The sequence below is a fragment of the Melanerpes formicivorus genome, unplaced genomic scaffold (assembly GCF_026170545.1).
Source record: "Melanerpes formicivorus ecotype bairdi unplaced genomic scaffold, bMelFor1.0.p_v2 SCAF_69, whole genome shotgun sequence".
NCBI lineage: Eukaryota > Metazoa > Chordata > Aves > Piciformes > Picidae > Melanerpes > Melanerpes formicivorus.
Window position 1 is genome coordinate 255,862 of NW_027142421.1, and position 241,776 is coordinate 497,637.

Genomic DNA, 241,776 nt, shown 5'->3' on the forward strand with positions numbered 1-241,776 from the left:
GCCTGTACTCCTTTTCCTCTACCCAAGACAGGAAGAGTTGCACCTTCAGTATTTTCCATTTTGCTGCATTTCTATTTTGTATTGGAGCTATTGCATAGGTTTGCATCTCTGAGTTTGTTGGATGTAACCCAGGGTTTATTAACATCACATCATCTTGCAGTTGGTGCCATTAACACCAGCAATCTCAAATCTTGTATCTGTCCATTTGAACAATTAAACCATTTGATTGTTTAAATTTTCTGAAGCTGTGTCAGTGCAAGTCCTTATACTTGAGTACCAATAAAGAGAGGCAAACGTTAATTTTGCCAAACAGTTCCAGTAAGAGTCCTGGATGCTGAAGACAGGCAGACATCAGAATCTTACCCTTAATGCGACATCCCCTAATAATCTTTGTAGCCACCTGCTGTGCCCTGTCAAGCAGTTCCCTGTCATTTTTTAAATGGGGAGCATGGAACTGGACACAGTACTCCAGATAAGGCCTCATCAGGACAGAGTAAAGGGGGAGGGCAACATCCTTTGACCTGCTGGCCATACTCTTCTTGATATAGGAAGGGCACATTGCTGGCTTATGGTCATCATATTGTCTACCAGGACTCCCAGGGTCTTTTTCCTCAGAGCTGCCTTCCAGCAGGTCAGCCCCCTGCTTGTACTAATACACAGGTTTTTCCCTCCCTTGGTGCAGGACCGTACACTTGCCCTTGCTGAACTTCAGAAAGTTTCTCTCTACCCAGTTCTCCAGACTGCCCAGGTCACCTTGGATGGCAGCACAGCCTTCTGGTGTGTCAACCACCCCTCCCCGATTTATGTCATCAGCAAACTTGCTGAGAGTACACTCTACCCCTTCATCCAGGCTGTTGGTGAATATATTGAACAGGACTGGACCCAGTACTGACCCCTGGAGGACTCCACCTTTTACAGACTTCTAATTAGGCTCTGTGCCACTGACCACAACACTCTGAGTTATTTATTTCAGCCAGTTTTCAATCCACTCCACTGTCCATTCATGTAACCCACACTTCCTAAGCTTACCTGTGAGGATGCTCTGAGATGGTGTTGATGTTAAGGAAGAAGACAACAATCACTGCCCTCCCCTCATCTATCCAGTCATAATACTTCATAATTTGCCACCAACTATGTAACTATACAGATTCAGAACATTTTAATTAAATTCCAGTACAGTAAGCATCTTCTTTATATCCAGTCTTTTCCTGGCAGCATTTGCTGTCAACTATATTCCCTTTTTGTTTTAAAGCTGTTTACTTATTGCAGCTATTTTGTTAGAATGGGCAGTTAACATTTATTGAAAATCTTGCCATTATATGGGGACTATATTAGGATTTGATGTATTAGGAGGCAGGTGGTGGCATCTAACCAGTGGTGGTGTGTGCCGTTTTGGGAGCCTCAAGGTGGAAAATGTGCATATTAAGACTGCAGATCATTGCATTACCCCAGTCTAAAAGGACCTGTGTTACCCAGTACTCCCTGCTAGCCACAGCTAAACAGGGCATTCCAGGAGGGATTAATGATCTGGAAAAGAGGCAGGTAATTAGCTGCACTCACTCCCCTCAGGGTCAGGCCAGTTGGTAAACCTGGTGGGCGGTGCTATTTGGCAGTTGATTGTAGAAAATGTAATAATAATAAACCACCATTAACAGCTGATGTCCCAGGTTTAACCTCAGTGGTAACAGCAATACAGGCTGCTTCCCGCTCCTGGGATGGCTGCTTTAGATGTTAAAAAGATAAAGATTTTTTTTTTATCACACAAATGGAGGAAGACAAACTCCCAATTCGTTTTCACCTGGGAAGGGACACAATACATCTTTCACTGGCCCCATCAGAATGCAAATACTGCCCCCACTATTGCCCACAGTGCCTCAGCTGCACTTGTGGACATGCCAGCCAGCACTCACATATCCCAATACATAGATGACATTGTGGTAGGTGGGATAACAAGGAACAGGCTATCTGGAATTTACTAACAACAAGTGGGTTCCAAGTATGGATAAGAGATTAAATTTCTAGGAGCTTGATGGATAGCTGGGGCAGTACCTGCTGATACAGTGTCAGCTGTTGAGAAGGAGTAAACAGCAAACAGCAAGTCTGAATTACAGTTGCTACTGGGTGCATTAGGTTACTGGAGAAAGCACATACCTGGGGTTTCAGAGATTGCTCATCCCTTCCATGATATGGTCAGGAAAAATAGGGCATGGGATTGGATTCCACAACACATAGACAGCTTTACTGTCCTAAAGGATGAGCTTAATAAGGCTTATCAAAGGCTAGGCCCACTACACCCAGAGGATCCCATAAGGGCAGAATAGGGATCTTCAGCACATGCCTCCTGTTGTGACATAGTCCAAAAAGGACCAAGAGGCTCAACTAGATCTTTGTTATTTTCATCCACTTCACTTAAAGAACCCAAACAATGGCATTCAGAATGGAAAATTTACTTCTCTCACCAGGGCAGTCAAAGAAGCAGAGAGGTTATGTACTTCATAAGACAATATAATGCAAGGCCCTTTTCCTTTACTAAGTTTGATCCTCAAGGCTTCACTGCCTCCCAAGAGAGTAGCCCAAAAATTGACAGTGTGGAAGTGTTATGTCTACCACAGGAGGCTGTGGTAGCCCCACTTCATCTCCCCCCACAACCTTTGCATCCCTGGGTAGAACAGGAAAGAGAGTTTCATAGTCTCATAGTATCATTCAGGGTTGGAAGGGACCACAAGGATCATCTAGTTCCAACCCCCCTGCCATGGGCAGGGACACCCCACACTAGATCAGGCTGGCCAGAGCCTCGTCCAGCCTGCTCTTAAACACCTCCAGGGACGGGGCACCTTGTGGTTGAGATAAGGAGAGTTCAATGGAATAATACCAAAAATGCCAGATTTGTAGCAAGAATGGGGACAGACAAAACCCAAGCCCAGAAACCACAAGCAGAAAAAGGGAACACCCAAACCCGAAAGTGGGGGGAAGGTCAGCAAAAGCTGGGAACAAGAAGCTTCACAAGTCACAGAATCACAGGATGTTAGGGGTTGGAACGGACCTCAAAAGATCATCTAGTCCAACCCCCCTGCCAGCGCAGGATCACCTATGCCTGGAATGCATCCAGGTGGTTTTTGAATCTCTCCAGAGAGGGAGACTCCACAACCCCCCTGGGCAGCATGTTCCAGTGTTATCCTCACAGTGAAAAAAATTTTCCCTCATGTTTCCATGGAACTTCCTTGCCTCAACTTCCACCCACTGCACCTTGTCCTGTCATTGGGCATCACCAAGAAGAGCCTGACTCCATCCTCTTGGCACTCACCCTTTACATATTTATAATCATTAATGAAGTCACCCCTTGGTCTCCTCTTTTCCAAACCAAAGAGCCCCAGCTCCATTAGTCTCTCCTCATAAGGAAGATGTTCCACTCCCCTAATAATTTTTGTGGCTCTGTGCTGAACTCTTTCAAGCAGTTCCCTGTTCCTGTTGAACTGAGGGGCCTACAACTGAACACAATATTCTAAATGTGGCCTCACCAGGGCAGAGTAGATGGGGAAGGAGAACCTCTCTCGACCTACTAACCACACCCCTTCTAATACACCCCAGAATGGCATTGGCTTTCCTGGCCACAAGAGCATACTGCTGGCTTATGGTTGACCTTCAATCCACTAGGATCCCCAGGTCCTTTTTCCCCTTCTCTTCAACAGGTCAGTCCCCAACCTATGCTGATACATAGGGTTGCTCTTTCCCAGGTGCAAGACTCTACATGCTGCTCTCCAGAAGATGCCCCGCGGTGGCCCCAGCAGCGCCCCCCGCCACGTCAGTCTCTCTGCCTCCACCACGAGAGCTGTTGGTTTCTGTGGCTTCTCTCTGCTGCTTTTTTGGGTTACCCTGGCTCCAGGAATCATAGTATCATAGTATCAGTCAGGGTTGGAAGGGACCACAAGGATCATCTAGTTCCAACCCCCCTGCCATGGGCAGGGACACCCCACACTAGATCAGGCTGGACAGAGCCTCATCCAGCCTGCTCTTAAACACCTCCAGGGACGGGGCCTTGACCACCTCCCTGGACAACCCATTCCAGGGTTTCACCACTCTCATGGGGAAGAGCCTCCTCCTCACATCTAGCCTGAATCTCCCCACCTCCAGCTTCATTCCATCCCCCCTAGTCCTATCACTACCTGAGATCCTGAGAAGTCCTTCCCCAGCCTTCCTGTAGCCCTCTTCAGATACTGGAAGGCCACAATTAGGTCACCTCGGAGCCTTCTCTTCTCCAGACTGAACAGCCCCAACTCCTTCAGTCTGCCCTCATAGGAGAGGTGCTCCAGCCCTCTGATCATCCTTGTGGCCCTTCTCTGGACACGTTCCAGCACCTCCACATCCCTCTTGTAATAGGGGCTCCAGAACTGGACACAGTACTCCAGGTGGGGTCTCAGCAGGGCTGAGTAGAGGGGGAGGATCACCTCCCTCGACCTGCTGGCCACACTTCTCCTGTCTGCCTCGAACTAGTGCGCAGCCACAGCATTTACCATTACCGTTGCCGCTGCCTCGATGTTAACGGAAGTTAAAAACTAAAATATATTTTGTTACCAGACAAAATAACTGGAGCGTGAGCGCTCTCTTATAGTGAAACAAGCAAACCGCGCATTTCATGCGAAGGGATGAGTCTTTGGCGCGATATTAGAAGCATCCACTAGGTGGTGCCCAAGGCATAGAAGAGACAGGCAAGGCTGTGGCGCCCAGACTCCCGTCTAGAAGCTGTCTTCATTAATTCTTCATTAAGAATTAAAAGAATCTCCAAAATATAAGCTTAAAATTATTGATGATAAACCTCAATGAAAATTCCAGGGTACAAGCAAATGTCCCCTCATTTGCATATTGCAAGTTTACTTCTAAGCATGATCACTGATTACACGTGGAGGTAAAAATAATTTTTCTGCTACATGAACATGCATTTTTTTTCTCCTACAATCTACACTGTATGTTGTTACTACAGAAGAGCAGGAAAAGAGTGAGCCACCAAATATCTTACGCGACTGAAACCTGGGGTCAGAGTGGCTGGAGAGCAGCCAGGCAGAGAGGGACCTGGGGGTGCTGGTTGATGGTAGGATGAACATGAGCCTGCAGTGTGCCCAGGCAGCCAAGAGGGCCAATGGCATCCTGGCCTGCATTAAGAACAGTGTGGTCAGCAGGAGCAGGGAGGTCATTCTGCCCCTGTACACTGCACTGGTTAGGCCACACCTCGAGTACTGTGTCCAGTTCTGGGCCCCTCAGTTTAGGAAGGATGTTGACTTGCTGGAACGAGTCCAGAGAAGGGCAACGAAGTTAGTGAGGGGCTTGGAACACAAGCCCTATGAGGAGAGACTGAGGGAGCTGGGGCTGCTTAGCCTGGAGAGGAGACTCAGGGGTGACCTTATTGCTCTCTACAACTACCTGAAGGGGAGTTGTAAACAGGCAGAGGTTGGTCTCTTCTCCCAGGCAGCCAGCACCAGAACAAGAGGACACAGTCTCAGGCTGAGCCAGGGGAAGTTCAGGCTGGAGGTCAGGAGGAAGTTTTACACGGAGAGAGTGATTGCCCATTGGAATGGACTGCCCGGGGAGGTGGTGGAGTCGCCGTCACTGGAGGTGTTCAGGAGGAGACTTGACAGGGTGCTTGGTGCCATGGGTTAGTTGATTAGGTGGTGTTGGGTGATAGGTTGGATGTGATGATCTTGAAGGTCTCTTCCAACCTGGTCTATTCTATTCTATTCTATTCTATTCTATTCTATTCTATTCTATTCTATTCTATTCTATTCTATTCTTCTGTCACAGGAGGAAGGAAGCACAGGGGCTTTTCATCAGTTCTGCCCCAAGATGTGTGTCTATTATGTCTCTGGTAGAAGAGTTTTAGCAATCTTATCAGAACTGCAAATCAATATCTAGCAGTCTGTGTGACACATATTTGTTGGACATTCTTTTTACTTATGCATAGACATTTAAGGTAGTTTCATCTATAAGGAAATGACAGGTCTTTCTGCAGGATTATACCTATATAGGTGCAGGAGGTTTTCCATCAAATCTCTCAAAACCAGCTATGGATAACAAACAGCTGCAGGCAACACAAGCTTACTTGTTTATTACCATGTTGCTTCCATACTTGAGAACTACGCTGAAAGTCAAACTTCTCATTTTTAACATAAATGTCACCAGTTTTGCAGATATCAAGGCAATAACATGTAAACACTTAAACACATAAAAATAAATTGACTTGAAGTACCAAATATGCATGTCTTGCTTAGACATATGTCTCAACTGCATAATCAGCAGGTTCAGTCAGCCAGTTCCTCAAGATTGATAATGTTCCTTTCCAGCAGCAAGTCAAATGCAGTTTCTTTTTTGCTATACATTTATAAATACCAAATTCCTTGTCACCTAGAAATTGTCTTATTGCTTTGGGATGGGAATAGGAAGAGTGATGTATGTTTACCCAGAATACTTTTATTAAGAATAACTCACTCCATTAACTCACCTCTTTGAAGATATCTGCAGAATCACATGAACAACTGGAACAAAGCACTTAGAACAGAAGAAGTAAGCCTTAAATGGCATTGAGTGCACCCTCAGCAAGTCTGCTGATGACACCAAGCTGTGTGGTGCAGCAGACACGCTGGAGGGAAGGGAGGCCATCCAGAGGGACCTTGACAGGCTGGAGAGGTGGGCACAAGCCAACCTCATGAAGTTCAATAAGAGCAAGTGCAGGGTCCTGCAGCTGGGTCAAGGCAATCCCAGGCACAAATCCAGGCTGGGCAGTGACTGGCTGGAAAGTAGCCCTGAGGAGAGAGACTTGGGGGTGTTGGTGGACAAGAAGCTCAACATGAGCTCTCAATGTGCACTTGCAGCCCGCAAAGCCAATCAGCTCCTGGGCTGCATCAGGAGAAGTGTGGCCAGCAGGTCGAGGGAGGTGATCCTCCCCCTCTACTCAGCCCTGGTGAGACCCCACCTGGAGTACTGTGTCCAGTTCTGGAGCCCCTATTACAAGAGGGATGTGGAGGTGCTGGAACGTGTCCAGAGAAGGGCCACAAGGATGATCAGAGGGCTGGAGCACCTCTCCTATGAGGACAGACTGAAGGAGTTGGGGCTGTTTGGTCTGCAGAAGAGAAGGCTCCAAGGTGACCTAATTGTGGCCTTCCAGTATCTGAAGGGGGCCTACAGGAAGGCTGGGGAAGGACTTCTCAGGATCTCAGGTAGTGATAGGACTAGGGGGAATGGAATGAAGCTGGAGGTGGGGAGATTCAGGCTAGATGTGAGGAGGAGGTTCTTCACCATGAGAGTGGTGAGACCCTGGAATGGGTTGTCCAGGGAGGTGGTCGAGGCCCCGCCCCTGGGGGTAAGTGCAGGCTGGCTGAGGCTCTGTCCAGCCTGATGTAGTGTGGGGTGTCCCTGCCCATGGCAGGGGGGTTGGAACTAGATGATCCTTGTGGTCCCTTCCAACCCTGAATGAAACTATGAAACTATGAAATATAAGCCTATTGTTCCACTTTAGCCATCTGACTTTGGACATGCATTTAACATTTCAGTTAATGTGCACTAAATGACAATGGTCTTAGCTTTTTTTTTTTTATTATTATTTTTCTTGCTCCAGAGTTTTCTGACTGCCTGTGCAGAAAAACAAGATCATGAGAGGACCAAGAAGAACAGATGTATTAGGGTCTCTCTGGATTCTCAATGTGAGTTCTACATAAAACCCACCCCGCAGAGTAATTTCAGATGAATAGAAACTAATCAACAAAAGTTCTTGCTGGAAGGCTTACACTGTTAGCTTTATTTACATACATTATTGAATTAAAAGATAGTTGATCAATCCAATGTGATGTGTGAGTACTGAGGCAGGTGAAAAATGTTAATGTTAAAAATAAACACCCTCAAGATGTAAGACATGAAATCCATAGTAACTATGTACAAACCCTTGACAAATCTTGTAAATCAAGTCATTCTGCAGATGAAAAAGGATTTTTTTAATTTCCTTTTTTAAAACACAGACATCATTGTGGGAAAAAAATATCCATTATGTTATATCAGTTGCTGGAGTTAATCTCACATTGATAGAATGTTAGAGCTATAAATAGGATAGAATAGACCTTTGAGATCATCGTGTCCAACCTGTCATCCAACACTATCTAATCAACTAAACCACAGCACTGAGCACCCCATTCAGTCTCTTCTTAAACACCTCCAGTGATGGTGACTCCACCACCTCCCTGGGCAGCCCATTCCAATGGCCAATCACTCTTTCTATGAAGAACTTCTTCCTAACATCCAGCCTAAACTTCCCCTGGCACAGCTTGAGACTGTGTCCTCTTGTTCTGGTGCTGGTTGCCTGGGAGAAGAGACCAGCCCCCACCTGGCTACAACTTCCCTTCAGGTAGTTGTAGACCACAATAAGGTCTCCCCTGAGGCTCCTCATCTCCAGGCTAAGCAACCCCAGCTCCCCCAGCCTCTCCTCCTAGGGCTTGTGCTCCAAACCCTTCACCAACGTTGTTGCCCTTCCCTGGACACGTTCCAGCAAGTCAACAGGAAGAAACTTCCTTACTTTACACTAATGACACTTCGGGATTTCCTAGGCATATAAGTGGGGGTCACAAATATAGAACTTTGGTAAGAGTTAGACATGTAGGAAATTTAGGCCGGAATTGTTCAAAGAGAATTTTTGTCAACAGAACAACAGACAAGTGTCAGTAGCATTAGGACTTCACATGGAAATTGAGGAGCTTCTGAATACTTCATTTGAGCATGGGTATTCTTTAACCTCGCCTCACACATGAAAAAAGTTGGTTAGACTGCATTTTAGCTTTAGTTTACCATTACATAGTCAAGCAGTTGTTAGGTTAACATAGTATTGGTTAATCAAATTTTTATCTAAAAGCACTAGGCAAGCAGAAGAGGCAGGGTGTTGGTTTTTTTTGTTTGGGTGGTTGTTTTGTTTGTTCTTTTTCCTTTTCTTCAATCTCTCAGCATCCACTATCTAAAAGGATTATGTCAGCTCATCCAAAACAGAAAGGATAACATCTGCTAGCACTTCATTATTACCTATCAAGAGACTAAAAAAGGAATTCAAAACAATGGAAATTCCTATGTAGGAATTCTAGGCAAGACAATCTGAGGGTTTTTATATGCAGCCTAAAGTTAAATTTCAAGTTCTGCATCTTCCACATCCACCTTCCTTCCAGCAATGTTTTACACTTCATTGTGCCCTGGTGGCAAAGAAGGCCAATGGTGTTCTGGGGTGCATGAAGAAGTGTATGGTCAACAGGTCAAAGGAGGTCTCTTCTCCCTCTACTCTGCCCTGTTGAGGCTACAACTGGAGTACTGTGTTCACTTCTGGGCTCCCCAGTTCAAGAGGCACAGGGAACTATTGAAGAAAGCCCAGCAGAGGGCCAAGAAGATGCTGAAGGGACTGGAGCATCTCTCTTATGAGGAAAGTTTATTAGCCTGGAAGAGAGAAGACTGAGAGATCTTCTCAATGCTGATCACTGTCTAATGAGTGAAGGTCTTGAGCATGGGCCTGGGCTCTTTTCAGTGGTGTCCAGTGATAAAAACAAGTGGCCACATGTACAAAGTAGAACACAGGAGGTTTCCTTGAACTTACGGAGAAATTGCTCTGCTTTGAAGGTGCTGAGAGCCACAGCACTGGCCCAGTCTGCCCAGAGAGGTTGTGAAGTCTGCTTATTTGTAGTTTTTCCAAAACCACCTGGGTCTGTTCCTGTGCATAAGCAGGGGCATTGGAGTAGATCTCCGTAAAACCCTTCCAACACCTACCATTCTGTGATTATCCGTGCCGCAGAGTTTAATACATAAAGCACACAAGTATCAGTAACAGGAAACTCCTGTTGTGCAAACACCACGGCAATTCCTCTGCAATAATTTAGAGGAAGGAAATATTTATGATTTTCCTCACGTGTGTGCATACAGACACAGACATGAGAATTGTATGACAGTTTAGATGTCCCTAAAATTCTTGCCTTTTTACTCAATTGGATTCGTTTATGTGCTTTGAATACCCCACCTAACTTGCGGGAAATCCTCTCTCTGTGTTTACAGATCTTTTTGTGTATTTACTTCATGCAAACTGAGAACAATGGTAATTATTTATTTTTTTTTTGGTTAATGCTTGTTATCTCTTGGAATTGTTAAAGGTCCCACCATTGTACTGTCAGTAGGTCACTTAGCAGATAGTTTAGCTTTTCCTACTTGTGTGTATCCTAACAGAGCAACTCTCTTTTGACATTCAAAGTCAGGCTTCAAAGGCTTCTAGTCAGTAAATCCGGCTGAAACGTTGTGTATTTTAAAAAAGGTAAAACCAAATCCCTTTTTCAGATTAGCTTTTCAGCTGATATAATTTTACCAAAACACTTGAGGTAGTTTTCCCGAGGTTTATAGTGGTGCAGTTATGAAGTTTCAGTCCTTGTGTCTGGTCACGCCATGTACTATCACGCGTCTAGCACACAGACCGACTTCTCCACTGGCCGTACGTAACTGCAATACCACAGGCACACCCCTAGTGCAGCTCTCTATCCATACAGCCTGTGGTTTCATAAGCAATGACTGGGACAGGGAGCAGGGCCAGACTAGTTTCAGCTCAGTTTTTGAGGTAGTCAGTGAGTTTAGGCAATCCACTTTAGCTCATTTTATCTCGGTTGTTCAATGGCAATGATTAAGACCTGTTTCCATGCAAGATCTAAGTAATACTATTGTTCCACTTGTCATTTTGTAAAAACCTGGAGTCTAAATATCTAAACAACATCTGACCTGGCAATCAGAGACAGTCTTTGTAGTTTATATTAGATAAAACACAAGCATAGGTAGAGACAGAAACACAGCACTTGTGCACCTAGATTGTTTATATATATATATATGTATATATATATATACACATTTTATATATATAAAAACATTATATATATATAAGATATATATATTAGATATATATTTATATATTAGATATATATTTACATTTTTATTTTTAATTGGGTTTTAAATTCCAATGTCTTATAATGTGAATGTGGCTAGAAGTTGATGATGTGATGTGTAAAGATGGTGAATGGGGGGAATGTTTCTATTCAGAAGAATTTAACGTTGATAAAACAACATTCACGATTCATGATATATGTGTAGAATCACAGAAACATTTTGGTTGGAGAAGATCTTGTCCCAAAGCACCAGATCTAGATGGCTTTTAAACACATCCAGGGATGGCAATTCAACCACCTCCTTGGGCAGCCCATTCCAGTGCCTGACAACTCTTTAGGAAAATTTTCTTCACAGAATGTCCAGCCTAAACCTCTCCTGGTGCAGCTTGAGGCCATTCACTCTCATTCTATCATTAGCTACTTGTGAAAAGAGACCAGTGCCTACCTCCCTACAACTTCCTTTCAGGTAATCATAGAGAACGATATTGTCTTCCCCCAGCCTCCTTTTTTGTACACTCAACAGCCCCAGTTCCCTCACAGGACTTGCTCTCCAGGCCCTTTGCCAGCTTCTCCAGTACCTTGATGTCTTTCCTGTACTGTGGTGCTCAAACCTGAACACAGTACTCAAGGTGCAGCCTCACCAACGCTGAGTGCCGCCACACATAGTGCTGGCCACACTAATTCTAATACAGACCAGGATGCCGTTGGTCTTCTTGGCCACCTGGGCACACTGCTGGTTCATATTGATCCACTTGTAAATCAGTACCCCCAAGTCCTTTTCCACCACAGAATTCCCTAACCATTCTTCCTCAAGCTTGTAGTGCTGCATGGGGCTGTGGTGGTCCAGGCACAGCCCCTAGCGCTTGGCCTTGTTGAAGCTCATACAGTTGACCTCAGCCAAAGCTGAAGCTTCCTACCCTCAAGCAGAAAAATGCTCCCACCTAATTTTGTGTTGTCTGCAAACTTACTGAGGGTGCATTCTATCCCCTCATCCAAGTCGATGATAAAGAAATTGAACAGGACTACTCCCAATACTGAGCCTTAGGGAACTGGCTGCCAAATGGATTTAACTCATTGACCACTGCCCTTTGGGCTCTTTCACCCAGCCAGTGCTTTATCCAGCAGAGTGTGTGCTCATCCAAGCCATGAACAGCCAGGATTTTTATGAGAATGCCATGGGAAACCATGGCAAAGGCCTCATTGAAGTCCAGGTAAATAACATCCACAGCCTTTCCCTCATCTAACAGTCGGGACATCTTATCATAGAAGGAAATCAGGTTCATCAGGCAGGACCTGCCCTGGATAAACCCATGCTGACTAGGCCTGATGACCTGGTTGTCCTGTATATGGTGCATAATGGAACTCAAGATGACCTTCTCCATTATTTTCCCTGGCATCGAGGTCAGACTGACAGGCCTGTAATTCCCCAGATCCTCCCTTGGGTGTTTCTTATAGATGGGGCTCACATTTGCTACCTTCCAGTCCATCCTGGCTCCCTCCCCAGATGGCCAGGACTGCTGGTAAATGATAGACAAAGGCTTGTTAAGTACATCCACCAGCTCCTTCAGTCCATCCACCTCCACAGACTTGTGTGTGTTTAAGTGGTGTAGCAAGTCACTAACCATCTTCTCTTGGATTGTGAAGGTCTCATTCTGCACTCCCCTCCCTGTCTTCCAGCTCAGGGATCTGGGTGACAAGGGAACACCTAGTCCTACTGCTAAAGACTGAGGCAAAGGTGGCATTAAGTACCTTAGGCTTTTCCTCATCCTTTGTAACTGTTACTTCCTGCATCCAGTAAAGGATGAGGATTCTCCCTAATCCTCCTTTTGTTGTTAATGTATTTATAGAAACATTTTTTGTTGTCATTAACAGCAGTAGCTAGGTTGAGTTCTAATTGGGCTTTTGCCCTCCTAATTTTCTCCTTCACCACATCTTCTTAGTCCTCATGAGAGGTCTGCCCCCTCCTCCAAAGACTATAAACTCTTCTCTTCTTCCTGAGTTCCAGCCAAAGCTCTCGATTGAGCCAGGCTGGTCTTCTTCCCCAATGACTTGTCTTTCAGTACATGGGCACAGCCTGTTCCTGAGCCTTTAAGATTTCCTTCTTGAAGTATTTCCAGTCTTCCTGGACTCCTTTGCCATGGAGAACTGCCTTCCAAGGGACTTTGGCAATCAGGCTCCTGAACAGATCAAAGTCTGCCTTCCAGAAGTCCAAGGTAGTAGTTTTACTAAACCACTTTCTTCACTTCCTGGAGAATTGAAAACTCTCTCATTTTATGATCACTATCCTTGACACAGCCCCTAGCTGTCACTTCCCCCTCCTGTCACTTCCCCCACAAGTCCTGCTCAGTTCAAAAGCAGTAAGTACAGAAAAGCACCTTAGCTAGTTGGTTCCTTCACCAGCTGCATCAGGAAGTTATCCTCTACACACTCCAGAAACCTTTGGGACTGTTCTCTCTCTGCTGTATTGCATGCCCAGCAGACACCTGGGAAGTTGAAATCCCCTAATAGGAGAAGGGGGAAACCTCTTCCAACTGCCTATAGAATATTTTGTCCACCTCTTCATTCTAGTTGAGTGTTCGATAACAGACTCCCATCGCAATATCAGCTTTGTTGGCCTTCCCTCTGATCCTTACCCACCTTGTGAGTTTTGCATGCTCCATCACACAGCAGAAAGCCCTTTGTACACCAGGGGATTATCAAGATTTCTCTGATTGCACTCAGAGTAATGTCCTTGCAAGGTATTCTATCAAAGGCTCAAAGTTCACCACATAACAAAGCTGGAACTAATTTTGATCAAGTTGTGTACAGAGAGCAGCTCAGTGCCCTATAGAGATCCTAGTCTTGATTTCCAATGCAATGTAATTACATCAGCTCAGACTCCACACCCAACATTTCCTGCTTCCCAGTAAGAATAAACAGCAATGGAGCTCTATGTTGGGTTGGCCACTATCATAGAATCATAGAATTGTTAGGGTTGGAAGGGACCTCAAGGATCATCTAGTACCAAGCCCTCTGCAATGAGCAGGGACACCTCACACTGGATCAGGTTTCTCAGAGCCACATCCAGCCTGGCCTTAAAAGCCTTCAGGGATGAGGCTTCTACCACCTCCCTGGACGACTTGTTCCAGTGTCTCACCACCCTCATGGTGGTGACCCACTGTGGTGACCCACTCTGGTGACCTCTTAGCTAGTTAGTTTTGAATTAGCCTGACTATCTTGATAAGACTATGTCCTGTGATACATAGAGGTCTTCTACACTCTGATGCTGATATATGGTATCATTATGGATTTTTTTTATTGAGCATATACAGCAGAGGGATACGAGATAAAAAGGTTACACTTCCTAAGATAATCCAAGTCTGCTTGTAATTTCAGATGTGAATCAGATGTTTCCAGGAATGCACCTGAAAAGAAACATGCTGCTTTATTTCACTACTGATAAATTAGTAATTACTGGTTTTCCCCACAGATGGCATTGAGTCAGGTATCGCAACCCTGGAAAGGGCAGAACCTACCTTACTTTTATTATGGGTTCAACCATTTATTTCCTCAATGCTCAATGCAGGTCTGTTCTCTGCTCTTTGTCCTGAAAATAATATGGTAGTTGTGCTACACTCAGACTATATATAGCACTTAACAGATATCAACAGTTGATCTTGACCTCAAGCCCTTACAGGTACTTCAGCTTTAATGAGTCACCTAATGGAAGGCAACAGAAGTGTTTTAGCTGACTTGTTTCTTTCTGAAAATGCTATTATCAATGCTTGAGGCAACATACCTACTGAATATCTTTACACCTATTGTATTTTATGTGTATTTATTTTAAAAGTCAGTGGAGATAATAGATGCTTTGATGGCTATGTTTAACTGTGTTTCTCTGTTTTGAATATTATTCATTTTGAAAGTGATCCCCCACGAGCAGTAAAACTTTCTCATTTTCCCCACCTAAGCTCTTTATAATGAGCACAAAAATTGCATGCCTTTTCACACTCTCTAGGAAAGAAACTGCCAGTGCAGTCCTGAACTAGCTGAAGAACATTACATAATAAACTGTCAAGGACTGACATATTATAAAAGAAAACCGAGTAATGTTTAAGCCATTCCAAGTCTACACAACTTTTTGTTTTAAGGAAAAATTATGTAGCCACAATGTAGGATAATAAAGTCAATTACAACATGGTGCCTTCATTAAAATAAGCTTTTCCTACAGTAATAAGAAGTTTGCATGGAGAGATTGTTTTTCTCGCAGTTGTGTTGTTGCCTCTCCCCAGCTTTTGCCAGTGCTCCTTTGACCACGTGGTAGGCTGACTTTCTTCACTAACTGAGGGAAAACACGTGTGTTGTAGCTTGGATAAGTTCACAGTGTGAGCAGGCAGGTGTTAGAGTTAACAGTATCTGATAACAATGTTTGATCAAAGAAGGAAAAATAAGGCAAGAGGAAATGGGATCTCCTTCTGAATGATGAAGTATTATTAATTTGGCTCACTGTAATATAACCCCATATTTAGCTACAGAAGTAGAGTGCAAGTATCACACGGTATCACAGTATCACAGTATGTTAGAGGTTGGAAGGGACCTCAAGAGATCATTGGGTCCAACCCCCTTGCCAAAGCAGAATCACTTAGGGTAGTCTGCACAGGAATGCATCCAGATAGGTTTTGAAAGTCTCCAGAGAAGGAAACTCCACAGTCTCCCTGGGCAGCCTGTTCCAGCACTTTGTCACCCTCACTGTAAAGAAGTTTCTCCAATGTTGAGGTGAAATCTTCTATGTTCCAGCTTGAATGCATTGTTCCTTGTCTTATTACTGTGCACCACTGAAGAGAGCTTGGCCCACTCCACTTGACCCCCACCCCTCAGATATTTATAGACATTGACAAGATCCCTTATCAGTATTCTCTTCTCAAACTAAATAGCCCCAAGGATCTCAGTCTCTCTTCATAAGGGAGATGCTCAAGTCCTCTAATAATCCTCGTACAATGACTGTTCTGCAGACACAAGGATTATATCAATAAAGAGCAGGTTCTAATGAACATTCTCCAGAAGAAACTGCCCATTTGTGACTTGGATGTGTTGACACTTAGCTGGGTAAAACTCTAGCTAGGTGGCCAGGCCCATAATGGTGAGGAATGGAGGTAAATCCAGTTGGTAGCTGGTTCAAAGCTGGTTCACTGAGCTGGGGCTCAGTTTTGGGGAAGAATATCTGATAAAGTTCAGTTTCTAAAAATGATCTCCAAAACCTTCTGGGTTATGTTGTGTGTGTGTGTTTGTGGTGTTTTTTTAATTTGATTGTTGTTCACAAATAATTTGCAAGTCTGAAGCAGAGAAGCATGTGGACTTTTCTTTGCCCTAGGTTACCTTTAACTTTCTATGACCTAAGCTCTCTTGCTGCTGGTAAAATAATAACCAGAGAATTCTGTCTTAAGATGATTGTGACTGTTCACTCAATTCCTGCTCAGATTTTGGCTAAGCCAACCCAAAGAATCATAGAATCATTGGGTTGGAAGGGACCTGTAAAAGTTATCTAGTCCATCCACCCCTTGCAGGAGGCAGTGACATCTTTTAACTAGATCTGGTTGTTCAGAGCCTCATCAAGCCTGACCTTGAATGTCTCCAGGAATGGGGCCTCCACAACCTCCCTGGGCAACCTATTCCAGTGTTTCTCCACCCTCATAGTAAACAGCTTCTTCCTAATGCCCAGTCTACTCTACCCTTCCCTAGTTTAAGACCATTGCCTTTCATCCTATTGCTACCTGCCCTTGTAAACAATCCCTCCCCAGCTTTCTTGTAGGCTTCCTTCAGGTACTGGAACACTGCTGTAAAGTCTCCCTGAAGCATTCTCCTCTCCAGACTGAACAGCCCCAACTTTCTCAGCTTTTCTTTGTAGGATCACTTTTGTGGCCCTGGTCCATTTCCTCCTAGTACTGAGGGCTGCAGAGCTGGACACAGTACTCCAGGTGAGATCTCACTAGAGCAGAGTGGCAGAATCACCTCTTCTGATCTGCTGGCCATACTTCTTTGCAGCCCAGGGTGTAGCTGGCCTTAGGGGCTGCAAGTGCACATTGTTGGCTCATGTTCAGCTTTTCATCCACCAGTACCCACAAGTTCTTTTCTGCAGGACTGCTACCCCAACCTATATTGATCATGTTAAGGCGTGATATTGCCAAGAGTGGCAGCATCAGTTCAAAGCAAAGGCAACATGTAGACAGGATATGGTGGCCAGAAATGACTAAGTCATTATGCAGCCACTATCACCTAAAGCTTGTGGTCTCCTGAAAACATCATCCTTGCATTAGTGAATTAATGTTTGATTAGTCTGTACAAGGGGGACTGAGCCCTTGTTCGTCATTGTTAGTTTTCTTTCCTAATGAGCTCATAAAATAAAGTTTAAATTCCTATGTTGTCCTGCATACTCAAGAGATCCAAAAAATGACAGATGAGCCAAGAACACTGGGACCTTTGGCCTTCCTTTAGAATAATCACTAGCAAATTGGCAACAGGAGACAGATGTCACAAGGGGATGTAAATTTACACTGAAATGTGCTGAACAGATCTCTTCAAGCCTGAACAAATCCTACTGTGTACTGGTGTGATACTTCTGTCCTGATAGGATGAACAGAACTACATAGGGCACTGCTGTTTCCATCAATGGAATTGTAGGTCAAATTCTCAGGCTTCTAGGTTAACCACTTTAGGGACAACATTGTTGCAAAGTCAGAAATAGAAATTTAGCTAAGATTTTTTTTTAAGTCATATTCTCATTTAGATATTGGAGATTCACATTATCCTAGTTTGGTTTAACTCTCTATGTGAGCCCAGAGTCTCAGGATATTAGATTAGGCAAAACTCTCTTACTGCCAGACATTGCTTTTTTATTGCTGCTCTTATGGGTTTGATGGGTGGACCACTAGATGGATAAGGAACTGGCTTGATGGCCGCACCCAAAGAGTGGCTGTCAATGGCTCCATGTCCCAGTGGAGGCCAGGGACAAGCGGAGTCCCTCAGGGATCAGTCCTGGGACCTGTCTTATTCAACATCTTTGTGGGTGACATGGACAGTGGCATTGAGTGCACCCTCAGCAAGTTTGCTTATGACACCAAGCTGTGTGGTGCAGCAGACACAAGGAGGGAAGGGAGGCCATCCAGAGGGACCTTGACAGGCTGGAGAGGTGGGCACAAGCCAACCTCATGAAGTTCAATAAGAGCAAGTACAGGGTCCTGCATCTGGGTCGAGGCAATCCCAGGCACAAATCCAGGCTGGGCAGTGACTGGCTGGAAAGTAGCCCTGAGGAGAGAGACTTGGGGGTGCTGCTGGACAAAAAGCTCAATATGAGCTCTCAGTGTACACTTGCAGCCTGCAAAGCCAATCAGATCCTGGGCTGCATCAGGAGAAGTGTGGCCAGCAGGGCAAGGGAGGTGATCCTCCCCCTCTACTCAGCCCTGCTGAGACCCCACCTGGAGTACTGTGTCCAGTTCTGGAGCCCCTATTACAAGAGGGATGTGGAGGTGCTGGAACGTGTCCAGAGAAGGGCCACAAGGATGATCAGAGGGCTGGAGCACCTCTCCTATGAGGGCAGACTGAAGGAGTTGGGGCTGTTCAGTCTGCAGAAGAGAAGGCTCCGAGGTGACCTAATTGTGGCCTTCCAGTATCTGAAGGGGACCTCCAGGAAGGCTGGGGAAGGACTTCTCAGGATCTCAGGTAGTGATAGAACTAGGGGGAATGGAATGAAGCTGGAGGTGGGGAGATTCAGGCTAGATGTGAGGAGGAGGTTCTTCACCATGAGAGTGGTGAAACCCTGGAATGGGTTGTCCAGGGAGGTGGTCGAGGCCCCATCCCTGGTGGTGTTTAAGAGCAGGCTGGATGAGGCTCTGTCCAGCCTGATGTAGTGTGGGGTGTCCCTGCCCATGGCAGGGGGTTTGGAACTAGATGATCCTTGTGGTCCCTTCCAACCCTGAATGAAACTATGAAACTATGAAACTATTTGCTGTCCCATTACTTCCAGAGCATAGTCCTTCATGGAGGCATCAAGTCTCAATAATATAGTGTGTTCATTGTTTCAGGCAAGTTAATACATATACTCAGCATAAAATACAAATTGGTATTTGTAATGGTTTTTTCTCCCTGTGATTCAGCATTTTCTACTCAAAACCATTTTCATAGTAGATCTATTTAGCATTCCATTTTATAGTAGGTCTATTTTGATATTCAAAAATATATACTTAAGGAATCTACAGGTTGGATTTGATGTTTGCTCATCTCAGGATGGACGATGGATAAAGGAAATACTGTCTTTTTGGAGTCTGAACAATGATCTGATACTTTGCCTAATGGAATAAGCTTGGTTTTAAGGTTATGAGTCCTTTGTGTACAATCAGATCAGATGATTTAATGTAGTATTGTCTGTCATGCCCTAGGTGTGGTATGGGGAAGGGTTGTATGTGTTTATAGGAAGACAATTAAATGGAAGAACATCTCAGTCATCCAACTATGCCTTTAGTAGCTAGATTTATACCTGAAGGGAATCTGAAACCAAAATACAGAGTATTTTTAAGCTTTTTTGTAGTCACCAATAGAAACATAATTAAGATATTGTGAGCCAAGTCCAGAGAAGGACATGAGGATGATCAGAATCACAGAATATCTGGACTTGAAAGTGACCTTAAAGATCATCTAGTACCACCCCCATCCTGTCATGGATGATCAGAAGGCTGGAGCACCTCTCCTACAAAGAGAGGCTGAGAGAGTTGGGGTTGTTCAGCATGGAGAAGAGATGGCTCCAGAGAGACCTTATAGCAGTCTTTCAGTACCTAAAAAGGGCCTGCAAGAAATCTGGACAGGGATGTTTTGCAAGGTCTCATAGTGATAGGACAAGGTGTAATGGCTTTAAACTGCAAGAGGGTTGATTTAGATTCAATATAAGGAAGAAATTCCTCACTATGAGGGTGAGGAGGCACTTGAAGAGATTGCCCAAAGAAATTGTGGTTGCCCCATCCCTGGAAATGTTCAAGGCAAAGGTGGATGGGCATTAAGCAACCTGGTCCAGTAGAGGTTGTCCTTGACAACGGCAGGGGGATTGGAAGTAGGAGATCTTTAAGGTTCCTTGCAACCCAAACTATTCTTTGTTTCTATACTGCACATGAACAACAATGATAATGCATTATGAACACTTTGCATTCAGAAAGGAGATTATGTTTTACTTTGGAAATTGAAAAGTTTCAGAACTTCAAAAGTTTCAGAACTGGGTCAACTGAAGGTGCATTTGTCAAGAACGGTCCTACCCTGGGAATGCCCAGGCTCATAAATTCTCCCACTTCAGATGAGTTGTGTCCTTCCTCAGTTTTTGTCAGTGGTGATTTCCTTCCCTCCAGGCCTTGTTTGATTGCCCTTTTCCATCAATAAATACTGCCTTCTCTTCCTTTGCCTACTACCTGATAAAAAATGTATTAGGAAGAAGCAGTAAATCTAGTTCATATATAAAAAATATGTACTAAGTACTGAAAGGAATGTGCTAGGTCTCCTGGAGACTAGAATTTCTGCCTAAATTCAGTTGGAGATTCAGTTCCCCAATGAATTCTCTGGACTAGGCACTTACAGAAAGAATTGGGGTAAGAAGACCCTCATATACGCTTTGTTTCCTTTTTCTGTGCAGGCTACCTTCCACGTCAACACCTATAAGCATCTCAGAGAATCGAGGCAGACAGAAAAGACAGAGAAGAAACAGTCTAAGCCATACATTGTACATGTTCCAAAATGATGACCTATATTGCTGATTGAGTAGTAAATTATTATCCCCTTGAAGCAATGAGGAAATGATGTATACGTTTTGCCCCTGAGGTGTGTCTCTGGAACACAGTGCCTCCTCTCACTTTCACTCATACAATGAAGGTTAAACACTAACCTTTGCTTAGGGCTGTGCCCAAAGGTATAGAGTGCCTTTCAGAAGCAGATGCAGGTTTTTATTTCTGACCTTAACTGTATGCCATCAGCCAAGATACTGACTCAAGTAGGGTATTGATGGAGGCCCTCTCTTCTGCTGCAGTGGTGCTATGTGAAAGCTGATCATTATTCAGATATTCCCCAATCAGTTTTGCATCATTGTACTCAGTTGTGGGTGAAATGTGTAGGCACCTAGGACTGCAGTTTTAGAATAGAATAGAATAGAGTAGAGTAGAGTAGAGTAGAGTAGAATAGAATAGAATAGAATAGAATAGAATAGAATAGAATAGAATAGAATAGAATAGAATAGAATAGAATAGAATAGAATAGAATAGAATTAACCAGGTTGGAAAAGACCTTCAAGATCATCAAGTCCAACCTATCATCCAGCACTATCTAATCAACTAAACCATGGCATCAAGCGCCCCATCCAGTCTCTTCTTAAACACTTCCAGTGATGGTGACTCACCACCTCCCTTGGCAGCCCATTCCAATGGCCAGTCCCTCTTTCTGTGAAGAATTTCTTCCTCTTCTTTCTGGTTTCACCTTTTTTTGGTAGAGATGCAGATGACATTTAGGTCCACTGCATATTTTTGTTGTTGCTTTTGCTTTCCCAGAGGTGGGCTGAGCTTTGAATCTCTATAAGACACATAACCGGTGCAAAATGATAGTGAGTAGTGGGCTGCAGAAAAATGTATTCTCTGTGGGATTGTTTAATCATTGAAGTATTTATTATTTGAGCAATGGTCTTTCAGTCATGCTCTACTTATGGTAAGCATGTGCTTGTGGAGACTAATCATATTTTTCTATCTAGACTTTTCCAATATTCTCTGAGATTTGAACTTGGCTGCTAATGTGCATGTAGTAGTATGTACCAGGGCCATTGTATAGTGCTGCTGCTTACATACATCATATATATGGCATATGCTTCTAGGAGCGTTTGGTTGTCTCTATAGGTGGCCAAATAAAGCTCTGAAATGAGTACTTTCTACTAGTACTCTTTATTACTGAGGTTATTCAGTAAATATTACTTGCCTGCTATAACTTTCTACACAGCTTCTGTGGTGTATTTTTACATTATATGACTTTTACAATGCAAAATACATCTGCCTTAAACTAGGAAGCACATATAGGCTTCTTAATTGCCTCAGCATTCATTTTGTCTTGCTAATTACACTGGAACAGTCTGACCAGAGATATGACAAGATGCTTCATCCCTGGAAACACTCAAAATCAGCTCAGATGGGGCCTTGACCAAACTGTTCTAGTTAAAGATGGCTCAGCTCACAACCAGGGTCATCACAACTAGATGACCTTGGAAGATCCCTTCCAACCACTCTATGAATCTATAATTCTGTATTTCAATGCTCCTGGATAGGTTGGGGCAGTCATTAGGAAGTCCCACATCATCTCATCTGCAGTATCATTAGCAATTCGATGGATATCCTGAGCTGATGATCACTGAAGGCTAACACCTGATGAAATATCCTATATTTTAAAGTTTGCATAACTCCTCCAGACAAAGTTGTTATACTCTAGGGTATATTTTAAGTCTTTTTCTTGCGAAAGTAGGATGGAGGGGCTTTCAGATGTTATGTCCCTGGGCAGCCTATTCCAATGCCTGATGACTATTTCAGTAAAGAAATTTTGTGTATCCTGAAATACAGAAGGTAATGAAGCTTTAAACAACTACATACGTTGTTAGGTGATGATGTGAGAAGAGAGATGTGTCTCTGATGGGTTAATATCCGTGCACTATTTTATTGCAGCAGCTGGAGAGCAGTTTCCTTTTCTTTTGTCTTGGCCATGGTTACAAACATACCCATTTTTCTTGCCTGTCTCACTTTGATATCAAAATAATTATTAAACAATGAAGTACCCCCATTTGGCAAAAGCCCTTTGTAGGAAGTCTGTCCACAAATATAAACAAGTGAAAGTGAATGACAAATAAGTATACCTCCTACAAGTTTGTAGACATGCTTTAGCAGGTCTAATGCCAGCAGAAGCTTGCACAAAAGAAATTGCTAATGGGAACAATCCCATCACATGGAAGAGTGTATATGTGTCTGTCAAGTGTGAGTAATATTTTAAATGTGACCCACTCCACAAGAGATTTCATAAAAGTCAAATGTGGTTTTGCAACAAAGCCACTGGCTTAATGTCCTCCTTTTGTATTTATATTCTGGGTGGTTCTTTGGTAATGAAATATAAAAGCTCTTTTACTGCCTAAAAAGAGGTTGTATTGTCCTTCTTAATTAAAGTAACAGTTTTGAATCTGCTATCCACCTTAAAATATTATTTTTCTCTTTTATGGAGATTAATTTGTTAGTATTTGAAGGAGGCCTCGAGCACAAGCCCTATGAGGAGAGGCTGAGGAAGCTGGGATTGTTTAGCCTGGAGAAGAGAAGGCTCAGGGGAGACCTAATTGCCCTCTACAACTACCTGGAGGGAGGTTATAGCTAGGAGGGGGTTGGTCTCTTCTCCCAGGCAACCAGCACCAGAACAAGAGGACACAGTCTCAAACTGCACCAGGGGAAGTTTAGGCTGGAGGTGAGGAGAAAGTTCTTCACTGAGAGAGTTGTTAGCTGTTAGAATGTGCTGCCTGAGGAGGTGGTGGAATCTCCATCCCTGGAGGTGTTCAAGAGGGGATTGGATGTGGCACTTGGTGCCATGGTTTAGTAGTCATGAGGTGTTGGGTAACAGGTTGGACTTGATGATCTTTGAGGTCTTTTTCCAACCTTATTGGGTCTATGATTCTACTACTGACTAATTACAATCACATACTGAAAGAGCACATTGCATCCGCCAATCTTTATTCGGGGGTCTCAGTACTAACTTTGAGAACTGCAGGTTTGTATTTTGTCTGGCTTCTCTGTGTTTTTCTTTCTGTAGAAATAATGCACTGAAGTATTTTTCCTTCTGATCATAGCAGAAAGACTACATAGAAGTGATTCCCACTTGCTTGTTAATGAGTGGTTCAGAGCAGTAACACACATGGGCACTGGAAGTGACAGGGCCCAAAAAAATAGACTCCTGACTTGTACTACAGGACATAGTTCTGCTGTCTGCACCAAATATTACTTGATGTAGATGCATTTAGGATCACAATGCAAGGACACAAGAGTATTGCGTTTAGTTCTGAGCTCTTCAGTTCAAGAGGGACAAGGAAATACTGAAAAGAGTTCACTGGAGGGCCACAAAGGTGATTAGGAAACTGGAGTACCTCTCTTACAAGGACAGGCTGAGACACCTGAGGCTCTTTAGCCTGGAAAAGAGATGATCGAGTGGGGATCTTGTCAATGTTGATCAGTATCTCAAGGGTGGAGGTCATGAGTATGGAGCTGGGCTCTTTCCAGCGGTGCCCAATGATAAAACAAAGGGCCACATGTACAAACTAGAATACAGGAGGTTTCACTTGAAATTAAGGAGAAACTTCTCTGCTTTGAGCGTACTGAAGCACTGGAGAGGTTGTGGAGAAGTATGCCCAGAGAAGTTGTGGAACCTCCTTCTCTGGAGACTTATGGAACCTGCCTGAATAGTTTGATCCTGGACAACATGCTCTGTGTGAACCTGTTTTAGTGGGAGTGGGAGCAGGCTTTGGACTAGATGATCTCCAAGGGTCCCTTTCAACCTCCACTATTCTGTGATTCTGTGGTCATTTGAGCTCTTACTGTGTTAAAGGCACAGGAGGGAAACATTGCCACTGAAAATGGTTTACGTGCACAGTTCTTAGCGGTCTTTAATCTGTTGTAGTAGACCATGTATGCACCCCCCTATCATCAGTGGCAGTAATTTATGTAGGGTCAGATAAGTAGGAGGGCACTAATGTTTCAGGAGCAGCTAATATTGCTTCTGGAAAGCAAAATCACACTACAAGTTTTGCTTCAGAAATTGTAAGGTAGTTTTAAAATGAAAAGCCTGTAGGCTGAAGTGAATAGGGGAACTGTGTCTAGCACATAGCTGCTTTTAGCATTATTTATGATATAACACCACTTTTTTGATTAATAAGTAATAGGAAGGATAATATTAATTCTTTATTGTTATTGTTTTATTGCAAAATTTGAATTTTAAGATGTTAACAAACATACAAAATTCTCCATTTTGCTACCTTGATCCTGTATTATTGGTACTGCCCTGTTGTTCAAGAAAACAGGAATAAAACTGTCTAGAAATGTTTACTCATTGGTTTTTTTTTTCTGTTAAAAAATATCTGCCTGACAAGATCAGGTTGTTGGATGGCTGTGATACTCAGGTATGCAATCTGAATTATTCTGGGAGTGGCAGCTAGAAGAAGTTTGAACAGCAAAGTCTGTTAAAGACAAGTCCTCACGGCTGTGACTAAACCGGCTGAGAAATCCAAAACAAAAGTAAATTCTTTATAAAAGTCATTAAAATGTGCTAATGAGACAGCTGAACTACCTGGCTTTTAGTAAAATCTCCTCTTAATGGGCTTCCCAGCCACTCTACATGTAAACCACAGCTGTAGAAGATGGAGTCAGCAAAATGTAGCTGCATAACTCAAGCAAAAAATATGTCAGTTCCATTTCTGACACAGATGTAAATTCCTTTCCAGCATATATCATGGGGGAAGTAGAAGTTCTTGCATTGTCACTCGAGTACTGTGGGAGGATGTAAAACAGGGGAGAAATACAGGATGGTAATGATGTAGCAGCTGACAAGAAATCAAGGATTGGAAAAATCAGTCAGAAGCCAATTTTCCTATAGCATACAACAGCATGAGGATCCATCCTTTTGAAACTAAGGTAGTTACAGTAAGTTAAAATGAATATAAGCAACCACAACCAAAAAAGAGGATCAAGACTCTATGCATTGACTCCTGAGGAAGAATTTCCTTGCAGCAGAATCCTAGTAGTAGTATACCAGTTTTCCTATTCATAGCACACTAGTTTTATCTTAGGGAATTTTGCCTTCACCCTAAAAGGAAAGCAGGATTTCTTGGGTCTTAAGGGAGGTAGCTGTGACAGCATGACTCACCAGATCTTCAACAACATGCCTCTTTTGCATGCAGGAGAAAGTGAAAATCCACCAAAAAAAAAAAAACACCCAAAAAAGATGATTTGGGTTAATTTTCTGACCAAACCAGAAATGTCAGTAAGACCTTAGCATGGCTTGCCAGCTCTTACTATATGTTTTTTTGTGGAGTTATTTCATTGTTAAATAATGGCATTGTGATCATTTCTGCACCCATGTCTCAAAGAGAGAGTCGCTCTCTCTAAGTGATGTCCTGTGCTTGTATAGTGTTTGAGATGCAGAAGCTTACATCCCCACCATTCTTAGCAGAGAGGAGCCTGCAGTGTTTTCCTTTCTGTAGTAGCAGAGAAGCATGCTGCCTGGAATGTCTTGGGGAGACTTCACAGATATTTCTCACTCCCCAGTACATTACAATTAGTAACAAAAGTGGGAGGTGGGGGGAAGTATTCGAAAGTGTTGATTTCTTGATCCAGAATATTGATACTTCTGTTTTGTTTTGTTTTGTTTTGTTTTGTTTTGTTTTGTTTTGTTTTGTTTTGTTTTGTTTTGTTTTGTTTTGTTTCTTTGCCACTGAAATTCGTGGGAGTCTCATCTCCCTCTCCAATGGGATCCCAAAGTGTTAGGACAGTTTCGTGGGTCTGTGGCTTCTAAGCAGCCTACCCTGAGGGTAAGAGTTCCCGCCCATGTTGCTGCAATTGCCCAGAGAAGCTGTCATTCCTGTCAATTCTGATTAATAGTTCATTAGAAGAATACTTATAGCTACATGAACTTTAAATTCTCTGAGCAGCTTCAGGGCACCTGGGGTGCTTTCCTTAGAAATTCAGCTTCTGAACACAACTAGCTAAATAAAAGAGCAGACCTTTTCAGGCTAAATGTAAACAACAGTAAGGAAACCCTGGTTTTCAGTGAACTTGACAGCTCCTTGTGCTTCACACCTCCTTCATCATGGACTGTGTTTTAGTAGACAGTGTAGACACCAACATTTTGAAATTAACTCAGTCTGATGTGCTAAACCATGTCTCACTTCTTCCTTCCTATGTTACCATACTAGAATAACGAGTTGTACTTGGGTACATTGAGAGACAGTGTAAACTGGAAGAATTATGGGATGTGTGCTAGGGGATTAATATTCCTAATTAATATGAGTTTATTTTCCAAACAATTCTTTTCCTATTGATCCATATAATTTTGTTTCTTGTCCTATATATTAGAATTAATAACAGGGAAACATTGTTTTCTACTATACCCAGTGAAACAACATCAGAACACACTGATTCTTAACCAATTATGAGTGATTAAAATTAGAGCAATCAGCATCAGACCAATTTCTCCCATTCATTCAGTGTTAACAAAAAAAAAACCCCAAATCCAACCTAACTCAAAACAAAACAAAACAAAACAAAACCTAGTGAAAGTAGAAATGACACCTGGGTTCCAGTCTTCAGGTATGACTTCGTATCAGAATCTACTGTATTAATAACTTGGTGCCATGGGTTAGCTGTTTGGGTGGGTTGGATTGGTTGATGGGTTGGACACGATGATCTTGAAGGTCTCTTCCAACCTGGTTTGGTTTATTCTAATAAAGTTTATTCTAATAATTTATCAGTACTGAAAAGCCAACACTCATGTCAGAAAAAAAAAATCCAAGACTTTCAAATTATTTTTCAGGGCAAATTATTTCAGCATGAATAATAAGTAAATTCTGAGAGTAAATACAATGATTAATAAGATGACCATTTCCATCTTTGTTGTTTGTTAAATGCAACACTAATTATTTTCAAAACAAATGAAGTGATCACTATAAATCCATGAGGACTGAACTGCTTACAGAAAATGTGCTTGAAAATTATTTTGAGTGATGAATATATTACCATGTCTGAACCACTGATTTTGATGATTCAGAATCAAATTATTTGTTTGAAAGAGTAATTTTTTGCATTTGCCCTGCTGTATGCAAAGAAAAAAAATGAGGCTAAGTAATTTGGGAAATAAATTTGTAAGGTAAGTGGTTTTCTGTAGCGAAGGATTTTGCATCAATCAGAAATTACTAGTAGTGATATTTTCTTTTGAATGGAATCTTGTGCTTTCTGCTAAAACATTTCAAATATGACAGATAAAAATATGATTCCTAAGTGATAATATGCTGAGAGAAAAAAAATAACATATATATATAAAAAAAATCCTGCAAGTAAGCAGATCTTTTTGAGATATGTGTATTCCCCACTCCTCTGTAATGTCTTTGGTGTGGTAGTCCCTGTATTTTATTTCCTTAAAGCAGTGAAACTTACAAAGACCCCCAAGAGGGAAAAGAATGACTAAGATTATATTAAGCTTTGTGTTGAATATATGGGAAGTTACTCATAGCTGTAAGGAAGAACAACATGAAGAAGTGGCTTTGTTGTTGTTGCATTTGTTACGTTGCCAAGATTAGAGTTTACTGAGGATTATAGTTCAGTTTGCAAACTAAAGCAACGCCTTATTTGATCTAAAATAAGATCATACCCTCATCAGTTCAAAAGAAAATACCAGTGATTTTCAGAGAACTGAACAAGCTGACATCATTTTCTTGGTAGCAATTGATTGAAAACTTCTGAACCAGTAGAAATCAAGCTTTAACCTCCCTCCCTTGTGCATACAACTCTCTGGTTAATGATGCATTAATTTCAGATGTATTTAGACTTAAACTATAATGACTGTCAATTTAATCCACTTACCAATACAAAAGTGATGTTATGTTAGAGGAAAATATTGAGGAAAAATAAAACTCTGAGTCATTTCAGAGGAACTGACTTAGCAATTATGAAAGTCAGTGTTGGTTAAAGCAAAGGATTTGATTGGAAGGGGATCTGGTATACTATTCACAAAATTATAAGTAAATCCTTATTGCTCTCTACATCTACCTAAAAGGAGTTTGTGGTGATGCAGGTGTTGGTCTATTCTCCCTAGTGTCAGCTCATAGATGGAAAGGGAATGGCCCACCTTGTGCCAGGGGAGATTTAGATTGGATATTAGGAAAAATGTCTTTACTGAAAGAGTGGTCAGGCACTGGAATGAGCCCAGGGAGGTGGTGCAGCCATTGTTTCTGGAGGTGTTCAGAAACAGTGTAAACATGGCATTTCGGGACATGGTTTTACAGCCATGGTGGTACTAGGTCAGTGATTGGACTTGATGATCTTAAAGGTCTTATCCAACCAAAGTGATTTTATGATTCCATCTTTAGAATAGTTTGTATGTGCATAATTTTTGTCAACTTAAAAAACCAAATAAACCAACGATCCTGACAAGCATGTCACAGTAATAAGGGTGTCAGTATTTTTTAAATCAATTAATTAATTTAAAAATTATCATCTTATTTAGAATATTTTGTTCACTATCTCCAACTTCAGTCCATATTCTTTTTGCTAAATTGGAAAAGTATCGTTGAGAACACTGAATTAGGAAACTAGACTGTCACTGTACTCCAGGTATGGTCTGACAAGTGCTGAGTGGTATGACATCTTCATCTTTGCTGGTGAGGTCCTTGTTGATGCAACTCAGCATCCTGTTGGCTTCTTTTTCTTTTCTTTCCTTTTCTTTCCTTTTCTTTCCTTTTCTTTTCTTTTCTTTTCTTTCCTTTTCTTTCCTTTTCTTTCCTTTTCTTTCCTTTTCTTTCCTTTTCTTTCCTTTTCTTTCCTTTTCTTTTCTTTCCTTTCCTTTCCTTTCCTTTCCTTTCCTTTCCTTTCCTTTCCTTTCCTTTCCTTTCCTTTCCTTTCCTTTCCTTTCCTTTCCTTTCCTTTCCTTTCCTTTCCTTTCCTTTCCTTTCCTTTCCTTTCCTTTCCTTTCCTTTCCTTTCCTTTCCTTTCCTTTCCTTTCCTTTCCTTTCCTTTCCTTTCCTTTCCTTTCCTTTCCTTTCCTTTCCTTTCCTTTCCTTTCCTTTCTTTTCTTTTCTTTTCTTTTCTTTTCTTTTCTTTTCTTTTCTTTTCTTTTCTTTTCTTTTCTTTTCTTTTCTTTTCTTTTCTTTTCTTTTCTTTTCTTTTCTTTTCTTTTCTTTTCTTTTCTTTTCTTTTCTTTTCTTTTCTTTTCTTTTCTTTTCTTTTCTTTTCTTTTCTTTTCTTTTCTTTTCTTTTTCTTCTGCAACACACTTTTCACTCACAATGTGCTTCTTGTCCAAGTCCCTTTCTACAGCGCTGCTCTCCAGTCAAGTAGATCCCAGCCTGTCTTGCACTCTTACCTCATGTTTTCCCAAGAGCAAGATCTTACACTTGTCCATGTTGGACTTTGTCAAATTCTTATTGGCCCACTCTTCTATCTGGGTCTTCCTGCAGGGGGGGCTCTTCCTACCCAGTCAGTGTGGTATCATCAGCAAATGTCATCAGGGCACACATAATCCTATCATCCACATCACTTACGAAAATATGTCCCTGGGGGACACCACTTCTGACAGGTTGCCAGTTTGTAAAAGCACTATATATCAGCACCCTCTGGGTGCAGACTAGTTCCCACCCACCACTGAGTGATTCTATGCTGCCTTTTCCCAACCATATGCTTTATTTGACTTGTGATAGCCTCCAGGAGAACTTGTTCCATAACTTTCCAAGAAACTGAAGTAAGACTGATCAGCCTATAATTTTCTGGGTCCTCCTTTAAGCCCTCTTTGTAGATGGGAAAATATTCACCTTCTTGCAGTCTTCTTAATGTCTGATCTCCATGACTTCTTAAAGATTATGGAAAGGGGCTTCACAATAATGTCAGCCATTTCTCTTAGCATTGGATGGATAACATCTGGGCTCATCGGTTTATAGGGACTGAGCTTCAACAATAGTTCCCATACCAGCTCTTTCTTCATTGACTGTATGTCTGTGTTTGCATCAACCTGAATTTTTATTCCAGAGGCCTGGGGCCCAACATAGCTGGTGAAGACAGAGGTGAAAAAGGCATTGTTGGTGACTAATTTATCTCTCCTGTTTAACAGCTGGCTAATATTTTCCTTCAATTTCTGATTGTCCTTTATATACCTGAAGAACCCTTTCTTGTAGTTTTTGACACCTCTGGCCAATTTCAGGTGAGAGAGTTGGGGTTGTTCAGTACGGAGAAGAGAAGGCTCTTATTGTGAGGAGGAGGATCTTATTGTGGCCTTCCAGTATCTGAAGAACGCCTACAAGAAAGCTGGGGAGGGACTTTTTAGGGTGTGGGGTAGTGATAGGACTAGGGGGAATGGAGCAAAACTAGAAATGAGTAGATTTAGATGAGATGTTAGGAAGAAGACCTTTACCATGAGGGTGGTGAGACACTGGAAAAGGTTGCCCATGGAGGTGGTGGAAGCCCCATTCCTGAATGTTTTTAAAGCCAGGCTGGATGTGGCTCTGAGCAACCTGATCTACTGTGAGGTGTCCCTGCCCATGGCAGAAGGGTTGGAACTAGATGTCCTTGATGTCACTTCCAACCCTGGCAATTCTGTGTGATCCTGTGCAGCCTGATATGGGTGACCCACCATTAGCATGGGGGTTACACTACATAACTTTCAAAGGTCCCTCTCAATGCTTAAATTTCTGTGATTCTGTGTTATTCTGTGGTTCTATGACTTCTGTTTCAACTGTACTGTTCATACACTACTATTTCTAAACCATTCTGCCTTTCAGAAATCTCGCCTATAATGAGACACTGATTCTATTTAGCTTATTTTGCTTTGTTTGATTATTTTATAGGCCATGAAGTTTCATTTGGAATGTTTCTGATGAGAACCGCTGCTAGAGCTAAGTGTGATACCATCAGAAGCATACAAGCAAGACCACTCTGATTCAACCAGTTACCTAGTTCTCTGACAGTGGTAACTACTTAAAAGAGTTCAGAAACAGGATAAGTATCCTTCTGGTATTTTTTCCTGGAAGGAAACTCTGTATTTATTGCTGAAGTCTTGTTTGACTTTTGGTCTCCAATTCCTATCACAATTTTGAGTAGCCTTCAGGTTTTGAAATTGCCTTAGAGACAGCGAACTGGGATTCACTTCTTTGTAAACTATAGTCTACAGAATATCACACTAATTTTGATGACTTACCTCACTGAAATACCTTTGGGCCTCTTTTCTCTCTTCCATAGCCTACAATTATGAATGTAGTCCCATTGATAAGGCTGACATGTAAATATGATTTTATGAATAGTGTCTCATTAATTAAATAACAGAAATTATTATGCATCTATTTGCACATAAAAGAGCAAGTGCTGGGTTCTGCACATTGGCCACAACAACCCCATGCAGTGCTACAGGCTGGGGTCAGAGTGGCTGGAGAGCAGCCAGGCAGAGAGGGACCTGGGGGTGCTGGTTGATGGTAGGATGAACATGAGCCTGCAGTGTGCCCAGGCAGCCAAGAGGGCCAATGGCATCCTGGCCTGCATTAAGAACAGTGTGGCCAGCAGGAGCAGGGAGGTCATTCTGCCCCTGTATACTGCACTGGTTAGGCCACACCTCGAGTACTGTGTCCAGTTTTGGGCCCCTCAGTTTAGGAAGGATGTTGACTTGCTGGAACAAGTCCAGAGAAGGGCAACGAAGTTAGTGAGGGGCTTGGAACACAAGCCCTATGAGGAGAGACTGAGGGAGCTGGGGTTGCTTAGCCTGGAGAGGAGGAGACTCAGGGGTGACCTTATTGCTCTCTACAACTACCTGAAGGGGGGTTGTAAACAGGCAGAGGTTGGTCTCTTCTCCCAGGCAGCCAGCACCAGAACAAGAGGACACAGTCTCAGGCTGCGTCAGGGGAGGTTCAGGCTGGAGGTCAGGAGGAAGTTTTACACAGAGAGAGTGATTACCCATTGGAATGGGCTGCCCGGGGAGGTGGTGGAGTCGCTGTCACTGGAGGTGTTCAGGAGGAGACTTGACAGGGTGCTTGGTGCCATGGGTTAGTTGATTAGGTGGTGTTGGATGATAGGTTGGACGTGATGATCTTGAAGGTCTCTTCCAACCTGGTTTATTCTATTCTATTCTATTCTAAAATGCAATATGCCATAGATTATTATAGGAAAGAAAGAAATGCATTTGCTCAAGAAAGAAATGATAAATGGAGACATTTACTAATATTTCTTGTAGCTCCACCACCACTGGTAATCAAGAATATTCAATCTTATTCACTGACTGCATTGCAGTGAGCAGAGGAACCTTCATCTAGATCAGGCTACCCGGGGCCACATCGAGTCTGATCTTGAACATCTCCAGGCCTCAGCCACACCCCTGGGCAATCTGCTCCAGTAGTTTAAACCCTCAGTTTAAAAACTTTCCTCCGTATGCCTAACCTAAATGTAGACTGCTCCAGTTTAAAACCATTGTGCCTAGTCCTATCGCTACAAGCCCTTCTAAATAGCCCTTCATGTAGGGCCCCTACAAGATATTGAAACGTAGTTATAAGGTCTCCCTGGATCCTTCTCTTCTCCAGGCTGAACAGTCCCAATTCTTTCACCCTGTCTCCACAGGGGAAGCACTCCAGCCCTCTGATCATCATTGTGGCCCTCCTTTGGACCCAATCCAGCAGGTGTGTTGGGAGCTCCAGAGCTGGACACAGTACTCCAGGTGAGGTCTCAGGAGGAAAGCATCAGAATCGCCTCTCTCAACCTGTTAGCTATGATTCTTTGGATGCAGTCCAGGATGCAATTGGCCTTCTGGACTGGCAGTGTGCATTGTTGGCTCATGTACAGTTTCTCATCCACCAGTTCTTTTCTGCAGGACTGTGTTCAATTTCATCCTCCCCCAATCTGTATTGATATTGAGGATTTCCCTGACCTAGGTGCAGGACTTTGCACTTTACCTTATTGAACATATGAGATTCCCCTCGGCCCACCTCTGCAGCCTGTCCAGGTCCCTCTGGTTGGCATCCTATCCTTCACTCTTATAACTGCACCACTCAGCTTTGTATCCCCTGCAAATCTGCAAATATCAGTATAAATAAGGAGATGACAGGACAGGCAATTTGATTCATGCTTAAATCTGGTGATCAGTCTATACTATTGAAGTAGTCAGCACATAGATCCAAATTAATGAACTGATGTAATTAGATAATTTGATACACAACACTATCTGTTTTTATCTCACATTGGTTACATTTTGATGACTGCTTTTTGACATCACTAGGGTAATATGTAATGATTCTCTCAAAGTGACACAACACATGTTGTGACATTATCCTTTCTTTTAGCAAGTAGGGACAGAAAAACAAATTATTTCCTTTGAATCATAAATATGTCCTCCATACTGTTCAAGAAGATATCTTACTTAACTGAAGAATGAGAACTGCAATACATAGCTTGTATTACAGTATCACAGTATCACAGTATCACTTAGGTTGGAAAGGACCTCGGGCATCATCGAGTCCAACCTATCAACACAGACCCCATGACTAGACCATGGCACCAAGTGCCACGTCCAATCCCCCCTTGAACGCCTCCAGGGTCGATGACTCAACCACCTCCCTGGGCAGCCCGTTCCAATAACGAATGACTCGCTCGGTGAAGAACTTCCTCCTCACCTCGAGTCTAAACCTCCCCTGGCGCAGCTTGAGACTGTGTCCCCTTGTTCTGGTGCTGGTTGCCTGGGAGAAGAGGCCAACCCCCTCCTGGCTACAACCACCCTTCAGGTAGTTGTAGAGGGCAATGAGGTCACCCCTGAGCCTCCTCTTCTCCAGGCTAAACAATCCCAGCTCCCTCAGCCTCTCCTCATAGGGCTTGTGTTCAAGGCCTCTCCCCAGCCTTGTTGCCCTTCTCTGGACACGCTCAAGTGTTTCGATGTCCTTCTTAAACTGAGGGGCCCAGAACTGGACACAGTACTCAAGGGGTGGCCTAACCAGAGCAGAGTACAGGGGCACAATGACTTCCCTGCTCCTGCTGGCCACACTATTCCTAATGCAGGCCAGGATGCTATTGGCCCTTCTGGCCACCTGGGCACACTGTTGGCTCATATTCAGGTGGCTGTCGATCAGCACCCCCAGGTCCCTCTCTGTTTGGCAGCTCTCAGCCACTCCGACCCCAGCCTGTAGCTCTGCATGGGATTGCCGTAGCCAAAGTGCAGCACTCGGCACTTGGACTTGTTGAATGCCATCCCATTGGACTCTGCCCATCTGTCCAGTCGGTCGAGGTCCCTCTGCAGAGCCTTTCTACCCTCTAACTGACTAACATCTGCCCCTAACTTTGTGTCATCTGCAAACTTGCTGATGACTGACTCTACCCCTTCATCCAGATCATCATATTCATGCCTGTAGTGAACACCACTTTATAGTGGATTATATAGCCTGTGTCTAATATGCTTGCTTTACTTCCTTGCTTTAGAAAGTATTTGTTATTTCAATATGGCCATGGTTATTTTCACTGTTGAACTGAGGAGTGGGATATAGGTAGTTGTTGCAAGGTCAGCAGCACAGAACATGACAACACAAAGTGATGCAAATTCCTTTTGGAGGAACCAAGACTTTATAGCCTGACTTAATATATGGAACATCATGGTGTACAAGGCAATAGGGAAACACTAACTTGTGTGGTTCCTTTGCAATACAAAATACCGCACTCTCTTTCTCACACAAAAATTTGGCAACATTTAGTTAAAAAGGTAAGTAAAAATGGACATGTAAAAGGAGATCAAGGAAGTATACAGTTTGTTAAAGAGGAGAAAAAAAGTAAGGAATGTTGAGATCATTGCTAAAATGTTTCCAGAGACAGTAGAAAAAGTTATTTTACTGAATATCAATAAGGAAAGTATTACTGTACTTCTCAGTGATGCCTTTTTTCACAGCAAAAGTTTCATAGTTTCATATTTTCATAGTTTCATTCAGGGTTGGAAGGGACCACAAGGATCATCTAGTTCCAACCCCCCTGCCATGGCCAGGGACACCCCACACTACATCAGGCTGGACAGAGCCTCAGCCAGCCTGCTCTTAAACACCTCCAGGGATGGGGCCTCGACCACCTCCCTGGACAACCCATTCCAGGGCTTCACCACTCTCATGGGGAAGAACTTCCTCCTCACATCCAGCCTGAATCTCCCCACCTCCAGCTTCATTCCATTCCCCCTAGTCCTATCACTACCTGAGATCCTGAGCAGTCCTTCCCCAGCCTTCCTGTAGGCCCCCTTCAGATCCTGGAAGGCCACAATTAGGTCACCTCGGAGCCTTCTCTTCTGCAGACTGAACAGCCCCAACTCCTTCAGTCTGCCCTCATAGGAGAGGTGCTCCAGCCCTCTGATCATCCTTGTGGCCCTTCTCTGGACACGTTCCAGCACCTCCACATCCCTCTTGTAATAGGGGCTCCAGAACTGGACACAGTACTCCAGGTGAGGTCTCACCAGGGCTGAGTAGAGGGGGAGGATCACCTCCTTCGACCTGCTGGCCACACTTCTCCTGATGCAGCCCAGAATATGATTGGCTTTGCGGGCTGCAAGTGCACACTGAGAGCTCATGTTGAGCTTTTTGTCCACCAGCACCCCCAAGTCTCTCTCCTCAGGGCTACTTTCCAGCCAGTCACTGCCCAGCCTGGATTTGTGCCTGGGATTGCCTCGACCCAGATGCAGGACCCTGCACTTGCTCTTATTGAACTTCATGAGGTTGGCTTGTGCCCACCTCTCCAGCCTGTCCAGGTCCCTCTGGATGGCCTCCCTTCCCTCCAGCGTGTCTGCTGCACCACACAGCTTGGTGTCATCAGCAAACTTGCTGAGGGTGCACTCAATGCCACTGTCCATGGCACCCACAAAGATGTTGAACAAGACAGGTCCCAGTACTGACCCCTGAGGGACTCCACTTGTCCCTGGCCTCCACTGGGACATGGAGCCATTGACAGCCACTCTTTGGGTGTGGCCATCAAGCCAGTTCCTTATCCATCTAGTGGTCCACCCATCAAACCCATGTGTCACCAGTTTGGAGACCAGGATGTGGTGCGGGACAGTGTCGAAGGCTTTGCTCAGGTCCAGGTAAACGACATCAGTTCAATGACGTGATAAGAAAAAGTAAAAATTAAAAGCTTAATTACTCACTGTTTCCTATCCTGGCAAAAGGTCAAGTGTAAACTTCTCCATTTCAAGAAAACCATGCTTTCAGTAAGTTAAATGACAGCTCTGTGTGTTGGGTTTTTTTAATAAAACATTTATTTTCATATTTTAAAAAAAAATATTTTCTTTTGAGTACGATAGAAAAGATGGAAGATTAGGAAACACAATAGAGCAACAGCATCCTAGGTTATTTGCTTATATTTCAACTTCCCTGACGTCTGCTGGAAATATAACACAGCACAGAGAGAGCAGTCCCGGAGGTTCCTAGAGCGTGTGGAGGAAAACTTCCTGACACAGGTGGTGAGGGAGCCAGCTAGGGAAGGCACTTGCTGGATCTGCTGTTTGTGAACAGAGAAGGACTTGTGGACATATGTGCTGTCTTTATCAATGATCTGGATGAGGGAATTAACTGAGTGCTCCGTCAGTAAGTTTGCAGATGACTCCAAATTGGGCAAGAGTGTTAATCTACTTGAAAGTAGGAAGGCTCTGTACAGGCATCTGGGCAGGTTGAATTAACGAGATGAAGTCAACTGTACAAAGTTTCACAAGGCCAAGTGCCGGGTCCTGCACTGCGGTCACAACAACCCAATGAATACTCCAGGCTTGGGCCAGAGTGGCTGGAAATGTGCCCAGCAGAAAAGGGCCTGGCAGTTGACAGCCAGCTGAACATGAGCCAGCACGTGCTTAGGTGGCCAAGGCCAGCAGCATCCTAGCCTGTATCAGAGAAGAATAATAAGTATTGCTGCCCACCCTTCTGGGCAACCCATGCCAGTGCTTGGCCATCCTCACAGTGATAAAGTGTTTCCTGATGTTCAGAGGGAACAGTTTCAGTTTGTGCTTACTGCTTCTTGTCCTGTCACTGGGTACAATTTGAAAACAGCCTGGCTCCATCCTCACTTGTGTGTGAGTGCTGTTCAAGAAGGGTTAATTCAGTCTTCTTTTCAGAGGAGGATTGGTCAGGTGGTTAGGGAAAGTCTGTTGTATAAATGCAGACTAGCTTAGGCCAGTCAAATTGCTTAAAAGAAATACTCAAAGTCAGTATGATTACTTTTAGAGAGAAAAAAAAAATCAGAAGAAGATGGAATGGTAATGGACAATGTTTGCAGAAGAATAAATAAATAGGCTGTGATCTTTCTGATTAACCTTAGGCTGGATATTATACAAAGATTCCTAACCAGCAGAAACTATTTAATACAACATTTTCATGACAATGCGTGATAAATTTATGTAGGAAATACACAATCTGAAACAAGTAATCCCAGGAGACCAGATTTACTGACCAAAGCAGCCCTCATACTTTCACCTTTTTGTACTTCTCTTCAGTATTATCTGCATTTCCATGCGTTTTTCTTCACTCTTTAAGACTCTTTAAGTACATAAAGCCTGAAGATGTTACAAACTGATATTAGGCTAGCGAGGATCTTTCCAAACAAGTACCTCTGATTTTTGTATTACCCCACTTCAGTATTGCAGTGGGCTGAAAGCAGAAATGGCTTATCAAAAGGCTGAGCAAAGAAATGGAAGGATACCAGTAAGAAGGTACTGCCAGGGAGCAAATTATAGGATTGTATTCTTATTCCCAAGCACAAATTCTCCATCATCTCCCAAAGATGTAGTGTGTCTCTGTGTCATCATATTAAGCAGTGCCTCCAAGGTGGATGCTGCAGTTAAAATTTGGAAAATTTAGAAATTTAGAAAATTAAATTTTCTGTGTGGATTCTTATTTCCATGTAGCAGATCAAATCAATAACTCTTCCCTGTAATTGTTCCGTTTACTTTCTGTATTTCCAAAAGTGTGACTTTGTAGCAAACAACATCACTTTATAATACATTCGTTTGACAAAACATGGATCCTCTTCACAATTTCATTTGTACAGCTTCATGAGGAATGTTTGAATCAGTTTCTTTCTTGTTTTCACTTTAAAGTTAGCATGATAAAGTTACTTTCGTCAATATATTGATTCTAAAAAGAATACTTGACAATTCAGCGATAGTAGCTCTGATCTAGGCATCCAAACACCAGAAATTTAGACTACATTGATGTAGTTAATTATTAAATGTAGTAGTGTCATTTTTCACTTGAAAAAGTTTCCTCTTCCTGTTTACACATCTATTTACTGATCTCAGTCAGTTTATGGCTGCTATTTTGGTAATGCAGAAGTGTATGCCACATATATGCTGCACCTCCTGGCCTTTGGAACTTCAGTGAGATAAGCAGCAGCCCAGTTCAGATTCCTTCAGCTCAGAGAAGAGAGCCCTTCTACTTCAAAGAATCTCTGTCACTTTTTACACCAGCAACAAATGACCAGCTCTTTCCATTCCACTGCACTACTGCCTGATTGTTTACAAAATATGTACTGCATTGCTTTTACATAAGCATCTGAAATGCTACACGCAAACTTCTTCAAACTGCAAGTAATTTCAGGCACAGTTAGTGCAAAGATTTATGTACCAATATAACACATCTTTTGAAAGCCTAAACTGGTTGCAAAGCAGATTTCAAATTTATTTTTTTCTTGCAGATAGAAATTTCAACAATTGTTTCTCTTTGGTGCAGAACAAAATTAAATCAAGACACTCTTGAAATTCTCAGGCCCAATCAATATCAGAGCATTCACCTGAAATATATGAGATTCAAGATTACATTTTTGCAGTGAATTAGGCAGATTATTGATATTATCATCTGCTCTGATGTTTGTCCTTCCTCTGTAACTTTGACCAGGAATATCATCCTGATCATGTGAAAGCTTCCTAAAGAAAGATTCTTAAAAGTGTGTGTTCTGTTAAAAGGTTTTGGTTTTCATTAACTGTAATCATTCAACAAACCTCCCCACCACCTCAACCCCAGCTCACTCAGTCTCTCCTCATAGGGCTTGTGTTCCAAACCCCTCACCAACTTTGTTGACCTTCTCTGACTTGCTGGAGCGTGTCCAGAGAAGGGCAACAAAGTTGGTGATGGGTTTGGAGCACAAGCCCTATGAGGAGAGACTGAGGGAGCAGGGTTGCTTAGCCTGGAGAAAAGGAGACTCAGGGGTGACCTTAATGCTGTCTACAACTACCATAAGGAAGGTTGTAGACAGGCAGAGGTTAGCCTCTTCTCCCAGGCAACCAGCACCAGAACAAGAGGACACAGTCTCAAGCTGTGCCAGGGGAAGTTTAGGCTGGAGGTTCAGAAGAAGTTCTACACAGAGAGAGTGATTGCCCATTGGAATGGGCTGCCCAAGGAGGTGGTGGAGTCACCATCACTGGAGGTATTCAGGAGGAAACTTGATAGGGTGCTTGGTTGCATGGTTTAGTTGATTAGGTGGTGTTGGATGATAGGTTGGACTTGATCTTGAAGATCTCTTTCAACCTGGTCTATTCTATTCTATTCTATTCTATTCTATTCTATTCTATTCTATTCTATTCTATTCTATTCTATTCTATTCTATTCTAATGCATCATTCTTAAATATCTGCAGCTTTTAAACTATACATCAACAATGATCTGTGTGGGCTCAAACCATGACAGGAGGCATGAACCATGGATTTTAGAGAAGTATGGTATATGGAGAATCAGAAAAAGGAAAGATTTCTTCTCCATAGGTTAGCAAAAAATTAAGATCAAGAAGCATCTGAGCCTATACACAAACCCAAGAAATAAATGTAAGTTTACTGTGCTAGAAATGGAAATTGTTCTATATGGATGCCTTTGTAATATAAGGGTCACTTGCTTTTCCTCTAAGCACTTCAGCTATTTGTTTGATTTCCCCCTCAGGTTAAGCTACAGAAAGCTGAATACCTGCAGAGAAACAGTTCAGAAAGATGCACTTTATTAGTTATGGTTTCTAGCACAATCTTCCCCCAGGCCTTTTTAACACATAGCAAAATGACACTTGAATTTTAAAGATCGACGAATACAATTTCCCCTATGATAAGGAAAACTGTTAGTGACTTGTATCTTGAATCTACTATATGCATTTGTGCTGATCAGGCTGGTGTGAGTACCTGAAAGAAGGGTATGTGGTGAGAAATGACAAAGATGAATTTGAAGGGATAGAGTCATGTGAGAGCTTAAGCACTGGGGTGAAGCGTATTGCATAAATGGCATTTTGAATGTTTTTCACGTCTCAGTGTTTGGGATTTTTGTTGAGCATGCACGAAAAAGGAGGGCAGAGGCCAGGAGTACAAAGAAACAGAATTGAGAGAAATGCCAAAAACATGGGAATGCAAACGGTACAAAAGGGAAAGCATGGAAAATGCAGGCTGTCACAGATTAAAATACGTGGTTGTCTTTGACTAGTAGGAAGCCCAGAGAAGACCTAACATACAGTAGAAGAATTTTCACATTGTATTGAAATTGAATCTTAGAGGAGGACATTCATAACACATAGCATGTTATAAAAGTACTTTTTCCTCTGAACATATTATGATAAACTCTATTAGGCACCTGGTGCTATGTAACAACTTCTTTTGCTATCTGATTTCCTACTCACTACTCATTGCATTGACACCCAACACAATTGCTTATGGAAGAAGCCATCCTTAGCAGAGGTCAGAGGTGGGATCACTTTTATCCTCCCACACCTGCTATAGTATCTGCTAATCTTATACAAATGTGGCATTTTAACAGAAACAAGAATAGCAACAGAACAAAACAACAGCAAACAAACAAACAAACAAACAAACAAAAAGCCCAAACAAACAAAAAAAATCTCACAATCTGCCAGAAATGCCTCCCATTTTCAAGATGTAAGGTTAAAAATTAGGGATCTGGTAAAAATATCCTCTACTTACTGTCCTTACATTCAGTCATATCTTGAAATGGGCCCATCACTACAAGGACATTGAGGCACTGGAGAGGGTCCAGAGAAGGGCGACAAAGCTATTGAAGGGTCTGGAAAACAGGCCTTATGAGGAGTGGCTGAGGGAACTGGGGTTGTAGAGAAGACATTTTTGCTTTCCACATGTACCTGAAAGGAGGTTGTACTGAGGTGGGTATCGGTCCGTTTTCCCAAGTAATTAGTGATAGGATGAGAGTATCATGACACAAAACTGGGGGCTGTGGCTGACGCACTGGAAGGCTGTGCTGCCGTCAAATGGGATCTGGACAGGCTGGAGAGCTGGGTGCAGCCAAACCTTATGGAGTTCAATAAGGACAAGTGCAGAGTTCTGCATCTGGGGAGGAATAAACCCAGGCACCAGTATGGACTAGAGGTCATCCTGCTGGAAAGCAGCCACATGGAGAAAGACCTTGGAGCCTCAGCGGACAGCAAGGTATCCATGGGGCAGCAATGTGCCCTTGTGGCCAAGAGGGCCAATGGCATCCTGGGTTGCATTAGGAAAAATGTGTTCAGTAGGTCTAGGGTGGTTCTTCTCCCTCTACTCTGCCCTGGTGAGAACACACCTGGAATACCGTGTCTAGTCTGAAGCTTCCCAATTCAAGAGAGACAGGGATCTGCATGAGAGAGTCCAATGCAGAGCTACAAGGATGACTGAAGGACTTGAACATCTCTCCTCTGAAGAAAGACTGAGAGAACTGGGTCTGTTTAGTCTTGAGAGGAGGAGACAAGGAAACACTTCTTTACAGTGAGGGTGACAGAATACTGGAACAGGCTGCCCAGAGAGGTTATGGAGTCTCCTTCTCTGGAGACTTTCAAAACTGGCCTGGATGCATTCCTGCATGGCTTGTCTTAGGTAATCCTGCTTTGGCAGGGGGGTTGGACTCAATCATCTCTGGAAGTCCCTTCCAGCCCCTAACCATCTGTGATTCTGTGAGAGGAAACAGCCCTAAGTTGTGCCAGGGGAGGTTTAGACTGGGTATTAGGAAAAATGTATTTACTGCAAAAATGATCAGGCATTGGAACAGGCTGCCAGGGAAGTGGCAGGGTCAGTGGCTCTGGAAGTGTCCAAAAAATGTGTAAACAATGGGACAAGGTTTAGTGAGCATGGTGGTGTTGGGCTGATGGTAGTACTTGATGAACTTGATATCTTTTACAAAATGTATGATTCTGTGAATCCAGCTGATTTCCTTTGCCATCTTACTTCCCAGCCAAATCCATTTTCACCTACCTCACTGACTCATTCATCCTCACCCAAGTCTTCATTGTGTTGACTTAAATTGGTAGTATAGTGTATGGGCTGAATTAACACATTGCTTCTGAAAACAGTTTCAGAGGTTCACATTCATCATGCTGTAACATAATGCCCTGCGGCTTTACAGCCTAACAATACTGCTCCAACTCCTTGCAAGGTAAACTTGCGTAGCAACACTCATTTTGCTAAGACAGGAGTTGACACAATGTCAGCTGTTGAATCAGCTGAATTCACTATAAATTCATATGGTTCAACTTCCATCTGTACATAAACCACATGTATTTTCACCAAACCATACTCTTCTATTGGTACAATGCCATTCACAACAACTACTGTTCCATTGAGCTATGCATGAATTTGGCATTATGGTGCAAAAATATACACAGGAATTACATCTCTTTCAAACTCTTACCTGAACTTCCTTATACATTTAATAGACATTAATATGAGCCCAGTGCATTTCTCTGAGGAAATACAGGAATGATCATAAGTGATTTATGATGGTTTATGTTGCACTATGAAATTTTTCACAGTTCATTTGCCAATTTGCTACTTAGATTTATTTGTTTTCCTTTATGAATGTTCTGATTTCCACAGGAATGCCCTTCTTAATTTCACCTCCTCTTAAAAACACTTGTTGTAAATGCCAATATTGCAAGTTAGTTGTAACTTCTGCCTGCAAACTAAAACACTGTGTATGCTTTCTAGAGAAAAACTAGTACAATTTCAAAGTTTATCTTTTGTGGTTATTTTTTTTTTAACTGAAATTTTCTTTACCTCAGCTTTAAAAATATCCCCCCAGAAGTAACCTTTACAGGACACACAGATCATGGGAAGGGTTCATGAGATGCTGCTAATTCTTTTATCTAAGCAGTTATTTACACAACATTTCCAGAAACAATAATGTTAAAGCTCTTTCAGTTAGGGGAATGGGAAAAGAAAAAAAACAAACCGGCCTCCAGGACACACAAAGTCATTATTTTACAGTAAGTAAAAACCTTCCTTGTGTCCTTGTGCAATCTTTTTGGAGAGTCAGGCAATATCAGCTGTTGTGCGATATCTTTACTGCAAACACAGTACTCAAGATTAATACTTTTCGTTACTGATATACAGAATGAGGTCATAGGAGACTACATAACAACTTCCAAAATGACCCTCCATAAAATTGAGTCTATTCATAAATACACAAATGCAAATGTATCCTTGTAGTATGTATTCTGTGCAGGAGTTCCTGTCGACCGCTGGATTAGCATGTATTCGTGTACCTACAGGAGTAGTAGTTTGTTCCTCTGTCCTCTCTGTGTAATGCTAACGTATTAATGAACTGCACAGCGATTCCCTGATAGGTAGTCATTTCATATCTGGCTTACTTTAAAATATCCCAGACAAGTCAGATGATAGGACAAACTTCACAGGTATACCTTAAACCACTAACTTGTTATTGTTCACAGAATCACAGAATCAACCAAGGTTGGAAGAGACCTCAAAGATCATCAAGTCCAACCTGTCACCACAGACCCCATGATTAAACCATGGCTTCATCCAAAACACAATGTTGGGATTTTAATGGAATTGTGAACCTTGTTCAAAGATTTTGTGACGAGCAAAATTTGTAGCACTTTGGCCTAAGGTCTTAAAAAATCTTCACATATTCTAAAATTCTCACAATTCCTCTAAAGTAGCTTTCTGGAGCATATTAACATTAGCTTGTCTGTGCTAAGGTGGTGTTTCGAATATTTTTTGTTTGCTCATACTGGTTTATCTCCACCAGCAAACTTAGAATTGCCATGTAATTTGATGGCTGTAGTCATTACCTAAGGACACCCAGAGGCATGATCTTGATTGCAGCTTCTCCAAGTGAAGTATATGCCTTATCTTTAGAAAAGATCCATGGAGGAGACTTTCACACTTTCAATAGTAAGGTTTATTTCTAAACAAGTTACCATTTTGTGGAACTAGATTTGGGAAGAAAATACACACACACACACACACACACACATATATATATACACACATATAAGATGGGGTATGGTGAGAGTTGTGGTGACCTTTTATCAGATGCAGCTGACAAGTTATTTGTGACGTGATGGTGCTTGGAATAAATTGTGATAATAAAAACAGTGCTGACAGCTTGTCTCTACTAAAGTTCATTGTCCTAATATCAGCAAATGAAGCTGGCATTAATATCTATGAACTAGTGCTGTCCATAGGGCTCAGCAATAAGTTGCACAGGAGATCAGTAGCTGCTTACTTCCAGCAGCAGTTCTCTCTCTATAATGGCAATGTACAAAAATTATGCTCTCATATTGGCCAGAACCATTTGTAGAATCTTAAGAAAAAACTAGAGAGCAAATTCTAAAGTACATTTGGGTGCCCAAGTCATAATCTGACACAGACAAAAAATAATTTAGATAGGATTTCACTTGTTAGACACTGAAATATTCTTACAGTCTTCATCTAAAACATTTCCTAAGTATAAAGAAACTATTTTGCTGTCTGTTATGCTTCCTAAAAAAAAAGTTGCTAATTCCTCCTTCAAACTGGCTTCTAGTTTAAAAGATTCCTACATAGTTTCCTTTCTCTTAAGTAATGAAGAAGCAAGGGAAATAAAAACCCCAAGATGTTTCATTGTTGGAAGAAAGGCTCCAGTGCAAGGCCTGCACATGCTTGGAGGTAATAAAAACTGAATCTTCAGTACATTAACTCAAGAAAATTCCTTGAGCTCCTTAGCTACATAAGATTATTAGATGATAATGATAGGCCACCCTTATAACAAAGACATTCCATGCAAAATTGTTGTTTTAATTAACCAGTCAATTTGCAGGGTCTCTGCAGATCATTTAGACTTTGAAAAAGTACTTAACTTTTCTGCCAAATCATTAGAATCATAGAATCATTTCAGTTGGAAAAGACCTTCAAGATGATAAAGTCCTGCTGTCAACCTAACATCACCACATCCATTAAAACATGTCTTAAAATGCCATATCTATATGGTTTTTGGACACCTCCAGGGATGGTGACTTCACCATCTCCCTGGGCAGCCTGTTCCAGTGCCTGACTACTCTTTCTGTAAAGAAATCATTCAAATACTTTAAAGCAGAGCTTTATCATACTAACTTTTGAACTATTGATAAAAAACAACTGTCATCTAAGTAAACCAAAAAGAGTATTTTCCCACAGAAAGTCACAGAAACACTGGAATGCAGATATGACCAGCTGGATTGCATCAGAGCACACAAGAGGGGACAGGAGCCGTCACTGCTGCAGTGTGTGGAAAGGTGTACTCAGCCCTGTTTGCTGGGAACATGCCTTATTACTGCAAGGTGATGACTCTCATGGGTCCGCCTGCCTACAACGCACAACATGGACCATCCAGGATATCAGGTAAACGTTATCAGCAAGAAGGCTTTAGTGGGAAAGTGAGAAACTCTCTGAATGTTGTAACCAGGAAACGCTGCTCTCTGGTGGTCAGAAGGAAAAAAACAAGCCAAAATTGTTCTGAGACATCTGCTCTATCTTCCATGAGCTAGATTCTAACGAGACTTGAAGCTGAAACGCAGGAAAGGGTGCATTTCCTTTGCGGCAACCATCTGAGATCGCAGGTCTGAGGGAGGCAGTCTGAACCACTGGGCTGCGCATTCGAAGCACCCAAACGGAGACTTCCAGATCTCCTGCTCATCCAGCTGCGATCTCAACACGGATCCCGGGCTCCACCTTGGCTATATCCTAGCCTCGGCCAGACGAGAGGCGATTTTTTACCAGCCCCTAGGTGCCCAGAGCCGAGCTGGGACGGCGGACACAACCCATAGCCCTACCGTCACCCCCTTGGCGGAACGGAACTGCCCCGCTGATCCCGAAAGGACATCGCTGGCTCCGTGCTGCAGCCTCCGCGGGAGCGGCTGGAAAGCTCCGCCTCCGCTGGTCGTGAACAGCCTGATAAAGGCAGGTGCTGGCAAGCACCAGAACCCCAGCTGGAAGCATCTGCCTATGCACAGAATCCCTTGCCACTCCTTGGCCACCCCGTGCCCAGCGGTACCTGAGCCAGACAGCGCCGGCCGTGGCGGGACAGGACCCTCTTAGTGCACAGCTATCCCGCCTTCCGCAGCTTTCGGTCGCGTTTCGCAAGGGGCAAGGACCTCGACCCCAAGGACCTCCGAAGAGGCGGGATTTCTCCGAGGAGGGGAAGCAGAATTTTTGTTGTGTGACTTGGAGATGAGGCAAGTATCCGGAGTGGTGTTCCTCTTGGGGCTGATGGCTCTCCCAGCGGCGCTGGGACAGAGAAGCTCTGGAAGCTCTAAGAATAGCAGCCAGCCTCAAAGCTTTGCCATCGTCTCTTTCAAATGGGATCACGTCAAGGATCCTTATGTCATTACACTCTGGATACTTGTGGCCAGCTTGGCCAAAATCGGTGAGTCTGGAGTTATATCTTGATACATGTCCCTTCCCCCTTTCCCCTCTCCCACCCAACATGAATGAAGAAAGTTTATTGTAAATCCGCTGACTTGCTTTGGGGAACTCACTGTACTCTGTCCTGATTTCATAATACTGCCCTACATGGTACTTAGTAGTGTGATTTTCACCTGCCTCAGAGGGTTATCCAGTTCATTCTCAATGCACAGGACTGTGCCTTCTGCATCTGTTCCGTGCAAAGCCTTGCAATTCCTTGAAACCTTGCATTACTGTTGTTGCAAGGAAAACCTTTTCAAAGTGAAACCAATTGCTTATACAAAACCTATTTCAGTTACAAAACCTATGATAAGTTATCCTCCCGATTAGCATTGGAAGCTGTATTAGCTGGTGGCATCAAAAATGAACATTAAACTACACATATGAAGTTAGTCTTGTCCGCTTGGTAGTGCATTGCTGAACTAGTGAAAGTGCACGATTAGTAAAGGTAATATATATTCCCAGACCACCTGATGCAGCTGAAAAAAAATACAAGCTTTAGAGCACACAGAATTTTCATTAAGAAACCAGAATTTGTGGAAGCAAGGACTTAGAACGTTCATATAAATTCACTTGACCTGCATTGAAATTAGACTAACTCTTGCATTCTGAACTTTGGAACTTTTCCAAAAGCAATCATATTAGTAACACTGCAGTGACTAGAAGAGTCAATGTTTAATTGGAATCTATTTTATTTGCTTGATGCTATTATTTTCAGTCCTTTAACCTTCAGATCTAAAAGCAGACCTCCAGTTTGTTGGACATTGCAAATGTAAGTTTCGAGTTGCAATAAAAAAGATACCATTCTCAATGCGGTATATGATCATCGGAAAAAAACCTACAAATGCTTTGCTGTACTTGCACTGTTAATAATAATTTGGGGTACCAGAATCACATTCCGTACATTTTGCATGTCACAGAGAATGGAAGACATAAACATGCTTACTTAGGTATGTGTTGTCTAACACATAAAATAAACACAGTTAAGACATGGATGGAAAAAGGCTGTTTTCAAACCCTAATAAAACGTTTTACAAATAAGGAGTATGTTATATAGAGATGATCCTGTAAAGTGTTTTTTATTTTACCTGCATCCTGGGTTTCATTTGATTGACCATAGATAATACAGCTTAATTGCTGCATTACCTAGATTATATAAACATAGTTTTATTTTAATTACCTTTTATTGGTGAGTTATATGAAGTACAAGTGCTGGGGAAACCAGATACAGAATAAAAAACCTGTGACAACACTGAGTCCCTATAAAATTAGGCTAATTAAACTAATACACAGGTTGCTCTTTTGAACCTTCCTTTTGAGATACTCTTCTTAATAAGCATTTGCACCCTGTGTTATTAAGGCTTGGCTACTTTGTACATGTGTCAGAGTTGTACAGTTATTATTATGGCTGCACAACCATATTGGTGCTATGTCGGAAACCCAATGAAGATAACAGGACAGTTAGATTGTCCTGTGCTATATTGCAATGGCCTGGATTAAGATTAGTTTGGATTAAAGTGAGCCATTTTACCATGCAGTCCTCAGTATATACTCTTGAGAAAACACTAATTGTACTTGAAGTTCAGGAGCCTAATGTTGCTGGTTCTGTTTTTAAAGTCTTTACACTTATTTCACAGCTGCACAGAGCATGCTACTTACCAGCAGATAGTATCTATCATCAACTCCATCATTTTTCTTTCTCAAAGCTCTCAAACTTTGTTCTTTTTTACCTCTTCACATTTGTGATTTCAGTCCTCTACCACTCCAGACATTATCCCTGAAGAAACAATGGACAGCTGCTGTATTCCACCGAGAGCTCATCCTTTCCCCACCAGTCCCAAATAACATACAGAAAAGCAAAATTGTACACTCACCATTCAATTGTGTATTAATGAAGAAAGAGTGAAGTTGTTCATAAAAGTCAGTGAGAAAGGGAACTGTAAAAAAAAAAACTTTGTCAGTCTTCTATCTGCCTTGGTGTGTCAAGGGCTCTGGAAAGTGGACCAGAAATCTCTCAGAAGATTTTGAATGCTGTGCTCAATCTAAGAAGTTTTATACATTTAAAAAGCAGACAGAAAAGAACTGAGGGAGAAAATATAGAACACCTGCCCTTGTGTCTCTTGTTTTACTGCCTGAAAGAGGGCAAAGGTAGTGGTGTCAAAATGCTAAGTTTGCTGTGGGCTTTTCAGCAGAGGAGGAGCTGTTCTTACACATAAAAGCTCACCTCTTTGTGGCTACAGCAGCTGAAGAGCTATTTTACTGTTGGATGATGGGCTGTTTGGTCAGCAAAGGGTATTCTCCCCCTCTACTCCACTCGGGTGAGACCCCACCTGGAGTAATGTGTCCAGTTCTGGAGCCCCTATTACAGGAAGGTTATGGATGTGTTGGAACATGTCCAGAGAAGGGCAGAGAAGGATGATCAAAGGGCTGGAGCACCTCTCCTGTGAGGACAGGCTGAGAGATTTGGGGTTGTTCAGTCTGGAGAAGAACAGGTTCTGAGGAGACCTTATTGTGGCCTTCCAGTATCTGAAGAGGGCCTACAAGAGGGACTTTTTAGGGTGTCAGGTAATGATAGGACTAGGGGGAATGGAATAAAAATAGAAATGGGTAGATTCAGATGGGATGTTAGGAAGAAGCCCTTCACCATGAGGGTGGTGAGATACTGGAAAAAGGTGCCCATGGAGGTGGTAGAAGCCCCATCTCTGGAGGGTTTTAAGGCCAGTCTGGATGGGGTTGTGAGCAACTGATCTAGTGTGAAGGGACGTTGGAACTAGATGATCCTTGATGTCGCTTCCAACCCTAACAATTCTATGATTCTGTGAATTGCAGTTGGTAGCTGAGATTGAAAATTGTGTGAAAATACTTCACCTTCTCTTGCATTAAAGTACCCTTAGAGCTTTGGGGTCGTTTGTTTTATTTTGTTTGTTTAATGGGAGATTCTTGTGGACTTTCTGGGACTTGATATTCATGTTGTGTATTTTTTGAATATAAATTGGTGCTGAAAAGATATTCTACAACAAAAACTATTGTATGTGAAACCTCATAAGCATCCCAAGTATGTGAAAACGTGTCTACTGCTTTTGGCTTTAAAAAAAAAAACAAACATGTATTGTCCTGTAAAGAATACTTATATCTCCTGCACAAGTGTAAGTATTGCTGTGCATGAAACTGTGGAAGAAAATTCTTTGTAGAATTGGCATTCGTGCACTATAGGAAATAAATCAATCCGTCGGTATCTACTGAGCAGTACACTGATGCACCTCAGTGTACTGTTTTACATGTTATAATTGATTTGATTTGACCCTCTGCATTTGAAATGTTCCCACTCATCATTCTAGGTTACGCAGTGTTCCACTTTGGCTAATGATCTGTATTGCCCCTTCTGATAGGCTCTCTTATCACTACAAATGAGTATCCTTATGGGATAAGACCAATAAACTACTGACATTTGTAAAGGCAAGTCAGAAAAACATCTTATCTACCTGAAGAAGGTACGTGAGTTACAGCTGAGAACTCTCCTAGTGGACTTCAGCTGTCCACTTCCTGGTACCTCAGTTCTCCAGATGAAGCAAGCAATACCAAGGGGAAAAAAAAATCCAAACAAATAAATACATATACATACATATAGTTATAGACTAGGGCATTTCCTACTGCAGCTATCTTTTTAAATATGTCACATTTTTAATGAACATACTGGTTTGAGAACCACATGCACACTTGCTTTCCAAGTTCATTTTGTCATGTGCGCTCCTTATTTATATGCTTTAATAGAGCACATCTTGCACATAAATTTTTAATGAATAGACATGTAGAAGAAATAAGCAGTAGCAGAAAAGCATGCCACAGAAAGAGACAGAAGTGAGGGGAAGATCAGTAAAAAGTAATTGGAAGCAAGTAGAAGGAAAAGAATAATCAGTTAGGGAGCTAAAAATAGGCAAGAGAACAGTTTAAATTCTGAATATTGCATCCATTTTTTTTGAGGACATTTCCGAGGTCACTTTCTTGGGGGGGGGAGGGAGGAATTATGCTTTTTTACTTGAAGGATATGCACAGCATGTTTCTATAGTTGTTCAAAGTCCTAGAGACAGAAAAGATGTAATTTATATTTTTATTTGAGATTATTTAGGGGATCTTGTAAAATTCATAGTTGTAGTTGAAATCCTTTTTTAGGAAGATAATTGCTTGTCCCAAATAATAGAAAAGGCCAACAGCGCAGTCTGTCTGTTTAGCCCCCTGAACTTGCCTAGTGTGGAGCAGATAAGCAACTGTAAGGTACAGGAGGAGAGTGGCTATAAACAGAAATGAGAAAGGGTGCATAGTTTGTGCTGAATCTAAGAGTGTCACCAAATTATTTCACTTGTTTTTAATGTTTGTGTAGTTGTGCATGAAATCTAACGAAATTACAAAGTGGGAGTGAAATTAAAATCCAGGGCATCTGGTAAGTCCATCTTCAGGAATGCAACAGCTCTTTGGAGGAGGGGGAAGTGATTCAATAAAAATGAACTAACACTTAGATGAAGTTTGGCATAATGGATATCTCAAAAAGATACTGTGTCAGATGTACTTGTTGAGTCTGTTAGCTCTCGAGACTTAAGAAAAATGAGAGCTGTAAACCACCACAGTATCTCTAAATTTACAGAGATATGGGTTCCTACAAAGCCTCTAATTTCTGCATGTCTGGCCCCCTTCATATTGTCTCACCCTACTCCGAGCAAGGAGTACTTCAGAGTGTTTCGTTAACATAAACAATTGCTGTAGAGAATTTTAAGCATGTTAGGGATGGGCTATGGAAGGAGCTGTGAAATGCTGGCCTAAACGCATCCAATTTAGATTCCTGGGGTGATATTTTCTTTGAAGAAATCAATATCCCTCCCTCCAAAACAAACTGTCAAAACAAAAGCCCATTTGACTCAGAAGTCTCTGCTCACGTCATTTTTGAACTAGTGCAAAGTGTCAATTCCTTAGAGAGAGAAATAGAAGGTATTACTTTAATAAAGGCAAAAAATGTGAGACTAGCTGTCCTGTTGGCAATTCTTCAGCAAACAGCATCTTTAGGAAGAAATGTTGAAGCACACTTAGCAGAAATTTACTGGAAGTATTAACTGAAAGCAGAGTTGGAGGCTCAGATGATGAGTATACTACCAGACCCAGCAAAGCTTAAATACCAGCCTTGTCATGGCTATAATCTTTGTGAAAAGTGGTTTTCATTAGCAAGTCATAATATGAAAAAGGACTTTGCATTGTGGCTAAGAAGTCTGAACTTGGCTCTGTTCTCTTATATTATGAAGATAACAAGGGAAAAATAAAATCTTTTATGGTGAAAGCTGGCATACCTATAAGGGAGGCATATGTATTTCATTCCTGGATATAGCCTTTTATTGTCTAACGTAAAAACCAATTACATAGGAGTGCTATAACTTTGTGATGGCAGCTATGTTGTATAACTGGGGTGCCTTCATTTTAGAAAGATGGATTTGCTCTTGCAAAGTGCTATTTAGAATACTTGTGAGCTAGAAATACTGTAAAATCTCTGCCATCTAGGGCAACATTTTAGGCACCAGAAAAGAACATTTCCAACATAGAATAACAGCTTAGCATTTCCAGTTCTGGAAACAACTTCATAAGACATGTCTTTATGAAATTTACGATCTGTAAATGGATGCCTATCTTCAGATTATTTCCATTTTACTCTTATACCTTACTCATCTTTTTCCTGTCCTTCCTGTCACACTCATCACTTCTCTCCCTTCCCCCTCTAAGTCTTGCAAGTCTTGAGTTTTAATTATTTAGAGTAGGGAAGGAGATATCGGGACAGTATAATTCGACAAGATTCAGATTACATCCCCTGACGAATAGCAAATGTACAATGGCAACTTGTGTGAATTACATAAGAAAACAATGGCATTTTGAGAATGGCCCTGCATTGAATACAGCTCAGGCATGCATACCTAAGAAAGGATCTCTGCCATCAGTTACTTTCAGGCACCTGTGCGCAAAGTGCCGGGTGTTCTCGCTAAAACAATAGAATCCTTTTAAGACTATAATGTTGGGATTGTTGAAACCATTGATTTATGATTTGCAGAGCTTAAGCGATTTACTGCTAAGAGTGAGCTGCAAACCCCCAAAGTGACTGTAAATCTCTCATGTGGTAATGCAGCACAAGTACTGAGTGTAAGGAGCAAACCCTTCCAGATGTACACAGGGTTCTTCAAGTGGAAGGCTTTGTGTGATCCGCTTTGCTTTTGTGGAGCTCTGTGTGTTAGAGATGTTTAGCAAAGAAGCTCCTACTGAAATCCTGAATTATGCTTTGACCTGGCAATAAGAAAGTCGCTTTTCCAGTTGTTTTGGCTTGTATTACAGCGGTCTATCAAAAGTGGGTGAGTTTCACCACCAGATTGCTTAAAAAACGTGTTTTGAATTCAAATACAGATTTCTCTCCCCTGCCCCACCCCCCCGCTCTGTTTTCTCCATTACTCTGAATTAATGGAGTAATGGATTGCTGAGTTCTTCTGCATGGCTTATTCTATTCCAAGATGCAATGTTGAGTCCAAAGTTATGGAAGATTATTTCTTATCTGAATATTGTTGGTTTTCTTTCAGGAATTTTTCTGATTTTTCTCATCTCTCTGCTGTAGTGCAGTTAAACTAACGTCCCAAAGGGCTAAGGGGCCTAATTATTCTTCAACTCCCTAACAAGTCACAGCCATTTAAAGTTGCGGACCATTAAAGCAGCCTTTGTAAACTACAAAGCTTGGCTGGTTAGCTATGTTGTAATATTTTGATTCCTTATGTAAAACTGCTTACAACGTGGTCACCCTTGTGAAAGAAGCAACTTGATACCCACTTGGCTGAAATGTAAAGCACTGTGAAGTCATAAATACTGAAAACACTAAGATGGAATGCAAGACCTCAAGTGGAAACACTTTTAATTAAGTCACAAATATTTAATGTTTATTCACAGAAGAAAACTGGGAGATATTGTGAAAGGCCAGCACAAAAGCAGGGGGTTTATGTTGATGTGTCAGGAGAGTTTTCTCCTTCCAGTAACTGAAAGTAGAGGTCATTCTGGACTCAATAATATGTACCTAGGTCAGTTCTTCTGCTTTTATCTATTGAAAAAAATACATGCCTCAGCCTTCTGTCAGCTCTGAATGTTAAAATAGAAGCAGTCAGATACCAAAAAAGAGAATCTCCAAATAGATCAGTAGACTGATTTTCAAAACCATTTGGTTATGATTTTCTCTCCTTCAATTACAGTTTTTTAGAAGTGGAAAAAAAGAGGAGGCTTTATGTATTCATTCACTTCCAAAAAGTTGGGCTTTGAGGAAAAGAGTAAATATTCAGAAACCTATAAAGGTCTTGATCCAGTAAGATCTCATAATGAAAATCTCCCAGGTGCACACACATTACAAACTGATAGAAAGACTTGTCTAAACACAAACCTGATTATATATCAACTATTTTGTCATACTTGAAACATTCTAACTCCTTTATTAAAATGAATATTGTTATATTGATTCGGTGTTATAATAGTGTTCCAGGGATCAGATGACATAGGTTGATATGAGATGGTTTTATGTTAATGTAAATATTTCAGTACTAACAGATGTTCTGGAAGAATAGTTGTTATGTGATCATACATAAAACTAAACATAGTTGCAGTATAGATTTACTGCTATCCTCCTAATTTAATGGAATAGCACTACTTAGTCCTGGGGGGTGACTTTGGGACAGTAGTGATCTGAGGAAAAGTAGTCTCTCAAATTGGGTCAGTCAGTGAGAAGTAATTGTGTTAAAGGCTTGAGTCAGTGATACACTGCTCCTGCAATGGAACTGTCTTTAATCTAGGGAGAAAGGACACAAGAATACACATTTAGTGTCCTGTAACACAGGCATCAGTTCGATGTTTTGCTGGACACTAGGTCTTCTACAGCTTTCCCAGAACCATAGAACCACAGAATAGCTGAGGATGGAAGGGAGCTCTAAAGGTCACCTTGGTCCAACTTCCCTGCTCAACCAGAGCAACCTACAGCAGGTTGTTCAGGATCATGTCCAGGTAGCTTTTTAATATCTCCAAGGCTAAAGACTCCACAACTTTTCTGGGCAACCTTTGCCAATGCTTGCCACACTTGCAGTGAAAAAGCATTTCCTGATGTTCAGAGGGAACTTTCCATGTTTCTGTTTGTGACCATTGCCTCTGATACTGTCACTGGGCACCACTGAAAAAAGTCTGATTCTGCCCTCCTTGCAACCTCTCATCAGATATTTATGCACACTGATATGATTCCCTCTTGAGCCTTGTCCAGGTTAAACAGTTGCAGCGGTGCTCCATCCTCATGGCCTGAACTCTGTCCAGCACATCCATGTCTCTCTGGTATGCAGGAGCCCAAAACTGGACATAGTGCTTCTAGGGTGGACTAACCAGTGCTGAGTGGAGAAGGAATATGTCTCTAGGCCAGCTTGGCAATACTTTACCTAATGCAGCCCAATATACCAGTAGCCTTCTTTGCTGTGAGAGCACATTGCTGTTTCACGTTCTTCTTGGTGTCTGCTGAGAACCTCAAGACCTTTTCTGCAAAGTTGCTTTCCTGGTGGGCAGCCCTCAGCACATATCTGGTGCATGGGGTTCCTCCTTGCCAGGTGTAGTACTTTGCACTTCTCCTTGCTGAAGTTCCTGAGGCTGCTGTCAGCTCATTCCTCCAGCCTGTCCAGGTCCCTCTGGATGGCAGTAGAACTCTCTCACCAATTATCCACTCCTCCCAAATGTGAGTCAACAACAAACTTGCTAAGGGTAGACTCTGCCCCATCATCTAGCTTATTAATGAAGATGTTGAACAGGACTGGATCCAGTACTGACCTCTGGGGTACATGACTAGTTACTGGCCTCCAATTAGACTTTACACCACCAATCAACATCCTCAGGTCCCTGCCATTTAGCCAGTTTTCAGTCCATCTCCCTGTTTGCTCATCCATCTCCTATGGTAACAGCTGGAGGAGCTATGAGGCTCTTATGGGGAACACTGTGAAAGGCTTTACTGAAGGCTCAGTAGACTAGCCACTGCTCTCCCCTCATCTACTAGGCCTACCCTTTAACCATGCAGGTTAACCAGATGATGTTTTTTTCATGAAGTCATGCTAATTGCCTCTGAGGAATTTCTAGTCCTTCCTGTGGAAATGGTTTCCAGAATCAGTTGCTCTATCAATTAGACCTGTAGATTCTGGTCTTTGGATTAGCAGTGTTCATATATGGATGGACACTTATATCCACTTCCTACTTGGTCAAAGAATGCAATGCTTCTGCATGCTGTTTTTGATGGAATCTGTACACTTTGATTAACTGGAGCAAAACTGTGTGCTAATATATGGAGAAGAGGAGAATACATGGTGGACATATGATGACTACAGTGGTCCTGCAATCATGAATTAAAGAAAGGAATGACAAATTACCAACATAATGTTTGGTTCTCTGGATACTTTCTAATCAGAGTGAGTTCAGTTTTCTGACCTAAATAACTTTCACTCATATGTCACTCATTCTTCTGCCTTCTCTTATATGATATATTATGAATGCCATCTCTTATTTTTGATAAAATATTCTTCAGAATGAACTTATTTTCTAATGAATATCATTACTTGGTGGGGATATGAAGTGAAATCTATTAACCAGTAGTATTAAGTTCAAGCAGTATCTTGAGCTTCAGCAGGAACATGTAAACCTGGAGGTGGCAGGTGTAGTATTTCCTGTTTCCTGCAGAACAGGATGATAGGTCTACTTCCTACATATCTCTTATCTACCCACAAATATGTCCAGAAAGCACACTTCTGTTGTCCTCCTCTGTATTAGGTACATACTTCTTCTGATCTTCCATTTACCCAAATTGCAGCAGTTACTTTGGAATCCTATCTCAACTTCACTATTTCTAATGGGATTTTTCTTGAGATGACAACCTTTATTCTCCTAATAAAATAAATCCAACCCAACCAACCAAAAGAAACTCCTCAGACAATACTATGTAGCTATATATTCCATCATTTCAGTTCCTTTCTCTTCTATAGGAAAGACTAGGCTATTTCTGAGTCCATGATACTGGACCTGAGCAAAGCCTTCAACACTGTTCCCCACCACATCCTGGTCTCCAAGCTGGTGCAGTATGGGTTTGATGGATGGACCATTCAGTGGATACAGAACAGGCTTGATGGCCACACCCAAAGGGTGGTTGTCAATGGGTCCATGTCCAAGTGGAGGCTAGTAACAGGTGGAGCCCCTCAGGGATCAGCACTGGGACCAGTCTTGTTCATCATCTTTGTTGGGGACATGGACAGTGGCATTGAGTGCACCCTCAGCAAGTTTGCTGATGACACCAAGCTGTGTGGTGCAGCAGACATACTGGAGGGAAGGAATCCATCCAGAGGGACCTTGACAGGCTGGAGGGGCAGGCCCAAGCCAACCTCATGAGGTTCAACAAGACCAAGTGCAGAGTCCTGCATCTGGGTCAGGGCGATCCCAAGCACCGATATAGGCTGGGCAGTGACTGGCTTGAGAGCAGCCCTGAAGAAAAGGACTTGGGGGTGCTGGTGGATGAGAAGCTCAACATGAGCCACCAGTGTGCACTTGCAGCCTGGAAAGCCGATCACATCCTGGGCTGCATTAAGAGAAGCATAGCCAGCAGGTCGAGGGAGGTGAATCTCCCCCTCTACTCCACTCTGGTGGGACTCCACCTGGAGTACTGCATCCAGTTCTGCATACCCTATTACAGGAAGGATATGGGCATGCTGGAACGTGTCCAGAGAAGGGCCACAAGGATGACTAGAGGGCTGGAGCACCTCTCCTATGAGGACAGGCTGAGAGAATTGGGGTTCAGTCTGGAGAAGAGAAGGCTCTGAGACCTTATTGTGGCCTTCCAGTACCTGAAGAGGGCCTACAAGAAAGCTGGTGAGGGACATTTTAGGGTGTTAGGTAATGATAGGACTAGGGGGAATGGAACAAATATAGAAATGGATAGGTTCAGATGGGATATTAGGAAGAAGTTCTTCACCATGAGGATGGTGAGACACTGGAAAAAGGTGCCTATGGAGGTGGTGGAAGCCCCATCCCTGGAGGTTTTTAAGGTCAGGCTGGATGTGGCTCTGAGCAACCTGATCTAGTGTGAGGTGTCCCTGTCCATGGCAGGGAGCTAGAACTAGATGATCCTTGAGGCCCCTTCCAACCCTATGAATTCTATGATTATGGGGATTTCCTATCACTTCCTTATATGAAGCTCATTTTTCTCCTACCTTCATTTCACTTTGCAAAGGACCACACAACATCCGATTCTGGATAGCAGACCACTGAACTGGCATTTTGTCAAGGTACATTACTGGAGTATAGCTATTTTGAGCTCAGGTAGCCATTTAGATTGGTTGCCATGTATGATCATTAGTGGAGGATTGGATATTCTTTTCCATAGTAGAAATATTGCATAACTACCATGCTTATTCTTGTATTTCTTTCATGCTGTGATTATTCTTGTGTTTCTTTCATGCTCAGTACCACAGATGGTATGTGGACAAGCAATCACAGGTATTTTTATAGACAAACAACTAATATCAGTTGCATGTACAATCTTTCCAGTGTAACAGGCTAAAACAGTCTACATTAGAAAAGAAAACAAACCACAAAACAAAACAAACAAAACCCCCAGTTTTGTGATGACCAGTGCACTGATCAATAAGGAAAACAAGACAGGACAGAAAGTACCATGAAAGAAATGGCAGAAGCTGCATGAGAATGCTATTATGTGTGTTGTGTAAAAGCTATGTAATTAGATTGTGGTGGAAAAAGAAAGAGTAGAAAGCATGCGCATGCTTACACTTGGTGTCAGATAAATTTACTAGTATCTCATTTTCTGTTCTGTTTTCACAAAGAAGATAAATATATGGCTATTGTTAGAGGTTTTCTGTCAACATGGTTTTCATTAATTGGAAAGATTTTGTCATAAACTACTGCCTGACAGACTGCCTGACAGATTCTATCACTATGTCCATTAGTCACAATTTCTTACCCTGCATTAGCAACGTAAGGTCTTTTAGACTTTGCTCTCTAGAGCTTCAAGTGTATAGCCTTTTCCTTCACCAATCTGTCCTCAGGGGAACCCATCCACTGGCTCTACACCTTTCTGTGTAGTACAGTGTATGTTAGAGGATGTTAGCTTTTAGAGTGTAAACAGAACATGCATACTAAGGCTTAGTTTTTTCCCCACTAAAAAGGCATTTCTTAAACAAGAGAACAATCAGCAGCTCTTTGTTCTCTTTAGTGTTATACTAAGTATTCCTTCGTACCAGGGACCCACCTTTTTGTCTGCTCACAATAATCCTATAGATCTTCATTCATTGGGGCTTTTTAAACAGGGTTATATATCTGACATGACTACACCTGACAAGTTTGAAAAAAAAACCCCAATGTGGGCAGCTCCCCACAGCTGCAGAATTTGAAGTGGTTTTGTATTTTGGTATTTAACTTCCCCCCCCCCCCCCCCCTTTTTTTTTTTTTCTTTTTACTTCTGTGTTCCACATCTCTTATGCAGCAGCCTTACAATTCAAGACAGGAACAACAAGGAAGGTAGCAGCTCACTCAGACTGTCAGCTCACTCAGGCTGTCTATGTGGTTGCACTGCATCCAAAGCAGAATCTTGTTCCCTGAAATTCATATCCTGCAGTGGAAAAGTTATAATGCTTATGTAGCTGAAGTGTCTGGAAAGAGAAAGCTGCTTTTGTTACTTTCTTCTTGAAAATATTAAGAAAAATATATGCTCCCTTCCAAAATTTTTATTAGAAATGAAGAATATAGCAAGTTCAGATTCAACATGGTTTGTTCTGCAGCAGGTGACAGATACAGCATTGAAGTCATAGAGTCATGAAATCATAGGGGTTGGAAGGGACCTCTGGAGATCATCTAGTCCAAAGCAGGACCACAGAGAGCAGATGTCATTGTTTCAGTGAAGAAGAAATGCTTTGTGATTCACCCTTCCCCTCACCCTTGCTCAGGTTAATTCAATCAATTTTCAGACATTCTTAGATCTGAGGGTCAGGTTATTACACTTCATAGGAATCTAAAAAAAGGGCTGTCACACTTATCATGGAGGTGGAAGGAGTGGCAATTCATTAGTACATAATACAGTAATCTTATCTTCAGCCTTATTTACTTACCATTTCAGTAAACAGAAGTACATCTTGGTATTGTTTCTTGAATACTTGTACTAAAGAAAATTGTAATTAAGTGAAAAGCTGAAACTTTCTACCTTGAGACAAAGCTATTACTTTTGAGCACTCAATAAAGCAAATTAATTCTTCAGTCTCTCCTAGGGAACATAATACAGCAGACCTTGGTAAAAAGCTTTGTTTTCAGGGCATGTTTACTTGAATAGTGCTGTTTGGTGTTTGGAAGTATGAGGATGTAAAAACAGCAGGAGGAAGTATGAAGTTTCCTTCTTTTCATTGTGATCTAGAAGTAAAGATTTAAACCAGCCCAAGATAAACCCTGCCACTGTCGGTGGAAACTCAGTTTATGTGTGGGTACTGAAGCTCTTGTGTCAGGAAAGATCTGCCTTAAAGTAAGGATGAATGCCTATAGTTAGATTTTCCTCTTAGGATGTGTTAGAATCCTAGCACAGGATGTGATGGAGGAACCTAATGTGTTGAAAGTCAATAGAATGTCTATATTACCTTCATATGACAAAGGTTTCACTATTATAAATAAGTGAAGTAGTACTGCAGCTAACAATACTGTTCATGCTGTAGTGCCTAAAACAGTATCTGTACCTGGATTTGAAAGAATCCTGGTGAAGAGCCTCATACTTTGGGAACTACTTATCAATTAACAATATGATGGAAGTACAAATAAATCATGATGCAGTTTCAGTTGCTGGCAGACTAAACACTCATAGCTGAAATAAAAATAGTAAAATATATCCTGTATATCATATGGTAGAACAGAAGAGAATAGAATTAACCAGGTTGGGAAAGACCTTTGAGATCATCAAGTCCACCCTATCACCCAACACCATCTAATCAACTAAACCGTGGCACCAAGTGCCCCATTCAGTCTCTTGTTAAACACCTCCAGTGACAGTGATTCCACCATGCTAGTGAACATGGCAGAAAGTGGAGAATCTATAGATTTAAGGAAAATTTAGCTGAAACTAGGCTTCTATCTTGACATTTGTTAATCTTTTTTTCTTCCACATCAGCACTAGCATTATATTGAGGTACAGGATTTAAGAGATTAATGGAAAAAACATTGGAAGAAAATCACAAAGCTTGACTGTTCACAACATTTTCTGCTGGCATAACCTATCTGCCTTTTCTTTTTCCTTAATATATTATTTTTAGTATAAATACTGTTGCAGCTAGGTCTTTCTTTTAGGTTTTCCATTCTAGCATTTTTATTCTCAGAACCTATTCTGGTAGTTATATGTATATGAAGATGCTACACTGAATCTTTTCAGTTATAATCGTTCTCTCATGGTTTATCTGCATGTAAATATTTTAATTTCCTTTACTGGACATGATTCAGCAATGTGCACTCTCACCCCGGGAAGCTAACCATATCCTGGGTTGCATCAAAAGAATTGTGCACATCAGCTGTAGGGATATCAGTCTGGCCCTCTACTCTTCTCTGACAAGACCCTATCTGGAGTGCTGCACCCAGCACTGAAGTTTTCAGGACAAGAAACACATGAACCAGTTGGAGCCGATCCAGAGGAGGGCCACAAAAAATATTAAAGGGTGAAATATCTCTTCTATGCAGAACAGCTGAGAGAGTTGAGGATGTTCAGCCTGGAGAAGAGCAGGCTCAAGGGAGCTCTTATTGTGGCCTTTCAGTACTTAAATGGGGCTTATAAGAAAGATGGAGACAGACCTTTTAGCAGGGCCTGCTGCAACAGGTCAAGGGATGATGGTTTTAAACTAAAAGAGGGGAGATTCAGGCTAGATAGAAGGAAGAAACTTTTTGATGATGAGGGTGGTGAAACACTGAAACAGGTTGTCCGGAGAAGTGATAGATGCCCCATGCTTGGAAATGTTCCGGGTCAGGTGGAGTGGGGCTCTGAGCCATGTGAAGATGTCCGTGCCATTGCAGGGGAGATGGACCAGATGACCTTTAAAGGTCCCTTCCAACCTGAACTATTCTATTATTCTACTGAAGTGTAACTCATATATATGTGGTAATGAAAGACAAAAAGGAATACTACTGTACACATACTAGGTGTAACATTTGATTCATACTGAATATTTACTGCTCCCTAAAAACGATTTTTTGCACAGATATTTTAAATTATATATGCCAACTATTTGTCCCATGTAGGAATGATCTGACTATATAAAGGACATTTTCCTATATAAAAATCGATAAGACTTCATACTGTGTATTATGCATTGTGTACTTGTGACATTCTGGAGTATTGTTATTTATTTAGTAAGAGATCTGTGTCTCATTTCTATTTCTTGACACAAGCAGTCATCTTCAGTAATTAGAAGGTTTGTGTTGTGAGCTACTTTCAAATACATCCTCAGCCAGTTGATTTTTCCCACTTCCTTTTTCTTTTTTTTCACTCTAGAAAACCAGTTTGAACTAATCTCCTTGTCAACTTCCTTTTCAGTGCTAACCTTCCTCATTTATTCCATGCATGCAAATACATAACTGAAAAAAACAGCTGGCTAATCAGCACCTTCCTATCCCATTTCAAAACATCTGAGTTATTTTCCATGCACTACATATTGCAGTATAAAAACACTACTTAAAGTACTGTTCTTCCCACTGTTATAATCATGCACTTCACCTCTCAAATGAGATAGTGAAGGTATGAGGGTTAAAGTATCAGTCCGTCAGAAAAGCTGTAAGGACAAAAATCAAAAGCCATGCAAAAGCACATTAATGATAGCAGTATCTCAGAGCCATTTGCAAGAAAACAATTAGAGCAATATAAATTAACCTTTAGTGCACTCTTCTTAAATCAGTGGGAAGATAAAACACATGCGTGAATTTCTGAGCAAAATTACTTCCTTTATGGCCAGGAATAAGCACATCCAGTAAGGAAGCATGTAATATCTTCTGCTCTGTTGCCTAAGCCAGAAACTCCCAAGGTTGGGCTGGTGAAAACGATGCTTTCTTAACCTTCTGTGGATCAAGCAGACTGAGTAGAGTGTAAGCATTATAACATGAGAACCCTTGCCAACTTTCCCACATATTCCCTTGCTCAGTTCTTCACCATGAACTTTCTGATTAGCACTACTGATATTAAAAGAGCCGCTCTATCATTAAGTAGAACTCCATAAAGCAAATTATACATGGAGAAACAGGTGAGTGACCTGATTTCACTGACTTTCTTAAAGAAAATTTGTGTAAGAAGTTTTCCAATTCATGAAAAAGCTTTTGAATCCCAAATCTTACACCAAGGAGATTCCACAGCTCTGAAAAAATTGTAGGAAAAGTCTCTAGCCTTTATCTGTTGTCATTCTGTATACCTTATGGCAATAGGGAGTGACTCGCTTAAAAGTGCTTCCAATTTACTAGTTAAAAATAATCTCATCTAGAAAATCTCCAATTCTTTATACATGTAAACAGCATATCTGAGTTTTTGAAATGACATGAAAGAGTTGTAATCCACATGGAACTCTTCTCTTACCAAGATGCTAGAGTCTATCCTTCAACAACATAAGACTGTCACAACTTTGAAACCTTTAAGGGTGCATGGTAGTATTCACTTTCAGAGGAAACTAACTAGTTGTGCTTTCTTAACTCCTCTCAAATGGTTTGTTTTCACATTTTAAGCAAGAGGTACTTGACATTTGATTTATTATTTTTTTCTCTGTGGGCATCACTGCTGAATTTGAATATGCTAATAAGTATTTAATTTACTGCTGTAATCAGAAGTATTTCCAATATAATCCCATGCTGTTCCAGTTGTACTAATTGAAATCCTGTCAGGGAGGAATGAAGAGGGCAGGAAGCAAAACAGTCTACCAAGGCTTGAAAAAAAAAAAGTGTTTTCCTACCCTATGACTTGGAGCAGCCTTCGGAGCCATTCCTCTTTCCCCTTAGGTTTTAATTATGTCTTTCATGCCTTTCCTAACAAGCACAATCCTTACTATGCCCTGCAAGAAGTGGTACAGGGAAAGTCCTATAGTATAAGCAAATATTCAGAGTTCCAACCCACTGTCATTTAACTATACCTTCTTCATCTTCTTTTTACTCTTCGTATAGTGGACCTGAACAGAGGAGAACAGGTTCTATTTAGTGCTCCAGCTTTGGTAACTCCTTATGCAATTTATTATGACACCAGAACAACCGTGTCTGTATATTACTGGGAATCCATTTCTTTACAGTTCTTTATCTGTATGAGCAAAAGATGAAATGTTCTCAAAGGGAAATCTTTATTAGACCTCAAAACTACCTCAGTGACCAGAAAATTACTGGTAATTCTACTTACATTTATTGCTGACCCTCTAACATGTAAAGGTTATGACAGAAGCATATTATTTTTATTGGTTTTATACAGAGTGGCTCTTCTGTGTATTACCCTTCAGCTGTGTTTCTTTACATTTGTATTCATCATGGAATATCCTGTACTGACAGCATCCTAAATGCAGAAAACTCATAGCAATCCTTAACTGAATTCAATCTGTGAGGAATATTAACTTGAGCAAGAAGATTGTCTTTCAAGCCCAATTCTAATCCCTTTGCATAGGTAATGAAGCTGTTTTATGGTACTTTGCTGTCCTGTTTTATATCCTCTACTATACTTCAAGGTGTTTCTAAGATGTACTTTGCTCCCATTTTGAAATATTATTTTTGACTGTTCCTATTTTACTTTCAGTGCCATTCAGTTCCATAAGGGCCAAATTCTACCACACTTGCACTGCAGTGGGACTTCTCCTTCAAAAAAAAACCTATTTGGCACAATTATGATAAACTGAACCTGACTGTTTAAACTTCATTATGTTCTAAATGCTTACAGAGGTAATAGTTGCTTACTCACACACTTCTTTGAATTTGACTTGGGGCTACCTTATTATGCAAAGACCTATCAGCTGGGAACCTTGACCTGCATGTTGGTTGCAGTTTTAATTGCTAACATTTTGTTAATTGTTCACCTACAAAGAACTGAGACCTAAAATCTCCTGTTTAATGAGCTCATTACAATGCTGTACACTTTGTAAATGGTGATCACTGCATACGTGACAAATAAAGAAATCTTTCTTGAGCTGGATAAAACCAAACTCCAACCAGTCAATCTAAACAAGTTAAATATAAAGGACCTTGTGCCTTGGTTAGGAAAAATATGTCTAAGTACTAATTGTCATGTTCATATGATCAGAGGGCTGGAGCACCTCTCCTGTGAGGACAGACTGAAAGAATTGGGGCTGTTGAGTCTGGGGAAAAGAAGGCTCCGAGGTGACCTTATTGTGGCCTTCCAGTATCTGAAGGGGACCTACAAGAAGGCTAGGGAGGGACTTCTTAGGATATCAGGTAATGATAGGACTAGGGGGAATGGAATGCAGCTGGAGAGATTCAGACTGGACATGAGGAGGAAGTTCTTCACCATGAGAGTGGTGAAGCCCTGGAATGGGTTGTCCAGGGAGGTGGTTGAGACCCCATCCCTGGAGGTGTTTAAGACCAGGCTGGATGAGGCTCTGGCCAGCCTGATCTAATGTGAGGTGTCCCTGCCCATGGCAGGGGGGTTGGAACTAGATGATCCTTGTGGTCCCTTCCAACCCTGACTGATTCTATGATTCTATAGTATATTTTGAATCAGTAGCCAAGGACATATACCAAACCAGGCTTTTACTTCTTCTTACACTATACATCTCTGATTTTTTTTTTTAATTGACAATTTTTGCTAGATTTGATAAAAGCATAGGTACTGACTAATAAAATCATTAAAATTAGTCTAAATAATATTGTTTAGAATAAATTAATAAAAGCTTTTTCTTTAAGGTTTTTGTACTATTTGTATACAAACAGCTAAAAATGGCAAAATCAACTCATAAGACTTCTGGAATACCATTGTTGCAAGGATCACAGACCAGAATCTAAAGGACCATAAAATATGCTATCAGTCTGCTGACCAGGAAAAGAAAACCAAGTGCACTTTGTTGTCAAAGATTAGAAAGGCAAATACAATAATAATGATCAGTGGCAGACATGTCAAATCTGCTCAAACACTTCCTGAACAAGCTGAAAAGGCAGTTCCCTGGTGCTTTGAATCCTTACTTCAACTTAACCACTTTTAGAGCACAGTTGAAGATTATTCTTTTCCCTTTGGTTTAGGCCTAATTCATCTGCTAATAAGAAATAGGGTAGAACAGTTACTGGGTGGGTAGGTAAGGAAAGAACATGATAAAGTGAGAAATTGTAAAATGGTTATTTGTGGAAGTCACTAGACTTGTTGGTTTTGACTGGACTTTGGCTTTGGCCATGGTTTGGATTTTTTTTAATTACCACTGATGACATGATCCCTAGGCATTATCAGTATTCATGCAGATCTGGCTATGATGCAAGAGAAAACATAATCTTGAGGACTAGAGGAAGGGATGGACAACAGTTACACTAAGGGCAGTTTCAGTCAGGGATCAATGACAAGAATTTCTACGTGAGGTTGTGAATGAGGAGAAAAGAGATACGTGTCTGTCTGAAGCGAATGCAGGACGACTGTGACTTACCAGTGTGATAACAAAGCCTATCAAAAAATAGATTGTGATAGGAAATTATTAAGGCTGTTGGACTGGCTTTTACTGTGACTCATGAAGCATGAAGTATATATTTCTGATGACTGAGTCCATACAGCTGAACTCAGATTGAAAGAGACAGAGACTAAGTCAGGACTAAAAAGAAGTGGTTTAGTTTAACAAATCAAAGACAAGCAATGTCTCCTGTGCTTATATAATAGGAAATGAAGGATTTCACTGTCACAAAGGAAAAATGGATATAAAATAGCTGTGAACAAGTTCAAGATAGAAATCAGAATGAAATTTTTATGTGATGAGTGCTGCTGATGTGTCTTCACATAGTCTTAGCTGGAGAAAAAAATCCTCTGCAATTAGGATTATTTAATGCGTTAATGTGATCATGGAGGGCCTGACTACACAGGCACTTCTAGTTCTTTTGATCATAATTAAAATTTCTAGCTCCTCTAAGCAGGCTATGTGATGTCTCTATTTGCTTCAGGGGCATTGAACTAGATGACCTCTAAAGGTCCCTTCCAATCATGACTTGGGTAGGTGAACACTTTGCTATGATTCTATGATTCTATGATGCATAAGCAGCTGTAATTAGTTGGAAGACATGCCTATGGCTATGCAGGTAAGTAGAAAGTTGATTTATGAGAAATGCATGCTCTTGAACAGATAAATAAATAACAATTAACACCTTTTTCTTAAAGACAAGTTGCAAAACCTTGATATCATGAGTGGACCTCAACCAATGCTACAGACAGCCAGTAAGGATCAGAAATTGCCTGAAACTGCTGCTAAACCAAGATCTAGGAATAATTTTAAAGCAGTGATTATTCAGCTTCTTTTTAGATGTGTGGGATGTGAGGGTATCTGGATTTTCTGCATATGCTGCTTGATGAGAATGAAGCATCAAACACTGAAAATCTAATCTAACATTAAAGGAGTCTGACAACAGAAACCAGAGAAAAGGTTATCAAAAATACACACTTCTCTGTAACTCAGCAGCCACACACAGTTCCTACACAATGAATGCTGCAATCTGTGCCCAGAGACTTGTGAAGCCATGGATTTCTACAGCATTGGTGCTTCTTCTATGGTATGGCAAATGCAGATAGTCTGAGCTGTGATCCACTAACTGGCTTCAATAGAGGCCAGGATGCTCTTGGTATTCTTGGCCACCTGGGCACACACTGGCTTATACTCAGATGGCTGTCAACCAGCACCCCCACATCTTTCTCTGCTGGGCATCTTTCCAGCCACTCTGCCCCAAGCCTGGAGCACTCATGGGATTGTTGTGACCAAACAGCAGGACTCTACACTTGGCCTTGTTGAATCTCATACTGATCTCTGCTCATGGATCCATCCTGTCCAGGTCACTTTGAAGATCCTTTCTACCCTTAAGCAGACCTACATTCCCTCCCAACTTGGTGTCATCTGCAAATTTACCAAGGGAGCATTCAGTCTCCTTGTCCAGATCATTGATAAATATATTAAACAAGACCGGAGCTGAAAGTGAGCTCTGGGGAGCACCACCATTGAGCGGCCACCAACTGCACAGAATTCTATTCACCACCACTCTTTGGACCTGGTCATCCAGACAGTTTTTTACCCAGCAAAGTGTTCACCCATCCAAGTCATGAACAGACAGCTTATCCAAGAGGATTCTGTGAGAGACAGTCACAAAAGCTTTACTAAAGTCCAGATAAACATCCACAGCTTTCCCTGGTTGCCCTGCACATACTGGCACTCGAGATGATCTGCTCCATGACCTTCCTTGGCAGTGAGGTCAAATTGACAGGTCTGCAGTTCTTGGATCTTCCTTCAAGCTCTACTTGTGGATGGGTGTCACATTTGTCAGTCTCCAGTCAGCTGAGATCTCCCCACTTTGGCCTGGTGGTAAATGATAGAAAGTGCCTTGCACCACCTCTCTCAGTATTGTTGGTTGTATGCCTAAGAGGTACGTCCTCTTGGGCTATGGGGGCTTCATTGTGCTCCTCATCCCTATCTCCCAGCTCATGGGGCTGGGTATCCAGCAAACTCTTGGTCCTACTGCTAAAAACTGAGGCAAAGAAAGTATTGACTGCCTCAGCATACATCTTGAAGGTAACATAAAGCATATATCTCAAAGATGCATGCTCCACATTGTATTTTAAACAGCGTGGCCATTCCCTAGTCAGGCAAACCAGTATAGTAAAAATGGACTGGGACTTCCCAAAGGCTTTTGGACTTCGTTAGTGCCCATGTACATTTGATAAATTTAGTTCACAAACATTACATCTGATTATGCTTTGAGCTATCACACAGACAAGGTAAAGCAGATTTTTTTTCCATGTGTGTTGTTGGTATATATTTTAGATTTTTAAACTTTTTTTTTTTTGTTAAGTAATAATGTATCTCTGCATAAGATACTGCTGAAAATCTTGCAGAAAGAGCAGTACTAATATTTTTTTTTAATAGAACTCACCCTCTGTGATGCTAAGGAGAACATGAACAGATAAGATAAGAAACAAAAATTTCATACTTGCAAGTGAGAGTCCAGCTCCCTTTAGACAGAACATTATTTTTTGGAATGTATTCACACCTTCTCTTAAGTAACTTCCATGTTGTGCTGTTACAAGGACTTGATTATGTACTGCCTTGGAGACAATGCTTTTTGCATCTCTGTAAAATAAATACAAAGCATTAAAAAAAATATTTTACTCTCAGTGTGGTCAATGGCAAAGATTTTCCATGGGTTTCAGAAAATCAAGTCCTGTGTCTTAAATTAGAAGCACTTATGGCTTGATTTAATATGATGAATTCATCTTTACAAGTGAAAATAAAGAGTAATAGGGATACTATCAGCGCATATCTGATCCACCAGCAGAAATGAATATGGTAAATCCCACACCTGTCACTACCTGTTATGTCAGTGGTAGGAGGAGCTGGGAAGCATTTGCAAATTCATATGTATGCTTTCACGAAAATCTTCTAGCCATTTAAATTATGTTGTGATTCCTTGGATTTCATCAGAAGATACATGGAAAAGAAACTTCAGGAAAGAATGACTAGCAGTAGTAGAAGTGAGTTCTTGATTTTTCTGAATGACACATTGTGTGCTGCACACATGCAGTCAGCTTTGTGATTGACTGGGCAATGATAGTAGCTGGAAAAAAATGTGCAGTGTTCCAGGGCATTGATTTAACACTAAATAAGTTGATGGAAATATCATTAGTCCCTTGAGATTGTATTGAAATTATATGAAACGTAACAGTGTATTATATAGTTATTTTCAGATTTTAATTGTTGCAGTGCTATATTTTCAAAAGATAGCAAATCTGTCTTGAATTGTTAATTTCAGCCAGAAAGGAAGCAAAAAATTCTAGAAGGAAGTCAATGACATTATTTGCTGATAAGCAAAAATCAATGTTCATTAAAAACAGGTGCTGTTCAAGATAATTTGGAATGAAACATAGGAAACTAATTCAGAAACCTCTGTGTGTGTGTGTCTACAAGTGAATTGAGCATGGACTATCAATTCTTCATTATTCTTTTATTTATTATTCTCACTATTTAAAGAGTTTTTTTCTGTCTTCATTTAGTGATTGCAAAAAAAGGTTATTCTGCTGAATAATTTCTTGTCAAGCAGTTTCAGATAGCCTTAGAAAGCAACCGATAGTTCACTGAATGCTGTAACAGCCACTGAAGAATTTGATCTAAGTTATTCCATTTTTTAAAGGTGAAAAAAAAATTACTTACTCTTTAAAGAATATTTCTTTCTTTGAGTCAAAAGAAACTAGTTCCACCAAAATTCCTAATTTGTTTCGTCTTTCTTATCAGGTATGTCAGACAGTCCCTTTATTGGATCTCAAAGGAAGCGTTAGAAGAAAAGTTTCACAGGATGTTTATAGGATGTAATTGTTTAATCTTGTAGACAGCATCAAATTCAGTGATGCACATCTTGAATTCAAGCACAGTCCAACCCACTTTCAAGACAGGTTTAGGATGTACTGGGTGAAAACCACATGCTTAACTTTTTCACTGATATTGTGCCTAGACATATGTAAATGAATTATAAATGAGAAATGTTAGAATGTGTAGGCCACAAGAGTGCCTTATGCACTGTTTTTTCTCTTATGCCATGGAATGACTACAAATTTTCTTCCTTTTCTCTTTTCCTCTCCTCCTTAACATATACTAGTCTCACAATTAAGAACAGTGAACATAGGCTCTAGTCCCCTCACAGAGTAATTTATCTGAGCAGCACAGCACACCATCCTTCCTGAAGTCTGCAATTTGTTTCTCAACAGAATGTGTCTTACCTCCTTGTCTGTTATTACTGGACTGTATTTTAAGTCAAGTGTCCTAGTCAAGATAGGCATTTAGGTATCATGGAGATGTCATTCAGTTTGTAGGACTATATATTGATCGCTCATAAAGAAGTAAAATGCATATTTTATGAAGTGAGTGTGCTATCCTTACGCCAGTTTCTAAGACATTCAGAATCTATTTTGAACTTTGGAATAATGTATTGGTAAAAAAAAAATGGAGCAAATTTGAAATTAATCTAGTTCTATATTTTTTCAATGAATTTAATAACTACTCATAGTGCACAATCTTGTTTTAATATATTTCATATACAAACAAATGTAACAAGCCAAAAAACAACCAAACAAAACCACACACCACCAATCACTGTAAGATGCAAACCTGAACTCAAACACCAGGCTAAGTTCTAATTACATCTCAGTCTAAAGCTATTTCCTTGAATTTCATCAGTTATATTTCACCAGTTATATTTTCCTTTGACATACTTCTATGTTTATAGACACTAGGATTCTTCTAATCACATTGTATACTATCTGCCTGATTTATCTAGGCAGTTACCTTAAAACAAATACTGCCTGTTATTTAGATTTTGATTGTACTAAATGGAAGGAAGGAAGGAAGGAAGGAAGGAAGGAAGGAAGGAAGGAAGGAAGGAAGGAAGGAAGGAAGGAAGGAAGGAAGGAAGGAAGGAAGGAAGGAAGGAAGGAAGGAAGGAAGGAAGGAAGGAAGGAAGGAAGGAAGGAAGGAAGGAAGGAAGGAAGGAAGGAAGGAAGGAAGGAAGGAAGAAGAAAAGAAAAAGAAAGAAAGAAAGAAAGAAAGAAAGAAAGAAAGAAAGAAAGAAAGAAAGAAAGAAAGAAAGAAAGAAAGAAAGAAAGAAAGAAAGAAAGAAAGAAAGAAAGAAAGAAGGAAAGAAGGAAAGAAGGAAAGAAGGAAAGAAGGAAAGAAGGAAAGAAGGAAAGAAGGAAAGAAGGAAAGAAGGAAAGAAAGAAGGAAAGAAGGAAAGAAGGAAAGAAGGAAAGAAAGAAGGAAAGAAGGAAAGAAAGAAAGAAAGAAGGAAAGAAGGAAAGAAGGAAAGAAAGAAAGAAAGAAAGAAAGAAAGAAAGAAAGAAAGAAAGAAAGAAAGAAAGAAAGAAAGAAAGAAAGAAAGAAAGAAAGAAAGAAAGAAAGAAAGAAAGAAAGAAAGAAAGAGAAAGAAAGAAAGAAAGAAAGAAAGAAAGAAAGAAAGAAAGAAAGAAAGAAAGCCTTCTCTAGAGCCTCATTTCAGATAATGACTTTCCTGCCCACAGTCTGCATTCCTAAACTGAGCAGAAGAATTTATTGCTGATAGTGTTAAAATCTGGCATAGATAATAACCTGATTTCAGTTAAAGGGAACGTAAAGATGCAACATGCTACTTCCAAGAGGAGACAGTGTTATAACCAGCATCAGGTTGGCATCCCAGCAGTCACAGGGAGAAACTGGGTTTGGCTGCAAAGGTAAGAATTCAACCAAACATGGATTTTTAGCTGGATGCTGGGGATTTTTGTGAAAGTCTCTTTCTGAAAAGTCTTCACAGGTTTTACTTTTTAACTTTAATTTCCTGTAGCCATGGCTTCATCTGCAAACATAAGAGTAGGAAAACCAGACTTGGATTAGCAAGACTAGCTCAGTGACATTCATTTTCTGGGATAAGGAGATAATCCCTACTCTGTGAGATGATAAATTAGTTGATAATTCACTGACTGGAAATTCATAGAATCAAGAATGACCAGTAGGAAAGACTTTTGTGGAGTTAAGCACTACAATTTATACACATGGAGTAGTAGCTAGATTGTTTTTCTTTATTTAATTTCTTCCTTCTTTTATAAAAGCCCAAGGGATTTTATTACAGGGAGCAAACTAACTGGGAAAAATCACCGTGTTTGTTTCTGTGAACTATTACTCAGCTATTGATTGCATGAAGGAGATGTTACAGAAAATTGACATGGTTGAGCCCACTTCACTGAATGAAGTTTGCTTTCATGTATGATTGATATTGTATTAGTTCAATTTTGATGTTATGTTCTACCATGGATTATCTTTTAAGTCTTGTTTACAAACATCTAGTCATGCTTGTTGTTATCAGCAGGCTGGTGTCTTTTTTGTTTCTGTGTTTTCTATTCTCATGGGGCCACAGAGATTACACTAGTAGGAGCAATCTTTTTGTGGGGCTATTGTAAAGATGGGCGGTGATTCTAACATTACCTGTGTAGATGCAGCCAAGACAGAGAGGCAGTTTAGGAATGGGCCCCTTAAAACACGTAACTAGTAAATGTTTTACTGGGACAAATACTTGTCTGGAAGGAAAAACAATAGTCTTTCTGTAAAGTAGCCTGGTCTAAGAGCTCTGCATAGTCATAGGAAAGATTCTTCCACTATACCTTAGGAGGCTGGAATTCTTAATCATGTCTTCTTGTCCAAATTAGTTTTGAGATAACTTGCATTAGCATTGTAAAAGTTTCAACACTGTTCTAAGCCGATACAGAAACCAGGAGAAACTCAGTGGCTTTTAAAGGCTTTTTCCTCCCCTTCTCCTTTCTAAAATTAAAGTCACATTTTCTAGACAAAGCTATATAAGTAAAATTCCATTTATTGGCTTAGTATCACAGTGTCAGGATTCAGACTAGCTGGGACACATCAATACTCAAGATAAACCAAAGGAAAAACTCACAGAAATCCCAAGAAAGTCAATTAACACTTATTAGCTTCCTTATTATCAAAAGTCTTTGCCACTACTCATTTTCCATGTTCCATATTTCTTTGCAGACTTGACTTCTCTCTGCTCTTCTCTCTGCTTTTTCTTTTGGTCTTTAACCTGATACCTAACAAACACTATAAATATATGTTGCCACATATATTTGCAATCTCACCTATGCTTTTGTCATCTTGAACAGCCAATTTTTTTGTCTTGACCTTGCCATTTTTCTGTCCCTTTAGAGTCACTATAATTTTCTCTCCTAACTAGTGGTTGGTTTAATAGTTTCACCATACCATACTATTAAATTTTTTCTCTATAATAGATACTATATACCATTCCTCTTTATGAATAGATTTTACACAAGATACACATTTCCTGACACTTTATACAAAACAAAGTAAACAAAGTAGCCTGTTGCAGTATCATTTCCTAGGCACCACTGAAGGTACCATTCCATAGAAAAATCTCTGAATTAATGGAAATCCTTTTACAGAAATTTTGTTTTGAAGGTAGTTCTTTCAGCATTTATCTCCAACAAACCTGCTGGTACACTGATCATTTTTAAAGACAAATATGGGGAGGTCAGATGTATATTTCCTAGGAACAGAAATAAACCATAATGTCATGCATTTCCAGCACCTCTACCATTTCCTTTTAGTCTTGCATTTACTGCGTTGCACAGAACACCACATACCCCTAAACAGATCTTGTATGGAAATGATAATCCAATAAAGGAAATAAATGTCATGGAATATTGTTTCCCTGTAAGTTGAAATATGCTGAGTAAAATATGAAAAGTGTTGCTTCAATTGTACAAGTGGCTGGGTTATGACTATTTCCCATGCTTTTCATGCATGCCCTTGGCTCTAACAACAAAGCAGGAAGCTTGTGTGAAGTCAAAATTACCAACTGACAATGGCTGTTGGTCAAATTGTTTCTCCATTCCTATTGTGACAAACTGTTTTCCTCTTCTCTTGCAGTTTTCCACTTGTCTCACAAAGTCACTCGAGTGGTTCCAGAGAGTGCTCTCCTGATTGTTCTAGGTCTCTTCCTTGGTGGCATTGTGTGGGCAGCAGATCACATTGCCTCCTTTGCCCTGACACCAACTGTATTCTTTTTCTATCTGCTGCCCCCCATTGTTTTGGATGCTGGATATTTTATGCCAAATAGATTGTTCTTCGGAAATCTTGGTTCCATCCTTTTGTATGCCGTCATTGGGACAATCTGGAATGCTGCCACAACTGGTTTGTCTCTCTACGGTGTCTATCAGACAGGAATAATGGGTAAGTTTGATCTGTGAAGGTACAATTGTAAATGTTATAGTACTTGTTGGATGGCTGATACCTTACAACTTAACAACTTTTTTCAGCAGAAAAATCCGATTGTAATGGTAGCAATTTGTAATGTTTTTACCAAATCTAAGAATGATCTGAGAAATCTTCTCTGAAGCAAACATGAAAGGGATCTGAACCTGTCTGTCTCACATTTCTTTGCTTTAAATGTGTGTGAACACACCCAGGATAAAGCTCAGGATTCATCCTGCTAATGGATATCTGGCCAGAAACATAGTCTGAAGAGCTTATTTCTCTCTGCTCTGATAGAAATTTTCAAAGTTACTGGGAAATAGAACTGTCTTCCTTCAGTCAGCTTTAACGTTAAATAAGCAGTGGTTGTTGAGGGGAGCACCTGTGCATGACACATCTCCATATTGTATTCTGGGGCTGGAAATTGTAACTGAAGACTTACAGAGCCAAGCAGCACATGTAAGATGCACTGTGTCTTAATAGTACTACAATACATGGGGCTACTCAAAGAGGCACAGAACAGCAATTCTTAATCTAAGTAGGTGCGTCACGTACATAAGCTATGTACTGCCGCATGAGGAACAACAACCCGCATTGTTTGTGGATTGCATGCATTTTGAAACAGGCATCCTATCTATGTTTGTTTTTTTTTTAGTGTCCACGTTGAAGAAGGTCAAGAGCCCTTCTACAGCAAAATTCTCTTAGGTTAGCAAGTTCTAGAAAGTACTTAGATGGCATATTTGCTGCAGGCGGTACAGATAGAGTGTGATTTTGTGCCTTTGTACTCTGCTCACCTGTTCTTGGCAACCACTGCTGAGATCCTGGGACTGAGTGGTGGCTCTAAGACTTCAAGGGTTATGTAGGGTTGTACAAAAGGCCAAACAGATAATCATGGGGCTGTTCTCTAACCACAGCAATGCAAAATAAACTGGCAGCAGTTTTCCGCAAATGCCCTTTTCAGTCCTTATAAAAAGAGTGCCTCAAATGTCTGAAGTTTCAACAGCTGCAGAGAATAGTTTCTTGATAAAGAATTAAACTATTAGCTGATTATTACAGAAGGCAGCATAGTTTTCCAGTATCAAAAACTGCTCCCAATGTCCAGCACAGGGAAGCAGCAGAATTTGAGGCTGGCTTCTTTTAAATTTAGCCCAAGCCTGGGATATCTGTTCCATCCATTTAAGGGAGACCTGCGCTGTCCTTATTTGAAAATCCCCATCTGGAAGAACTAGACCACAGCCCTGTTCATCTGAGACTCCTCTTACATAACTGCGTATATTTTTAATACAGGCATCTATGATAGATTTAGATATTTTAGATATTTACCTTACTAGAGCTCACACTTTATAAGTAACATTTTTTCTTTAGAAGATAGAAAAGTGACAGCTCAGATGCAGACACTATTGACTTCTGCAAGTAGGTAAGATGCTTTCACGCTGCAGCCATGGAACGCTGCATCTACATTTTCATGTTTGTAGCTAAATACAGGGGTTTTTTTCAGGAAGAAAAAGATGATGAAGGGATATTGCTATTGCAGCAGGTTGGACAGAAACATCTTTAAATATCCAAGATGCTTGCCATAATATTTTTTAAGAAAATGAACAACAATATTTTATTAACATCCTATTCTGGGAAATATACTGAATAATAATTGTTTTTAAAATCTGTTGATTAAAAAAAAACGTATTAAATGAAAAGCATTACTGGTTTTGTGACATGTGGAGTGGAAAAGTCAAGTGAAAAAAAAAAAATCTATCTCCTACTTTCTTGCCAAACCATAAACAATTCTCAACTAACCATAAAAGTTGGATTTGGTGGCTGCACATTCTGCTTCATCATCAAGGAAATCTTTCAGTGACAGGATGTACCATGTCTGGTATTTAATGCTGAGCATATAGTTCAACAGGCGAATCAGACCCTCCCACAGATCACAGCTAAAGCTCTACAAGCTAAAAATAGGGATGTTACCAAAAGCAAACAATAAACTGACATGCCTGGGGATTTTAAATGTTTAGAATGAGAGCTAATTGATATGCCATGGAGACCTGTCTTTACCACCAAAACATACTTCAACCTGCTGGAGTTCTAATCTCAGCTGTGGAATAGGCCAGAGAAACCTCTCCCTGATTGAAACTATGGCATTCTCCATCAAGGCTAGATAGGATATAACATATACTCACTAATCCACTCAACACATTGTGGTGACCTTCTTAGATGTCATGAATACCTGAGCACCACACCTTGTGAAAAGCCTTGCTGCTGTTACTTGCTGAAGACAGAGGAACAGCAAGTTAACTTCTAGAACAACTCATAGCACCCTCTGGTTGAAGTTCTAGGGCATATGTTTGTTTCTACCACATTTTTTCTGCAGCTGCAGTGGATAATGCTAGAATACCATCATTAAAATGTGGGAATGCATATCCACTGCAGACTAAACTGTTCTAAACCCAACTTACTTCCAATTTTACTATTGAATGAGCCCATAGTTCTGTCCATCAATGTGAGGGTGCATAATCCAAATTCGGTTACATAGATTCCCTATATAAACACATGCAGAAGAATCTCTTTGCTTGCATTCAACATCCTTAACAAATAGTATTTGCAGGAAAAAAAAAGAAGAAAAAATTCCTTCTTTAGAGGATAAAATAAAGGATCAGCCCCCTAACTGCTAATTAATAGCCACACCAGTATGCTTTCACAGAATAGGAAGAAGTATCTGATCCTAAGTATTCCTGGTTGATGGCATCTAATTGTTCATCTGCTGGAAAACTAATCCATGCAGCACTTCTCTGTGGAATAACTGTGCTTGTGACTAGGGCTTAGAAGTTTTTCTTGTACCACCTAGGTCATGACAACTACACACTGAGCATGTGTAGAAGCCTTAAACTGGGCCCATCGAACTTACCTTGCTCAGGTGTCACTTCTGGCAGTTAGTCACTCCAGACTCTAGTGAGATGGAAAGAGGCAGTGGTCATATATCACTTGGAAATAACTTGCATCATTAGGCTAAATGAAAGCCTGATTTAGAAGCCCTGTGCCTCTTGATACTGTTTTGTAGATGTGTCCTAACCTTTCCATAAATATTTGCTCACTAGATTTTCATGTCTTCAAAGAATGTACCTATGATTATAATTGGTAACATATAAAAAAGATAAGCAGTCCCAGTGAGTCAATTTCTTTTAAAAGATTATATTCTCTTCTACCCTGATATCTGACAGCTATTGTCACTGGGTTTGTTCCTTCCTTTAGTATGGCGGAGAAGAACATTTGATGCATCTGTTCCTTAGATTCAGGTTCAAGGCCGTTCACAGAATTTTTAGCACAGGCTTCAGCTTACTGCTGCAAGCTCTCTCACACACTGAAATGTATAGACTCAGTCTTCATTCATAGTCCAATATGACAAAGTCTGAACAAGACTATTTCTTTTTTTAAGAAAATATAAAGTAGCTATATCTCTGCAAACTATGCAGGTACCCCAGATCATTGGCCATTGTCAAATACAACAAAGTGTTGCCTACTCTTGTCCCCAGATGCTCATGTAAGTGTCATCATTCTCTTGAGGAACTAAGCCCATGCCATTTAGTAACAAAAATATTTGGAATGTAGTTTCTGTTTCGACTACCTTTCAAGCACTACAAAATCTCAATCTGAAAAAGTGTAAGAGTACTTCTTAGAGGAGTAGCCATGTTCTGGCAGCATCTTACAGACAATATTGATTCTATAGCTATGGCTACTCATGCTTCCAAATCATTTAGTTGAAAAGATTTCACCCTCACCTGTAGAAATCATGCCTGATACACCTGTTTATTAACTTTGGTCCTGGGCCTCTGAACTATGTTCTAAAGAATGAGCTATTGACATATGCTTTATTTGCTCTTCTTCATATAATCACTTCTTAATAAATACTTCTTCCTCCTTCACTCATTAATGAACATGATGGGAATTTTCCTGTTCCCTGAACTTGCCAAAGTCTGTTCCCCAAGGAAAAAAAACAACAAACCAAGACTGAGATTCCACTCTTGATTGCATGAAGAGGGTAAATTTTTCAAGGAAGCTTAGCAAAATGATCCTTGTGGCTCTTTGTTTTCTGTTACTTTTCAAATGATGCTTGCCTAAGTCTCTTTGCACAACTGAACAAAAAAGAACAAAAGCCAAAACCAAACCCAACTAAACAAGCAAACATAATAATACTTCATAACTAAGAGAATAATTAAAAAAGGAAAGAAAATACTGATTTACTTTGTCATCAGAGTGCTGTCATTTCAAAAGTTTCAAAATAACTGCCAAAATTCTTAAAGGACTGCACCACAAACATAGTGAAGTATATTTTAGTCCTTCATTTATATTTAGGGTACACTTGAAAACAATTTAACAGTGGCCTCATGAATCATAATTTGAAACAAGTGGCTTAACTGCACCTACTAATAAATGTCTACTTGTGTAAGGAGGCCACAAGTAGTGTTTAACTGCACTAAGTGAAGTTGAGCCTTCCTACAGCAGTGCTTAGTGACTGAGATCAAATCTGTCCTGTGACATGAAGTACTTTGAAACATTTACTTCAGAAGTAAGTTCCGTGTTGTCCATCTTGTCAGTTTTCAGTTATCCTGAGATAATTTACTCAAGTTGGGTAAACTGTACCACATGCAAATACAAAACCAGTTTATATCTGGTTCTTAGCCATAAAAACAGGACTGTACTGCTCCCAGAAGCAACCAGGTTTCTATGCCATGCTTTCCAGGTGATATCTTAGGATCCCTATTTTCAAGGATTTTGCATTGTCTGTAATATCACTGTCTGTCATTAGTACAGATAATGCAGAGTTGACTCGGTTTATACTTTGTTTGCTTTTGTTTTTGAAGGCCACCTGGATACTGGACTTCTGGACTTCCTCCTATTTGGCAGCTTAATTGCTGCTGTGGATCCTGTAGCTGTTCTGGCAGTGTTTGAAGAAGTCCATGTCAACGAAGTTCTATTCATCATTGTTTTTGGAGAATCACTTCTGAATGATGCGGTAACTGTGGTAAGTAGGTTATAGATCCTGAATTCACCCAAACTCTAGTGTTTTTTCCCCCTAAATTAAATATTGCATCATCTGTGTGTATCTAATCACAGGCTAGTGTAGTACAGCTACTGGTGTTCTCTTTCTTGCTTACAAACACAGTACTGGACTGATTAAATGTTTGAGCAGGAAAGCTATTTGGAGCCTATGTCATGTAAAAATAAACACTCCTGGGTTGGGTGAGCATAAAAACATTTAAAATGAAGTTTCAGGTGTGTGTTTGATTTGTCTTTGTTGTTCAAGTACTGGAATTAGTTCTAGGGATTTTTAGCCTGTCTTTGATATTGTTTTTAATGCATATTCACTTTTCTTCATGTTTTCAGAATAAACATAATTTATAGATGTACCTCAGGTGTACAGGCAGTGAGAGAGAGAATACTTGCCAAAGTGCTTATGCCTCATGTTTATCAAAGAGATATTATAAAGAGCCAATTCGGGGAAAACTCTGGAATGTTATAAAGTTTCTGGTTTGGGGTGGGGTTTGGTTGTTTTTTTTTGGTAACATTAATTTCTGTTTGTTGGGTTGGTTTTGTTTATTCCATTTAGAAAGAAAAAAGAAAGATTGATAGACTTGAATAGAGTTAAAAGAATCCCAGGTTTCTACTATATTTTTGTTGTGGTTGAAACACTTACTTTCTCAGAATGTAATAGGGGGGGTTGGGTGTTTTTTTGTGTAGTACAGTATTAGTTGGCAGGGTCAAGGTAGTCCTATGGAGTAAAGATGCAATTCAACAGAGTTGCTACAGCATTTCAGTTAACTTCTTGGATTATCTCCTATTCCTGCTCATGCATGTCTCTAAATAATGATAAGACATGTCAACCAGGATCAGTGACTTAATTTTTGCAACCAAGGCAGCAGGGTCACTGGCAGCAGCTTAACTGTTCAGCTTAGTTTGAAAATGCCAATTAGGGCCTACAGAGAAACCTAATTTAGTTTAGATAATCAGCCTTATTAGTATTTTGGGGGTATTACAGGAAAGAAATATCAAAATAAACCCTTGATGAACTCAAGTATCAACCTCACTGGATTTCAGGAGGAAAGAAGTTTTTTGTTGTTATGAAGGAAAGAAGTTTTTGTTGTTATGAAATTAATAGAAACAGTCACTCTGCAAATAAATGAAAATTAGATTGTTTATTGAGGAAAATCCTGAAGAGGAAGCATGATCAAGAGTCAGCACAGCCTTCAAGAAATTTTGAAGCAACTGAAGTTCTTACCTTTAGAAAGAAAAGGCAGAAGAAAGTGCATGATGTAGCATTCTTTAAATGTAAATATGCAGAAGACTGCTATTGCAGAACAAAGTAACCTGTATGCCATAACTGTGGGTAAATATGATAAGAATTAAGAAGCTTAGCTGGAACAAGGAAGGCTGAGAATATCATGAAGTTCAACAAGGGCAAGTGTGGAGTCCTGCACCTGGGGAGGATTAGCCCCATGCACCAGTACAGGTTAGAGCTTGACCTTCTAGAAAGCAGCTCTGTGCAAAAAAAAAAGCCCCCCAAAAAAAACCACCCTGGGAGTGCTGTTGGAAAATAAGTTCATCATTAGCCAGCAATGTGACCTCGTGGCCAAGAAGGCTGATGGTGTTCTGAGGCACATTAAGGAGACTGTGGCCAGCAGGTCACGGGAAGCTCTCTTCCTCTCCTACTATGCCCTGGTGAGGCCACATTTGGAGTATTGTGTCCACTTCTGGGCTCCACAGTTGATCAGAGACAGGGAACTGCTGGAGAAAGTACAAAAGAGGACCACAAGGATGATTTGGAGACTGGAATATCTCACAAGAAGAAGCTGAGAGACTTGGGTCTGTTTATCCTGGAGAAGAGCAGATTGAGAAAGGATCTTATTAACACATCTAAACAGCTAAAGGGTGGTGGCCATGAGGCTGGGCTCCTTTCAATGGTATCCAGTGATAGGATAAGGGGCAATGGGTACCAGCAAGAACACAGGAAGCTTCACTTGAACTTAAGCAGAAACTTCTTTGCTGTGAGGGTGCCAGAGCAACAGAAAAGGCTGCTCAGAGAGGTTGTGAATTCTCCTTCCCTGGAGACTTCCAAAACCAGCCTGGACGTGTTCCTGTGCAAACTGCTCTAGGCAAGCCTGGATTAGCAGGAGGTTGGACTAGATGATCCCCAGAGGTTCATTCCAACTCCTACCATTCTGTGATTCTGAGAAAGCAATAGTACAGGTCTTTTCCATCACTGGAGGACTGAAGAACAGGTTAGACAAGCATGTGTCAAGAATGATGTTCAAACAAACCTCCTTAGGCAGGGATATGGATAAGATGAATTCTTTTCTGTTAGCACTATCACTTCTAGTTATTTTAAAAGCTTTAATACAATTATATTTATTCTCTTTCACCTTCAATTTATTTTATGTCTGTTCATCCTATTTTAGTGCAGTATTTTATTATTAGTGTCTTGGCACTATCTCATTAAATATCTTATTTATCATATACAGGAAAATAAATAAATCTGCCTGGATTTTAGAGTGAGAAATGCTTTAAATGCACACCTGCAGATGTAACAATGTTTATTCTAGATAGAAATCACATTCAAATAAAACAATGGAACATTTGTTAAAGAAAAAACAAATGTTGTTTATTCTTGCTCTACTGCTTTTTTTTTTTTTCTCATTTTGAAAAACTAAGAAATCTGCAAAATCATCTCCCTCCACACAGAATTTCCCCCAGTCACACATGATTTCAGAATTCATAATGTTCAGATTATTTTAACAGGCTTAATTCAGCAGCAAACATTAAGTTAGTCTACTTTTCTTTTCAGGTGCTGTACAACGTGTTTGAAACTTTTGTTACAATAGGCCCAGAGAATGTGACTGGGATTGAATGTGTCAAAGGAGTAGGTGCGTAGAAATGAATTCTGTATCGCATCACTGATCTACATATTCAGACTTCTAAACAAAATATCACTAGTGTGCTATCAGTAACTGATATTTTTCAGCCCTTTCTCTTGCTGTCTCCTGTGATATAGACAAATGTCTTTAAAACATAGCTAAGTGGATATTCCTGCATATTTGGGAACCTTGATCAAATCTATCTTCTCTGGAGGAGACTCAAGAGATGTTGAGTTCAGCTCTTAAGACCACCAAACTTGACAGCAATACCTAATTTTTTCAGTGTTTTATAACATGTCCTCAGTCTCAGCCTGTGCTTTCCCTGCATTCCAGAAAAACTGAGATTACATAGGGACATTCTCACTTTTCATCATGATTGCCATCTCGTAACAGTTACCAGTGACTCTTAAGAAATGCTATTTGCCTAAAAAATGAGTAATTGCTTGCCACTCCAATCATGACATACTACACCATCTGAAACAATAATGTCTTAGCAGTGACTTGGGCATAGTCTAGAACAGGATTTTAGAAAGGCATTTGTTTACAGAATGTGTGAAAAAAAATTGTTCAAAGAAATGTAGAAAGTTTTGAATAAGACTAAAATGGTGAGGTTTAGCAGAAAGTAGCTTTGCTTTTTCTACAGAATGCCTCATTCATATACCAAGTGTTCAAAATTTGGTGCATTTTAGAAATAATTCTTGAATTGTCCTCCAAAAATTTCGCTGGTGCACTGCCCATGCGATAGGACAGGGTTTGTTGAAACCATTGATTTTCTGTCGTTTAAGCTGTGTTTGGTTTTGTTTTTCAGTGTCATTCTTTGTGGTGAGCCTGGGTGGGACACTGGTTGGTATATTCTTTGCATTCCTGCTTTCGTTGGTCAGTCGTTTCACCAAGCACGTGAGAATCATTGAACCTGGATTTGTGTTCATCATTTCCTACATGTCCTACCTCACAGCAGAAATGCTGTCCCTTTCTGCTATCCTTGCGTAAGTCTCTTTATTACTGTCTGTGAAGGGGCTGAGAATGGAATATTACTTTTAAAAGCTATAGAATGTGACACTTATGGGAGCTTATGGGGGATATTACTACCTTCACATTGCAGTAGGTTATAGTTTGCAAATGCTGTCATTTGGCCTTGGAATGCAAGCTTTCTTGTATCTGCTATGCAACATGAGAACTTCCTTTGTCAAGCACAGACATGAGTCTTTCCTCTTTGCAATCAGTAATGCTTCAGTAACTAATGGTTGTCTGTTAGAGGATAGGAGGGCTCTGCAGAGAGACCTTGCCAGGCTGGATAGATGAACAGAGTCCAATGGCCTGAGATTTAACACATCTAAGTGCCGGGTTCTACACATTGGCCACAACAACCCCTGGTTGGGGACAGAGAGGTTGGAGAGCAGCCAGGCAGAAAGGGACCTGGGTGTACTGGTCGATAGTAGGATGAACATGAGCCAGCAGTGTGCCCAAGTGGCCAAGAAGACCAGGAATAGTGTGGCCAGCAGGAGCAGGGAAGTCATTCTGCCCCTCTACTCAGCACTGGTTAGGCCATGCCTTGAGGACTGTGTCTAGTTCTGGGCCCCTCAATTAAAGAAAGATGTTAGGCTGCTGGAACATGTCCAGAGAAGGGCAACAAAGCTGGTGAGGGGTCTGGAGCATAAGCCCTATGAGGAGTGGCTGAGGGAGCTGGGGGTGTTTCACCTGGAGAGAAGGAGGCTTAGGGGAGACCTTATTGCTGTCTACAACTACCTGAAGGGAGGTTGTAGCCAAATGAGGATTGGTCTCTTCTCGAGGGCAACCAGTGACAGAACGAAGAAGACACAGTCTCAAGCTGTGCAAGGGGAAGCTTGATCTTAGAAAGAAGTTCTTTACAGAAAGAGTGATTGGCCATTGGAATGGGCTGCCCAGTGAGGTGGTGGGGTAAACACCCCTGGAGGTGTTTAAGAAAAGACTGGATGAGGCACTTAGTGCCATGGTCTAGTTGATTAGATAGGGTTGGGTGATCAGTTGGACTTGATGATCTTGGAGGTCTCTTCCAACCTGGTTGCTTCTGTAATTCTGTAAACCAGTACTTTTCAAGGGTATTACCTGAACAGGTATTATTTGCTACTCTCACTGTCTTGACTGGCCTGTTAGGGTTTACCTATTTTTTTTCCTGATTTGGCTTGAATACCTCTGTGGTCTTTCTTCTTCTAGTATCCATTGATTCCCGACATATGTTTCTTCCCAGCTTTGCTTTTCATGTTTGTAGATGCTACACTAAGCATATTCAAGATCTGAAAATCTTACTGCAAACGGTTCATTAGTCTAAGGCTGATCATAAAATAGATTTCCATTTGTGCATGTAAAGCAGTGGGGTAAATGGAAGAGAATTAAAGACCTGTTAGAATCTAATGAAATGCTGTCTTCAGACCTCTTTGAGCCACTTCAGAATGAATGTTTGAAATATGCTTTTTACCTAGGTGAGATTCTACAATGGCCACTGCATGTAGGGATTAATTATGAGGCTTTATCCGTATATGACATTTGGGTGGACATAATATGAAATGGTACAATCAATATTTTCTGAACAATAGCTTTTACTTTCCTTTTATTTTTTTCCCCCTAGGATAACATTCTGTGGCATCTGCTGTCAGAAGTATGTAAAGGCTAACATCTCTGAACAATCTTCTACGACTGTCAGATATACCATGAAAATGTTGGCCAGTGGAGCAGAAACTATTATCTTTATGTTTCTGGGAATTTCAGCTGTAAATCCAGACATCTGGACTTGGAACACAGCTTTTATCTTGTTGACTCTGCTCTTCATCTCAGTATACAGAGTTATTGGTAAGCAAATGATCTTCTTCCTGTCCTTTCATTGCATTTTTGATGCAATCATGATCATTTGTCATTTGAATTTATGACTGCCATGGCATTAGGAGGGTACATCTCTACAGTAAGCTTCATCATGTCCTGAAAATATGCTATGATTTCACTTTTGATAACCTGTGGGGATATGTCTTGCCCAGTGATTAACATGAATCATCCAGTGGCTAACCTTTATTGACTCAGCACATGCTAGTGGCAAAATCTCCCAGTGAATTCTTTCAATGGGAGCCTAAAAAACAAAACAAACAAAACAAAAACCCCAACCCAAACAAAACGAACCAACCAAACAAACAAAAGAACCCAAACAAACAAAAAGAAAAACCAACAAACAAGTGAGTCATGTTAGTCAGCTCTTTCCCTCAGCTCTTTCAATTTGGTAATAAAGACATTGTCTCAAGCTAATTATATGGTTGACTTTAGGTTTGAGACACGTGGTGATGTAAGACGATACATAATTACACTGCAGGTTCTCTGATTTCAGAACTGATTTGCAAAGACCTGTGAGAAACTGAGCAAAGAAGACTGTGGCAGGGAGGGATTACCTTCTGTCAATTTGCTGGGCTTATAGAAGCTTGCAAACATTTCAAAATATCAATGACAATTTGCCTAAATATGTAGTTCTACTATTTAATCACCCTTTTGTGAAACAGCCCAAACAGGCACGGAATGACGTACTTCTGAAGAGTAACACACACAGTGACTTCGTGTACATAGTTACACACGGGAATAAATTAAATGGTCTTATCCACTTCTTTACCTTGAATTAAATTTGATTAAAAGGTGACACATCTATCTAGCTTGCAGTTTTCCTAGACTCTGTATTCTTTCTAGAGGTTCCTGGGCTGAATGAAGGGCCTAGCCCCATGTCACCCTTTCTAAATGGTCTGTAACCACTGTTTGTTTAGCCACCTCTCAGGCACCACTAAACAAGTTCTCCATATCTTGCCTTTGTCACTTCTTGTATTCCTGGAATTAATGGTTAACAATCCTGTAATAAATGTGATCACTAATTAAATGCTACATGTTCAGCAATAACAACTGCATCTATTAAAGTAATTTGTCTTAGACTTTGAGAAATTACTAAAAACTTGATGATACCTAGTTCTAAATACCTGCAGCTCTCATACCCCTTGAAAAGTCAGATAGTGGCGTGAATTGCTTTTTGAGGTCCTCTCCACCACAAGACACTTGTCCCTCAACACAACTTCAGCGTTCTCATACAAAAGAAATATCTCTTTGGCACTGGTTGACAGTCCTGGCACACACACACACCATACCACTCTCAGGAGTAGTGAAGCTGGTTTCCTTCTTTATGGTGGGAGCTCTGGAGATGTGATTTTTAGAGATTTAGGTCTCAGGGCAGACAATAAAACATAACCTTCCACAATGACATGTGTCATTTTTAGTGATTTGTAAAGAGTACCACACTTATTCCCCAAATCAACACTGTTGCAACACTTAATGGCAGCAGAATTTCACATGCAGCACCTATGTCAGAGAACAGCGTTCTCAGATGAGCTGCTGACTCACAGAACCTTGATGTAATTCCTCTGGGAAAATGTAAAAGGGAAGGTCCCAGGTGGCCCTGCCCTCCTTGGCAATGGGAGGAGCAGTGAAAAGCAGCTAGTATAGAGAATTTGTTATGAAAGCAGACTGGCGGTATCGTTCCTGTTACACACAGTTGGAGTATTGACGTTTCATAAGGGTATTTCTAGACATGCTGGCTTTTCTTTTTTTATAGGTGTAGTTTTACAGACATGGATTCTTAACCACTACAGAATGGTCCAGTTAGAGATAATAGACCAGGTGGTGATGTCATATGGCGGACTACGTGGCGCAGTTGCTTTTGCTCTGGTTGTGCTTCTGGATATGGAAAAAGTGAAAGAGAAAAATCTGTTTGTCAGCACAACTATCATTGTTGTGTTTTTTACGGTTATTTTCCAGGTAATTTTATTTCTTAAGCATGCTTCTTACAAGGAGAAGGAGTCCCCCAAAAGTATCAAATGCTTCAAGCAGTTCTCAGCTGAAGGTTGCATATTGTTTCACTGAACTGAAAGCATAATTGAATTTGTAATTTTAGTAACAAAGATCCTATTTTATGTTTTCATATGGCACCACAAGGGACAAAACACAATTTCCTTTGTGCTAAAAAGTGTTCAGCCTTGCCTGCTTTGTATTAACAGTGCTCAAGTTAATATCTGATTAACTATCCTTCATTTTATGTGAATAACTGTAAGTCATTTCTATGGGCAAAATAAGTCATTAAGCTGATCTACCTGAGCCTAAAGCCTTGATTAAATATATATGTTATAATATATAACAGTAGGCAGCGGGACACCTTGTATTTAACATCCAAAAAAATTTTGCCAAAATCCCCCCAAAACATTAATAGAAATGGAGATGTGTCAGTGTATACCTCTTTGGAATTTTTTCTCAAGTTTATTACAGAAAGTTCAACTGTGGTCACAAACTCCTGATATGTGCAGACAATACCACATTCAATTCAAGGAAACACTTTAACTCCTCCATTATCATAGTTTTCTCATAGAAGATTTATTTTTTCCAATGGTATCCTCTCTTTTGAAACCTTTATAATAAGAGCTAAGGGTACCTCATTATATTATCTTCTATGACAAGCACCATATGAAAAATAGTCTATTTCTTTTTCATAATGATCAAATGAATGGAAGTCTGCATTTACATGAAAGGACACATGGATTATGAAAAATTCTAAGTATTTATTATCTTTTTTTTATCCACAGGGACTGACTATCAAACCGTTGGTACAGTGGTTGAAAGTGAAGAAAACTGAACACAGAGAGCCAAAACTGAATGAGAAACTTCATGGCAGAGTAAGATATTTTTAAACAAAGCTATGATATTGTTTGGATTTTTATAGACTGCCCTGAGACAGAAAAAAAAATCTTAGAGAAAATCTCTTTTTGGTAGGAAAAAGAGAATCAAATATCATGTGCAAAATCTTTCTAAAATGTATTATGTTATGTTTATTTATGGAAAAGATTTGAAAGCAGGGTTTGCAGCTTGCATTGAAAGGTAGCTACCTAGAAAGGAAGTATGCTGCCCAGTGCAATTGCTAATAACATACTGAAATTCCAGATTACTTGTAATAGTTTTAGTTCAGTGTGAATGCTGTGTGTGTGTTTGCATGTCTTTAACCTTTCAAAAGGCTTTGAAACATGGCCTCTTCCAATTAATGTTTATGCAATATTGTTTATATTCAGTTAAAGAAAATATTTATTTTCAGTAGAAAAAACAGAAGAAAGAATGGAAGACCATAATATGTCTTTCATGGCCTTATTTAATTCACAGACTTCTCAGATTTACACAGCTATCCCAAATCGAATAAAGATATTCTTCTATGAACTTCCAATCTTGCCACATTGGAGGAAGCGAGTTAACAACTTAGAGATAGGCATGGTTTGTTTCTAAGGAACAGTTTTAGAGACTACTGATTAAATGTGTCATGCTTTTGTTAGCCAGCAATTCAAATCCCATTTCTGCTCAAATATTTCACTAATTGAAAATCAGGGTTCTTCAGCAGTTGAAGAAAACCAGTATATCTGCATTGATGGGGATATACCTTTAGATGTCAGTTAGAACTGCAGGCTAAGCAGTAGTGTAAATCCTAACACTTTGTAAAGTTTTATGTACTGATCCACCACTTTCTAGAATATTCTAGGCACAGTGCTCCCTGAATCATATGAATTGCAGCTATTGTAGTACTTTCTGTTCTCCAGGAGTAGGAAGGAGAAAATGTACTTTTAATTTTCTCCATTTCCATGTCAGGGATCTCTTGAGGCAATGATTAATATTATACCCAGGAAAAATTCTGTATCATCCATATATCTACATTTTGCATGTTGTGTATTCTGGAGTAATCACTCCAGGGTACAGAATGAAATGTTGACTCCCATACACAGAGAAAGACTAAATTCTACCTGCAGCTGCCATCATTTGACTGGAGAGTTATAATCCTTGGGATTTCTACCAGCTGTCATCTATCACACTCAGCATAGGGTTTTGTCGTAGGTATCAAAAAATGGAGTCTACTTCTACTCTGAGGGATGTATGGATTCCTGGATGGTCTAAAAAGACACACTATGGAAATTATGCAACTGATTTAATCCCTGATACTCATCGTTTCTGATGTACTTCATACAACAGAAATGGAGTTGGCAAAATAAGTTGATAGAGGCTTAAAGCTGAATGTTAAAATGATGGCTTAAGTACTATCTTGCTGAGACCTTTTTAATTTGAGAATAGTTAATGAACTTGTAAATAACTGGTTAGAAAGCTCAGGACCTTTGAAAAAAAGCATGCAGTAATTAATGTTCTGTAAATGGGGGGGGGGGGGGAGGGGGAAATATCCTTATCAGCAAATAAATTACTCTGCATAGGCACCTGGTCTAACAGCATACATTGAGCTGTTTTCTCATTATGTCTTTTACTTTGGCCAAGATATTAATTCCAGTTTCACTTTCCTAGGCCTTCGATCATATTCTTTCTGCTATAGAAGACATTTCTGGACAAATAGGACATAACTATCTGAGAGACAAGTAAGTAGTAACTAACTTGGAATGTGGAAACACTGCTAAGGAATCTTATCTGCAAATCATGACTTTTTAAGCCTGTGAGTTTAGGGGCAGCAAGGGTATTGAATGTTGTTAAGAAGATTATATACTGAAAATATTGGAAATATAGAAAGTGTTAAAATAGTTTAGTTTTGTCCCCCACCACTGGAATATTTTCTTCCACAGTTCAGATTAGGCCTTTGCAAATGGCTCAGTTCACATCCAGGTATCAGCTTCTCTCAAGATTTGTGAACTGCTAATTTGCACAAGATTTAACTCAAAATGTTAATGTTCATCCTTCTCTGTTATATTTAATTTCATCCATGCTATTCTGTGGGGGCAAATTTAAAAAAACAACTTTATCTTCTGGGGCCTAAATACGAAATGTCAGATAGCCTACTATTAGACAAGCCTGGAAGTGTAAATGACAGCAAATGCACATCCTTTCTGTCACACAATTGTTAAGGTTGGAAAAGATGTCTTAAGATCAAGTCCAACCCAACACCACCATATCCACTAAATCAAAGAATCATGGAATCATGGAATCATAGAATTGTTTCAGTTGGAAAAGACATCTGAGATTGAGTCCAACCATCAACCTAAGACCACCCTGGCCATTAAACCATGTCTTGAAGTGCCGTGCCCACAGGTTTTTTCCTCCAGCTCTCTGGACAGCCCATTCCAATTCCTGACCACTGTTTTACCAATGAAAATTTTCCTAATATCCAAGCTAAACCTCCCCTGGTACAACTTCAGGCCATTTCCTCTTGTCCCACCACTAGTTACTAGGGAAAAGAGACCAACCCCCACCTCACTACAACCTTCTTTCGGGGAGCTGTAGAGAGCAAGAAGGTGTTCCCTAAGCCTCCTTTCCACCAGACTAAACAGTAGCTGTTGCCTTAGGTGCTCCTCATGAGGCTCATTCTCTGTCCCCCATAGAATAAGGCCCACTGTAAGTGCTTTTGGAAGGGCAATGTTGATGCAAACTGATTTTCTAGGCTGACTGTCCAAAGGAGGAAAGCAAAGCAAACTTTTAGAATAAAGGTATTACATATAACTGCATAATCAGAAGTGGAAAAATAAGGAAGCATAGTCTCCCAGAGTATAAAATGTCCTGTGACTCTGAAATGGGATACTATAATGACAGTACTCTTGATTTTGTATTAATGTTTGGTAAGTGAACCTATTAAATGCTTTGTGACAGCCACATAACTCTGGAGCAGGTTCTTCCTTGTCTTTCTTTAAAGTGAAAAACTTCAAAATCAAATCCCTTATTGCTGTGTTTACCATTTTCTTAGTTCACACAAATAAAATCTATGCTTAACTAAAAATGCTGTGAAAAGAAAACTCTTGTCGTTAACACAGTTTGCTTAAATTATCAGGTGGTCCAATTTTGATAGGAGATTCCTCAGTAAAGTACTGATGAGGAGGTCTGCTCAAAAATCAAGAGACCAGATCCTTAACATTTTCCATGAACTCAACTTGAAGGATGCAATTAGCTATGTGGCTGAGGTACTTGTGAGCACTTGTTGATGTATTATAGCGTTATTTGCACTTGTTGGTTATTTTGGGGTTTGGTTTTGTTTGTTTTGGTTTCATGTTTTGGTTTTTAATGTGTGTTCTGACTCTCAATATCACCTGTTTGAGAGGCTATTGTTGCCTGATTGCCAAGTATGAGGATATTGTACTTATGTCAGTGTACTTTTCTGTTGGATTTTACCAAATAACTTTGTTTCCATACTCACTTCATGAAAAAAAAATGCCAAAAGGATCAGGCAAACTACTGTCTTTCTAAATGTGTCAGCAGAGTCTGGCTCCTGCAGGACAGTGTGATGGGATGACAAAACTGATTTGAAGAAGGTCAGTTCCAAATGATGTGCATATACGACCCAATTAGTGGACTGTTATAATTTCTGCCAGGTGACAGCATACCCAAAACCCAAAAATACAATAAATTGGACGGGTAACTTTAAATCAATGCAATCATAACACCCACAGTTCAAAAATGAGGGCTATAGTGATATACTACAGACATCAAATGCAACCAATTCTAAAGATAGAGAAACTTTAGACTTGCAACAGGAGAAACTATTAAAGCTACAAAATGGAAGGAACTTACTGTCTTTCTACATTAGTACCATTCCCAAACTGGAGCAGTGTTAACAGATTGTGTAAGAACTCCTAATCCTCCTCAGTATGAAACTGGCCACCTTAGTTCAAATCGCTACAAATGCACAAAACTTATACAGTGTAAAGGATGTTTTTGAATTGAATCTGTTAAACAGTGATCTTTGAAGTGATAATCTATATATGCTTGTAATCTCCAAGTGAACTCATCCTCACTGCTGGATGATACACCAGTCAGTGTCTTTAATTAGAGCAAACACAATTGCTAAGACTGGTATTACCACTACTCATCTCTTTTGTTTGATAATGAGCTACAAACAGGCAGCAATCTTCCAGTGAAATGTGGAATTTCAAAGACCAAATTGAGAACATAAGATGAAATTCAGAAATTGTGTATCTCAAAAGATAAGCAAATAATAGAGCAAGTGGATAAGTAAATGGTTCCTAAGACAAGTGAGTACTTCCTTTTGGTTGGTTTTTTTTTGAGATTCAGTCATCAGACTGAGGTCAGAACTAATTTTCTTTCTCTTGTTGCTTTCTGGGTCACATCTCAGAGGAAGAAAGTTATATAATGACTTTGATGTTGATGAGCATGGGACTCAGATTCACTGCTGAATGTGTTCAGAAGATTCCTTACCGTATTTTTTTCTCTCTAACAGATGCAAAGGACTCTATAGATCACTAAGATACATATCTTAGATTTAGCCCCAGAATCTTTACCTAGTACTGTCTTTAATCCCTTATAGCAATATCAAATTAAGTTAGATTACAAATTTTTTAGATATTAAACAGCACTTGTGCCAGTACAGACCCCTGGGGGACACCACTTGTCACAGGTCTCCATCTGGACATTGACCACTACTCTTCATGTGCAACCATCTAGCCAATTCCTTATCCACTGAACAGTCTACCCATCAAATCCATATCTCTTCAACTGAAAAAGAAGGATGTTGTGGGGGACCATGTTGGGGAATAGGCATCATTCAATATTCTCCAAGGGAGATGTATTTTCTTAGGTTTTCTATTAAACTTCACTATAGTTTGAAATGTAGAGACCTGCTATGTGATTTCCCTCTGCTGTGATTCAAAATCGTGGATAGATTCTGTCTATGTAACCAAGACGTCATCCAACAGCTACTCCTCACCTAAACAAGATACTGTGCAAGCAATAAGGAAACCTCTTTCAATTAGTTGTCAATTAGTTGTAGGCATATACCAATATTTACTAGACCTCTAACCTTTGCTGCTTCCAATCTGGTAGAAAGTTTAGAAAACTCAGTCATGTATCTCTGAAAACTCTGCTGTTAGCGTACTGGTGTGTTGAGTTGTAAAAATCCTCCCAGGTATCCCTGTGTACTTAGTTTGCAATGTGGTACAAAGTGAAAGGTTCATCCCTGCCAGGCTCGCTATGAGGAGAAAAGAGGCTGTGAAATTGCAAGGATATGACTTAGATTGATGCCTAAGAAATTGCTCATCCTCTGCAAATCAGTTTAGAAGACTGGAAGGGCTTTTCTCCTAGCTTTATTCACTGGGATATCACTCAATGTAAAGAAACCAGAAAAGCACCAAAGTGGTTTGTATTTCTTAACTAAATACAACTTGTCCCCTGCTTCTTGCGCTGCTTGAATACAGCAGCCTCACAAATGATCTGCATTTTCTGAGATACATTTTGTCCTAGGTGTTTGCAGCTATAATATGTCTTCTTCTATTTTAGGGAGAACGTAGAGGTTCCTTGGCATTTATACGTTCCCCAAGTACAGACAACATGGTCAATGTGGATTTCAGCACCCCACGCCCAAGTACTGTGGAAAGCTCTGTCTCTTATTTACTGTAAGTAATGCAGACTGACTGGGGGGAGGGGGGAGACAAATTTCTTGTTTTGTTTGTTTTGTTACATTTGAGGAAACTGAAACAGTGCTCTAAATGTTGAAAAATGCAAATTACAGTGAATATACATACAGTTGTGCTGTTGTAGTTTTACACACGAACAGATATTTGCAGTCAGGGTTGGTAAGTTGAGGCAGATATCCACATTAGAGCTGTTTCATGTGCCTTTTGTTCACCATCTGCTATAAAGAGGGCTAGATGTCATTTCTGCTCCAGAAAAAGTCAGGAGAGAGGCAAGGAAAAAGAACTGCTTCTTCCTTAACTCTTTCAAGACTCTTTCACCCGACAGAGTATGTGTCATATAAACTGAGAAATTAATGCTACATCTACCTGAAAAGCAAAAAAAATAAACCCAAAAATTTCACATTTTCATTTAGCTGATTTTGCCTTTTTTTATTTTTAAACTTCATCTTAATTTCTTCCTCTCGTTCCCCATTTTCCTGTTTTTTCTTCCTGTTCAACAGTTAATGTTCTGCATATATATCTATATCTATATATATAATTTATTCTTCTTCAGGAGAGAAAAAGCTGGACCAGTTTGCCTTGACATGCAAGCTTTAGAGCAGAGGAGGAAAAGTATTCGGGACACAGAAGATACAATAGCTCATCACACCCTACAACAGTACCTGTATAAACCCAGGCAGGAGGTGAGAGCAGATGGCTAACATTGGACTTGTTTCCTATCTAAAACTAAGAGACATTAGGAACCCAAACTTGGGAGCAAAACTCAAAAGGGAGGAACCCATCTGCAAAATCTGCACCCTTGAGGAAGATAGGCTATATTCTTTCTCATTTATGAACATGCTTCTTTAACAGCACTAATGCCTTTGATTTCACTGGGGCCAGTGGAATGCAGAGCTGGGTCCATACAGATTGTGAAGTGGGATTAAATGGAGTGTATCAACTGAGGTGATTCACACCTATAGGGAGAGGCTTACCTTAAATGACAGTCACTCTTACATATTTAAAATTCCTGGACTCTTACCTGTTTCACAGTGAAGAAAAGGAAAGCAAAATAGGTGTTTCATGAATGCCTTCAGACTAGTCTTTGGTTCATTCTTTTTTTATGGAGTTGTTTACATTTGTCTGACACTGATTGGATACGTAGATTCAGGACTTCAAGATGTATTTCTAAATAAATGAATATTGTCTTCCCTTCCTGGCCACAGCACAAACACCTGTACAGTCGACATGAGATCATGCATAGTGAAGATGACAAACAAGACAAAGAAATTTTCCATAGGACAATGAGGAAGCGCTTAGAATCTTTCAAGAGTACCAAACTAGGAATAAACCATCCCAAGAAGCTCAATAAAATCCACAAGCGAGACCGGGGCCAAAAAAGGGTAAAACGCTTTCACAAGGACCCCGATGTAGCAAACTCTTATCCAAACTAAGGGGCTGGGGAGGGCAGGGAGGACTCTGAAGAGTCCTGTGTTGTGCATTTATCTCTGTCCTGTGAAACTTCATGAACTTAAAGGGCCTCAACAAGCAAAGATTAAACTAGGAGATAACTCAAGGGGCATCTTCTCACATACTGCTTTTCTCTCTGCTTTGGGATCTTTCTTCTGGGTGAAGGATTTTTGATCAGGTGAAAAACAACAGACCTTAAGCAATGCTACAACATGATGGAGAGATAATGCAGGGTAGGTGTAGCAGAGAAGCACTATCACATAGAGCATTCCACAAAATTTACATACACCTAAAAAGGAATGTACAGCATACAAAGAGACAAAGTTCCTTTCTTTTCCTGTAGGGAGTACAAATACAGGGAGGGATGCTAATGAGATACATAATGAGTCTCGAGAAAAATTTACCACAGACCTTGGGGTTAATGTTATTTCCAAGGAGGTTATTGCCATTGCTACCTGATGATGATTTCAATAACTTTGTTTGTTTTGTTTCAGCGAAATAGTAGTGCAATACCAAATGGGAAAATACCTTCAGAAAATCCAGTGCAAGATTTTCCTTTGAAGGAAAAAGGTAAAAATACTCTTAGAGTATGAGGTTTAACAAAGTCAAGTGCCTCCTCCTTCCACAACAACGCCATGAATACTCCAGGGTTGGGGCAGAGTGGCTGGAAAGCTGCCCAGCAGAGAAAGATCTGTGGCTGCTGATTGACACATTTCTGAACATGAGGTAGCATATGCCCACGTAACCAAGAAAACCAACAGCATCCTGTCTTATATCAGAAATAATGTGGCCAGCAGGAAGACGGAGGTGTTTGCCCCCCTCTGCTTGACACTGGTGAGGCTGCACCTCGAATACTGTGTTCGGTTTTGGGCAAGGAAGCTGCTGAAGGGTCTAACAAACATGAGGTATGAGGAGCACCTGAGGGAACTGGGATTTTTTAGTCTGGAGAAGAGAGGCTGAGTGGAAATGTTATTCTCTACAACTCCCTGAAAGGAGGTTGTGATGAAGTGGGTGTTGGTCTATTCTCCCAAGTAACAAGCGACAGAGAGGAGATAGCCTGAAATTGCACCAAGGGAGGTTAAATTAGACATTAAGAAAAATTTCTTCCCTGAAAGGGTTCTCAAACACTGGAACAGGCTCCCTAGGGAGATGGCTGAATCCCCTTCCCTGTAGGTATTTAAAAGATGTCAAGATGTGTTGCTGAGGGACATGGTTTAGCACCACACTTGTTCGTGTTTGGTTAATGGTTAAACTTGATGATCTTAAAGGTCTTTACCAGTGTAAATGATTCTGTGATCCCATGATGGATGCTAATATATTTGTTACGTAATTAAAAAGTCACTTAAAAACTGAAATGAGGTTTAAAAGACACTGAACTACATCTTATTTGTTGTTCTTTCTCCTGTTCTTTCAATCTTAAAAAGAATTGAAGTAGAGAGGGATTCACCTTTTTCTCAGTAACTCCCTGCAAAAATATTTTTTGTTATGTATGTTCTTTGAATAATTTTCTAGAGCATACAGGCTGGCTGAAAAAGTAATATTCTAGAGCTGGTTTAGATGAGAATAGCTTTCTGAACACTTTTAAGTGGGTCATTCAGTGCTGTCTTAGTAAAGAATGCTGTGTATAGATGTCATCCTCTACTTAAGAATACAAGCTTAATTGCAAGATAGTCTTAGTAAGTGATTTAATAGCTGTTGTAAAACTGACCATACTGAAGCAGAAGTAGCAAACTCTATTATAATATTTGAAATCAGTCAGGATACCACTGCTGGTCTCTGTCAATGGATGGAAATGCAGTGACCGGCCAGTGTAATGGCCTGACATGGATCAACATGTGAGCTTTTGAGACACAAACCGTAGCAGCAGCAGTGATGCCATGTCATGGGTTGATTTGTTTCAAACCCAGGAAAGCAGATAATTCTGTTAGAACAAAGCTTAGCCAGAGTATGAATTTTCTCTCTTATCATAGTACCAGATAATTCTGCAAGCTGGAAACCTGTGATGAGTTTCTTGATGTGATTGGAGTTTAATATGCAAACTCTATATACATTCACATCTGCATTTTAGTGCTACAGCTGTTGATTAAATTTTGCTCCTATCTAGAGTCTTTTTAAAGATGTATCTTTGATAGCTGCCAGCATCACAATGGGATGAAATAGCATTTTCTATCAGAACTGTTATGAATCTCTGATCGAATTGGACTTTTTTTTTTCTTTTCTTTCAGATTTGGAGTTTTCTGAATCAGAAGAAAACAATGATTATGAAACTTTACATCTTGGCAAAGGAGTTGATTTCCTGGCTAATGTTACGAAGCAAAACTTCACAGATACTCCTACTGGTGAAAATATTAATTATCTACAGAGTTGTTTGGGGTTTGTTTGTTGTTTGGGGATTTTTTTCTCAAACGTAATAAAAACCCAACCCAACAAACAAACAACAACAGAAACCTACAAACAAATGAAAGACCAAAACAAATCCCCCAAAACCAGAAATGCTGCTGATTTAGCCTGTATTTTATGTTTTGTTTTGTTTTGATTTGCTTAATATTTATGTTCATTAATGGAATTTTGAATATCCAGAGGGTATGGAGAGCATTTGCTGCTGACAGAAGTTGTGAGTCTGACTGCTTAAATTTGATCTAAACCTGCTAATTATTCCTAGGAATGGAAAACATTATTTTGTTGTCATCCTACCTTACAAGGCAACTCAATACTAGTCCTTTGGAGCTGGCTTCTACCAGCATTTGAAGCAATTTGTTCCGAGAAATACCATGCTGTTTTGTTTGGTTTTAAGCAAGATTTATTCTTTTAAATTCACAAATGCCTCAGATCCTTATAGACTTATAGGAGTCACTGAAAAGGATAGATTTGCAGCATTCCTGGAACATTCACTGGATTTAGTTTCAAGTTCAGAAAGTGTCCAAAAGAAAGAAATGGAAAGTCAGTCACCATATGTAACAGCAACTACATGATATGAGAACAAATCTTACAAGGAGCAGGTCAAGGGACTGAGATTGTTTAGTCTGGAGAAGAGGAGACTGAGGGGAGAAAGGAGGTTGTAGTGAGGTGGGGGTTGGTCTCTTCTCCCTAGTAACAAGCTATGGGACAACAGGAAATGGCCTGAAGTGGTACCAGGGAAAGTTGAGATTGAATATTAGGAAAAATTTCTTCACTGAAAGAGTGGTCAGGCATAGGAAAAGGAAGGTGGTGAGTCACTACCTTTGGAGGTGTTCAAAAATCATGTGGACATGTCACCTTGGGACATCATTTATTGGGCCTGGTTGTCTTAGGCTGATGGCTGGACTTGATGATCTTAGAGGCCTTTTCCAGCCAAAGCAATTCTGTGAGTCTGTGAAAATTTAGTAATTCTCTTTAGCACTTTTCTGTTTGAATTTTCAGCGTGCCACTGTGTGCTCACATGTAACACTGCATGCAGTGAAGAAAAAGTCTTGTGTCTGTACTCTTCTGGCAGACAGGGATAAAACCATTTCATCTGTACATGACAAATTCTATGTTTGAGAAGATATGAAAACATCCAGATATCAACACAAAAATAATTGAGTGGCGAGACACAGACCTAAACTAATTTTGTATTTTATTTTTCTGTTCAAACACTGCAATCTTGAACTCTATTTTAAAAGGCTCCTGTAACTTACTTTTGACTGTTACATGGATTGATTTAGCTCCCTCACAGAGAACTCATTCCTTTATGGAGTTGTGCAGTTTATGCTTTTGCATTTTTTTCCAAAGTTTTGCTTCATTTGTATGGGTTTGATCTGAGGTTTTTGCATCTATTTTATATTGTGTTTTATTTTAGTTAATATTTGTTCAGTGATTTTTTTCTAATTGCTTTTTTATCTCCAGTTAACCCTAACACAACTGCATATTGGATATAATAACCTATTTTTCTCTTTAATAGCAATCCAAAGTGACTGGCATTTATCAAGGTAGCAAGATCAACCTGTATGTGTAAAATGGTCTAGTAGCACCTATACTGGTTATACTGGCCTGTTTTTCCCCCTATTAGGTCTATTGTCCTTTTACAAAGCATCCTGTTGTCTTACCAAGAAATTGTTTTGATTGATTTGATTTGTCACTCATGAACATTCTAGGAATTGATAACCCAGTATTTTCAGCTGATGATGATGACCAAAGCATCTACATGAAGTTCTCACCATGGTTATCCAGTGAAGATACTGTGGTACCATCACAAAGGGCCCGAGTGCAGATCCCATACTCTCCAACCAACTTCAGACGACTCACTCCATTCCGGCTCAGCAATAAATCAGTAGATTCCTTCCTGCTAGCAGATGGCCCAGAGGACCGACCCAGATCTTTTCTCCCGGAATCAACACATATGTAAAATTTTAAAAGATATTATCACCTTTACTTTTATTCAGCCTTCCTACCAACACTCACCACTGACAAGCAAACTTACTTTCCTGATTTTTCTTCTTCCAGAACATCTCTTTCCTGCCTGATTTCTCCATATAACTATACACCTTCAGTCTTCCTTCGGCTTGAATTACAAAGTAACTTACATTTTCCTTCTGCAGAAGTGCTGTGTAACTATTTGGAATCCTGCTCTTTGTTTTGGCATGAATATTTTAAATGCCAAGAAAATAGAATCCCAAATACTGGAATGTTATGTATCCATTTTCAAGAGGCTCCAGGTCTCTTGGTTAGTTGGTTGCAGAAGATAAAATTTGTACCTGAAGTCCCTAATAGGAATCTGGTAATTCCAATTCAACTCCCTTAAAGAGTGATTGGTCTTTTCCAGTAACATTGTCACTACTGTCTGCAGATGTAAGCAAAGTAGTCCAAAGCTACAGAAAGACAGCCCAGCTGCTCATACCAAAGGATATAGTTTGCCCATAAAAAGTCAGATAAGTCATTTAACCTGTTGGACTCTACTGTATTCTGGTGGATAAATAGGAGCTGCAGGCCTAGACCAGCAGTGAGTTGGGCTTTCATTCTTAGCATAATGAGAATATGATTTTTTTACTCTGTTGCTAAGAAGCTTTGAGAGTTCTGAGCGTTTGTCCAGGTCATGCACCCAGAAGGGGGAAATGGGCCCCCTCCTACAAGAGAAGTGTTCAATGACATTGGTGAGGTTGTCATTAACTAACACAAGAAAGCATTTTAAAATGAAGCATGCTTACTAGGATGTATCAGAGTTCCCTTGCACAAGCAGAAATAATTTCACAAAAGCTAGACTGTGGCGAAGCAGAATTCAGGCTTTATCCTTAAACTCTGTTTTTATTTGAATCCATACCTCATTTTGAAGCCAGCAAAAGGCTTAGCTTTCTGATGCAGTAAATAACTTGTTGCTTCCAATGTGTCAGAGGTTTACAATTAAATTAACTCTGGGCTTAAATGAATGTCCTGGTTGCCCTTTAATTCTCTCTTTGTGGAAATTTTCCACAACATAAAAAGCAGTCTTCACTTCTCTAATCAACACAGTCAGTGCTGTAAATGAGGTGGGTCAGGTCACAGTTCAGACATCATAATCAAATAAAATGCACGGCATTATTAGGATTATGCAATGAAAAGCAATAGCTGGTTTCATCATGTCTTCTCTTTTGTGGAATCCATGATCACAAATGAATTACCTAGTGTCCTCTCTCTACCAACAAATAAAGAAATTGGAACTTGCCTTTGAAGTTTGAAAGTAGTTCTGTAGTTACTTCATGAAAGTTTTTGAGACAAAGAATTCAGAATAAGAGTAAAGGCTGGTAGCTTTGATTTGAGAAAAAGAGAAAAGGAAATTCTACTTTAGTTCTGTTCTGGGTTCTGTCCCTGAAGAAGATGGTGCTAGTCCAAGTCTAATTGCAGGAAGCACATCACTTCCTTCACTGGAGTGGCCTTGTAGGTCTCTGACTGGGTATACTACTCAGCTCCTTCTCAATCCATCTTTGATTATTTTGTTAAATGATGTACTAAAATGAGCACTGCACTAATTGAAGAACTGGGAATTAAACTTCAACATGCTGATTAAAAACTTGAACAATGAGCAGCATTCCAAAAGGAAAACCTCTCCTTGATACTTTAAGCACACTGAAATTCTCTTAACCTTTTTTTTCCTACAATGAACATTGTCATGAATATAGGTATACGACTTGTTGAAGATTTTCCTGTGAACCTTTATTCTTTCCTTCCATACTATTACCCTATTTATAACTGACTTTTTTATTAGGTATGTCAAAGTTCTTGTCAAAGTTCAGATATCTTTGATACATCAAAATCACTGGGTATTAGCTCCTGTATTTCTTAAAAAGTGTTTGGGGAAGTTAGATTTTCCAAGCTAGTAAACTCACACTTGATTACTCTGTGAAACTGTCCTCTGGATTTTTTTATCAAAATTCTACAAAAAGGAGAATACCAAAATCTCACTTAAAAGGTTTCAAAAAACAGTGTAAACTGGAAGCAAAAAAAAAGGAAATGTGAAGTTTCTCTACACAGTGTAAAGTATAGAGAAAACTAATTGGCTGCTGTCAATAAAAATTGACTCCCTCTCCTACTTGATTGGAAGAGCACAATTCCTTTCAAAAGTTTCCAATATTTCAAGATAAAAAAAATCTGCTTTAATGACCAGATGATGGCTCTATATTCTAAACATTTGAAATGGGCAGTTCATCACAGACACTGAATTAAGTTTTGTCTGATATTCAACAAGGATAAAAAGTTTAATAAACTCACTTTGGGTTATGCAAGATAAAAACTGGGACAAGGTACAGTTCCCTAGACACAAAAACAACAAAAAAAAAAGAAAGAAAGAAAGAAAATAATCTTAAACCACTCATTTTCATAATATTTCCATTATAATAGGCAAAAGCAAAGCCGTCCCACTAGTATAGAAAGTGTGTATTTCAAATGTTTCTATTATGCTCTACAGGTAATATGGACCATGATGTTGAAATGACAGAATACTCTTCTTCGGATGACCAACTAAACCAAAACCAGGGGGTTTCAATGACTCCCCTCCACTTCTTCCCATCTTGTCTGCAAATGCCATGGACACAAAATTATTCTTCAATGGAAAACAGAGGAAATATATCTCTTTCTACTGTCTCTGACTATATAGCTTCTTGTGACCCAAATATACCTGATCTATTCTGGCAAGCAGGTACAGACACCAATAACAAAGAGACAGTAAACTCCGGTTATTGTTCTGAAGTTAGTTACAAGTCAGAGAATTCACAAGAAGAGACCTCTCTACTTATTTTTGAAGGCCTGGAAGACTCTTATATGAAGGACCCCCAAGAGAAGAGAATGTTGCTCGATGTGCAAGGAAATTACAGATCTGCTGCAGCCAGACGTGTACAAAGCCGACGTTCTTTTCACAAGCCAAAACCTCTGCATCACCCTAAGCTTCAGAAACTAGCATCTCTTCCAGCATCTTGCCACATCCCTCCACATTCTTTGGAGCAAGAGGAAACACAGTTGTGAGCCAGGACTTACTTGAAAGGAGAAGATGAGAGGGAATAACCTAAACAGAGGGCTTCTGTCAAAATAGAAAGCAAGCTATTGGTTTATGGCATCTACTCTAGAATGGTTTCAGATTAAAAGGGGGGGGGGGGGGGTCCTGTGATGTCAGAAACACTGGAGCTTTTCTGCTGCACTTATATTTTTAGGCTCTCATTCATAATGAAAGGGTGCATAGTGAAGAGGAAATTTGCCTCCTTGTTATTTTTTCATGTAGACTGTTACAAAAAATTAATTCTATTTTTGAAGGGATAAACCAGGAATCTTTTCAAATAGGAAATCCTTGATTTTTTTTTTTACATGGAAAAGGTTTATTATGCCATTATGCCATAAATAAATTTGAAGAAATAGGCTGAATCTGCTACTTCAGTATTGGAATTCAATATTTATGATGTATGAAACTGATGTAGGAGAAGACAACTATTAGTCTCTCACCTGTGAAGCCTACTTTAATTGAAATGGATCAGTGCCTTTTGTAAATGCAAGCTAAAGAAAAATCTTTTCCTGCTCTTGAACATGTGTATCATGAGTAATTGTGGGATATTGACTCTGGTAGAAAACTTTCCAGGGAGAGAAAAATCCTAGCATCTTAAAATTTACTCAAGGGCTCCAGGAAGGCCATTTCTTTCCTTCCTTCTTCATTTCCTCTACTCAATAGCACTGGGATGAAAGAATATCCAGAACTAGCTCAGAATTGTAGTTTGTTTGGTCACAATCAACTCATTTCATATTCTTAATTAAGCTGCTCTGTTTTAAAAATAGCCTCACTCAGAAGTATAAATATTTGCCATTTTTAATGCTGCTTTGGAAGACACCTTCCAAACACTCTGTTAGATTGTCTTGTATCACTTTGAAGAGGTGGTCAGGATATTGGTCTCTCAGATACCATGCTGTGTTTTACCACATGGTTTAAGTGCCACAATGACTCAGGATGTTGATGGTTCAATGTTTTGTATAGAGGTAGTTTGGCTATTCTGAATGTATCTCTTTGTGTTAGGAACTTCCCTTATTATTTTTTCATCTCAAGTTTTCAGTTAAATGACAGTAGTTAATATTGCACCAGACTCCTGTTGCTTATGAATCTGAACTACACCCCCTTGAAGACAGCTGGAGAAAGCAGTGAAAGGTAGCTCTAATCTAAATAAAAGTGAAAACTCTGAGACTGTTCATGGATGTCTAACATTACATGCTGGTTTATCGTCCTCTGGCCTAGCTATATTCTGCCTTAGATGATTTGAGTCCTGAATTTTTGACTATAAATCTTCAGTGGTATAAGTAGCAAAGATTCTATGACCCTAGTAGACGATAAGATCATAGCTGCTTCCATGATCCTAAGATGTATCTTATTTCTATTTGCTATGATATGGTGAAAAACGTTTGTACAAGAGCTAGGACATCCATGGGGAGGTATATGAATTGCATAAGACTAGACCCAGCTGAGCCTTAATTGGTAAGTTTTACCTTATACACAGATTTTTAAGAGGTTCTAGGTGATTCTATATCAGATATAAAATTTGAGATTTACCCAGACACCCAAAAAGAGTGGAGTGTGAAAATTCCTGCCCACATATCTTTTATATATCATTTTTTTTGCTAAAACTACCCACTAGGCTAGTACAAATTACAGGCATGTGATGCCATTTACAAACCTAGATGGATACATAACATATGCCTTTAGAGACTACATTTGGAGTACTGTCTCTTTTTATATCAAACCAAAAGCAGCTGCCTGTCTGCAGTCTCTAACTCGAAAACTTCATCACCTAGAGCTTGCCTTGTTAATGAGGGTCATGAGACAGAAGGCTGTCACCAGTAGAGATGCTAATTTTATAATTCAATAATGTAAATACAATTATTTTGTGAACTTAATACATATTTTGAAGTAGAGCACATTAACGCTGTTCCAGATACTGTAACTGGGACAAGTATTTTAGTCACTGGCATAGATACGTAGCAGGACCATGACTGATTCCAAATATTATCACAGGTAAGGTGCAATGTGCCAAAATCTCACCTCCAGCCTCATAACATAATGCTGAAGGACCACCACCAAAGTTGGCTAGATGGTCACCAAGTGTTTGCTGAGAAATAAAACTTTCATTTCTTGTTGCTGTTGTATGGAGATCATTGATGTGTTGCCGCTGGAAGAAGAACCGTACTGTGAACTGTGTTTCCCACATGTTTATTAGAGCATTTTCAATCTGTGTACAGGCTACCTCAAGACAATATTTGTAAATTGTCATTCAAGTTTTCACCAGATAAGTGTTGTATACGCAAGAGTATGAAAGTTTGAAAATCACAGGGTGGATTTTCATGTTCTTGTATGCTTTTATGCTCAACAACAGAGAACCAATACACACCGCAATGGTTAAATACAGCAGTGAAAAGTCATCAGGATCCCCTTTGGTTTTGAGATGGCTGCACTCTGCGGAGTTTTTGCAAAACAGGAAGGAATATCATGCCATGTTTAACAACAGAGGAAATGGAAAGACACTGTATACATAGGGCTTAACTCTCCTTTTACTTTCAGAGGTCTTAGGAATTTTGTGTCTTGTGCTACCATAGCTGAACAGATGAAGGATGGACAATGGACAATTCCAACAGTGAATGCACCTTTTTCTTAAATACCTTGCATCGTTTCTGAAGCTCTTATGCCTCTGGAATATGTTTTCTAGTATAACTGCCTCTACAGCAGGGTTTTGTTTAGTACAGTTTCTCCATTTGAAATGTGATGAGAAAAGTTTCATGTCCTTAATTTCTATATTGAGAACATACCCTTAGCTAGAAATAGAGTGGATTATAATTATTTTATTATTTTTCTTCCTAAGGCAATTGCTCCTGATGTCTACCAGGGTGTATGCAAAAAGTAGGTTACAAGAGTTTATCATGTCTCACTTTTATTTCCCTCCCCCCATGCTCTTTCTATACACTTTCACATTTCACTGTGTCCTGTAGGTGCAAGTGTCTAATTGCCTCTTGAGCACAGTATAATCAGTTAAGCACCACCAATGTCCATCACAGCAGTCTAGATTAGATTGCTGATGAGGATCTGGCTGTATGTATCAGCTTCTGTTTTACTCTGTGGATTAGATCGGAATGAGCATTTAGGAAATCACCAGGTCAGTTCTTGCTTCCTTGGCTGAAAACTCTATTTTTTTTGACATGTTCTGTCAAAGAAAGGCAAGGTGGGAATTCCACAGTTGTTATTTATTGAAAAAAGTAACTATGGTCACCCTTGTTGTAAAAAGATGAGATGCAGAAATATTTGACGTCTCTTCCATAAATTTTGCTCCGTGGACAATGTTGTTTTTCATGACGTTTACTGCACTATGACCTAGCAATGTTAAAAAGGTGTTGCCTGCACTCAGATGAACTCTGTCTTTCTGAGCTGTGAAGCCAGTTATTGAAATATATGAAATTATGTTCTACAAATACATGGTCTAGCTGAAGATTTGTATAACAGAGGTTGCAAATTAATCACGTGCCTTAAATTGTCGCTCTTTGGAGTACTGTTGTTTGGAGATTTTTGTGTGAACTTTGAAAAAGGTGTCAACCTACTGTATATATTTTTAAACAAGTCAGGTTGTTCTGTTAATGTATCTTTATAGAAACATTTTAATAGCACATCATAATGAGAAATTTGGTAATAAATTGTATCACTTTGGTGGAATCCCAGTGCTTTGGCAAGTGATTTAGAGAATAATTTATCTAGTGCGTTTAGAGAAGACTTTCCATGCAAGACTTCTGAGAAGTTTGTATTTCTGCTCCCAAAGTAAAAAAGACAATAGTACGCTGCAGGTAGTTCATACTGTTTGTAAAACACAAATCATTAAAAGCAGAAGCAGAAGTCACAGTTCTCCCTTGTCTCTGGCAACTATGACTCTTCTGGTATAGTTCTAGTCCTACTGCAGTCAATGGCAGAATTCCCATTGACTTTATAAGAAAGTATTTCCATCCTTAGAAGGTCCATATTTTTTCATTATATATATATATATCCCTTGCCATTACAACAACACTACAATTTAAACTGTAGATACACAATTGTATGTATCATGTCATTATAATATAACTCTTTTGATGCAAGGATTCAAGTAAATTTTGGGAGTTTCTTTTACTGTGCGATGCTTTTTGAAGATTTGTTAGTCACTAATGCCATCCAGCTTGATTTTTCTACACAGAAACCAAGAAAATTTAATCTGGTTTGTACTGGATTACTAAATTTTTCCTGAGTGTTCTGTAATCACAGAGAAAATTCCCATTTCTACTGCCAGCCGGCTGTTAGGATGCTTTGATGCTTGACATCCCTTTCTACAATGGATAAGACGCATGAGGTGAAGAAATAACTTCTAAATTCATTTGTAGTGTAATGAAAGTAAATATTTAATGTAGTCAAGTAAGTGCTACTGGAAGAAATTAAAAAAGCACAGATGACTGCAACATATGCTAGCAAATAAGGTACTGCAATACCTAGCATAGATATAATTGGTTTTGTAGTGTGAGTTAATTGTTCATTAAATCAGTAGTGGGGGTAGTGTCATCCATTGTCACATTTGTTGATGCACAAAGCATACAGCAGCCATGCACAGCCATTTCTGTTGGGGAAAATAAAAATCAGCATCGAAAGTTGTTGGTGAGGGTTTCAATAAATCAGATTTCATGGCTTCTTAATTTGATGAGCCAAGAAGCACGCCACACCAAAACAGATCACAGGCTTTTGCAAAGTAATATGTACAACACAACTGGCACACAGAAGAAAGGACAATTCAGTGCTGTCCACTACTTAGAAACATTAACAAATATAAAATTGTGGTCAGCACAGTAGACCCAAGAAAGGCAAAGAGTGAACAGTCAAAGAGGTTTTAGGTAATACTTCACATGAACTCAAATCCCCAGCAAAAAAAAGGTATGAAACTTTCAATTCCCAGATATGTTTTGATGTTTTTAAACTGTTTTGGTGGTCTGAACACACCACAAAAAGCCTTTTCAAGCTATCCTTGCACCTGTAAGCTTCACTGAGTCAAATGGGGGTTTGGGGATGAGCCAGTCAAAGGAGTGTCTGCAATGATTCAGATCTAGAAGTGGGATATTATTAGCCTTCATTTCAGCAACAAGTCTTGTCTGGATGGTTTGGGGTTTTGTTACCCCTAGCTGTTCTTCAGAGTTTGGTCAGCATAGACTTAGTGCATTCTGAGCTAAACCAACCAGAGAGATTTTCAACATTTCAGAGGTTTAAAACCAAAACCCAATAATTCTTTAAGAAAGATAAAGCTTTCTTACCTGTAATGCAGGTATTAGTCTGCATTCCAAATATTTGGCCTAAGATTTATTACCACCTTAAGGATCTCCTGTAGATCTGAAGTCAATAAAGGCATAGACTTTGAATAGATTTAAAACCCTGGGGGATAAAATATTTACTGTCATAATTACATCCTGGGAGCTCTCTTTGCCTCATGGATCCTGGTAGAGCACCCTGCCCCACAGGTGATAAAGAGCACATTAATGCTAGCTCTACTGTGCTAGCACCAATGTTCCACCTATGAGCACATTAATGTTTTCTTTCCACTGGGTTTACTGGCAGCTTGTTCTCTGCAGTAACAAGCCCTTCTTTCCCCCACTGTAACATCTCTTTACTCAGTCACTTGGGTTTGGGTAAGTTTTACCTTATGTACAGAGATTTTTTGAGCTCAATATACACAGAGTAAGAGTCAGAGACAAACACTAGGGAAAAAACAGCTGGGCTGTAAAAAGTCATGCCTTGAAGCCTTTGAAGAGGAAGACATATATATAGAGAGACTTGTTTCTCTGAGCAGGATATAGACTGGGAGGCTTTGAGCCTGGAGACTGGTATGGAGACCACTGGTATGGTGCCAAAACCTGAGATCCACACTTATTAAAAAGCCCATGAGATATGCTCTGAAGATGATCAGGCTGGGGACTAGGGGTTTTGTAGCTTAGAGAAGAGGAGACTGGAGTGAGATCTTATCAATGCTTACAAATACTTAAAAGGAGCATGCCAGGAGGATGGGGCCAGCCTTTTTGCAGTGGTGTCCAGTGATGGGACAAAAGGTAATGAGCAAAAAACTTGTACATAGGAAGTTCTATCTAAACATGAGGATGAGTAACTTCTCTACTTTGGGGGTGGTAGAGGACTGGAACAGGCTGCCCAGAGAGTTGGTGGAGTCTCCACTTCTGGAGTTATTCAAAGCATGTTCAGATGCTGTCTTGTGCAACCTGCTCTAGGAGAACTTCCTCTGGCAGCATGGTTGGACTAGATATACTCCAAAGGTCCCTTTCAACTCCTACCATTCTGTGATTCTGTGCTTCTGTGATTTTTGCTTGCTGGCTGGAAGTGCTGAACAGATATTCCAGTTTTGCTGGGACAGAATCCTGGGCCAGCCATGGGCTACAGACCATTAGCAGTTTGGAGTCAGCCAGTGTAGATGACAAGTTTGCTGAGGAGAAGGGGGATTTTCCTGCTTGGGATTTTTCTGAGCCTGATTATTTTTCTTTCTTCTGTGAAATTGCTTTCCCATTTAGTATGACCACTGTACATTTGCTGGGCTGAGTATAACTTTGTACAATTTATTTTGACATTGACATTAGCTTTGCTGTTTCATTAAATTGGTTTTCATTTCAACTCATGTATCTTCTCTCCTTTTGCTGATCCTCCTTGTCTGCTGGGGAGAGGTCATTAGGTGACAAAGCAACTGCTATAGTTCTGCCCCACACACAGGCTAAACATAGACAATGGAGAAAGGGAACAGGTCTGACAACTCCAGTAGCTGTGACAGCCAGACTCCTCAGAACAGAAATCCTGAGTGGTAGCAATTCCATGTAGAGGCAGTAAGTCTCAAAAATTCCAGGAGGAATGGTTATAAGTTTATTGTAAGAATGTCTGTAACTCTGCTGGACTGAGGAATCATGTCAGTATCAGAAGAAGACCAAGCATCGATGTGTCGAGGGGGGAATAACTGTATTGTTGATGGAGAAAAATGAAAGCCTGAGAAGAGTGGAAGCCTAAAGAGAATCTTTTCATAGATGAGATAAGGAAGTACTGCAACTGCAAATTATAAGATGAACATGCACATAAGTTGAAGTAGAAAGCACATTCCGAAGTTACATGCACGACAAACTCATGTTCTTTACCCATGGTAGTGTTGAAAGATAGTTACAACTGTAACTTTCTTGGGCAGCTGGCACCATCTCAGCAATTTCATCACACCCTTATCACTGAAGCTTCCCTTTCTGTACCAGCAAAGAGACCTTCAAAACCAGCTGGAACCAGATGGTACAATCAAGTTCCTGACAAACAAAGTGGTGAGCTAACCAATGACTATATGAGGAAAGAAGAGTTCAAAGTTTAAAACTAGAGACTGTCAGAAAGACCCTCCAGGATAACAGGGATGATGCACAAGGGGGAGAGAAATTATGTAAATTATTTATGGGAACTGATTATGAAAACATGGCCCTTGCCAAGAAATACCATGGTTACGTGAACAAAACATGCATAAATTAACTCACCCCTCACCAAATGGTATGCACACGAGGTGGAACAATCTCCTGTGCATCCAACAGTGTATTAAAGAATGCCTGCTCCTTAGAACTACATTGGTGTTAAGGAGTTTCATTCCAAACTTTCAGTGGCATTTTTGGCAATCTACATGGGATTTTGCTTCTGAATCTCAAGAGATCCATAGGACTGTGGGACATTAAACCAGCACCAAGGGCTTCTTGCAGGGAGCCTCGAATCCCTGGACTGAAGAATTTGGAAAAACACATTCTTGAGAAAAAATAAAGGGACTGCCTGTCTGTAAAGTGCAGGGAAAGCCACACAAGGTTTGGCTATAAAGGTAAAAAGAGGTTGTGGGTTATAGTCCCACTTAAGAAGTGCTGCAAGTCTCCAGCATCTTGCTATTTTAGGTATCTTGTCTGTGTATTTTGTTTTGCGCTACTGTATTGGCCTGGTAAGGTTGTACTGTTTTAACATGGGTTCTGCACAGTCTTGGGATGCAGAGATTTTGAAAGCTGGTCCTCTGATTTGTATATTAGGACACTGAAAAGATTAGGGGGGAATCCCATTGACTCATAAGAAATTGACTGAATACTACAATAATTGGCAGATGATGTATAGATTGGAGGATCAAGGGGGAAAAAGAAAAGGCCTTAAAGTATAAAAATATATTACAAATTTACAACTTATATTGTTTTGATAAAGGGTGAAAAGTGGGGTGAAATACCTTATATGGATTTGTTCTTTATGAAATTCTCATTCTTCCTGTTCCCCTGCTCATCCTCTTATTCAACTTCCACCTCTACAGATGAGCTCTACCTCTTCTGTTCTGCACTTCCCATTTCTCCAATGTCCTATGTACAAAGGTTTCAGACATAATCTTCCTGGCTAGCAAAACTGTGTTTCTGGATGATTTTCATCATTCATTGCATTCTGGCATTCAAGGAGTTCTAATATAGGCTTTCAGCATCCTTTTCATGGTCAGCATCACTGTACGTAGGTGCTAAAACACAGCCAGCAAAATGTCTTTGCATTTGCCATATTGACAGCTCAGGAAAGAAATTGAAAAACAGTCAGGTAAAGCAAGAATGGCCTCTAGTGGTGAAAGCAGCTGGGATCGTTTTAAAAGTGGAACAGGCAAGTTACGCTCAGTAGTGTCTTTCAGTTTTAAACAACAGAACAGTCTAACAAAACTTAGCCGGCTAAGCTATGAGGCTCAGCTTTTGTGGTCACTTAGAAAACTTTGTAGCATCCTATGCTTTCCCTTTTCACACTCCCCTTTCCAGGAAACTGCAAGCTCTCTCCTGGGAAGGCTTCTACTAAGGAAGAATCCTAGGATTCTACAGAGGTTGCTCAGTGATCATCTTAAAATAAGAATGAATCAAAACCCAGGAGAGAGCAAGGATTGTGAAACTCTGCTTGATATGTGGTGTTTATGAGGAGATACTGTGCTGATAAGGTGAGGCAACCCTCCTGAAATTGCAGAAGTAATGCCAGCAACCAACCCAGATGCTTTGTTGTAAATAGTGTATAACCTACAGTAAATTAATCCCAAAGACACTCATTAACTAGAATTTACAACTCTTGGTTTGCAAAACACATCAGTTTGTTGGCATCTTTTGCCTCACTACAATATTAGACCTGATCTGAGTATACCTGCATTAGCAAGGCGTGTGCATTTGATGATCACAGAATCAGCCAGGTTGGAAGAGACCTCCAAGATCATCAAGTCCACCTGATCACCCAACCCTATCTAATCAACTAGACCATGGCACTAAGTGCCTCATCCAAACTTTTCTTAACCACCTCCAGAGATGCCAACACCACCACCTCCCTGGGCAGCCCATTCCAACAGGCAATAACTCTCTGTGAAGAACTTCTTTCTAAGATCAAGCCTAAACTTTCCCCTGCACATCTTGAGACTGTGTCCTCTTGTTCTGTTGCCGGTTGCCTGGGAGAAGAGACCAACCCCCACCTGCATACAACCACCCTTCAGGTAACTGTGTATGGCAATAAGGTGTCCCCTAAGCCTCCTTTTCTCCAGGCTAAACAGCCCCAGCTCCCTCAACCACAGTTAGAAGGAGAGAAGGAGGAACACACTGTAGCTCCAAAGAAGTGCAGAGAAGAACAGAAAGTACCTGCCGCTCCTGTTTCTCTCCAGGAAAGAAGCAAAGCAAAACAATACCAAAAGCTGTAAGAAAGCTGCCAGAAGATGACAGAAGGAACTAGACTGTGAGGATTACAGGCATGAGGGAGGAACACCACTAAGATACTAGACAAAAGATGACAAATATGGTCCATTTCAAAAGGAGCAGCACTATGGCAAAGCAGGGATGAGGAAGTAAGCTGTCTTGCCAACTCTCCATCTCCTAGACATAAGATAGGGCTTCTTAAGCCTGAAGTCAGCTCAGTTTGGCAGCTGTATTTATTCAAGGACAAACCTGTTGATGCACATAGATTTACAGAGCAGCAAGCTATCTACAGGCAACGAGATGCCACTTGGAAACTTCAGGGAGTAAGGGGAGTGAGAGGGACTGGAGATCACAATCTGGAAGTTTACTTATGAGTCCCATAGTCATAGATACCAGATGATGAGAACAGAAATAGACTGGGTTTTGGTGAAGGCCTTCTTACCTGCTGTTCAGCTACCCCACAAGTTATCCATCCACCCACACAGAATCATAGCATCAAAGACTCATTAAGGTTAGAAAAGACCTCATCAAGTCCAAAAGACATTTGAGACATTTCACAAAGTATTATTTGCCAGAATAAACTAAGACTGTGAGACTCACAGAGAAAAGCGTGACACAGAAAATCACACAATTCATGATGGGAACACACAGAGATAAGAGACTGGAACATCCATACAAGAGCAACTAACTGGTAATGCAAAAGTGTAAATATAGAAGTCAGGAGCCTGGGAGGAGACCATTTCAAAGCATTTTTAGAATCAAAGAATCATTAAGGTTGTAAAAGATAAGAGCAAGGAATCCTCACCCTCTAGGGTGAGGCTTTGGAAATATGTATGTGTGGGTAGGAATTCAGCTGTGGTTATTGGGTGATATAGGACTCTTTTGTACCTATCTACCTTATCTTCCTCTGAGATCAGCTTTACCCGTTTCAGTCTTCATTTTTTTCTACCTTGAACATTCACATGCGCATATTTTAGCTACTTCCCCCTCCCCCCCCTCCCCCCCCATTCTTAGCTACTTACCTCTTATCAGTACAAAGCTGATCCTTCTGTTCAGACTTTTTTTTCTGTTTTCAGTCATGAGTACACCTTTCCTGACTTTCAGGATTCCTTATGTATACATATGCATGCTTCCTGAAAGCACAATGCTGAATTCAGCAAGAGGTGGATCACTCTGTAAAATCAGCAACAAATGTCTCCTGCAGGGAGCAGAGGGTTGTGTCTGTCAGTTTCTTTTCCGTACTAGGAAGATGCTAGACCAGGTATTTTTTTGCATATTTCTTTAGGCAGTTTGAAATTGTTGAACAGAAGTAGAAAAGTGGAATATAAAATCTCACCTAGGAATTCTTCTGCTGTTCTTAATTTTTAAGCTTAAACTAATTCACCTCTAATGAAAACAATGGAAAGATTAAATGCAGTTCTACTGGAAATGTAACAAAAGGTTAAACCAATAGAGATAAATCAGCTAGCTTCAAAGCCCTAATTTTGGCAAAGTAATTTGTGGATTTTAAGCTTCTTCCACACTTCTAACCATCTGATAGCCCTGTTTCTGCTGAAAAGAAAAGAAATGCAAAGTTATGTGCAAGGTAAAGCATTGTTCAAACTGGGACAGCGTGTGCAACTCCAGAAAAATTCTCCTTTCACATTCACCACCTTTTGCATTTGGAATATGTAAATCATTTAGAAAGTCACTACACCAACACCTCTATAAAGACTCTATGAGTTTGTAAGTGCTGTAAAAACTGCTCTATAACTTGTGTCCCAAGAAGTCATTTGTGAAAGACAAAGCAACTTCAATTTTTATCACCATTACGAAAACGCAACTGAGCAGAAGGTCCATGGTATCAAGTCCTTAAATTAGCCTAGGTAAACTCAGTATTTTCAAACAAAGTATCAGCAGAATTTATAGAATCTTGGCATTGCTGTCATGTGGAACAATTACTAAAGTTAAAGAGGAGCTAGCGGCTATGGCTTCTCTTGCACAGAACTAGGATATTATAGTGTGCTGGGTGAAGAAATGGCTGAAGATCAGGGCTCAAAGGGCTGTAAGGAATGTGGCTACATGTGGCTGGTGACCAGTCACCATCAGTGTTCCTCAAGGCCCAGTTACTGGGCCACTTCAATATTTTTATCGTTGAACTGCATACAGAGGTTGAATACATCATCAGTGAGTTTGCTGATGATACTCATTTAGGAGGTGCTCTTGACTCTTTTGAGGGATGAGGGGAATTTCAGAGGGGTGTAGGTAGATAGTAACAGTGGGAAACTATCAATGGCATGAAATTTAACTGGAAAAAATGCCAGATTCTGCACCTGGGATTCTAGACATGAGTCTAAGTTTGGAGAGAAGAGACTGGAAAGCAGCCCTGCAGAAAGGGTACTCTAGGGGTGCTGGGTTACAGCAGGCTCCAAAGGAATCAGCAGAGTGACCTAGCATCGAAGCTGGCAAACCTCATCTTGGGGTGCATCAAATACAGCATGGCCACAAGAGATGATTATCCTGCTGTGTTTAGTATTGTTGTGGCCTCATCTTGACTCCTATGTGCAGTTCTGGGCCCCACAATTAAAAAAGGATGTGAGAGTACTTGAATGCATTGAGAGGCGAAAGAGCTGGAAAGAATTTCTTGTGAGGAGCAGCTGAGGACTTTGTATTGGAGGAAAAGAGGCTGAGGGGCAACCTTGTTGCTCTGTACAGCTTCCTGAGGAGGCAAAGTGAAGAAGGAAGTACTGATTCTCTTCTCCCTAGTATCCAGTGATAGGAATTGTGGGAATGGCTCAAATCTGCACCAGGGGAAGTTAAGACTTGACATTAGTAAGGATCTGTTCACTAAGAGGGTGGTCAAACACTGGTTTAGTTTCTAAACCCTCTTGGTTTTGAGTGTCTTGAGACCAGCCCTATATGCAGAATCAAGTGCCGAAATAGATTACTCGTCCTCAACTGATTAAATTTGATACTTTTCCATTGGTGTCTCCTTCTCTCCCCATCTTATTTTCTGTCTTTGAATAATAGATACATATATCAAGGACATCACAGTAAAATGAGGACCAGAATATTTATCAAAACAATATAACAACTACAATTTTTCCCCCCTCTAAAGAGAGTAAGAATAAAGACAGCAGTGTCAGACACTTCCTTGCTCTCTACAATCACCTCACAACATTTTAGTGATTTCTGGATTTGTTCCAAGTTTAGTAGCAGGAGAAGCTTTTTCTTCTTAATCCATTTGACTCTTTTCTGGTAGAGGAATCCCCCATACAGCGTGAGCTTTCCTTTAAAAAAATGCCTCAGCCTGTGAGGTCTCAAAAGGAACCTTCCAGATTGTGATCTCCAGTCCCTCTCACTCCCCTTACTCCCTGAAGTTTCCAAGTGGCATCTCATTGCCTGTAGATAGCTTGCTGCTCTGTAAATCTGTGTGCTTCAACAGGTTTGTCCTTGAATAAATACAGCTGCCAAAGGTGGAGGTCATCAAATCCACACCCCAAGTTTAGGCTTGATCTTAGAAAGAAGTTCTTCACAGAAAGAGTTATTGCCTGTTGGAATGGGCTGCCCAGGGAGGTGGTGGTGTTGGCATCTCTGGAGGTGGTTAAGAAAAGACTGGATGAGGCACTTAGTGCCATGGTCTAGTTGATTAGATAGGGTTGGGTGATCAGGTGGACTTGATGATCTTGGAGGTCTCTTCCAACCTGGCTGATTCTGTGATCATCAAATGCACACGCCTTGCTAATGCAGGTATACTCAGATCAGGTCTAATATTGTAGTAAGGCAAAAGATGCCAACAAACTGATGTGTTTTGCAAACCAAGAGTTGTAAATTCTAGTTAATGAGTGTCTTTGGGATTAATTTACTGTAGGTTATACACTATTTACAACAAAGCATCTGGGTTGGTTGCTGGCATTACTTCTGCAATTTCAGGAGGGCTGCCTCACCTTATCAGCACAGTATCTCCTCATAAACATCACATATCAAGCAGAGTTTCACAATCCTTGCTGTCTCCTGGGTTTTGATTCATTCTTATTTTAAGATGATCACTGAGCAACCTCTGTAGAATCCTAGGATTCTTCCTTAGTAGAAGCCTTCCCAGGAGAGAGCTTGCAGTTTCCTGGAAAGGGGAGTGTGAAAAGGGAAAGCATAGGATGCTACAAAGTTTTCTAAGTGATCACAAAAGCTGAGCCTCATAGCTTAGCCAGCTAAGTTTTGTTAGACTGCTCTGTTGTTTAAAACGGAAAGACACTACTGAGTGTAACTTGCCTGTTCCACTTTTAAAACGATCCCAGCTGCTTTCACCACTAGAGGCCATTCTTGCTTTACCTGACTGATTTTCAATTTCTTTCCTGAGCTGTCAATATGGCAAATGCAAAGGCATTTTGGTGAACACTTAGTGAAACCAAAGCAAAAACTGTATACCTTTTGGTGACCTGTGTTTCACAGGTACATAGGTACAGTGATGCTGACCATGAAAAGGATGCTGAAAGCCTGTATTAGAACACCTTGAATGCCAGAATGCAATGAAGTTTGCTTTTGGTTGCAATTTTTTTAACTGGTTTTGCATGACTTCTTGTCAAGATATTAAGTAGTTTCCCCTGTTTTTCATCTATAGCAGATGGTGCCACAGCATTATGACATTTATTTATGTTTTGCAAATGCTGAAAACAGCACCATGTAACTGATCCCTGTAGAAAAGGAAAATGTGCAAATTGCTTGAAGCTTGCATGAGTTGTAGTGCCTTTCACAATACAAACAGCTACTGATTAAGGCATATGTACAACTTTTGAACTGCTTAGCTAGCATATTTGGACCTTTTTACCTACTTATCTAGTACATTTGGGGCAGTGGTTGAAAAGTTCCAAGGTAACTGGTCTAGTAAGCCATCCTAGATTTTTGGAATCACAGAATGGTTTTGATTGGAAAAGACTTCTAAGATTATCAAGCCCAACCATTAACCTAAGATCACCATGGCCATTAAACCATGTCACAAAGTGCCATGCCCACACATTTCTTGAACAATTCCAGGTATGGTGACACCACCACCTCCCTGGGCAACTGATCCCTATGCCTGACCACTCTCTCAGTAAAGCAACATTCCTAATATCCAAACTAAACCTCCCCTGTCACAATTTCAGGCCATTTCTTTTTGTTCTATCACTTGATATTAAGGAGAAGAGACCTACCCCACTTTGCTTGCAACTTCCTTTCAGGTAGTTGTAGAGAGCAACCAGCAGTGTTTGGACCTGGCCACCCAGACACTTCTTAACCCAGAGAAGCATCTACTCATTAAAGTCAGGAACAGCTAGTGTCTACAGGAGGATGCTGTGAGAAACAATGTCAAAGCCTTTACTAAAATCAAGAGACATGACATCCATTGCCTTTCCCTCATCCATTGTTTCACCTTGTGGCAGAAGGAGATCAGATTCATTAAACAGGACCTGCCCTTTATGAACCCCTGGTGACTGGGCCTGATCATCTGGTTGCCCTGAACATGCTGGATAATAGCACTAAAGTGACTTTTCCCATGACCTTTCCAGGCTCCTAAGGTCAGACTGACAGGTCTGTAGTCCTTTGTATCCCCCTTCTGGCCTTTCTTGTAGGTGTATTTGCCAATCTCCAGTCATCTGGGAACACTTAACCAGGACTGGCGGTAAATGATGGAAAGTGACTTGGTGAGCTCTTCCTCCAGGTCCCATGGTACCCCTGGGTGTATGCCATCTGGCCCCATAGACTTGTGGTGCAGCAGTTGGACTATGGGGGGGTTTATTCTGCTCCCCATCCTTATCTCCCAGCTCAGGGAGATGGGTATCCAGTAAACAATTTTTTGTACTAGTGAAGACAGGCAAAGAAGGTATTGGACACCTTGGCCTTTTCCTCATCCTTGACCACCATGTTCCTCCCTGAATAAAGAAAAAAATAATTAAAAAACCCACAAAACCCCACAAAAAACCCACACCAAATAAAAACCCCACAAACAAAAACCCAACAAAAGCCCACAACAACACAAAACCCAACCAAAAATCACTCCAGCAAATATAAATGCTCCAGTTAACTGTACCATTGGTCACCCAACAAAAGACATGAGAGGACATTGTAAGAAATTTGTCCAGTCTTGCTTCCCCTGGCAGGCAAGTACCATACTCAGAGAAAAAATATCCTCTCTTCTTTTGTGACAGTTAGGGTGAGAGAGATTTTTCTTTTTACCTCCTGCCTGAAAAAGATGAGAGACTTTGAACATTTTCCCATTCTGTATCACAATGGAAACGTGGTTTCTCATATAATAGGAAAGAAAAAAAACCCATCTGTTGTTCAAACCAGTAGCAATAGGATGCTTGCCTGGGAAGTTCTGACAAAGTTTTAACTGTACTCTGTCTTATTCAACCTACCTTAATCCTCAGTCTCCTGTAACAGGCAAGTGTCCTGACCACCAGGGCTCTGAGCTCTTCTAGAGTCTTTAGTCTTTACTACTGTATTTATCTAGTCTTTGCTTACAGGAAGAGCAAATTAGAGGGAGTGTGTAGCTCTGTAATTGCAATGGCTCAGTCTTCCCTTATGACTATAGTTTTTAGGAGAACCTCTATGATAACTCAGAAATCTTCCCAACTGAAATCAGTATGTGAATCCCCAGCATACCATATTTCTTGGAAGAAAGTGGAATACATATCACATTATGTGTTTAAGTTGGAACTATGAGTGCCCTTCTGTCTGGCATAGATTCAGAAATATTCCAACAGAATCATAGAATGCATTGGGTTTGAAAAGACACTTGAAGGCCATCTAGTCCAACCACCCTGCAATTATCAGGGACATCCCCAACCAGACCAGGTTGCCTGATCTTGAATGCCCCTCAGGCATGGGGCTTTCACCACCTCCCTGGGCAACCTGTTCTAGTGTTCTATCATTCTCATAATAAATAACTTCTTCCTAATGTCCAATCTAAATCTATCCTTCCCTAGTTTAAACCCATTGCCCCTCATCCTATTGCTACATGCCTTTGTAAACAGTCTTTCCCCAGCTTTCTTGTAAGCCCCGTTCAGGTACTGGAAAGCTGGAAGCTCTCCCTGGAGCTTTCTCTACTCCAGGCCGTACAACTCCAGCTCTCTCAGCCTGTCTTTGTAGGAGAGGTGCTTCAGCTCCCTGATCATTTCTGTGGAACTCTTCTGGACCCTCTCTATCAGGTCCATATCCTTCTTGTTTTGAGGGTCCCAGAGGTCATGTATGCGTGCTTCCCTGATCTTCTTCTTCCTGATGGGCAGCGTGCAGTACTTAGCTGAGTTACCTTTGTTACAAACATGAGGGTTTAAATGAAGTAATGCTCTCTGACTGAAAGACTCACAGTTAACTGCAGAACCACAGTGTACTCCAAAATAGAAAGCAGAGGATCAGCATGTGACTTCATTCTGCTTTTAGCAGCAAACAGCAGCTGCAGACAAAAATAGAAGGTGATAAGCAACTAAAGTCTTTAGTTAAAGGCAGAAGACAGTCTCTGTGATGGCAAGGAGTCCAGAGCAACAATGAAGTCTCTCCGATTCATTAGTGCTGAAGTATTCGTGTCAAATGCAGAGTTTGCCAGGAAGAGGCTTGGTGGTGTCGCCCATAATCTTTTTCCGCTTCTTTTTAAAGCCAGCTATTTACTAGAGCAAGGAGAAGTAATTCATGACTTGGTAGAGAACTGGCCACTCATTGACCTTAACATGAGAAAACTTCTGGGAACTACTGTGGACTGCCAAGAAGACTTGAGCCAGAGAACATGCTTAGTCTGCTTGGAAAGCTGTCTGACAGGGCTGAGAGACTATGTGCTGAATCGTTCTTCTCCCTACATGAAAAGGTTGAAAGTGGTCGACCTGACAGGTATAAAAGATGTGGAAGTACAGTTTTGTGAATGTAAGAAGGCAATGGGTAGATGGGCCAGGACACAAATGATCTCTAAGATTTGTTTAGACCTCCTGGTTAACCTGCGGCAAACACAGTGCAATCCAGATACCTTCGAAATCAACATCGATGTGCTAATTGACTTGTTTGTTACAGAGCGGAACTATGAGCTGGTAGTGCAGGCTCTGCTGAAGAAATGCTATTGTCCACTGAAGATCTGCTGTGTGGCATTCAGATCTGACAACCTGGCTTTGCCGAAATTCTTCTATATCATAAAGCTCACCGATCCCTTAGCGTTGCGCAAACTGGAAATAGTTCACAATGTTCGCTTGGAAATGGAACACTTGGAAATACTCTTCAACACTATGCACTTCCCTCTGCTGATGTCCTTGACCTTGCCAGCACGAACATTTAATGTGAGGAGGTTTACAGCCACAGATGAACAGGTGCTTACTAACATTGCAGAAAAGATGGGTGAAATGATGCAGCTGACTGAGCTGAGTGTATCATATTCTATACTCACGGGAAGAATACAGAAACTGCTCAGGTAATCTGATCATCTTACTTTCAGTCAAACTGCAAAGAACAGCTTGTTGTGCCATCAGCTAGCTGAGAATCTCTGAGAACAAGGGAAGTGAATATATACCAGAGTCTGTGTGGGAAGGGGCGGCAGGAAGCTAGGAAAGAGTGTTTGTTGGGTAGGAAGCCAATGAGTATCTAATACACTCAGAACTGACTGTTCTTATCAGTCTTTCTGAGCCCAGCTGATGAGTATGATGAGAGAATACTTTTACATACCAGATAAGAGCAAGGTACACCCAGATGATTGTGATTTGACACATTCCTGAGCTTATACCTCAGTCAGTTTAGGCTGACCTTTAGCACAAGACTTGAATCAAATTCCAAGTATTTTTCAGGGTCTATAGTAGAGTTTTGCCCTCTAAAAATCAGGACAAATAGGTAAGATTCCACAGATACTGTATTTTGGGGTGTTCAGGGGTATAGCAGACTTTGATTTGAGATATTGATTTCATTCGTTTGTTTTGTCTGTGGGTCTCAAGGCAAGAGAGATCTGATGCTTTTATGTACTATGAAGTAAGCTAAAATATGAATATTCATGCTGAATTCCAGGGGGAAATTGGCAATTCTCAAAAAAAGATAACAAGGGACATGTGATCAGTGTCAATATTTGAACAAAGATTAGCTAAATGTATGCTTTTCAGAGCTTCTAACAACAACAACAACAAAAGGCAGACAAAACTCTAAAATTGCTCATGTACTATTAGTTAAAAAGTTGAGTTAGAAACTTTCCTCTTGTACTGTGCTAGAAAGATGTAGAAGCTGTGAATGGCACAATGTTTATATTGACAGAAATAAACTACAGTTTCCTAACCTTGATCCAGCTGAGGACTGTGGTAGAAGTCTCCCTAAAATTTGATATGTGTTTGTCTTGATTTTCATCTGACCAAACAGTTTTATATTCAGCTACAATGTTTGCACATAATCTCGGGTACATTTCTCCCAGCCTTTTTCATCAGAAGGTCTCTTTGCAACTTCGTAAAAATACAACAGCTAAACCTCTTGGGCATGTAAAAAAAAACCCATAGTGGAAACAAAGCTAGAAACAAAACCAGAAGTGTGAGAATAGTCCTCAAATTTCATCTTGCAACGAATCCTTCCTTAAGGGAAGTGACCTAAATCTTTGGAATGGTAACAACTTCCTACAAGAAGCAGCCACCAATGCCTTTGTGCTGGTAATGATCTGCTATTAAGTCAGCGAGCAATGCAACTGGTTACAAAATAGACGCATGGATTGTTACAAATTAACCCTCGTTAAAACAACACAATGCCAAGTAAAGTAGGCGCTAAATCGTGGAACTGATTTCAGAAGGAAAATACACTTGTCATTGTTGGCACATGATTCTAATTCTCCAGAGAGATAAGGGGCGGGGGGAAGTGGGGGGGAAAGGACGGATGAAAAAGGCTGTTGCAGACAACTGTATTCATAATGTGGATAGTTGTTGGAAATTTTGTAAATGTAGCTTTTCAATGGTTTCTGCCTTAAAACCCTTTTTCTCTTTAATTCTGCAGCCCACTGAAAACTCCACTGAAGATGCTGGATGTTTCTAACTGTTCATTGAACTTTGCTGATATGGACTATTTAGCCAGTAGTTTCCATGCTAATCACTTAGAAGCCCTGGACCTGAGTGGTCATGATTTAACCGACATGTACCCATCAGCGTTCTTTAAGCTTCTTAGGCATTCCTCTTCAGTGCTCAGGAGTCTTACTCTGGAGGACTGTAACATCCAAGACACTCATGTCAACATGTTGATTTTAGGTTTAAGCCCTTGTCAGAAACTACAGGAATTTAAGTTTGTTGGAAACCCTCTGTCATCCCAAGCGCTTAAACACCTTTTCACATTTCTCTGTGAGTTACCGATGCTGAAAACTGTGGAGTTCCCAGTTCCACGGGACTGCTACCCTGTTGGCATCACCTACCCAATTGATGATGCCAGTCTCTGCATATATGATCACCAAAAATACGACAGTGTAGCACAGGAGCTTAAGCTCATTTTACTACAAGCAAATAGGGAGGATGTGAAGGCTTCAAGTCCACTCTTTGGCAGCTATGATGCAGCTGTTCAGGAGACAAACAACGAACTAGGAGCTTATTTGATCAAATCCTTCAAAGAGACTTTAGAAAAGTTCACTACTTCTCTTAAAATGAGTTAAATGTGTAACACAGTGGTGATGAGCTCCTCTGTCAAATCAGAAGTTAATGTAGTCTTTTCTAGGACAGAACCTTCATTGATCAGTTTTGAGATGTCTAATTTCTTGACTGAATTTACATCTGTTTGAGTAACTTCTGATCATCTAAGGTACTTTGTGCTATATCTATTACGTACACCCTACATAAACACAAGGGAGCTTATTATTTCACATAAAAGCATGCTGTTTCCCAGTAAAACAATAGGCATTTAAGCTTAGCTTATCCTCTGGATTTGGTAGTGAGGCTTGTAAGGCCACAGGAAGGAGAGGAAAGCCCTTGCCCAAGTCCAGTAGGATGTCACAAAGATTGTCTGCTTAGCCCCACTCCCCACCTATGGTTTCCTGACTGATTTTTTTTTTTTGGTTTGCCTTTAGCCTTCTAAATTCAGGAGTCTGTGTTTTATCTGGTATATTCCCAGAAGCAGGGGATGTATAGGAACCTCCATATCTCTGCCTCTTTATTCTACAGAGGCAAGCATGATAAACCTCCTTTTGCATGAGGAATTACAGAGTTTGTCTAGTACCTTGTGCTGGTGAGGAGCAAAATTCCATACTGTGGAGGCAGCAAAGCAAGTGGTAAGCTGAGAGCAGAGGGCTCTCTCCTGCTTCCACCGGCAGTATAAAGCAACCTAAAAGGGCTCTTGAAAAGTGTATTTTACAAAGGTACACCAGGACAATGGTGCACAGCCATGTTTGTGATGGCAGAAGGGAGGTGCCTCAAGCTGCTCCCTTTGCGAAATCAGCTTCTGGGCTGGTAGAATGCACCTTGCTGATTTCAGCTGTTTTAAAGAAAGTCTAGGACAGTGGTAATAATGAACAAAAAAACCCCAAACCAGACAAACACACACACACACACAAACAGCACACACCACAAATCAAAACAACCCCACACCACCATTTGGTTGAAAACGTGTAGAAAAATTAATCCAATGCCAATTTGAAAAATGTGGAAATGAGACAGATGAATTGCTGAGAAACTAAAAGATCATCTGCATAAAATACTGCCCTCTTCTCCTAGGGCTGTGGGTTGTTCTGTTACAAAATTGCAACTGGCACCTTGAAGAATCGCCTTTATCTGGAAAACTCAAGTGCACAAAATGTGCTGGAGTAACAGACAAATCTAATCCCAGACCAGCACACGCGCTGCGGTGTAATGTGGTAAAAGGGCCGACAGGGTCTCAGGAGGCAGCATTTGCCCACAGGGGCTATGCTGCAACGAGTAGGAGGGCTGCTGCGGTGCGCATGGAGGCTTGGGGTGTGGGTCTGGAGGCTTGGGGTGTGGGCCTGGGTGGAGCTGCTGCAGGTGCAGAACTTGGTGGTAGCAGAAAATTCTCACCTGGAATATTTTGGGCTCCCCATTTCAGGGATCTACTTGAGAGAGTCCAAAAGAGGGCTATGAGGATGATTAAGGGACTGGAGCACTGCCTTACAAGGAAAGGCTGAGAGACCTGGGGGTGTTTAGTTCTGGAGAGGAGAAGACTGAGAGAGAATCTAATAAATGTTTATAAATATCTGAGGGCTGGGTGTCAAGAAGACAGGGACAGCCTCTTCTCACTTGCACCCTGTGATAGAACAAGGGGCAATGTATGCAAACTACAGCACAGGAAGTTCCACCTTAACATGAAGAAGAACTTCTTTACTGTAAGGGTCACAGAGCACTGGAACAGGCTCCCCAGAGAGGTTGTGGAGTCTCCTTCTCTGGAGACATTCAAGACCCATCTGGATGCATTTCTGTGTGGCCTGCACTAGAATATATGGTCCTGCTCTGGCAGAGGGGTTGGACTTGGTGATCTCCAGAGGTCCCTTCCAACCCCTAACATCCTGTGATCCTGTGAACTGGGAAGAGGACTATAATGGGGAGGAATCCCTGGGTAGTATGCAAGTGACATAGTCTACTTGCCGTCTTATATTCAACACTATGGACAGACCAAAGAGAAATATATTAGCAAATCTTACCTGCTGTCATCCAGTTTGAAACTTCTGCTGCTAGCCTCTGAGAACTCTGAAAGAGCCCTAAGTGTAGAGGTAGAACTAGAGCTACACAAGTTAATGCCAAGCACCTTGCCATTAAATATATTTTAACAGTTCATGAAAACTTGATCCAGAACTCCAAGGGAATGTTGTAGCAGGAGTTGAGGTACTGTTGTTATATCAAACATCATTATTAACATAATAAAAGGAGCTAACTTGAAGTAATACTGTATCTCATCATCTGAGGTTAAGACATAAACTCTTTGTGTTTAGGCCTGGCTGGTTTGTGAAGCTTTTTGTTTACCCACATTACCTACTCACCAAGCTTGCAAAAAAAAAAAAAGATTAAAAAATAAAAATAAAAAGGAATGGGCTGAGTACTAAGCAGAGCTTCCAGATGCCACAGCTTGCATTTCAATGATCTTTTGATGTCATCCTAGCATACATTCTTCCTTCTCATGTATTTGATTGATTAAACACATGATGGTACGCTTGAAAAAGAGTTGACATGACCATCTTCCAGTGACTTTATCTTCCCCAGAAACTGGCAGATTCCTTGAGGTTATGAGCATTCCAGACTTTAAGATACCTGCTCCATGTTGTTTTCTATTTCTGAGACCAGAAATGTCATAATAGAGATTTCTATCTATGGAATAGAACAACAGAAACTGTGGAGCAATCTCTGGAGCCTACAGGTATTTATCAAGTGTTTGGTTATGAAACCGCTACAGTTTCTCTCGCAGTCAACATGCTGTCAGCATCAAACCAGTACCACAAACTGATTTTACTTCCTTGGAGATCACAACCAAGAATGCATCAAGATAGAAGCTTCTTTGTATTCTGCTAAGACACTTTTGAGTTCCTGGCCTGATAATGTGCAGTCTTGTGCCCTTGCAGAATGAGCATGCCTTTGCTCACTTGAAGTATGGGAATCCTTTATTGAACTGAAGATTTTTATTAATAAGACAGTTATTGCTCTAAGAAAACATTCCTTCTTGCCATCAGTTCTACCCCAAATTAGCATACTGATTTTCTCTAAAGGCTGATGCACTGTAACACTGGTATATTGTAATTTCATATACATTGTTTTTCAAAAGCATCACAAAAGTTACTTCAGTTGGTTTATGTATATACCTCTCATCCCATGAAACAGAAGACTTAGATCTTGCCCTTTGTCCATTTATGTATTTGTGTGCTAAGCAATGAATGATGCTGTAGTGAGGTGGGTGTTGGTCTCTTTTCTCTAGTATCAAGTGAGAGCACAAGAGGAAATGGCATCAGATTTTGCCAGGGGAGTTTCAAATTGGATATTGGGAAAACTTTCTCTACTGAAAGAGTGGTCAGGCATTGAAACAGGCCATGAGAGAGGTGTTGGAGTCATGTGTAAATGGTGCTTTAGGACATGGCTTAGTGGCCATGGTGGTGTTAGGTTGACAGCTGGACTAGATGATCTTAGAGGTTTTTTCCAACCAAAGCAATTTTATGATTCTATGAATAAATTTAGAAATATCATACTGCTTCCTTCTCCTTCTCTTCTCACCTACATCCATTGCTTCTGCCTACTCAAAACTTCCTTCCACTGCATTCTCAAAAGATCTTAAGTAATTTGTTCTCTTTATTGACTTTTCCTCTTCGTAGTTTTAGACATTTCAAAAGGACAGTGGAATTAAATCTCAGCTCTGCTGCTACATCACAGTAATCTACTGACAGCATAGCAGAACAGTTCAGATGTAAGTTGTGGAGATAACTGATTTGCTGTTTAAAGTAAATGACCTGTAAGAAGGTTGTACAGAGGGGATGCTTAGTTTTGGTTTCTGAACACAAGCAGATATTATAGTCCTGATTCTCCTTTCTGGCTATGAATTCTGTTTCGAATCCAGCACCCCAGCAGAAATGTCAGGCTTTAGACTGAAGGTAATTATGAGTATAGACAGAGGCAAAGCCATAAGGGACTGTTCCAGGTAACGGATGGATACCCCACTGGTTGTGTTGGTGAGGAAATATTGCAACCATAACTCAGAAACATTTGAGAGGAACACTGGAAAACAGGGAAATGAGGACTGAAAGAACCTCATTGGAAGGACTCAAGCAAGGATTGGGATGACAAAAATACGAGGGGGGTTTACATGGCACAGTAGTTGTCACTCTGTAGTCCTATAAGAAAACCAGGCCACTGTTGGGTGGTGGAAGAAGGAGAAGGTGATGACAACCACTGTAAGACCCTGGGAGTCAGGGGAGGGAACAGAGGAAGGCGTGGAATCTATTGCCACAAGCTTGATGACAGGAATAAAGTGGGTCAAGTCTCTTAGTGGTAGTAATCAATGTTGTGAAAGGCAATGAAGAAATCCAGAAATTAAAGAAGTATTGGCTTCAGTACGATGAGTGAGTCCACAATTAGTCCTTGATTAGGTGGGTTGGATAATAGGTTGGACTTGATGATCTCAAAGGTCTCTTCCAACCTGGTCTATTCTATTCTATTCTATTCTATTCTATTCTATTCTATTCTATTCTATTCTATTCTATTCTATTCTATTCTATTCACCAAGATAGGAGAAAGGCCAGATGAACAGTTATGTGGTGGGAAAGTCCAAGCCAGGATACTCCAAGTCCCAAAGAAATATGCTAAGAATGTGCAAGCTAGCTCCCTTTGCTAGTCAAGATGGAAGCATTTGAGGCAGGAAGCAAGCTGGCAAGGCAGAATGGCTATTGACAGGAAAGAGAAAATCACACGTGTTCAATGAAAGAGACATCCAGAGGTCAACCCCCTGCTTGGGGAAGGGCCATTCAATAGACAAGGTCTGCCACAGCCTTTCTAAGTATGGAAATTTCCTAATCTTTCTGGGCAACCTTCTGCTGTGCTGATCACCCTGGGAAAATGTTCACTAAAGTGTAACTCACCCTTCAAGTGCTGTGACTGTTGTCAGGCTGAGAGATGTTAGGCTCTCTAGCCTGGAATAGAGCAGACTGAGAGGGAATCTTATCAGTGAATAAAAATATCTAAAGGGTAGAGGTCACGAAGATGCAGCTGGGTTCATTCCAGTGGTGCCCAGTGATAGGACCAGGGGCAACAAGTACAAAGCACAACACAGGAGGTTTCACTTGCATGGAAAGAAAAACTTTTTTCTTGTGAATGTGCCAGAGCACTGGATCAGGCTCCCCAGAGAAGCTGCAGAATCTCTTTCTCTGGAGAGACTCCAAACCTGCCTGAACATGTACCTGGACAATCTGGTCTAGATGTACCTGCGTTAGCAAGTGGGTTGGACTAGCTGAGCTCCAGAGATCCCTTCCAACTCCTATCATTCTGTGTTTCTAATTATGTGCTGTTGATGAGTGCAAGTCCTATAAGAGGCAAAATCCTTTGCTCCCTTTTGTGAATTCAGTGAGTTAGGACCTGCAACTGTGTGTGACAGATTAGGGCACTCTCCTCTTTAAAGAAGGAGCTGTGACAGGAATAAATGTACTGGGAGATTTGCATGCAATCTTCCTGCAAGCACTTTGAAAGTTAGCATTACAGGTTTTATCCTCCAATTTGATGTGACCTCAAACCAGTGAAATAAGTGGCAAAGGAAAAGAAGAGAGGAAAGCAGTGCAATTCTGGGCTGGCAACAGTGTTGAATGCATGAAAAGTTACAAAAGAGCAGGTTTCAAGGTACATGTCTGCTATTCTCTTCTACTTGTATAGTGGTGTTCAGTATTTTCCTATTGCTGTGGGACAAAATTTACAAAGTATATGTTAGCCCTTTAGCATGCAAAAAGAGAAGCACCAGTATCAGCAGTGCAAGGATTTGGCAGGCTGAAAGCTGGTATAGAACTGACAAGCATGTAAGTGAGGCAGCTCTCCTGGGTTGGCCAGATTAGTGGGCTGAAACCAAAGGTGATGCAGCAGTGTTCTATGGGTTTTTTTTTTCCCTTTTTCCCCCCCTTCTTCTTGTGTACCAAAGCAAGTGTGTTGGGAATTACTGTTTAGATCAATTTAGACTGTTCTGCATTGTGACCATTCTGGATCAGAAACTGCTAAAAAGTATTGCATCAATTTTCAGGTTCTTTGGACAGGAAAAAAAGGCCAAAGGCATGAATGACAGGTTATTTTTAATGTCTTCTGTCTTCTAACATTGAGAGATTTGTCATCAGCAAACAAGAATTAAGAAGTGGACAAACTATCAAGATGATTTTCATGGGGAGTACTTTCTTTATTATTGGTGTTGTAAGAGCCAGATAAGGAATGGTTGAGTTTCTAAGGGGAAGAGAACCTTCCCAAGAAAAGGATACTCTTTGTCTTGTTGTGCCTGATAAAGAATAGGAAAGGATGATCTGCCACAAAAAGTACACCAAGACTTCGTGATGCCAGGGCTGCTGAACTGGCAGCTGCTGCTTCTGTGCCTTCTTCATTGACTTCCAAATAACACTCGTGAAAAACTTGTGACAAGGACAGATCACCATTTTCTGACATTCCTGTGAAATCAGCTTTATCTTCAGTGAAGGCATCTTGTATCCCCATCCTGCTCAAAGTAGATTTGAGACTGTATTTCTCTTTCAACATGAACCTGGGCAGATAAATTTCCATTTTGGTTTTCTCCATTAGTTCTGGGCTGGTCCATGCAGACAAGTTTTCAAAAGTTAATTCTCTTTCAAGCTGCAGTTAGTAAAAAGAGAATCAGAAAATTACAGGATGTTCCAAAACCTAATGGCTATTTTTTCTCTTTTATTAAATGGAGAACTTTTCAAGCTGCTACAAGAATGCAAGAAAAAGAGTAGTGAAACACCAGTTTGGAGATCTTTTTGACTAAACCAGTGTATGAACTATTCTCAGTAAGAGTCAGGGAATATAGCAGGGTTAAATCATTGTTACAACAGTCTGGTTGTTATGCTGTTCACATCTCTGTTTACATTTTAGAATTTACTGAAAAGAGCTTTGTTTCCACAGAACTCTCAGTAACTTGAATGAGACTTTAGTAAGAGTTTATTGTCCAAAGACAGGATCAGTCTCTTTGCAGGAGATGGCAGTGTCCATAGTCTCCAGACACCTGTGAAGTAATAAAGGCTGCCGGAGAGACTGTGAAGTTTCCTTCTCTGGACAGAATCCAAACCTGCCTGAACATTGTGATCCTGCGAAGCCTGCTCTGAGCAACGCTGATTTAGCAGAGGCTTGAACTAGATGATCTCCAGAGGTGCCTTCCAACTCCCACCGTTCTGTGATTCTCAGCTCCAAGAGACTCAAGTCCACAGTGGTAGACCAAGTTTGAGATTTGTTTTTTCTTGACCCTGCTCAGTACCTCCCTTTTCTAGAACCATGACTGCAGCCTCATCTTTCACTTCACATATACATAGAGTAAATAATTCATAGAATGGTTGGGGTTGGAAGGGACTTTAGAGATCATCTAGTTCCAAACTCCTTACCACATGCAAGGACACCCACCACTAGACTAGATTGCTCGAGGCCTCATCTATCCTGGCCTTGAACACCTCCAGGGAGGGGGCATCCATGACTTCCCTGGGCAACCTGTTCCAGTGTCTCACCACTCTCACTGCAGAAAATTTCTTTCTAATAGCTAGTCAAAATCTACTCTCCTCAAGCTTTAATTCATTCCCCCTCATCCTATCACAACACTACTCCCTGTACCAAGCCCTGAGGGACACCACTCATCACTGGTCCCCATTTGGACATTGAGCCATTGACTGCACATTGAGTGTGGCCATCCAGTCAATTCCTTAACCAGTGAGTGGTTGACCCCTCAAGTCTATGCTTTTCCAATTACACTTTGAGGGTTCTTTTTGAGTATATATGTTGTAATTCACTTTACCTTTTGTAGGCCAGTGATGTCACTTGGTAGCAGGATAAACATGCTGAGGTCATCATTGACATATGGAAGCTCAAGAATATCAGTCTGGACAGATTCTGCATAGGCCCAGTTAAATTTATCACTCAGGTACATCATGGGCACTGGTTTCGTTGTATGCTGCAACAAATCAAATGAAGCATTTGCCAACCATATTCTGAACAGTAAAGGACTAAGTTGAAGTAGCATAGAGGAGACTGATTATATTTACTGTACAATTTGTTCACTGTGTCTTGAGACATCTTTATGACTCCAAGTAGTAGAACATAGGATCTACAGCAAACCTTGGAAAGGCATTTGGTATCTAGGCAGATAATCTAAGCTGTCCAGGTGACACCCATTTTAGAAAGCTGTATTCCACTCTAAGTTAGCATATAGTTGAAAATGGAAATGTAAAGCAATAACCCATGCAGTTTGGTTGTCAACACTGCCTTCAGAGAATGTAAGCTCATTCCAAGTCAGCCTCTGACAATTCTACTTGTAGCTTAAACACTAGTACATGTGTGCAATCTTTGCTCTGGTGATGGTGAAGAAAGCACATTAGATGCTTTAAATGAAATAACATTGATGTTGCATAGAGCTAACAATTATCAGGAATTTCTGTCCCACATCTTGTTCACTTTTTTCCACCCATAATGTAGGATATAGGGCAGGATATTCTCATACCGCGTTTATTCTGAAAGGTCTTTCTCTGGTAGCTTCAGCTTTGAACTTTTTTGCCCAGTTTCCTTTGAAGTAGAGCACATTTATCAGAACTAGCCTGGTGAGTGAATCAATGAACCCAGGAGGCAGCAGATTCTGGATTTTACCTAGAGAAAACAGGAGGACAGTTACACATCTGTGTAGTTTTACTCTTTCAGTGTAAGTGTTGGTACATTCTCTGTGGATATAAACCAGGGAAATTGTAAGGCCAAATAGAGCATGCATCTACCTTGAGATTATTTGTGGACCACAGAATCATTTCATCTGGAAAAGACCCTTAAGATCATCAAGTCCAACTGTCAGCCTAACACCACTATGCCTACTAAACGATGTCCCAAAGTGCCGTGTACACACATTTTTTGGGCACATTGAGGGATGGTGACGCTACTGGCTTCCTGGGCAGCCTATTCCAATGCCTGACCACTCATTTAGTAAAGAAATTTTCATAATATACTTGGTGCAACATGCCTCTATTTCCTCTCATCCTATCACTTGGTGTCTGGGAGTAGAGACCAACCCCCATCTCACTACAGTCTCCTTTCAGGTAGTTGTAGAGAGCAACAAGGTCTCCCTTCAGCCTCCTCTTCTCCAGATTAAACAAACCCAGTTACTTCAGCCAGTCCTAACAAGACTGTTTTTTTCTCTGACCCTTCACCTGTTTTTTTGCCCTTCTCTGGCTATTCACCAGCACCTCAATGTCATTCTCAGAGTGAGGGGCCCAAAACTGAACCCAGTATTTGAGTTGCAGCCTCACCAGCACCAAGTATAGGAGCACAATCATATCTCTGGTCATGCTAGCCACACTGTTGCTGATACGTGCCAAGATACACTGTTGGCCTTTTTGGCCACCTGAGCACACTGCTGGCTCATTTTCAGCCAGGTGCCAGCCTACACTCCCAGGTCCTTTTCAGCCACCTGAGCACATTGCTGGCTCATTTTCAGCCAGGTGCCAGCCTACACTCCCAGGTCCTTTTCAGCCACCTGAGCACATTGCTGGCTCATTTTCAGCCAGGTGCCAGCCTACACTCCCAGGTCCTTTTCAGCCACCTGAGCACGCTGCTGGCTCATTTTCAGCCAGGTGCCAACCAACACTCCCAGGTCCTTTTCAGCCACCTGAGCACATTGCTGGCTCATTTTCAGCCAGGTGCCAACCAACACTCCCAGGTCACTTTCTGCTGGGTAGTTTTCCAGCACTCTGCCCTAGTCTGGAGTGTTGCATCAAGTTGTTGTGACTGCGATAATCTTAGTTTACAAAAGAGAATAAGCCATGTTCCTTCCATGTTCAGATAGAGGATGTTAATTTTAGGGTCTGTCAGGAAAAATGATCTGTTTTACCTTTCCAGGGTGAATTGGTTACCTGCCTTGGGCCTCTTCATTACAAAGACTGCTCAATGCCAACATGTTTTCTTTTTAAACAGGGAGACAGGAGGCTGGAGCTTACCTTCAGTCTGATGTTCAATCTTGGAATTGATCTCTCTCCTGATTTCATCTGCTGCTTCTACAAAGTTAACTGATTGTGGCTCTGTATTGTAATATTTCTTGGCTAACTGTAAATATTCCTACAATGCAAGAGAGACACCAATATTATATTTATTGTGTGCCAATATGAATGCTAATAACTACAGCCAAACAGAGAAAACATGATAAAAATGACAGAGTACAAGCATAGCTTTTTGTCAATGGAACAAAAAAAAATTTGTGTGGACATACTCATTCTAAATGTTTTCACCTGAAAACCTCTCTGACATCAGATATATATCCTATAAAACTAAAATTTTAGGGTCTAAAGTTTCAGTAGTACAATCATAGTATTGTTAGGGCTGGAAGGGACCTCAAGGATCATCTAGTTCCAACCCCCCTGCCATGGGCAGGGACACCTCACACTAGATCAGGTTGCTCAGAGCCACATCCAGCCTGGCCTTAAAAACCTCCAGGATGGGGCTTCTACCACCTCCCTGGGCAACCTGTTCCAGTGTCTCACCACGCTCGTGGGGAAGAACTTCCTAATATCCAATCTGAATCGGACTTCTATTTTTGTTCCATTCCCCCTAGTCCTATCATAACCTGTCACCCTAAAAGGTCCCTCTCCAGCTTTCTTGTAGGCCTCCTTAAGATATTGGAAGGCTACAATTAGGTCTCCTCGGAGCCTTCTCTTCTCCAGACTGAATAGCCCCAACTCCCTCAGTCTGTCTCCATAGGGGAGGTCTCAGGAAAAGTCTCACAGAAAACACTCATGTTAAGAATAGCAATGTGATTTGTAGATGTAATGAAAACATTGTAAGGTATATGCTTTATGATATGTTGTCATAGATAGATTGTAAAGATTAAATGGCACTGCATAATCTGAATAAATGGCCTACTCACCTTGTTGAAATGAAATGATTTTTCTCCATATAACTGGCTGACACTTTTAAGCATGTGATTTTCATTTTGTTGGTTGATTTCAAAATTTAGTGCATAAAACAAAGCATGGATATTATCCCACCTGCCAGTCTCTGTCTTGGAGAAAAACAGAAAGAAAAAGGATTGTTATTCATCTGTTGTGTAAAATTACTCAAAATTTCTAATTGTCATCTTCATGCAGCTCCAACTAAATATTTCTATTCAAGTGATTCTATTCACCTGCATTGCCAAACAGGAATTAATCTAACTCAGGAATTATGTGAAAGTATTAAAAGTTGAAGATGCAGTATAGATACTGAAAGAGTCTCAGAATGAAAGTGTCAAGAGCCTCAACTACACAAGCATTTAATAGTTTGTAAGTGGATGTTGTGAAACTAAATACATCCAGAGAATGAGAGACAGATGACAATGCCTGCAGATATAGCTTTGTGATTCCTTCCATTTATGAAAGTCAATTGTGTTACATGGAATGTTTGACCCTAAATTAATCTTGCTCTTAATGTTAATATACATATATTAATGTTTCAGTAATTGCAGTAAAGTCTTTCTATTGAAGTAGCAGGATTAAATTAATGTGAGCTTAAATTCTCAAGTGAGCTCAGACTCAAATGAGCTTAATGAACTTAAGACGGGAATTAGTAAACTAAAAATCTGGAATTGTGCTTTATTCATCTTGTCATTACATTAGAATCAGAGGTGTGAACAGACACTGAAATTTCTAAACTGTTAGAACAGTCCCTTTGCCCTACTCACAGTGCTCTGTAATTCTTACAATTCAGACAAGCAATGCTCATGAGGAACAATTCCTCTTCTGTTCATACAATACGGATGTGTTGTTGACACAGCCCCTAAAATAAGTATACCCACCGTGGGATGCAGATCCAAGTTCCCAAAATGCCTGACCACTGGGACTTTTTGAGCAGACTGCAGGGAAATGGCTCATTTCTACAAAGAAGGATGATGGAAAATAGAAGGGAGAAGAGCTTGACACCACTATGGCTGAATTGTTCAGGAGGAATAACAGCCTTTTCTGATTCAGATGGACTACATTTGCTTTTAGATATTTTCTGCCATGTGAAATGACACATACTTCAGTACAACACACCGGCCTGTATGTCAAAGAAATATCTCAGGAATAGAATTATTTCCATATCTCTAAGATTTATTGCAAGTAAATGGTCTGCATAGGGAAATTCCGATATATCAGCTTATTTTGTTAATCATTAACTCAAACAGAGACTAATTTCTGAAATATTTCAAGCATAGGTAGCCTGGAAAAATTAATGTTCTGTATTTTCTTGTCTTAATGCTGCAATCTAATGCGTGTGAGGGCAGCTCCGTTCTTGTGATTAGCTCTCTGAGGTAGGAAACTTGACTGCTCAAAGAATATGTTGTTGCTAAATAGCTAGCTATTGAACAGTAGTAATTTGAGAGAGGATTCTCCTCTCAAAAGCTAAGGGGAAGATATAGAGGTCTGTTGGCAGTGAATGGTAGCATTGAATTTAAAAATTTGCAAATCTGAGGTTAGTTTTTCGCAATTCTGCTTAAAAAAGCAGGAAGCGTGTAATAAGCATTGCATTAGATGAAGTTCCTGTACCAATTAATTGTGTCCAGTATATCTGATGAAAGCAAATGTAAGGAAATGTAAATGTGGAAGGCAAAAACAAGAAAGAGAAGATGTGACCATGCCTATAGCTTGATCACTAAACTTGGTGAGATACCTTCTGGAAACACGCACATCTGTTTGACAGACTCTCTGCTGTTCTGGTACAAATTTGCATTTTTAAGGTTCTGGTGACATTTCTGACTCCTTCAACTCTGTTGAAGTGAAGTACCTAGAGTGGAAAAAGCAATAACAATTGCAACATTAGAAAGTCTCCTATTATATTAAGATCTTTCAAGTGATATCATGGGACTGGTGTAGGAGAGAGTCAGGCTCAGATTTTAATCTTGTGCCCTGTCCTGACTGAATATGAAATATTTGATTAGATCTTATGTACAAAAATGGCTTCTGAACACTAAGCTGAGGGATCCAAGGCAAAACCCTCATATATCAGGCATTTCTAGAGGAATCTGCCTGCTTCATGTTATGACCTAGGCTTACCAATTTATACGTGAGAGAGACAATTACCTCTAGATGGAGGCTATCAAAGATGAAGTCCAAAGAGAGTGCTGCTGTGTGCAGGCAGTTTCGTGCCTTAAATCCCTTGCTCTGGGCATGTACACCTTACACAGGCTACAAAGGATTGTGTCCAAACTTGGAACATTTTCAGAAGAGTTATGCCTTTTCTTTGTTTTTTTTCCCCTTCTTTCTAATACAAGGTCACTCCTTTGTTGCCCTATTGGCTCTCCTCAGTCTTGTTAGGCAACTGCCTTAGCAGCTGGGACAACTTCTGCCTTAGCAGATGCAAACTCACAAGCCTCACTTCCTACAACAGGACCTAATTACCTGTGTTGAGGCTGCTCTCACTTCTAAATCTAGGACCTTTGTACAGATATGATTTGAGGAGTTCAGTAATTTTGCCTGCAAAATGCAGATCCCAAAGAAAGGATTGTACTGTCTGTGTTTCTTATCTTGTGGATGTGGATTTAGGTTTAGCAAAGTGCAATGGAGGTTTTTTCTATGGGGCCATTTCCAGAGAGATGAGACTTGAAACAGGAATTGTCTGTGACAGCAGAAGGAGAATCTAGGTCTCTCACTCAGTGAATGTTCAACTTACTGAGCTTTGGGATAAAGATCTCTTATTTCTGCTGAGATTTAAAAGGAGGCAATGTCACCAGTGCCACGTCTCTAATTTGTTGGGGATCTATTTCCAGAGCGAACTATTTATTTGACCTTCACAAGCAGACAACTAGTCTATTCATTAAAGTGTACATTAGGGGTGGAATGGGAGCTGGCACATATGCATGTAGAGTTTTGATGAGAGCAATTTTTCTTCTTATGGCTTTCCTCTGCTCCATCACTGTAAATTGCTTGCATAGAGGATGCTAATCCAAGAGATCAACCTACTTTTTGAAGCTCAGACTCACCTTTGCTATCTGATCTGCAGTGTTGCCTTGGGCTCCCAAATAAACAGTAGCCAAGGCAGATGAAATACTCAAAGGAGAGAACAAAATGTTCTTGTCACCATCTTCCTGACACGCATATTTGAAGAAGTCAAGAGCAAAACTTGTGTTTGCTTTAATCAAAGATTCCATTGTTTTGAACCTGCACAGAAAGGGAAAAAAATTCTATTAATGAACCACTATTTAAGACTGCTATGTGCCTACTAGTTTCTTTTCAGTTTCTGAAGTTTCTTGCATGGTTTAAGGTCTTCTAGAAGTATTTATCTATATGAAGAACAAAGAGAACTAGCCATATAAAATCCTATGTGGTTTAGATTTTCGTGCTTCAGTGATCACATTAGCTATCATTTAGAATAGGGAAAAAGCAGCCTCCAACCTTGTTTTGTATTTGTCTGCCAAGATATTTATCATACTGTCCTTTACAGCATATTTGAGTGACAGCTGATAATGTAGCTTGCCAGTGCCTGAGCTAGAGTATACTGAGAGACTGTCTTTTATGGCAACTTTTATGCTTCATTTTATGCAAGAGCCTCTTGATGCTCATAAATGTAGTGAACTCTGGTAACAGTAACAGACCCATAGTCACAGAACGGTAGGTGTTGGAAGTGACCTCTGGAGATCATTTAGTCCAATCCCAATGCTAATGCAGGGTCACCCAGAGCAGATTTCCCAGGCAGATTTTGGAAGTCTTCAAAGAAGGGGATTCCACAGCCTCTCTGGGCAGCCTGGTGCAGGGCTCTGGCACCCTCAAGTTTCCCTTTAAGTTCCAGTGAAACCTCCTGTGTTTGTAACCATTGTCCCTCGTCTATCATGGGGCACCACTGAAAAGAGCCCAGCCCCATAGTCTTGACTTCCACCCTTTAGATATTTATATGCATATATAAATACAAATATCTAAATAATATATGCATTAGATATATATTTAAATTTAAAAAATATATACAAATATATATTTAGATATTTATATGCATTTATCTTTTTTCCAGTGTAAAGAGCCTTAGGTCTCTCATGCTCTCCTCACAATAGATATGCTTGAATTTCCTCACCATCTTCATGGTATCTCTTGAATAGTTCTCTGAACTAGGGAGCCCAGAACTGGATGCAATACTCCAGATGTGGTCTCACTAGGGCAGAGAGGGAGGAAATCCTCCCTCAACATCATGCTGACCATGCTCTTCTTAATGTACCTCATCATAACATTGGCCTTCTTGGCCACAAAACCACATTGCTGCCCCCCCACACCCCAAAAAAAAAGGTCAAGAATATTCCTTTAGGACAGGACAAAATAGTCCTTCCAATATTTGGGCAAGCACTGCCCCAAAGGCATGCTAAGCATCTTGAATTCCTTTGACTTTCAAAAATGTCCTAAAAATCTGTCTTACAGCACTACCCCAGACCTGAGCTTCCCATTTCTTCTGAAGGACAAGTTTCCATTATTCAATAGATCACAAATGCCACTGTCTATCATTTTCATTGCAGATTTAGCTGAGTGCTCTAGACAGGGACGAGGGGTCATTCTGGTTGATATAAAAAATGGCCTTATAATAAAGATAATTTGTGTCCTGAGTAGCTTGAAGACCAGGTACTAATCTGATGTTAGTAAGAGTTAAAGAACACAAGAATAAATTCTCTGGCTTTAGGTGAACACCGAGGTTCTTACTTCTCTATGATATATATGATAGCCAGTGAGTTCTAGAAATTAGACAACCTGTACAAAAAAATTGCTCCACCTGTACATTTTTAGACTTCCCCATTCTAGACCATACCTGTACCATCTTAGTCAATTACTTTCCCAAGCACTTGCTGCTTCCAATTCAGATACTTGCTTCCTTTTATTTCTACGCATTTGTCACCAAAGCAATATCACCCGAGAGTAAATTAAATAATATATCTCTAGAAACCATCACAGTACCTTGTTTTGTGCAGGGAGGAATACTGCTGCTCCAGGTGTCTCCAAAGTTTCTGCAGTTCACATGAAGGGTAGGGTGGATTTATAATGTGTTTGGCCAGTTCTGCATAGGTCCTTATGACTCATGACTGCAATTACGCTTGACAGCCACATCCCTGTGGAGGAACTGAATCATTCCAGAGTTGGTGCGATGCTAAGAATGATACTACACAAGGACTTTACGAAACTGACTGCACAAGTATTTCTGTAAACACTTCTGTGGAAACTGGCTAGTAAGAACTTGAATCACACCACTTTGAACTTCGTTTCTTTTGTGGTTTGGAGGATTGAGAAAAAAAAAAAGAAAGCCAGCAGGGAAAAAAAAAAGGCAGCTGCTGACCAACTTCCTTTATGATTTATCTAGTGGAAGTAATTTTTGAGGAACAGACAGAGAAAACTGTGACCTCTGTATGAGTCTATGGTCCGTTTCTTACTGAGGCTATATTTGTCACTCCTGGTGGGTTTCTGTTTTAGAAAAGAGGATTTTGTTAATCTTAGGGCATTCTGTTTGACTAGAGAAATGTCGTCATGGTGAGATAGTGAAGGTTAAAAAAACAGGAACCAGACCCTTGCTTTTATTATCTGTGGTATTGCTAGAATCCAGTGTGGGTCTCAGATTAGACTTCATTTTTCTCCTTCTGTTTCCTCACTCTGATCTGAAAGCATTCTGTTTGACCAGCGTAGCAACTCAGAGATCTATTCCTTATTTTCCCCAGAAATGGGTATTAGATCAAATCCTCTTCCTTTTCTTGCCTCGCCTACTAAAAGACCTCCTTGCCTGTTTTTTGAGGGTGTTTGGTTTTTTTTTTTTCAGTGATACTATCCCTTCCTCTGCTGTCTTTTTTATTCCCTAGCTTCCAATTCCCCTCTGAGCCCTAACGCAACCCCCCTGTGCAATTTTACCCTTGCCCTTTATTTCATTTTTCACCTCTCTTGGAAACACATATAAGAGCTTCTTGCCCCTCCAGGGCTTCCTCTTGACACTGAGACTCACTAACACAATCCCTCTCCTCAACATAAACTGCTTTCTGAGAACTTTCTTTTGACCTGCTGCCTATGAGCATGCATTTATTGTGGACTAACTTTGTAGCTCAGTGACTGGTACAGAGGATTCTTTAATGAGGAATGAGCAAAATTCGCTTTCAGGAATAGGAAGGTGCAGCTCTAAGGGGTCCCTTGCCAGTGGTGAAACTTCTGCATCAATATAAGTTGGAAACCAAAAGCTTTGTTGAAGTCACCTTCCTATTTGTGAGGAACTACACAACTTTAATCAGATGGTGTTTTCATGCCCCTTGGGTATTCTGAATTTGTAGCTACACAAAATCAGCATGTCTCAGTGCCAGTTGGAACTAGATCCATGTTACATTTTTCAGAGAGCAGCATAGAGTATGAGAGGTGTTCACTGCAGAATTAACCATTTCCACTGCTCCTGGGGATGTTGTAATATGTTTGCATCAGCCTTAAGTGATTTCTGAAGCTTAAATGATTTGAGCAATCTTTTTGAATTAAGCCACGTTATTGAATGAGTGATGGATACACTGAATAGACTTCATCCCTTTGAGTAATTACTGTGGCTTTTCTGGTTTTAAAGCAGGGGTCAATTTAATGCCCTAATTTGTAATGCTGCATGTTGCTATATAAGGAGTGGGTGAGGTTTCTGTTCACGCAGAAACACCAGGTTAAACTGAATGAGAGACTTGTGACTTTGGACAAGGTTTTAAAGCTACCTTTTCCAGAACACTTCTTGAACAGCACGGCTGGTCATTAGCAAAATACCAGAACAAAACAAAACAAAAACCCCAAAACAAAACAGAAAGAAACCCTACTTACCAAATAACTAAAATTCTCTTGAAAGACAGCATATGCTAAATCAATGTGATGGATGATGATATTTTCCAATATTCTTTTAAATTAGCACCACCAGAGGACAGGGCTCAATGGGTGGTGCTGCTTTTGACTCTAAATAGCAGCGGTACTCTTACTCCCACTCTACACTACATCAACACATCAGCACTTTAGAAAACTTACATTTGTATTAACACTCTCCTTCCCACTGGAAGAAAACCTCTGGGCTTTTTCATTGTAGTTATTCCTGTTACCATCTGGTCAGGATAAACATTGGCAGGATATCAGTGCTGTGGTTAGATCTCAGCTACATAAATGCATTTTGTTCTCCATCACAGAGAAACAATAACTTCTGCTTTTACACAGCACTTTCTGTGGCTGATTTGCATATTCATTTGCAGGTTACTTATCTGTCGACTGTTGGAAACCTGAGTAAATTAATATGGCAGTTTGAGGCTATGCCTTTAAAAGTTACCCGCAGATTTTGAGCAGAAACTTAGAGAAATATAAATAATTCACTATTGGGTGTAAAAAGGAAAACAAAAGATTATTCTAAAGAAATTTCATTAGCCAGAATGTGTGGGATGGACGCAGATGTACCATAATAGTCTCACTGATTCCGTTTGTTTCCAAATGAGCTGGTTGTGCTTAGTTAATGTGAATGGGAAACTTTAACTTACCTCAATTAAAAATAAACATGTTCTATTTTTTCAGGTGAATCAAAAGAAGTAATGTTTGAAGGAAAGCTGCTCAGTGTCCCTGACACCACAGATCCAGATGATGTCTCCCTGGTCCTGAAGGCTTTGATTGGTGTGGGAAGCTCTGATCAGTGAGGGGGCTCTGATCAGTGAGGGAGTTCCATACTTCCCTGTTACCTTCAAGGTTTTATAACTTTTCCAATTTCATACATGGTCACAATTCCTCATTCAGTTGCCATGGCTACAGCATGTTTGACTGGTGTAAGCAAAGGTCCCACAGTAAGTTGTGTGTGTTGGTCCCAGTCCCACAAGTGAATTCTGTGTGTCAGCCCTGGTCCCACAGTAAGCTGCATACTCTTCTGGCTCTAAACTGCTGGTCCCTCATCTGTGAAGGTCCTCTCCATCAAAAGACCCATAAAACTGCCACAGTGAGCCCCAGCTTGCATCCCAACACTCTTGAAAGCGGAACCTGTGGCCTTGTCTGGTTGTCAGCTGCTATAAACACAGAGCTTATGGTCTTGTAGATAAGCAGCTATCTTCTTGGGGCAGTGGTGTGAAAACACCTCGGGACAAATAATGTTGAGACAAACGTGAGGAAAACAGGCTTCTTGCACATGCCCACTAAACCACATCCCAAAGTACCTTTTCTACATGGTTTTTTAATACCACCAGGCCTGCTAACTCCGTTGTCTCCCTGACTAGCCATGCTATGCCTGAGCACTCTTTCAGTTAAGAATATTTTCCAAATATCCTAGCTAAGCTGCCCCCGGTGCAACTTGAGCCTATTTTCTCTCATCCTATCACTAGTTACTTGGGAGAAGAGACCAATACTCATTGCAACTTCCTTTCAAGTAGTTATAAAGAGCAATAAGGTTTCTCCTCAGTTCCTCTTCTCTGGACTAAACTATCCCAGTTTCCTTAGCTACTCCTTATCTGTTCTCCAGCTTTGATGCCCTTCCCTGGACTCTCTCCAGCAACTCAATGTCTTTCTTGTAGTGAGGAAATTAAACCTGAACCCATGATTTGAGGTGTTGCCTCACTAGTGCTTAGTACAGGGGCACAATCATTTTCCTGGTCTTGATGGGCACACTGTTGCTGATACAGGCAGGACGTTGCTGGCCTTCTAGGCCACCTGAGCACACACTGGCTCACCTTCATCCATCTGTCACCCAGCAATCCTAGGTCTTTTTCTGTTGGGTAGTTTTCCAGCCACTCTGGTCCAAACAGATGCTGGTTTGTGGTATAACAAGTGACCCTGCTTTAGCAGAAGGGTTGGACTAGATCTCCAAAGGACCCTTCCAACCCTTACCATTATGTGATTCTGTGTTAACAGGATTATTATGTAGGATAAGTTTGTATTATCCTGACATCTCAAGTAGTTTTTGCATTTAAATGAGATTAGTTCCTTAGGTATCTTTTTTCCCTTTTTGGTTGAGAATACATGTGTCTTTCTTTTGCAACAGAGTAGATATAGCTATCTGATGTATACCTCCTATGAGTAAGTTTTCAAACCTTCCCTTGCCTAGCAGTCCTTGCTGAAATACTTTAGTAGTATTTCAAACCTTACGAGTTGCCAGAGGGTGTGATGATTTCCTGAGGTATTTTGTTTCACGTCTGCAGAAAGCAAAGGTGTGGTGAAATTTGACAGTGCTGGCACGATTCATCATGCTTTACAATTCCTTCTAGATTATTTGGCTTAGACACAGTTATTAACAAATACAGTGTTTGTCTTGAGAAAATCAGCCCTACTAAGAAGCATAATCCATCTGAGAAAGGACAGGAGAGTTTCTCTATTCGTGATTATGTACACTGTTTTCACATATGCAAGAGCACAGTTTTCCTTTTAATGACTGAGGTGGTGAGTATCCCAGGTAGCAGTTAACATCAAAAACATGAAGGGTGAGCCTGAATTTTTCAGCTGTGATACACAGTACTGCATTAGTAACAATGACGTATTTCTGGCTTGTGTGGGGCATGCTAGCCCCTCCCTGCAGATCTCAATATTGCATCTTAACCCAGAGTTAGGGCAGACTTTCCTTTCTTATCTTTCCCTGCTTCTTGTGGGACTACTGAAACCACAACCATATGACTAAGTATTTTCCAGATGCTGCTTGAACTCTGACAGGCCTGTTGTAGTCACCACTTCTCTGGTGACCTCTGTGCCCTGGTGAGCATATTCCAGTTACCAACCACCCTCCCAGTAAAGAACCTTTTTCTAATGTCAAACCTGAACTTCTCCTGATGCACCTTCATTCAATTTTCTGGTGTCCCATCTCTTGATGTTACCAGAGAGTTACTGATGTGCCTTCCCCTGCACTACCCACCTTGAGGAAATTCTGAACAGTGATGAGGTCACTCTTCAGGCTTCTCTCCTCCAAGCTGAGCAAACCAAGCAATGTCAGCTGCTCTTGTAAGTATTGCCTTCCAGGTCTTTCACCGTCTTGGTTGCTTTCTTCTGGGCAGATTCTTAAGCGTTTAATACATTTCTTATACTGAAGTGCTCAAATCTGCACACAGTACTCAAGGTGGTGTCACACCAGTGCAGTGTAGACTGAAACAATCACCTCCCTTGACCAATTTGCTATACTGTGACTGATGCCCACAGGGTACAGTTAGCCCTTTTGGCTGTTAACTCAATAAACTTGCCATCAAACCAAACATCCAAATCTCTTTTTGTGGGGCTCCTCTCCAGCCTCTTGTCCTCCAATTTGTATGGATAGCCATCCAATTGAACTTGCTTAAATACATCCAATTTATTTGCTTAAATATGTTTTTATTGTAATTAAAAGAGTAAATGAGCACATCAGACCTATTAGACATGAATACATGGGAAACAATTTGAATAGTATCATGCCATATTTGGTCATGACAAGTGAACCAGAAGGATTGAAGGAGAAATCTCAATTTTAAGATTTCTATAATGCCTCTTTCGAAATTGAGGAAAAGCCTTGTAGTATCCAGAGCACAAAGAAACGCAGTTGCCTTCTCAGAATGGATGGTGAAAGTTTGATCTGGGAGCTTTCAAGTGACTAATTCCAAAGGAGTCACCACAAAACTGGTGACAGAGAAATTTGGCTTAGAAGACTGCATTTTTTTTTCTCCATAAGACTTCTGCTGATAAATGTGTTATTTTAGTGTGATGATTCAGCACTACTATTGTTAGCTTGCACCAGGAACATTTCTGTTCATGCTCATGGTATCTTTGGGTCCAATTTTTATTCCATCACTCATGAGCAAATAGTATTAATTTGAAGAAAGGAAAAGAGGGGGGGGGGTGGGGGTGTTCTTTTTTTATGATGTAATTTCTCTGACTTAAGTTTGGGGTTTTTTATTTTAAATAAAGCATTCTGGTTTTAGAAAATACGCATGAAAAAGAGAGTATGTGTATCTTTTTATCCTTGATAGTGCAGCACTTTGAGTCTTGCTGTGAAGGACAAATTCAGGTCTCTTCTCTCTAAGGGGAAAAGCATCTGCCAAAAAAGAGGATGCTTTTGCTTGGTATGTGCTTGATCAAGAAGAGGAAAGGGCGGTCAGCCTTAAACTCTTCAGAGATGCTTGCATCCTCCATGCTGCCTCCTGATGAGTCCACCACTTCACTGCCTTCATAGATTTCCACAAATGCCTCATGGACAGCTTCAGATATTTTCAGGCTCTCTGACGAAGATATGGCAGAGAGATTTGCTGAGGAACTGAACAGGTCAGTCACACCCAAGGCCACTAATACAGATGTGAGGTTATACTTTTCCTCAATCTTCATGCGAGGGAAATAGACTTTCAGTTTCCTTTCTTCCATGATATCAGAACTGGTCCACTCCACAAGTTTTTCAGAGGTGATTGTGGTCTCAAGCTGCAAGGAGACAAGCAAATAAGATCTCTAGGGTGAGTGCAGTTTCTTTTGTGGCAGTGCAGGAATGGTCACGTTTTGTTGTTTGGGGTTCTTTTTCCTCTTTTAAATTGACTGCTCTGGTCATGGTACTTTTTCTGGGTATGGCTACTCTTCAAATTTCACCTGAATCTCTTGCCTATTTATCTTCTTTATATAGAAAGTATGCTCCAAATATGATTATGTGTTTCACCTAAATCTCTTGCCTATTTATCTTCTTTATATAGGAAGTATGCTCCAAATATGATCATGTGTTTCTGAGTTGTAAACTCCATCTACATTTAAGACCTCCATGTAACCAAATGTTAATGGTAACCAATTACTGAGATGTGAACTATCAATTTTTACTGAAAAAAACAACCCTGTGTTCAAATGCCTCATTGTTTTTTGTGATTTTGATTCTTTGAGTTAGTGTACCAGCATTTTAATGAACCATCATCTACTACATTACTTTTCAGCCTAACTACAGTCATGCTCACAACAATAAGCACAACTATTCACATCAGGAATAATATGTCATGTACATTTTATTTTACAAAATGGCTTCAACCATTTCTGTACCCCTGATATTTAGTTTTTAGACAGTTTGATTTTTGAAGGTGTGAAGGAAGTGTGTTAAGTACTGCCAAACCAAACAATAGCAACAGTAATGTTAACATGAACATCTTCAATGTGCAGGAATGGAGGTATAAAACCTTTGGCGTTCAAGCTGCTGCAGTAACATCTGCTTAACTAAGAAGAATCTGTTCTGTGGAGATCAATAATTAGCCCACTAAAGCAGTTACTTAAGCAATCCATGCTCAACACAAACTATTGCAGGACCACTGAGAGAGCTGCATGCTTCCATGCAACAATCCCATGTTGCCAGTATTCAGATCTGTGGTGGTGAAGTGGCTTAGGGTAAGTTTGTTGTGAAGGGTTTTACAGCACCAAAATTTCACTGTGTTTATGATTTTCTGAAACCCAGCTGCCAGGACCATACCTGCTCCAGGCCAGAGGCATCTTCAGGCAACAAGACCAACATGCTCAGCTGCCTGCCAGAATATGGAATCTCCAGGATCTTCACTTTCTCTGCAGCCACCTCTGCCACTTTAAATGAACCAATCTGATACATCATCTGCACAGGTTTGCTTTCTTTCTGCAAAATACAAAGAGTGTAGAAATGTCTTACAAATAAAACTGCTGATTGCTCTTATTCAGGAAGATTGTGTAACAACTAATCTACACTTCATAAATTCTAGAAGAGGACACCTTTAGGGTGACATATATTCATGTACCTCAGACATTTTGAAAGGCACAGACTGGGTATCTTCATCTTTAAATGCTTTCTCCCACAGTCCCTTGAAGTAAATGGCATTGACAAGGATTGACTCAGTCTGGTGATCCACAGAGCTTGGTTGAAGGATATTTTTTATTATTCCTTTAAGAATGCACAGAAAAAGAGAGCATGTATATATAACATATCTTACTCAGCAATCACAGCATTAAATGAAAGATATAGAATGTAGGGGGAGGAGGGGATAAGGCAGGGACATTGGTTTAGTTTTGCAGCTGTAATCTTTTACTTCTGAGGTTGAATTCCCTCAGTGCTGTTTGCAATATCTGTTGTTTCCTTCTCTGCCAAGCATTATGATAAATATAAGACCTAGAGATTTATTTGTTACAAAATAAGTACCCCTGTTTATCTTGTGAGAATGCAAAGAACCATTAGAACCTTTGAAGGCTAGATGGTTTCCAATCCAAGCAGTAAACATAAATAATTCTTGCTTCAAACAAAAGCTAGACCAAGATGCTTATGAAAAGAAGGCAGCAGAAAAGGAAACCAGAATTCTACTCTGCTTCATTTATATACTTTGTTCTTGTTTATTCTGCAGTCCTCATGCACGTAGCAAGCTTTCCCCTTAGTCCTTTCCCAGCAATACCTTAATTATGTTGTGATTTTTCTCCTTCAGAGAATGACATTACACTAGAGACTGTGTGACTGTGAAATTTTTCATTTCAGTTAAAATTCAATGTCCCTTATCTGTGAGGTTCAGGCTAAATGTTTCAGCATGAGGGAAAGGAATGTTTTTATGGAGCCAGGAAGAAGCTGGAAGAGTAGAGGAACCCCATGGAGATCCAGCAGAGTTAAAAGCCCAGCTGTGCACATCCCTTTCTCTGCATTTCATACATCTCCCTACCATTCCTTAACTCTGTAGTTTTGCATCACCCCTTACATTTTAAGATATCTCAAGTACCTTATGACTACATGCAGTACTCAATATGCACCAAAGAAACCTGGAAAGTTTCAGGACAAGAGAAGGAACAGAAGGAGACATCTGGGGTGGTTGGGGGGGGGGGTGTCATCTCCTGTCTTAAGCACTCTCATATATTGTTCAAACATAGCAGCACAAGGGAAAATGCCTATATTAATACTTGGTTTGCTCTTACCACTTGTCTGACTTTCAACCCAGGAATTGATGATCTCTCTGGCTTGATCTGCATCTCTTTGAAAGCTGATAGTTTCCACACCATCTTTATACAGCTTCTTCACACATTCTAAGTATTCCTGCAAGGGAAGAGAATGGCACATTTCCAGATCAGAATATCAAAACATTTTGCAAATGTGAAATGCAAGAAATTAATCTGAAACTAACAAATATGTATAATCTGCTAATTAAGGTTAATGATTAAGCCATGATTCCAGTTCATAAGAATCTGAAGTGTTAACATTCATTGCTTCAAGGAAAAGTATAGGTTGGCATTTAAAAATACTATTTTCCAGAACTGAGTTTGATCCAAAAAATGGTATTTATTTCAGTTGAAGAACAGGGTTGGGTGTTTGGGGTTGGTTTTTTTTTTTCATTTTGCCTATTTTAAAACTTTTTGTTTTGCAGTGATATTGTCCTGTAATTTCGTATAAAAGATTTCTTACAATGGGAAAACTTGGAATATTTTTGAGAACCTAAAGTTATTATTCAGGTTTGGTTTACAAGCCGAGAAAACTATTTGAGTTACTTATTTCTGACAAAAGTTACCTTTCTTGACTACCTTGACATGATTGGATCATATAGAATCATAGAATCACAGAATCAATAAGGTTGGAAAAGACCTCAAAGATTATCAAGTCCAACCTGTCACCCAGCACCTCATGACTACTAAACCATGGATTCAAGTGCCACATCTAATCTCTTTTTTAACACCTCCAGGGATGGTGACTCCACCACCTCCCTGGGCAGCCCAATTCAATGGCTAACAACTCTTTCTGTGAAGAACTTTCTCCTCACCTCAAGCCTAAACTTCCTCATGCACAGTTTGAGACTGTGTCCTCTTGTTCTGGTGCTGGTTGCCTGGGAGAAGAGACCAACCCCCTTCTGGCTACAACTTCCCTTCAGGTAGTTGTAGAGAGCAAGAAGGTCTCCCCTGAGCCTCCTCTTCTCCAGGCTAAACAATCCCAGCTCCCTTAGCCTCTCCTCACAGGGCTTGTGCTCAAGGCCTCTCCCCAGCCTTGTTGCCCTTCTCTGGACACGTTCAAGAGTCTCAATGTCCTTCTTAAGTTGAGGAGCCCAGAACTGGATGGTACTTTGCATGAACATCTTTTTGTACAAGCACATTTTCTCTCAAGACTGCATAGGATTAGGGCAGTTGTGAATCCTGCCTTCCATATGGAAGAAACTGTCTTTAGCAGGACCTCAGCTTCTGATAGGTCTTTCACATTAGAGAATAGCATTGCCTTGACGTGCAAACGCAGTCCGATCAGATTTAGAGCAACTCACCGGTATGATTGAGTGTGTCTCTTCAGCATAAAGTCTATTGGCAAAACTGAGTGAATAATTGTCACTTCGTTTGATGATTGGGCTGAACAAGTCTTTGAGTGAAAAGTGGAAGCTTCCAGATGTGCTGCACTGAATCGTTGGCATGAAGACAAAAACGTAGATGACATTATTGTTGTTTCAGTATTTAATTGGTTTCTAATCAGACACTTCTTACAAAACTGTTGTTCATCCTGTATTGTCTTGTTGCTATAAATACAACAATGTAGTCATTTTCTTTAAACATCCAATTCTTTGCTGGGTTTCTACTGTAATTTCTTCACATCTCTCTCAGGAGAACTAATTACTTACACTAGTCTAGCTCCACCAGTTCAGGTAAGCTTCCCTTCATTCCCAACTAACACCATCTAATAAGTAACATTTAGTTCCCTCACTTAAACATAAAAATATCTATAACTTCCCCAACTTGACCAATATTATGATTCTGGGCTTCATCTTACCTTTGTTCTGAGTCCTGTTACTGCCCCTTTCTCTCTCAATGTTCCCCTAAATCTGGTTGCAGACCACTAGCTGCCAGTTAGAGAGAAGTTGGACCTGCTAAGAGACTGATGTATCTGCTAGATTTTGCTTCTAGGAGAAAGTGACACAGGAAAGGAGACAAAATTATTTCTTTACCTGAGATTCAATAGTCTCTCTGAATCCTGTGATTTTATCAAAGGGAACCACCTGTAATTGAAAGTAATCATAGGTTATGCAACTGAAATTAACATATGAGGTCTGAAATTAATCTGTTAACTGAGAAGCTGCATGATTCAAACAGTGCATAACATCTGTACCATCTCTGAATAGCTGTGCATATTGTTGCCTGCTTAGATGATCTCTTTTTCTGTTGAACATCTAGAAATCAGCTCTGGTGTGTGCAACTAATAAACATACTTAGAGGTATCAAGCCAGTCACTCTCTGTGAAGGAAATGAGAGATGTAGGGAATTCATGTGCAGTACTTTGCAATCCAGAGACATGTGTTGACTCTTTCCCTCAAGATTTTATCTACTTTTTAAACAAAGGAATATGTAATTCTCTTTCAGAATCCTACTGCTAACTGATAGACTTAAAATTCAATCTAAGTTCAAGATTTCTCACTGATGCATTTGTTTAACACTGGGAGTTTGAAGTGGCTGAAACTTCTGATAACTCTGTGCCCTGAATTTCTAGCTTCTAAGCTATACAAGGGTGATCATAATATAATTAAGTGGTATGGTTCTATTGAGCAGCAGGAAAGCTTAAATCCTTAAGTGTAGCCTTACCTTTTCTATCTGAGCCCTGGTGTTTTCTCTTGAACCTATGTAGACCATGGACAGAGCTGAAATGATGGTCAGAGGGGAGTACAGGATGTTCTTATTGACATGCTGGACTTTCAGCTCCTTGAATACATCAAGACCAAACTCGGTGCTCGCTGCACCAATAGAGCTCATTGTGAAACTGGTATTGCCTAGAGCAAACAGCAGAATAACGACAATGTAATGATGAAATACCATGCAAATGCAGAATAATGCAATTTTTTAGGCAATGAAATATAAAAAAGTGGGTTTGAAGTCATTCTGTGGAAACATTCCTATCGTTCACATTTGGTGCATGCTAGAAAATCTGTATTCATTAATTTATTTCTTTTTGTGCTTGTATTCTGTTGTCTTTTGGGCAGTAAAGTTCCTTAGAGGTCTTAAATGTGTATGTGATTTTTGTCTAATCTGTTCAAAGCAGTCAAACAATTGTCTGTACTTATTTTCAGGATTCCTTGGTACTTTTGAAGGTATTACCTTCAATGTAAGCAAGAAAATATGAGCTGTATATTGAAAGTGCAAATTTTAGTAGACTTACTCTAGTTTTGGATAGATATAAGTAAAAGCAGAGGCAAGCTGACTGTATTCTCTAAAAGTAAAGAAGTGCAGTAAAATACCTATCTGTTGCACAATAGTTACTTAGATCTTAACAGCTGATCTTCAAAGTCTTTATGTTTACCCTTGTTTCAGCAATGGATAATCAATAGATGATTTGTCTAAGTTCACCTTGTCTAGGAGACAGACTGGTGCACAGAACTTGCATTCCATCTCATTGTGTTTTCCTATAGATTGCTTTACTTAAATATATCTCTCTATATATGCTATATCTATGTATGTATATGTATATATATGTATACATATATGTATATGTATATATTTGCTATATATATGCTCTATATACTACACTATAAACTTTCTGAGAAATTAAATTTCATTAGTGACATTCAGATAGAATAGAAACACAGGCATGATAAAACAGCAATGTCTACTGTATTACAGCACTGTTAACTGAGTATTTGTGGTATAGAGCAGTAAAATCTTTATGATTTGATTCTCTCTGAGGCTGTTCTAAAGCGCTGGACACTAAAAGTCCTGTGCAGCCACTGTGCTTATAGAAAGCATAACTATTGACATCAGGATGAATCTAGTTTCCCTCCTGTGATTTATAGAAACTGTGAAAATTTGTTGTTCCCCCAAATCAAGGACCTTATGCAGGTGCTTAATACTTGGTTCTTAAGTTTGTATTTGGAGTACTGAACTCCAGTAAGGTTTGTGATCATGACCATGCTCACAAGTACACAGAAACACTTGCACACACATTTCTCTAATTCTCTTGTGTGTCCACAAGTTCATATTTATAGATTGTTGTAAAGCTACATCTGTACATTCACACATTCATTTTTATCTTGGGTGATGTCTACCAGGCTTATTTCCCAGGAATGCAACTGCTGCAGAAATTGCACACTAAAATAAACCACTAAAATTCACTGAATGACACAGTCTTCCTCTCAGTGCACTGTTGAACTGGAGGTCAAACAAGCAAATTTATTCTTTGGCTACAAAACAAAACCAAACTTAAGAGGTAGTGAATGAGAGGATAAATTGCTCTGAAGCAAAACCATATTTTAAACACAAAAGAATATCTTAAGCACAAAGGACAAACTTTTAAAAAGTCTCCTAGAAGAAAAAAGAAAAAGAAGAAAAAAAAATACTTGGGTTGTATGCATGATAAAACAGGTTAAAATGCATGCACAGAAGGTTTGTAGAGAATATCCTGTAAATATTTTATGCTTGAAGATACTAAACACAACAAAATAATTGCTGTCTTTTAAAGTTTAGGCTTAAACAAGAAATGGTATAATGAGAAGGTAGATTTTCATAGAAAAATATTTACCTTTCAAGCTTCAGCGCCACAGACAATCCAGCTTCCCAAATGCAGGCATACAGACTGGTAGAGTCCTTGAGAATTTATATAGTCTGATCTATGACCTTCTTGCTGCTGTTTTTCAAAGCTTGACCTGTGACACCATAAAAAATAATGTAGTGGGATCGAATCATCCTTCACTTTGAATGGATCCATTTTTAATTGAAGGGAGAGCAAATATTAGGTTTTTAGTCTAATCCAGTCTAATCCAGCCAGGATGTGGCTCAGTTGGTAGCACATCAGACCCTTAATGGGAAGGTTGTGAGTTCAAGCCTGCAGTGGGCAGTAGTGTCCTCCCTACTCTAGTCATGAGGTGACAGGTTGGACTCGATGATCTTTGAGGTCTCTTCCAACCTTAGTGATACTGAATACAGTATAATCCAGTATTTGCCACCATCAGGAGTGTTGGACTGGAGGAAAAAAAAAAGGGGGAAACAATGTTCATGTTCCTTTAAGCCTGATTTGTAACTTGATGCTATGATATTAATAATAATAAAACGTGTGAGAATCTCTGTGATGAAAAGCATAACTAACTGTCACTAATTAGTCAATTTGTTACTGTGGCTGCAGTAGCAGAGCTCTTTCAATAGATCGTTTTTGAACGTAGAAAATTTATCTGAGTCATGCTAGGGAAGATAGAAGTGAGAACTTATTAATCTACTAACAAAAGTAGGAAAATGAAGAGATGTGTGTGAGAAAAGCAGCTGAGATCAAAGTCAAAACCAGGCACATTTTCTGTGAAAATTTGGAATATTAGCAAACTTTTATTCTCAGGGAGTAATAGCAAAATGTAGCCCAAGACAAAGTAAAAATCAGTCAATTCCAAATGTATCTCTGGCATGCACCTGCAATGTATCTCTCAGATCTTCAAGGGGTAAATTAATGGCCTGGCGGATGACAGAGGAACTGTGAAATCTAGCTGAAGGGATGTTCATGCTCTGTGGGACAATAATAATGCACAATACAAACATATTTCAGTTACAGAAGTGTTTAAATTATGAAAGTTATTGTTCTGTATTGAAATAACAGAATGGACAAACAGTAAAGAAAACATTCTGACCTCTGTAGAGCACTGTGTGACTTTAAAATAAACCTCACTCTCTCCTCCTATAAAATATGTATTGCTGCATTGATAGGGAAAAAAGAAAGGAAGGCAGAATGAGTATCTCAGGTACATTGTTAATCAAGAGTCTCCACCACGTGGTAAATCAAACACCAGTAACAAGTTGTGTACGTGTAGTCTACTTAGATCTTTGTTAATATACAGATCAATGTATACTAAATGGCCCTGCCACACTGAAATATCCTGGTGAAATGACAAGGTAAAGAAAGACAGTTTTATCTCTCACTGAGGCAAGGAACTGTTTATCATCTGTCCTCAAAGAGCTGTCTCTAGATACTTTAAAGCATTAAGTCACCAATAATATAGCTGAGAGGAATGGTCAGAGATCTCCTTGAGAGAGGGGAAGTAAGGAGGCATTTTGAAAAGGAGAATTTCAATCTCTCTAGAGGCATGGTCTGTGGGCATGTCACATGAATGCAGCCAGCAGACTGGGAAGCTCAGCTACTGCCTCAGCTCCCAGTTCATCCTCCCCTTCCTTCAAAGGGAGATCATCTGTAAGGGTGAGAAAGCCTTGTGAAATTAGGAGAATATTGTGCTTTTTAATGGAAACTCTTGGTGAGAAGTTCTATCTTCCCTGCTGTCAGATGGAGGATCCTGAATAATTTATCTTAGAATGGTTTGGGTTGGAAGAGACCTTTAGGATCATCAAGTCCAACCATTAACCCAGCACTGCCAGGTCACCACTAAACCATGCCCCTCAGCACCACATCTCCAGGGCTTTGCCAGGGATGGAGCCTGGGGTAGACTCATTGTAAGAGTCTCCACTACAGAAAAGGGACAACTATGCAAACACTGTCAGCCTTTTTATCTGGGTAGATACTAGATTGGATCAGTAAGGGCAAGGTGTTTCCAAAGTAACCCTGGCATCTATAATTAAACTCTTTCATAGTATCATAGTTTCATTCAGGGTTGGAAGGGACCACAAGGATCATCTAGTTCCAACCCCCCTGCCATGGGCAGGGACACCCCACACTAGATCAGGCTGGACAGAGCCTCATCCAGCCTGCTCTTAAACACCCCCAGGGACGGGGCCTCGACCACCTCCCTGGACAACCCATTCCAGGGTTTCACCACTCTCATGGTGAAGAACCTCCTCCTCACATCCAGCCTGAATCTCCCCACCTCCAGCTTCATTCCATTCCCCCTAGTCCTATCACTACCTGAGATCCTGAGAAGTCCTTCCCCAGCCTTCCTGTAGGCCCCCTTCAGATACATTTTTATGGATACAGTTCAGTCTATTTCCTCCTTTAGTGGTTCTAAATACACACATTAATTAACACTTCACCATAAACTGTCTGAAGAGTGGGGGCATCAGGTAGAGCATAGCTGTGGCATATTAAGGGCACGGACCCCTAAAGAATATGTGATGAGATTTGCAGATAGCTCAGAGTATGACTGGGATCTATTTGTCATGAGAATACATTCAGCTTATATACTTTTTAGCAACAGCAGAAAGCAAACCTGTTTCTAGCAGTACATTTCCATCCTAGCAAAACAAAACAAAACTTATCTAAATGGTCGTTTGTTAAGCATTTCAAAAACACTTGTACTACTGAGGTCAACAACACATGTCCATTATCTTGTCCCACTTTCAATCATAACACCTCCCTAGGTTTCATTTTAATTAGTGCATCTGTTTCTTTATTGGAACATTGTGTTTCAGGCTCAAAAAGTGATTAACTTTTTCTTCAGGCCCCACACATCACCAGTTGGTCAAGGGAGATGATTGTTTCACTCTACATTCTACACTCTACACATTAGTGTGGCACCATCTTGGGTATCATGTGGAGTTGAGGCAGTAGCTGAGCTTCCCAGTCTGCTGGCTGCATTCATGTGACATGGCCACAGACCATGCCTCTAGAGAGATTGAAATTCTCCTTTTCAAACTGTCTCCTTACTTCCCCTCTCTCAAGGAGATCTCTGACCATTCCTCTCAGCTATATTATTGGTGACTTAATGCTTTAAAGTATCTCCTCAATGTAAGAAAGATAGCAAACTCTTAGAGTCTGCCCAGAGGAAAGAAACCAAGGTGGTGAAACACCTCGAAGGCAAGACTTACAAGAGCATCTGAGATTGCTTGGTTTGCTCAGCTTGGAGGAGACAAGGCTGAAGAATGACCTCCTCATCATTCAGAATTTCCTCAGGGTTGATAATGCAATATAGAAGGTGTTAATGTTCACTCTCTGGTAACACCAAGAGATAAGATACCTGAAAACAATTCTGAGGTGCATCAGGAGAAGTTCATATTTGACATTAGAAAAAGGTTCTTCACTGGGAGAGTGGTCAGTCACTGGAATATGCTCCCCAGGGGAGTGGTGACTGCACCGAGACTGTCAGAGTTCAAGGAGCATCTGGAAAATACTTAGTTGGTTTGGTTTTAGGTAGTGCCACAAGGAGAAGGGAGTTTTACTCAATGATCCCTCCAACTCAGTGATACTTCCAATTTGAAATATTGCATGATTCTATGAATCAACATCTAACAATCTATTTTCTCACACTATTTATAGTGAACCTCAGGTCAGTGACACTGTTTTCATTTTTTTCTCCTTTTTTTGCTCAGTGCCACTCTGTGTTCACGAGGGTTTTTTTCCATTGCTGCATATAACACTTGGCTAGTACATTTAACTCAGTCAAGTCTGCCTTCCAAGTGTCCATCAGGCCTCTATCCTACACAACTATCACTCCCTTTCCCTTAATCTGGGTTATACTACATGAGTTATGGAAATATCCAAACCTGTGTGCCAGTCTCAGATCATCACAAATGGTCTGCATTTTAGGACCCACAAAAACATCTAGGAAGCAATTGCAGCTTTGTCAGCGATCATTTTTTCATACCATCTGCTAGTATAAAACAAAAATTATTGTAGAGTTTTTGGTTTTGGTTGGTTGGTTGGGTTTTGGTATACTTGGTGAACTTGACTTCTGTTTTGTATCCTGGGCAGTTTTGTATGTGTTTGATGCTGAGCTTTGTTTCCTGAGTTATACAGAAGCCATGTTGTGTCTCCAAGAATTGGATTTTCAGGTTCAGCACACACTCAGAATAAGCAAAGACATACAGGATATGAATCTCTGCTTTGGTAATGTATGAGAAAGACGTCCTGTGCTCTTTTCTAGACGTCTGGTTTGGGTTTCTGTGCTCAAAAAATTAATGCAAGGCCAGTTGTATGTAACAGAATCTACCTATGAGTACAAGTAGGGCTGGATCAGAACAGGCTCTGAGCACAGCGCCAACAGAGGAAAGTCTTGTATAGTCTGCTTGACATGGGGTCTAGAGGCACTAAGTAAACTGTCCTGCAGTTCAAAGGCTACCTGGGACAATTTGCAATGAATTGCCCTATCCAGCACAGCTGCATAAAGCCATACAAACAGTTCTGTCACAGATCCTTGTTTGACAATGCTTGTACCAAGAAAGAGGTCAGCTAAGGCTCTGTTGCCCTTTCCTCTGCCAGGAATTTCATTGTAGAGCTGTCCCTAAACTCTGTTGACTCTTTACTACCTGAGTCTTGAACACCTGAGAGTATAAAAGGCAATTTTTAATCCAACAATATATGAAGTCCAGGTCAGCTTGGAGGCCAAAGCCTTTCATCCAGTCACACAAACCTATACAGAACTCAAGATTTTATTGGTTTTGCTCTTTTATCAATGGAAGGAATGTGCAAATTGTTTTATGTTTGTCCTCCTTCTCACTGTGGGTCTGGAAGCTGTCTTTCCAAGAGGGACAGACGCAACCATTCACAGAGAGAAATCATTTTGCCCAGAGTGATTGTGGCTGACTGATTTTCATTGCAGACCTTAGTGCTGTAGCCATCATTTATGGTTTAATTCTCAGTTGTTCCTTGGGTCTGGGATTTTTTTACCCATTTAAAAGCCGTTTGGAAGACAGATACTGTTGCCTGCTGTGCTGCCTTGATTGTTTGCAGACTGCAACAGGGGCATTTGTCACTGCTTTTAATTTTCACTGCAATATCCCATACCTTATATTCTTTTTAACCTGATATGGACTTAGTATTCACTATACAGCTAATGGTTTCTTAATGTTACAGCTACATAGGCTGATGTAGCCTTCGTGTCATACCTTTCAATGATCATATCCCACAGGCCAGCAACAGCTTGGATGGGAATATTTGACATAGAACCTGAAAACAATCCTTCAATTGACCCAAACACGCCATATATTTTGCTGATGAAGCAGTATAAAGGCTGTCTCTCATGATGAAGGTGCCTTCATTCTTGAAAGCAAAAAGAAAGTACAAGATTTGAAAGCAAGGAGAATCCACCTGGCCAGAATATATAAGCTTTCCTTGTGCATGCAGGGATGGAATTTGTAGTGTAAAACATCTGCTGGAGAGAAAACTGACAAGGGATGTGAAGGGCAGTAAGAAAAGCTTCTTTAGGGTATAACAGTAGAAAGAAATCTAAGGATAAAGCAGGGCAGTTGGGAAATTTCCTGATGATTTGAAAAAGTGACTAATTTGCAGTAAGGGAAAGGAAGAGAATTCAGGAGATGACACTAAAAAGCTGTAGTGCTCTGTTGGTTGCAAGGTGCTAGAGCTAATGCTCGCTCCGATCTGCATTAAGAAAGGCCCTCAATCTCTGTAAGATATTGCTTAAAATACTGTTTATTGCAGGTAATTTAAAAAGGAAAAGAGGATAGCATAGATAACTGACACTCTCCCAGATAGAGGGAACCACCACCCATCAAGGAATGGCATGCAGTGCAGGTCCCATCCGTGCAGATAGGTGTTCATTAATACATTGTTCTTTAGAGGTCTTGCAGGGTTTTCTAATGAAGAAAACAACTAAATTAGTTTCCACTGTGAAACAAAAGGATGTTCAGATGTTACTTCACTTCATGGTAAATGTGGTGCAATCACTCATGCCAAGTGTGAGCTTCCTACAGGCTCCTTTCTTCTGGAAGGGCAAAGTTTATCCAGCAGCACAGGGGTATGTGCAGCACATGACAGTATGGAAAGCCATATGGATCACTAACTCCTTGATGTACAGTTGTATTTGAGTTCGGATCAATATTGAAGGCTTCAAAGCCTCCTGGAAGCATTTTGGGACACAGGAAGGGATGAAAGATGGTGGGAAAAGCCATCATTGATTTACCAAGGTCAAATCTCTCCTGACCAACCTCATTGTGTTCTAGGATGGTATGGCTTATAAACAAGGAGAAGGCAGAGGACATTGTATACTCCGACTTTAGTAAGGCCTTCATAATATTCTGATCTCCAAGAGAATCCTTGTATTCTGATTGGAGAGCTGTAGACTGAGGAGACAATAAAGTGAGTGGAAAATTAGCTGGACTGGCAAGACCAGCAGGAGCAAGGTTGCATCATGAGGACACTAAGCTGGGTCAAGGGCCACTCCCAGGATGGATAGTGGCCTCACCACTGGGCTGAGCATACCATGAGACCTCGACACAGGGAGGCAGAACTGAATGCCAATAAGGGGGCCCATCAACAACCACTGACACAACAAAAGAAGAGTCAAGAAGAGGGTCTGCCTACAGAGCCCAGCAGTGAAAAATGGCTGCTCCCTGTGGAATGTTTGACTCACTGACTAGGGATCAGCATAGTCACCCAGGATAAAATACACACTCAGCACAGCTGCAGCCACAAATCTTATCGAAAGGTGTCCCTTCTGGGGTGGGCAAGGAGGACAAATCCTTTGATCTGTGCCTACAGTTTTGGTGTCAAACTCTCATCCATAAATTGAGTCCAAAAGGACACTTTTATAATTCTGTTTTCTATTATTGTGTAAAGTGTGGGGGTAGGTTTGCAGCCAGATCATCAAGTGGGCTTTTCAGTTGCACAAACATTCTTTGGTGGGCCTTTTAGCCTTGATGTCTTCTGCCAGGAAAAGTCATCTTCTTCAGGAAAAGTTAACTGCTGCAGTAAGTAGGAGAAAAGGAAGGCTAGGACCACATCTGGCCAAATCCACATTTCTCCTTGATGTCATCTTAACACAGACCACTGGATCTTCACCCAGCTTCAGTGTCTGCCCTAGGCATTGGATGCTGATTAGCAGTGATGAGCTTTGCTATGAAGAGAAGAGAGAAGAGAAGAGAAGAGAAGAGAAGAGAAGAGAAGAGAAGAGAAGAGAAGAGAAGAGAAGAGAAGAGAAGAGAAGAGAAGAGAAGAGAAGAGAAGAGAAGAGAAGAGAAGAGAAGAGAAGAGAAGAGAAGAGAAGAGAAGAGAAGAGAAGAGAAGAGAAGAGAAGAGAAGAGAAGAGAAGAGAAGAGAAGAGAAGAGAAGAGAAGAGAAGAGAAGAGAAGAGAAGAGAAAAGAGAAGAGAAGAGAAGAGAAGAGAAGAACAAAACAAACCAGGTTGGAAGAGACCTTCAAGATCATCGAGTCCAACCCATCATCCAACACCATCTAATCAACTAAACCATGGCACCAAGCACCCCATCAAGTCTCCTCCTAAACACCCCCAGTGATGGCAACTCCACCACCTCCCCAAGCATCCCATTCCAATGGGCAATCCCTCTCTCTACGAAGAATTTCTTCCTAACCTCCAGTCTAAACTTCCCCTGGTGCAGCTTGTGCTTTCTGCTTCTACCAGACTCTGGGAAGTCAGTTCACAAGTGAGGGTTTGGAGCAGGTCCAGTGACCAACCAGCAGGTCCATAGTGATAAGCAGGGCCAAAGCCAAGCCAGGAAATGGGTCAGCAAGTTGGGATCAAGAGGGTCCATGGTCAGGTAGGGCAAGGACCTGGAAAACTGGAGATAGGCCCTGATGCAGTGTTACTGGGGCAGGGGCAGATGGCTCTGGGAGGGTGACACGCGATCTATGATTGTGGGCAGGTGGAGAAGGCCCCCATGGGAGGTCAGGGCCAATGAAGGCTGTTAGCTCAGACACAGCAGCCTCCCCTCTGAGGAAGATGTGTCCTCACTGCTTACCTTGGCTAAGGACAGACTTGCTTCAGATTTACTCAGTGGCGGTAGGGTGTCAGTGAGACACAGAGGCAGGGACGGTGGATTGGAAAGGGACATGATATGAGAGTTTAGGGTCTTAGTTCAGGGGTTAGGCCATGCTAATGATCCCCATAGGCTGGCTGGCCACAAGACAAGAGAAGGTCTGTCCAGCTGTGTGGAAGAGGGTTCACTCAGGAGCCTGGGTCTGAGGAAAGGGTGAGTGCTGTAGGGAGATCAGGAAGTTCTTCAAGGACAAGGCACTATGTGATCAGAGACTGGGGACTTTGGTGCTCAGTAGACCTGAGCTCACTGTCAGGGAGCAGCAAGGGCTAGCTTCTCCCCAAGGAAAGACAAACCTGGAGGCAATCCATGTCCCACAGGACCTGATCAGTGCAAGCCCAGAGAGCACAGACAGCTCCAACCAAGAGTACAGATCATAAAGCAATGCCATGACTATGAGGTAGGTTCAAAGACAAATCACATCAAAGCTAGGCTCAGGTACAGTGATCACAAGGCGGGGACAGGGTGACAATAGGAGTCCTTGGCCAGGTATGAGCACAGCTGTGTTTGAATTGGAACTGGAGACTGATACGCCTCTGATGTATCACAGAGAGGGACTGAAGATCCAGGGCATAGCTTATTGCTCCTGGGCCCATAGGTGTGAGTTTGGCTGTTCAGGACCATCAAAGGCTTACTAGTACACTCAGCGCCCAGTCACTCACTCACAAGCAAAAGAAATGGGTCAGGAGATAAGGCTATAAGTCCTAGTTCCAAGGTCCATCAGGAGGCAGGCCTAGAGACAAGCACCTACAGCATGCTTCAGGCAGGAATTGATGTGCCAAAGGTCAGCTGAAATGAGCTCCTGCTGTGGGAAACAGTCTTGGCTTGGGAAGTGTCACATAATTTTTTGTGAATTAATGGAAAACATCTGAGTTTAGAATCAACAAGGTTGGAAAAGACCTCAAAGATCATCAAGTCCAACCTGTCACCCAACACCTCATGACTACTACACCATGGCTTCAAGTGCTACATCCAATCCTTTTTTGAACACCTCCAGGGACAGTGACTCCACCACCTCCCTGGGCAGCCTATTCCAATGGCTAACGACTCTCTTGGTGAAGAATTTTCTCCTCACCTCAAGCCTAAACTTCCCCTGGTGCAGCTTGAGACTGTGTCCTCTTGTTCTGGTGCTGGTTGCCTGGGAGAAGAGACCAATCCCCTCCTGGCTACAACCACCCTTCAGGTAGTTGTAGACAGCAAAAACTGAGCCTCCTCTTCTCTTAAGTTTAATTCCAGTATTAACAAAAACAATGTAACAAACTATGAAACAGACACAGAATTTCCATCCTGCTTCTCCATACTCAACTTCAGTTCCAAAACTCCCCTCTGCTTCCTTGCTTTGTCTTTCATGTTACTCTCAGTGTTTCCTGGTTCCTTCTGTGAAGCAGTGGGCTATGCATGAGATTGGGTTTGGTGTTCTTGGAAGTAAACAACTCTGTTTATTATTTTTGCTGTTAATGAAAACTACATTAATACAGTAATTTGCTGCTTTGTTTCAAGATCAAGACAAGGCTGTTCTGGCAGCATCATCTTTTAGTTTGTTTTTGTGGGTTTTTTTTATGCCCAGGGAGGTAGTAGAGTCACTATCCTTGGAGGTGTCCAAAAACTTGTAGATATGGAACTTCAGGCCATAGCTTAGTTGGCATGGTGGTGTTGGGTTGACAGTTAAACTTAATGGTCTTTGAAGTCTTTTCCAACCTTAATGATTCTATGATTCTATTCTGTCACCAGGTGTTGTATTAATGGTAAGATCCTGATGTTTACCTGTCTCAGAGCCCAGGATCCTTGCTGGAACTATTTGACAAAATTGGCGTTTACCTCTACTTTTTGGAAGGCAACATGGACTGGCTCTGACACCTCAGAAAGTTAAAACAATCAGATGGTTTAATTGTTAAAAACAACAGAGAAAACAGATTCAGGATTGCCTATGATAAAGGCACTAATTACACGATGATATCAGGTTAATAAACCCTGGGTAACATTCAACAGAGTCAGAAGCACAAATCTTTCCAGTAGCTCTAATATAAAATAGAAATGCAGGAAAAGTTAATCTGCATATTGAAGATGCAGTTCTCACCAAGAAAGGTGTCTGTATCTTGGGTGGAGGAAAAGGAGCACAGCACTTTGACTGTCCTCATGTCTCTTATCTCCTCTATCACACATAATGCTGCATCTGGTGCTGCTGCTGACTATGCTGTACCTCTGCTGCTGGCCCACACTACACCCCCCGCATTGGCCCTGGTACCAGTGCCAGTGGCACACATGCCACAGTGCCAGACACAGCACACACAGAGATGTCCCTCTCTTGGGTTTTATACTCCAGTCCAGGTTGTCCCTACTGTCTAGGTGATGTTTAACATGATTTGGCAAGTTGAGTAGCATAGTCATGTATGTTTAACATGTACTTAATTTTCTTCATTAGCAGATTAAAGGGTATCAACTTTAATATTAAAATTGTAGCTAATTAAGCAAAGGTCTTTGCTCAGGCACCCCAGCCCTCAGAATATATTTTGAAGTTGATTGCTTTGTTATTTGAGCCTTGCTTCATCAGTTTTAGCCAAAACAGGTACATCTTATCTTCATAAGATTCTTTCCTGTAGCTCTTTGGCAGGACAGCTTTGCAGATCTTCATTTAACACAAACACTTGCTGATGTAATTTACCTTGGACTCAAAACCTGCTAACCTGCTAAATCAAGTTGCCTTCCTGTACCACAGCAAGGTAGGCAGTTTTATCACACTAGGTGTCAGTTCAGGACCATCTACAAGCTTCTCCATCATGATTAGCAGGAAAAGCTTATCCTGCAGCTGTATGGTATGTTCAGCACAGCATAGGTCTGGCAGCCAAGTGATATGTGCAATGTAACATATCACAGCACAGCATCTGCCTGTGCCTAACCAGGTCAATTTTTATATGGGTCATGTACAACAGTCTTCAGGTTAGGACCACTACAGACCTTGACATACGGACTTAACCTCCAGTGCTGATATTTGACCTACCTCATTGACACAGTCTTTTTTGGGAGTTATTGTACTGTAGCAGTAATATTGGGAACAGCAGCACTGAATATCTTACTTGAGGAGGCCACTGTCCTGCTAGCCTTGCTGCCACCTGAGTGCTCCCAGCATCATCAGTTTAAGTTACGTTTAATGCTGAGTTTGCAAATGGCTGAGTCAACTCCAAATACCACCTTTTTAAAGCACTTTTGAAGTACAGATACTGTAAGCTGCAATTCTGAATATCTATTCCAGCAAAAGGAAGATTTCTTAACTCAGTAATTAACAGTAATAATATTTTTTAATTGGATAAATTGAAACTTAAAGAGCCTTCCCTCTAAAGACTTTGAAATAGAAATAATATCTCTAGAGGGCAGTTACATGTAGAGGCAATAAGGAAGATTTCCTCATATGTTTCTTGTGGATACTAGAGGACTGAAGCAGACCACCTTTTAAGACAAACACTCTTCTCATGTTTTCTAAGTTACCCCTCTTAAACATCACCTTGGAATATTTTCTATGGGGAATTCAATAGAAGGAATTAATTCTACTTAGAGGAAATATTTTTAAACTACCTGTAAATACAATAGCAACTTCAAAAAATCTGTTTATTTGATATGCCATATGGAGATAAGCTCAAGGTAAGAACAGGAACTGTAGGGTTTACCTTGTTTAAGATCAAACTGTTTAAAAATATATCTTAAACTATGTAGGGACTTCATATATGGGTACAGGCTTGTTTGGAAAATCAAATCTAAATCCTAGCCTAAACCACTTCTGTAAATAATAACTACCCATTATATTGTATGGTTCAACTTTGTGGTGCAATAATCTAGGATAACGTGTTTAGTTTGTAATGCTTTTATTAGAATAAATAGAAGGACCACCAATTCTAATTCATAAAATCATTGATACATGACAGAAATGAAGACAGGTAGTTGTAAGAGTCAGGAAGAAGTCATACTTGGAGATGATGTCTTATGAAGAAATGGCAGACTTTCTTTATGCTTCCTCAGAATAGGAGGCACAGCCTTGTAGTACGTACAGCACAAAGACACCTAAATGCATTCCTGGGAGAAGAATGCTTTCCTGAAGTTAAGAATTTCATCTCCATGTAGTAGAGGCATCATTTGAAGAATGGTTGCCCAGCTGAGACTGGGTAAGTTTAGACTGGACATTAGGAAAAGTTTTTTCATGGAAGGAGTGGTCAGGGATTAGAATGGGCTGCCAAGGGAGGTGGTTGAGTCACGAACCCTGGATGGGTTTGAAGGTCATTTGGATGTGGTGCTTGGGATCCAGTTCAGGGGTGAACCTTGTAGAGTAGGGTTATTGGTTGGACTTGGGGATCCCGAGGCTCTTTTCCAACTTGAGTGTTTCTGTGATTTAAGTGGTAGGTTCAACAGAAAGGAATAGGATTATTCCAAAAGATTTGTTTATTTCAGAGAACTTTGATGGAGAAAGCAGATTCTCAATAACAGTTGCAGGATTTCTTACAAAAATCAGAACACTGACTCTGTCTCTCAGGTTATTCAGTCATGGTGGGAAATATTCCTAAACTACCTTCTGAAATTCTCATTCAGTCCTGGATTTAAGTCCTCACTACAGCTTCTGTAAGCAGAAATACCTGCAACTAAAGACAGAAAAAGTCACAAAATGTTTCAAGAATATCAAGATACAGAAGGCAGAAAATATTGATGAGATTATACTACAATACTACAGTAAATGTGAGCTGTTTGTGATGGGGAGATCAGCATTCTTTCCACCTCTTTTTTATCCTTAGGGAGAAAAGTATCTACCAATGAAGGGGATGCTGTTGGTTGGGTTGTGTCTGATCAAGAAAAGGAAGGGGTGGTTAGCCCTAAACTCAATCTCAGGGGAGTATTTGATGTCTCCCACCACATCCGCAGAGCTAGCCATACTGGTGCCCTCTTCATTGACTTCCATGCTTGCCTCATGGATGGCCTCAGATACCTTCAGGCTCTCTGCTGAAGAGATGCCAGACAGATTGGCCAAAGGGCTGAACAGGTCAGTCATACCCAAGGCCATTAACACAGATGTGAAGTTATATTTTTCTTCAATCTTCATGCGTGGGAGGTACACTTTCACTCTCCTCTTTTCCATCACATTAGGACTGGTCCACTCCATAAGTTTTTCAGAGCTGATTTTGTTCTCAATCTGGAAAGAGAGGCAGAGAATTAAATGCCTGAGACAAGAGTGCAATGGCCTTAACAACTGTGTTTATACCACTTACTATTTTTGCCATTTAGTTTGTTTACACTAACAAATCTTAAATGTGTTTCTTCATCCTATATGCTTCCTCTTGACTACAGCCTATATCTTATCTGTCTTGATGCAGGTCTCTAAAACTTTTCATCTGAAGATCAAGGCATGTTTTTTTCTCTTTTTTCTTTTTTTTTTAATATAGTTGTTGAAAACATCTCCTATGAGATCACCTCTTCTTTGAAGGCAGGCTGAGATAGTCAGGGTTGTTCAGCCTGGAGAAGAGAAGACTCCAGGGAGACCTACTGCATCCTTCCAGTACCTGAAGGAGGCCTGCAAGAAGGGTGGTGAGGGTCTGTTTACAAAGTCATGCAGTGCTTAGGACAAGGGGCAATGGTTTTAAACTAGCAAAGATTTGACATTAGGAAGAAGTTCTCTACTATGAGAGTGATGGAATACTGGAACAGGTTGCCCAGAAATGTGGTGAAGGCATTCAAGGTCTTCGTTGGGGCTCTGAGCAACCTGATCTAGTTGAGGATGTCCCTGATTACTGCAGGGGCATTGATTATATAATTTTCAGAAGTGCCTTCCAACCCAGTGCATTCTATGATTCTAAGATCAAATGAAATGCCTGCCAAAACTGTTCCTTCTTGAACATATTTTAATGGTTCCTTTCTAATGTTAATTGCCCTGTTTTCCTTTTAGTCAGCTCCTGGAATTCTTCCCTTATCACTTCCATTTTTGATTTCTCATGGGAAAGTTTCTCTGTCTCCAGGAAGACTGAAAAAACATTAAATGAAAAATTAACCCTGCTAGTATGTCCATTTCTGATACCTGGTGGAGATAGTGAATAGATGGGCCTCTTAGGAGAGTCCAGGGTTCTCCTAAGAGGTCCATCAATGCAAAAGTACCTGGTAGCACCTGAGGGGCTTTTGTGCTCCTCTGGCAGCCAAGCACAGCCATACCTGGGATGTAAATGAACAGCAAAAGGTCTGATAGCAGATAAGACTCACTGAAGAAGTAACTCTTCTAATTCCCCTGACAAGGTCATACCTGCTCCAGGCCAGAGATGTCATCAGGCAACAGGATCAACATGCTCAAGTCTCCACCTGCATATGGAAGCTCCAGGATCTTAATTTTCTCTGAAGTCACCACTGACACACTGAACGTACCGTTTTGACACATCATTTGCACAGGTTTGCTTTCTTGCTGCACAAATGGAAGCATGAGATAATGTAACTGGGGAGAAATTCTTTCTCTGAGCAGGCAAATGCACAAGCCCTTCAAAAGGGATAGGACTCAATCTTCAAGCATGTTGCCATTGAAGAAGAGTGTGTCTCTGTTTTCTCCTCTTGCCTGCTGGTGTGCTCTGGAAGCTTAGTCTGTATCTGACAGCTCTTGCAAATGCTCCTGGTCCTTAGCTGAGGAATTGAGAGCAAGTGACCCAGCTAAATCACCTGATCTGTGACAGGAACAGGTTGTATGGGAAACACCTAGACTGCTAACTGTGTGAGCCAACAGATGTCCTGGCCTGAACCCATGTTCATTCCCTCCTACCTCTGTCACATTGAAGGGTACTTCCCGAGTGTCTTCTTCTTTAAATGGTGACTTCCATATCCCTTTGAAGTAAACGGCATTCACAACAACCAGCGCAGTGTCAGGATCCACAGCTCCTGACACAAGGAAATCTTGGATCTTTCCTTTAAGGAAGAAGTAGGGCAGAGAGTACATAAGATACACCACCTCTGATGCATGGAAATGCCTTCAATGAAGGGTGCAGGGTGTGGAGTATCAAGTTGTGGAGTTGTTTGGGTTTTTTCATAGCAGTAAGCAACCTGTTCTTACTTGACTCATGTTTTGTGGACTTCATGAGGAAAGGAAGACAAGGATATAAATTATAGTAGGTAGTGGAAAATATTTGTCACCCATTTGTCCTTACCATTTGTCTCTTTCTCCACCCAGGAATTAATGAATCGTCTTGCTTCCTCTGTAGCTGTTTTGAAGTCAACTTCCTTCAGCTCTGCATCGTAGAATTGCCTTACACACTCTAAGTATTCCTAAGTAAGCAGAAGGATTGCAGCTGTCAGACTCCTAAGGACTTGAAAATGTGAATGTGAAATGAAAGACTGTAACATGAAGCAGAATGTTTAAATAAAGGGTGACATTTTACTCATGTTTGGACACGTCAGTCACAGCTGTCTTCCTTCAAATGAATCTTAAAGATGGAAAGGAAAGACTACTCCGTGTGTGTAGGCCTGGAACTTTTCTTTCGGATACAAGTCTAAGGTAAACTTTGTAAATATTTTATTTGTTTTACCAAAAAATCTTCACTTTAACACATATTTTATGGACAGAGAAAATTCTTGTTTCCTTCTCTTTGTGCCTATTTTTGATTTTGAATACTGTGTTCTTACTTTCTTAGGTTGCAAGATCAAAGCTTCTATTCACCGCGAAGATTTGATATTTGGGGTTGAAAAAAATCCAAACTTAAAACTTTTAGTCTTGTTTTTTCCATGTCTCAAAATGTATTCCATTTCACTTAAAAGTCACATTTTTCATTAAAAGCTGTTTTCTAGAGAATGAACAGCAATCTTGATTCCTTCTGGTGACTGCTGCAACCTGGGTGTATTTTATGCCATTATACTTTTCCTGACCTCCACCTAATAGCCACAGAAAGGTTCAAACTTGTTCTGAAGCAGTTCTCCTCATGGCTCACAACAACCTTTTCATCAACAGACAGTGGGATATTTTTGTTGGTGCTTCCCTGGCATAGAGTCCCAGGGGCCTTTACGAGGAATCTTGCCAAAGTCACATCATAGTGCTACTCACCGGAAGAATAGGGTATTTTTTTTCTATATAGAGTCTGTCAGCAATCTTGAGTGAGTACGAATCATTTGGTTTGCTGATGTCTGAGAGAAGGTCCTTCAATGACTTGTGGAATTCAGAAGTGCCACACTAGGTGATGACATGAAAATAGGAAGATATATTGCATTAGCTGATTCTTACCTAGGATACGAGACTCTAGAGGATTGTCCCTCTCAGTCAAGAGTCATGCTAGAGTGAAGTCCTGCTCCATAGACATAGTGCTGTCACATTTGGGACAGCAGGTGCTATGGTGACAGTACATTAAACTAACAAGTTCATCCTTCTTATGGTAAGTGTCCTGAAATGTGCTTTTTTGCAAAAGCAAAGTTGTGTTCCTGTCACTGAGACTCCTGGGCTCTCCTTTGCCCAACATCTTCCTGCCCTGCTCTGGAGTCTCTCAGCTGCAAATCTAACTGCTCTACCCTGACTCTGAGCCCTTGTCACATGCTGTTCCCCAGCAACACTTACCCAGCAAGTCCCCTTGCTGCTCAAAGCATCCTGCCCCACACAGTCACTTGTTCTGGTGCAAGATGTTGTGCAGCCTGCCTTCTTTTCCTGTTTTTAAACAAATAGATGAGTTATTATTTCCTTTCATCACGTCTCCTTAGTTCAAGAGCATTACCTTAGTTTTTGGCAGGGTCTGAAACTGCCAGGAGGGGCTACAAAACAGTGCTACTTTTGTTCTGAGGGGGAAATAAGACAAAAAGGGAGATCAAGTTATTTCTCTACCTGGGAATCAGAAGTGTCTCCAATTCCTGTAATGTTGTCAAAGTGGAGAACCTGGAAGAAAAAACGCCAGTGGGAGAAATTGTAAGCATGACCAAAAAACCATGTAAATTTGAGATTTGCACATGATGCTGGAGGTAAAGTTTGTGGTGCTCAGGGAAAAAAGAAAGAAAAGTCTTAACTGAGAACACAGATTAACTAAAACTCTACAAGTGGTCAGTGATCTTTCAGCTGGTTTATGCTCTCTGTGGTCTTCACAGAAACTGTAAATGCCACTTTTTTCTTAACATTTTTTTTTTTCTAGTGAATATCTAGAAATTAGCTGAGTTACATACTGCTAATAATATTTTGTCTTCCTCTCTTCCTGGGATTGATCTTTTTTATTTATATAAAAAAAAAAAAAATCATCTTATCTGGAAGATTCCAGAAGTTAGACAAAAAATGTATTATAAAATCTACTGACTGGTAATTTTGTTATTATCCCTGAGGGGGTTTGGGGTTTTTTTAAAGTCAAAACTAACTGCACTTAGAGTAAAAAGGCACCAGTTTGGGGTTCTTTTTTAGTATTTTCTCTAAGTAACTCCCAATCAGGTCCTTCATTTTATGATTTTGGCTTATTTCCTGTACAAGAAAACAGGTGAGAACCTTGTCAGTGGATAATATAGTTCAGTGATGATACTTAGAACAAACAACAATCACAAGTCGAGGTCACTTTACACCTATATGAGTAACTTACTTTTGCCATCTGAGACTGAGTGGTACCTCTTGCTCCAAGATAGACCATGGCCAGGGTTGAAATGACGCTCAGGGGGCAATAGAAGATGTTTTCATTGGCATGCTGGGTTTTCAGCACTTTGTATGCATCAAAAGAAAACTCTGCACTTGCTACACTGATGGAACCCATTGTGAAATCAGTGTTGTCTAAAGGAAACAGAAAGAATTTGACTTTCTATGATGAAATATATTAATTGTAAGGAAAGACTGCCAGTCCACTTGAACCACTGAACTTGGTGCACAAGGTTTTTTTTCAGTAAGCACAACCCAATGATGTGGATTTAAAAAAGCAGACATGCTTTTGGATTCATGTGAAATCCAAGTGCTGGATAGCTAATACCAGCTATGCATAGGCTGATGATTCCTTTACTTGAAAGCTGACTTCTTCTTTGTACTTGTATGCAGTATAACTCAAAATGTGCAAAGAATATTAGTTACCTTGGAAGAAGCTCACTAACAATCTTTTCTCATGATTTAAGAGGAAAAAAATCTCACATATACTTGTTCTCAGAAACTTTATTTTTTTGAGACTCTAAACCAGGTTCTTCACTATAGTTTTTTTACATCGCTTTTAAGACTACTTAACAGATTACCCCTCTATGATCCAATATGCATTTAATTCCAGTGTACAATGTGGAAATTCGGGATAAGTTTTGTTAGATGTACTGCAATTTCAGGCCAGTGCAAAAGCAAGCTCAGTTCTTACACTTCTTACTTTATCAGAGGTCTCAAATATTAGGAGCACTGCCTTTTGAAACAGGATAATGAAGGCACAGCAATAGACACTGCAAATGATTTACTAAATCCCGTTGGTGACAAACATCTATAACCAGCATGTTCCATTAATTGTTAATTGTTGACTCAGTTACATTTCACTCTGTTTTAAAAACTGTTCCTTATTTTTTATTACCACCTTTTAACAAGACAGTGCTTCTTTAGCCTTGTGTTTCATTTGCAGAAAACTTTGCATCTTCAATATTTTTGTTTCTGCACGTTTTCTGACATGCTTGTAAAATTTTCCCTGTGGTTTCAGCATCTAGCATTTCGACTAACACCCTAGGGAAATGAGGCTGTGCCTTTAAGAAAGGGACAGTGCTGGAACACTCTGGCTGAATGTTTTGAAAACATCCAGATATTCTAAACTAATTTAATTGGTAGATTGGTAGAATGAAACTTAAAGTTTTAGTGCAGTTGGAATTTTTCTCAGTTCCTCTCTGTTCTCCCTTTCCAGCTTGTCTGCTTCTGGGCAACTAGCCAGATAAGCATTAATCCTGCATGCACTTGGAGGCCTAATAAGAACTTTCTTCCTCAATAACTGGCTTTTCTCTCTCTAACCCTTTTTGGGAAAAAAGGGAGGTAGGGGGAGAGAGCGGGGTACAGGGGGGGAACCTTCCTCTGTCCGGAGGAGGGGATTTGTGTTCAGGAGGAGACTTGACAGGGTGCTTGGTTGCATCGGTTAGTTGATTAGGTGGTGTTGGGTGATAGGTTGGACGCGATGATCTTGAAGGTCTCTTCCAACCTGGTCTGGTCTATTCTATTCTATTCTATTCTATTCTATTCTATTCTATTCTATTTTGTTCCTGCATTTTTCTTTGCTGTATATTTCTGTATATATATTGTAAATACTGTATATATTGTGTATATACAACCTGCATTTCATTTTTGCTGGTAAATATAGCATATCCTTTGCTTTCTCCGACCGAGCTGGCTGTGGTTTCTTTCTGTTGTGGGGGAGGGAGAGCTAGGCCTTCTTTCTCAACCCACTACAGGAAGGATTTAGTAAAGAAGACTATAGAGAGTAGAAAATCCAGTACTGTAAAGTCTAATGCAGTCTTACTGTGTTCATACCACTCCTAACTTTCCACATGTCCACATGCTGAGAGAAAGAACTTGGCTAAGAGGAATTTCCCCTGGTTCTTTGGGGTCTTCAAGCAGGGAAAACTTAAATTTGTTTGCTTCTGTGGCTGCTAGAGAATCAAATCCAGGATGTATTACACAGCCCCTATGGAATCAATGAATCACTTATATAGGTGATATAAGGTAGATTTTAAAAATCATTATTTATTTACCAATTCTGCTAGCTATGTGTTAGGCTTTAAGCTTCATTTATCATCTTAGTGAAGAAATATTTTCACGAAACAAATGATTTTGGCTTTTTTAATCTCAGCGAATGTAACTATTTAAGACGACACAGAGCAAGGGTAGGCTGGGGTAACCTGAACATACTACATTCCTTAATTTCATTCAGAGAATAGCTTCTATGAATCCTGCAACCAAGCTTTAGTTGTACCCTCTGAAATTTAAACAAATTCAATTTCCCATTTGAATTCTAAATAAAATTCAAAGAAATAGAGGAGAAGGAAGAAAGGCTGTCATATCACCAGGTTTTAACATGGAAGAGGTAGTAAACAGAGCTTTAGTTCGTCCAAATGAATCTTCGACTCTATGCATGACAATGTGAAACAGCAAAATTTGTAACAGTTAATTATTTGTAAAATGGCAGGTTAGAACTTAAACCACAATTGAAAGCAATGCTTACCTTATCAGCTTCACCTGTGAAGGTAATAATACAGCTTCTCAGCTGTACTTGGGACACGCTTGCTCAAATCCTTGAAATATATCTTGCGGAATTTTGTGACACGCCCTATGCTGCCCATTCTTTGTTTACCAAACAGCATGATGGATGGAGCTCAATGTCAGACCTGTGCTTTTACTGGGAGTAAGTCCATTCATTCATTAAAAAAAACCAAACAAACAAAAAAAAAAAAAAAGCTGGGAATGAAAGTGTTTTACCCCACAATCTCCACAAAGGAAGATTAATTTCATAGTATCATAGTATCAGTCAGGGTTGGAAGGGACCACAAGGATCATCTAGTTCCAACCCCCCTGCCATGGGCAGGGACACCCCACACTAGATCAGGCTGGACAGAGCCTCATCCAGCCTGGGCTTAAACACCTCCAGGGATGGGGCCTCAACCACCTCCCTGGACAACACATTCCAGGGTTTCACCACTCTCATGGTGAAGAACCTCCTCCTCACACCCAGCCTGAATCTCCCCACCTCCAGCTTCATTCCATTCCCCCTAGTCCTATCACTACCTGAGATCCTGAGAAGTCCTTCCCCAGCCTTCCTGTAGGCCCCCTTCAGATACTGGAAGGCCACAATGAGGTCACCTCGGAGCCTTCTCTTCTGCAGACTGAACAGCCCCAACTCCTTCAGTCTGTCCTCTTAGGAGAGGTGCTCCAGCCCTCTGATCATCCTTGTGGCCCTTCTCTGGACACGTTCCAGCACCTCCACATTTGTCATAGTATGTGGAGGGTTTTGCTGAAATTGAAAGCATATTCCAATGGCTGAAGTGAAAAAAAAAAAAAAAGAAAAATCTTGTAACTTGATTTCAAGTTTTGAAGAACTTTGTTCCTTGAACTGGAACTTGAATAGTAAGTATGATTTGGTTACGGCAGCAAATAGTGTGACTTAGATCATGAAAACAGCACCCTCAAACAGTAAGAAATTCAATCTTGCAAAATGTCTCCAAGGAATTTTGAGTTCATTCTGACAGGCCAGAGCCCTCTCAGAATCACCATTCTGTGAACTCAAAAAAATTGGATAAGATCAGCATATGCAAGACAGCTTCCTACAGTATGCTTGGTTGCATGGTTCAGTTGATTAGGTGGTGTTGGATGATAGGTTGGACGTGATGATCTTGAAGGTCTCTTCCAACCTGGTCTATTCTACTCTACTTCTATTCTATTCTATTCTATTCTATTCTATTCTATTCTATTCTATTCTATTCTATTCTATTCTATTCTATTCTATTCTATCCAGCTGGCAACCAGTCACTAGTGGTGTGCCCCAGGGATCAGTGCTGGGCCCTGTGCTCTTTAACATCTTTATTGATGATCTGGATGAGGGCATTGAGTCCATCATCAGTAAATTTGCTGACGACACCAAGCTGGGGACAGGAGTTGATCTGCTGGAGGGTAGAGAGGCTCTGCAGAGAGACCTCGACAGGCTGGACAGATGGGCAGAGTCCAAGGGCAGGAGATTGAACACATCCAAGTGCCGGGTTCTGCACATTGACCACAACAACCCCATGCAGAGCTACAGGCTGGGGTCAGAGTGGCTGGAGAGCAGCCAGGCAGAGAGGGACCTGGGGGTACTGGTCAATGGTAGGCTGAACATGACCCTGCAGTGTGCCCAGGCAGCCAAGAGGGCCAATGGCATCCTGGCCTGCATCAGGAACAGTGTGGCCAGCAGGAGCAGGGAGGTCATTCTGCCCCTGTACACTGCACTGGTTAGGCTGCACCTCGAGTACTGTGTCCAGTTCTGGGCCCCTCAGTTTAGGAGGGATGTTGACTTGCTGGAATGAGTCCAGAGAAGAGCAACAAAGTTGGTGAGGGGTTTGGAACACAAGCCCTATGAGAAAAGACTGAGGGAGCTGGGAAGCTGGGATTGCTTAGCCTGGAGAAGAGGAGACTCAGGGGTGACCTTATCACTCTCTACAACTACCTGAAGGGAGGCAGATGCTGGTCTCTTCTCCCAGGCAGCCAGTACCAGAACAAGAGGACACAGTCTCAGGCTGCACCAGGGGAGGTTCAGGTTGGATGTTAGGAAGAAGTTCTATACAGAAAGAGTGATTGCCCATTGGAATGGGCTGCCCAAGGAGGTGGTGGAGTCTCTGTCATTGGAGGTTTTCAGGAGGAGACTTGATGGGGTGCTTGGTGCCATGGGTTAGTTGTTTAGGTGGGTGGGATTGGTTGAAGGGTTGGACGCAAGCATCTTGAAGGTCTCTTCCAACCTGGTTTGGTTTATTCTAAATTATTCTAAATTATTCTGTGGTTTTTGCAGCTGTCTCCCATTCTTTCTTGTACTATCAATATCACTAGCCTTTCCTCCCAGAACACATAGGCCTTGGTGAATAATGGAATCTGAGAAAGATGACATCCTTCAAACATTTATTGCCAAATTTAATTATATCAAATGGATTATTCTGTAAAAACACATATAATCGCCCAGTGCCACTTACAGTCTGCATTGTATAAGGCCTGAGACAGTTTTTAACACAGCAATCTAGCTCAGGGAACTCAGACGTAGTCACATTCTGTGCAGCACATCAGCAAAACCTTCAGTGTGTGTTGTGGGGATACAAACTTCAAAAGCAAAATGACAAGCATCTATAAAGAGAAGAATTACAGAGCTGAATAAAGGTGTGTTACAGGAAGAGGACATGCTCAGAGAATGAAGACAAGGTTTCAGATGATTTTTAAATTCAGGCATCAGGATATTTAGATCCCAGTCAGACTCTTCTAGAAAAGGATTTGAACTCAGTGCTAAAAATTTGAAGGTTAAAGTAAGTTTTCCTTTTCCACAAGTTACAGCAACAGATGCTAGACTCAAAATATGCCTTTTGCACGTACAGAGACCATTCTTCCAGATCTTCATGTAACTTCATGGTACATCAGGTGAACAAACAAGCTCAAGAAACATTCATGGTCTGCAGGGCAGTCATAATATACAATAGCAAGTAGAAAGCAATCACATAATTCCTTTTAAAAAAATAGCAAAAAAGAATGAACAGACAGTAGAAGAAACTCATTTGACCTCTCTAAATGCCATGTGAGTTTTAAAACAGAAATCCAAAGTCAATACACAATATGCCTCTGAAACTGTCTAGAATAAATTATGTTTCACAGTATCACAGTATCGCCAAGGTTGGGTTTCTGGAGAGAAGGAGACAATAACCTTTCAGTCATCTATGAAAGTGGAAAGCCTTTGAATCATAGAATCATTAAATTGAAAAAGACCTCTAAGTTCATCAAGTCCAACCACCAATCTACCACCACCATGGCCACTAAACCATGTCCTGAAGCACCACATCTACATGTATTTTTGAACACCTCCAGGGATGCTGACACCACAACTTCCATGGGCAGCACATTCCTAAGCCTGACCATTCTTACAGTAAAGAATTTTTTCCTAATATCCAACCTAAATCTCCACTGGTGCAACTTGAGGCTGTTTCCTCTCATACTATCACTAGTTGGGAGAAGAAACCAAGCCCCACCTTGTTGCAGTCTCCCATCAGGTAGTTGCAGAGAGCAATAAGGTCTCCTCTCAGTCTGTTTTTCTCCTGACTAAACAGCTCCACACCTTTCTCCCTACTGCAGTCCTTATTATTCCCATTTAGCTGAAGATGCTAGTGCAATAGTAACTGTGAAGAGCTCAGTCTGGACTGGTGCACTCATGCACCACAGGTACTTTTCATGGCATGATGTGTAGACCAGTCCGGTCTGCTACATGCCTTGCTATGCAACAAAGGTGCTTTTAAGGAACAATCTTTAGCCCTTGCCACATGTTGATTGCCCATCACTGAAAATCTACTGTAAAGGGAATGAGCTATTTTCTCATAGGGGTAAATTGGTCACCATTGTAGTGAGTCTAATCCAGCTGAAAATGGTTATCACCATGGTGGAAATACAGGTCAAAGTGGTACATGATGAATACCTTTAATCACACAGCTGGGAGTGCTCCCTTCTCTTCCTGGGGCTACTGTCCCTTCTGCCTTTCCCATTTTATCACAGTATCACAGTATCACCAAGGTTGGAAGAGACCTCAAAGATCATCAAGTCCAACCTGTCACCACAGACCTCATGACTAGACCATGGCACCAAGTGCCACGTCCAATCCCCTCTTGAACGCCTCCAGGGACGGTGACTCCACCACCTCCCTGGGCAGCACATTCCAATGATGAACGACTCTCCCGGTGAAGAACTTTCTCCTCACCTCGAGCCTTAACTTCCCCTGGCACAGCTTGAGACTGTGTCCTCTTGTTCTTGTTCTCTTGTTACTCATGCTCAAGGTTCGTTGTTGTATACTTTGAGGCTCAGAAGTCAGAGGATTAGCCAGTATGTTTTATCTTGTCACTTCTCAGTGACAAGTGACTCACTTTGAATCTTTTTCCTTGACAAACAAATTGTCTAGCAGTATGCTTCAGCTCAGTATATGTGTGCCACCTTGGCACTTGTGCACCATCGACCTGAGTCACATTTAGATGACCATAGTTTATAATTTGGTAGCTACAAAGATGTCCAGTGAGTCAATGCAGTTGACTGATAACAGCCAATTGCAGCATTAATGTTGTTAGCAATGACACATTTTACAACATACTTGAGTTGAATATTTTCATTAATGAAAGGAAATTATGGGTTTGTAGTAGATATGGGACACTACATTCCTCCAGGAGCATGGTAATACACAAACCATGTTACTGTTTTTGTTAGACTTTCTGGGGTTTGTTGTTCAAATAAATGATTAATGTAAAGCAAGTTGCAGAAGCAACACAATCATTTCCTAAGAAAACAGAAATCCTGATCGTGATCAGCAACACGTACAGAATTCTGAGTATATAAGAAGCACCGCATAGCCTGCTCAGCAGCTTTAGTTCTGCCATGGAGTCTAGTGAGATTAAGCAAACTTTCCTTTACTTAAAATGTTTCTTGGGATAAATGATAACAGATTGTCCTGTCTAGCACAGCAGTGTAATGCAGCACAAACACAAAAGGATGTGTTTTGCCACACGTCCTTGTTTCAACAGTACTTGCCGCAAGAAAGAGGTCAGCTAAGACTGCCGTTCTTTGCTCTGTCAGGCATTTCATTGTGGATCTGTCCCTAAACCAACAGAATCCTGGACATTTTAGCCTTTCCAAAAGGATATGAAGTGTAGGTCAGTTCACAGACCAAAGCCTTCCATCCAACCATAACCACCTATGCAGAACTCAAAATTTTGTTCTCATCCATGTTGCTGCTTTTTTTGCTAGTAGGAAGGAGCATATTGATTTCTTTATGTTTGTATTGCTCAGAGTAAATGCCAGTCATTGTTTAGTTAGTTGCCATTGCAGAACTTTGTGCTATAGCTTTCACTGATGACTTCTCTCTTGTTTGCCCTAAAAGAGTATATTCTTTCCCCAGTACAAAGAAAATGAGGTGTCTGGTCAAGCTCTTTCAGACAGGAACTCATAACCCACCTGGCACCTCACTGGAGCAGCACTATGCTATTCTGAAGGATAGACATTGTGGCAGGCAGTTGCTGCCTTGATTGTTCAGACTGTGACAGAGATGTGTGTATCTCAGTGTTGCCAAAGTGGATTTCTCCAGTGAAGACATTTGCAGAAGGATCCTATTACAGCTTTAATCACAGGCCTCTCATACTTACTGCATTTTCCTAGCACTACACACAGCATCCAGGGTTCTGATATACAGGTTCTGGATCAGCACACACAGGAGTCCCTTTATCAGTCACCACAGCACATATGAAGTCAAGCCTCATTCATCTCTCAAGACTCTGGGATCAGCCAACAGCCAGAATGAGGCTGTGGATGATGTTAACTTATTGGGTCCTAAAGAGGCAGCACGATAACCAGGCCTTTACACCCAGCATACACATGGTGCAGGACAGGTGGTCACCAGCACTCGTTTAGTGGCTGTGCCATACAGGAGTTTAGTTAGCGGGGTCCTCACCACAGACAAGACTGTTCATGGCAGCATGTGACTATCAGCTCTGCTTGTGTCACCATGCCTGCCACTTTACTTTCCACCACTCCCTGGAAGGCTGTTCAGCATGCCAATTATCTTGGCACATGGTCCCAGGAAAAAATATCATTTTTAATTAGCACAAAATAGGATAACAAATCTCTTGGTTTCACCACAGACATGCTTCCATGAAGCCTTCCTCTCCTCTGACTAATAGCCTGATGAGAGTCTTAATAATATTCCTGGCACGCTTCTTGCCTCCCCTGCAGTAAAAGACTGCTGCAGAAAATGAGAGAAGGATAAATGTCACTGCACAAAACCCCATGACAATATGTTCAGCTCTGCAGAAAAGAACAGGGGGTCCTGATGGACACCAAGTTGACCGTGAGTCAACAATGTGTCCTTGTGACAAAGAAACCTAACACTATCATGTGCTGCACTACAAAAAATATTGCCAGCAGGTAAAGCAAGGAGAGCCTTCCTCTCTGCTCAGCACTAGCAGGACCATAGCTGGAGCACTGTGCCCAGCTCTGGGATTCCCAGCACAAAAGAGATATGGATGCACTGGAAAAGAGAAGAGCCACAAAGAAGTGATTGAAGCATCTGTCATGAGAGAAGAGGCTCAGAGAAATGGGACTTGTTACCCTGGAGAGGAGAAAGTGCAAGGGGATTATTTTCCAAGTGCATAAATTGATGTGAACTTGAAAATAAGATGGGCACCAGACTTTGAACAAACAAGAGGGATACAACTTCGGCATAAATTCCATTTAAACACAGGAAACTACGTATGTTTATGGGGAGGGAGGTAAAGCCAGGTTGTCCAAAGAGGTATGGAGTCTCCATCCTTGGAAACAGTCAGAATCCAGAAGAACATGGTCTCAAGCAACATCCTATAGCTGACTCTACTTGTAGGGGAGAGATTAAAATAGACAGATGGTAGAGGTCTCTTCCAATCTCAGTTGTTCTGTGATTTTGTGTTATATGCAGGGGAAGATCTCAAGGGAGATAAAGACAGTGGGGTGATTGAAATTAATGTACAAAGAAAGTGCTGTGGAGTAGATGAGGCACTTGGATGGAAGCATATGGCAAGTCCCATAGAGGAAGGAGTATTATTTCCATGTTGTACCAGGAACAACACGGCCTCATACTGGGAGGCACTTGGTCTTCTCCTGTGCTCTCTGGAGGTGTGCTAGTTGCACCACGAGGTACAGAAGGTTTCAGGCTTTGCCTTGTACCCACTATGTTACTGACCAAGCAACCTTTTCAGTGCATTCTTGTTTAGTGTCTGAGAACACAGACCCCCATCTCTGTGGGGCACAGGAAGGGCTGCTTCTCCCAATCTCTCAGAGGGTTTTGGACAGCTCAGAGGCCACAGAAAGCATTCATCATAGTGCAAGCAAAGTCCGTCACCTCCTTCATGAAGAATACTTATCCGCTGCTCTTTAAATATTGTGCTTCATAGTTGGTTTGTAGGGTCCAGAGACAGATCCTCTCCATTGGTGCTTTGTTGTATGTGGTCCAGTATTCAAGGGATTACAGAATGGTAGTGATTTGAAGGGAACTTTGGAGATTACTTAATCCAACCCCCCCACCAGAGCAGGTTCACCCATTGCTGAATTTGCACTTTTGCTGCCTTCTGTTTTCCCATTTCATAGAATCATAGAATCAATAAGGTTAAAAAAAAAAACTCAGAGATCATCAAGTCCAACCTATTACCTAAACCTAACACCTCATGACTAACTAAACCATGGCTTCAAGTGCCACATCCAATCTTTTTTGAACACCTCCAGGGACGGTGACTCCACCACCTCCCAGGGCAGCACATTCCAATGGCAAATAACTCTTTCTGGGAAGAACTTTCTCCTCACCTTGAGCCTAAACTTCCCCTGGTGCAGCTTGAGAGATCAAACCCCACCTGGCTACAACCTCCTTTCAGGTAGCTGTAGAGAGCAATAAGGTCTCCCCTGAGCCTCCTCTTCTCCAGGCTAAACAACCCCAGCTCCCTCAGCCTCTCCTCACAGGGCTGTGCTCAAGCCCTCTCCCCAGCCTTGTTGCCCTTCTCTGGACACGTTCAAGTCTCTCAATGTCCTTCTTAAATTGAGGGGCCAAGAACTGGACACAGTACTCAAGGTGTGGCCTAACCAGTGCTGAGTACAGGGGCAGAATGACCTCCCTGCTCCTGCTGGCCACACTATTCCTGATACAGGCCAGGATGCCATTGGCCTTCTTGGCCACCTGGGCACACTGCAGGCTCATGTTCAGCCTACTCTCAAGCAGTACCCCCAGGTCCCTTTCTGCCTGGCTGCTCTCCAGCCACTCTGACCCCAGCCTGTAGCACTGCATGAGATTGTTGTGGTCAACGTGTAGAACCCAGCACTTAGATGTGTTAAATCTCATGCCCTTGGACTCTGCCCATCTGTCCAGCCTGTCAAGTTCCCTCTGCAGAGCTCTCCTACCCTCTAACACCTCCTCCTAACTTGGTGTCATCTGTAAATCCACTGATGATGGACTCAATCCCCTTGTCCAGATCATCAATAAAGATACTGAACAGGATGGGGCCCAGCACTGATCCCTGGGGGACACCACTGGTGACTGGCCGCCAGCTGGATGTGGCACCATTCACCACCACTCTCTGGGCTCGGCCCTCCAACCAGTTCCTAACCCAGCACAGAGTGCTGCTGTCCAAGCCATGAGCCAACAACTTGGCCAGGAGTTTGCTGTGCTGAATGGTGTCAAAGGCCTTGCTGAACTCCAGGTAGACTACATCCACAGCCTTCCAAGTGGGTCACCTGGTCAGAGAAGGAGATCTGGTCAGTGAGGCAGGACGTGCCCTTCCTAAATCCGTGTTGGCTTGGCCTGATCCCTTGGCCATCCTGCTGGTGTGCTGTGATTGAGAAGGGAAGATTTGAGAGAGGGGAAGACTTGAGAGAGGGGAAGATTTGAGAGAGGGGAAGATTTGAGAGAGGGGAAGCTTTGTGCTTGCTGGTGAGCCTTATGATTCCTTTGCTTTCTTTCCCTCTCTTTCATTTTAACCTATTTTTTTGTTTAGGAAACAATGTTGGTCAGCGAGGCATATCTTTTGTACTTCAAGCACTTTCCAGTTTAGTAATCATAGGAAGGCTAGTTTCCAAATGTAACCCTTTTTCAAGTATTCTTATTGTTTAAGTGTACAGGCTTTTAAATTTAACAGTCTGTAACAGCTGCAACCTCCCTGCTAGAGCAGGATCATCTAGAGTAGGAATGCATCCAGGTGGCTTTTAAATGTCTTCAGAGAAGGAGACTCCATTCCAGCCATTCCAGTGTATTGTCACCCTCATAAAGTTTTTCCTTGTTTATGTGCACCTTCTATGCTCCCAGAAGCAACTCCTGAGGGACTCCACTGGATACAGGTCTCCAAATAGACTCTGTCCCATAGACCACAACTTGCTGACTTCTTTCCTTCATTCAGTTCACAATCCACCTCACTAACTGATCATCCAGACCACACCTCCTCAGTTTAGCTGTGAGAATGCTGTGAGTGCTCCTCTCTACAAGGAAGACATCAAGTTGCTGGAGCATGTCCAGAAAAGGGCAATGAAACTAGTGAGGGGTCTGGAGAACAGATCTTCAGAGGAGCAGCTGAGGGAACTTGTATTGTTCAACATAGAGAAAAGGAGGATGAGGGGAAAACTTACTGTTCTCTACAACTACCTGAAAAGAGACTGTAGTGAGGAATCTTCTGAGTAAGAGATGAGAGCATAAAAAAAATGTCCTCCAGTAGCATTAGGAGGTTTAGATTGGATATGAGAAGAAAATTCTCCCCTGGAAGGGTTCTCAAACACTGTAAGTGGCTCCCCAGGGAGTTGGTTGAATCCCCATCCCTGAAAATGTTTAAAAAATGCATATATGTGGTGCTGAGTGACATGGTTTGGTAGAGTTAGACAATGGTTGGACTTGAGACTCTTAAAGGTCTTTTACAACTGAAAGGATTCTATGGTTCTCTGAACAGTTATTCCTTGAAATATTTACCAGACTAACTGTCAGGGCATCTTTAATATACATTGAATTCTATTTATACATAAAAGACTAAAGGCATTGGGCTATTCCTTGGTAATCTATAATAAAGAGTGGAATCAAACTCTAGATGTCTGAATGTATGCATTTCATAAATGTCTAGGAAATTAAGTACCTACACGCTTTATTCATTCTAAAAATAGCTTATTGTGCTGAATCTCATTTTACTTAAGACAGTTACCAAGGGGGTTTGGTCCAGAAAATTAATGTAATTATCATAAGAAACATTTATGGTTTTATTTTATTATGTTTAGGAAAAAAATAATCAATTATATGCATCAAAATCAATAATTTATGATTAGAATGAAGGCAGGAAATATGGATATATTTGCTCACTATAGGGGAAAAAAGAAGAGTATATCAGGATTCTCACTCATTTGTGTGTGAACTATTTGTGAGTGATTTGCCCTGACCTATCAGAGGAACAAAGAAGCCCAGCTACATTTCATGGAATAATAATGTGCTCAAGTTCTGAACTTCACCTGAGGGCCTTCCAGGGACTAACTGAAATTAACCTGCTAAGCAAGCTCAACAGAGACATTATTGTGAAACCTGTGTTTTTCTCACAAAACTCATACAGAGAAATCAGATTCTTTAATATCACTTACACAACTTTTTACAAAAAAAATCAAACTGCTCAAATTTAAAGTATTTTCCAAGAATTCAGGAAGCTCTTTTGACTGGCAGTTCTCACTGAGTTCTGGATCATCTGGACATCCATCTTTCAGGCTTTCAGGCATAACTGCACCTACGCAAAACCAGATCTCCTTGCACTTTCTGAAGCAAGAAACTACCCATGACTGTGGAGAATCTCTGCAAGAAATTCAGAATTAGGTGAGGAACTCATGGTAAGAGGACAAGTGAACATGTGCACCATTTCCCATCAGCTCAGTAAAAAATTAGTAAAATTTACATAGGCACCAGTCAACAACCTGCATGGTAGAATCCTATCCACAACCACCTCCTTCAAACTGGAGATCTCAAAGGCCATGTTTTAGGAATACCATGGCTTTGTCATCAGGATGCTGCTGGGGAATGAGATGAGCACAGCCCATGGTCTTCTTTGTAATGGGTTCTCAAGGAATTTGCATCATGCTTGCACCTTGCTCCTCAAGTGAAAATCACTTGGCCCCATCCTGACTGGTGGGTGCCTCTATTCTTTGTTGGCTTAGTTTTGACCAGTTCAAGCAATCTTGAAACTGGTATGAGAAAGGAAAGAAGTAAACATGCTGTCTCTTGTTTCCTCACCTGCAGATATTGAAGAGATGAAATTATGTTAAAATATTACAGTAAAAGAGGTCTGTTTCTGAGGCGAAGCAAGCATTTTTTGCAGCTCTTTTTTTCTCCTTAGGGAGAAGAGTATCTACCAAAGAAAAGGATGCTGTTGGTTGGGTTGTGTCTGATCCAGAAAAGGAAGGGGTGGTCAGCCCTAAATTCCTCAATCTCAGGGGAGTGTTTGATGTCTCCCACCACAGCCGCAGAGCTAGCCATACTGGTGCCCTCTTCATTGACTTCCATGCATGCCTCATGGATGGCCTCAGATACCTTCAGGCTCTCTGCTGAAGAGATGCCAGACAGATTGGCCAAAGGGCTGAACAGGTCAGTCATACCCAAGGCCGTTAAGACAGATGTGAGGTTATATTTTCTTTCAAACTTCATGCGTGGGAGGTACACTTTCACTCTCCTCTTTTCCATCACATTAGGACTGGTCCACTCCATAAGTTTTTCAAAGCTGATTTTGTTCTCAATCTGGAAAGAGAGGCAGAGAATGAAATTCCTGCAAATACTTCTTTCTACCTTGCATTTTAAACAAGGCTACAATTAAAAAAGACAAAGAACCCAAACAGAATGTTTCCTGAAGTGCATCCTATCAACATACTTCTTGTAATTTAGTACTTGCCTCTGCAGTACTGCCTGTGTCACTGTCTTATTCAGTTCATCCCCCACCTGACACATCCCCTTCTGTCTCATGGGGCACAATCCAACAGTTTTACAGCCTAGAAAATTAGTCAGCTAGTGAAAGAGATCCCAAGAATAATCCATGAATATTTGTTTACAGTTGACACTACCTAAGAAATGCAAACTCTTCTACATCTTTAACAAACCTACTTCATAATGTAATTCCAACAAACTGTTGAAGAAAAATGGGTTATATAGTGCAGGCTGCATCACTTTTTCCCTTTCTTGAGTACAAACAGGTAATTTTATAACACCTTGATAACGTTGTAAATGATTGACACTGGAGCTATCTTTTTTTTTGCTACTAAGCCAGTTAACATTATGGATTTTGTTTCTCTCTTGCATCTGTCCACATTTCCTCTTTGGTGTTAGCATGCTGTTAACTCAGTTGTTTAGCTTCATTTTCCTCCAAGATTAAGACAAAAGTTTCATTTAATTTTACACAGTCAGTACATCATGGATTCTTTACTCATTGCAGACTGGCCCCACTCTTTTTTTTCTAACAAAACAACAAAGCAAACATTTTTTTTTAGTAGTTTTAATGCATCTGAAAAAAGAAATTACTCAAGTTAGAGCAGTTAAACAGTTATGATGTTTTCTTTCATTCTCTCATTTTCTGTCTTTCTATGTTCATGGATTCTTTCTGCTGTTGATGTTCATCCCATTACACACAAGTCTCTCCTGCTATCCTTGTTTGATGCATAATTTCCAAATATCTTTCATGCATTTTGTTTCCATCTCTTCATTTAAGACTTTCTGATGTCTTAAATGATGAAGTGTTATTGACCAGTTAGTACATCTTGATTGGTTTCACCATCACAGTATCACAGTATCACAAAGGTTGGAAGAGACCTCGAGGATCATCGAGTCCAACCTGTCACCACAGACCTCATGATTAGACCAAGTGCCACATCCAGTCCCCTCTTGAACACCTCCAGGGATGGTGACTCCACCACCTCCCTGGGCAGCCCGTTCCAATGACGAATGACTCGCTTGGTGAAGAACTTTCTCTTCACCTCGAGTCTAAACCTCCCCTGGCACAGCTTGAGACTGTGTCCCCTTGTTCTGGTGCTGGTTGCCTGGGAGAAAAGACCAACCCCTTCCTGGCTACAACCACCTTTCAGGTAGTTGTAGAGAGCAATGAGGTCACCCCTGAGCCTCCTCTTCTCCAGGCTAAACAATCCCATGTTAAAATGAAGAATATTTTACCAAGAACATACTTTACCTAACTTTGGTTTTCATTCCATGATGACATAATCAGAACAATTTTGAAAGCAGCCCATTTATGATGTTTAATGAGGATTTTGTTTAAAAAACATATCATTAGGGATTCCTGCAAAGAATTCTCATCAGTTTTAGCAATATTTCCTCATCAGTTTATATGGTGGATGGTGAAACTACCTCTTGGTGAAAGAAAAATAAATTTGCCCATACTTACATTCTATTCTGCAGGTTGCAGAAACACCAGGCTCCTTCAGCTTTATTAGACAAAATCAAGGGCTCTCCTAAGGGACCAATCTATGCCTAAGTACCTGGTAACAGCTGGAGGCTTTTGTGCTCCACAGCTGTGTAGCACAGCCATGATCATAAGTTGGAAAGGACCTTGGAAGGTCATCTTGTTCAAACTCCCTGCAGTCAGCTGGGACATCCAACTAGATTGGGTTGCTCAGGGCCCCATCAAGTCTGACTTTGAATGTCTCCAGGGATGGGGCCTCCATCAGGTCTCAAGGCAACCTGGTACAGTATTTCACCACCTTCTTTGTAAAAAATTTCCTCCTTATGTCTTAACCTAAATCTACACTGCTCTAGTTTAAAACCATTGCCCCTCATGCTATTACTACAAGCCCTTCTAAACAGTCCCTACCCACCCTTCCTGCAGGTCCCCTTCAGATATTGAAATGCTGCTGTAAGGTCTCCCCAGACCCTTCTCTTCTCCAGGCTGAGCAGCTCTAACTCTGTCAGCCTGTCTTTGTAGGAGAGGTGTTCTAGCCCTCTGATCATATTTGAGGCCTTCCTTTGGACCCATTCCAGAAGGTCCATGTCCTTCTTGTGTTGGGGGCCCTAGAGCTGGACACAGTAGTTCAGACGAGGTCTCACAAGAGCAGAGCAGAATCACCTCCCTCAGCCTCCTGGACACACTTCTTTTAATGCAGCCCAGGATACAGTTTGCCTTCTGTGCTGCAAGTGTGTGTTGTTGGCTCATGCCTAGCTTCTCATCCACCAGTATCCCCAAGTCCTCTTCTACAGGGCTGCTCTCAATCTCATCTTCCCCCAGCCTCTATTAGTATTGAGGACTGCCCTGACCCAAGTGCAAGAACTTGCACTTTGCCTCATTGAACTTCATTATGTGGGTACCTGGGATGTAAATGCACAGCAAAAGGTATGATGGTAGCTAAGACTCACTGAAGAGGTAACTCTTCTACTTCCCCTGACAAGGTCATACCTGCTCCAGGCCAGAGATGTCATCAGGCAACAGGATCAACATGCTCAAGTCTCCACCTGCATATGGAAGCTCCAAGATCTTAATTTTCTCCTCAGCAACCACTGACAGTCTGAACGTACTGTTTTGACACATCATTTGCACAGGTTTGCTTTCTTGCTGCACAAATGGAAGCACAAGATAAAGTAACTGGGCAGAAATTCTTTCTCTAAGCAGGCAAACGCACAAGCCCTTCAAAAGGAACAGGACTCAATCTTCAAGCATGTTGCCTTTGAAGAAGAGTGTGTCTCTGTTTTCCCCTCTTGCCTGCTGGTGTGCTCTGGTCAGACACAACTCTTGCAAACCTAAAAGCGAGGGGCCCAGCTAAAACACCCATCCAAAGACTGCAGCATGTTGTACATGTTACACCCAGACTGGTGGCTGTGCAAGCCAACATCCTGGTTAGAAGCTGCATCTGTGCCCCCCTACCTTTCTCACTCTGAAAGGAAATTCCCGAGTGTCTTCTTCTTTAAATGCTGTCTTCCATATCCCTTTGAAGTAGATGGCATTCACAAGGACTAGTGCAGTACTGGAATCAACAGAGCCAGGTTCAAGGAAGTCTCGAATCTGTCCTTTTAAGGAAGAAGCAGGGCAGAGAATGTTAAGTCTCACTGTAGTATTGGAGAGGGCAATTGATATGCTGCTGCTTGGCTTGACTTCTTTTTCTGCAATGGTCTGAGTGTGGAATTCAGGTTCATGAGGATGATTTAAGACAAAATGACTGGCACTTGGCCAGACATTTCTGCAAGAGAACAAGTAAGTTCAAGAGAGGTATGCATTCCAGGGAAAAGACTAATATATAGACAAAAGAGCAGGCAAAGGAAGAAGTAATATAGATTCTCTGTTTCTCATCGTTCTTTCCTACAATTTACTCCTTTTTCCTCCCACCTTAGCACAATAAAAGTACACAAGCTCTTGAATCATTCCTTTTGCACCATCAGCCTAGTGCATGCATTACTCTTCTCCTTGGAAGCCCACTTACACTTTCCAGAACTTGCTCAAATACATTTGTGAGAAGGAAGTATATCTCAAAATGTTCTTTGACCTTACCATTTGTCTGATTTCTCACCCAGGAATTAATGAGTTGCCTGGCTTGATTTGATGCTGTTTTGAAGTTGACCGTTTCCAGACCTGCTCTGTACAGTTTCTTCATGCATTTTAAATAGATCTGTGAAGACAACAATTCTAGCCACCAAATTAGTAGTATTTTCAAAAGAGGGTGAAGGTGAAATAAAATATGGCTACAAGGTTTTTAATAACAAGAACACAGTTGGGCAGCTGTCATTGCTTACTTCCTGGAGTAACCTGCTAAAACTGCCCAGAAAAAAAAATCATTTGATCCATGACATTTTCAGATCTGACATTATTATTGCTTCACCAGTTAAGAGCATATATTACAAATGTTTAAATATTTTAGTGAAGAAAGTCTGATCCAAACCCACTGTTTCAAGCTCATTTCAGAGTGTTTTGTTACCATTATGTCCCCTCCTTTTTCTTTAAAGTTATGCTTGCCTATTTTTAAAGATAAGTTTCTTTGATTTGGAATATTTGTATTTTTGTTCTGAAAATGTGAAAGATTTGGACACTTTCAAAAGTTGTGTTTGAGGTAAGTTATTGAAATGAATAAAATCTGGTGTGGTCAAGTTACACCCTGGAGAAAGAAACAAAAAACTTCTTGAAATGAAAATACTTTGGAGGGGATGAAGCAGCAGGGAGGGGGGAATTTAATTACCAAATACTTTTCTTTATTACTCCATTAATTGTCTAATAAAGCTATCTTTTTCCCTGACATTGCTTTCCATTCAGGCTATTGTCAAGGTTGTGGCAAAGGGAAGAGCTGTGGAAGTCCACAATGGTGTAAACCTCTTGGATAAACAGATCTGGCCAGTCTTCCTGGATTACAGGTTTATATAGGGTTTAACAAGAAATCACTCTAATGCACAACTCACCGGTAGGATTGAATATGTCTTTTCAGTATAGAGTCTCTTGGCGATGTGGAGTGAATAGTTGGCTTTCGGTTCAGCAATATCAGAGAGAAGTTCTTTAAACAGTATGTGGATATTCACAGACCTGCCACACTGAGTTGTTGATAAGAACATAAAAAGGTATACCTGTAAGCTTATTTTACTAGGAACAGAATTATTTGTAAGGTGCAAATAACAGGGGAAAATGCACAGCATTTGGACATGTGCAAGTGAATGTACTACAGTCTAAAAGATCTGTGGAGGGATGTTCAATATCAGCAACTAATGATGTACAATTAATTCATAGCATATAATGATGCTCATTTTAGCTGATGAGAAAATCTCAGTGACAAACCTGAAATTATATACCTTAGGAGTAAGGCAACAACAACAACAACAAAAATCCCACACATGTGCCCCTGATTGCAATTGGCAAGTTGTCATACTTGCATTTTAAGGGCAGCCTTCTGCTGAAGCTGAAGATGGAAGAGTATTAGATGACAAGGGACTCAGAAAATGTCTCATAATATAGTGAAAAGATTGATCAACTGTCCAATGCTCCAAAAACAGTGTCCCAAGAGACACAGACTAAGAGCATATAAGAAAAATGCACCATGTAATGAAGATCTTTTAAATTTAGGGCATTGGTAAAGATTTGGGATGGTGCCAAACCTGCTTGAAGCACTGTCAGAAAAGTCTGTTCTCAGGAGAAAAATACAAAAGTTAAATAAATATACCTTAGATTTCTGACCCTTGGTCAGAAAAGTTTCTCCCAGTCCTGCAATTTTGCTGAAGTGGAGAACCTGCAATTGGAAGTAGCAACAGATGAAATTAAATGCTCAAAGTTCGCTGAGAGTCACTGATGTTTGTCTTGAAACTAAGCTTGGACCAAGCAGGTCTGAGCAACAGAGGATTTTCATGTTAGTTTTAAATAATTTTTTTTACTGCATGTGCCACATTGAAAAATTCTGACTATGATGCTTAGCTTAGATCTCCTCTTTTCTAGTTAATGGTATTCCACCTATAAACCAGCTACTACTTTACTCTATTTTTAACTGTGATTCCTCTTTTCTCAATGTTTTGCATATTACAAGGAAGGAATCGACTGAGTCTATGAGATAATATAAGCTGAAGCAAGGGACCTCTCTTAATTATCCTTCAAGACTGCTCTCTTTCTTAATGGAAATCAAAGGCCATTCTTCCACTTTATGAGGTAAAGCAGCTGTAAGTGAAACTCTGATCTAAATACAAACCTGGTTTGGAATGCAGGTTTGAGACAAGTGCCAAATGTGACTATGTGACTTTCTACCCTCAGCTGGAGAAAGTCCCAAAGGTGTAAAGGGGTTGTTCTGAATGGGATCAAAAGGAGTTTGTCCATTTATGTAACTTACCTTCTCCATCTGATACTCAGTGTTGCCTCTTGCTCCCAGATAAACTATGGCCAAGGCTGCAATGATGCTCAGAGGGGAATAGAAGAAGTTGTCACTGGCATGATGGACTTTCAGCCCTTTGAATACATCAAAAGAAAATTCTGCATTTGCTGCACTGATGGACCCCATTGTCAAATTAGTGTTGGCTGAAAAAAACAGAAACAAGACTGTGTAGCAGTGATATGTAGCACTTGTTTAAAGAAGCCCAGCTTAGTTCATTGGCATTTTTGTGATATGAACCAATGAATGACACAAACCCCATAAATTCTGTGATCATGAGAAATATTGTAATCATGTCCCATTTATCTCTGAATGCATGTTTGTTTTCTTTCAGTAAGATGATAGCTCATCAACAAGTTAGTATCCTGCACTTGTCTTTTACGAAATAGATAGTTTCATCATGCTTCAATATGATAAATATAACACAATGGATGAATTTCCCTATTGTCATTCAGAGGACTGTGAATGAGGCAATGCAAACTTTGTATTTAATTTCTTCTTTGGCTGCTCTGCTTCTTTAAATCAAATGTAATCAACTCACTATACTCTCAGTGTACTTCTTACCGTTACTTAGTACAATCAGCCACAAATTAGGTTTCTTTCCTGTAGTTTATGGAATAACAGGAGTAAGTTGCTCTTTAAACCCAGCCAGCTGCTTGAATGCTGAACTATAGATTTAGGGGAGTTCTTGCCTGTAGCTCCATTTGAGACATTTAATTTGGGCTGATGCTTTTTTGTTGAGAATAAGCACAAACATAAATATCATAAACAAAGGTTTTGGCAGTACAGCTTGAAACAGCACAGAGCTGCATTCATTCAGTCAGGTGCAAGTCTTATACACAAAAATGATTGTGACATATTAAGGATATTAACTGAAACCTGAAGCCATTCTCTCTTTGAACATGAGAGAGGGAAAGCTGCACACTGGTCCTGCATCTCTAAAACAGTTTAAGTTGGAGGAGTAGCAGCAGATGTGGTTAATTATGTGATCTGGGGGGCATCTGACACTAATGATTGTGGAATCACATTCTGTAAATCATCATACTGTGCCTCACCTGTGTTCTCCAGAGAGTGAGACTGAGAGAAATGCCTTTATTTCCAAAATTATTATTATAACTATAAAAGAATTATTTTAATATGACACCAAATTTTCAATAAAAAACAGGCATCTCTACTCAAAACTATGGTGAACAAACATATTTTGCACAGCTAAAAATATTTGACAGAGTGTGATATATTGATGAAGCAAGATTAAACATATATGCTGTCTTTTTACATCTCTGTCTTAAAGTAATAGCATTTTTTCCCCCATCTTAAAGAATACAAATTAGAAATTATATTTTACTTAGAGAAATACTTACCTCATAAACTTCAAAGAGGCAGGTAATAATCCAGCTTGCCAGCTGAACTTAAAAGATTCTCTGAGCTCTTGGTGATATATACTGCACCACTGGCAACACTCCCACTGTTAGCCTTCAAGGAGTCGTCTTTTGAGTCACTGCCTTTCATCATGACCTTTTGATTCATTACACTCTGAAACACTGAATAGACCAGTGTTAGACTGGTACTCTACATGCAGCAAGTCAACTGTTATTCATTGAATTAAAATCTAAGTTAAAAATGGAATTATTTGCACTAACTTACAAGGCTCTACCAAAGCAATTGAAGTTCAAGCAGTTCTTTTGAATTATGCCAAGTCATATAAGGTAACTAGAGTAACATGGAAAATAAATGCAAAAAGGGAGGAAAACCAGTGTTACAAATAGTGACAGATAATGCATTTTTAATAAACCTAGATGTAACATCAGATCAAGTGATTCTCACAGTCAAGTGAAGCTAAAGATCCCAAAATATTACAGGAAAATGAGGCCTTGTCATAGTGGAGTGACTGGGGAATGAGCAAACAGTTCCCACATTAGTGAGCATCCATGGATATAGCTGAAGAAGGAGTGTCATATTAGGGAGTGTAAGACTGCAAAAAAAAGTGCATCAGCCCCTGAAAACCTATTTGTTTCTCTTTTCACCTCTGAAACACTTTTAAGTACAGAAAGCAGTGCAGCACAGTACTCTAAACAAGCATGAAGGGAAAACTAGATACTGCACTAACTGCTGAAGGTCTGCAGTAACACACTGTTGCAACAGCTCACTACAGCATCTGTGCAGTGGAACAGAGGGAAATTGCTCTGATGTGGCCAAGATAGTGCAATTCCAAGCAGAGCCAAGTGCAGGATTGTCTTTTTATTCACGGGGGTTTGAAATGGAATTTTATCCATATAAGAACAAACCCAAAACTTTATCTTTCAAGGCCATTGTTTTGGCCTGCAAAAATGCAGAAGTATGTTCCTGGCGTCCAAGGACTGGTGCAATCTGTAATATTCTCTACTTGTTACAAGCATGGCCACATTTATTTGTGTACCTAGGTAAGAGCAAAGTTTTTTACCTGTTGTTAAACTTTAGGGTCTAGAGCATATATGTGGAGGAGGGGAGAAGGGCTCTAAGGATAAAGCACATTTTGTTAAAACTTCGTTTTGACAAAAGCAGTCAGAGCAGCAGTGTTGAGATGAATTAGAGATCTGAGGGTGGGCATGGCAGAGGAAGAGATTTGATGAATAGTCAGGAATGGCATATTTGTGGGGCTTTAAGTCAGACCCAAGAGTATTCAGATATTCAGAAATGGATTTTAACCAGCCAGTAGGATTCAAAGAATGATTAAGGGTCAGCTTTTATTTTTTTTTCTCTGCAGGTCATGGCAACAAGGCCCATGGTACATGCACAGGCCATTCTCATAGATCTTCCCTATCTACCTTTTTACTATGGCAGGTGAATGAAGATCTGCAGGAACATTCATGGTCTGTTAGACAAGCATAATGCACAATATCAAATATAATTCCGTTGTAAAAAAGCTATTACTCTTTATTGAACAATGAAGTTGATGAGCAGTCAAGAAACAAATCTAGCACCTCTGAAGACCATGGGGTGGATAATGGAAATCCCAAGTTTGTACATATTAAGTCACAGGGAAAGGGAGCTACACTCTTTAATGGCATTTTTTGTTTTGCTGAAACGTGGGTATGCACATGTAAAGCCTGACAACTGGAGTGCCTTTCACTTGCCCAACTCAGAACAAACTTTTCGCCTGAGGATGTTATAGCAGTGATGAGAATGAAAAATTCTAAAGATAGTACCTTTTTCAGTGTTCCTTATTCTGTTAACTGAGTTGACAAAGCTTTTATTTTATCCTATCAAACCATTACTGCTCAAAGGCACAGGTCTTGTGAGCTGTAGTATGTCTTCTCTTATTCTCCCATTTTCACATATTCACATGAGAATTCCAACTACTGGTTAGCAGCTGCTCAAGCATGCCTTTGGGGGATCCATGAAGACCTTTCCTAAGCACCCACATGCTTTTGTATGCTCTGGTTTAATGTGTTTGCAGATTACACTGAACTGGGTAGGAGTGTTGACCTGCTCAAAGCTAGGAAGGCTCTGCAGAGGTATCTGGACAGGCTGGACTGATGGGTCAAGGTCCGTTGCATGAGCTTCAACAAGGCCAAGTGACAGATCCTGCACATGAGTCACAACAACCCCATGAAATACTACAGGCTTGGGTAGAGTGGCTGGAAAGCTGCCCAGCAGGTAAGAACCTAGGGATGCTAGTTGACAACCAGCTGGAACATGAGCCAGCAGTGTGCCCAGGTGGCCAAGAAAGCCAAAAGCATCCTGGTCTGTATCAGGAATGGTGTGGGCAGGAGTAGGAGGGAAGTGATTGTCCCCCTGTATTCAGCACTGGTATACAGCTCAAATACCAGCTTTGTGTTGGGCCTCCCTCTATGAGAAGACCATTGAGATGATGGAGCAAGTCCATAGAAGGACAACAAAGCTGATGAAGGGTCTAGAGTACCAGTCTTATGAGGAGCAGCTGAGGAAGCTGAGTAAGCTGAGGAGACACCTTATCACTCTCTGCAACTCCAGCAAGGACCTTGGCGTGAGGTGGGTGTTGGTCTCGAGAGAAAACGGCCTCAAGTTGCACCAGGGACGGTTTACATTGCTTCATTCCTCATGTCTTCACTTAGGCTAGGCTGGAATGGGCTGCCCAGTGAACTGCTGAAGTCGCCATTCAAAAACACATAGACGTGGCACTTTGGGACATGGTTTAATGACCACGGTGGTGGTGCGTTGACAGTCGGACTTGATGATCTCAGAGGTAATTTCTAAACTTAACTATTCTACGATTCTGTTCTTTTCCTAAGTTCACAGCTCTGGGCTGCGTTCTGCAGGGCCTTGAGGCGCAGCCAGGAGGGGGCGGCCGGGTCTTACAGACGCCCCCCAGGCGGCAGGAGCTTCCCTCAGTGTGAAAGTCGTTCTCTTCACCGCATCTGAGCTGCGATCAGCCGCGGGAAGGCGCCGCGGCCGCGCTGGCCGAGCCGGCCCCAGGCCCATGCCCGGCCGCCGCGGTTCCTGCAGCGGCGAGCGGCGCACAGAGAAAACGTCACAGCGAGACGGAACTTCGGCGGCGGCTGAGGAAGGGCCGGGCCGGGCCGGCGCTTGTCGCTGGGAGTCATGAGCGGGGGTGGCCCCGCGCTCCCCGGCCGCAGCGGAGCAGCCCCGCTGCCCAGCGAGAGGAATCGGGAAGCGCTGGCGGTCAGTTCCCCCATTCAGCCCATCATAAAGGGTGAGAAGCCGGATCGGCCCAGCTCGCTACAAGATCTGTGTGACAGCCGCAGTGGGAACGCGGGGACGGGACGCACACTGAGCCGCTGAGGAACTGCGGGCCGTGAGGGGGGCTGCTGGCCTTGCCCGGGCTGCGGGCCTGGGGATCAAGCGCGTCCCTTGAGCGGGACATGAGCGTGACTGCGGAGTCCATTCCCGTTCCATCAGCCGCTCCCCAGCCCTCTGCAGATCCATGAAGTGTTCAGAGAGATGAACAGAGAGATGGCCACCTGGGAGGCTTAACTGGCTTCCACCGCTTAGAGTTTGAAACGGTGTGGCTTTGTTTTGGAAAGCTGAGGCTGCCACCGAGTCCTTGCCACTGGTGCTAAGTGCCCTGAGGAGCACGTTTCGTCCTGGTTAATCTGTGCATAGGAGGCTTTAAACCTGGACGTGTTTTAACCCATGCTTTATTTAATGCAGCCGTGTTATTCCCTAGACTTGAAGTAATCATTTTACATAAATATCTAAGGGGTGAGGTCAAGATCGTGGGGCCAGATTCTTTTCAGTGGTGCCCAGCGACAGAATAAAGTCACAAACTGGAACGCGGGAGGTTCCATCTGAGCAGCAGGAAAAACATTCCTATGAGGCTCCCAGAGCACTGGAGCAGGCTGCCCAGAGAGATTGTGGATCCTTCTCTGGAGAGATTCCAAACCCTGGGCAACCTGATTTGGGCGGCACTGCTTTAGCAGGAGGGTTGGACTAGATGATCTGCAGAGTTCCCTTCAAACTCCCAGAATTCTGTCACTTTATAGTTCTTCACATTTTTTGAGTGAGTTGGGATTCCGGGTGTGGATGTGGATACAGTAGAGAGGAGGAACCACTGGGTACCTCAAACAGATGAGGCAGGAGAAAAAGTGGAACTCTCCCTTTGGACAGGCAGTGCTAGTTCTGTACCAATTTAAAGTGCTTATTGCAACTACAGCATGCATTACTTGAAATAGTGAAACTAGAAATTACTTGCAGAGTGCTTTTAAATTTAATGTAATTGGGGTGTGCTACCATGTGTTGTGTAGCCTAGTATGGAGTGTGACAGAAAAACTAAATATCTGACTTTCATTAATCTTCTAGATGTTGGGGAAATCTATTCAAGACTGCTGGATCACAGACCAGTAATTCAGGGAGAAATACGTTACTTTGTTAAAGAATTTGAAGTAAGTATTTGTATCTTACTGGGTGCTGTAATCTTCAGAGTCTGAGACTGGGAACAGTTTCAAAATCTTTTTAGAGATTATAATATGTATACATTTTTTTTCAGTAAGACTTGACATGTATTTCTTGCCCAAAATAAGGGTTGGGCCACTTGACAAGTGACAGATCATCTCTATGAACTCCTCTCCCTTCCCAAAGGGAAGAAAAAGGGACTGAGGGAGAAAGAGTGATGGATGGGCAAGAAAACTAAACCAGCTACAATAGAAATAATTGCAATGACATGAAACAGATACAAAGAGATACAAGCCAACATCCACCCCAACCCCAATGGCAGCAACTGTCACTGGCACCGCTGATGCTGGGGGCAGGCATTGGGAAAGTCCCAGACTGGACTCAGTGGCAGACAGGAACCAGATTCAGGAGCTAGAATCTGGAACTAGAATCAGGAACACATGAATCAGGATGAAAGGCAGAATGGACAGAGTCCTCCTTGGACACCAGCCATTGAAGAAGAGGCTTGACCCTGGTGATCCCTCAAGCTTTATCCTGCAGATGAAGTTCATAGGCTGTAATCCCTTGTAGTTTACAGTCACCTGTCCTGTCAACTCCTCCCTGCTCCCACCTCTGCCTTCCTGCACCCCCAAATGTTGCACAAGGTGTAGCAGTGCCCTTGGTCACAAGAGCAAGTCTAAGCAAGAGGTTTCTGGACCCCAGCCTTTGTCACTAGCTCAAACCATCAGTGCTATCACTGCTAGAAGCAGTCTGGGAAGACATGCTGTGAACTTCAGAAAGTGCTGTCACTGAGAAGTCAAATCACTGAAGAGAATTAGTTATCTTCTAGCCCAAACCAGGAACAGTATCTCTCTAGTAAAGAATGCAGTATGTAAGTGTTTTAGTTTAAAAAGTTTTGAAAGGAACACAAATACTTTTCCTGCAAAAGGCTGGTAGGAATATTGAGATAGGAGAATGATTGCTATAATTTTGCCTGAAAGAAAGTAATCTTACTGGAAGAGAGGAGCAACACCTCAGGCAAAGTAAGAGATCATTAAAGAGGGAAGGAATGTTGTCTGATAAACTGCTAATGAGGCTAATGTAGTGATGGTGTAGAAGTGTTCATGTACAACTTCTCTTGTAAAATGGAAAAAGATTTCCTCAAGAACAGTTTAGAAAAGTGGAATCTTGCATCACCAAAAGGCTCTTTCTGGGTAGATTTTCATTCTTGGAAGCTTAAAATTAGTTCTGAAAACACAACTGTACCTCCAACTTCCACAGTGTGCAGGACTGATTTTAAAGTGGCATTAAGTTGTCTTCCCCCCTCCCCAGATTGTAGTGAAGGCTTCAAGCAGGTGTAATTTACCTCTCTATTGGTGTAGCAAAATATGTTTGTGAAGTCAACTCTGATCTGCTGTAGCTTGAGAGTAAAAAGGAATGATTCCTTTGCCTGCTCTAAATAAGATCTAGGATTCAATAAATAGCTTTACCTATAGGAAACCATCTTGGTTTGGATTGTTAGCCACCCCATTTCTTGCAATTCTTCTGGCAGGACAAACGTGGCCTCCGAGAACTGCGAGTCCTAGATAATCTCAAGAACACCATCTTCGAAACGAATGAGCACGTCCTCCCGAAGTGTGAGCAGGTGATGCAGGGCGCTTTGACTGAAACGCTCAAGAGATGTAAGCCTGTTACTTCTTATTTCCCTCGTTGCATCCTTTTTGGGGGAGGAATTTAAATAGTTTGGGCTAAAAAATAGGATTTGTGGGAAAATTACCATCCTTGGATGGATTTTCTACCAGTTTTGTGCTTTGTTCTGGTTTCTGTCAAATTTTAGAGGAAAAACTACAGGGACTTATCATAGTATCATAGTATCATTCAGGGTTGGAAGGGACCACAAGGATCATCTAGTTCCAACCCCCCTGCCATGGGCAGCGACACCCCACACTAGATCAGGCTGGCCAGAGCCTCATCCAGCCTGCTCTTAAACACCCCCAGGGACGGGGCCTCGACCACCTCCCTGGACAACCCATTCCAGGGTTTCACCACTCATGGTGAAGAACCTCCTCCTCACATCCAGCCTGAATCTCCCCACCTCCAGCTTCATTCCATTCCCCCTAGTCCTATCACTACCTGAGATCCTGACAAGTCCTTCCCCAGGCTTCCTGTAGGCCCCCTTCAGATCCTGGAAGGCCACAATGAGGTCACCTCGCAGCCTTCTCTTCTGCAGACTGAACAGCCCCAACTCCTTCAGTCTGTCCTCATAGGAGAGGTGCTCCAGCCCTCTGCTCATCCTTGTGGCCCTTCTCTGGACACCTTCCAGCACCTCCACATCCCTCTTGTAATAGGGGCTCCAGAACTGGACACAGTACTTATTTATGTTTATTGTCTGCCCAACACAGCTCCTGCTGAGGATAAATTAAAGGTTTTTTGGTGATGTAAGTGCAAGCTGTTTCAGCTTAGATGCTAAAAACAGGAAAATGCTCCACGTTGACTAAAGCCACGGACAAAATTTCAGTTTCCTAAACTTCAGTTTCTTAGTTTTCCCACAGCAAAGCCTAATATTTCCCCTTGTGATTTAAAACAGAACTTGCTGCTGTATAGCTATGAAACACGCTATTGTTGTTGTTGTTATTATCTTTAGACACTAATAGGTCTGTTTCAATTCATGCCCACTGCCCCTTGTTATGGAATCACAGAATGGAAAGGGTTTGAATGGACCTCTGAACACCATCTAGTCCAACCCCCGCCTGCTAAAGCACTGCCACCCAGAACAGTTTGCTCAGGGTTTGGAATCTCTCCAGAGAAGGAGACTCCACAGCCTCTGTTGGCAGCCTGTTGTCCAGCACTCCGGCACTCCCAGGAAAGAAGTTTTCCCTTGTATTTGGATGGAACCTCTTGTGTTTCTGGTTCATGGCCATTGCCATTTGTTCTTGCACTTGTCCATGAAGTCCTCCTCCCAAGGAGAGTAGAGGAGAACATGACCCCCACACCTTTTGACCATTGTGCCCAGATGATTGCAGTCATTGCTGACATTACTGAGGTCTCCTCTGCGGCACCAATGGTGCTTATGTGACAGGGATAAGAGCTGGGACCTCATCAGCCTCTTTACAACATCCAAATGTGAGCAACTGGCAAGTGACAAACCTCCCTATGTGACAAAACATATTGATGAGAGGGGAGCCTCCATACTCTCTGCCTTAGGGAGCCTGCTACCACTATCAGTCTTCTGATAGTCCTGGGTGGCTCAGGCTCAGCCATCAGATGCTCCATGTTGCTCACCTCCTCATCAGCTGCTAGGGCTGTTCTGTAGCTGGAAGTCTTGAGGGTGTCTCCTGGTATAGAAGTCACCAGCATTAAGATGATGGTAAATAAGTAAGGTGTCTTTCAATACTAGGATGTGTTAGTAGGAGAATTGACTGCTTTGGAGAAATGAGTTTATCTAATTCTACATTCATTGTGTTATATAAGTTAGAAAAGAAAAAATATATAAGAATGCAGTGTTTGTTTCCATTGAGAAGCTCTCTTAGGCTTAGTCTCATGTGAGAAGAGGCTGTCTCCAGCATAAAGATATTCTCCATGTAGATCATTAAACTATATACATGAGGGGGAAAAAATAAGGAAGAAAATGCCAAACAAAATCTAGACCTTGCTCACCTGTTTCTAGTTGCTGGCTCAAGAGGCTTTTTGGGGTCTCCTGAGGTGCTAAGTTGTGCACTCCAGCTCATCAGCAGCACTACAGACTGGGCACAGGAGGACTCAGTTGTCTTTTGCATTTTGGCTTCTAGAAGGCACAAGGCTTGAACTTGGTGACACGTGAACATACAGGTGTCTCTTGAAAGTGTGTTCTGCAAGTACTGACAAACCTTTCTTGTGAAGATATAAGTGATACACTGGAGCATAGTCCTTGGCTTGCAGAAGCCTCACATCTTTTAAATCCCTTAAAGGCAAGTGACTTTGGACAGCAGCTGATCTCCTGCAATTTGTTCTTTCAGTGCAAGCTGCCAATAATATGATCCAGAGAGTCCAAGAGAAGGAGCATGAAGCAAGGAAGGTAAAGGATGGATGGATGGATGGATGGATGGATGGATGGATGGATGGATGGATGTGTGGATTTTTATAATGTGATCTAAGCAGGAGTCATGTGCTTCTACAACAAGTTTGTCTGCCTTCAGGATAGCAAAACTTCTATGTTTTAAGAAGATTTTTCTATATTTTATATAGAATAGTAGAATCACAGAATGCTTTATGTTGGAAGGGACCTTTAAAGGTCACCTACTCCAACCCTCTCTGCAGTCAGCAGGAATATCTTCAACTAGAGCAGGTTGCTCAGAGCCCCAGAACCTGACCTGGAATGTTTACAGGGATGGGGTATCTACCATGTCTCTGACCAGCCTGGGCCAGTGTCTCACCATCCTCAGTGTGAAAAATTTTTTCCTTCTGTGTAGTCTAAGTCTATCTCTTTTTTTTTTTTAATATAAAACCATCACCTGTTGCCCTGTCACAACAAGCCCTGCTAAAAAATCTGTCCCAGTCTTTCTTATAGGCCCCTTTCAGTACTGAAAGGTCATAGTAAGGACTCTGCAGGCTTCTCTTTTCCAGACTGAACAATGCCAACTCTCTCAGCCTGTCCTCACAGCAGAGGGGTTCCACCTCTATTATTGTTGTGGCCTCCTCTGGCTTTGTTTTAATAGGTCCATGTCTCTCCTGTGCTGAGAACTCCACAGCTGGACCAAACAATGCAGGTAGGGTGTCAGCAGAGCAGAGAGGCAGAATCCCCTCCCTCGACCTGCTGCCTACACTGCTGGTGATGGAACCCAGGAGGTGGTTGGCTTCTGGGCGAGTGCACATTGTTGACTCGCGTCCAGCTTTTCATCCACCAGTACACCCAAGTCCTTCTCCATGCCATTATCACCCAGCCTGGGCTGATACTGAGGTTGTCGTGACCCAGGTACAGGACCTTGCACTTGGCCTTTTTAAACCTCATGAGGTTCACATGGTCCCATTTCTCAATTTTGTTCAGGTCCTCCTGTATGGATCCTATCTCCCATGCATGTAAACTACACCATGCAGCGTGGTGTCATCTGCAGACACGCTGAGGGTGCATTCATCAATGACTCTGTTATTGATGAAGATACTAAAATGTCCTGGGTGCAGTACGGACCCCTGAGGGACACCACTTGTCATCAGTTTCCAGCTGGACATCAACCCATAAATACATACTCACAGTAAAACTTTTGGAGGGATTTCTGCACTTAGAAATCAAAGCAGCATGTATCTTCTCAACTACAAAGGTAATTCATAGAATCAGAGAAATGTTTCAGTTGCAAAAGACCTTTAAGATCCTAAAGTCCAGCCATTATCTGTCTCTACCAAGTCTGAGGCTAAACCATGTCCCTCACATCTCTGCATCTTTTAAACACCTCCAGGGATGGGGATTCAACCACCTCCCTGGAAAGCCTGTGCCAGTGTTTGAGAAGCCTTTCAGTGAAGAAGCTTCTTCTAATGTCCAATCTAAACCTCCCTTGGTGTAACTTGAGGCCATTTCCTCTTGTCCTATCACTTCTTATTCAAGCAAAGAGACTAATCCACACTCCAGCCACCTTTCAGGGAGTTGTAGAGAGTGAGATGGTCTCATTTTCTCCAGAATAAACAACCCCAGTTCCCTCAGCAACTCCTCATAACACCAGTTCTCTGGACCCTTCACTGGCTTTGTTGCCCTTGTCTGGACCCACTCCAGGCCCTCAATGTTCCTCTTGTAGTGAGAACTTTAAAACTGAACACAGTACTCAAGGTGTGAGTGCTGAGCTCTAGCTCTTTGTGCAGTCTCCTAATATATGGAAAGTATTAAATGTTGGGGGTTTTGTTTGGTGGTTTGGTTTTTCTTTTCCCCTTTGCTTTATTTTCCTTCCTGGCTCAGACTATAATACTTATCACATACAGGGAAAGCTTAATTATAGGAAACAAATTATTTTCTGTGGAACAAAAAACACCTCCTAACCTACCAGAATGGAAATGTAAATCTAATGTAAATCTTTCCTAGTTAGCTGAGAACACTGACCATATTTATATATATTTTATATATATATATGGCTGGTTGAAAAGGAAGTGCATTTTTCACTTGTGGATGGGTTATTTAATGAAGGACTGTATTATAGGAACATGTGAATCATTGGATTCTTTCAGCTGGCTACACTTTGCTTGTTTGAAATACATGGGCTTGGAGTCTGACATCTGGCAAATTGTGGAAGAAATTAGTTTCGTGTTTTCTCATTTGCCCTTTGTGATTTTGTTCCTCTGTTGTCTTTTTACTTGCCAAATGTTCTTCATAATGATTTCGTTCAGAACTGCCGAGGATGTTTCTTAGGTATCCATCAGGCAAAACAGGCTGTACATTGAGTTGTGTAAGCTGATAGTCATGTTTTTCTTTCCTTTTTGTAATCAGTGAAGATGGGCAGTGCAGTTGCAGCTGAATACTGCTACTGTGTGAAGAGCACACTGCTGAGCCCTGACATTTCACTTGTGCCTAAACCTAGTGTAGATAGTGGTAGACAGGTTAAGTAGGAAATTCTTACAGTCCTGCTGCTGTTTGTCTGAAATAAAAAAACATCCAAAATGAATACTCCACACAAATAGTAACTCTACTTTTAAAAAAGATTAGCTGTATCACAGAATCCCAGCATGGTGGGGGTTGGAAAGGGCCCCTGGAGATCTTCTATTCCAAATGCCCCTGGAGATCATCTATTCCAAATGTCCTGCTAAAGTAGGGTCACCCAGACCAGGTTTCCCAGAATGACAACATCCAGGCAGGTTTGGAATCTTTCCAGAGAAGGAGACTTCACAACCTCTTCTAGGCAGCCTGCTCCAGGACTCTGGCACTTCCAAAGTAACCAAGCTTTTCCTTATGTTCAGGTGGGTTCCAGTTTGTGTTTGTTGCCCCATGTCCCATTACTGGACACCACTAAAAAGAATCCATCCTCATGACCTCCACCTTTAGATACTGATCAGGATTAATAGGATACTCTCAGTCTGCTCTTCTCCAGGCTAAACAGCCCCAAGTCTATCAGTCTCTTCTCATCAGAGAGATGCTCAGTCTCTCAGTGTCCTTGTAGCCTCTGCTGGACTCTCTCCAATAGTTTGCTGTCTCTTGATCAAGGGATCCCAGAACTGGATAAAGTACTCCAGATGTGGCCTGACTAGGGCAGAACAGAGAGGGAGGAGAAGACTGTCAACGTGCTGGCCACACTCTTCATAACGCATCATTGGTCTTCGTGGCCACAAATGCAAACTGCTGCCCCATGATGAACTTTCTAGTCCAGCAGCACTCCCAGGTCCTAACCTGTACTGGTGAATGTATGCTTCCATTTGTTTATATGCAGTGGAGGAGTACTAACAGCTGTTGAGGATTTGTAGCATTTCTTTAAGCTTCTATACTATGACATTTTTTCTTGGAACTTGTCCTGGTTTGAGGCCAGGCAGATCCTCTCTTGCCCCTGGAAGGGGCAAAAGAATGACACTCACACAAATGGATTGCAGAAGTGATGGAAAGTTTAAATGGGAAAAAAGCAATTAGTGCATTACAGAAAACTACAAGCATAGTGACAAAAGAAACCCAAAGCGTACAGAGTCCCTTACAGCATGCCCAAAAGCCTCCCAACACTTCCCTTCTCCCCACCTGAGGGTATACCCAAAACCCCCAGAGCTCTTTCTTCCCCTCACTATTGCTAGGCTGGTCTCAGCTGGCCAGGTCCGCAACTGCCCCTCCCCTTTCTCTTCCTGGCATTAGGCCTAGCTAGGCCTAAGAGGCCTTGAGATACTCCCCCCACCTTTACCCGATAGGGAGCATCTCCCCTGAGAGTAGAGAGGGAAGAAAGAGGAAGAGAAAGGCTTTGCAGATACATTCATAGGGTGCAGGACATTATGGGTATGAAATACGCTGTTTCCTGTGTCCACCTGCTGGGCTGGACCCTCAGGACACCAGAGGCGTAGCCTGTGTGGCAGCACCAGGAAGCACCCAGCCTAAACTGCCACAAAACTTTACCGATGTGAATGGTGACAGATAAGAGTTGTCATGTGAGGAGAAATACTTTTTCTTTGCTTTTCTTTCTGAAATCAGATGTTCTGAAAAAATAATGGGATTTTGGTAGTATCTGGATTCAGGTGATTAGTGTTAGCAGCTCTCAGTGAAATTAACCCAATTTCCACCAAATAGAAGGAATTTGAATATTATTTATTAATTGTGTTTCTCTCAACCACTGATAGCAGCCAAGTAACAGACGGGAAATGGTGTTAGCCTTACGTACAATTAGAGTGGGAAGTAATTAGCCTTCCCATTCAGATCAGCATTGAAGTTGAAGCTGTGGATTACTTTATGTATACAGGAGGAACTAGAGAAGACTTCAAGAAATTTGCTATACCTCTTTCTGAGATACATTCTGCTTTTTTTTTCAGCTTCATGAGGAGAAGCTGCTGGCTCGTGAGGAGAAGCGTGTAGGCCACTGGGAGGAATTCATGAGAGAGCAACAAAACAAACAAGCAGAGGTAGATCAAGAGCACAGAAAAGCCATGGAGCATCTCAAAGAGCAGTATTCTGAGATGGAGAAGGAGCTGGCCAAATATGTTTCTTTTTAAGACTTTTCTTTTTTTATATAATGATGCGGAATTTGTACCAACACTTAGTTGCTTCCGACGTAGATTGAGATTGTTTTGGAAAGCTGAAGCCTAAGAAAAATGGAGGATTTCCTCTGCAGGTTTGGTACTGGAGGAAAAGGTTTGCAGACTTTCAACTTCAAGTGCCTATCAATGCTTGTTTTGTTCAGGGCAGGCAGAACACCAGTATTTCTTTGCTTGTGGAAAGGTGGAACTGGAAATGACATTGTGTGAGTACATCAGCTCAGGGAGTTGCAAACTGGAGTTCTTTCGACCTGCAGGGAGGATTGTACCATTTGGGAAAGCAGAGACTAATGTTACATTAATTATCTTAGGGTGCAGCCACATCCCTTTCCCAAAAAGTATGTGTAACAGGTTCCAGCCATAGCTGGAATTTACTGGGAACAGTGTAAATCTCATTCATAGATTTCAGGAAATCTAACTTGTTTTCCAGAATGTTTTACTCTGAAGCTTTAGTAATGAAATATCTCAGCAGAGGTTTAAATCCAGTTGTAATTCTAACTTTTGGGTTGTACATTCAGTTTTGAGTTGAGATTTGAATGAGTTTTCTTAACACAAAAACAGCTGAGTGAGCTTGAACAACTCTTTTCTCTCCCTCTGAACGTCTCAGGCCTCTCTTTCTAAGCTTTACTGTTCTAAGCAAAGCCAAAACAAGCTCAAAATCAATCAGGAGAAGCATATCAGTCTTTGTATTAGCTTTGAGGCTAGTACAGTATTTACCTTAACTGTTTGACGTGCCATTCATTCACTTAGGGTAAGCTTGTCAGAACTTCATAAACTAATAAGGAAAGATTTTTGTTTCTTTATCACCAGAACAAATGAGCAGATTAGTGGTAAAATGCCTGTAAAAATAACCTGTTTTCTTACTGTTACAGGGTATGTGAAATTCCTGTGTTGCTTTCTTTTATTTAAAGCTTGCAGTTAACAGTGGTAGAAAGGAAGAAGTTCATCAGCTCGTTAACCAAGCAAAGTGAAACACAGCGCGCTAATGAAATTTGCTGCAAGCTAACTGTTAGCACAGGAAATCTCTTTCCATAATTTAGCTGCTGTCCAATGTGGAATGGAAACAGGTGAAAATAAACAGAATTTACCCTAAACCTGTGCTATGACGGTAATACGCCAACAGTGGCTGCTTGTGTAAGTTCAGAGCTTGGCATCAAGGCTCTGTTCCTGACAGCATGTTGATAGTGTGGTTAAAGGTAGTGGAGGGGAGATGGAATAAGTATTTGAGATTTTTTTTGCAATAGCACTGAATTCCTGCCAAGCTGCTTTGCCTGCTACTGTAGATTCAGCAGCCTCATCAATCATCAGTGTGTATCTGGACTGGAAAGAGGACTTGCCAGCACTGGGACACACTGGAATGCTGTTAATTCTCTTTTCTGAATGGAAAAGTACATTCATGTCACAAAAGCACCCCACACATGAAAAACAAGGCAGCCTGTTTTAGAACAACTTCTATTTGAATAGAAAGTGACTTTTCTAATATTTTTCAGCATATGCACCTGTGATAAATGTTGCAATGAAGCTTAGAGTTTGATTTAGAAAGAAAAAGATGGGGTTTGCCTGTCTTTAGAATTGGGTGTGGACTAGTTTTAATCATTTTGAGCTGAGACTGCAAATGGCTTCTCCCTTACCAGATGTATAAGTGCTCAAAGCCCAAATACCTTTCTAAGAAAAAATGCATTTAACTGCATACTGAATTCATTTTTATTTTTGCACTGATGTTTTTTATTGAGACTATCTAATAAACTGTGCAATGGAGCTGTAGACTTTAGGATCTTGTCACATGGGTGGCTCTTAAGTGATGATACGAGTGTTGCAAGTTGGATATTCACTGGAGAATAAAGCAGTATTGACAAACTCTTCTGGTATGTGTGCTTCTGATTCTTTGAAATGCTTCTGACACTGAAAATCTGTTCCTTGGTGTCCTGGTCTGACCTCGAACAGAACTAGTTCTGTACAGTGACTTGACTTTGCAACTCTGTTTCTTCTCAGTGACAGCACTTTCTGAAGTTCACAGCATATTTTCACAGACAGTGGCCGCTTCTAGCAGTGTGTCATGGGCTAAGCTGATTCTGCTGCTGATACTCAATATGATGATGCTGCTGTCATGCCAGCTGTAACAAAGAATGGGGCTTGAAGTTCAGATTGTTAACCCAGGACAGTCCATATTTGGTGCCTGTCATGTGACTCAAAAAGCAGCTGTCTTAACTAAGTCCATTTTGGCAGGAGATGAAAGGGTTGAGATAATGAGAAGTGAGATAACAAGAGGATTCAATTAAGGCTTGGGGTTTGTTATGAGAGTTTTATATGCAGGGTTTTTTTTCCTGTGTTCATTATGTGGATGTATTTGCTTTCCAGGGGTGGCTGGAGCCAACATGCCAGGGTCCTGTATGTGCTCACTGTGGTGCTGAGTGTCACTTTAGGGGAATGGCTTAGAGCTATGTTGTTGCTGTGTTGGTTACTAGTGGGACAGGTTTTGTCCAGAGCAATACAGGTCTTTCACAAGAATTCCACCTTGAGGTCTGAGCCAAGGCTAGATGATTCTGAGGGACTGTATCTGGACACAACAGTTCTCCACAGTGAGATTTTCCTTGTAAGATTCAGATTCTTGTTAGTCTCCAGAAATAGGAAACTGAGTATTTTAAGAGTTGGGTTTCTGCTGTTGATGTTTGAATTGTTTAGCTTTATACTTGCAACACTGACTTAGTAGTTCTGTGCTGTTTCTTACACTGAATCTATAGGTTTAGCTGTTCTTTTTTGATGGCATGTAATCACTGTTAGTCTGTTCTCATGAATATGTAGCAAGAAACTCCTATCTTCTTTGGAATTGCTGCTGCTGTATTCAGGAGGAATTCAAGAAATATTTAAGGATTTGTTTTTAACTGCTTTGTTTAACAGTGAACCCATGTGTGGTTCTCCTTGGTTTATGTCTAAGACCTATCACATTTTATTTATTTAGCTAGGGAAGGAGGGAGAAAGCTGATTGAGCTGAATGACAGAGCACAGAGGGTTGTGATCAATTGTGCAGGGTCTATTTGGAGGCCTGTGGCTAGTGGTGTTCCCCAGGGTTCAGTACTGGGTCCAGTCTTATTCACCATCTTCATCAGCAATGTGGAAGAATGGACAGAGTGTACTCTCAGCAGGTGTGCTGATGATACAAAACTGGGAGGAGTGACTGACACACCATCAAGATGTGCTGCCATTCAGTGAGGTCTGGACAGGCTGGAGAGTTGGGCAGAGGCGACCCTCATAAAGTTCAAGGGCAAGGGTAGAGTTCTGCACCTGGAGATGAATAACCACATGCACTAGTACAGATTAGGACTTGACCTGCTGGAAAGCAGCTGTGTGAAGAAGGACCTGAGAGTGCTGGTGGACAAGTTCTCCAAGAGCCAGCTATGTGTGATTGTGGCTGAGATGGTCAATGGTATTCAGGGGTGCATCAAGAAGAATGTGGCAAACAGGTCAAGGGAGGTTCTCTTTGTCCTCTGCTCTGCCCTAGTGAGGCTGTGTTTAGAGTATTATGTTCAGTTCTGGGCTCCCCACTTCAAGAGGGGCAGCGAACTACTGCAGAAAGTCAGAGAGACATGGATGACTGGGGGATTGAAGCATGTCTGTGATGAGCAGAGGTTGAGAGACCTGGGGCTCTTTAACCTGGAAAAGAGAATACTGAGAGGCAATCTGCTTAAACATATAAATATCCAAAGGTGGGGGTCACAAGGATAGGCTTGGGCTCTCTTCAGTGGTGCCCAGTGGTGGGACAAAGGACAGTGGGTACAGCTAGAACACGGAAGGTTTCACTTGAACTTAAGGAAAAACTTCTTTCCTGTGAGTGTGCCAGAGCACTGGACCAGGCTACTCAGAGAGGTTGTGGAGTCTTCTGTGGAGATTTTCAAAATCCACCTGGATGCATTCTTGTGCAGCGTGATACAGGCAAAACTGCTTTAGCATCAGGATTGGACTAGATGAGCCCCAGAGGTAACAGAAAATAATCTTAATTCCAGATGAAAATGCATCTTCTATGATATTTTATGTCTGTTAAATCTTTCCTCAAAGACCATGGCAGTTTTTTCAGGAGCTGTATTAAATAGCAAATGTATGGTGTAATATACCCCTAAGTTGAATCACTCCTGAGTGGAAAAGCATCCTGTGTCTCAAGACCGTGAATTTTGAGGGTTACAAACATTCCCCAGCAGGTGTCAGTGCAAGTTAGAGAAGGAAAATTCTAAAGCCGGGTTTTATATGAGGTATGGCATGTAGATGTCTGTGTTCACTATCTTGTATAAGTACAAGACATTTTATGGGTGAAACCACATGCTTTTACATTAAAAATGGCCTACTTATCATCAGCACTTTACCCCATTTGTCTTCAAAAAAGCTTACAGCAGCTCACTCCACATCTTTTATGTAATGTGCTCTGGTCTGAACAACATTGTTTGCAATACCTCTGCATTCTAATTAAAATAAATTAGAATCTGAAGTTCAGGCTCAATGTCAGAGATTAAAACCTCCGAGATCCTCACTCCTATGCAGCTGTTCAGTTTGAGTGGATCAGGTTTTCTGAAGGTTGGAGGCAAAAGTTTGTGCTTATCAATAGAGATTGTGCCATAATAAAGAAATGGGGACTTCTGCAAAAAAAAATGTTGTGAACAAAATGATCATACCCTGCATTTGTAAACAGTCCAGTTATTTTAATGGTGTATGATGAAATTACCTCCTCAAAGCAGTAAAGGTGCCAGTCTAGCCCATGGTCTGTGTGTCATGATACAGCAAAATCTGCAGGAAGATGGGAGTGCAGCTGCTCTAGGAGGATTTTAATGAATAACACAACATTCAGAAATACTTTAGTCATAAGGTTACTCACAAACTCCAAATAACAGACATTTAAAAGGGAAGGGAGAACTCAAAAGTGCTTTAAATCTCTTTTGGGGCAATTACAAAGGGAGTTTTATAAGAATAGAAATAATTCTTTCAGAAATACATTGTTCCAGTAATGTATTGGTCTAGTAGTACTCCTTCCAGTAGTTACATGCTCCTTCCAGGTCTGCACTGCTCCTTCCAGGTCTGCACTACTCCTTCCAGTTCTGAAGAATGTAGATTGCATAGAGTACCTTTGCAGTTTTATATATAGTAATGAGCAAAGTAGGAATAAATTTGCTCCAGAGAATGGCGAGCATTAGAAAGGAAGGCTTGCAAAAATCAAGGGCTTAAAGCTGTAGCTTTGAAAATCCAGGGCTCAGATTTGTGTTTCTTAACTAGGAGCCTGGTAGAGCTACCCACTTATGTTTCAAATAATTTGACCTAGGTCAAATTAGAACCTGGATAGTTCACATTTGTATTTAACATCATTTTATAGACAGTGATGATGAAAAGAATAGCCCTTTCAGTACGAGCTTTCAAGGTAATTGCACTGAAGAATGGATAATCACAGAATGCCAGCATAGTAGATGTTAGAAGGGACCTTGGGAGATCATCTATTCCAACCCCACTGCTGAAACAGGATCATGCAGAGCAGGTTGCCCAGGATTGCAGTGTCCAGGTGGGTTTGGAATCTCTCCAGAGAAAGATTCAACAACCTCTCTGGGAAGCCTCTCCAGTGCTCTGGCACCCTCAAAGGAAAGAAGTTTTTCTTATGTTTAGGTGGAACCTCCTGTGTTCAAATATTTTACTGTATTTTAGAACTGTAATTTCAAATAAAACCTTAAGTTTCCTCAGCGTTCTTCACTTATGACTCACTGGGTGGATACAAGGAGACCTGCCACTGAGTATCATTGTTTTAACAGTCATTGCTTGTAACTTGATGTCATGGAATTTAGGGAGAACCAAAGCACTATTTGTGGCTTTCACTTGTTACTCACTTTGAGATGAAGATAATCTATAAATGTATGCAGCATTTCATGACATATGGTCCCTATATTCTGTAATCTGGAGGGGAAAACCCTTTTGTTCATTCCACAGCAAACTCTGCAGGACCTGCGTAAGTGTTTTCAGTTGTCTTTGAGTTAATTGTAAAATAAATTTGCAAAGCCTGTGGGGTAGTACCTATCCACTGCTCTCCCAAACTAGAGTATGTGAAAATGTCTCTTGCTGTGACATGTTCTAGAATAGAACAACACCTTTCAGCAGGGAAGTTTAGCTCCGGATTGCTTGGGGTCATAGGAAGTCCTTTATGAGTGGACCCAATTTGTCCTTTCCAGGTTTGTTTAGCCCTCATTAAATAAATTCCGGTTCCTGAAAATTCCCTCTCCAGATGGCTGTAATCTGTTCCAATATTTACTGTGTCACCTAGAAAGCTTCTAAGATAAACTATAAAAATAGGGAATACTGTGCATCCCTCCAGAGTGCTGATTTGGAAGGAAAAGGAGCATAATTTAGAAAACATTTACTAAACAATGTTAAAAACCCTGAAGCAGAATTGTGGTAGTACAGAAATTAGTATTTGAAATCCAAAGAGGGAATTATGCTTTCAACTATCCAAGTCTAAATGGTTCAAAAAACTTTGTAGAATAAGCAGACCACAATGTGGCACAACAGTGGAGAAGTTTCTCTGCAATCAGGAAGCACTCAGAGATGGTAGGACTTTCATATTTGTGTACTGAGCAAGTTTAGAAGTACTTGTAGTTCGAGGGTGCCAGAGCACTGGACCAGGCAGCCCGGAGAGGTTGTGGAGTCTCCTTCTTTGGAAAGATTCCAAGCCTGTCTGGACATTGTAATCCTGGGCAGCCTGATCCAGTCCCTTCCAACCCCCATGATTCTACGATTCTATGATTCATTCTATGATTCTATGATTCATTCTACTAGGAAAATGTGTTGAATCGTCATCGGGGATGTCCTGAGTGGGGAATACAAATGCCGCACAGATACCTGTGTAGTGTAGACGACGGAGATTGGGAATCAATACAGCTGACCAATGTGATCGAGTATTGTTCCTTTATTGTTCCAGTGTTGCAGGCTGATGGTGCAGGCCTGAGGTGCAGGCCTATGGAGCAGGCCTGTAGTGCAAGTATAGCACAGTAAAGTGTAGAAGAAACAGGAGACAGGAAAGGCAGAAGTGCGTAGCAAGGCAACTGCTAGAACTTATATAAACTCGGAGAGCCTTGTTGGCACAGCTCCATTGGTTCCCTATGAGTGACCACACATTGCACTATTACAGATTATTGGTCCAACTACTGATGACACAACGAGGTTGTTGATGCAGGTGCATGTCCTGTTGTCCCAAGATAACTGTCCATGTTTATAGCTACCAGAGCCTTGTTTTAGTTACACGCTGCAGGCACAGCACTGTTTTGCTCCACTGCTAGCTGGCTCTGCATTTATTACTGAGCATGGCCTACCACCATGTCAGGCTCTAGGCCTGCACTGCCAGATTGCTCACACTGCTCGTCGCTGGCATTGCCACAGTGTAGAACAGGACCTTTTGTGTAGGTTTTTCTGCAAATCCATGTATCCACAAGTAGTGGGGTCAAATGCAGGCTGCCATTTCTGGTTGTAAAAAACATAAATAAATAAACCACACAAAAAATACATGAAAGTGTGAAGTGACCCTGATATGTTGTGGCTTTCGATTTTCTTGCAGCTGTGACTTGCAGGTGGTACAGCAATTGCAATTTTCCTTCAAAATCTCTATGAGCAGGCAATTTTGTGTGCAATAAGGCTGCTTAGTTATTGACTTGTTTTTTTAGCCAGATGTTGAAGGAGAAAGGAAAGGGATAGAATCATATAATCACAGAATCCTTTTGGTTAGAAGCGACATTAAAAGATCATTCAGTCCAACTCCCCTGCAATCAGTAGGGACATCTTCAACTAGAGAAGGTTGCTCAGAGTCCCAGGCACCCTGACCTGGAATGTTTCCAGGGATGGAGCATCTACCACCTCTCTGGGCAATCTGGAGCAGTGTCTCACTACCCTCAGTGTAAAACATTTCTTCCTTAGATCTAGTGCAAATCTCCATCTTTTAGTTTAAAACCATCTTCCCTTCATCCTGTCACAACAGGCCCTGCTGAAAAGTCTGTCCCCGCCTTTTTAAACTACTGACAGACCACAATAAGGTCTCTCTGGAGGTCATCATCTCCACAGGATCACACAATACAAAATCTTCAGTTTGTTTTTAGAGGGTGCAAGTCCTGGAGGAATGTGTGGTGGTCAAACTGGAGCATGAAAAGTTGTATCACTTTCTATATGATGTCCCTTTATCCTTTGCACCAAACCTGGAGAAGAAGTAGTTCTTTCTTCACATTCTTTCCAGGTCCAAATCACAGTATCACAGTATCACAGTATAACTAAGGTTGGGAGAGACCTCGAGGATCATCGAGTCCAACCCATCACCACAGACCTCAGGACTAGACCATGGCACCAAGTGCCACGTCCAATCCCCTCTTGAACACCTCCAGGGACAGCGACACCACCACCTCCCTGGGCAGCACGTTCCAATGACGAACGACTCACTCAGTGAAGAACTTTCTCCTCACCTCGAGTCTAAACCTCCCCTGGCGCAGCTTGAGACTGTGTCCCCTTGTTCTGCTGCTGTTTTGAAATAGTATTTCTCTATGAAAAATGAAACTGAAATTAAAAGACTTGAATTTTTGCTATTATGATTAGTCAAAATCAAGTAAGAGGCTCAAACTGAGCTTCTGTTGTCACAAGTTTTGGTGCCAGTCACCACAGACCTGGACTAAGCCCACATGCTTCTGCAAGGTCATGCAGCAGCTATTGCATCAGTACTACTGTAGGTCATTGCCTCAGTGCGCTCTCTTTGATACAGCTGCCACAAAGAGAAACTTCAGCTGAAAACTATTTCCAAATAATTTTCACACAGTAAGACATTATTTATTATTGTTTATATATGATGTGATTTCCACATGCACCTTCCCTGTGCCTTCGGGTTCCCAGGCTAGTTTATCCTGCAGAATCCAATAAAAAAGTGTAATTTCTCCCCAGGGTCTTTTCTGTTCATGTTTGATATCACTTAAGATAATGAGCTTTTTACTCCCACATCATAAAGGGTTTTGTTTTAGATTTCTTTTTGATATATTTTTTTTTCCCCTTCAACACAAAGTGTTGCTTACATCCCTTCTCAAGAATGCTCTTAGTTATGCGAAATGTGGACATGTTGTCTGGGACAACCTCTTATCTACCCCAGATTCAAAAAGTCTGGTTCAGTGGAGGCTTAGGCTGTGTGGGATTTGTTGTGGGGTTGTTTTTTTTTTCCTCTTTCTTTTAAAAATATGTATGTGTGTGTGTGTGCCTTGCTAAAAAACAGCACTGCCCCCGTCTAGGAACAATGCAACACTCACATCATTTCCTGAAAGAATTGAGTTGGACGGCAATTATCTCCTCACCAAGCAGGCTACAACAACAGTTCCTGATATTCTTCTCAAATATTTCTGCTTCTCAGGAATCCGGAAAAAATAATTCCATGAGACGGTGTTATGAATGAAGCTATGACATTTTGGTTTCCTTCACTTGGAATCAAACATCCAGAGGTAATAAATTACCATGTGCTTGGCAGTGGTGGGAGGGGGTGATCTGGCTGTGGCAAATTGTTTTTCTTCTGAGCAGGAACACTGAAATGCTTTCCCATCCTCCTCTCACCAGTGTCAAGCACCTCTTCTTTCCTAATGGGCTTTAAGCAGCCATCACATGAAGGATGTTGAGACACTTGAACTTATCCAGAGAGGAGCAAGAAGGCTGGTGAGAGGCCTTGAGCACAAGCCCTACGAGGAGAGGCTGAGGGAGCTGGGATTGTTTAGCCTGGAGAAGAGGAGGCTCAGGGGAGACCTCATTGCTGTCTACAACTCTACCTGAAGGCTGGTTGTACCCAGGAGGGGGTTGGTGTCTTCTCTCAAGCAACCAGCACCAGAACAAGAGGACACAGTCTCAAGCTGTGCCACGGGAAAGTTTAGGCTGGAGGTGAGGAGAAAGTTCTTCACTGGGAGAGTCATTTGCCATTGGAATGGGCTGCCCAGGGAGGTGGTGGAGTCACCATCACTGGAGGTGTTTAAGAAGAGACTGGATGGGGTGCTCAGTGCTGTGGTTTAGTCGATTAGATAGTGTTGGATGATAGGTTGGACACAATGATCTCAAAGGTCTATTCTATCCTCCATTCCTGGAGGTGTTCAAGGGGATTGGACGTGGCACTTGGTGCCGTGGTTTAGTCATGAGGTCTGTGGTGACAGGTTGGACTTGATGATCTTTGAGGTCTCTTCCAACCTTGGTGACTCTGTGATTCTGAAGGAGCCTGATGGCAAAGTGCCTTGAGCTAAACTTGCCTAAGGATAGGGAAGTGTAATAAAGTAAAAAGTATCATTTAAAAAAAAAAAGTATAATTAAACAAGTTTGTTGGGTTGGTTTTATTTTTGTTTTTTCTCTTTGTTTTTCACTTTACCTCCGTGAAAGAAAGCCAGTAGCATGGTCTGAGAACAGGAAAATGAATGGGATAAAAATGAGTAGTGAAAAAGCATCTTTACCTTCTTCTCTTCAGTCTGAAGGAAGGCAATTTTTACCAGCATTATTATCCTGGGACAATTTAGGTCACTCTGAAATTACATTTGCTGCCCATATTCATGCTGTGTATTTAGAATAGAATAGAATAGAATAGAATAGAATAGAATAGAATAGAATAGAATAGAATAGAATAGACCAGGTTGGAAGAGACCTTCAAGATCATCGCGTCCAACCTATCATCCAACACCACCTAATCAACTAACCCATGGCACCAAGCACCCTGTCAAGTCTCCTCCTGAACACCTCCAGTGATGGTGACTCCACCACCTCCCCGGGCAGCTCATTCCAGTGGGCAATCACTCTCTCTGTGTAAAACTTCCTCCTGACCTCCAGCCTGAACCTCCCCTGGCGCAGCCTGAGACTGTGTCCTCTTGTTCTGGTACTGGCTGCCTGGGAGAAGAGACCAACCTCTGCCTGTCCACAACCCCCCTTCAGGTAGTTGTAGAGAGCAATAAGATCACCCCTGAGTCTCCTCTTCTCCAGGCTAAGCAGCCCCAGCTCCCTCAGCCTCTCCTCATAGGGCTTGTGTTCCAAACCCCTCACCAACTTTGTTGCCCTTCTCTGGACACGCTCCAGCAAGTCAACATCCTTCCTAAACTGAGGGGCCCAGAACTGGACACAGTACTCGAGGTGTGGCCTAACCAGCGCAGTGTACAGAGGTAGAATCACCTCCCTGTTCTTGCTGGCCACACTGTTCCTGATGCAGGCCAGGATGTCATTGGCCCTCCTGGCTGCCTGGGCACACTGCAGGCTCATGTTCATCCTACCATCAACCAGCACCCCCAGGTCCCTCTCTACCTGGCTGCTCTCCAGCCACTCTGACCCCAGCCTGTAGCACTGCATGGGGTTGTTGTGGCCAATGTGCAGAACCCGGCACTTGGATGTGTTCAATCTCATGCCCTTGGCCTCTGCCCATCTGTCCAGCCTGTCGAGGTCTCTCTGCAGAGCCTCTCTACCCTCCAGCAGATCAACTCCTGTCCCCAGCTTGGTGTCATCAGCAAATTTACTGATGATGGACTCAATGCCCTCATCCAGATCATCAATAAAGATGTTAAAGAGGATGGGGCCCAGCACTGATCCCTGGGGGACTCCACTACTGACTGGCTGCCAGCTGGATGTGGCACCATTCACCACCACTCTCTGGGCTCGGCCATCCAGCCAGTTCCTAACCCAGCTCAGAGTGCTGCTGTCCAAGCCAGGGGCTGACAGCTTGGCCAGGAGTTTGCTACGGGGGAAGGTGTCAAAGGCCTTGCTGAAGTCCAGGTAGACTACATCCACAGGCCTCCCCACATCCACCAGGCAGTCAACTGCTTGTAGAAGGAGATCAGGTTGGTCAGGCAGGACCTGCCCTTCCTAAATCCATGCTGGCTGAGCCTGATCCCTTGGCCATCCTCTAAGTGCTGTGTGATTGCACTCAGGATGACCTGTTCCATGATCTTGCCTGGCACTGAGGTCAGGCTGACAGGCCTATAATTCCCTGAGCTCATCCAACCGGCCCTTCTTGTGGATGGGCACCACGTTGGCCAGCTTCCAGTCCTCTGGGACCTCTCCAGTGAGCCAGGACTGCTGAAAAATGATGGAGAGTGGCTTGGCCAGCTCCTCTGACAGCTCTCTCAGCACCCTAGGATGGATCCCATCTGGTCCCATGGACTTGTGGGGATCCAGGCGGCTGAGCAGATCACCAACTACCCCATTCTGGAACAGAGGAAAACTATGCTGCTCCCTGGCCCTTCTGCCAGCTCTGCAGGCCAGCTGTCTGGAAGACATTCTGTCCTGCTAGTAAAAATTGAGGCAAAGAAGGTGTTAAGTATCTCTGCCTTTTCCTCATCCTTTGTTACAACGTTCCCCTCCGTGTCCACCAAGGAGTGGAGGTTGTCTCTGCCCTTCCTCTTGCTATTAATGTATTTATAGAAGGACTTTTTGTTGTCCTTCACAGCAGAGGCCAGTCTAAGCTCCAAATGCGCTTTTGCCTCCCTAATTTTCTTCCTACAAGACCTAGCAACATCCTTAAATTTTTCATGGGCTGCCTCACCTTTCTTCCAAAGGTGATACACCCTCTTTTTTTCCCTTAGTTCCATTAAAAGTTCATTAACCATCCAGGCTGGCCGTCTGCCCCGGCGGCTCATCTTCCGGCACATTGGCACAGCCTGTCCCTGCACCTTCAACAATTCTTCATTGAAGTAGGTCCAGCTCTCCTGGACCCCTTTGTTTTTAAGGGCTTTATCCCAAGGAACCCTCTGAATTAGTTCCTTGAGTAGCCTGAAGTCCGCCCTCCGGAAATCCAGAGTGGAGGTCTTCTTGCTACCCCTCTTAGCTTGACCAAATACTGAGAATTCAATTATCTCGTGGTCACTGGCCCCTAAGCACCCTCCGACCACCACATCACCCACCAGCCCTTCCCTGTTGGTGAAGAGGAGGTCAAGCATAGCCTTGCCCCTGGTAGGCTCTCGCAGCACCTGGGATAAGAAGCTGTCCTCCATGCATTCTAAGAACCTCCTAGATTGCCTCTTCTCTGCTATGTTAAGATCCCAGCAGATATCAGGCAAATTGAAGTCGCCCATGAGAACAAGGTCAGGCGATCTTGAGACAGCCTTAAGCTGCCTATAGAATGACTCATCAACATCTTCCTCCTGGTTGGGTGGTCTATAACAGACTCCAAACAGGATGTCAGCCCTGTTGGCCTTCCCTCTAATTCTCACCCACAGGCACTCAACCTGATGGTCCCTGATCTCCAGCTCAATGGCATCTAGTGCCTTTCTGATGTAAAGGGCCATCCCTCCACCCCTTCTTCCTTGCCTGTCTCTCCTGAAGAGCCTGTAGCCATCAATTGCAGCACTCCAGTCATGTGAGTCGTCCCACCACATCTCTGTGATGGCAACTACATCATAACTTTCCTGCTGCAGCAAGGCTTCCAGCTCCTCTTGTTTGTTGCCCATGCTTCGTGCATTAGTGTACATGCACTTCATCTGGGCTGCTGGTTTCACCTCTGGCTCTGGCTTATCACCCCCAGACTCCTGCCTGGGGGGACTAGTTTCAGCCCCTTCCCCCTTCAGAACTAGTTTAAAGCCCTATCTATGAGACCTGCCAATTCCCTTCCTAGAATCTTTTTCCCCTTGAGGGATAGGCCATTCTCGTACACTCTGATCTTACCCCTCCTCTGGGACAGATGTGCTCCATCTGTTGCCAGCTGGCCTGGTGCAGTAGAAAGTTTTTCAAGATCGAAAAACCCAAAATTCTTTTGCCTGCACCAGCCTCTAAGCCACTTGTTGACTGCAGCTGCTGACCTGTTCCTTGTGGTATTCCCTCCTGCAACTAAGGGTATAGATGAAAAAATTATGTGTGCACCTGACCCCTCAACCAGATCTCCCAGGGCCCTGAAGTCATCTTTGATAGCCCTGGGAGTTCTGGTTGCAACATCATCATTCCCTAACTGCATAACTATCAAGGGATAATAGTCAGAGGGCTGCACCATACCAGGCAGCCTTCTGGTAACATCTCCAACCGTAGCTCCTGGAAGGCAACAAACCTCCCTGTGAGTAGGGTCTGGCCGACGTATGGGGCCCTCTGTTCCCCTCAGGAGGGAATCGCCAATAACAATTACCCTCCTCTTTTTTTTAAGGGAGCAAGTCCTGATGCTGGGGGAAGGCTGTTTAACCTTAGGCTGTTTAACCTTAGGCTGTTTAACCTTAGGCTGTTTTGCCACAGGGAGTGAATATACTGAAGAGGATTCAGGTACTGGTTTTGCAGGTTCTCTTTCAAATTCATTTTTTTCCTTATTCATTAATTCATCTTTGAGTAATTCTCTAGATTTGGGTTGTACTATAGACATTATATTGGCATATAGAAAAGTGAAATGCGGCTCCTGTGAAAAGAGTTGATGCTCTCGATCTCTGAAGAGCTCTTTTTAGGTATTTAATAACCAAGCAGATGGAAAATTCTTCTGAAGAAGCATGTGTTTGAATCCAAAGTGAAGCATTACAGCAAGGCAGCATGGGGACCTTCACGGTACTAAATGTACAAAGTCACAACAAAGAAACAGCAAATTGATGCACATCAAAAATCAGACAGCATTAAACCAGATGTTTTACTTGAACCCACTCTCATCTTGTTTCTGGGTGAAGCAAGAACTACATAAACTATTTTTAATGAAATAAGAGGTAGCTCTGATTTAAAGAGATACATATCATAGAGCTTTTCTAGGCAGTGGGGTGTTTCTGTTATTTCTTGAGAGAAGTTGACCAATGAGTCCTGTCAGCTCCAGCTGTGTGTGAGCACAGTGTGAACACATCAGCAGAGGCTGAGGAGTCCAGTTCCCCATGAGCATCCTGTAGCAGACTCAGTATTTACAAGGGAACACTTGGAAAGAAAGACCATCAGAAAGGTTTGCCTGTACTCAAAGTGAGTTCCATTTGTGCCAGAAGGACAAACCCCTGCTCCTGATGAAATCTTCAGCAAAATTCACATTAGCTTCATTGCACCTAGAATTTTGCCAGTGTTCTTGGAACCAGGCATGACTCTATCCTGTTTTGAGCTATAACGGGACTAATTCTGTTCAGTGATGTGTCTTCTTATCTCAGACTTTTTTCAGTGACAGCTTTCTGAAGTTCACAGTATGTTTGCACAGACAGTGTCTGCTTCTAGCAGTGAAAACACTGATGGTTAGAGCTACTGGCAAAGGCTGGTGTCCAGAAAGCCTCTTGCTTAGACTTGCTTTTCTGCAGAACAAGGTGACTGCTACCTCTTGTGCCCCATGCTGAAGTGCAGGAAGTCAGAGGTGGCACCTGTGGGGAGGAGTGAACAGGACAGGTGGCCCTAAATTAACTAACAAGGGATTCCAGTCCCTGGACATCATCTTCAGGATAAATCTGAGAGATCACAAGGGTCAAACCTCTTCTTCAATGGCCAATGTTTGGGGATGACTCTGTCTGTTCTGCCAAATCCATGCATTCCAGAAACCAGCTCCTGAATCTGTTTCTCATGTGCCACTGAGTCCAATCTGGGACTTCCCCGGGGCCTGCCCCCAGCATCACTGGTGACTGTGATGTCATTGTCATCGGGGGATGGGCTGGATATTGGCTTGTATCTCTGTGTATCTATTTAATTCATAGTTATTATTTCCAAGCATCCAGTTTTAGTTTTCTTTCCCAGCCTACCAGTGTCTCTCCCTCATGCCCTTTTTCTTCCCTTTGGGAGAGAAAGATGTGATTAATGTAATCACTACTCTTGTATCACTCTCTCTTGTATCATGCTCATACTATTTAGATGTTCTTCATATTGAATCTTGTTGCAGGTTTGTAATTTATCTACTTATTTATGTTTTATGAAATGATGCAGAGTGTGATGCCATTTGCTGCATGAAGCTTATGAAGCTTATTCATCACAACCCAACAGTAGCTTTTTCTAAGCATTTAAATTTGCCAGGCAGCCCATCAATAACGAGGTCAAGCACCTTTAGCCTTTTTCATGGCTCTGTGACATGCTTTGTGAACAACTGACTGATTTGTGCTACCTGAAATGAGTAGATAGTGAGACTACTACATGTCACAGTGACTTTTATATGATAAAAAACCCAATAATTATTGTCAAATAGATCTTTCTTTTCCTTCCTGTCAGCCCTGGATGCATAAACAGGAACATATGAAGGCAGATTTCTCAGTTTCATTTTGTTGGCTGTACTGCTCACGGTGGAGAAGTGATGTGCTAAGAGTTTCCACGGTTGTCTTGGTGAAGCTCAACAGGCTTCATTTACCATTTTCTTCAGATGGCTTAATTGTTGCTGCTGCTGATAGGATTAGGCTGCTTGATGCTGGTAGGACTTCATACTCTGCTTTCCACAGGTACTGTTCCTTTGGCTTTCTTACAGCTCATTGTTGAGTTAAAGGAGTAAAAGGAAGTAAACTCTTTCTAGTAATAAAACACCTCCAGTTGGTAACAGATGTTTAACTGAAAGGCCAGATAATTTATTGGGGAATATCATTTCAGTTATCACCTTTGACAATTACAAGGATGTAGCTGACCTACATAATACTCCCAAGTGTTCATGGCCCCATGCAATTAGACATGCATAAATTACTTTTAGCCCAAACCTGGGCTGACAATATGACCCCCACTCCATTACAGAATCATAAAGAACAAAGGAGAAATAAAGCAGATCCAGAGAACTGAGTAAAGAAAACTGAGAGTCACTATTATGTCTTGGTATTCTAGAATAACTATATTGATATTTTGCTAAACCCTTAGATCAGATTCAATTGCTCTAAGTGGTAAACAGCTAAAGGTTAGATTAGAAGACTCAAGTATCAGCTTGCTTGAAAACAAAGCATTTTGTAGGACACGTGGTCTGGAAATCTTATGCAATTAATTATTTTTTTCTTTTAAGAAAATGTGGAATTTATTAGAGAAGAGTGAAATTTATTGTGTGCTATTTTATTGTCCTAGAAAACAGGATTGTCACCTTGCTTACAGTGCAAGTAACTGAGTCTCGAAGGCTCAACATTCATTCTGTATAAAACTGATGAGGGAAGAAAAGGTCTGAAAGTGTGCTTCTTTCTAACAGGCAACTGAAATGTGCATCCAAGGGTAATAGAGTGGTTTTGTTTGTTTTCCTGAATAACTTCTGGGTAAGTAAGGAAAAGTATAAAACCTAAGCTGCGGGGATAGAGGTACTGCACCCAGAGGTAACTGCATAGATAACTACCTGTGCAGTTAGATTCTTTCCCTAGAACTCTTGCTATTAAATGCTATAAACAGAGAAGTGATGCTCATTCATCTAATTTTTATGTTGGTGGTTGAGCCAGCCTTTAAAATAATAATTTTAAAAATGGAAATAAAACTTGACTTTCTGGGGGTTGTTGTCAAGCGGTGGCCGGATGCTGAGGCAGACTTTCCCCAATTAGCAGGTTTTCTGCCCCATCTGGTTGGCCAGCTTTGCTGTTTATGTGTCCTACACATTACCACAGTCGAGACTCAAAACAGTAAATGTCTCAGAACACCAAAAGTGCCAGCAGCCACCTTATTTTTGTTGTTATTTTCTGTAAGTATACCTGGGAGGATTGGAGAATTCTAGCACTTGAGCTTGTTCCCGTCGCTTTTTTTCCCCCTCTTTGTTTATAACTTGGGGTTTGCATTTCATAAACCTTAGGCAGTGGGTACAGCAGCTGTGTTTTGACTCACAAGAGAGCACAGAATAACAGAATGTTAGGGGTTGGAAGGGATCTCGAAAGATCATTTAGTCCACCCCCCTGCCAGAGCAGGATCATCTATACCAGATCCCACAGGAATGCATCCAGGTGAGTTTTGAGTATCTCCAGAGAAGGAGATTCCACAACCTGCCTGGGCAGCCTGTTCCAGTGTTCCATCACCCTCACAGTGAAAAATTTTTTTCTCATGTTAACATGGAACTTCCTATGCCTCAACTTCCACCCATTGCTCCTACAGGACACATACACATCCAGAAATGATCATTCTGCTCTTTCACCATGCAACTTTTCAGCAGTACGGCTGAGAAAGTGGACATCGTGTGTATGGCCTCCTCACATTATGTGAAGTTAGATTAAATTAGATTAGACTAGATTTGAAATTGTATGGCAGTGGAACTAGGACAGTGATCCTCCCACTGTATTTGGCACTGAAGTTGTCACACCTCAAATCTCCTCACTACAAGACGAACATTTGAGGTGCTGGAGCATGTCCAGAGAAAGGCAATAAAGCTGGTGAAGGATCTGACAACAAAGTCTTCCCAGGAACAGCTGAAACAACTAGGATTGTTTAGTCTGGAGAAAAGAAGAGTCAGGGGACACCTTCTTGCTCCCTACAACTGCCTGAAACAAGGTTGAAGCCAGGTAGGGGCTGGTCTTTCTCCCAAGAAAGAAGTGATAGAATAAGAGGAAATGGCCACAAGTTGCACCAGGGCAGGTCATGATGGAAAATGTCTTCCCTGAAAGGGTTATCCAGGCCTGGAAGAGGCTGCCCATGGCAGTTGTGGAGTCCCCATCCCTGGAGGAATTTGAGAGATGTGTAGATGTGGTGCTGAGGGATATGGTTAAGTGATGACCTGGCAGTGTTGGGTTAATGGTGGGACTTGACGATCTTGAAGGTCTCTTCCAACTACAACAATTCTCATTCTGTATGGGACTTGCCCTCAAGAGTTACTTCCCAAGGGACATGGTTGCTTCTGTGTTTTCCCTCCTCTCATTTCTGTCCTGTGCTTGGTTCTAGTGAACAATGGTGTCCTCTCAGCGCTAGCATTCCTCTTTTACCCATCTTTTCCCTGACAGTGCTTTTCCTCATCAAGCCTAAATCAGGGGTTGCACAGTTGGTTTATTTTATGGTAGAAGGTCTAAAACTTTAGAATGGAAAAGGTGGATGCAAACTGTTTTCATTGAGTTTAAGTAAGGTTAAGCAGAGTTCCCACAAGGTCTGCACTGGTGCTGGCACTGGCTGGTGTTTGATTTGGAGGAAAGTAAAAGCAACAGGGTGGTAAAGTCAACACATGAACTAAAAAAGTTCCTTGGTCACATATAGAAAGGAAGGAAATGCAGAAGGACCTAACAAAGAGCAGGCAATCTGACACGATGATTGCAGTGTTAGGTGATTCAGAGAACAATGTTGACTAAATATATAGACTAGATTTTAAATTTACTGAAGTCATCTGGGAAAAAGATACAGATGTTGCTTTGAAGAACTGAGTGGAAACACCTCTTCATTGTGCAGTATTTGACTGAAAACCAAACAGACATGTGGGAAGTGAGGTAGTGTCAAGAGAAAAGAAAAATAATACAAATAAACTAATGCAATACCACAATATGTGTGCTCACATAGACTAGTAAATACAGAATCACAGAACCGGTCAGGTTGGAAACGACCCTCAGGATCACCAAGCCCAACCAATAACCCTGCTCTACAGGGTTCACCCCTCCACCATATCCCCAAGCACTACTTCCAAACACATCCAGGGTTGGTGACTCATCCAGCTCCCTGAGCAGTACATTCCAATACCTGACCACTCTCTGTGAAAAATTTTTTCCTAATGTCCAGTCTAAACCTACCCAGTCACAGCTTAAGGCAGTTCCCTCTTGTTCTATCACTGATTGCCACACCTTGAGTATGTGTCCAGTTCTGGGCCCCTCAGTTTAGGAAAGATGTTGACTTGGAACATGTCCAGAGAAGGGCAACAAAGCTGGTGAAGGGTTTGGAGCACAAGCCCTATGAGGAGAGGCTGAGGGAGCTGGGGTTGCTTAGCCTGGAGAAGAGGAGGCTCAGGGGAGACCTTATTGCCATCTACAACTACCTGAAGGGAGGTTGTAGCCAGGTGGGGGTGGGTCTCTTCTCCCAGGCAACCAGCACCAGAATAAGAGGACACAGTCTCAAGCTGCATCAGGGGAGGTTTAGGCTGGATGTTAGGAAGTTGTTCTTCATAGAAAGAGTGACTGGCCTTTGGAATGGGCTGCCCAGGGAGGTGGTGGAGTCACCATCACAGGAGGTGTTCAAGAGGAGATTGGATGGGGCACTTGGTGCCATTGTTTAGTCGATTAGATGGTGTTGGGTGATGGGTTGGACACAATGATCTTGAGGGTCTCTTCCAACCTGCTTAATTCTAGTCGTCTAGTCTAGTCTAATTGCCTGTGAGAAGAGACCAGCACCAGCCTTTCCACAACATTCTTTCAGGTAGTTGTAAAGAGAATACGGTCTGCTGCATCTCTGACATGGGAAAACAAAAAAGGGACAGTGACAATGAAATGAAGCTTGTAGAAGTGTCTATGTAGAGGGAAACCTTTAGAGGTCTAACTTAGGCAGTGAAGTTTTTAATACAATAAGCAGTGTAGAGAAAGTAAATCATCTGGCTATTCATATTTTATTATTTTATTTAGAATGGGAAAAAGTGGATTTTTATCTATTTAGCTTTAAGAACTGATTGAAGAAATAGGTTTTTACACAACAGTTAATCAATTTGTAGTTCCACATCATGGGTTACCACTGACCAGCTGCTTTGTAGGTGAACTTTTGGAGAAAAATGACCACATTTCACTGAAGGGCTCCCCTTAGGAACCATTCCAGTAGCTTTTTAGACCCATTTCATCATTCCTAAATATGGGCCAGCATGTGCACAGCTGCCCATCATCCTGGATCGTATCAGAAATAGTGTGGCCAGAGGACTAGGGCAGTGGTTGTGCCACTGTGCACAGCACTGGTGAGGCCATACCTTCAGTACTGCTTTCAGTTTTGGGCCTCTGTCGTGAAGGACAGAGACAAAACAGGGGGCTAACAGACACTGATTTATTATAATTAAATGTGCTCTCCTTCCAACACAATAAAATGGCAGGCTTGGATGTCAGCTGGGAAAATACTGTTGTACAACTAATTAAACTCTTTGGAGTAGTTTACTATTTGCACAAAACGTGCACACAAGTCACTCATGAAAGGGAAAATCTCCCACGGCACCCCAGGCTATATATGTACTTACCAAGGAGCAGTGCGGGGTGAGGTTCCTTAGGTTCCGCTCTAAAGGGGAGAAATTCCGAGCTGCAAAGGCTGCTTAGGTGGAGCGAGAGCGAGAGAAAGCGCACTCCTCTCCATAGCAGAGCTGCCTTTGTACCCTAGGGGTCGGTTTGACTGTGGTCAATTGCTCAGTTACTGGGTTCTCCAAGCCAACAAAAGGACTTTAGACCCAGGGGCACCAGAGACAAAAAGCTGGTAAAGATCGGCCCCGCACAAACCTCCCCCCGAGTTCTGTCTTGCCGGGGGTGGGGAGGGGGTGGTGGTTGCAATTGCCACAGCCGCGCACTACAGGAAGGACAGTCCGATTTCTGGAGCAGGTACAGAGAAGGGTAACAACGTAGCACCAGAGGAGGTTGAGACTGGATATTAGGAAAAAATTCTTGCCTAAAAGGGTTGTCACCACCACGGCTATAAAGGAAATTTTCACGAAAATTTAATACTTCAGTCTTGAGCATCCCACAGAGTAGCTGGCTTGGGCTCCTTCGCAGAGACACGGTGAGCAGTAGGTGTTGGAAGGATTTCCAGTTAGCATTGGCATACTCCACAAAGCAGAGAAGGTATTAAAATGGCAAAACAGACCTAAATTAATAATTAAAAAGAACCCACCTTTGCCAGTCACAACACAGCAAATACTTTCCATGCTCTGTAAGCCATACATCAACATTTAAGCTGATTAAAGTTTGATAAACTACTAACTTCCCCATTTTCTGATAAGAAGGCTGGGGCCCAAGATAAAGTGGTGTCATGCTGGGGAGGACAAACACCCCAGCATCCAATAAACTCTTTATGCATTTATTTTGTTAAGGCTGATTCCCATTTCCTGTGTAACTCTCTGTTTATTAATGAGTTGACTCATCCAGAGTCCAGCAGCTTGTTTTCACACCAAAGAGACGGATTTGCACCCTGGCCAAGAGGAATCAGAGGGAGAGATAACAGCCAGCAACAACAATAGTCTTCCCTGCTCTGTTTGCCAAGAACGGTTGGCAGAAAGGATTCAGGGTGTAACTTATCACCAATGCAGGGAGAGTCTTGAGCTCTGGAAGCACAGGGATTGCTGCTTGCCTGCAGCAGATAAACAGCAGGATGCACCCAAGAGCCAAGCTCCATTCCACCTGGTGGTGGACATGACAGGCATCCATCAATGAGCAGATCTCTCTGAGACAACCAGCTGGTTAAGTAGCTTATGACACAGCAGACAAAAGCAACAGGATTCTTTTCAAGTGCCAAATCCACACTGACAAAACCCTGAAGATAGTTTGGTCCTGAGTTATGTATTCATGAACCTAATCTCATGGTGTTCCACAAGGACAAGTGTAGGATCCTGCACCTGGGGTGGAATAACCCTATGCAGCTGTACAGGTTATGGGCTGACCTGCTGAAAAGCAGATCCACAGAGAAAACCTGGGAGTGGTGGTGGACAACAAGAAGTTTGACATGGGCCAGCAATATGCCCTCATGGCCAAAAAGGTCAATGATGTCCTGGGGTGCATTAAGTGTGTGTGGCCAGCAGGTTGAGGGAGGTTCTCCTTGCCCTCTGCTCTGCCCTAGTGAGGGCACATCTGGATTATTGTGTCCAGTTCTGGGGTTCCCAATTCAAAAGGGACAAGGAACTACTGGAGAGAGTCCAGCAGAGACTACAAAGATTATGAGAGGACTGAAGCATCTCTGTGATGAGGAGAGGCTGAAAGACCTGGGACTATTTAGCCTAGGGTAGAGCAGATAGAGAGGGGATCCTATCAATGCTGATCAATATCTAAAGGCATAGGAGCCAGTCCCTTTTCAGTGGTGTCCAGTAATAGGTCAAGGGGCAATGGGCATAAACTGGAACCCAGGATGTTATGACCATGAGCCAGAGCACTGTAAGCAAGTCCTCAGATCCTGAACTATGGTTGATGTGAAATGGGTTCATAACATGGGTTCATATTTGATATACCTACCTGCTTCTTTTCTCTGGTAGAGATGATTGTTTGTTACACTTTCCTCCCCCGTATCTATACAGCTTCCACTTCTTTTCTGTGGACTTGTCTTTTCTGTAACTTCTCTCATTTGAGCTTTTATTCTTAACATATTGTTCCTCAGTTCTTGCAACATACTTTTTGCCAGTGTCATGAAGATACATGCTTTCCCCCCCAAACAGGTGTTAAATTTAGACTCCACTTTTCTGGTTTGATTTTCTATTCATTTAAGATCTCAGAGCTGAGTTCCACACAGCACAATATTCAGCACAGGACTGTAGTTCCTTCAACACAAGGACAAAAAAATTGCTGTTGCTTTTCAGAGTTTGTATTTCCTGGCATTTTGAATTCTAAAGTTAGGCTTTGCTGAGCTATGTATGTTATTTTTGTTTGGCAACAGAAAGGAGGGAGGGAGGTAAAGAACAACATTAAGATGTCTTGCAATAAAATGTTTCAGACCCACTGTGACCAAGAGATGAGAAAGTTACTGATTTTTGAGGTATATCTGCCTTCAGGGTGGCAAAGCTGGCTGAACATGAGCCAGCAGTGTGCCCAGGTGGCCAAGAAGGCCCATGGCATCCTGGCCTGCATCAAGAATAGAGTGGCCAGCAGGAACAGGGAAGACATTGTGCCCCTGTACTCAGCACTGGTTAGGCCACACCTTGAGTACTGTGTCCAGTTCTGGGCCCCTCAATTTAAGAAGGACATTGAGACTCTTGAATGTGTCCAGAGAAGGGCAACAAGGCTGGGGAGAGGCCTTGAGTCCAAGCCCTATGAGGAGAGGCTGAGGGAGCTGAGTTTGTTTAGCCTGGAGAAGAGGAGGCTCAGGGGTGACCTTATTGCTGTCTACAACTGCCTGAAGGGAGGTTGTAGCCAGGAGGGTGTTGGTCTCTTCTCCCAGGCAATCAGCACCATAACAAGAGGGCACAGTCTCAAGCTGTGCCAGGGGAAGTTTAGGTTCTAGGTGAGGAGAAAGTTCATCACAGAGAGTGTTGTTAGCCATTGGAATGGGCTGCCCAGGGAGGTGGTGGAGTCACCATCCCTGGAGGTGTTCAAGAGGGGATTGGACGTGGCGCTTGGTGCTGGGTGAGGTGCTGGGTGACAGGTTGGACTTGATGATCTTTGAGGTCTTTTCCAACCTTATTGATTCTATGATTCTATGAAAGTAACGCTTTCCTGTGAATCCATAACACCATTATAAGGTAAGAAGAAGAAGAACATCTACATTGGATTGTGAGGTAAAATAAGAAATCAACAAACTTAAAAATAAGTATTTTACTTACAAAATGCAACCACTCTTGGGAGAAATCAACCTATTTGGTGTTGTGACTAAAATCCATCTCTTTGTTGTAGTACCCTTGTTCCTGACTAAAGAGCCTGACATGATGTACAAGGACATTTGGGGCACCTAAATTATGAGGCAGATCAGCACTATGTTCTGCTTGTTGGGCATTGCCTTGTAAGTCCCTGGCAGGCAGTGGCTGCAGGGCTAAGGGTAGAAATGCTTCATGAGCATAGGGACCAGCAGTGATCTTCGGCTACTTCCTTTGTGTTGGGTATCACCCAGCAGTTAACTATTCCCAGCAGGCGATGACTTTTTCCCAGCAGAAGGAATCTAGTTGAAAGACCATGAAGAAATATTTGTACAACCAAAGAGCCCACTTAGACATATGGCTCCTGTCCCACCCCCACACTTTACACAGTAGAAAACCAATATATAAATATTAGCACTTTTGGAACCCAATGTGTGGAGGAGAACTCAATTACAAAGGTCTGGGGGACACCTTGATGGGTTTTGCCTTCCTCCCTCTCCCCAGAAGGGATACCCTTTTTGGTAAGATGCTTCCTTGGCGCTACCGAGTGTATTTTGTCCCAGGTAATTGTGTGAGTAATTCAATTGTATTTTCTTACAGCTGTACAGTGATTTTGGCAGTTGAGTTCCTATCATTGGATCGTAGAATCAATAAGGTTGGAAAAGACCTCAAAGATCATCAAGTCCAACCTGTCACCCAACACCTCATGACTACTAAACCATGGCATCAAGTGCCACATCCAATCCCTTTTTGAACACCTCCAGGGACGGTGACTCCACCACCTCCCTGGGCAGCCCATTCCAATGGATAACAACTCTCTGTGTGATTAACTTTCTCCTCACCTCGAGCCTAAACCTCCCCTGGTGCAGCTTGAGACTGTATCCTCTTATTCTGGCGCTGGTTGCCTGGGAGAAGAGACCCACCCCCAAGCAAGCCCCAGCAACCGTAAAGAATCTGTGCATATTGCAAGTGTTTGTGCACCTGGTGTCAGACATAGAACAACACACCCTAACTGGCAGCCCTATTAAGAATGGTTATAATCAGGCAATATTGCACAGTATTATTATGTAAAATCAATAGTTTACACCCCAAAAGCAGGCCCATCTGCACCAGTGGGACTCCAGCCACAGCATGAGGAACGTGGCATGCAAATCCTCAGAAACTCCTTTTCAGTGTCTCATTTTGGACAGTTGCTGAAGATGTAAGTATCTAGAGACAGCGTGGTGCCTTTAAAGATGGAAGTGACACAAAGCCCTCGATTTTGGTGTTTACCCTCTAACTTTGCAGAAGTTTGAGTATGCATCTCAAGTTTATGGCTCAGGTTCTAATCAGTAGTAATTGAAGTCCAACAGGAGTAACTGCCATGTTAGAGTACCTGGAATGGTATCTCTCCTTTCACCATCAGATGTTGAGCATGCAAAGGCTTGAAAGAGTAACTAAATGTAATAAAGCCAGAGGCGTATATTGATTTAAGGACCTCTGTAAAGGAACTACACTTCCTTCTTCTGCTATCTGAATTTTATCAGCAAACACAGGTCCCAAGCCAGATGTCACTGTGACAACAAATGTTCATAGTAATTGTCAAGGATTAGGGCTAATCTGGCCACTACATGAGTGAACCCCACTCCCTTCCCAAGGAGAAAAGAAAGAAAGGAAATAAGGGAGACACACTGATGAGCTGGGAAAGAAAACTAAACCACCTTTAAGGAAAATAATAAAATTAAATAGACACAAATAGATACAAACCTTGTGTGCCCTGTGCCACTGGGAACAAGTATTAAATGCCTAATTTGCAGCACTGGTTTAGTGATATAACCTGCTTGCCATCACAGACTCCACACAGCACTCTGTACACGTGAAAAACAAGTAGTTTTGTCTCAGTTTCTGTTGTTTGCAGAGGTGAAGAGACCTTTAGTATGAAAGAAAGTCAGATCCTGCGCCAGTTGCTGGTTTTGAGTATGTGAGATAATTCATCAGTTTAAAGAATACAAGTTCAGTAAGCAGGATGTTAGGGTAACTGAATGTTTAATATAATAAAACAGATAAATATTGTCCCCTTCTCCCTTCCCCAGCAGTAAGTTGAATAGCAGAATGTGTAATAAAAAGAACTTTATTTACCTTAAAGTTTTATTAGAGAATGAAGCTTCAGAGAGGTGTTTACTGATGACTGATTATCTTTAAGAGAAATCTCATGTCCCAGAAAAGAGTATGAGGAACCAACAATATCACCTAAGTGAAGGGATTTCAGTTAAGACTAGGCTTAACAGAAACAGGAATTCTGGTTGATTATGCTACTGGCTGAATGTTCCCAGGCTACTCTCAGTACCTCTCTGTTTTCAAATGACAAGTTCTCCTGAATGAGATAGAAGAAGAAAGCAGATTAAACTGTTCAAAGTCTGGTGGTATGATGTCCTGAGCCATCAGTGACTGTCACTGCTCTGGCCTCTTTGCAAGTTACTGCTGTTTTATTGCAGGATGTTGTGCTGGAGTCTATAGAGAGTCACAGAATTGTTTTGTTTGGAAGAGACTCTTAAGATCATCAAGTCCAACTGTTAACCTAGCATTGCCAGGTCATCACTAAATCATGCCCCTCAGCAGCACATCTACACGACTTTTAAATCCCCCCCAGGGATGCAGACTCTACCCCTTCCCTGGGCAGCCTGTCTCAGTGACAACTCCAGCATTATGCCCAGAAAACCGATTGTCTTTCCTTCATTTTGAGAATACTTCTCTTGAGGGAGAATTAACTGCCATAGATCCATAGGAAGAGAAAAGAAGAAAACTATGTGGTTATAGAGTACCTGTCTTGTGTGATTGGGTGCTTAAGAGTTTCTATACACTGTAAGTTGTTTAAAGTGTATTGAATTGCAACTGCCTAATTATTGCATTTTAAATTTTCTACACACAAAGCTGAAACTATTATTTTTTAGCTTGTACCAAAAGATTTGATTTAATATTTTCTATTAGGAGGGACACAGAAGAGCCAAATTTGAAGGGAGTGAAGTACATGTAAGGAGGGCATTTGTGTTTAAATCCTCATCAACTAACTCCCATTTAAAAGGTGGGCTATTTGCTTTATTCTCGAATCTCTTGGCTTCTGTGACACTGTAAATACTGCATTTGACATCAGCTATTACAGAGCAAAGGAGTTTGTTAGTGCTCCAAAACATCCAAATGAGATTATGTGACATACTGAAAGTATAAGACAAACATTAAGTAATGGCAGCCCTGTCAGTTAGAATTACAGTCTTCTACCATTTTGCGTCTTATTTTTTAAAGAGAGGTGGTGTCATGGTTCAGAAGAGAAAAATGAAGGGAAAGAAATTGCTCCTATTGGTCCCCTAAACTGCATCTGGCTTTAAAAGAACAACATCAGAGTCCAACTTTTCTTTGGGTGGATATTAGAGTACGCTGGTTACGAACCACCCTTCTCTGGTTATGAGAAGAGTACAGGGCAGATCAGGGAGAATTTGCTGATCAAGAAAGAATTAAAACCAGTTTTCTTGCTCTACAATATGTTGAGCTAGCCAGAAACTATGAATGAGTAACTCTGTCTACACAAGTGGGGTTTGGTTTCTTTTTTTCATGATCTTCATTCACCTTATGCATATCTCTGGGCACTTTAAAGTTGTGCTCATGCCTGCAGCCACTTGGTTTTATGTAGAGTATGCTGAGAAATTACAAGGGCTCTGTAATGTGTCAAATATCACAATGGACCAGCATTTGCACTGGCAGATAAAAGCAGCTGCAGGTTACTTAAGAGGGTGTGTGCAGTGTAATTGAAGAGAATTCAACTATGGAAAAAAATAGCCTCTAGGATTCCATCATTAAGAGGAGCACATTAAAGCAGCTGCAGAATTAACAGACAGGAAATTCTTTCTTTATGATCCATGAACTCTTCAATGTATACTTTCCTATTCTTCCCAACAGATTCTAAATTGCACATCTGAACTTCCTTGTTTGTTAATTTTGCAGAACAGTGACTTACAATTGAGAGTAAATTGCCTGAAAGCAAAATTCTGTTTCATTTGACTGAACCATAAGAATCAAAGGACCACAGAGTGAGTAGCATTTCCAGCAATTATATATTCCTTTCCTGAAGCCAGTGGAGAGGGAAGCTATCGAAACTGGGATTTGTGGCCACAGTATTCAGAGTCCTGGAGAGAGGTGGTCAGCTAACACAATGAGGATATGTTTCCTTCAGAAAGAGGACCTCTCATTTGCCATGTCATTGCTCTTTCCTTACTGCTGGGCCATTTTCTAAGCTGTGAATGTGTAATATTTTGTGGCAAAATGAAGTAATTTTATTCAACAGCTTGTAGTAATTTCCTCCCCTAACCCTTCATGAGAGGTACAAATTACCAAAGAAAAAGTACTATAAGCTCACAGATGGCAGTATTGCTTATTTTTTTCCCATTGAGATTACAATATCCTTCTTTCTAGCTGGATGACAATTGTGCTGTCACTAAAATTACATAATGGTGTGTTCCCTGAGGCTTTATAGTTTGGGATTCAAAGAACTGCTTTCAAAATATAACTTGCTCTGCTCTGTGCTTTGTAAGTCTCTTTGGGGTTCATACACATGAGTTTGTGTATTTTTTTTGGTGGATTATAGATACAGTTAAAAGCAGAATGTAAATGAGAGAACTACACTTACATATTATGTTAAATGATACACCTGAGATATAAATTACTGTGAACAAGCATTAAATCAAAGCACACCAACACAGTCTTTGAATATGATTGAAAGTGGGAAAATTCAAGCATGACCACATGTACCAGTATAGGTTAGGGATTGACCTGTGGGAAAGCAGCTCTGTGGAGAAGGACCTGGGAGAGCTGGTGGACAAGTTATCCATGAGCCATCTATGTGTGATTGTGGCCAAGATGGCCAATAATATTGTAAGTGTGACCAGGAGGTTGGGTGAGGTTCTCCTTCTCCTTTAATCTATCCTGGTGATGCTACATTTGCAGTATTGTGTCCGGTTCTGGGCTCCCCAGTTCAAGAGGGATAGAAGACTAATGGAGAGAGTCCAACAGAGGTCCACAAAGATGACTAGGGGACTAGAGCATGTCTGTGATGAGGAGAAGCTGGGAGGCCTGGGAATCTCTAGCCTGGAAAAGAGAAGACTGATAGGTGATCTGCTTAATACCTATAAATATCTAAAGGGTGGAGACCAAGAGGATTTGGCTGGGCTCCTTTCAGTGGTGCCCAGTGATACGACAAGGGGCAACAGGCATATATTAGAACACAGAAGGTTTCACCTAAATGTAAGGAAAAAGCTTGTTTCCTGTGTGGGTGCCTGTCACAGTCCAGCGGTAGGTAGTTGGCAGAAGTTAAACTCCCCGGGTTGTACTGGGGGTGGCTGAGCTGAACTCCTGAGTGATGCCAAATTGGACCTTTAAAGTAACTAACTTTACATTCTCGGGAACAGAATTAAGACTCAAACGGAATCCAGTGCCTAACCGGTTAGTTTGACAGGCTGCAGATGCAAATACCGCGGTGGACAGGCGAGGATGATGCAAACAGGGGCAGGGAGCGGGGCCAGGAAGGACAGCAGCTCCCCCTGCATCAGGCAGGGAGGCAGGCAGGTAACACGATCGGGCAGCACGGCAGGCAGCACGGCGGTTCTCGATGGTGCCGGTCTCTAGCTGCTGATTTATCAGCAACCGATTCTCCACATGCAGCTCCCTCGCAAAACGTCTTTCCCCTAACAGCGGCTCCTCACGGCAGGCAGTGACCCGCCCCTAGCAGATTCCTAGCAGATGTCCTAGCAGAGTCCTAGCAGATTCCAAACAAGCAGTTATCAAGCCCAGCAGTTTATCAACCCCAGCAGTTCTTTCCAAGCAGTTCCCTAGCAGATGCCCTAGCAGATGCCCCAGGAGGCTCCCTATCCTCCCATACAGCGGCATCTTTATAGTTTCACACCCTGTTGCCAAGGAGCAGCCACCTGCCCTGATTTGTCAGTGGAGCACATCCTGATGCAATCTCCAGGGCTCTCAAACCTGCCCCTCTGCCGTGCCTCAAAATCTGCCCCCTGTCTCCAGGACTTCAAACCCTGTATCTCTGCCGCCAGGGAGTCTCCAGCATCCCACCAGGTGAGCTCCTGAGTTCAAAGTCCCTTACTCAACCCCAGGGGGCCAAGTGCCAAATTATCCCAAATTATTCTCCCAACGATGCTGAGCCACATATTTAATGATTTCAGGTCCCTTACAGTGCTGGAGCACTGGACCAGGCTGCCCAAACAGGTTGTGAAGTCTCCTGTGGAGACTTTCAAAATCCACCTGGACACATTGTGCAACCTGATCTTGGTGAACCTGCTTTAACAGAGGGATTGGAGGGATTGGACATAACGATCCCCAGAAAACCCTTCCAACCTCCACCATTGTGTGATGTTGTGAAAACGTCCGCTCAATGTACAGGCATTAAAAGGCATTTGCTGCTCAGCTGGGTGTGAAGGGATGAGAAAATGATTGAGTGGGCTTATTTGCCAGTGTGGTTTGTGCAGAAGACTTGTGGGATGGTGATGGTGAATGAATGGGAGCTCTTGGCTTGTGTAGTCTAGCAGAACAAAAGTTGGGACAATACGTCACTGCTACCTCTAGATACTGTTCTCTGCTGAAGGACAGCTGGCACAGAAACACCCTGCTAAGAATGAGCTAGAAATAAACAGAGGCTGAAAAAAAGCTCATAATCCTGGGCAAGGAACTAACTTTCAGTGCTGTGGGCAAAATCCCCTCAACCTGCTTGTTTTAAAATGGAGCTAAGGCAGCTTGCAAATAGGATTGTAAGATGCTGTGATCTGGCAGAACAAGGATCAAGCTCCATGGCCTGTAAGGTCCAAGGTAGTCTGAGACTACCTTGGTCCTCCAACACGTTTACATGAGGCCTGTGAAATGCATGGCCTCCCTGAGCACATGCTGCTCACCAAGAACTTTCTTCACCAGGTTAAACCACCTCAGTTTCCTCAGCTGCTCCTTCTAACTTGTGTTCTAGACTCTTCATCAGCTTTGTTGCCCTTCTTTGGACATGCTGCAACATCTCAATGTCCTTCTTGTAGTGAGGAGCCCAAAACTGAACCCAGTATTTGAGGTGTGGCCTCACCAGGGCTGAGTACAGCGGACAATCACTTGTCACAGTTCTTCTTTTGACATCCAAGCATGAGCCCCTCTCACTGATGATTGAAGTTATAATAGATGTATGGTGTCACCCAGAATAAGCTGCTGTAAGCAGCTGCTGATCACTGAGGAGCAATTGCAGGAAATGCAAGCAGTTGCTGCTGGTGAGTCTGTCTTTGGAACCATTTGCCTCAGGTTCTGCGTGTTCAGATGCTGTGTGGTGGTGCTTAGGTGCTTCCCAGACAGACAGCTGGGAAGTTTGGCTCCTGGATATCAGTTCCCTGCTGATGAGCAAGAGTTTATTACCCTTGAGAAAACCTGTGGGACATAGGGGGCAGAGGCTAGAGGCCCAGACAGGAGGTCAGCTGATGATGGTGCGCTGCATTGGGGTGTAGAAGAAGGGTAGGAAATGATAGCGAGAGCTAGGGAATGGGGACATTGGTGACTGGCTGAACTTATCTGCATATCACCCTTCATCTGACACACCTCTGCCTTGTGTGACGGGGACATGAATGTGGTTTGGGTTGTGTGAAACCTTTGTGGGTGTCCTTCCAAGTAAATTTAGAGACACAGCTGTTGCTACCAGGCCACCTGTAAAGCTATTTTGACTGTTCTTCTCCCCATCCATTCTGTGCTCCCAACGCTTTACAATGCAGTTAATAGAAAAAGCAAGATGAGAGCTAAAAAGAAAACTTATCAGGCAGAGGGACAAGTGGGCTGGAATGTGGTGGACAAAACAGTTGAATTTCAATCAAGATCCAAATCAGCCAACAGGAAACACTAATTTACATAAATAATACGAATCTTATTAGCATTTTATGGAGAGGCAAGAGGTATTCTCAGATAAATTTATTCTTAGTGTTAGTTTTGACATAGCAGCATCTTGATGATTAATGAGAGAATGATTGTAGTCTATACCTTCTCATCCTGTGAATGTTGAGCCATTATCATAGTAGCATAGTATCATAGTATCGGTCAGGGTTGGAAGGGACCACAGGGATCATCTAGTTCCAACCCCCCTGCAGGGACACCCCACACTAGATCAGGCTGGACAGAGCCTCATCCAGTCTGGTCTTAAACAACTCCAGGGATGGGGCCCCAACCACCTCCCTGGACAACCCATTCCAGGGCCTCACCACTCTCATGGGGAAGAACCTCCTCCTCACATCCAGCCTGAATCTCCCCACCTCCAGCTTCATTCCATTCCCCCTAGTCCTATCACTACCTGAGATCCTGAGAAGTCCTTCCCCAGCCTTCCTGTAGGCCCCTTTCAGATACTGGAAGGCCACAATTATACTCATGTTTCTACTGAAAACAATGCTATATGTGGGCCTCTGTCTTAGATGGAAACCTTAAATTCCCACATGCGTTAAAAATTATTTCAGGATAATTTTTAATTAATCTAATTTTAATTTAAAGGACCAATAATTTAATTTAAAAGTCTTATATTTAGATGAGTCAGATGTACAGAGAAAAAGTAGAGCAAAAATACACTAATACAGAAAAGAAAACAGATTGCTTATTAAGAGGAAGTATTTTCTGTGGTCAGACTTCCCACCTGGTTGTATCAGGACAGTGTTTTTCAAGGTCTGAGAATTAGTCATTCTCACTCTCTGATATTGCCTTTTAAAGCTTAAGGGGGTAGGGAATTGGGTAGTTTTTCATATGTCAAATGGGGGAAATAAAGTGCATTTCTCTCTTCTCTCTTTTCTTTTTTTTCTTTTCTTTGTGAATGAATGATTAATCAATCTCTTCATTTGAAGAGAAAGATCTCTCTAATGTGTTGTTGGTTGGGGTTTTTTTTTCTTTTTGCAGTGCTTCTGTAGGATAAGTGTGAGCTGAGCCAACAGAGTCAGCACTGGCTCTAAGAGGAAATCAGCCCAGCCAAAGAGATGGGTGTGCACAGCATGTTGCACACAGGCAATGCAGTGAGCTCCTTCCTGGTGTCAGTCCTGTGGAAGTGGTAGACTTAGAGGGAAATGTTCACAGGAGAGTCGAAGTGGGGAAAGAGGAGTCTGGAAGACACAGTATGAAGCAAAGTCTACCTCTCTGGCCACATTAGTGCACTTGACTGCAAGCAACAGGAAAGGAATGGTGCCAGGCTGAGCCTGTCTTGCTGGTTGTAAGCACTGATGTTACATGAGCACAGATGTCAGTAGGGGTGGATGTGTGAGGTACAAAGGCCAACCTTGTATGCATGCATCTGCCTGCTGATTTATATTGCTGCCTGACATTTTCATCAAAATGCACTTTCACAGAATCCCAGAACAGTTGGGGGATAGAAGGAATCTCTGGAGAGATGCTAGTCCGATACCATTGCTAGAGTAGAGTCACCCAGAACAGGTTGCCTAGGATCACATCCAGGCAGGTTTGGAATCTCTCCAGAGGAGGCTCCACAACCTTTCTGAGAAGCCTGCTCCAGTGCTCCAGCACCCTCACAGGAAAGAAGTTTCTCCTCATGTTCAAATGGAACCTCCTGGGTTCCAGTTTCATAGAAACATAGAATGGCTTAGGTTGGAAGGGACCTCAGAGATATCTACTCCAACCCCCCAGCCATGTGCAGGGATGCCTTGCAACTAGAATTGGTTACCCAAGGCCTCATCCAATTTGGCCTTAAACACCTTCAAGGAGGGGGCATCCACACCCTCTCTGGGCAGCCTACACCAAGAATATGGCAGGTATGACCACCCCCACCGTGAGCACCAAGGGCCCACACTTGCTTAAAGCCCCCAAACATTAGCTGGCACCCCCGGGCCCAAAAACTCCTTTGTTTGCTTGGAGAACTCAGCCCTTCGCTAATTAAGAAATTGACTAGCAGTACACACTTGACAAGGGTACAATGTTATGCTTTGGAGAGGGTTCTCTTCACACAGAAACAGTGTGGCAGTCTGTCTTAGGTGGAGTTGAATGTGCTGGTCTTAGTCCTACCATGTCATGCCAGCTTCAAAAACAAAAGTACTGGCTGGAGCAAAGTATTTTGGGGCTTGAAGTTCAGATTGTGGCATGGGAGGCTTCCTGTTCTTGTTGCTGCTTCTGGGTTCTAGGGTTTTTTGGTGTTGTCTTTTCTGCTGGGATGGTGGTGGGAGAAGAAAGGTTGGGGAAGTAGTTTTCTGGCTAGGGATTTTTGCTTATTTGCTTCTACTTGCTGCTGCTTTGCACTGTGCTTTTTCTGCAAATAAGGGGGCTAAGGTAATTATGCATTTTGTACTATGTTTATCTGATTTTCTTAGTAAACTCTATTCTTATCTCATTTTTGGGGGGTCTCAATCCTGACATTTTGTGTGTTACTTTTCCCCTCACTTTTGTGTTGGGGGAGCAGGGAGGTTAACCCTTGTGCTAAACCATTGCATAGATCTGCTCCCCTTAGAACAGAACCTTGTCTATGGAGTCCTCACCTGTCCTTGATGAGTGTGTATGCATATATCCTGAGTACCTGTGAGGAGATTTTCCTTTTCTGAATGAGCGTGTGCACATTTTGGTTCATTACTCCAAATAGTTTAATTTGTTGTGCAGCAGTATATTCCCAACTGACACCTGAATCTGTGATTTTATTGTGTCAGAAGGGGAGCAGATTAATTGCAATAAGTCCACAGTTTTCAAATGGATGTTGCTATTTTGCAGGTGCCTCTGTGACACAGTCTCACCATCCTTACTCTGAACTACTTCTTCCTAAGAAGAAGCCTAAACCCACTCTCCCTCAGCTTAAAACTGTCCTCCCTAGTCCTGTCATTAGACACCTTTATGAAAAGCCCCTCTCCACCTTTCCTGTAGGCTCCCTTTCAGGTATTAGAAGGCAGTTATAAGCGCCCCCCAGAGACTTCTCTTCCCCAGGCTGAACAACCTCAGCTCCCTCAGCCTATCCTTAAAGCAGCAGTGCTCCAGCCCTTTGGTCAAACTTGTGGCCCTTCTCTGGACCTGGTCTAACAGTTCTATGTCCTTCTTATGATGGGGACACTGGATGCAGTATTCAAGGTGGGGTCTCAGCAAAGGGGAAGAATCACCACTCTTGATCTGCTGGCTACACTCCTCTTGATGCAGCCCAGGATACAGTTAGGCTTCTGGGGTGAATGAGAACACTGCTTGCTCATGTTGAGTGTCTCATTGATCAACACCTCCAAATCTTTTTCCTAAGGGCTACTCTCAACCCACTCTGCACCCAGCCTGTATTTATGCCTGGGATAGGCCTGACCCAGATGCAGGACCTTGCACTTTGACTTGTTGAACCCCAAGCCATTTGCACTGGCCTACTTTTCAGGTGTGCAAAGATCCTTCTGGCTCCCAGCATTTCCCTTCTCCCCACTTGAGGGTATACTCAAAACCCCCAGGGCTCCTTCTTCCTCCTCCCCCCCCCCCCCCCCAATTACTAGGCTAGTCTCAAGACTGGCCAGGCCTGAGACCA

The 241,776-nt window shown here is 41.5% G+C and overlaps 7 protein-coding genes and 1 long non-coding RNA gene across 11 annotated transcripts; 4 read left to right on the plus strand and 4 right to left on the minus strand.

Annotated features, from left to right (window-relative positions):
* Positions 1 to 46,912: 46,912 nt before the first annotated feature.
* Positions 46,913 to 107,755, plus strand: SLC9A3 (solute carrier family 9 member A3). Of its 3 annotated transcripts, XM_068162969.1 has the most exons (17): positions 46,913 to 47,325; positions 75,077 to 75,379; positions 80,257 to 80,417; positions 83,235 to 83,313; positions 84,113 to 84,290; positions 85,910 to 86,130; positions 87,914 to 88,116; positions 88,935 to 89,024; positions 90,679 to 90,749; positions 92,147 to 92,276; positions 94,606 to 94,721; positions 95,296 to 95,425; positions 95,948 to 96,124; positions 96,686 to 96,761; positions 98,417 to 98,530; positions 100,304 to 100,550; positions 103,087 to 103,169. In XM_068162969.1, the coding sequence occupies exons 1-17, from the start codon at positions 47,130 to 47,132 to the stop codon at positions 103,088 to 103,090; spliced, it is 2,496 nt and encodes an 831-aa protein (XP_068019070.1). In that variant the 5' UTR covers positions 46,913 to 47,129; the 3' UTR covers positions 103,091 to 103,169. The 3 variants fall into 3 exon arrangements, with proteins under 3 accessions (XP_068019070.1, XP_068019067.1, XP_068019068.1); XM_068162966.1 differs by lacking the exon at positions 100,304 to 100,550 and having other exon boundaries at positions 103,087 to 107,755; XM_068162967.1 differs by lacking the exon at positions 103,087 to 103,169 and having other exon boundaries at positions 100,304 to 100,691.
* Positions 107,756 to 120,865: 13,110 nt separating this feature from the next.
* On the plus strand, positions 120,866 to 127,503 carry LRRC14B (leucine rich repeat containing 14B). Of its 2 annotated transcripts, XM_068162971.1 has the most exons (3): positions 120,866 to 121,214; positions 121,392 to 121,782; positions 123,327 to 127,502. In XM_068162971.1, the coding sequence occupies exons 1-3, from the start codon at positions 120,878 to 120,880 to the stop codon at positions 123,967 to 123,969; spliced, it is 1,371 nt and encodes a 456-aa protein (XP_068019072.1). In that variant the 5' UTR covers positions 120,866 to 120,877; the 3' UTR covers positions 123,970 to 127,502. The 2 variants fall into 2 exon arrangements, with proteins under 2 accessions (XP_068019072.1, XP_068019071.1); XM_068162970.1 differs by having other exon boundaries at positions 120,866 to 121,782; positions 123,327 to 127,503.
* A 2,545-nt stretch (positions 127,504 to 130,048) lies between these two features.
* On the minus strand, positions 130,049 to 140,115 carry LOC137453602 (serpin B10-like). The gene is made up of 8 exons (XM_068162972.1): positions 139,897 to 140,115; positions 137,949 to 138,126; positions 136,640 to 136,753; positions 134,880 to 135,014; positions 133,957 to 134,074; positions 132,480 to 132,622; positions 131,778 to 131,933; positions 130,049 to 130,609 (listed from the first exon to the last, which is right to left on the minus strand). Exons 2-8 carry the CDS (start codon positions 138,114 to 138,116, stop codon positions 130,211 to 130,213), a joined length of 1,233 nt encoding a protein of 410 aa, XP_068019073.1. The 5' UTR covers positions 138,117 to 138,126; positions 139,897 to 140,115; the 3' UTR covers positions 130,049 to 130,210.
* Positions 140,116 to 145,929: 5,814 nt separating this feature from the next.
* LOC137453605 (ovalbumin-like) lies at positions 145,930 to 151,584 on the minus strand. The gene is made up of 7 exons (XM_068162975.1): positions 151,417 to 151,584; positions 150,786 to 150,836; positions 150,114 to 150,242; positions 148,789 to 148,906; positions 147,636 to 147,778; positions 147,341 to 147,496; positions 145,930 to 146,322 (listed from the first exon to the last, which is right to left on the minus strand). The coding sequence occupies exons 1-7, from the start codon at positions 151,582 to 151,584 to the stop codon at positions 145,930 to 145,932; spliced, it is 1,158 nt and encodes a 385-aa protein (XP_068019076.1).
* Positions 146,173 to 168,964, plus strand: LOC137453606 (uncharacterized). Its single transcript, XR_010990420.1, has 4 exons — positions 146,173 to 146,354; positions 147,326 to 147,483; positions 167,737 to 167,886; positions 168,653 to 168,964. It is a non-coding gene; the product is annotated as an uncharacterized lncRNA (long non-coding RNA).
* LOC137453604 (ovalbumin-related protein X-like) lies at positions 166,247 to 171,185 on the minus strand. Its single transcript, XM_068162974.1, has 7 exons — positions 171,018 to 171,185; positions 170,285 to 170,335; positions 169,520 to 169,645; positions 168,630 to 168,747; positions 168,248 to 168,390; positions 167,744 to 167,899; positions 166,247 to 166,645 (listed from the first exon to the last, which is right to left on the minus strand). Exons 1-7 carry the CDS (start codon positions 171,183 to 171,185, stop codon positions 166,247 to 166,249), a joined length of 1,161 nt encoding a protein of 386 aa, XP_068019075.1.
* A 12,767-nt stretch (positions 171,186 to 183,952) lies between these two features.
* Positions 183,953 to 195,923, minus strand: LOC137453603 (ovalbumin-related protein X-like). The gene is made up of 9 exons (XM_068162973.1): positions 194,656 to 195,923; positions 192,832 to 193,011; positions 191,432 to 191,616; positions 190,778 to 190,843; positions 190,026 to 190,154; positions 189,127 to 189,244; positions 188,506 to 188,648; positions 188,041 to 188,196; positions 183,953 to 185,387 (listed from the first exon to the last, which is right to left on the minus strand). The coding sequence occupies exons 3-9, from the start codon at positions 191,597 to 191,599 to the stop codon at positions 184,986 to 184,988; spliced, it is 1,182 nt and encodes a 393-aa protein (XP_068019074.1). The 5' UTR covers positions 191,600 to 191,616; positions 192,832 to 193,011; positions 194,656 to 195,923; the 3' UTR covers positions 183,953 to 184,985.
* Positions 195,924 to 195,978: 55 nt separating this feature from the next.
* BLOC1S5 (biogenesis of lysosomal organelles complex 1 subunit 5) lies at positions 195,979 to 207,851 on the plus strand. Its single transcript, XM_068162976.1, has 5 exons — positions 195,979 to 196,142; positions 197,249 to 197,331; positions 198,873 to 199,002; positions 201,316 to 201,374; positions 205,772 to 207,851. The coding sequence occupies exons 1-5, from the start codon at positions 196,031 to 196,033 to the stop codon at positions 205,949 to 205,951; spliced, it is 564 nt and encodes a 187-aa protein (XP_068019077.1). The 5' UTR covers positions 195,979 to 196,030; the 3' UTR covers positions 205,952 to 207,851.
* Positions 207,852 to 241,776: the final 33,925 nt, after the last annotated feature.

Excerpts from the sequence above, each read along its gene's own strand:
- LRRC14B (XM_068162970.1), top strand. The coding sequence starts at position 120,878 with ATGAAGTCTCTCCGATTCATTAGTGCTGAAGTATTCGTGTCAAATGCA. Across the intron at positions 121,783-123,326 it reads AGAATACAGAAACTGCTCAG|CCCACTGAAAACTCCACTGA; the intron begins GTAATCTGATCA and ends TTAATTCTGCAG.
- LOC137453605 (XM_068162975.1), bottom strand. The coding sequence starts at position 151,584 with ATGAGCTCTATTGGTGCAGCGAGCACCGAGTTTGGTCTTGATGTATTC. Across the intron at positions 150,243-150,785 it reads GAGAGACTATTGAATCTCAG|TGCAGCACATCTGGAAGCTT; the intron begins GTAAAGAAATAA and ends CCAACGATTCAG. Across the intron at positions 147,779-148,788 it reads GGTTGAAAGTCAGACAAGTG|GAATAATAAAAAATATCCTT; the intron begins GTAAGAGCAAAC and ends GCATTCTTAAAG.
- BLOC1S5 (XM_068162976.1), top strand. The coding sequence starts at position 196,031 with ATGAGCGGGGGTGGCCCCGCGCTCCCCGGCCGCAGCGGAGCAGCCCCG. Across the intron at positions 196,143-197,248 it reads CATTCAGCCCATCATAAAGG|ATGTTGGGGAAATCTATTCA; the intron begins GTGAGAAGCCGG and ends TTAATCTTCTAG. Across the intron at positions 201,375-205,771 it reads AGGAGCATGAAGCAAGGAAG|CTTCATGAGGAGAAGCTGCT; the intron begins GTAAAGGATGGA and ends TTTTTTTTTCAG.
- LOC137453602 (XM_068162972.1), bottom strand. The coding sequence starts at position 138,116 with ATGGAATCTTTGATTAAAGCAAACACAAGTTTTGCTCTTGACTTCTTC. Across the intron at positions 131,934-132,479 it reads GACCTTTCAGAATAAACGCG|CATACAACGAAACCAGTGCC; the intron begins GTATGAGAATAT and ends GATTTGTTGCAG. Across the intron at positions 130,610-131,777 it reads ACATCACTGGCCTACAAAAG|CTTGAAAGAGAATTAACTTT; the intron begins GTAAAGTGAATT and ends TACTAACTGCAG.
- SLC9A3 (XM_068162966.1), top strand. The coding sequence starts at position 47,130 with ATGAGGCAAGTATCCGGAGTGGTGTTCCTCTTGGGGCTGATGGCTCTC. Across the intron at positions 89,025-90,678 it reads ATGAGAAACTTCATGGCAGA|GCCTTCGATCATATTCTTTC; the intron begins GTAAGATATTTT and ends TCACTTTCCTAG. Across the intron at positions 94,722-95,295 it reads AGCTCTGTCTCTTATTTACT|GAGAGAAAAAGCTGGACCAG; the intron begins GTAAGTAATGCA and ends ATTCTTCTTCAG.
- LOC137453603 (XM_068162973.1), bottom strand. The coding sequence starts at position 191,599 with ATGGGGTCCATCAGTGCAGCAAATGCAGAATTTTCTTTTGATGTATTC. Across the intron at positions 190,844-191,431 it reads CTGAGTATCAGATGGAGAAG|GTTCTCCACTTCAGCAAAAT; the intron begins GTAAGTTACATA and ends TTCCAATTGCAG. Across the intron at positions 190,155-190,777 it reads CCAAGGGTCAGAAATCTAAG|TGTGGCAGGTCTGTGAATAT; the intron begins GTATATTTATTT and ends TCAACAACTCAG.
- LOC137453604 (XM_068162974.1), bottom strand. The coding sequence starts at position 171,185 with ATGGGTTCCATCAGTGTAGCAAGTGCAGAGTTTTCTTTTGATGCATAC. Across the intron at positions 169,646-170,284 it reads GAGACACTTCTGATTCCCAG|TGTGGCACTTCTGAATTCCA; the intron begins GTAGAGAAATAA and ends GTCATCACCTAG. Across the intron at positions 168,748-169,519 it reads AAAAATACCCTATTCTTCCG|GAATACTTAGAGTGTGTAAG; the intron begins GTGAGTAGCACT and ends CTGCTTACTTAG.